We start from the raw sequence: 260,809 nt of genomic DNA on the forward strand, positions 1-260,809 counted from the left end.
GAACCCAGAGGACCGGTGAAGCTGAAGTTTGGTGCCTGCGTTAGCAGGGGGAAGTCTCTGTCAACCCACAGGAGAATTCTTCTTGGCTTCCAGTGCAGGGTGGAGCCAGACAGCCCCCAGAGCATGCCCCACCAGGAAACAGTCGAGAAAGCCGGCAGGATTAGGAGCTACAATGTCGCTGGTAGTCTTCTTGCTACTTTGTTGCAGTTTTGCAGGCGTCCTGGTGCAGTCAGCGGTCGATCCTTGGCAGAAGTCGAAGAGGGCGATGCAGAGGAACTCTGGTGAGCTCTTGCAAATCGTTATCTGAGGAAAAGGCCACAGGAGAGACCCTAAACTGCCCTCAGAGGAGGATTGGCCACCTAGTCAGGTAAGCACCTATCAGGAGGGGTCTCTGAGGTCACCTGCTGGCACTGGCCACTCAGAGGCCTCCATTGTGCCCTCACACCTCTGGATTCAAGATGGCAGATGTCTGGGACACACTGGAGGAGCTCTGGGCACCACCCCTGGGGTGGTGATGGACAGGGTAGTGGTCACTCCCCTTTCCTTTGTCTAGTTTCACGCCAGAGCAGGGGCTGGGGGTTCCCTGAACCGGTGTAAACTGGTTTATGCAAGGAGGGCACCATCTGTGCCCTTCAACGCATTTCCAGAGGCCTGGAGAGGCTACTCATCTCAGGCCCTTAACAACTATTTCCAAAGGTGTAGGAAGGTAGCCTCTTTCTAGCCTAGGACCCCAGTGCTCATAAGTTTGTATCCTATATGTGTTCCCTGTGTGGTGCCAAACTGTATCACTGGTCGACTCAGAATCACAAAGGAGGGTCCCACAGTGTCAGAGTCCAACTTAGCGAGTTGGCCAATGGAGGACGGAGTGCTGGGGACCCAGGCTAGGCTGTGCACAAAGGAATCCATGGAAAAGTGCACAGAAGCAGGAGCTGCTGCAGATCACGCAGTACAGAGGATTACTGTCTGGTGTGGGGAGGCAAGGACTTACCTCCACCAAATTTTGACAGAAGGACCACTGGACTGTCGGGGTCACTTGGATCCAGCTCCTGTGTTCCAGGGACCATGCTTGTCAAGATGAGAGGGGACCCAAAGGACCGGTGATGCAGAAGTTTGGTGCCTGCGTTAGCAGGGGGAAGATTCCGTTGACCCACAGAAGATTTCTTCTTAGCTTCCAGTGCAGGGTGAAGGCAGACAGCCCTCAGAGCATGCACCACCAGGAAACAGTTGAGAAAGCCGGCAGGATGAGGCGCTACAATGTCGCTGGTAGTCTTCTTGCTACTTTGTTGCCGTTTTGCAGGCGTCCTGGTGCAGTCAGCGGTCGATCCTTGGCAGAAGTCGAAGAGGGCGATGCATAGGAACTCTGGTGAGCTCTTGCAAATCGTTATCTGAGGAAAAGGCCACAGGAGAGACCCTAAACTGCCCTCAGAGGAGGATTGGCCACCTAGTCAGGTAAGCACCTATCAGGAGGGGTCTCTGAGGTCACCTGCTGGCACTGGCCACTCAGAGGCCTCCATTGTGCCCTCACACCTCTGGATTCAAGATGGCAGATGTCTGGGACACACTGGAGGAGCTCTGGGCACCACCCCTGGGGTGGTGATGGACAGGGTAGTGGTCACTCCCCTTTCCTTTGTCTAGTTTCACGCCAGAGCAGGGGTTGGGGTTCCCTGAACCGGTGTAAACTGGTTTATGCAAGGAGGGCACCATCTGTGCCCTTCAACGCATTTCCAGAGGCCTGGAGAGGCTACTCATCTCAGGCCCTTAACAACTATTTCCAAAGGTGTAGGAAGGTAGCCTCTTTCTAGCCTAGGACCCCAGTGCTCATAAGTTTGTATCCTATATGTGTTCCCTGTGTGGTGCCAAACTGTATCACTGGTCGACTCAGAATCACAAAGGAGGGTCCCACAGCGTCAGAGTCCAACTCAGCGAGTTGGCCAATGGAGGACGGAGTGCTGGGGACCCAGGCTAGGCTGTGCACAAAGGAATCCATGGAAAAGTGCACAGAAGCCGGAGCTGCTGCAGATCACGCAGTACAGAGGATTACTGTCTGGTGTGGGGAGGCAAGGACTTACCTCCACCAAATTTGGACAGAAGGACCATTGGACTGTCGGGGTCACTTGGATCCAGCTCCTGTGTTCCAGGGACCATGCTTGTCAGGATGAGAGGGGACCCAAAGGACCGGTGATGCAGAAGTTTGGTGCCTGCGTTAGCAGGGGGAAGATTCCGTTGACCCACGGAAGATTTCTTCTTAGCTTCCAGTGCAGGGTGAAGGCAGACAGCCCTCAGAGCATGCACCACCAGGAAACAGTTGAGAAAGCCGGCAGGATGAGGCGCTACAATGTTGCTGGTAGTCTTCTTGCTACTTTGTTGTGGTTTTGCAGGTGTTCTGGAGCAGTCAGCGGTCGATCCTTTGCAAAGTCGAAGAGGGAAGTGCAGAGGAACTTTGGTGAGCTCTTACATTCGTTATCTGATGAGATACCCACAGGAGAGACCCTAAATGCCCACAGAGGAGGATTGGCTACCTAACCATGTAAGAGCCTATCAGGAGGGGTCTCTGATATCTCCTGCTGGCACTGGCCACTCAGAGGTCTCTATTGTGCCCTCACATCTCTGCATTCAAGATAGCAGAGGTCTGGGACACACTAGAGGAGCTCTGGGCACCACCCCTGGGGTGGTGATGGACAGCGAAGTGGTCACTCCCTTTTCCTTTGTCCAGTTTTGCACCAGAGCAGAGGCTGGGGGATCCCTGAACCGGTGTAGACTGGCACCATCTGTGCCCTTCAAAGCATTTCCAGAGGCCAGGAGAGGCTACTCCTCTCAGGCCCTTCACACCTATTTCCAAAGGGAGATGGTGTAACACCCTCTCTCAGAGGAAATCCTTTGTTCTGCCTTCCTGGGGCTGGACTGCCCAGGCCCCAGGGGGGCAGAAACCTGTCTGAGGGTTGGCAGCAACGGTAGCCGCAGAGAAAACCCCAGAGAGCTTGTTTGGCAGTACCCAGGGTCCATGCTGGAGCCCTGGGGATTCATGGGATTGTCCCCGCAATACCAGAGCTATCCAGCCTCAAACGGCCTGAGTTTTCGGATCTATTTCCGGTTCCGGGAGGCAGCAGCAGCAGCAGTGTGAGGGAAGCCGCAGTGAGAGTGGGAGTGGGAGAGGAGAGGGAAACCACGACAGGGTGCCCGCAGAAGCGGTGCAGCAGCACATTGAGTATCGAGTACTCCAGCAGGAGGCCAGGGCACAAGATGCGTGACACAACACAAGATGAGGATAAAGAGACAGATGGCTGAAACGGGACCAGGACCTGGAGGACTCCGTAAGAGGCAGAAGTGCTGCTTGGGTGTGCTTCGGCTCCGTGGTAACCCCGCCTTCCCCTGCCTTTCCCTCCCCCTGCCTTCCTGCGCCAGTTCCTGTCCTCGTCCCATGGTCTTTGGGACTCCCCGATAGGCCCTTCCTGCAGGCGCCTGGCTGCAGTGCGCCACCCCCCATCTCTCCTTGATGCCCGACCCACTGCAGAGGCCAGAATAATCCACAGATTGTCTGCGCCAAAACTGTAAGACTGTGCCAAGTAAGCGCCAAGTCAGTGCAGCCCATCAGAAGGCTGCTCCTGAAGGGCATAAAGTCTCTGATTTATAGGCCAGGAGGCCTAGCAATCCAACCAGCTGGCAACTTAGCCGGCAATCCTAGTCGGTCAACTAGTAGCGGAAGTGGCCATGGATCCCTGCGGTGCGGTTTACTGCCTAAAACCACAGACTTTCTCCAGCCGACCTTCCTGTGACTTGACACATATCTTGACTGGGAAAGTACAAGAGGAGGTCTCCACGTACACGTGCTCGTGTCCCTCAATCCAGAAGTGTGGCGGCGTGTCTATCTGTCGGAAAAAAGAAAAAAGGGAAGAAGATCGCTTGAACCTCACAATCCCTGCTGTCACAGGTTCAACGTCAGGCCCTAACAATTGTTGGGAGTACAATGCGTTCTGCATCCCCATTTCTCGTAGTTGTTCATTTGCCTCTGAAATTGTATGCCAAGGTCCCAAACTCTCTTCCACATCTATAGCAGTTGGATACAATTGCTTCACTCCTTCCATCAACCAACCCATCAGAGAGAAAGCTTGTTGCCCCTGTGCACCTCGTAACCGGTGCCATAACATGGCATGTGTAGTTACTAATCCCATTTTCAAAAGTTCAGTTGGTGATAAAAATGTACCATCTGCTCCAGTGTCCCACAATCTCACCAACCATTTAAACAAAGGCTCTTCAGGCATTTGCCTAAACATACGGGTTATCTCCAACAATTCACTCTGTGTATAATCTCTTACTAAACGAGAATTCTGTATTTGCCCACCATTCACTCCCTTTGATTTTTTTTTGCACGAGTGGGCGAACCTCCACTACACTTCCCTTTCCACCTTCAACTTCACCTACACTTTCCTTTCCACTTTCAACTTCACCTAGTTCTGCTACATGTGCTTCCACCTCATCCTCACAATTCCAATCATTATCCGAGACTGTTCCATCCCAAGTATAAGGATCACAGTTTTCTTTGCGTACCAATGCCCTCACTTGCACAGCCGAAGATATTTTAGGGTTCTGCCTACTCTTCTGTTTTGCTACTAGTACTTCTAATGTGGTGCACCTTGTCTCCATTTGATCACCCCGAGTCACTGCACTTTCTATAGTCTCTTTCATGAGTAACTGCCTTTCCTGCAAGGCTGCAACCTCATCCAGCAGTTTCCTTATTTCTGCATCCTGGGTTAATGTTTTCCTCTACACCGTACGGAGCGCAGACAGGAAAAGCCATCCCACATGACCTGATGCTTTCAGCTCCAGCTTTGCCCCCTCTTCGTTTCACACTCTCTACCGCATCTTCCACTAAGAGAGGAGTCACTTTCTCATCTAGTGCTTCCCATAAAACCGGCGTTGCCCACCGGTTCAGGAGTCCTGCCACACCAGAGAACGGGTCAGTTGCTAACCACGCGGGAATGGACCTGGCTTCTGCCTCATGCTGCCTTCTGCTCTCTGCCCCACTCTTCTTATGTCCCCAAAGAGGCATTATTGACTTATACCCCACTCGTGGTACTAAACTGTCTTATCCAGGTGATTGATCGACACCTGATCTGTTCGATATAAGTCAATAAGGATTCTCAATGAAGGACCACACGCCAATAATGAACACAACTTAGCTTTAATTGAATTTCAGTAACATATGTGCATTTGGCACATCGAGTAGAATGAAAACTAGCAATGAAGAGCATCTTTCTATATATAAACACACGATGAAGAGCATCTATTTATATATGAGCAAAGAGTTCATCAACAGAAATATATGCATTGGTTAACTGTATACGAAACGCATATCTCAATTACTGCAGCATGTTCACATTAAGACGTTCAGGGAAAAAGCAAAATATAAATGAGCAGAATACTTCAGATTATAAACATAGTGCAAGTATGATAGTCAATCAGAATAAAGCAGAGAAACAAAGGCCTTTCATCCCTGGGTGGAACTTAACTTTATCCACAAATGCTGGGAAGCCCTCTACCGCCTACTCGGACCTCTCTCCCCCTCGAGCGTCATGGTCTAAGAACAGCACAGGGAGGCAGCGATGTGGGCGATGGCAGCATGCACAACTCCATCTGCGAGCTTCAATCTTCTCTCCCGCGCTTCAGTGCTGAAATAACATGAAGCTTGGATTCTATCCCTTTCTCGCATCTTCTAGCTATGTTATCAGCACATGTCCTTTGGCTGCTCTGCTGTTCACTAGCCATTGCTTTTTCCGTCCTTTTCCTGTACTCCCTTTCTCAGGGTTTGAACGACCTTCGCGTCTCTCTCCTACACTTCCTGCTCCTTACACATGCAGCTGCAGACAATTTTATCTATGGAATGTTGGAAAACAAGCTTCTAAACGACATCGTGGACTTTTTCACATTGTTTCAGGTTTCTGCAGGCATCGCCCTCATCTACACTGTTCAAACTAATTAACCCTTCGCATCACAATGTCTTCCGCACCTCTCCCCACACTGATCAGCCTCAACACCATTTATTAAAACTGACTGCCTGTACTTATCCTTTGTACTTATACATTGTAAGGGGACAAGCAGCCAGTGTGGCAAGGCCAATGCCACCAGGTGTGACAGAAACTGTCTTTGGACTGACTACCCCAGTTTCTATTATGGACCCAAAAGTGAACCCAACTACAGCCTTATTTTGACTGTTGCCAGCAGTCCCACCACTACTGCTAGGGGCACTAGAGATTGATGTAGTAGTGGTGGTAGGCTCAGGGGCTTCACCTGGGCAGGACTTATCCCCTGGCCAATGGCCTTTATTTTTACACACATAGCACCAATGCTTTTTAATGTGTGTAGATTGTGAAGAAGAAGATGATTTATCTCCACCCCCCTGAAGAGTATTTAGGATGTGAAGAAGGATCTTTTCTTTTTACTTTTATCCCCATGCTTATCCTGAGATTTTTCACCATCTTTCTTCTTGCCATCCTTGTCACCTCCTGTATGACCTTTTCTGCTCACTCTTATTCTGACCCATTTGTCTGCCTTCTTTCCCAGTTCTTGGGGAGAGGTCAAATCTGAGTCTACCAAGTACGGATGCAACAAGTCAGACACACAATTATTCAAAATATGCTCTCTCAAAATTAGATTATACAGGCTTTCATAGTCAGTCAGCTTACTGCCATGTAACCATCCCTCCAAGGCCTTCACTGAACAGTCTACAAAGTCTGTCCAGTATTGAGAGAACTCTTTTCTGGTATCTCTGAACTGTATCCTGTATTGTTCAGTGGTTAAGCCAAATCCATCTAAGAGTGCATCTTTTAAAACTTTAAAGTTGTTGGCATCACTCTCCCTGACAGTAAGGAGTCTGTCCCTTCCTTTGCCAGTGAAAGATAGCCACAATATAGCAGCCCACTGCCTTTGAGGGACCAACTGTACCATACAGGCGCCCTCTCAAGTGCAGAAAACCACTTGTTTATGTCACCCCCCTCCTTGTAAGGGGGGGAACAATCTTTTGCAGGTATTTTGAATCTGTTTCTCTAACAGGATGACTATCAAAGTTGCTGCTGCTGCTGCCACCATGGAGAACTAACCCCACCTTCTGTCTTTCCCACTCTACATCCAGGGATTCCCTGTCTAAGACCAACTGCTGCTGTCTTAGCTTCAGTCTGGCCTCCTCCAACCTCAGCTTTCTGAGTTCCCTATCTAGGGTGTTATCCTCAGAGTGGGAGGTTTGGGAATTCTCTGACACAGAGGTAATATGAGAATTAGCAGAAGTGGATCTTTCTTTAACTACCTTAACCCTAGTGGCCTGGCCTTTTGGAGTGAAAGGTGCCCTACTAGTGTGTGACCCCTCCCCCCCCCCCCCCCACACAACCAGCTTTACTAGGTGGCCTGATAACTGAAAGGTCTTTGGAAGTACCCTCCCCAGAGGCCTCAGGGCCCTCCCCTCATTCTACCTGGGTACCCCTCTCCTTTACCTCCTGATCCTGGGTTTGACTAGTCTGATTCTGGTCACTTTCAAGGAGAAGGCTAAGAAGGAGATCTTTGGTAGGACTCTTACCAATCACTAAACTCCTTTCTATTCAGAGACCCCTCAAACTTTTAAAGTTTAAATTATCATAAGGTGTCTGCACAACTTAGGGTGTGGCCCCTACTACAGACAAGAAAGAGTTTAGGAGAGAGAGAGAATCTTTTTCAAACTTTTCTGAAACTTTCTAAAACGTTTTTAGAAAGGAAGTAAGACTGTTAAGGTTACTTGTGTATATTTCTAAGTATTTAGAATATGGTTTTCCTATGAAAGGCACCAATGACAAAGTGGTAAAGCAGTTACAAGTACTTATCCCACCGCTGCACCACGAATGAAGGAGGCTGGCTGGCTTATACTGGGTACCAATGGTACTTACACCTTGTGCCAGGACCAGTTAAAGGTACTTTATTTTAGTGACAATGTGCCAAAAAATATCTCCGAGGATATACTCCCTTAGGAGGTAAGTAAAATACACAAAATATACACAACAGACCAAATCAGTTAAATAAAACAGTCAGAAAGTAGTGCAAACACTGTAGAATACAATTGGATTCAATAAGCCAGGCCAGCCTCCTACATAGGGGCAACACATGGACCCCTAGACTAGTGTAGTGTGTAGAGGGTCGCTGGGAGTGTAAGGGTGTCCAAAATACCTGTAGGAGGCTGGCCTGGCTTATAGTGGGTACCTGATGGTACGTACACCTTATGCCAGGTCCAGTTATCCCTTATTAGTAGATTAGTAGTGTTCTAGCAGCTTAGGCTGATAGAGGTAGCTATAGCAGAGCAGCTTAGGCTGAACTAGGAGACATGCAAAGCTCCTATGATACCACGTATATCATATAGCACTAGATCATAAGAATCACAATACTCAGAGTTACTAAAAATAAAGGTACTTTATTTCAGTGACAATCTGCCAAAAATATCTCAGAGGATATACTCCCTTAGGAGGTAAATAAAATACACAAAATATACACATAAACCAAAATCAGGTAAGTAAATAGTTAGAAAAGTAGTGCAAACACTGTAGAATACAATAGGATGCAATAGGCCTAGGGGCAACACAACCATATACTAATAAATTGGAATGCGAACCACTTAGGGACCCCTGGCCTAGTGTAGTGTGTAGAGGGTCGCTGGGAGTGTAAGAAAACAGTAAGGGTGTCCAAGATACCCCACCCCAAGACCCTGAAAAGTAGGAGTAAATTGACCCTACTTCCCCAGAAACACACTAAAGTCGGGATAGGAGAATCTGCAAAGACCACAACTGACTGCAAAGCATTGAAGACGCATTCCTGGACCTGTAAAGGAAGGGCACCAAGTCCAAGAGTCATGAAAGTGTCCAGGGGGGGCAGGAGCCCACTAAACCCCAGATGAAGCTGCAAAATGGCTGCCTCCGGGTGGAAGAAGCTGAAGATTCTGCAACAGAAGATGCCAGGAACTTCTCCTTTGCAGAGATGATGTTCCATGGCGTGCTGGAGGATGCAGAGTTGTTTCTTTCGAGAAAGACCGTAAACAAGCCTTGCTAGCTGCAAAGGTCACTGTTGATGAAAAAGGGTGCTGGCCAGGCCTAGGAAGGGACCAGGAGGTCGCCCCTTGGAAGAGGAGACAGAGGGGGCCCTCAGCAACACAGAGAGCCCACACAGAAGAAGGCAGCACCCGCAGAAGTACTTGAACACGGGTTGCACGGCGGTTGTCTCAACACTACAAAGGAGTTTCCCACAAAGCCGGTGGTCAACTCAGCGAGTTGAGCAATGCAGGACAGATTGCTGGTGACCTGGGCTAGGGTGTGCACGAAGGATTCCTTGCAAGAGTGCACAGAAGCCATAGCAGCTGCAGTTCACGCAGTACACAGGATTACTGTCTGGTGGGGGGAGGTAAGGACTTACCTCCACCAAATTTGGACAGATGGACCACTGGACTGTCAGGGTCACTTGGATCTACCACCTGTGTTCCAGGGACCACGCTCGTCACGATGAGAGGGAACCCAGAGGACCGGTGAAGCTGAAGTTTGGTGCCTGCGTTAGCAGGGGGAAGTCTCTGTCAACCCACAGGAGAATTCTTCTTGGCTTCCAGTGCAGGGTGGAGCCAGACAGCCCCCAGAGCATGCCCCACCAGGAAACAGTCGAGAAAGCCGGCAGGATTAGGAGCTACAATGTCGCTGGTAGTCTTCTTGCTACTTTGTTGCAGTTTTGCAGGCGTCCTGGTGCAGTCAGCGGTCGATCCTTGGCAGAAGTCGAAGAGGGCGATGCAGAGGAACTCTGGTGAGCTCTTGCAAATCGTTATCTGAGGAAAAGGCCACAGGAGAGACCCTAAACTGCCCTCAGAGGAGGATTGGCCACCTAGTCAGGTAAGCACCTATCAGGAGGGGTCTCTGAGGTCACCTGCTGGCACTGGCCACTCAGAGGCCTCCATTGTGCCCTCACACCTCTGGATTCAAGATGGCAGATGTCTGGGACACACTGGAGGAGCTCTGGGCACCACCCCTGGGGTGGTGATGGACAGGGTAGTGGTCACTCCCCTTTCCTTTGTCTAGTTTCACGCCAGAGCAGGGGCTGGGGGTTCCCTGAACCGGTGTAAACTGGTTTATGCAAGGAGGGCACCATCTGTGCCCTTCAACGCATTTCCAGAGGCCTGGAGAGGCTACTCATCTCAGGCCCTTAACAACTATTTCCAAAGGTGTAGGAAGGTAGCCTCTTTCTAGCCTAGGACCCCAGTGCTCATAAGTTTGTATCCTATATGTGTTCCCTGTGTGGTGCCAAACTGTATCACTGGTCGACTCAGAATCACAAAGGAGGGTCCCACGGCGTCAGAGTCCAACTCAGCGAGTTGGCCAATGGAGGACGGAGTGCTGGGGACCCAGGCTAGGCTGTGCACAAAGGAATCCATGGAAAAGTGCACAGAAGCCGGAGCTGCTGCAGATCACGCAGTACAGAGGATTACTGTCTGGTGTGGGGAGGCAAGGACTTACCTCCACCAAATTTTGACAGAAGGACCACTGGACTGTCGGGGTCACTTAGATCCAGCTCCTGTGTTCCAGGGACCATGCTTGTCAAGATGAGAGGGGACCCAAAGGACTGGTGATGCAGAAGTTTGGTGCCTGCGTTAGCAGGGGGAAGATTCCGTTGACCCACGGAAGATTTCTTCTTAGCTTCCAGTGCAGGGTGAAGGCAGACAGCCCTCAGAGCATGCACCACCAGGAAACAGTTGAGAAAGCCGGCAGGATGAGGCGCTACAATGTCGCTGGTAGTCTTCTTGCTACTTTGTTGCCGTTTTGCAGGCGTCCTGGTGCAGTCAGCGGTCGATCCTTGGCAGAAGTCGAAGAGGGCGATGCAGAGGAACTCTGGTGAGCTCTTGCAAATCGTTATCTGAGGAAAAGGCCACAGGAGAGACCCTAAACTGCCCTCAGAGGAGGATTGGCCACCTAGTCAGGTAAGCACCTATCAGGAGGGGTCTCTGAGGTCACCTGCTGGCACTGGCCACTCAGAGGCCTCCATTGTGCCCTCACACCTCTGGATTCAAGATGGCAGATGTCTGGGACACACTGGAGGAGCTCTGGGCACCACCCCTGGGGTGGTGATGGACAGGGTAGTGGTCACTCCCCTTTCCTTTGTCTAGTTTCACGCCAGAGCAGGGGTTGGGGTTCCCTGAACCGGTGTAAACTGGTTTATGCAAGGAGGGCACCATCTGTGCCCTTCAACGCATTTCCAGAGGCCTGGAGAGGCTACTCATCTCAGGCCCTTAACAACTATTTCCAAAGGTGTAGGAAGGTAGCCTCTTTCTAGCCTAGGACCCCAGTGCTCATAAGTTTGTATCCTATATGTGTTCCCTGTGTGGTGCCAAACTGTATCACTGGTCGGCTCAGAATCACAAAGGAGGGTCCCACAGCGTCAGAGTCCAACTCAGCGAGTTGGCCAATGGAGGACGGAGTGCTGGGGACCCAGGCTAGGCTGTGCACAAAGGAATCCATGGAAAAGTGCACAGAAGCTGTAGCTGCTGCAGATCACGCAGTACAGAGGATTACTGTCTGGTGTGGGGAGGCAAGGACTTACCTCCACCAAATTTGGACAGAAGGACCACTGGACTGTCGGGGTCACTTGGATCCAGCTCCTGTGTTCCAGGGACCATGCTTGTCAGGATGAGAGGGGACCCAAAGGAACGGTGATGCAGAAGTTTGGTGCCTGCGTTAGCAGGGGGAAGATTCCGTTGACCCACGGAAGATTTCTTCTTAGCTTCCAGTGCAGGGTGAAGGCAGACAGCCCTCAGAGCATGCACCACCAGGAAACAGTTGAGAAAGCCGTCAGGATGAGGCGCTACAATGTTGCTGGTAGTCTTCTTGCTACTTTGTTGTGGTTTTGCAGGTGTTCTGGAGCAGTCAGCGGTCGATCCTTTGCAAAGTCGAAGAGGGAAGTGCAGAGGAACTTTGGTGAGCTCTTACATTCGTTATCTGATGAGATACCCACAGGAGAGACCCTAAATGCCCACAGAGGAGGATTGGCTACCTAACCATGTAAGAGCCTATCAGGAGGGGTCTCTGATATCTCCTGCTGGCACTGGCCACTCAGAGGTCTCTATTGTGCCCTCACATCTCTGCATTCAAGATAGCAGAGGTCTGGGACACACTAGAGGAGCTCTGGGCACCACCCCTGGGGTGGTGATGGACAGCGAAGTGGTCACTCCCTTTTCCTTTGTCCAGTTTTGCGCCAGAGCAGAGGCTGGGGGATCCCTGAACCGGTGTAGACTGGCACCATCTGTGCCCTTCAAAGCATTTCCAGAGGCCAGGAGAGGCTACTCCTCTCAGGCCCTTCACACCTATTTCCAAAGGGAGATGGTGTAACACCCTCTCTCAGAGGAAATCCTTTGTTCTGCCTTCCTGGGGCTGGACTGCCCAGGCCCCAGGGGGGTAGAAACCTGTCTGAGGGTTGGCAGCAACGGTAGCCGCAGAGAAAACCCCAGAGAGCTTGTTTGGCAGTACCCAGGGTCCATGCTGGAGCCCTGGGGATTCATGGGATTGTCCCCGCAATACCAGAGCTATCCAGCCTCAAACGGCCTGAGTTTTCGGATCTATTTCCGGTTCCGGGAGGCAGCAGCAGCAGTGTGAGGGAAGCCGCAGTGAGAGTGGGAGTGGGAGAGGAGAGGGAAACCACGACAGGGTGCCCGCAGAAGCGGTGCAGCGGCACATTGAGTATCGAGTACTCCAGCAGGAGGCCAGGGCACAAGATGCGTGACACAACACAAGATGAGGATAAAGAGACAGATGGCTGAAACGGGACCAGGACCTGGAGGACTCCGTAAGAGGCAGAAGTGCTGCTTGGGTGTTCTTCGGCTCCGTGGTAACCCCGCCTTCCCCTGCCTTTCCCTCCCCCTGCCTTCCTGCGCCAGTTCCTGTCCTCGTCCCATGGTCTTTGGGACTCCCCGATAGGCCCTACCTGCAGGCGCCTGGCTGCAGTGCGCCACCCCCCATCTCTCCTTGATGCCCGACCCACTGCAGAGGCCAGAATAATCCACAGATTGTCTGCGCCAAAACTGTAAGACTGTGCCAAGTAAGCGCCAAGTCAGCGCAGCCCATCAGAAGGCTGCTCCTGAAGGGCATAAAGTCTCTGATTTATAGGCCGGGAGGCCTAGCAATCCAACCAGCTGGCAACTTAGCCGGCAATCCTAGTCGGTCAACTAGTAGCGGAAGTGGCCATGGATCCCTGCGGTGCGGTTTACTGCCTAAAACCACAGACTTTCTCCAGCCGACCTTCCTGTGACTTGACACATATCTTGACTGGGAAAGTACAAGAGGAGGTCTCCACGTACACGTGCTCGTGTCCCTCAATCCAGAAGTGTGGCGGCGTGTCTATCTGTCGGAAAAAAGAAAAAAGGGAAGAAGATCGCTTGAACCTCAATAGGAGGCAGCAAATCGCTTGGTCAGCATTTGAAGAGGACCACGTGTGCCCGTGCACACCACTTCTAAAGTGTGGCGGTGCGCTCTGTCAGTTAAAGGAAGGAAGAATACCTAAAGGAAACCTTACACATGGTGAAGATAAGGTCAGGAAAGGAAAGGGCACTTCAACCGCAATCTAAAAGAAACAAGAAGCAAAGTAATCCCACATTTTTACCATCAACACCAACACCAAAAAGTCAATCCCTGATCTCCCCCATAACCCCTTTCTTCAGTAGGTTCCATAAACCAGTAAGTGTCCCCAATAAATCTGATTTTTTAAAGGCCCCTTTGGATATTATTTTTTTCTCTACCTATAGGCTCCGTGACCCTACCTCATCCAATTTCCCCCATAAAAAGTGAATGCAGCCTGCTATATGAGCAAGATGACAAAAGCCGGTTCGAAGAGGAGGGGCAGACTGAAATACCCTTGGGAAAAATAATAATCAAATAGAAGACAACCCTAAAGAAAATGTTTGGGGCTCAATTAATGACCTAGAACTGCTGACCCTTCGGTCATCCTCGCCTTCCCCGGTTACCTCTAACTTTCCACCTATGGAAAATCAAATCAACTTTTCCCAATTAGGTAAACAACTTCCACTAGAGGTAAATGTGATTATCAAAGGAGCAATCAACCCCTCCTTAAGTGAACCAGCTGTGAGACCACAAGAGCATGATAAAGTAGGGAAAATGAATAATTCGTTAGAATCTATTTATAGTTCGGAAAATGTCAACAATCTGTACTCATTAAACCCAAATCCTCTCTGTCAAAATAGGGTCTTGAGTCCCACCATGTACATCTTTAACAAGCTGTTTTTCGAAGATATGGGGGTATCCCTGCAAGAAGATATAAATCAAATCTTAGAAACCCAAACGGTTAATTCTGCCCTTAAATGCAGATCCTTAAATACATATTTTATATTAAATGAAAAAACAAGGGAATCTGAAGAAAAGGAAGGAAAAAATGAGAATACACTGCAAACACAAAATACTCAGAAACATCTGGATCAAAATGCGGTATGGGATATCTTTTTTAAAACTTCACAGTTAACATTGGACGCTTTGTCCTATCAGTTGACTAAAATGGATGTCCAGGTGGATATACTGAATGCCATGGCCAAATCAGTAGTAGAGATTGACGTGAAACTGGCAAATTTAAACAACTTGATTAAACAAGCTCAGAATTTCGCCAAAATGACAAGAACGGAATGCAGTTGCGAGCCTATAATCAATAAGTTGGCCACCCTCCCAGAAGCTCTAAATTCTCTGATAGTAAATCTTAAAGAAAATTTAAATATGAGAAGAGAGGAGGAAATTATAGCCAAAGGATCCCCCCCGTATCAGAGGGCGATGGGGAATGATAAAAACTCGAGAAATAGAGCAAACGGATGTCCAAAAAAATCAATGGACAAAGAGACAGAATCCCTTGAAGAACCTAAAGGTGATCAGGAAGGAGCGTGCAGGGAAGTTATGGGCCCTTTTGATTCTCCCAAACCAGTGGGGCTCCCATCTCAGCTAGAAAAGCCACCCACCAAAAGACAAAAGAAAAAACAACGAAAAGCGAGTAATAAAAAAGGGGTGTCCTCATTGGGCTTCCCAGCCATTAAATTGAATCTGCCCTAAAGTCTGGAGCTAGGAGATAAGTCAAAGATCGAAGACCCTGCAGCAAATACAAAGAGCATTTTAATGGCAAATAAGCTGTAACCAGTATCCCTACACTAAAAGACATACAATATACTGATATTGTCTCCATAGAGTTCTTACAAAGGGAAAAAACAAATAAAAAAGGTCTAAACAAACTAACCTTGGTAACCTGGAGGTCACCACTTTTGGTAAAAACAGTTGTTAAAGAAAAGGGCTCCTTCTTAAAATGAGGAATTCATTTCAGCATTCCCAAACTGGTAGGCTACCCTGATCCGTTAGAGGAACAAATTAATTCACCTAATAAATACAAACCAAAAGAGTTGGATAAACCTTTCTCAGATCCGCAACTGGAAGAATTGAAGATTACCTGTTAGGGCGTATTGTATCTAATACACACTTACCAGAGCTAGATTTCAGCAGGATATTGAAAATAATCCATCCAGAAAAACACCAAATAGTAGGGCGCCAAATAAGTTGACAATTTCGTATGAAAACCCTCTCCAAATTTGCTCCTGGAATATAAATGGGGTTAGATCAAATACAAATCAAAAAGATCTATCAAGTTTACTAAAGAACTTTCAGGTTATCCTTCTCCAGGAGACCTGGGCTATCAACCCTTTCTTAATTGATGGATTTATGTGTTTCTTTTCCCCAGCAATAAAGGAGAAAAGGTATTGACATCCAAAGGGGGGATTAGCAATTTTCATTTCAGCAGGATTAAACATAGTATGTACTCATTTATACGAGGAAAATTAGGAGTTTTTGCTAGTGAAGCTAGATGGGTGGAATAAGGAACTTTCCAGCCCCCTCCTGTTAATCAATGTCTATATCCATCCAGACGCACAATCCAGAAAACATATCTCTTCTAAATTAATAGATACAATCTTAACTGCCCACCAGGATTTAGGACCCCTGGAACTCTTAATAGCTGGAGACTTTAATCTGAAATTATTAAACCCCTTTGAAAGGGATACGCAAACCGTCATGCAAGATCTACAATGGGAAGTCCCACAGCAGTCCCTGGGGGCAACAGAGAAAGGAAAAACCGTGACTTTAGCACTCTCCTTATATGAAGACCTTGAGGCCCTTGGGCTTAGACTTCTAAATGGAAGATATCCACAAGATACTCCTCCGGCTGCTACCTGCTATGTCACTGAAACCCAAGCGACAATTGACTATACTGCGGCCTCCCTAATTTTGCTTATGCTAATTACAAAATTTGATATTGTTAAATCAGATATGAGCGATCATGGCCAGCAATCCCTGGAAATAAGATGTGGCCGTCCTAATTTTAAGCCTGCTCTAAATACATCAAGGGATATTAATACAAAAAACTATAAAAAAAACTCAGATGGACTGAAAAGCTAAAAGAATCCATTGATGAACAGACAATGGTGATATTCGACCATGCCATATGGTCATAACCGGGGACTCAATAACGATGTGGTTGACTTTCCTAGACAGATTTGCGGCTGCTTTTCTCATAGATAGATCACAAAAGAGGCCTCAAAATCAAGGGCGAGGTGCGAAAACAAACAGAAAAATAAATTTCTCGGCACTCATGATTAAATTAAGAAAAGAACGTAATAGAGCTCTAAAATTATACAACAGGAATCCAACAAACTGTTATCTTAAGGTCGACCTAAAAAATCTAAACAATATATATCGGAAGCAAATATGGGAATATAATCACCAGGAAAACCATGATTTCTGGGAAAAGGCCCTATTCTTAAGTAAAAAATCAAATACAAAAGGTTTTGGAAACTGGTGAATGACCTGAATAAAGCCCATGTGACCTTGACTAGTTCTAATATCTCGGAAGCCGTCTGGGTTGAATACCTAAATCAACAGTTTGGTGAACAAAAGAAAGGCAGTAAAAATTTAGAAGAGGAAGTAAAAAAAACTAAGCCCCGAAAAAGTAAAATTAAAATCACTTTGTCCCCAGAAAGAAACCAAAAAAATAATATTTACAATGGCTGAAATTATGAGCTCAATAAGAAGCAGCAGAACTGGGGGTGCCCCTGGTCCAAATGGAATCGCAAATGCCTTGTTTAAGTTGAACTCTGCCTTTTGGGGAGAAAAACTGGCTTTGACTTTCAACCGCTGTTTAGCGCTAGGAAACATTCCAAAATCTTGGAGGAGGGCCATAATCCATCCAATATTCAAAGGAGGTAGTAAGTCACAACCTGAAAGTTATCGACTAATTACCCTATCCTAATTTGATTTCATGAATCTAATAGTGAAGAAAAGATCAGTGATCAGGGATAAGAGTTTATTGGCCGCCAGATCTCATTCCTTGATGATAATACACAAATATAAACTCCTGAAATATCAGCCTTACTTTGGAAGCTGGGTGGACAAAATCAGACAAGGATATTTTCATCAAATATCGATTTGGCATCATTCCTGGTGGTGCCCACTTAGCCCCATAGGAACGCTTCGCAACAGTCCCTCAGTGCAGGCTGTGTGGCCGGGGTCAGGAAGATATCATCCATTTGATCTGTATTTGCGATAGCCTATGAAATGAACGGAAATCGCTACTGAAGGCAGCCTTCAATCAGAGTAGGATACAGACTTGCAGGCAAGCATTGATTGCCTGTTATAAACCCTCTGATTTTGTTTTGAATGCTAAATTCACCAAGTTTTACGTTTAACATCAAAAATTCTTAATTAGCACAATATATTAAGTTTTTGTATAGAATTTACAGAAAGCTTTTGAATTTCTTATTTGTCCTGAATGCTAAGTTTACAAAGTTTTTAAGCATAATATCACAATTTTTTTTTAATATAAAATCTTAATTAGCACAAGCATAATAAGTTTATATACAGAATCTACGGAAATCTTTTTATTTTTTATTTTCTAAACTTGTTTTGAATGCTAAATTCATCAAATCAAGTTTTCACGCATAATACCAATAGTTTTATTAGAGTTAAACCCATGAGGGAATGGGTAACTCGCTCTGTCCTCGAAATAGGTGGCACTAATTAGGATCTTCTTAAATAATACGATTCTCATGCATATTAGATTTTAGACTTGATGTCATGGACTATATATATATATTGTTTTTTATTAACTATGCATTAAATAAACTTGAACTTGTATTGGGGTGACAATTCCATGATCCTAGACATGTTACATGGCCATGTTTGGAGTTACCATTGTGAAGCTACACATATGTATTAACCTATATGTAGTTAACGCGTGTAATGGTGTCCCCGCACTCACAAAGTCTGGGGAAATTGCCCTGAACAATGTGGGGGCACCTTGGCTAGTGCCAGGGTGCCCTCACACTTAGTAACTTTGCACCTAGCCTTCACTAAGTGAGGGTTAGACATATAGGTGACGTATAAGTTACTTAAGTGCAGTGTAAAATGGCTGTGAAATAACGTGGATGTTATTTCACTCGGGCTGCAGTGGCAGTCCTGTGTAAGAATTGTCTGAGCTCCCTATGGGTGGCAAAATAAATGCTGCAGCCCATAGAGATCTCCTGGAACCCCAATACCCTGGGTACCTAGGTACCATATACTAGGTAATTCTAAGGGTGTTCCAGTGTGCCAATCAGAATTGGTAAAATTAGTCACTAGCCTGCAGTGACAATTTTAAAAGCAGAGAGAGCATAAACACTGAGGTTCTGGTTAGCAGAGCCTCAGTGATACAGTTAGGCACCACACAGGGAACACATACAGGGCACATTTTATGAGCACTGGGGTCCTGGCTAGCAGGATCCCAATGACACAGGCAAAAACAAACATACCTACAGTAAAAATACGGGTAACATGCCAGGCAAGATGGTACTTTCCTACAACAGGGAACACATATAGGCCACAAACTTATGAGCACTGGGGTCCTGGCCAACAGGATCCCAGTGGCACATATCAAACACACTGACAACATAGGGTTTCCACTATGAGCACTGGGGTCCTGGCTAGCAGGTTCCCAGTGAGACAGTAAAAACACCCTGACAGATACTCACAAACAGGCCAAAAGTGGGGGTAACAAGGCTAGAAAGAGGCTACCTTCCTACAATCCCTGGCTGTGGAGAAAGAGAGGCAGGGTTTGGAGTTAGTTCCCCATGGTGGCAGCAGCAGTTTTAGGAATACAAATGCTAGGGAACCTTCATTTGATTTTAGGAATCCGCACAAAGTTGTCCCTCCTTATAAGGATGATGATGACATCAACAAGTGGTTTGCTGCACTTGAGACGGCCTGTAAAGTTCAAAGGGTCCCTCATGTACAGTGGGCTGCTATCCTTTGGTTATCCTTCTCTGACAAAGGTAGAGACAGACTTCTGATTGTCAGGGAGGATGATGCAGATAATAACCAGATTCTTAAAAATGCACTCTTAGATGGTCTAGGCTTAACCACTGAACAGTACAGACTTAAGTTCAGATAGACCAGAAAGGAGTCATCACAGGACTGGACAGACTTTGTGGACTGTTCTGTGAAGGCCCTAGAAGGTTGGTTACATGGCAGTGAGGTGACTGATTATGAACACATATATAACTTGATTCTGAGAGAGCATATCTTGAATAACTGTGTGTCTGACTTGTTGCATCAATATCTCGTGGACTCAGATCTGACCTCTCCCCAAGAATTGGAAAAGAAAGCAGACAAATGGGTCCGAACAAGGGTGAGCAGAAAAGCTCATACAGGGGGTGACAAGGATGGCAAGAAGAAAGATGGTGAAAAATCTCAGGACAAGCATGGGGATAAAAGTAAACATAAAGATCCTTCTTCAGGTTCAAAACACTCCTCTGGGGGTGGGGATAAAACTTCTTTCTCTTCTTCAAATTCTTCACACAATCAGAAAATGCCTTGGTGTTATGTGTGTAGAAATAAAGGCCATTGGCCAGGGGATAAGTCCTGCACGGGTAAAGCCCCTGAGCCTACAGCCACTAAGACATCAGAGTCTAATGCCCCTAGATGTAGTGCTAATAGTGGTGGGACTACTAGCAATAGTCAAACTAAAGGTGAAGTTGGGTTCGTTTTTGGGACCATAATAGAAACTGGGGTAGACATCCCAAGACAGTTTCTGTCACACCTGATGGCATTGGCCTTGCCACCTTGGCTGCTTATCCCCTTAACATGGATAAGTACAGGCAGTCAATCTTAATAAATGGCGTTGAGGCCCAGGCCTATGGGGACACAGGTACCAGTATCACTTTGGTGACTGAAAACCTAGTGTCACCTGCACAACACCTCCTTGGACAGAAGTACCACGTTACTGATGTCAGTAACTCCACTTAGTCTCTCCCCTTAGCTATAGTTCAACTTAGTTGGGGTGGTGTTACTGGCCCTGAGCAGGTGGTGGTATCACCTAGCTTACCTGTAGATTGTCTCTTGGGAATGACATAGAGGCTTTGGGTTGGGCTGAGGTAGAATTTAGTACCCATGCATCCATGCTGGGTATCCCTGAGGATTTGCTTCCTCTCATTTCTGATTAAATGAAAAAGCAAAGGAGAGAAAAAGGCCTTACATCTCAGGATCCCTCTCCACCAACAGATAAGAAGGGTATCAAAGTATCCCTTCCCCACCCTGCCACTAAGGATACCTTTCCTGTGGTGGGAGAAATCTCTCCTGGGGTGGAATCTACCAAAGGAGCCATCAGCTACCACAGCTGGACTCCCCGAGGCAAATGTACCTCTCTGTGGCACTACTAAGCCAGATGTGCAAAATTGCACCATTTTAGTAAATATGAAGCATCCCTCCAGCCCTCCCAGAGAAACTTTAGTGCAGCAGTCCTGCACTACCTCTAAACACTTAGGATAGCAGTCCTGTCCTGGTGTGGAGCTTATAGGACGGCAGCCCTGCCCTGCTCCAACTCAAGAGAAATAGCAACCCTGTTCTCTCTTACAGCCATATGAACAAAGTTTTTGCCCAGCTACGGCTTTATTGAGACAGCATCCCTGTGTAGCGTTTCCTGCATTGGACATAGGCCCAGTGGACCAATCCCACTACCCAACTTTAAAACATACCCATAGGAACTCTGAGAATTTACACTCACACTGTTGGTTAGGTTGAAATCTCCAAACAGGGTGGTTTGCATTCCTACAGGGAAGTAACCATATAGTGGATGATAAAGGGAGTAACCACTCTATTGCAGATCTACTCTCCACTTATCACTACTTAGACAATAAAGTCTCAGCTGGCCAAGGTTAGCCTTATTGTCCTTTGTCTGAGGGGGGTGTGTGTGAGAGAAAGTAGCCTCTTTCTAGTATGGTTACCCCAACTTGTGGCCTGTTTTGAGTGTGTCAGTCTGTTTTTACTGTGTCACTGGGATCCTGCTAGCCAGAACCCCAGTGCACATAGATCAAAACCTATATGTCAGTGTGTTTTGCCTGTCTCACTGGAATCCTGCTAGCCAGGACCCCAGAGCTCATAGTTTGTGGCCTAATGTGTATGCCTGTGTAGTGCCTAACTGTGTCACTGAGGCTCTGCTAATCAGAACCTCAGTGCTTATGCTCTCTCTGCTTTTACATTTGTCACTGTAGGCCAATGACTTCATTTACCAATTTCAATTGGCACACTGGACCCCACCCTTATAAGTCCCTAGTATATGGTACCTAGGTACCCAAGGCATTGGGGTTCCAGGAGATCCATATGGGCTGCAGCATTTCTTTTGCCACCCATAGGGAGCTCAGACAAACCCTTACACAGGACTGCCATTGCAGCCTGGGTGAAATAACGCACACGTTATTTCACAGCCATTTTCACTGCACTTAAGTAACTTATAAGTCACCTATATGCCTAACCTTCACTTGCTGAATGTTAGGTGCTAAGTTACTAAGTGTGAGGGCACCCTTGCACTAGCAAAGGTGTCCCCACTTAGTTCAGGGCCATTTCCCCGGACTTTGTGAGTGCGGGGCCACCATCACACGTGTGCACTTCATATAGGTCAATACCTATATGTAGCTTCACAATGGTAACTCCGATTATGGCCATGTAACATGTCTAAGATCATGGAATTGTCCCCCCATTCCAAATTTGGTATTGGGGAGCCAATTCCATGCATCCTGGGGGCTCCACCATGGACTGCCAAACCAGCTCTCTGAGGCTTGCACTGCAGCTACAGCTGCTGCCACCTCACAGACAGGGTTCTGCCCTCCTGGGGTCTGGGCAGCCTCATCCCAGGAAGACAGAACAATGCATTTCCTTTAGGAGAGGGGTGTTAGACCATTTTCTCTGAGAGCAGGCAGGGTGTTACACCGTCTCCCTTTAGAAATAGGTGTTACAGGCTTGGGAGGGGTAGCCTCGTCCAGCCTCTGGAAATGCTTTGAAGGGCACTGGTGCCCTCCTTGCATAAACCAGTCTACACCAGTTCAGGGATCCCTTCTCCCCTCCTCTTATGGGAAACTGGACAAAGGAAAGGGGAGTGACCACTCCTCTGTCCATCACCACCCCAGGACTGGTGCCCAGAGCTCCTCCAGTGTGTCCCAGACTTCAGCCATCTTGCTTTGCAAGGTGTGGGGGCACTCTGGAGGCCTCTGAGTGGCCAGTGCTAGCAGGTGACGTCAGAGACCCCTCCTGATAGGTCCATACCTGATAAGGTAGCCAATCCCCCTCTCAGGGCTATTTAGGGTCTCTCCTGTAGGTTCTCTTCAACTTCTGCTTGCAAGTTTCCTTCAGGAATCCTCTGCAACAACTTCAGCATCCTCTGACCTCGGATCAACCGCAGCCTGCTCCAAGAAACGCTATAAATGCAACAAAGTGTCTACAAGAGACAGTTTTCTTCACCATCCTCAGCTCCAAGTCAGCAACTGCAACAGTTTCCACGGTGTGCATGCTCTGTGGACTTCCTGTCTTTATCCTGCACCAGAAGGACCTAAGAAATGTCCCGTGGAGTGACAGAGTCACTCCCCTACTCCAAGCAGGCACCTTCCAAGGCAACGGCTGGTATCCTGGGACTTCTCTCACGGTAACGAGCGTACTCCTAAGGACACAGAGGGTGGACTTCATCGACATAGACTGTCCTGAGGTCCTGCTGACGCAATTTGGAGGAGGTAAGACCTTGCCTTCTCCAAGAATGATGGTACTCCTGTGTTTTATGTGTTCTTTGCCTCCTGAGGCCTCTGTGGACTCCTTGCAAAATTCCTTTGTGCACAGCCTGGCCCAGGTCCCCATCACTCCACCCCGAGATGCTCAACTCACTGAGTTGTTCTCCGGCGGCGTGGGACTTTCTTTTGTTGTGCTGCATCAACAGCGTTTTGCACCTCCTTTGAACCCGGATCCTGTGGCTTCTGGGGGTGCTGGCTGGCATCCTGAGGGCTCTCTAAAGTACTGAGAGCCCCCTCTTCCACAGAGTTGAGGCCCCCTGTGTAGGAAAGTACCACCTTGCCTGGCATGTTACCCCCATTTTTCACTGTATATATGTTGTTTTAGTTGTATGTGTCACTGGGACCCTGGTAACCCAGGGCCCCAGTGCTCATAAGTGTGCCTGAATGTGTTACCTGTGTAGTGACTAACTGTCTCACTGAGGCTCTGCTAATCAGAACCTCAGTGGTTATGCTCTCTCATTTCTTTCCAAATTGTCACTGACAGGCTAGTGACCATTTTTACCAATTTACATTGGCTTACTGGAACACCCTTATAATTCCCTAGTATATGGTACTGAGGTACCCAGGGTATTGGGGTTCCAGGAGATCCCTATGGGCTGCAGCATTTCTTTTGCCACCCATAGGGAGCTCTGACAATTCTTACACAGGCCTGCCACTGCAGCCTGAGTGAAATAACGTCCATGTTATTTCACAGCCATTTTACACTGCACTTAAGTAACTTATAAGTCACCTACATGTCTAACCTTTACCTGGTAAAGGTTAGGTGCAAAGTTACTTAGTGTGAGGGGACCCTGGCACTAGCCAAGGTGCCCCCACATTGTTCAGAGCCAATTCACTGAACTTTGTGAGTGCGGGGACACCATTACACGCGTGCACTACATATAGGTCACTACCTATATGTAGCTTCACCATGGTAACTCCGAATATGGCCATGTAACATGTCTATGATCATGGAATTGCCCCCTCTATGCCATCCTGGCATTGTTGGTACAATTCCATGATCCCAGTGGTCTGTAGCACAGACCCTGGTACTGCCAGACTGCCCTTCCTGGGGTTTCTCTGCAGCTGCTGCTGCTGCCAACCCCTCAGACAGGCAACTGCCCTCCTGGGGTCCAGCCAGGCCTGGCCCAGGATGGCAGAACAAAGAACTTCCTCTGAGAGAGGGTGTGACACCCTCTCCCTTTGGAAAATGGTGTGAAGGCAGGGGAGGAGTAGCCTCCCCCAGCCTCTGGAAATGCTTTGTTGGGCACAGATGTGCCCAATTCTGCATAAGCCAGTCTACACCGGTTCAGGGACCCCTTAGCCCCTGCTCTGGCACGAAACTGGACAAAGGAAAGGGGAGTGACCACTCTCCTGACCTGCACCTCCCCTGGGAGGTGTCCAGAGCTCCTCCAGTGTGCTCCAGACCTCTGCCATCTTGGAAACAGAGGTGCTGCTGGCACACTGGACTGCTCTGAGTGGCCAGTGCCACCAGGTGACGTCAGAGACTCTTTGTGATAGGCTCCTTCAGGTGTTAGTAGCCTTTCCTCTCTCCTAGGTAGCCAAACCCTCTTTTCTAGCTATTTAGGGTCTCTGTCTCTGGGGAAACTTTAGATAACGAATGCATGAGCTCAGCCGAGTTCCTCTGCATCTCCCTCTTCACCTTCTGATAAGGAATCGACCGCTGACCGCGCTGGAAGCCTGCAAACCTGCAACATAGTAGCAAAGACGACTACTGCAACTCTGTAACGCTGATCCTGCCGCCTTCTCGACTGTTTTCCTGCTTGTGCATGCTGTGGGGGTAGTCTGCCTCCTCTCTGCACCAGAAGCTCCGAAGAAATCTCCCGTGGGTCGACGGAATCTTCCCCCTGCAACCGCAGGCACCAAAAAGCTGCATTACCGGTCCCTTGGGTCTCCTCTCAGCACGACGAGCGAGGTCCCTCGAATCCAGCGACACCGTCCAAGTGACCCCCACAGTCCAGTGACTCTTCAGCCCAAGTTTGGTGGAGGTAAGTTCTTGCCTCACCTCGCTGGGCTGCATTGCTGGGAACCGCGACTTTGCAAGCTACTCCGGCCCCTGTGCACTTCCGGCGGAAATCCTTCGTGCACAGCCAAGCCTGGGTCCACGGCACTCTAACCTGCATTGCACGACTTTCTAAGTTGGTCTCCGGCGACGTGGGACTCCTTTGTGCAACTTCGGCGAGCACCGTTTCACGCATCCTCGTAGTGCCTGTTTCTGGCACTTCTCCGGGTGCTACCTGCTTCAGTGAGGGCTCTTTGTCTTGCTCGACGTCCCCTCTCTCTGCAGGTCCAATTTGCGACCTCCTGGTCCCTCCTGGGCCCCAGCAGCGTCCAAAAACGCTAAACGCACGATTTGCTTTTAGCAAGGCTTGTTGGCGTCCATCCGGCGGGAAAACACTCCTGCACGACTCTCCAAGGCGTGAGGGATCCATCCTCCAAAGGGGAAGTCTCTAGTCCTTGTCGTTCCTGCAGTATTCACAGCTCTTCAGCCTAGTAAGAGCTTCTTTGCACCAACCGCTGGCATTTCTTGGGCATCTGCCCATCTCCGAGCTGCTTGTGACTTTTGGACTTGGTCCCCTTGTTCCACAGGTACCCTCAGTCAGGAATCCATCGTTGTTGCATTGCTGATTTGTGTTTTCCTTGCATTCTCCCTCTAACACGACTATTTTGTCCTTAGGGGAACTTTGGTGCACTTTGCACTCACTTTTCAGGGTCTTGGGGAGGGTTATTTTTCTAACTCTCACTATTTTCTAATAGTCCCAGCGACCCTCTACAAGGTCACATAGGTTTGGGGTCCATTCGTGGTTCGCATTCCACTTCTGGAGTATATGGTTTGTGTTGCCCCTATCCCTATGTTTCCCCATTGCATCCTATTGTAACTATACATTGTTTGCACTATTTTCTAAGACTATACTGCATATTTTTGCTATTGTGTATATATATCTTGTGTATATTTCCTATCCTCCCACTGAGGGTACACTCTAAGATACTTTGGCATATTGTCATAAAAATAAAGTACCTTTATTTTTAGTATAACTGTGTATTGTGTTTTCTTATGATATTGTGCATATGACACTAAGTGGTACTGTAGTAGCTTCACACGTCTCCTAGTTCAGCCTAAGCTGCTCTGCTAAGCTACCATTATCTATCAGCCTAAGCTGCTAGACACCCTATACACTAATAAGGGATAACTGGGCCTGGTGCAAGGTGCAAGTACCCCTTGGTACTCACTACAAGCCAGTCCAGCCTCCTACATTGGTTGTGCAGCGGTGGGATAAGTGCTTTGAGACTACTTACCACTCTTGTCATTGTACTTTTCATAAGAGAAAAATATACAAAACAAGGTCAGTGTATATACACATAGCCAAAAAGTTTTGCATTTCCTCTTTTCACTCTTTTCTAAGTGCTGAAAAGTACTTCTAAACTTTCAAAAAGTTCTTAAAAGTTTTAAAAGTTTTTTCTGTCTTTCCAAAAAGTTCTGAAAACTTTTTTCTCTTTGTCTATCACTTTAACTCTCTCTAAAAATGTCTGGCACAGGCCAAAAAGTTGAACTGTCCAAACTTGCATATGATCACCTTAGCTGGAAAGGAGCAAGGAGTCTCTGCATAGAGAGAGGTTTGAGTGTAGGGAAGAATCCTTCCTTAGAACTGTTAATTAATATGCTTAGAGTACAGGATAAGGCCATAAGTGCCCAATCTGTAGAAAAAGTAGCTAATGGTTCTCAATCTGATCCAGGGACTCCCCCAGGAAAAGGTTCAGGAAAGAAACTTCTCAGCCTGCCCATTACTAGACAGTCTAGCATAGTTGGTACAGAGGTTGAATCACATCATACTGATGATGTGCTCTCACATTATGCTGGTAGCCAAGCTGTTAGGGTGCCCTTGGTAAGGGACAGGTCTCCTTCTGTTCATTCCCATCATACCTCTGTATCTAGAAATGTCCCTCCCACCCACCCTGATGACAGATTGTTAGAAAGGGAGCTCAATAGATTGAGAGTGGAGCAAACCAGACTGAAGCTCAAGAAGCAACAGCTGGATTTGGATAGACAGTCTTTAGAAATAGAGAGGGAAAGACAGAAGATGGGTTTAGATACCCATGGTGGCAGCAGCAGTATTCCCCATAGTCATCCTGCAAAAGAGCATGATTCCAGGAATCTGCATAAGATAGTTCCCACTTACAAGGAGGGGGATGACATTAACAAGTGGTTTGCTGCACTTGAGAGGGCCTGTGCTGTACAGGATGTCCCTCAAAAGCAGTGGGCTGCTATCCTATGGCTATCATTTACTGGAAAAGGTAGGGATAGGCTCCTTACTGTAAAAGAAAATGATGCTAACAATTTCCAAGTTCTTAAGAATGCACTCCTGGATGGTTATGGCTTAACCACTGAACAGTACAGGATAAAGTTCAGAGATACCAAAAAGGAGTCTTCACAAGACTGGGTTGATTTCATTGACCAGGCAGTGAAGGCCTTGGAGGGGTGGTTACATGGCAGTAAAGTTACTGATTATGACAGCCTGTATAACTTGATCCTGAGAGAGCATATTCTTAATAATTGTGTGTCTGATTTGTTGCACCAGTACTTGGTGGACTCTGATCTGACCTCTCCCCAAGAATTGGGAAAGAAGGCAGACAAATGGGTCAGAACAAGAGTGAACAGAAAAGTTCATACAGGGGGTGACAAAGATGGCAACAAAAAGAAGGATGGTAAGTCTTCTGACAAGGGTGGGGACAAATCTAAAAATGAGTCTTCATCAGGCCCACAAAAACACTCTGGTGGGGGTGGTGGGCCCAAATCCTCCTTTAATCAGAACAAGGAAAAGAAACCATGGTGCTATTTATGTAAAATAAAAGGCCATTGGACAACAGATCCCAGTTGTCCAAAGAAAGGCACCACAGCTCCTACCACTACAACCCCTACTGCTACACCTAGTGTCCCTACTAATAGCAGTGGTGGTGGGAGCAAACCTACTAATAGCCAATCCAAGGGAGTAGCTGGGCTCACTTTTGGTAATTTAGTTGGGGTTGGTCTGATTAGGGAGACCACAGAGGCTACTTTAGTCTCTGAAGGGGCTATTGACTTAGCCACTTTGGTTGCTTGCCCCCATAACTTGGAGAAGTACAAGCAACTAACCCTAATAAATGGTGTTGAGGTCCAGGCCTACAGGGACACAGGTGCCAGTGTCACAATGGTGATTGAGAAACTGGTGCACCCTGAACAACACATACTTGGACACCAGTACCAAGTAACCGATGCTCACAACATAACACAAAGCCACCCCATGGCTGTTGTAAATCTCAACTGGGGGGGGGGGTATCTGGTCCAAAGAAAGTTGTGGTAGCTTCAGATTTACCTGTAGACTGTCTATTAGGGAACGATTTGGAGACATCAGCTTGGTCAGATGTGGAGTTGGAGGCCCATGCAGCAATGCTGGGCATCCGAGGGCATATTTTTGCTTTGACAAGGGCTCAGGCCAAAAAGCAAAAAGGACAGGGAAGCTTGGATCCTGGAACAATGGACCAAGTGCTCCCTAAAGCTAGGGCTAGTAGAAGCAAACCACTTCCTACTATCCCTCCCTCTACAGTGGATTCTACTTCTGAGGAAGAAGAATTCCCTCCCTGTGCAGAACCTACACCAGAGGAGCTGGAAGCAGACACTGCTGAGCTTTTGGGTGAAGGGGGGCCTGCCAGAGAGGAGCTGAGTGTGGCACAGCAAACCTGTCCCACATTAGAGGGTCTCAGACAGCAAGCTGTCAAACAGGCTAATGGGGATGTCAGTGACTCACACAGAGTTTACTGGGAGGACAACCTCTTGTACACTGAGCATAGGGATCCTAAACCTGGAGCTGCCAGGAGATTAGTGATTCCTCAGGAGTACAGAAAGTTCCTCCTAACACTGGCACATGACATTCCCTTAGCTGGGCACCTGGGTCAAATGAAAACTTGGGACAGATTGGTACCATTGTTTCATTGGCCTAGGATGTCTGAGGACACAAAAGAATTTTGTAAGTCCTGTGAAACCTGTCAAGCCAGTGGCAAGACAGGTGGCACTCCAAAGGCACCCCTTATCCCACTGCCTGTGGTTGGGGTTCCCTTTGAAAGGGTAGGGGTTGACATAGTTGGCCCCCTTGACCATCCTACTGCTTCAGGCAATAGGTTTATCTTGGTGGTAGTGGACCATGCCACAAGATATCCTGAAGCTATTCCTTTAAGGACCACTACAGCTCCTGCAGTGGCAAAGGCCCTCCTGGGAATATTTTCCAGGGTGGGCTTCCCAAAGGAAGTAGTATCAGACAGAGGAAGCAATTTCATGTCTGCATACTTAAAGGCCATGTGGAAGGAGTGTGGTGTAACTTACAAGTTCACAACACCCTATCATCCACAAACAAATGGACTGGTGGAGAGATTTAATAAAACTCTCAAAGGCATGATTATGGGACTCCCTGAAAAACTCCGCAGGAGATGGGATATCCTTCTACCATGCCTCCTTTTTGCCTACAGGGAGGTACCCCAGAAAGGAGTGGGCTTCAGCCCCTTTGAACTTCTTTTTGGACACCCTGTTAGGGGTCCACTCACACTTGTAAAGGAGGGTTGGGAACAACCTTTAAAAGCTCCTAAGCAGGATATTGTGGATTATGTACTTGGCCTCAGATCAAGGATGGCTGAGTACATGAAAAAGGCCAGTAAAAACCTTCAGGCCAGCCAAGAGCTCCAGAAGCAGTGGCATGATCAGAAGGCTGTTTTGGTTCAGTACCAACCAGGGCAGAAAGTGTGGGTCTTGGAGCCTGTGGCCCCAAGAGCACTCCAAGATAAATGGAGTGGACCCCACACAATTGTTGAAAAGAAGGGTGAAGTCACCTACTTGGTTGACTTAGGCACTGCCAGGAGTCCCCTTAGGGTGCTCCATGTCAACCGCCTGAAACCCTACTATGACAGGGCTGATCTCACCCTGCTCATGGCAACAGATGAGGGACAGGAAGAAGACAGTGATCCTCTACCTGATCTCTTCTCTTCCACAGAACAAGATGCTCTTGTGGAAGGTGTAGTTTTGGCTGATTGTCTTACTGCTGAGCAGAAAGATAATTGCATAAATCTCCTAGGACAATTTTCAGAACTCTTCTCCATTGTGCCAGGCACCACTTCTTGGTGTGAGCACACTATAGATACTGGAGACAGTTTACCTGTCAAAAGTAAGATCTATAGGCAGCCTGACCATGTCAGGGACTGCATAAAGCAAGAAGTTCAGAAGATGTTGGAACTAGGAGTGGTTGAGCACTCTGACAGTCCATGGGCTTCTCCTGTGGTACTGGTACCAAAACCCAATTCTAAAGATGGAAAGAAGGAAATGAGGTTTTGTGTCGACTATAGAGGTCTCAACTTGGTAACCAAAACTGATGCTCACCCTATACCCAGGGCAGATGAGCTCATAGATACACTGGCATCTGCCAAGTATCTAAGCACTTTTGATTTGACTGCAGGGTATTGGCAGATCAAATTGTCAGAAGATGCTAAATCTAAGACTGCATTTTCTACCATTGGAGGACATTACCAGTTTACTGTAATGCCTTTTGGTCTGAAAAATGCACCTGCCACTTTTCAGAGGTTGGTGAACACAGTCCTGCAAGGGCTGGAAGCTTTCAGTGCAGCATATTTGGACGATATAGCTGTCTTTAGCTCCAGCTGGGATGATCACCTGGTCCACCTTTGGAAAGTTTTGGAGGCCCTGCAAAAGGCAGGCCTCACTATCAAGGCTTCAAAGTGCCAGATAGGGCAGGATAAGGTGGTTTATCTGGGACACCTTGTTGGTGGGGAACAGATTGCACCACTTCAGGGGAAAATCCAAACTATTATTGATTGGGTTCCCCCTACCACTCAGACTCAGGTGAGAGCCTTCCTAGGCCTCACTGGGTATTACAGGAGGTTCATTAAGAACTATGGCTCCATTGCAGCCCCTCTTAATGACCTCACATCCAAGAAAATGCCTAAAAAGGTATTATGGACAGCAAACTGTCAGAAAGCTTTTGAGGAGCTGAAGCAGGCCATGTGCTCTGCACCTGTCCTGAAAAGCCCTTGTTACTCTAAAAAATTCTATGTCCAAACTGATGCATCTGAATTAGGAGTAGGGGCAGTCCTATCACAACTTAATTCTGAGGGCCAGGATCAACCTGTTGCTTTTATTAGTAGAAGGTTGACCCCTAGAGAAAAGCGTTTGTCTGCCATTGAGAGGGAGGCCTTTGCTGTGGTCTGGGCTCTGAAGAAGTTGAGGCCATACCTGTTTGGCACTCACTTCATTGTTCAGACAGATAACAAACCTCTACTTTGGCTAAAACAAATGAAAGGTGAAAATCCTAAATTGTTGAGGTGGTCCATATCCCTACAGGGAATGGACTATACAGTGGAACATAGACCTGGGAGTAGCCACTCCAATGCAGATGGACTCTCCAGATATTTCCACTTAGACAATGAAGACTCATCAGGTAATGGCTAGTCTTATTGTCCTTCGTTTGGGGGGGGGTTGTGTAGGAAAGTACCATCTTGCCTGGCATGTTACCCCCATTTTTCACTGTATATATGTTGTTTTAGTTGTATGTGTCACTGGGACCCTGGTAACCCAGGGCCCCAGTGCTCATAAGTGTGCCTGAATGTGTTACCTGTGTAGTGACTAACTGTCTCACTGAGGCTCTGCTAATCAGAACCTCAGTGGTTATGCTCTCTCATTTCTTTCCAAATTGTCACTGACAGGCTAGTGACCATTTTTACCAATTTACATTGGCTTACTGGAACACCCTTATAATTCCCTAGTATATGGTACTGAGGTACCCAGGGTATTGGGGTTCCAGGAGATCCCTATGGGCTGCAGCATTTCTTTTGCCACCCATAGGGAGCTCTGACAATTCTTACACAGGCCTGCCACTGCAGCCTGAGTGAAATAACGTCCACGTTATTTCACAGCCATTTTACACTGCACTTAAGTAACTTATAAGTCACCTACATGTCTAACCTTTACCTGGTAAAGGTTAGGTGCAAAGTTACTTAGTGTGAGGGCACCCTGGCACTAGCCAAGGTGCCCCCACATTGTTCAGAGCCAATTCACTGAACTTTGTGAGTGCGGGGACACCATTACACGCGTGCACTACATATAGGTCACTACCTATATGTAGCTTCACCATGGTAACTCCGAATATGGCCATGTAACATGTCTATGATCATGGAATTGCCCCCTCTATGCCATCCTGGCATTGTTGGTACAATTCCATGATCCCAGTGGTCTGTAGCACAGACCCTGGTACTGCCAGACTGCCCTTCCTGGGGTTTCTCTGCAGCTGCTGCTGCTGCCAACCCCTCAGACAGGCAGCTGCCCTCCTGGGGTCCAGCCAGGCCTGGCCCAGGATGGCAGAACAAAGAACTTCCTCTGAGAGAGGGTGTGACACCCTCTCCCTTTGGAAAATGGTGTGAAGGCAGGGGAGGAGTAGCCTCCCCCAGCCTCTGGAAATGCTTTGTTGGGCACAGATGTGCCCAATTCTGCATAAGCCAGTCTACACCGGTTCAGGGACCCCTTAGCCCCTGCTCTGGCACGAAACTGGACAAAGGAAAGGGGAGTGACCACTCTCCTGACCTGCACCTCCCCTGGGAGGTGTCCAGAGCTCCTCCAGTGTGCTCCAGACCTCTGCCATCTTGGAAACAGAGGTGCTGCTGGCACACTGGACTGCTCTGAGTGGCCAGTGCCACCAGGTGACGTCAGAGACTCCTTGTGATAGGCTCCTTCGGGTGTTAGTAGCCTTTCCTCTCTCCTAGGTAGCCAAACCCTCTTTTCTAGCTATTTAGGGTCTCTGTCTCTGGGGAAACTTTAGATAACGAATGCATGAGCTCAGCCGAGTTCCTCTGCATCTCCCTCTTCACCTTCTGATAAGGAATCGACCGCTGACCGCGCTGGAAGCCTGCAAACCTGCAACATAGTAGCAAAGACGACTACTGCAACTCTGTAACGCTGATCCTGCCGCCTTCTCGACTGTTTTCCTGCTTGTGCATGCTGTGGGGGTAGTCTGCCTCCTCTCTGCACCAGAAGCTCCGAAGAAATCTCCCGTGGGTCGACGGAATCTTCCCCCTGCAACCGCAGGCACCAAAAAGCTGCATTACCGGTCCCTTGGGTCTCCTCTCAGCACGACGAGCGAGGTCCCTCGAATCCAGCGACACCGTCCAAGTGACCCCCACCGTCCAGTGACTCTTCAGCCCAAGTTTGGTGGAGGTAAGTCCTTGCCTCACCTCGCTGGGCTGCATTGCTGGGAACCGCGACTTTGCAAGCTACTCCGGCCCCTGTGCACTTCCGGCGGAAATCCTTCGTGCACAGCCAAGCCTGGGTCCACGGCACTCTAACCTGCATTGCACGACTTTCTAAGTTGGTCTCCGGCGACGTGGGACTCCTTTGTGCAACTTCGGCAAGCACCGTTTCACGCATCCTCGTAGTGCCTGTTTCTGGCACTTCTCCGGGTGCTACCTGCTTCAGTGAGGGCTCTTTGTCTTGCTCGACGTCCCCTCTCTCTGCAGGTCCAATTTGCGACCTCCTGGTCCCTCCTGGGCCCCAGCAGCGTCCAAAAACGCCAAACGCACGATTTGCGTGTAGCAAGGCTTGTTGGCGTCCATCCGGCGGGAAAACACTCCTGCACGACTCTCCAAGGCGTGAGGGATCCATCCTCCAAAGAGGAAGTCTCTAGTCCTTGTCGTTCCTGCAGTATTCACAGCTCTTCAGCCTAGTAAGAGCTTCTTTGCACCAACCGCTGGCATTTCTTGGGCATCTGCCCATCTCCGAGCTGCTTGTGACTTTTGGACTTGGTCCCCTTGTTCCACAGGTACCCTCAGTCAGGAATCCATCGTTGTTGCATTGCTGATTTGTGTTTTCCTTGCATTCTCCCTCTAACACGACTATTTTGTCCTTAGGGGAACTTTGGTGCACTTTGCACTCACTTTTCAGGGTCTTGGGGAGGGTTATTTTTCTAACTCTCACTATTTTCTAATAGTCCCAGCGACCCTCTACAAGGTCACATAGGTTTGGGGTCCATTCGTGGTTCGCATTCCACTTCTGGAGTATATGGTTTGTGTTGCCCCTATCCCTATGTTTCCCCATTGCATCCTATTGTAACTATACATTGTTTGCACTGTTTTCTAAGACTATACTGCATATTTTTGCTATTGTGTATATATATCTTGTGTATATTTCCTATCCTCCCACTGAGGGTACACTCTAAGATACTTTGGCATATTGTCATAAAAATAAAGTACCTTTATTTTTAGTATAACTGTGTATTGTGTTTTCTTATGATATTGTGCATATGACACTAAGTGGTACTGTAGTAGCTTCACACGTCTCCTAGTTCAGCCTAAGCTGCTCTGCTAAGCTACCATTATCTATCAGCCTAAGCTGCTAGACACCCTATACACTAATAAGGGATAACTGGGCCTGGTGCAAGGTGCAAGTACCCCTTGGTACTCACTACAAGCCAGTCCAGCCTCCTACACCCAGGTCCCTCCTGAGTCCATCCAGTGCCATTTCGATGAACAATGCACTTTTGCCATAGCCAAGGCTTGTTGATGCCTTCCAACATGAAATCTCGTCTGCAACGATCTTCGTGCCGTGGGACATCTTTTGCATCATGCAGGAACCCGCTGGCATCTTCCTAGGGTGCATTTCTGCAGTCTTCTACTAATCGGGGACTCTTCTTTTGCACCCTCTGCTGGGTTGGCAAGGGCTCCTGTCCTTCCTGGAATGTCTTTCGACTTCTGGACTTGGTCCCCTCCCTTTGCAGTTCTCCAGGTCCAATAATCCAGCAGTTGTTCTTTGCAGACTTGGTTGGCTGCTGCAAAATCCCAAAAACGAGGTGTAGTGTGGCCTAAGGAAACTTGCAGTATTTTACTCCTGCTTTTCTGGGCTCTGGGGTGGGGTAATTTACTGACCTTTACTGTATTCTTACTCTCCCAGTGATTCTGCACACACTACACATGTCTAGGAGGGAATTCGTGATTCACATTCCATATTTATAGTATATAGTTTGTGTTGCCCCTAGGCCTATTTTCTCCCATTGCATTCTATAGAATGTCCTACTGTTTGCATTGTTCTGTGACTATTTACTTGTCTAATTTCGGTGTATAGTGTATATATTGTGTGTAGGAAGTTGGCTCTGTATGCACTATTTCAAAGTAAGGAATAGTATGCACAGAGTCCAAGGGTTCCCCTTAGAGGTAAGATAGTGGCAAAAAGAGATAATACTAATGCTCTATTTTGTGGTAGTGTGGTCAAGCAGTAGGCTTATCAAAGGAGTAGTGTTAAGCATTTGTTGTACATACACACAGGCAATAAATGAGGTACACACACTCAGAGACAAATCCAGCCAATAGGTTTTGTTATAGAAAAATATATTTTCTTAGTTTATTTTAAGAACCACAGGTTCAAATTTTACATGTAATAGCTCTTTTGAAAGGTATTGCAGGTAAGTACTCTAGGAACTTTGAATCATTACTTTAGCATGTATACTTTTTACATAAAACACAATAAGCTGTTTTAAAAGTGGACACAGTGCAATTTTCACAGTTCCTGGGGGAGGTAAGTTATTGTTAGTTTTCACAGGTAAATAAGTCACTTACAGGTTTGAGTTTTTGGTCCAAGGTAGCCCACCGTTGGGGGTTCAGAGCAACCCCAAAGTTATCACACCAGCAGTTCAGGGCCGGTCAGTTGCAAAGGTCAAAGAGGTGCCCAAAACACATAGGCTATAATGGAGAGAAGGGGGTGCCCCGGTTCCAGTCTGCCAGCAGGTAAGTACCCGCGTCCTCGGAGGGCAGACCAGGGGGGTTTTGTAGGGCACCGGGGGGGACACGAGTTCACACAAAAAGTACACCCTCAGCGGCACTGGGGCGGCCGGGTGCAGTGTAGAAACAAGCGTCGGGTTTGCAATGTAAATCAATGAGAGATCAAGGGATCTCTTCAGCGTCGCAGGCAGGCAAGGGGGGGGGGGGCTCCTCGGGGTAGCCACCACCTGGGCAAGGGAGAGGGCCTCCTGGGGGTCACTCCTGCACAGGAGTTCCGTTCCTTTAGGTGCTGCGGGCTGCGGGTGCAGGGTCTTTTCCAGCCGTCGGGAAAGGGGAGTTCAGGCAGTCGCGGTCAGGGGGAGCCTCGGGATTCCCTCTGCAGGCGTCGCTGTGGGGGTCAGGGGGGACAACTTTGGTTACTCACGGACTCGGAGTCGCCGGAGGGTCCTCCCTGAAGTGTTGGTTCTCCACCAGTCGAGTCGGGGTCGCCGGGTGCAGTGTTGCAAGTCTCACGCTTCTTGCGGGGAGTTGCAGGGGTCTTTAAATCTGCTACTTGAAACAAAGTTGCAGTTCTTTTGGAGCAGTGCCGCTGTCCTCGGGAGTTTCTTGGTCTCTTGGAAGTAGGGCAGTCCTCTGAGGATTCAGAGGTCGCTGGTCCTGGAGAAAGCGTCGCTGGAGCAGGGTTCTTTAGAAGGCAGGAGACAGGCCGGTAGGACTGGGGCCAAAGCAGTTGGTGTCTTCTTTCTTCTTCTGCAGGGGTTTTCAGCTCAGCAGTCTTCTTCTTCGGTAAGTTGCAGGAATCTAAATTCTTAGGTTCAGGGGAGCCCTTAAATACTAAATTTAAGGGCGTGTTTAGGTCTGGGGGGTTAGTAGCCAATGGCTACTAGCCCTGAGGGTGAGTACACCCTCTTTGTGCCTCCTCCCAAGGGGAGGGGGTCACATCCCTAATCCTATTGGGGGAATCCTCCATCTGCAAGATGGAGGATTTCTAAAAGTCAGGGTCACCTCAGCTCAGGACACCTTAGGGGCTGTCCTGACTGGCCAGTGACTCCTCCTTGTTTTTCTCATTATCTCTCCTGGACTTGCCGCCAAAAGTGGGGGCTGTGTCCAGGGGGCGGGCATCTCCACTAGCTGGAGTGCCCTGGGGCATTGTAACACGAAGCTTGAGCCTTTGAAGCTCACTGCTAGGTGTTACAGTTCCTGCAGGGGGGAGGTGTGAAGCACCTCCACCCAGAGCAGGCTTTGTTTCTGTCCTCGGAGAGCACAAAGGCTCTCACCGCATGAGGTCAGACACTCGTCTCTCAGCAGCAGGCTGGCACAGACCAGTCAGTCCTGCACTGAACAATTGGGTAAAATACAGGGGGTATCTCTAAGATGCCCTCTGTGTGCATTTTTTAATAAATCCAACACTGGCATCAGTGTAGGTTTATTATTCTGAGAAGTTTGATACCAAACTTCCCAGTATTCAGTGTAGCCATTATGGAGCTGTGGAGTTCGTTTTTGACAGACTCCCAGACCATATACTCTTATGGCTACCCTGCACTTACAATGTCTAAGGTTTTGCTTAGACACTGTAGGGGCATAGTGCTCATGCACTGGTGCCCTCACCTATGGTATAGTGCACCCTGCCTTAGGGCTGTAAGGCCTACTAGAGGGGTGACTTATCTATACTGCATAGGTAGTGTGAGGTTGGCATGGCACCCTGAGGGGAGTGCCATGTCGACTTACTCGTTTTGTTCTCATCAGCACACACAAGCTGGCAAGCAGTGTGTCTGTGCTGAGTGAGGGGTCCCCAGGGTGGCATAAGATATGCTGCAGCCCTTAGAGACCTTCCCTGGCATCAGGGCCCTTGGTACCAGGGGTACCAGTTACAAGGGACTTACCTGGATGCCAGGGTGTGCCAATTGTGGAATCAAAAGCACATTTTAGGTGAAAGAACACTGGTGCTGGGGCCTGGTTAGCAGGGTCCCAGCACACTTCTCAGTCAAGTCAGCATCAGTATCAGGCAAAAAGTGGGGGGTAACTGCAACAGGGAGCCATTTCTTTACATTGTGTATAATACTTACCTCCAGAAGGAGTACTGTCTCTAAGATATTTTTGGTACTGTGTCACCCAAATAAATACCATTATTTTTGGTAACACTGAGTATTGTCTTTACTTGTGCATAAGTACTGTGTAACTATAAGTGGTAGTGTGTGAGCTTTGCATGTCTCCTAGTTCAGCCTAAGCTGCTCTGCTATAGGTACCTCTGTCAACCTAAGCTGCTAGAACACTACTACATTCACTAACAAGGGATAACTGGACCTGGTATAAGGTGTAAGTACCCAGGGTACCCACTACAAACCAGGCCAGCCTCCTACACCTGGTTAGCAAGGTCCCAGCACACTTTCAATCATAACTTGTATCAACAACAGGCAAAACATCAGGGGGTAACCATGCCAAGGAGGCATTTCCTTACAGAGCCCTCCTACCATATGCAGTCTTTTCTTGGTTCCCAGCGAAGTCCAGCAGCAGAATCTGGTTTCCAGATTGCAGAAGAAGTTTTAAAGACGAATCTGGGGTCCCACCCTCAGAGGAGCTCTTAAGTAACCCAGGAAGGGGGTTGGATGACTAATGTGGCTACCCATTTTTCAGGGGGGATAGGGGAGTCAGGGATGCTACTCAGCTGTCCTTGACCAGCCAGGTGCTCCCAGGGGCCTCTGCTCACCCTGTTTCCAAGATGGGAAAATCAAGCAGACACCTGGCAGAGCTCTGCCCTTTGTGTGTTTTCAAGCCAGGGCGGGAGCCTGGAGCTCCTGCACTGGGTGAAGCCGGTTTTAGCAGAAGGGCACCAAATGTGCTCTTCAAAGGAGTCTGGTGGTGCTCTGGAGCACATTCCCCCCTCCCCCCAAAGCCCAGAGACCCCTATTTCTAAAGGAGAGGGTGTAACAAATCTCTAAGGGAAATCCTTTGTTCTGCCTTCTCCTGCCTGAGTTAAGCTCATTAGTAGGAGGGTAGAACAGTGTCTGGGTTTGCCAGAAGCACTAGGTTGCATGCATGCCCTGCAAGGCTAAATAGGCGAACCTGGGGAATCCTCTAAGGAATCCTCAAAGCACATGGTATCATGCAACTAATACTGGAACTGCTGTAGTTGCATAATTCAAACATGTTTGATGCCAAACATGACAAGGTTAAGAGAAACCATTATGTAGTTGGAAATCTTGTAATGACCAGTGTCCACTACATACCTTAGAATGGTTTTCCCGCACTTACAAAGCCCAAAAAATAGAGTCTGGGGTTTGTAGGGGTACTTCAGCTCATGCATGGGTACCTTCACACTTAGAACCATGCACCCTGCCCTTGTGCTGAAGGGCCCACCTTATTAGGGAGTGGCTTATAGGGTCAAAGTGCAGTGACAGTGATATTAAGAAACCCTTGTATCTGGGTGAAAGGTGCATGTACCATTTCACACAGGCTGCAATGGCAGGCATGTAGACAGATTGCATGGGCCCCCATAGGTGGCACAATACATCCTGCAGCCCGTGGGGGACCGTACCTAAGTACCTTATACCAGGGACTTACAGGGGTACACCTGTAGCTAATTTTGGGGTGCAAGAAATGCTTACCAACCAAATTTAGGGGTGGGGGGGCACAGCGACTGTGGGGTCCTGGTTAGCAGGATCTCAGTGTACTACAGTCAAAACACACTGACACAATGCAAACAGCGGGGGCAACCATGTCGGAAAGATCCTACTTTCCTACACTTAAAAGTAAATTAAATATGCCAGTTGGGTATAAGCCAATTGTAGGAGGCTGGACTGGCTTGTAGTGAGTACCAAGGGGTACTTGCACCTTGCACCAGGCCCAGTTATCCCTTATTAGTGTATAGGGTGTCTAGCAGCTTAGGCTGATAGATAATGGTAGCTTAGCAGAGCAGCTTAGGCTGAACTAGGAGACGAGTGAAGCTCCTAGAGTACCACTTAGTGTCATATGCACAATATCATAAGAAAACACAATACACAGTTATACTAAAAATAAAGGTACTTTATTTTTATGACAATATGCCAAAGTATCTCAGAGTGTACCCTCAGTGAGAGGATAGGAAATATACACAAGATATATATACACAATACCAAAAATATGCAGTATAGTCTTAGAAAACAGTGCAAACAATGTATAGTTACAATAGGATGCAATGGGGACACATAGGGATAGGGGCAACACAAACCATATATTCCAAAAGTGGAATGCGAACCACGAATGGACCCCAAACCTATGTGACCTTGTAGAGGGTCGCTGGGACTATTAGAAAATAGTGAGAGTTAGAAAAATAACCCTCCCCAAGACCCTGAAAAGTGAGTGCAAAGTGCACTAAAGTTCCCCTAAGGATAAAGAAGTCGTGTTAGAGGAATAATGCAGGAAAGCCACAAACCAACAATGCAACAACGATGGATTTCCAATCTAGGGTACCTGTGGAACAAGGGGACCAAGTCCAAAAGTCACAAGCAAGTCGGAGATGGGCATATGCCCAGGAAATGCCAGCTGTGGGTGCAAAGAAGCTTCTACTGGACAGAAGAAGCTGAGGTTTCTGCAGGAACAAAAAGGGATAGAGACTTCCCCTTTGGTGGACTGATCCCTCTCGCCGTGGAGTGTCGTGCAAAAGTGTTTTCCCGCCGAAAGAACGCCAACAAGCCTTCCTAGCTGCAAATTGTGCGGTTAGCGTTTTTGGATGCTGCTGTGGCCCAGGAGGGACCAGGAGGTCGCAAATTGGACCAAGAGGTAGAGGGGACATCGAGCAAGACAAGGAGCCCTCTTAGCAGCAGGTAGCACCCGGAGAAGTGCCAGAAACAGGCACTACAAGGATGCATGAAACGGTGCTCAACCGAAGTTACACAAAGGAGTCCCACGTCGCCGGAGACCAACTTAGAAAGTCGTGCAATGCAGGTTAGAGTGCCGTGGACCCAGGCGTGGCTGTGCACAAAGGATTTCCGCCGGAAGTGCACAGGGGCCGGAGTAGCTGCAAAAGTCGCGGTTCCCAGCAATGCAGTCTAGCGAGGTGAGGCAAGGACTTACCTCCACCAAACTTGGACTGAAGAGTCACTGGACTGTGGGAGTCACTTGGACAGAGTTGCTGGATTCAAGGGACCTCGCTCGTCGTGCTGAGAGGAGACCCAGGGGACCGGTGATGCAGTTCTTTGGTGCCTGCGGTAGCAGGGGAAAGATTCCGTCGAACCACTGGTGATTTCTTCGGAGCTTCTAGTGCAGAGAGGAGGCAGACTACCCCCACAGCATGCACCACCAGGAAAACAGTCGAGAAGGCGGCAGGATCAGCGTTATAGAGTTGCAGTAGTCGTCTTAGCTACTTTGTTGCAGTTTTGCAGGCTTCCAGCACGGTCAGCAGTCGATTCCTTGGCAGAAGGTGAAGAGAGAGATGCAGAGGAACTCTGATGAGCTCTTGCATTCGTTATCTAAAGTTTCCCCAGAGACAGAGACCCTAAATAGCCAGAAAAGAGGGTTTGGCTACTTAGGAGAGAGGATAGGCTAGCAACACCTGAAGGAGCCTATCAGAAGGAGTCTCTGACGTCACCTGGTGGCACTGGCCACTCAGAGCAGTCCAGTGTGCCAGCAGCACCTCTGTTTCCAAGATGGCAGAGGTCTGGAGCACACTGGAGGAGCTCTGGACACCTCCCAGGGGAGGTGCAGGTCAGGGGAGTGGTCACTCCCCTTTCCTTTGTCCAGTTTCGCGCCAGAGCAGGGCTAAGGGGTCCCCTGAACCGGTGTAGACTGGCTTATGCAGAATTGGGCACATCTGTGCCCAAGAAAGCATTTCCAGAGGCTGGGGGAGGCTACTCCTCCCCTGCCTTCACACCATTTTCCAAAGGGAGAGGGTGTAACACCCTCTCTCAGAGGAAGTCCTTTGTTCTGCCATCCTGGGACAAGCCTGGCTTGACCCCAGGAGGGCAGAAACCTGTCTGAGGGGTTGGCAGCAGCAGCAGCTGCAGTGAAACCCCAGGAAAGGCAGTTTGGCAGTACCAGGGTCTGTGCTACAGACCACTGGGATCATGGGATTGTGCCAACTATGCCAGGATGTTATAGAGGGGGCAATTCCATGATCATAGACATGTTACATGGCCATATTCGGAGTTACCATGGTGAAGCTACATATAGGTAGTGACCTATATGTAGTGCACGCGTGTAATGGTGTCCCCGCACTCACAAAGTCCGGGGAATTGGCCCTGAACAATGTGGGGGCACCTTGGCTAGTGCCAGGGTGCCCTCACACTAAGTAACTTTGCACCTAACCTTTACCAGGTAAAGGTTGGACATATAGGTGACTTATAAGTTACTTAAGTGCAGTGTAAAATGGCTGTGCCATCCTGGCATTGTTGGCACAATCCCATGATCCCACGGGTCTCTAGCACAGACCCGGGTACTGCCAAACTGCCTTTTCAGGGGTTTCACTGCAGCTGCTGCTGCTGCCAACCCCTCAGACAGGTTTCTGCCCTCCTGGGGTCCAGCCAGGCTTGGCCCAGGAAGGCAGAACAAAGGACTTCCTCAGAGAGAGGGTGTTACACCCTCTCCCTTTGGAAAAAGGTGTTAAGGCAGGGGAGGAGTAGCCTCCCCCAGCCTCTGGAAATGCGTTCATGGGCACAGATGGTGCCCATTTCTGCATAAGCCAGTCTACACTGGTTCAGGGACCCCTCCGCCCTGCTCTGGCGCGAAACTGGACAAAGGAAAGGGGAGTGACCACTCCCCTGACCTGCACCTCCCCTGGGAGGTGCCCAGAGCTCCTCCAGTGTGCTCCAGACCTCTGCCATCTTGGAAACAGAGGTGCAGCTGGCACACTGGACTGCTCTGAGTGGCCAGGGCCAGCAGGTGACGTCAGAGACTCCTTCTGATAGGCTCCTTCAGGTGTTGCTAGCCTATCCTCTCTCCTAAGTAGCCAAACCCTCTTTTCTGGCTATTTAGGGTCTCTGCTTTGGGGAATTCCTTAGATAACGAATGCAAGAGCTCATCAGAGTTCCTCTGCATCTCTCTCTTCACCTTCTGCCAAGGAATCGACTGCTGACCGAGCTGGAAGCCTGCAAAACTGCAACAAAGTAGCAAAGACGACTACTGCGACATTGTAACGCTGATCCTGCCGCCTTCTCGACTGTTTTCCTGGTGGTGCATGCTGTGGGGGTAGTCTGCCTCCTCTCTGCACTAGAAGCTCCGAAGAAATCTCCTGTGGGTCGACGGAATCTTCCCCCTGCAACCGCAGGCACCAAAAAACTGCTTCACCGGTCCTCTGGGTCTCCTCTCAGCACGACGAGCGAGGTCCCTTGAACTCAGCAACTCTGTCCAAGTGACTCCCACAGTCCAGGGACTCTTCAGTCCAAGTTTGGTGGAGGTAAGTCCTTGCCTCCCCACGCTAGACTGCATTGTTGAGAACTGCGTGTTTTGCAGCTACTCCGGCTCCTGTGCACTTTTCGAGGGAATCCTTTGTGCACAGCCAAGCCTGGGTCCACGGCACTCTATCCTGCATTGCACAACCTCCTGAGTTGTCCTCCGGCGGCGTGGGACTCTCTTGTGTAACTTCGGGTGAGCACCGTTTCACTCCACTTTGTAGTGCCTTTTCCGGCACTTCTCCGGGTGCTGCTTGCTTCTGAGTGGGCTCCTTCTCTTGCTGGATGCCCCCTCTGTCCTCTTACGCAATTGGTGACATCCTGGTCCCTCCTGGGACACAGCAGCATCCAAGAACCTTAACTGCAAGCTTTGCAGCTAGCAAGGCTTGTTTGTGGTCTTTCTGCGGGAAAACACTTCTGCACGACTCTTCACGGCGTGGGCCATCCATCCTCCAAAGGGGAAGTTTCCAGCCCTTGTCGTTCCTGCAGAATCCTCAGCTTCTACCATCCGGTGGCAGCTTCTTTGCACCCACAGCTGGCATTTCCTGGGCATCTGCCCACTCTCGACTTGATCGTGACTTTTGGACTTGGTCCCCTTGTTCCACAGGTACTCTCGTCTGGAAATCCATCGTTGTTGCATTGCTGGTGTTGGTCTTTCCTGCAGAATTCCCCTATCACGACTTCTGTGCTCTTTGGGGAACTTCAGTGCACTTTGCACTCACTTTTCAGGGTCTTGGGGTGGGCTATTTTTCTAACCCTCACTGTTTTCTTACAGTCCCAGCGACCCTCTACAAGGTCACATAGGTTTGGGGTCCATTCGTGGTTCGCATTCCACTTCTAGAGTATATGGTTTGTGTTGCCCCTATCCCAATGTGCCCCCATTGCATTCGATTGTGACTATACATTGTTTGCACTGTTTTCTATTGCTATTACTGCATATTTTGGTATTGTGTACATATATCTTGTGTATATTTGCTATCCTCATACTGAGGGTACTCACTGAGATACTTTGGGATATTGTCATAAAAATAAAGTACCTTTATTTTTAGTATATCTGTGTATTGTGTTTTCTTATGATATTGTGCAAGTGACACTAGTGGTACTGTAGGAGCTTTGCATGTCTCCTAGTTCAGCCTAAGCTGCCCTGCTAAGCTACCATTTTCTATCAGCCTAAGCTGCTAGACACCCCTATACACTAATAAGGGATACCTGGGCCTGGTGCAAGGTGTAAGTACCCCTTGGTACTCACTTCAAGCCAGTCCAGCCTCCTACAGGTACCCACTACAAACCAGGCCAGCCTCCTACACATGCCAAGAATGTAAGGTCTAACACATTTCTAATGGTGTTTTATCTCCTGACACATTTATTTTGATAGTCTGTTAACTGGTACAAGATGAATGCTGTGCATTGCATTTCCTGGCACAATCTGTAGTAGTAAACACTTTATCCTAGCATACAAATAATGAATGGCATTGGTTTCTGGTTATGGAATTGCTCAAAATATTGGGCCCTGCCTCAGTGAAGATGCACTGCTGTGCATCCTGTCTTTCAATAAGATGCAGTTTTCAGATGCGCACAAGAGTTTCTGATGCCTCTTAAATAAGTGTGCTATAATTCCACTACTAGGCCTCTCATAAAAAAATGGGACGGTGAGGGCAAATACATAATACTGACACTGATAGTATTGAAGCAAAGGTTTATCTAACATTATGCTACCCTGAGCAAATAAGATTTTGTATGGTCTGGCATGATAGCGCAGCCATCACCCACATGTTGGGAGCCAGGAGTACATGTTTTGATTAGGGCAAGGTTGTGTGCTTCCACAAAAAAGTGCTTTCCCTACACAGCTGCAATCCTTTTGTTTACCTATCTAGCTACCTGAGCTTGAACTTTCAGGGGCACACATGTGAGTTGTAAATCTATTACACTGCCTCAGATTACTAGATAATTTATGGAGGTTTCTCAGGCAGCAGCACAGATGAAAGGAGAGCAGTCATTACCTACATGGATGTTTAGCTTTGGCTTGACAGTACAATTATCACCTGATCTTTTATACTACACCAATATTGCTCTACAGTTTTTTGCTTCCACACACATAGATATCCATTCCCACGCTATTTACTTAAATGCTTCATCTTACTGGAGGTGGGCGATCCACTAAGAGCTCGAGCCAGGCTTGAGACTGAAGCATGCCTGTGGCTCAGCTCGAGGTCCTGTGGAACCTCATGCCCATACAGAACCGAGCATTCATGTGGCTTTATGGCCAGAGTGATGGGTAGGTTTGAGTTTCAGCATGGCTCCACATCCTGTGTTTCTGGGCAAATCACTTAATCTCACCCTGCATACAAACTATGAATGTGACCTTGTGTAATGTAACTAACACTCTTGCAAAGAGCTCCAGTACTTTTATGTCTAGTTCCTGCTCCATAAAAACTGCAGAGAAAGGCTCAAAGAGGTAAAAATAAAGCCTTAACATAGAAAAGACAAATCAATACCTATTTCCTGGATCATTTGTCAAAGTGAAACTGGGAAATCTGGATAAATCATAACTTCCCCTCTTGAATTGTGTGATCTTAGGCAAATATTTTACTTCACTAAACCTCTGTTTCTTCATTACCGCATATTAAAGCCCTGTGAGTTCAGAATAAAAGTTGTACAAAAACGTATTATGCTTGATTTGATAGACTGGAGCATACAGTATTTACATGACAATTGTTTTGCCTTTAGTGCATTAATGGTTCGTGTTTAAAAACTATCACTTTTAATTACCGCTTCTCAGTGCAGCAATGTAACGTGATTTATTAATCTCAAAGCTTCCATATTAAGGAAATACATTTCTTGAATTTTGAAGCAGGTATATCATTTTTTATGTAATGTCTGTTGTGTGATTTACGTAGCAGACATTTTCAGGGTTTGGCTCGAGAACGGGCTCTAAGATCCGAGTCAGATTCTTTGCTCCGCTCCCCCTTTAAATCTATTAGTTTGCCCATATCTACACATTATCATATAGCATTCCTTTATAGACAGACCTATTGGCATTGCTTGTTTTGTTATGTACCAAGAGAGGCACAATTTTCAGGATCACCCTAGATGGCAGCACTTACTTTTCCAAGCCTAACAACGTTCCAGCGTTGTTCTTTATCAAGGCCACTCGAAACTGAACTACAAATCCCAGCGCGCCCTCGGCGCAGCACGTGAACGTCCAAAGACCAGGCAGCTGCTCTTTGTAGAAGCACACGTATTTCTGAAGGTGAGTGATTGTATTTTCCTGGAATTCCCAATTATGCTTTAAAGTATGCATTTGCACAGTGTATTCCTTATACGTTATTAGCCTCTGGACCTCGAATTCGGCTGATTCGAAACAGAAGTTGCACGGTTGTCAAGTAGCCTCGTATTTTGTTAAACACCTGCACTTAGTTCTAGATGCTTAGCCAGTGATTTTTGTAGTGGGATTTATGCAGGGCACAAGAGGGGCGTAGCGTAAGTGTGCGGAATACCCCTCACATTTTCTTTTCAAACAGTGTATGGTATACTTGTACTTGTAATTACACCCCAGGTTGTTTACATCCCATTGGCAGCTCTTTTCTTGTGCTAATGGCCCCGCAGTTAACCTTGGAGCTATTAAATGCACTCCAGTAGCCCTTTCCTCATTTACAACAGCAGGTGCTTAGCTCTTAAAAAAAAAAATAACACCCAGCACATTTTATTCTGTAAAACCCGTTTAAAATGTAATCCTAAAGTTCCACACCTTTGTTGTAACGTTTTTTTTTTAGGCATTTATAGATTTATATGTTGAAGTCACATATCTGACTTTCAGAAAGTAAAGCCACCTTTTCCAAAGTTTCTTTTCACATTTGGTTGCTGCTGTATTAATTTGTTTGTAAAGTGAATATGCGTTCAGGAGGCTGCTAATATCACAAAGCTCATGTGCCATGTCATAACTTTAAATATGCCCCAAATGGTTGACTTTAATACAGAGCTTAGTTTGATGGGTTAAATAAATGCAAGTTCCCAAAACTTGTACTAGGAGTTTGTCGCCCCCTGCCGGTAAGCGCTAGCCTCACTTCCCCCACTGGTATCACCGACTGCACCATTGGTACGGGCTCTCTGTAGGAAAGTACCATCTTGCCTGGCATGTTACCCTCATTTTTACTGTAGGTATGTTTGTTTTTGCCTGTGTCATTGGGATCCTGCTAGCCAGGACCCCAGTGCTCATAAAGTATGCCCTGTTTGTGTTCCCTGTGTGGTGCCTAACTGTATCACTGAGGCTCTGCTAACCAGAACCTCAGTGTTTATGCTCTCTCTGCTTTTAAAATTGTCACTGCAGGCTAGTGACTAATTTTACCAATTCTGATTAGCACACTGGAACACCCTTATAATTCCCTAGTATATGGTACCTAGGTACCCAGGGAATTGGGGTTCCAGGAGATCCCTATGGGCTGCAGCATTTCTTTTGCCACCCATAGGGAGCTCAGACAATTCTTACACAGGACTGCCACTGCAGCCTGAGTGAAATAACGTCCATGTTATTTCACAGCCATTTTACACTGCACTTAAGTAACTTAAAAGTCACTTATATGTCTACCCTCACTTAGTGAAGGTTAGGTGCAAAGTTACTTATTGTGAGGGCACCCTGGCACTAGCCAAATTGCCCCCACATTGTTCAGGGCAATTTCCCCGGACTTTGTGAGTGCGGGGACACCATTACACGCGTGCACTACATATAGGTCAATACCTATATGTAACGTCACAATGGTAACTCCGAACATGGCCATGTAACATGTCTAGGATCATGGAATTGTCATCCCAATACCATTCTGGTATTGGGGGGACAATTCCATGCATCCCTGGGTCTCCAGCATAGAGCCCTGGTACTGCCAAACTAACTTCCCAGGGTTTTCTCTGCAGCTACCGCTGCTGCCAACCCTCAGACAGGTTTCTGCCCCCCTGGGGCCTGTGCAGCCTGGTCACAGGAAGGCAGAACAAAGGATTTCCTCTGAGAGATGGTGTTACACCCTCTCCCTTTGGAAGTAGGTGTGAAGGGCCTGGGAGGAGTAGCCTCTCTTGGCCTCTGGAAATGCTTTGAAGGGCACAGATGGTGCCCTCCTTGCATAAACCAGTCTACACCAGTTCAGGGATCCCCCCAGCCCTGCTCTGGTGCGAAACTGGACAAAGGAAAGGGGAGTGACCACTCCCCTGACCAGCACCTCCCAGGGAGGTGCCCAGAGCTGCTCCAGTGTGTCCCAGACCTCTGCCATCTTGGATGTAGAGGTGTGAGGGCACAATGGACAGCTCTGAGTGGCCAGTGCCAGCAGGCGACGTCAGAGACCCCTCCCGATAGGTGCTTACCTTTCTCTGTAGCCTATCCTCCTCTGAGGGCTATTTAGGGTCTCTCCTGTTGGTATCTCACCAGATAACGAATGCAAGAGCTCACCAGAGTTACTCTGCACTTCCCGCTTCGACTTCTGCCAAGGATTGACCGCCGACTGCTCCAGGATGCCTGCAAAACCACAACAAAGTAGCAAGAAGACTACCGGCAACATTGTAGCGCCTCATCATGCCGGCTTTCTCTACTGTTTCCTGGTGGTGCATGCTCTGAGGGCTGTCTGCCTTCACCCTGCACTGGAAGCCAAGAAGAAATCTCCTGTGGGTCGATGGCATCTTCCCCCTGCCAACGCAGGCACCAAACTTCTGCATCACCGGCCCTCTGGGTCCCCTCTCATCTTGATGAACGTGGTCCTTGGAACACAGGAGCTGGATCCAAGTGTCCCAGAGAGTCCAGTGGCCCTTCTGTCCAAATTTGGTGGAGGTAAGACCTTGCCTCCCCGCACCAGACAGCAATCCTGTGTACTGCGTGAACTGCAGCTGCTCGGGTTTCTGTGCACTTTTGCAAGACTTGCTTTGTGCACAGTCTAGTCCAGGTCCCCAGCACTCCGTCCTGCATTGCCCAACTCGCTGAGTTGGACTCCGACGTCGTGGGACCCCCTTTTGTTGTTCTGAGTCGACCATCATCCTCGGATCTTCTGAACGCCTGTTCAGCTGCTTCTGCGGGTGCTGCCTGCTTCTGTGTGGGCTCTCTATGTTGCTGAGTGCCCCCTCTGTCTCCTCCTCCAAGGGGCGACCTCCTGGTCCTTCATGGGCCCTGGCAGCACCCGAAATCCTCAACCGCGATTCTTGCAGCTAGCAAGGCTTGTTTGCAGTCTTTCTGCGTGGAAACAACTCTGCATCCTCCAGCCTGCCGTGGGACATCTTCTGACCAAAGGAGAATTACCTGGCACCTTCGGTTTTTGCAGAATCTTCAGCTTCTTTCACCCGGAGGCAGCCCTTTTGCACCTTCATCCGGGGTTTAGTGGGCTCCTGCCCCCCTGGACACTTGCGTGACTGTTGGACTTGGTCCCCTTCCTCTGCAGGTCCTCAGGTCCAGGAATCCGTCTTCAGTGTTTTGCAGTCAGTTGTTGTCCTTGCAGAATCCCCTATCTCGCCTTTACTGTCTTTCTGGGGTAGTAGGGTAACTTTACTCCTACTTTTCAGGGTCTTGGGGTGGGGTATCTTGGACACCCTAAGTGTTTTCTTACACTCCCAGCGACCCTCTACACACTACACTAGGCCTGGGGTCCATTCGTGGTTCGCATTCCACTTTTGGAGTATATGGTTTGTGTTGCCCCTAGGCCTATTTCTCCCTATTGCATTCTATTGTGTTCTACAGTGTTTGCACTACTTTTCTAACTGGTTACTTACCTGATTCGGTTTGTGTGTGTATATTTTGTGTATATTACTTACCTCCTAAGGGAGTATATCCTCTGAGATACTTTTGGGATATTGTCACTAAAATAAAGTACCTTTTCTTTTCAGTAACTGAGTATTATGTTTTCTTATGATATAGTACTAAGTGATATAGTAGGAGCTTTACATGTCTCCTAGTTCAGCCTAAGCTGCTCTGCTATAACTACCTCTATCAGCCTAAGATGCTAGAACACCTCTAATCTACTAATAAGGGATAACTGGACCTGGCACAAGGTACCCCCTATAAGCCAGGCCAGCCTCCTACACTCTCTTCTTGTTTTCTCTACCCCTGTCTTTTCTGCAACATTTTTCTCTGTAGGAGGCTGGCCTGGTTTGTAGTGGGTACCAAAGGTACCTACACCTTATACCAGGTCCGGTTATCCCGCATTAGTGAAATGTAGTCATTGTCTAGAAACCAGGCTGTCTAGAGGTAGCTGTAGGCAGAGCAGCCAAGGCTGAACTAGGAGGCATGCAAAGCTCTTGCAATACTACTTTAGTCACACAGTACTCACACACATGAAAGACAATACTCAGTGTTACAAAAATAAAGGTACTTTATTTTAGTGACACTATGCCAAAAATACTTTTGAGACTATACTCCCTTAGGAGATAAGTAAGTTACACAATCTATACACTAGTAACCAAAAACAGGTAGGTACACAGTAGGAAAACAGTGCAAATAGTAAAAATCACAATAGGTTGCAATGGGCTTAGGGGGATGTAGGAAAGTACCATCTTGCCTGCCATGTTACCCCCATTTTTCACTGTATGTATGTTGTTTTAGCCCTTGTGTCACTGGGATCCTGCTAGGCAGGACCCCCATGCTCATAGTATGTGCCCTGTATGTGTTCCCTGTGTGGTGCCTAACTGTATCACTGAGGCTCTGCTAACCAGAACCTCAGTGTTTATGCTCTCTCTGCTTTCTAACTTTGTCACTGCAGGCTTGTGACTAAATTTACCAATTCTCATTGGCACACTGGTACACCCATATAATTCCCTTGTATATGGTACTGAGGTACTCAGGGTATTGGGGTTCCAGGAGACCCATATGGGCTGCAGCATTTATTTTGCCACCCATAGGGAGCTCTGACAATTATTACACAGGCCTGCCACTGCAGCCTGAGTGAAATAACGTCCATGTTATTTCACAGCCATTTTTCAGTGTACATAAGTAACTTATAAGTCACCTATATGTCTAACCTTCACTTAGTGAAGGTTGGGTGCAAAGTTACTTAGTGTGTGGGCACCCTGGCACTAACCAAGGTGCCCCCACATCGTTCAGGGCAAATTCCCCGGACTTTGTGAGTGGGGCACACCATTACACGCGTGCACTATACATAGGTCACTACCTATGTACAGCGTCACAATGGTATCTCCGAACATGGCCATGTAACATGTCTAAGATCAAGGAATTGTCACCCCAATGCCAGAGACAATTCCATGATCCCCCGGGTCTCTAGCACAGAACCTGGGTACTGCCAAACTGCCTTTCTGGGGTTTCCACTGCAGCTGCTGCTGCCAACCCCTCAGACAGGTTTCTGCCCTGTTGGGGTCCAGGCAGCCCTGGCCCAGGAAGGCAGAACAAAGGATTTCCTCTGAGAGAGGGTGTTACACCCTCTCCCTTTGGAAATAGGTGTGAAGGGCTGGGGAGGAGTAGCCTCTGGAAATGCTTTGATGGGCTCAGATGGTGCCCATGTCTGCATAAGCCAGTCTACACCGGTTCAGGGTTCGCCCAGCCCTGCTCTGGCGCGAAACTGTACAAAGGAAAGGGGAGTGACCACTCCCCTGACCAGTACCTCCCAGGGGAGGTGCCCAGAGCTCCTCCAGTGTGTCCCAGACCTCTGCCATCTTGGAAACAGAGGTGTTGGGGGCACACTGGACTGCTCTGAGTGGCCAGTGCCAGCAGGAGATGTCAGAGACCCCCTCTGATAGGCTCTTACCTTTGTTGGTAGCCAATCCTCCTTTTTCGGTAGCCAAACTTCCTTGTCTGGCTATTTAGGGTCTCTCCTCTGGGGAATTCTTCAGATAATGAATGCAAGAGCTCACCAGAGACCTCTGCATCTCCCTCTTCGACTTCTACCAAGGATCGACCGCTGACTGCTCTAGGACTCCTACAAAACCGCAACAAAGTAGCAAGACGACTATCGGCAACATTGTAGCGCCTCATCCTTCTGGCTTTCTCAACTGTTTCCTGGTGGTGCATACTGTGGGGGTCACCTGCCTTCACCCTGCACTGGAAGTCAAGAAGAAATCTCCCGTGGGTCGACGGAATCTTCCCCATGCTAACGCAGGCACCAAAAGACTGCATCACCGGTCCTCTGGGCCCCCTCTCATCCTGACGAGCGTGGTCCCTGGAACACAGGAACTCTATCCAAGTGACTCCCACAGTGCAGTGATCCTTCAGTCCAAGTTTGGTGGAGGTAAGTCCTTGCCTCCCCACGCTAGACTGCAAACCTGTGTACTGCGTGATTTGCAGCTGCTCCGGCTCCTGTGCACTCTTCCAGGATTTTCTTCGTGCACAGCCTAGCCTGGGTCCCCAGCACTCCGCCCTGCACTGCTCAACCCTCTGAGTTGGCCTCCGGCATCGTGGGGCGCTCCTTTGTGACTCTGAGCCAGCTCCGGTTCACAAATCTTCTAAGTGCCTGTTCGGGTACTTCTGCGGGTGTTGCCTGCTTCTGTGTGGGCTCTCTGAGTTGCTGAGCGCCCCCCTCTGTCTCCTCCTCCAAGGGGCGACATCCTGGTTGTTCCTGGTCCCCAGCAGCACCCAAAAACCTCTACCACGACCCTTGCAGCTAGCAAGGCCTGTTTGCGGTATTTCTGCGTGGGAATACGTCTGCAACCTTCATCGCGACGTGGGACATCTTCCATCCAAAGGAGAAGTTCCTAGTCCTCTTCGTTGTTGAGGAACTCCAAGCTTCTTCCATCCTGAGGCAGCTTCCTTGCACCTTCATCCGGGGTTTTCTGGGGTCCTGCCCCCCTGGACACTATTGCGACTCTTGGACTTGGTCCCCTTGCCTTGCAGGTCCTCAGGTCCAGGAATCCACCTTCAGTGCCTTGCTGGTGTTTGCTGTTCTTGCAGAATCCCCCTATCACGACTATTGTGTCCTTTTGGGGTAGTAGGTGTACTTTACTCCTATTTTTCAGGGTCTTGGGGTGGGGTATCTTGGACACCCTGACTATTTTCTTACAGTCCCAGCGACCCTCTACAAGCTCCCATAGGTCTGGGGTCCATTCGTGATTCGTATTCCACTTTTGGAGTATATGGTTTGTGTTGCCCCTAGACCTATGTTCACCTATTGCAACCTATTGTGATTCTACACTGTTTGCAATACTTTTCTTGCTATTGCTTACCTAATTTTGGTTTGTGTACATATAACTTGTGTATATTACCTCCTAAGTGAGGGTATTCTCTGAGATACTTTTGGCATATTGTCATAAAAATAAAGTACCTTTATTTTTAGTAACTGAGTATTGTGTTTTCTTATGATATTGGGCTATATGATATAAGTGGTTTAATAGGAGCTTTGCATGTCTCCTAGTTCAGCCTAAGCTGCTTTGCCATAGCTACCTTCTATCAGCCTAAGCTGCTAGAAACACCTCTATTCTACTAATAAGGGATAACTGGACCTGGCACAGGGTGTAAGTACCCCAGGGTACCCACTATAAGCCAGGCCAGCCTCCTACATGGGAACACAAACTATATACTAAAATAGTGAAATGAAAAAGTCGGTTTCCCACCTAGGCAAGTGTAGTGTGTAGCGGGGCGCTGGGAGTGTTAGAAAACATCAAAGGTAAGTAAAATACCCCCCCCCCCGAGCCCAGGAAAGCAGGAGTAAAACACAGCAAGTTTCCTAAAACACACTAGAAGTTGTGATAGAAGATAATGCAAGAACTAGAAGAGACTGCAAGACACCAACAATGGATTCTTGGACCTGATGACCTGTGGAAGAAGGGGACCAAGTCCAAGAAACACTGAAGAGTCCAGGAAGAACAGGAGCCCCTGCTAACCCGTATGAAGGTGCAAAAGAACAACCACCGGTGAGAAGACAAAGTCAGTATTGCACCAAAGAAGACAGATGCGGGTTCCTGGTTGGTGCAGAAGATGACCCACGCTGAATGGATGAATGCAGTTTGGTTTGCGTCGCTGGATTCCGCCAATGAGCCTTGGCACACGCAAAGTGCGCCGTTAGCGGGAAATGGCACTGTCTGAACCAGGGGGGACCTGGTGACTTCTCGCTAGGAGGGGAGGCAGAGGGTGCTCTCACCAACTCAGAGAGCCCTCAGAAGACCAGGCAGCGTGCACAGGAGTCCCACAGCACGGGAACAAAGCAGGTGCAAATGGAGGCCCACGCAGCATGACACAAAGGATTCCCACGCCGCCGGAGAACCACTCAGGAAGCTCTGCGTCGCAGGATGCAGTCCTGGGGGCCTAAGCTGTGCTGTGCATGAAGAACTTCTTGGAAGGTCGCACACAAGTCTTGTCAGCTGCAAGTCACTGGGTGCACAGGGGTACTGTCTTGCAAGGGGAGGCAAGCTCTTAACTCCACCAAAGTTGGACAGCTGGATGTTGGAACTGCCTGAATCACTTTAGTCCACCACCTGTGTGGCTGGATCCACGCCTATTGTCTGGAGAGGGGACCCAAGCCGCTGGTCGTTGCTGCAGAGAGGTGCCTGCTGAAGCAGGGAAGTGACTCTGTCACTCCACAGGAGATTCCTTTGGTTCTTCCGTTGCAGGCTGAAGACAGGTAGTCCTCGGAGGATGCACAACCTGGAAACAGTTGCAGTTGCTGGCAGGAGCTGAAGTTGCAATATTGCAGAAGTGGTCTTTGCCTCTTTGTTGCAGTTTTGTAGAGTTCCTGGAGCAGTCAGCGGTTGATCCGTCAGTAGAAGATGAAGTAAAACATGCAGAGGAGTCCTGCTGGAGTTTTGCAGTCTGAATCTGAAGAAACACCCAGAGGAGAGACCCTAAATAGCCCTTAGAGGGGGATTGGTCACCTAACCAGGTAAGCACCTATCAGGATGGGTCTCTGATGGCACCTGCTGGCACTGGCCACTCAGATGCTCCTAGCGTGCCCCACCAACTTGGAATCCAAGATGGCAAAACCCAGGGACGTTCTGGAGGAGCTTTTGGCACCACACCTAGGATGGTGACGGACAGGGGAGTGGTCACTCCCCTTTCATTTGTCCAGTTTTGCGCCAGAGCAGGGACTGGGTGCCCCTGGACCGCGTAGACTGGATTATGCAAGGAGGGCACCATTTGTACCCTTCAAAGCACTTCCAGAGGCTCTGGGAGGATACCCCTCCCATACATGTAACACCTATTTCCAAAGGGAGAGGGTGTAGCATCCCACTCCCAAAGGAAATGCTTTGTTCTGCCTTCCTGAGATTGAGCTGCTCAAGCCCCAGGAGGGCAGAAGCCTGTCTGTGAGGTGGCAACAGCTGGGACTGCCTGGAAAACCTCAGAAGGCTGGTATGGCAGTACTGGGGGTCCACTGTGGAGACCCCAGAGTGCATGGCATTGTGCAACCAATACTGGAATCAGTATTGGGGTACAATTCCCAGTTGTTAGACACCTTACATGGCCATGTTTGGAGTTGCCATTGTGAAACTGGACATAGGTATTGACCTATGTCCAGTGCACACTTAAAATGGCTTCCCTGCACTCACGAAGTCTGGGAAAATGGGCCTGTGCAGGGGTGCCCTCACACACAGGTACGTTGCACCCAGCCTTAAAGGTCTGAAGGCCTCACGTATAGGTGACTTGTAAGTGACCAGGTGCAGTGAAAATGGCTGTGAAAAAGTGCATGCACTATTTCACACAGGTTGCAATGGCAGTCCTGCAGAAGCGTTTATATGGGCTCCCTATGGGTGGCAAAAGAAATGCTGCAGCCCATAGGGATCCCCTGGAACCCAAATGGTACCTAGGTACCATATACTACGGACTTATAAGGGGATCCAATATGCTAATTTGGGATGAAATACTGGGTTACCAGTATGTAAGGGCAAATTTGGAACCAGAGAGAGCATAATCACTGGGGTCCTGGTTAGCAGGAGCCCAGTGACACAGTCAAGCTTACTGACGCAAAACAGTGACACAAATTAACAAGTAGGCCACAAACCATAAGCACTGGGATCCTGACTAGCAGGATCCCAGCGACACAGTCAAAACACACTGACAAACAGGCCACAGATTGGGGTAACCATGCTAGAAAGAGGCTACTTTCTCAAAATTCCCTCCTCTGTGTACAGGGACTTAGTAGCTTGGTCTGTAAGATTGGGGGGGGGGGGAAGGGAGGAGCTTCAGATTGCCAGATTTCCCAACAATCACATTGGCATATACTGTTATAATACATTATACTGCAAGTAGGGCGCATGAGAGGGGCTTAAGGGGCAGTGGAAAGGGAGAGGTATGCAGATTGATAGGAGTACTAAGTGAAAGAAAAACAACAATTTGTAAAATAATCAACATTTCAGAGAAGTTTTAAGACTGAGAGTGAGTGCTTTTATCACTGTGTGCATGCAAAAATCCCAGGTGAAAACTGACGAACACATCACGCACTACTGAAAGCACCTGTACCCAACTATTTATCAGAACATAAATTTATTGGGGTGGGGGGCGCTAACACCCCAAATACTGCCCCCAGAGCTACACCCTATGTATTTTTCTAACTCTTTTGTAGGCTGTTCTCATCATTCTCCCTGCCTTGTTGTCTGTCTTAATTGTCTTTTTCCCACTCTTTTTGCTCTTGTAGCAAAATCCTTCTTCTTCTTTCTTGCCAAATTATATCTACCACTGTCTCGTTTTCTCTCACTACATCTGTTTCATTGTCTCACCCTTCACCTTTCTTTCTACCTCGTTTTCTGTCCAATCCCTTGCATAGTCCCATTTTGCTTTTTCTCTGTCCCTCTTTTTGTTTTGCCCAGCCCTACTCCTGTATCCCTTTATTTTTCCTTTTTTTAATCTCTTCCCCTCTGTCTTTCTATTTTTCTTCAATTTCCCAGTGGTCTCCATCTCATTCTCTTGCCCGTCTCCTGTTTCTCCCTCTTTTCCAATCTGACCCTACATTATGTTGTATAATCAGGATTTCCCAAACTGCGGTTTGGGGTCTGATTTTTTTTGGTGGGTTGCAAAAGTCCTGATGAACAAGTTACTTACCCTCGGTAATGCCTTATCTAGTTGAGGCTGTATCTAGCTGCAGATTTATTACCTTAGAATATTCCCCAGGTATCAGACTGGATCTGGAACTGCACACCAGTAGGTGGTGTCTTTTGGCTCCATTGGCTGTGTCATCCATACAGGACATGCCTGATTACCATATAGTACTACCCCAGCGTGTTGATGTCAGTTACTTTAGTGACTTTCCACACTAGGAGCGTGGAGCCACAATGAGAACTGAGCACTCATGTGAAATACTAAAGCCCTGAGAAGGGTGTCCCATAAACTGCAATCTGCTCACAGGGCAGGGTGTTGCGGAGGACCGTTAAGGAATCTGTGACTAGGTAGAGTCTCTATCACATGAGGCGTTACAGAAGGTGAGTAACTTCTTCATCTGATTAAGACTTCTAGCCACAGATTCCTTACCTTAGAATAGATATACAAGCAATGCCTCCCTGGAGGTGGGTCTGAGAAGTTTGTTCAAACCAGAAGGTCCTGCAGTACCGAATGGGTGAAGAGTCTGTCGCAACTGACCTGACTGTCTAGACAGTAGTGTTTGGTAAACGTGTGCAAAAATACCCACGTTGCTGCCTGACAGATATCCAGTTTTAAGGGACTCCGTTGGCTAACTCAGTGGTTGCAGCCTTAGCTCTGCTGGAATGAGCACACAGATGCACAGGGGCTTGCTTCTTGGCCAATGCAACACAGATATTGATGTAGTGCACTGTCCACCTTAAGATAGTCCTTTTCTGCATCACTTTCCCTTTCTTAGGTCCTATGTACCGCACAAAGAGATGATAATCCACACATAACTCTTTTGTTCAGATAAGGTGTAGGAGGCTGGCTTGGTTTGTAGTGGGTACCTTGGGTACTTACACCTTATACCTGGTCTAGTTATCCCTAATTAGTGGAGTAGTAGTGTTCTAGCAGCTAAGGCTGATAGAGGTAGCTATAGCAGAGCAGCTTAGGCTGAACTAGGAGACATGCAAAGCTCATGCAGTACCACTTATAGTTACACAGTACTTACACACAAGTAAAGACAATACTCAGTGTTACCAAAAATAAAGCTAGTTTATTTGGGTGACACAGTACCAAAAATATATTAGAGGCAATACTCCTTCTGGAAGTAAGTAGTATACACAATATATACACTAGACACCACAATAAGGTAAGTAATTAGACATAGGATAGTGCAAACAATAAGAAATACTATAGAATGCAATAGGAGAATATAGGTGGTGATGGACAGGGGAGTGGTCACTCCCCTTTCCTTTGACCAGTTTTGCACCAGAGCAGGGGACAAGGGGTCCCTGAACTGGTGTAGACTGTCTTATGCAACGAGGGCACCATCTGTGCCCTTCAAAGCATTTCCAGGGGCTGGGGGAGGCTACCCCTCCCCAGCCTGTAACACCTATTTCCAAAGGGAGAGGGTGTAATACCCTGCTCTCCGAGGAAATGCTTTGCTCTGTCTTCCTGGGACTGAGCTGCTCAGACCCCAGCAGGGCAGAGAGCTGGTTTGGCAGTACTGGGGGTCCATAGTGGAGCCCCCAGGATGCATGGAATTGGCTCCCCTATACCAGATTTGGAATGAGGGACAATTCCATGGTCTTAGACACCTTACATGGCCATATTCAAAGTTACCATTGTGAAGCTACGTATAGGTATTGACCTATATGTAGTGCAGGCATGTAATGGTGTTCCCGCACTCACAAAGTCCAGAGAAATGGCCCTGAACTATCTGGGGGCACCTTTGCTAGTGCAAGGGTGCCCTCACACTTAGTAACTTTGCACCTAACCTTTAGCAAGTGAAGGTTAGACATATAGGTGACTTATAAGTTACTTAAGTGCAGTGAAAATGGCTGTGAAATAGTGCACACACTATTTCACATAGGCTGCAATGGCAGGCCTGTGTAAGGGTTTGTCTAAGCTCCTTATGGGTGGCAAAAGAAATGCTGCAGCCCATAAGGATCTCCTGGAACCCCAATGTCCTGGGTACCATATACTAGGGACTTAAAAGGGGGGTCCAGTATGACAATTGAAATTGGTAAATGAAGTCACTAGCCTACAGTGACAAATTTAAAAGCACAGAGAGCATAAGCACTGACGTTCTGATTAGCAGAGCCTCAGTGACACAGTCAAGCACTATACAGATACACACATTAGACCATAAACTATGAGCACTGGGGTCCTGACCAGGAGGATCCCAGTGAGACAGGCAAAAACATACTGACATACAGGTAAAAATGGGGACAGCATTTCTTTTGCCACCCATAAGGAGCTCAGACAAACCCCTTCACAGGACTGCCACTGCACCCTGCTTGAATTAGTGCACACACTATTTCACAGCCAATACCTATATGTAGGTTCACAATGCTATTCAAATATGGCATTGTAAGGTGAATAAGATCATGGAATCGCCCCCCCATTCCAAATCTGGTATAAAGGGGCCAATCCCATGCATCCTGGGGGCTCCACCATGGACCCCCAGTACGGCCAAACCAGCTCTCTGAGGCTTGCACTGCAGCTACAGCTGCTGCCACCTCACAGACAGGGTTCTGCCCTCCTGGGGTCCGAGCAGCTCAGTTCCAGGAAGGCAGAACAAAGCACTCCATCCTGCGACGCTCAACTTGCTGAGTTGTTCTCTGGCAACGTGGGATCTTCTTTTGTAGTGCTGCAGCAACCACAATTTGCACCTTCTTTGTACCCGTGTCCTAGGACTCCCGTGGGTGCTGGAGGAGGCGGCCGGTGCAGACGGGAGCTGTTCCAAATGATCTTAGCGAGACAAGCGAGTTTTCACGAGTTCATGTGTTTGATGGGACGGTTTACTTAATGACCATATTCAGGTATCCGAGATTATGATATGGAGACATACCCCCTCAAGAGCCTTGATAAAGTCCTAACTAGGTCGAAACACGTGTCGGCTGGAGTTGTTGGCTGTTTTTTCCAATCTGAGTGAACTTTATGATCATGAACAGAACAATTTCTGATTGAATCCAGTGACTGGATTGAACCTTATTATCACCATCAGGATTTTTTCTGGCTGGATTTACTTTGGACGTTATTTTAGTGTGTGTTTTTGATTTATGTATGTTTAACTTGTACTGTCAAATACTGTTGAAGATGTCATTAATATTATTTTCTGGGAATACTTGGTGTGTAGGGACTGTATCTCTTTATGTATCTGTTTCATATTTTTCAAAAGTTTGTACATATCTATTCTACTCACATATTCATATCTGTATTCATTTCTTTTCTCATAACTGTTTTTATAAAACCTAATTAAGTCTATAGGAGTGCTCCACATATTTTTCTATTTGTAAGTTTCTATACTGGTTAAGGTTTCCTTACCAGTACACATGTTTGGCAACAATATGTTTATGAGCACCCGCTTTATACTTTCACAGTATAGGAGTATGCGGCCAATCTAAGCTTTCTGTTGCCAGGTTTATATTAATTTCGCGTGGGTGCTGCCTGGTCATCTGTGAGCTCTCTCCAGTGTTGGGAGCCCCCTGTGCCTCTTCAGTCCGAGTTGAGGCGCCAGGACCCTCCTGGGTCCAGGTAGTGTCATTTTGACAAAAACCGTGACATTGCTTGAACCAAGGCGTGTTGGGCGAAAACAGCGCTGCAACTTGCCTGCATGCAACATCTCAACGTGGTACATCCTTTATATCACCCAGGAACCCGCAGCCAATTTCTTTGGTGCTCTTCTGCAGACTTCTTCCAACCGGAGGATCCTCTTTTGCACCATCTTTTAGGCTGGCAGGGGCTCTTGTCCTTCCTGGAATCTTCTGTGATTTCTGGACTTGTTCTTCTCTCTTCACAAGTCTTCAGGTCCAGGTTTCCACTATTTGTTGCTTGCAGTCTTGCTTGTTTCTTGCAATAACTCTAATCACAACTTGTAGTGTGTCCTTAGGAAACTTGCAGTACTTTACTCCTACTTTCCTGGGCTCTGGGGTGGGGTATTTTACTTACTTTTGGTGTTTTCTTACACTCCCAGCGATCCTCTACAAACTACACTTGCCTAGGGGGGAATTCTGATTCGCATTCTACTTTGTTAGTATATGGTTCCCCTAGGCCTGTTTCTTCCTATTGCATTCTGTGGTATTGCCTATTGTTAGCACTATTCTGTGACTCTTTACTTACCTGATTGTGGGTGTCTAGTGTATGTATTGTGTATAATACTTCCCTCCAGAAGGAGTATTGCCTCTAAAATATTTTTGGCCTTGTCACTAAAATAAAGTACCTTTATTTTTGGTAACATTGTGTATTGTATTTTATTGTGTATAAGTATTGTATAACTATAGTGGTATTGCAGCTACCTCTATCAGTCTGAGCTGCTAGAACACTGACTACATTTCACTAATAAGGGATAACTGGACCTGGTATAAGTTGTAAGTACCTAGGGTATCCACTACAAACCAGGCCAGCCTCCTTCAGTGCCTGGATGTCAGAATAACATCACAGACTTCTGGAGGAAAGTGGAAAGGTGTCAACTGTCACTGTTCAGTCTTCACGCATGAAGGTGAGGGGTGCACTGGTTTGGATGCAAAACCCTCCCCTGTTGTTACAACAGAAGATCCTCTCTAAGAAGCAGCCTGATCAGGGGACCGATAGTCATGCTTAGCAGCCCAGGGTGCCAGACTCTCCGTGACTAATCCAAAGCCACAAGAATAACATGAGCCCAGTCGTTCCTGATCTCCTTGAGAACTCTGGGCAGCAGTGGTATGGACGGAAAGGTGTACTGGAGGCCAGAACTCCACTCAAGAGGAAAAGCATCTTAGAACAAGAACTGCCTTGGACATTGTATGTTCTTGACAGTGCAGAAAGAAGCCTTACACCACCTCCAGGTGGAGGCACCATTTGTTATCCACTACGCATCTTAGGCCGAGTTTGTCTGCTCTGGCATTCAGAGAGCCCGCCAAGTGTTGAACCACCAGGGAAATTCCCTGTCATTCCAGCCATGTCCAGAGACACAGACCCTTGACAAAGGGTCCCTGACTCCACCCTGCCATGTTTTTTGCAGTACCACACGGCGGTGGTGTTCTCCATGGACACCTGCACCAGCCTTCCTTTGATAGAAGGAAGAAAGCCTTCTCTGATCTCAACCTCTCCCATATGTTCACCCTTTCCTAGAAGCAACACATCTGTCTCCACAGTCTGCTTTGGTTGGGAAAGGGAGAAGGGTCTGCCACTGATCCAACTGCAGTTCGTCAGCCGCAACTGCACTTCTTTTGCAGGTACCTCCGAGATCTGGACTGTGCCAGAGAGATTCCCCTGATGCTGTGCCCACTTCAGGTCCTGCTGCAGAGCCCGCATATGCCAACGGTTAGGAGTTGCAAGCTGGATGCCTTTCGGAAGGATAGGTCCGAAACTGCATTGTGTCCAGAACAGCTCTGATGAAAAGGAGCATTTGAGAGAGAGTCAGGTGTGACTTTGGCACGTTGATCATTAACCCCAGAGAGTGCTGAAGGTTCGCTGTAGTCTGGAGGTGGGAGATGACTGCCTGCCTTAAACACACAGTTGTCGAGTTAGGAAAAGACTGGAACCCCTGACCTCTGCAGATGATCTGAAACCACTGTCATCACTTTTATGAATGCTCAAGGAGAGCTGGTAAGACCGAAGGGGAGCACGGCAATCTGATAGTGCTCTTGGCCCATCGTGAATCGCAGGTAATGTCTGTGGTTGGGTAGGACGGAGATGTGGGAATATCCACCCTGCAAGTCCAATGCTGCAATCCAGTTTTCCAGATCCAAGGCAGACAGATTCTATGTGAGCATTTTGAATCTATCCTTTTTCAGGAAGAGATTGAAAAGGTGCAGGTCCAGGATAGGATAAAGGCCTCTGTTCTTCTTTGACTCCAGAAAGTAGCTGGACTAGCAGCCACACCCTATTTCTGATTCCAGCACTCCCTCTATGGCTCCCTTGGCTAAGAGAGCCAGCACTTCCTGACAGAGCAGGGAGAGGTAGTTCTCCGTCAGCTGGTCATATGTGGGTGGCATGAGGGAAGAGCTGGTCACAAAGGCGAAGGAGTAGTCGCTTAGGACAGTTTGCAAAACCCAAAGGTCCAATGTTACTGACCACCAGTGGTGCAAGTGATGGCATCTCTTGCGCCCCCCCCCCCAACCCCCAGTGAATGCTCATGATGGTCAGAGGGCCAACTGAAAGGGTTTGGAGGCTGCGGAGAGTGGTGGGCTGGCCTGACCTTTTGCTACCTGTGCTACATGGTCTGTGGGGCTCACATCCTCAGCTATGAAAAGACTGCCAAGTCTTTTGGCTGTAGTGGCTGGGAAGGTATGGAAGCAGTTGGAGCCCCCTTCCGTGACCATGAAAGGGCTGGAATGCAGAGAGGGATGACAAGCTCAAGGACCTGGCTGTAGCTCTGCTATCCTTAAGGCGATCTAGCGCTGAGTCCGCCTTCTCTCCAAAAAGATGAGTGCCATCAATGGGCTTGTGCATAAGCGAGGCTTAGACATCCCTTGAAAAGTCAGTGGTTCTCAGTCAGGCGTGGCTCCACAAGGCCAACAACGATGAAATACCTCTACCCAGTGAGTCAGTCATGTCCAGTCCACATCGTATGGTGAGCTTTGCTGCGGCTCTCCCATCAGCAATAGCTTGGGAATCCTCCAAGATCATAGGCAGCACTTGCACAACCAAATCCAATATAATTTGGGAAAATTGCCCCAAAAGGCACGTTGTGTTCACCGACCACACTGCAAGGCTGGCAGAAGAGAAAATTCTCTTATCAAAGGTATCCAGCCTTTTGGATTTCCTAACCTGCAGAGTGGTAGGGAACATGCAGGGGTTGACTTCTAGATGTGGAAGCTTGGTCCACCAAGCTCTCCATGGTTTGAGTGCTGTGTAAGAAAACTGGGAACTCCAGGAACAGGATGATGGCGGTGGGCAGTTATCCTATGCACAGGAGTCCCTGTGGAGGGCTCATACCAGGCATTGAGTAGAACATTTTTAAGGGCTTCATTAAAGGGGAGTAAAGGTTCGGAAGGGGCAGCTTCCGACTGAAGCACCTCCGTGAAGATATTAGTCTTGACTGCCACTGAGGATAGCTGAAGGCCCAAGACCATAGCCGCCCTATGCACCACCATAGCAAAATATGCTCCCTCCTCCATAGCCACAGTAGGAGGAGAGACCAAGCCATGGTCAGGTGAGGTGTCTAACCCACTGCCCTCTCCCAGTTCATCATACCAGATGTCCTCATTCTCATCTAGGGGTTGTTGGTATCCATAAGAGTATTCAGACTACTCCAGTCCATCTCCCTCACCAGACCTGTCAAAGCCAAAAGCCACTGGTTTTAATCTGAATAACATGGTCCCAGTCAGTGCCGGAACCAGCGTCGGGTGACCCATCCAGGTTCGTGTCAAAGATGGGAATGACAAATGGGGGTGGCACTGCTGTGGGGGATATCGGCGGTGCCAAGGGAGTCGGCACTGGAGCGGGTGCTGGCACTGGAGCTGGCGCCAAGGAAAGTCTCAATCTCGCTAGCTGCACCGGTCCAAATCCAACATGGGATCCATTGGGCGTGACTGCCATCAAGGGTGAACCCTTTGGTGAGGATCCAGCGGGGGCCCCTCTGGATCCCATGGGACCCAAAAGCACTCCAGAGGGGCTGAACCGCCCATATATCAGGTGTATGGCCTCATAAAATTCTTTAAACTGGGAGGGTGTTGCTTCACCTCTAGGAAAGTCAGTGAAACTCAGACCAAACCCTGACCCAGGCTCTGCCGAAAGGTGAGGCCTGGAGTGCCGACGGTCCTGTGCCTCATTGGAAGACTAGGATGGGTGCTGCAAAGTCAAAGACCTCTTCGACTTACCTGATTTCCCTGATGACTTCAAGCGGGACGACGATTGCTAAGACCTGGACAAGTGCGGTTCAGCGAATGGTCCAGGCACCCCCGTGTGACTGTGATCTTGAGCATCACAGGGTTGTCCGACTAAGGGCGTTGAGGAGCTTGATGGATTGCGCTCTTAGCGCCTTTGGGCACATGGTGAAGGAGTCCTCGCAGGCCTTGGAGATGTAGTCCCTCTCCGATCATCACAAACAAACCAAGAGTTATCTGCCTGTGGCAGAAACCAAATGGTTTGGTACCAGCTAATTTCTTTGGGGACATCCTGTCACACCAGGAGAGAAAATCTCTAATAAAAGGTTTTGACAGAAGTCAAGAAACAAACCAGTCAAAAAGATGACTGAGGGAAGCTTTTCATGGATCAACGCTATCTGGCGCAGAAAGGAAAGAACTGAAAAGGATGGATGCAGATGTGGATCCAAATAATGCCACCTACCTGCATGCAGGGATGCTACTCAAAACCTTTCAGATCCAGTCTGACATCGGAGGAATATTCTCAGATAAGGAATCTGAGGCTAGATAGAGTCTCTATTAGATAATGTTTAACAAAAGTACGTACCTTTGTTTTCTGATAGAGACTTCTAGTTGCAGATTCCTTACCTTAGAATTTCCCCCAGGCGTCAGACTGGATCCGGAGATTTTCTTTGAGCAATACCCTTGCTCGTCAGTAGGTGGCATCGGTCTACTCCGCGGGCATCATTGGCGCCTTGAAGACGTCCGGAGTAGTACATAGACACCGCCCTTGAGCAGTGACGTCAGTTCTTTTCTTTCCGCGCCACATGCTGTTCCGAAGAAGAGCTACCCTGGTCTATTTTTGACCGAATTCGAACGTTATGTCGAGTTTTTGGGTGAAATTTGGTGCGTTGAGGATGTCCCCGAAGACCGGTTTCAAGCCGTGCGAGGACTGTCACCTTACGATTTCAGATCCTCATCGGGTTTGTCTCGAATGCGACCACGACACAGTCGTGCTCCAAGTGCCGGGCCATGCATCCGAAGGCTTTGAGGGAGCGGTCCCTAAAGCTCCCGGTACTCAACTCCGCGTACATCCCGGTCTCGCTCGAGAGGAAGGTCTCGAGACCGGTCGCAGAGTCATCACCACTCATCTTCTTCCAAATCCACAGGTCAAGGTAAGAAGAAGTCCCATTGCTCTCCGACTTCGCCCCGTCGCTCGGCCGATGCGACGCAGGAGGAGCGTCCATGCACAAGGCCTCCATCCTCGAAGGCTGCGTCTGGGTCGGCTCTGCGCTTTCCTGAGTTTCCCGGAGCCGGAGCAACCCCCGTCCAGCTTAGAGTTTTATGAGGCCATGCGCCTCATCTTTGGGTGGGCGGACCCCGATATGGCGCCTTTGGGCCCAAGGGGTTCGGTTGAGGGGCCTTCGGGTTCTGTGTCGGCGGCTTTGGCTCTGGATCCACACCGTGCCAGTTGCACCCTTGAGATCTTCCCCTGCGCCGGGTCGATTGTCGACGCTCCTGACGTCGGTAGTGCCCACTATCGACATCAACCCAATTCTTATCCCCAAAGAGTCGGAGTCACAGCGCCGTCGGCCGATTTCAGCTTTGATGAGGCCTGTTTGCCCCAGGTCAGATTCAGACCTTTTTTCTTATGGGTACGAATATGGGGAGGGATTGGAGGGGTCCCTGGACCCTTATGAATACCAGGATGACCCTTCTATGGACTGGGCTCAGGAATTGGGCGAAGCAAGTGGTCTGGACACCGCATGCCTTTTGGACCGCTATACCCACTCTTTGTGGGATACGGTTGCGCATGTCCTGCTGCAGATACTGGAGGAGGCCCATGCTATCGTCTCCCAAGCTGTAAACAATGGGAGAGATGCGGCAAAGTTCACAATCCAGATCGGTTGCTACGACGGTGGCCTTACGACGCCACGCCTGGTTGCGTACTTCTGGCTTTTCTGGGGATGTCCAACAGTCACTCATGGACATGCCCTTTGGTGGCTCCTGACTCTTCGGAGACAAATCAGACTCGGCCATGGAGAGATTCAAGGATTCCCGGGCTACGGCTCGGTCCCTTGGTCTTTTCTCTGCCCCTCGCACCCCACAGTCTGCTTTTCAGCCCTTTCGTGGCCACGGAAGGGGGTCCCTTTTGTGTCCTGCACCCAGCCACCGTGCCACCCATGCTGTTCAGCCTCTGCGTGGCCGTGGACGTGGAATCCCACGTGGCCGTGGGATAGGGAACCAGAGGTCTGCCCAGTCCACTTCTGCCCCTGCTGCAGCCTCCAAACCCTCCTAGTCCATCCCCTCACTCCTGTCCAGTTGGTGGCAGGGTGCGCCATCACCTGCCCCACTGGGAAAACATCACCACGGACAGGTGGGTTTTGCAGTTCGAAAGGGCTGCTCTCTCCTTTTCGAATCTGCTCCACCAACCATGCCTCCATCCTTCAGTCACCTTCCAGAGGATCATATGGCGCTTCTCCGCCAGGAAGTCGCAGCTCTCTTGGCCAAGGGAGCTATAGAAAAGGTCCCTATGCCAGAAGTAGGTCGTGGTTGTTATTCCTGCTACTTTCTGATACCAAAAAATGAAAAGGGCTTACGTCCTGTCCTAGACCTTCTTTAGCTAAACTACTTCCTCAAGAAGGAGAAATTCAAAATGCTCACCCTGGCTCAGGTTCTGTCTGCCTTGGACCCAGGAGACTGGATGGTAGTATCCTGTCTGCCCATCGACGTTACCTACGATTCGTGGTAGGTCACGAGCACTTTCAGTTTACCGTGCTCCCCTTCGGCCTTACTAGTGCCCCTTGGGTGTTCACGAAAGTGATGGCGGTGGTTGCAGCTCATCTGGCAGATTAGGGGACTGAATCCTCCCCCTACCTCGACGACTGGCTGTTGAAGGCAGACTCGCCCCAGAAAGTCGCCTCCCACCTCAGACTACGGCGAACCTCCTACACAAGCTGGGGTTCCCTATAAACGTGCCGAAGTCACACCTGACTCCCTCTCAGACACTCCCTTTCATCTGAGCTGTTCTGGACGCAGTGCAGTTCCAGGGTTATCCTCCTGAAAAGCGAGTCCAAGACATTCGGGCTATGACTCCGATCTTTCAGCCTCGGTCTTGGATTTCGGTGACTGACTCTGTGGCTGCTGGGCCTCATGGCCTCCTGCATCCTGCTAGTAACACATGCCAGATGGCATATGCGAGCTCTGCTGTGGGACCTGAAGTTCCAGTGGGCGCAGCATCAGGAGAATCTCTCCGACATGGTCCAACTCTCGGAGGGGACTGCGAAAGACCTGCAGTGGTGGCTTTCGAATCTGCATTGGGTCCACGGCAGATCCATCTCCCTTCCCCCACCCAAGGATCTCTGTAGTGACAGATGCGTCACTTCGGGGTTGGGGAAGCCACATGGGAGAGGCGGAGATCAGAGGCCTCTGGTCTCCGGTGGAGTCTACACTTCATATCATTCTTCTGGAGCTCCGGGCGATCAGGCTTGCGTTGAAAGCATTCCTTACCTCTCTCAAACGGAAGGTGGTGCAGGTGTTCACGGACAATGCTACCGCCATGTGGTGCTGCAACAAACAGGACCCTGGACCCTTTGTCAGGAGGCACTATGCCTCTGGACATGGCTGGAACATCATGCCATTACCCTGATGGTTCAACATCTGGCGGGTTCCCTCAACGCCAGAGCGGACGAACTCAGCTGTCAATGCACAGCCGATCACGAATGGCATCTACATCCGGAGGTGGCGCAAGGTCTCTTTCAGCAGTGGGGAGAGCCTTGGTTAGATCTGTTCGCCTCCGCAGAGAACACGCAATGTCAGCTGTTTTGCACGTTGGAGTTTCCAAGGCGACACTCGCTTGGAGACACTTTTCGTCTTGAGTGGAACTCCGGCCTCCTTTACGCTTATACCTCTTTTGCGTTCTCAAGAAAATCAGGAACGACCGGGCCCAAGTCATCTTGGTGGCTCCGGACTAGGCACAGAGAATATGGTATCCAGAGCTATTGAGCATGTCCATCGATCCTCCACTCAGACTGTCTCTTCGGGTGGTTCTTCTGTCACAGCAATAGGGGACTTTTCTTCACCCGAACCTGTCCAACCTCCGCCTTCATGCATGGAGATTGAGCGGCGACAGTTGACGACTTTTGATCTTCCACCCAAAGTCTGCGATGTTATCTTGGCAGCCAGGCGTCCATCAACCAAAACTGTGTACACCTGTTGTTGGAATAAGTTTGTGGCATGGTGTACAAAAATTATTTTGATCCCCTTTCTGCCCCTCTATCCGAGGTTCTTCTGTTTATTCTTTCTTTGGCCCAGCATGCTGTACACATAGCTTTCTTCAGAGTGTCAAAGGGGTATTGACAGTCCACGGTCCAGTTCACTTTCTTGGAGGTCAGTTCTGTGAGGGGTGTCACTATTGATCCATATCCCTTCACGAACCTCCTATAGTACCCAGTCAAGCCAAGGAATGCCCTGACATGAGTCTGGGTTTTTGGAGCTACCCAGTCCAGAATAGTCTGGATCTTTGGTTGGAGTGGCTGAACTTGGCCTCCACATACAGGGTGTCCCAGGTAAACCACAGTACCCTGCCCTATTTGACATTTAGATGCCTTGATAGAGAGGCCTGCTGCTTGCAGGGTCTGCAAAACCTTCTTCGGATGGACCAGCTGATCCTACCAGTTGGAGCTAAAGACAGCAATATCCTCAAGATAAGCTGCATTAAAGGACTCCAAGCCAGCAAGGACTTGATTCACCAACCTTTTGAATGTGGCAGGGGCATTCTTTAAGCCAAAGGGCATCACAGTAAACTGGTAGGGCCCACCAGGTGTAGAGAATGCTGTTTTCTCTTTTGCTCCAGGTGCCATTTTTTATTTGCCAGTACCCTGCTGTCAAGTCAAAGGTACTTAAGTATTTGGCTACACCTAATTTGTCTATTAGTTCATCTGCCCTTGGGATGGGGTGAGCATCTGTCTTGGTGACACAGTTGAGCTCTCTGTAGTCCACACAAAACCTCATCTCTTTCCTGCCATCTTTGGTGTGAGGTTTGGGGACCAAGACCACTGGGCTAGCCCAAGGACTGTCAGAGTGCTCAATCACTCCCAACTCCAGCATCTTGTGGACTTCCACTTTGATGCTTTCCTTAACTTGGTCAGACTGTCTGAATATTTTATTCTTGACAGGCATGTCTCCTGTCAACATCATGGGTACACAGGTGTATCTGACCAGGGGTTAAATAAAAGAGCTCAGCAAATTGCTGGAAGACTTGCCTGCAGTCAGCCTGCTGTTGGCCAGATAAGGGTGTCTGAATAGATCACTCCATCTACTTAGCCATCTTTAGGGTCAGTGGAGAGGAGATCAAGGAGAGGTTCACTCTCAGCTTCCTGGTCCTCATCTGTAACCATTAACATGTTTGCATCTGCCCTATCGTGAAAGAGTTTGAAGCGGTTCATATGGATCACCCTCTTGGGGGTCCCTGCTAGTGCCTAGGTCCACCAGGTAGGTGACCTGACTCTTTATCTCAAGAAATGGATATGGGCCACTCCATCTGTCCTGAAGTGCCCTTGGAGCCACAGGCTCCAGAACCCAGACTTCCTGCCCTGGCTGAAACTCGACCATAGCAGCCTTTTGTTCATACTACATCTTCTGGAGCTGTTGGCTGGCCTCAAGGTTTTTGCTTGCCTTTTCCATGTACTCTGCCATCCTTGAACAAAGGCCTACTACAGAGTCCACCACTTCTTGTTTAGGCTCATGGAGAGGTCTCTCCCAGCCTTCTTTTACAAGTGCTAGTGGTCCCCTAACAAGGTGGCCAAACAGAAGCTCAAAGGGGAAAACCCTACTCCCTTCTGTGGCACCTCTCTGTAGGTGAAAAACAGACATGGCAAGAGGACATCCCATCTCCTTTTGAGTTTTTCATGGAGACCCATGATCATGCCCTTCAATGTCTTGTTAAACCTCTCAACAAGACAATTGGTTTGTGGATGGTATGGTGTGGTGAATTTGTATGTCACCCCGCACTCATTCCACATGTGTTTCAGGTAAGCTGACATGAAGTTGGTACCTCTGTCAGAAACCACCTCCTTAGGAAATCCCACTCTGATAAAAATACCTATGAGTGCTTTGGTTACAGCTGGGGTAGAAGTGGACCTAAGGGGAATTGCTTCAGGGTACCTAGTAGCATGATCCACTGCTACTAGGATCTACTGGTTCCTTGATGCTGTGGGAGGTTCAAGAGGACCCACTATGTCCACTCCCACTTTTTCAAAGGGGACCCCTGTAGAAGGCTAGCCTGGCTTATAGTGGGTACCTTGTGGTACTTCACCTTGTGCCAGGTCCAGTTATCCCTTGTTAGTAAAATAGAGGTGTTCTAGCAGCTTAGGCTGATAGAGGTAGCTATCGCAGAGCAGCTTAGGCTGAACTAGGAGACATGCAAAGCTCCTACCATACCACTTATATCATATAGCACTATATCATAAGAAAACGCAATACTCAGATTTACTAAAATTAAAGGTACTTTATTTTAGTGACAATATGCCAAAAGTATCTCGGAGGATATACTCCCTTAGGAGGTAAGTAATATACACAAAATATATGCACACAAACCAAAATCGGGTAAGTAACAGTTAGAAAAGTAGTGCAAACAATGTAGAATCACAATAGAATGCAATAGGGAGAAATAGGCCTAGGGGCAACACAAACCATATATTCCAAAAGTGGAATGCGAACCACGAATGGACCCCAGGGCTAGTGTAGTGTGTAGAGGGTCATTGTGAGTGTAAGAAAGCACCAAGGGTGTCCAAGATACCCCACTCCAAGATCCTGAAAAGTAGGAGTAAAGTTACCCTACTACCCCAGAAAGACAGTAAAGTTGAGATAGGGGATTCTGCAAGGACAATAACTGACTGCAAAACTCTAAAGATGGATTCCTGAACCTGAGGACCTGTAAAGGAAGCGGACCAAGTGCAAGAGTCACGCAAGTGTCCAGGGGTGGCAGGAGCCCACTAAACCCCGGATGAAGGTGCAAAAGGGCTGCCTCCGGGTGAAAGAAGCTGAAGATTCTGCAACAACGGAAGGTGCCAGGAACTTCTCCTTTAGTCAGAAGATGTCCCACGGCGTGCTGGAGGATGCAGAGTTGTTCCTACGCAGAAAGACCGCAAACAAACCTTGCTAGCTGCAAGAGTCGCGGTTGAGGATTTTGGGTGCTGCTAGGGCTCAGGAAGGACCAGGAGGTTGCCCCTTGGAGGAGGAGACAGAAGGGGCGCTCAGCTACACGGAGAGCCCACGCAGAAGCAGGCAGCACCCGCAGAAGCACCTGAACAGGCACTTAGAAGATCTGAGGACAGCGGTCGACTCAGAGTCACAAAAGAGGGTCCCACCACGTCAGAGTCCAACTCAACGAGTAGGGCAATGCAGGGGACCTGGGCTAGGCTGTGCACGAAGGAAGTCTTGCAAAAGTGAACAGAAGCCCGAGCAGCTGCAATTCAGGCAGTACACAGGATTACGGTGTGGCGTGGGGAGGCATGGACTTACCTCTACCAAATTTGGACGGAAGGGACACTGGACTGTCGAAGACACTTGGACCCAGCTCCTCTGTTCCAGGGACCACGCTCGTCAGGATGAGAGGGGACCCAGAGGACCGGTGATGTAGAAGTTTGGTGCCTGCGTTGGCAGGGGGAAGATTCCGTCGACCCACTGGAGATTTCTTCTTGGCTTCCAGTGCAGGGTGAATGCCCTCCGAGCACGCACCACCAGGAAACAGTTGAGAAAGCCGGCAGGATGAGGTGCTACAATGTTGCTGTAGTCTTCTTGCTACTTTGTTGCAGTTATGCAGGTGTCCTGGAGCAGTCAGCGGTCGATCCCTGGCAGAAGTCGGAGAGGGAAGTGCAGAGGAACTCTGGTGAGCTCTTGCATTTGTTATCTGGTGAGATGCCCACAGGAGAGACCCTAAATAGCCCACAGAGGAGGATTGGCTACTGAGAAAGGTAAGCACCTATCAGGAGGGGTCTCTCACGTCACCTGCTGGCACTGGCCACTCAGAGCTGTCCATTGTGCCCTCAAACCTCTGCATCCAAGATGACAGAGGTCTGGGACACACTGCAGGAGCTCTGGGCACCTCCACTGGGAGGTGCTGGTCAGGGGAGTGGTCACTCCCCTTTCCTTTGTCCCGTTTCGCGCCAGAGCAGGGCTGGGGGGATCCCTGAACCGGTGTAGACTGGCTTATGCAGAGAGGGCACCATCTGTGCCCTTAAAAGCATTTCCAGAGGCCAGGAGAGGCTACTCCTCCCAGGCCCTTCACACCTATTTCCAAAGGGAGAAGGTGTAACACCCTCTCTCAGAGGAAATCCTTTGTTCTGCCTTCCTGGGACCAGGCTGCCTAGGCCCCAGGGGGGCAGAAACCTGTCTGAGGGTTGGCAGCAGCAGTAGCTGCAGTGGAGACCCCAGAAAGTTAGTTTGGCAGTACCCGGGCTCTGTGCTGGAGACCCGGGGAGGGATGGAATTGTCCCCCCAATACCAGAATGGTATTGGGGTGACAGTTCCATGATCCTAGACATGTTACATGGCCATGTTCGGAGTTACCATTGTGACCCTACATATAGGTATTAACTTATATGTAGTGCACGCATGTAATGGTCTCCCCGCACTCACAAAGTCCAGGGAATTGCCCTGAACAATGTGGGGGCACCTTGGCTAGTGCCAGTGTGCCCACACATTAAGTAACTTTGCACCTAACCTTCACCAAGTGAGGGTTAGACATATAGGTGACTTATAAGTTACTTAAGTGCAGTGTAAAATGCCTGTGAAATAACGTGGATGTTATTTCACTCAGGCTGCAGTGGCAGTCCTGTGTAAGAATTGTCTGAGCTCCCTATGTGTGGCAAAAGAAATGCTGCAGCCCATAGGGATCTCCTGGAACCCCAATATCCTGGGTACCTAGGTACCATGTACAAGGGAATTATAAGGGTGTTCCAGTGTGCCAATGAGAATTGGTAAAATTAGTCACTAGCCTGCAGTGACAATTTTAAAAGCAGGGAAAGCATAATCACTGAGGTTCTGGTTAGCAGAGCCTCAGTGATACAGTTAGGCACCACACAGGGAACACCTACAGGGCATACTTTATGAGCACTGGGGTCCTGACTAGCAGGACCCCAGTGACACATAGGCAAACACATACATACAGTAAAAATGGGGGTAACATGCCAGGCAAGATGGTACTTTCCTACAACTCCCCACCACTGGAAGTGGAAAGAGGGGTGCCTTTGGATGGCCACCTGTCTTACCTCTGTCTTGACCGGTGACACAGGAGGTGCAAAACTCCTTTACCTTCTGGGACATATTGAAGCAGTAGAAATGGTTGACTAAACTCTCCCATGTCTTGGTTTGTCCCAAATCCCCAGCAAGGGCAATGTCATGGGCTAAGGTCATAATGAACTCTCTAAACTCCTGAGGCACTACCACTCTCCTAGTGGCACCAGGTTTGGGATCTCTTGCCTCCATGTAAAGGAGTCCATCTTCCCAATAGATCCTGTGGGTTCCACTGACATTACCTTTTTCTTGCTCACCTGCTTGCTGTCTTAGGCCTTCAAGAAAGGGACACGTTTCTTGCCCCTTACAGAGCTGTTCCCTTGAGGGTCCCCCTGGGCCCAAGAGCTCAACCTGGTAAAGTCCCAGCTCCATGGACTCAGTTCCCTCCAGGGATAGAACATCTTCCTGGAAAGAGAGGTTCTGTTTCTTTTGCTGTGTTGAAGCTATTTCCCCAGTCTTCTTTCTTTTTCTCTTGGAAGGTTGGGCCATTATTCCTGACTCCAACACTTCTTTTTCACCCTGAGCCCTGCACTGTGCCCTTGTCTTGACACACACCAGTTCAGGGATACCCAGCATGGGTCTTGAGCTCTACCTCAGCCCTTGCTGAGGACTCCAGATCCTTCCCTAGCAGACATTCTACTGGAATTGCAGAGGAGACTACCACCTGTTTCAGGCCAGTGACCCCTCCCCATTCTAAAGTTACCATTGCCATGGGATGGACTTTAGTTTGATTGTCAGCATTAGTGACTGGATATGTCTGTCCAGCCAGGTACTGTCCTGGGGAAACCAGTTTGTCTGTCACCATTGTGACACTGGCACCTGTATCCCTCAGGGCTTCTACTCTAGTCCCATTGATTAAGAGCTGCTGCCTGTATTTTTGCATGTTGGGTGGCCAGGCAGCAAAAATGTGTGGCTAGGTCCACCCCACCCTCAGAGACTAATGTAGCTTCAGTGTAAACCCTGATTTGCTCTGGTCACACTGTTGATCCCACCTGGAAATTGGCTATTCCAGTGCTAACTGGAGTAGTATTAGTTTTTGGACTTTTCTTGGGACAGGCCTTGTCTCCAGTTTGATGTCCATGCTGAGTACGGATGCGACACCAGGCCTTCTTGGGATCACAGTTTTTACCCTTATACCCATTTGAGGACTGTGAAGAGGCTCTGGGCCCACCCTCCTGAGCAGGTTTTTGGGGCCCTGTAGAAGACTCTTTACTTTTTCCATTGGATGTCTCACCACTCTTCTTTTGGGGATGCTTTGTGACCCATTTCTTTTGGTCACCCCCCTGTGGAAGCTTTGGTCACCCTAGTCTTGACCCAATGGTCAGCCTTCTTTTCCAATTCTTGGGGAGAAATTGGACCTAGGTCTACCAGATGTTGAACCAGCTTGTCATTGAAACAATTACTTAACAGATGTTCTTTCTTAAACAAGTTATACAGCTCATCGTAATCATTTACACCCCTGCCAGTTATCTAACCATCTAGTGTTTTGACTGAGACATCAACAAAATAAACCCAGGTCTAACTCGAGGATTTTTGATCCCCCTGAACCTAATCCTGTACTCCTTAGTTGAGAATCCAAAGCCCTCAATTAGGGCAGCCTTCATGAGGTCATAGGATTCTGCATCTTTACCAGAGAGTGTGAGGAGTCTATCCCTACACTTTCCAGTGAACATTTCCCAAAGAAGAGCACCCAGTGAGATTTGTTTACTTTTCTGGTTGCACAAGCCCTCTCAAAAGCTGTGAACCATTTGGTGATATCATCACCATCTTCATATTTTCTTACAAACCCTTTGGGGATTTTAAGGATGTCAGTATTCTCTCTGACCCTATTTAAGTTGCTGCCACCGTAGATGGGGGCTAAACCCATCTCTTGTCTTTCCCTTTCTATGGCTAGGAGCTGTCTCTCCAAAGCCAATCTTTTGGCCATCCTGGCTGGAGATCATTTTCATTGAGGCTGCCCTCAATGCTTTCCGAGTTATTGGTCTCCCTTGTTGAAGAACCAGTCTCTCTGACTATTACTTGTGGAGTCAGAGTTTGAAAAACCCTGTTCTCCCTGTTAAGGACAGGAGGGGGGAAATCATCCTCCTGTTCACTAACTTCACCATCTGTAGGATTATCCTCAGAGGCGTGGTCCCTTGCTAACTGTGCCAAAAGCTCCTGGAGCTTTACTTTGGTAGGGTTGGACCCAGTCTTTATATTTTTTAGCTGAGAGTCCTTCACTCTGACATCCCTACATGCAGGTAAGGGGTGAGGTTGAGTTCCACCACCATCTCATCTGTGCTAGACATTATCACTCTAAAAGTTGGGATAACTTTTTAAGAATTTAAAAACGACTTCTAGAACTTAAATCCAAACTTTTACAAACTTTTAAACTCTAAAAGAAATGCTAACCGGGACTTACACAAGGCCCTAGCTGGGCTTTTAAACATTTAGAAAAATAGCTTAAATTTCAAAAATCAGTTTCTAATGGCAATTTTGGGAATTAAGTCATGTGATCAGGTATTGGCTGAGTAGTCCAGAAAATGCAGTCTTAGACCCCACCACTGATCCACCAATGTAGGAAGTTGGCTCTGTATATACTATCTCAAAGTAAGAGAAAGTGTGCACAAAGTCCAGGGATTCTCCTTAGAGGTAAGATAGTGGCAAAATTAGATGATTCTAATGCTCTATTTTGTGGTTGTGTGGTTGAGCAGTAGGCTTATCAGAGGGTAGTGTTAAGCATTTGTTGTACACGCACAGGCAATAAATGAGAAACACACACTCAAAGACTTAACTCCAGGCAATTCGTTTTTATATAAAAAATAGAGCAGTAACATACACAGTTTTAGTTAAAATGGCAATAAGCCATTTAAAAGTGGACACTGCAAAAATCAACAGTTCCTGGGGGAGGTAAGTATTGGTTAGTTTTTCTGGTAAGTAAAACACTTACAAGTCTAAGTTCCTGGGCGTAGGCAGCCTACAGTTGGGGGTTCAAGACCACCCCAAAGTCACTGCACCAGCAACACAGGGCCGGTCAGGTGCAGAGGTCAAAGGAGGGCCCAAAACACATAGCCGCCTATGGAGAACAGGGGTGCTCCGGTTCCAGTCTGCCAACAGGTAAGTACCTGCATCTTTGGAGGGCAGACCAGGGGGGTTTTGTAGAGCACTGGGGGGGGGAGGACAAAAGTAAGCACACAAAGCACACCCTCAGTGGCACGGGCGCCTGGGTGCAGTGTGCTTAGTAGGCATCGGGTTTTCATTAGGAATCAATGGACGGACCCGGGGGTCATCCTAGCAGTGCAGGCAGGGCACAGGAAGGCCACCGAATGGGCTAGGCAGAGGGTCGCCTGATGGTCACTCCTACATTGGAGTTCTGTTCCTTCTGGTCCGGGGGCTGCGGGGGCAGTGCTTGGTCCAGGCGTCGGGTTCTTTGTTCCAGGCAGTCGCTATCGGGGGAGCCTCTGGATCTTCTCTGCATGCATCGCTATGCGGGTGCAGACGGGTCGTCTCAGGTTACTCACGGAGTTGCAGTCGCCTGGGTTTCCTCTCTGCGGTGTTGGTTCTCAAGAGCTCGAGCCGGGGGCGTCAGGTGCAGAGTGTGAAGTCTCACGCTTCCTGCGGGAAGAGTTAGTTGTAAGGAAATGCCTCCTTGGCATGGTTACCCCCTGACGTTTTGCCTTTGCTGATGCTAAGTTATGATTTGAAAGTGTGCTGGGACCCTGCTAACCAGGCCCAAGCACCAGTGTTCTTTCCCTAAATTGTACCTTTGTCTCCACAATTGGCACAGCCCTGGCACTCAGGTAAGTCCCTTGTAACTGGTACCCTTGGTACCAAGGGCCCTGATGCAAGGGAAGGTCTCTAAGGGCTGCAGCATGTCTTATGCCACCCTAGGGACCCCCCTCACTCAGCACATGCACATTTCTTCACAGCTTGTGTGTGCTGGTAGGGAGAAAATGACTAAGTCGACATGGCACTCCCTCAGAGTGCCATGCCAACCTCACATTGCCTGTGGCATAGGTAAGTCACCCCTCCAGCAGGCCTTACAGCCCTAAGGCAGGGTGCACTATACCACAGATGAGGGCATGTGTGCATGAGCACTATGCCCCCACAGTGTCTAAGCAAAACCTTAAGTGCAGGGTAGCCATAAGACTACCCTGGGAGTTTGTCAAACACGACCTCCACAGCTCCATAATGGCTACACTGAAAACTGGGAAGTTTGGTATCAGTTCTTAAAGAAAGTCACAAAAGTGCACCCATGGTATATGTCTTTGAATTAGTGGCTTTAATGAGTTCATAAGATCTTACAGAAGTAGACCAGGAAATTGTACTCCTAGAAAATATTTGAGAACTGTTTTTCAACACGAGCAAGTATGCATGTGTAGATTTGCTCATGTGAAAATCTAGTTAGCCTTTACAAGTTCACTTTCCCTCCACCACTTTTTTCCTCAACCCTGGAAGAACTACCACTTCTGCCATTGTCCAGAGTAAATTTCCATCCTTTCTCATTAGGGGAAAAGATTCGAGAAGAGCTGGTGAAAATCCCTAAAAGATGCAAGTTAATAGATTTGCAGACTTAAAGGCATTGCAGCCCTGGAACTATTGCTTACTGCTTCCTACAGCCCCAGTATGTAGATCTGTGGAAAGGTGGCAAAATAATGAAATTGCTATAGAAGGGATTGAAATTGCAAGTCTTCAAGCCGTACTATAGTAGTAGCCCTGGCATAATCAGAGAGGGTATTATCAGAGCTCTTACTTAATGGGATTGCTGCCATAATTTGACGCCGCACTGCATGGCACCAAAGGGAACAATAGATTTTTTTAAAGGACAAGTAGATTTAAGAAACAACCTGTCCCATGGACAAGTAGATATTTTATTAAATTCCACACCCCTGATTGTAGGAAGCTAGCTCTCTATATAGTGCACTAAAATGAGGTACAATGTGTAGAGAGTCCAGTGGATCCCCAATTGGTATTGCAGATGCAAAGGTAGTTAGGACTAATGTTGTATTTTGTGGTAGTGTGGGCGAGCAGTTATGCTTATCAGAGGGTAGTGGTAAGCATTTGTTGTACTCACAAAGGCAATAAATTGGACACACACTCAAAGAATGAATCTGAGACCAATTTAGAAAAATTAAATTTCTTTTTATATATGTTTCAACCCAAGAACTCCGTAATCAGGTAAATAGCTTTACAAGCATAAATACTTTGCAGTTTCAAAAATTAACACAGTGCAATGTTTCAGTTCAGCAATGTTAACTTGTGGGAGGAAAGCAAGGATGCAGTTTTGCAGGTAAGTACACAACCTAAAAATCCTGTCTTCGGGGTTTTAGGTCAACAGCAGGCAAAGTTCAAATCAGTACCAAGAGTGCACCCACAGCGGCACAGGGGCGGCCAGTTGAAGAGGTCAAATTCGGAGTCGGGTGCCTCAATGTTAACCAAAGGAGACGAAGATGTGCTTCTCATGGGTACGTAAAGTGGTGTCAGGAGTCGATTTCTTGGAGTTAAAGGGGGGGGCCACAAAAAAGCACCAAACTTACACCCTCAGTGGCACAGGGCTGGGTGCAAAGAGCCAAAACAGCATCGGGCGCCCAATGTTAACCAATGGAAACTGAGGGTAACCGAAGATGCGCTGCTCACAGAAGAGTAAAGCGGGGTCATGGGTCGATCTCCTGGATTTGTGGTAAGCACGGGGGAGGCCACATGGCAGCACCAAACTTACACCCACAGCAGCACAGTGGTGGCCGGGTGCTAAGTACCAACACAGCGTCTGGCACCCAGTGTTACCCAATATAGAGTGGGGTAACCGAAGATATGCTGCCCACAGGCGAGTAAACCATTGTCAAGGGTCAACCTCTTGGGGTTGAGGTTAGCAAGGGGGTGCCACAAGGCGGCACCAAACGTACACCCTCAGAATCACAGGGGCGGCCAGGTGCAAAGTGCCAACATAGTTATGGGTGCCCAAAGCAAATCAATTTGGGAGATCAGTTTTGGAGAAAGGCTGCAGGCTCTAGTCAGGAGGCTGAATGAAGAATACCCACAGCTGCTAAGGTAAGTTCTGATGCTAGGGGTGTAGGGACACCGACTGTCCTGCTCCCTAAGGCCCAATGGCTCTGGGTGCAGGGGTGTCCTTTAGCTTTGGAAACAGCTCGCCGGGCAGGTTGCAGTCAGGGACAGTCTTCAGTTTGAGGCTGCATGCAGGTTTTGAGGCAAAGTCCGACAGGGGTCAGCCCACAGTGGTTTCCGATTCAGGAACGCTGCGGAACCTTCACAGGACCGGTGGGCCACTTACTTACTTACTCAGCCAGCGGGCATCGGGTGCAGAGGTGGGTCCGGAGGAGGGTTTGGAGAGGCCAGGGTTGCATTACAAGGGCAGCAAGGCCTTTGAAGTTCCCCGCCGTGGAATGTCCATCCTAGCTGGATGAGGTGTTACCACCTCTGCCCAAAGCAGGCCTTTGTTCTGAGCCTTTAAGAGCGTTTGCTCTCACCTCAAGGGACCAGAACTCTAAGTTGGCTGCATTGTTTTGACCAGTCCGGGTCCAAGCTAGGAATTGGTAGGTTTTGAGGGGACACCTCTGAGGGTCCTCTTAGTGCATGATTTAATAAATCCATCACTGGATTCAGTGAGGGTTTATTATTATGAGATGTTTGATACCAAACATCCCTATCTTCAGTGAAGCCAACATGTAGCTGGGGAAGCCGTAATTACCAGTGTCCAGCATATGTACTTAAAATGGCTTCTTTGTTCACTTACTATGTCTGAGAATCAACAATGACATAGCAGGGGCATATCTGCTCATTCAGATATGCCCTCACATATAATATAGTGCTCCCTGCCTTTAGGGGTGGACAGCCTGTTAGAGGGGTTACTTACATATATTTCCTGCAGTGTAAAGGGAACTGGGCACACAGGGTGTGTGCCATGTTGTGTTTTTTTATTTTAGTTCTGCACAGACACTCAGCCTGCGAAAGCAGCACTGTGTGCACTTATTGAGAGGTTCTCTGAGGGTGGCACAATTTGTGCTGCAGCCCTCAGGGACCTTCCTCTAGTACCCCATTCCCTAGGTACCAGAGGTGCCATTTACTAGGGAGTTAAAGTTTTGCCAGTTGGTACAAAACTGTGCAGTTTTGAGGGAGAGAGATTTGGCAGTGGGGGGCCTGTTTAGCAGGGACCCAGTGCACTTTCAGTCGAAGTTGCACCAGAAATCAGGCAGAAAGTGGGGGTGGGGTGTGTGACCATGGCAAGAGAGGCACTTTCTACATGGGTATAAAGCATTTGTCATGGTTCTAAAAAGTTTGGGTAGCACTGATCTACATTTTAACCCCCCACTGTATTGTGCTGCTTCTCTGTTCACAGCTGTCTCTACCAATTTGTCATTCTCTTTTTCCATCTGACACCCTCTTTGCTCCTCTCTGTTCTACTCAATCCTTATCGTTTTCTTTTCTCCTCAAGCTCCTTCTCATTCTCCCTTTCTTTACCTATGTATCCATCTACTTCTCTCTCTTCTACCTGTCCCTGAGTCCTAGTCATTCTTCTCATTTCTCCAAGTATCCCTTCTTCTTTTTAAGCCTTCTGACTGACCAACCTTCACCTTTCATTTGCTGATGTTCTTACCCTTTTCCCCATTAGTCCCACCCTCCTATATTCCTGTCCCCAACTTCTCTGCAAAGTATTGTCGGCTGCTCTAGTATGGAAGTTTGCTCTGTTCATATTATTAATTAATAACAATAATTATTAGCATCGCCCATGGCATCCTCTTGTCCCCCACCCCATCTTTTGATTTTGCCTTATCCTTTTGAAACAGTGTTTTCCCTGTAACATGCTCTTTTACATGGTGGGGTAGAAACAGCTCATTTGTGCCTGGCGCTTTAATCCGTCTGATATGTTCGATGGCTGCTTGCCTTCGCAGGTTGCCTTCAAGTGCAACAACCCACACCAAAAGTGGGGGGGGTTGCTTGCTGGTGGAGGTTGGGAAACAACAGGTAAGAGACCTGTGGGTGAGGAGAGGATTTGAGAAGTAAAGATGAGCAATGGATGGGCGTCTCTTGCAGCGGTGATTGGTTAAGGGGCACCAGGATCTGTGAGGGAGTGCAAGAGCCCCAATGCAAATTGAGCCCCTGCATTGTATGAAATGCCAGTACAGTTTAAGCAGCTGTGTAGTATGAACTATTTTCCAGTATGCTTGCCCTGTAATAGTAATGCGTGCACTGTGTAAAGCATTTTTACAGTACATACCACACAGTGTGATAACCCTTTTTCTGTAAAAGCACCTGTTCAGTATAGTCTTTATGTACAGCATCAATGCCCCTGTGCAGTATAGCTCACAGTATAGTACACACTGTGCGTTATGAACCCATAAATAGAACCCTCCTGCTGTTTCCTTGTCCACAGTTCAACCCAAAGAGGGTTGACATGTGACTCACTGACCCACCTATCCTCTCACTCGATGTCTGTGTTACCATTCCAGGCATTCCATGTGAAAGTTGTCCATAAAGCCTGCCGAATTCCAGGGCCTAGACAGGCCTCCAGTAGAATAAAGATAGCAACACCATGTAGGAAGCTGGCCTGGTGTGTGGTGGACACTTATGGTGTTGGCACCTTATACCAGGTCCAGACAACCTCTATTAGTGAATTTAGGCAGTGTTTAGGAAGACCAGACACTCTAGAGGTAGCTGTGGATGAGCACCCAAGATATATCTAGGAGACATGTAAAGCTTATGCAGTGCCATAATAGTCACACAGCAACTTAACACACCTTAAAGAACAGTGTTACAAAAATAAAGGTTCTTTATTATGGTAACACAACACTAGATTACTTAAAGGCAGTCCCCTAACTGGAGGTAATCAGAAATTAGCATACAAAACAACAAACATTGGCAAGAATTGTAGAAAATAGTAGGGCCCCACAGGAGGGAAAAGCCATATATTAAGAAAATGGAATGCGAAGTGAAGTCCCCCACCGAAGGATATGGCATTGTTAGAGGGGAGCTGGAAGAATTAGGAACCCCAAGAGGTGAGTATCTGAGTGACACCAAGCGACCTGGGGAGCAGAGGTCTTCCCAAGGACTAACAGGAGGACTTAGAAAAGGGATTGTGCAAAAACAGCACCAGTCTAGAAAAAAACAACTAAGGATTCCACAAGAAGAGGACCTGCAAAAAAAGGGGATAGAGTCCAGTCTACGATGGAGTGTCCAGTGGGGCCAGGAGCTACTGCCCACCCTTCTGTGGATGAAGAACCAGATTGAACGGGGAAGAAGACCAGCTGTGGAGCCCAGGAGCTCAAGAGAGTCCTTGGAGTGGTGCAGATGATGTCCCACGTCGGTTGTCTGGTTGCAGCTGGCTCTGTGGTGTTGGAAAACCTACCAGCCGTGGCAAATGCAAGAGGGAGAAAAAGAAGAGTTGCAAGGCTGAAGAGGACCATCAAAGTCCAGGGGACTCAACCCTTGGAGGGGGGTCCGGGCTGACCCTCAGCAGTCGGGAGAGTCAACAGAAGCAGTCGCAACCCCCACAGGCAACTCACTGGCTGCAGGCACTGAGGGGTCCCTCGTCGCTGGAGCAGACAACAAGCCCTGGTAGCAACAAGAGTTGCGGTGAACAGGGGTACTGTCCTGCAAGGAGAGACAAGGGCTCACCATCTCCCAAGTTGGTCAGCTGGCAGAGAGGACCAGAGAGACCACTCCAGACCACCATCTGTGATGCAGGATCCACACAGTTCCAGATGACAGCAGATCCATTCAGCCGGATGTCGTTTGTGCCTGCAGATGCAGAGGAGTGACTCCTTCACTCCAGGGGAGATTCCTTCTTGCTTCTTGGTGCAGGCTGAGGTCTCGCCAACTCCAGAGGATGCGCAGCTGGAGAAATGTTGCAGTTGCTGGAAGGAGCTTGAGAAACAATGTTGCAAAGCGAAGTTGTCACCGGAGTTGAGTGTTGTCGGATCTTGAAGAGTCCAGTTGCGGTTCCAGGGGCCAGAAGTCAAAGTAAACGATGCAGAGGAGTCCTGGTGGAGTCTTGCATGTCGAATCTGGGGACCCACCGCAAGGGAGTCACTAAATAGCCCTAAAACGGGGATTTGTCACCAAGCAAGGTGACCACCTATCAGAGGGGTCTCTGACGCCACCTACCTACACTGGACACTCAGATGCTCCCAGTGGCCTCTACACATTTTGGTTTCAAGATGACAGAATTGAGTGGTCACCTGGAGGAGCTCTGTGCACCATCCCTGGGTTGGTGATGGACCGGGGAGTGGTCACTCCCCTTTTCTTTGTCCAGTTTTGCACCAGAGCTGGGACCAGGGGTGCCTGAGCTGGTACAAACCAGTTTATGCAAGAAGTGCACCAAATGTGCCCTGTAAAGCAAACCGGTGGCTTGGGAAGGCTACCCTTCCCCAGCCTTGTAACACCTATTTCCAAGGGAGAGGGTGTTGCCTCCCTATCTCACAGGAAATCCTTTGTTCTGCCTTTCCCTGCCTGAGCTGGTCAAGCAGCAGGAGGGCAGAAACCTGTCTGAGGGGTGGCAGCAGTGCAGGCTGCCTGGAAAACCTTAGACTGGTAGAGGCAATACTGGGGGGTCCTCTAAGGAGCCCCCAAAGTGCATGGAATCATACAACTAATACTGGCAACAGTCTTGAGGTTTGATTTTGACATGTTCGATACCAAACATGCCCAGGTTTGAAGTTACCATTATGTAGCTGGACACAGGTAGTGACTTGTGTCCAGTACACGGGTAAAATGGCTTCCCCTCACTTTCGAAGTCCATTGTAATGGAGCTGGAGTTTGTAGGGACACCTCTGCTCATGCAGGGGTGCCCTCACACACAGGGACCTGCAGCCTGCCCTCTGGGCTAAGAGGTCCTACCTGCCATGGCAGGCCTTCAGACACATTTTGCATAGGCTCCCATGGGTGGCACAATACATACTGTAGCCCATGGGGAGCCCCTGGTTCCCCAATGCCCTGAGTACCGAAGTACCGTATACTAGGGACTTATATGGGGGCACCAGTATGCCAATTGTTTGGGTGTGCTAAGTCCTAAGCAACCACATTTAGAGGGAGAGAGCACAGTCACTGGGGTCCTGGTTAGCAGGATCCCAGTGAAAACAGTCTAAGCACAATGATAGCAGGCAAAAAGTGAAGTTAACCATGCCATAAAGAGGGTACTTTCCTATATAAAGGGTCCCTCAAAGACAGTGGGCAGCAATCTTGTGGCTCTCCTTCTCTGACAAAGGCAGAGACAAACTCCTCACTGTCAGAAAGGAAGATGCAGATGATTACCAAGCACTCAAAAATGCACTCTTAGATGGATTTGGGTTAACCACTGAACAGTATAAAATCAAGTTCAGGGAGACTATAAAGGAGTCCTCCCAGGATTGGGTAGATTTTGTGGATTGCTCTGTTAAAGCTCTGGAAGGCGGTTGTATGGAAGCAAAGTAAGTGATTATCAGGGCTTGCACACTCTAATTTGCATTTCTGATCAGCTGCATCAATACCTGGTGGACTCTGATCTGAACTTTCCCCAAGAATTGGTAAAGAAGGCAGACAAATGGGTCAACACTAAGGTGGGTAGGAAAGCTCCCACTGGGGGTGATCACAAAAAGGAGGATTCGGGTAAGAATCAGGATAAGGATGGGGACAAACACAAAGAAAAAAAGAGTCTTCATCAGACCCACACAACTCTACTGGGGTGGGTCTAAGTCCTCTGCTTTGCCCATAAGAAACCCTGGTGCTACATATGTAGATAAAAAAGGCCATAGGGCAAGTGACAGCATATGTTTTAAAAAGAACACCAAGCCTGCCACCACTACTACTACAACTTCTACTCCTAGTGTCAACTAGCAGTAGTAATAATAATACTGGTAATAGTAGTCAGTCCACAAGTGTAGCTGGGCTCACCCTGGGGACTGTAGTGGGCTCTGGGTTAGTCAGGGAGACCACATAGGCAGTTTGGTCTCTGAGGGTGGCATTGGCTGTGCCTCACTAGCTGCTTGTCCCCTAATAAAGATAAGAACAGGCAGCATCCCTTGATAAATGGTGTTGAGGCTGAGGTGCCAGTGTCACAATGGTGACTGAAAAACTGGTGTCCCCTAAACAACACTTACTTGGTTACACGTACCAAGTGACTGATGCTCACAACAGTACTCAGTGCCGGTAGCAGTTGTTCACTGTAGCTTGTGGGGGTGTTACTTGCCCTAAAAAAGCTGTAGTGTCCTCTGATCTACCTGTGGAGTGTCTTGCCTGGGAAGGACTTGGAAACATCAGCTTGGGCTGAAGTGGAGTTAGAGGCCTGTGCAGCAATGCTGGGCATCCCTGGGCATATCTTTGCCCAGACCAGAGCACAGACCAAAAAGCAAAGGTAGCAGGGAGCCCTGGAGCCTGGAACAATGGCCCAGAAGACTCCTAAAAAGAAAGGCAAGCAGGGTAAAAAGCTACCCCCTGCTCAGCCTTCTAGTGAGGAATCCACTCCTGAGGAAGACAAATCTACTTCTGGTGTTGAACCCACACCAGTGGAGCTTAAAGCTAATACAGCTGAGCTCTCTAGTGCGGGGGGGGGGCACCAGGGAGGAACTCAGTTTGGGACACCAATCCTGTCCTACACTGGAAAGTTTAAGGCAGCAAGTTGCAGCACAGAAAGCAGGGGATGTCAGTGTCAAACAATTATCTTAGCACCTTTGATTTAACTGCTGCATACTGGCAGATCAAATTATCAGAGGATGCCAAACCCAAAATAGCATTCTCCACTCCTAGTGGGCAATATCACTTTACAGTGATGCCCTTTGGATTGAAGAATGCACCTGCCACATTTCAAAGGTTGGTGAACAAAGTTTTCCAAGGTCTTGACGACATAGCTGTGTTTAGCTCCATCTGAGAGGATCACCTGGTCCACCTTGGAAATGTTTTGAAGGCTCTGCAGTAAGCAAAATGCCAGATAGGGCAGGGAAAAAGTGGTTTATCTGGGCCGCCTGGTAGGTGGAGGCCAGATCCAGCTACTCCAGGGCAGAATCTAAACCATCCTGAATTGCACTGCCCCTGCAACTAAAAACCCAAGTCAGAGCCTTTTTTAGACCTGACAGGGTACTATAGGAAGTTCATTAAGAACTATGGCTGCATTATAGCCCCCTTAAATTACCTCACATTCAAGAGGATGCCCACAAAAGTTTTATGGACAGCTAGCTGCCAAAAAGCTATTGATGACCTAAAACAGGCCATGTGTTCTGCTCCCATATTAAGAAGCCCTGATTACTCCAAGCAATTTATTGTACAAACAGATGCTTCTGAGGTAGGGCTAGGGCAGTACTCTCTCAAATAAATGATGAGGGCCATGGCCAACCTATAGCTTTCATAAGCAGAAGGTTGACCCCCAGGGAAAAGCGTTGGCCAGCCATTTAGAGGGAGGCTTTTGCTGTGGTCTGGTCTTTGAAGAAGCTGAGGCTATACTTGTTTGGCACTCACTTCCTTGTTCAGACAGACCACAAGCCCCTCCTATTGCTTAAGCAAATGAAAGGCTAGAATCCCAAACTGTTGAGGAGGTCTGTTTCCCTATAGGGAATGGACTATACAGTGGAACATAGACCTGGGAGTAACCACTCCAACGCAAATGGACTCTCCAGATATTTCCACTTAGACAATGAAAACTCAACTGGGCAAGGTTAGTCTTATTGTTCTTCGTTTGGGGAGGGATGTTTTGTAGGGAAGTACCCCCTTTTTGGCACTGTTACCCCCACCTTTTGCCTGCTGTCAGTGTGCTTTGACTGTTTTCACTGGGATCCTGCTAGCCCAGTGATTGTGCTCTCTCCCTCTAAATATGGTTGCCTAGGACTTTTGTACTCTCCACAATTGGCATACTGGTGACCCCTATAAGTCCCTAGTATATGCTACTAAGGTACCCAGGGCATTGGGGCACCAGGAGTTTCCCATGGGTTGCAGCATGTATTGTGCCACCTGTGGGAGCCCATGCAAAAGGTGTCTGCAGGCCTGCCATTGCAGGGTGCATGAAAAGGTGCATGCACTGCTTCACCACATGTCAATGTAAGTCACCCCTATGGTAGGTCCCTGTGGGTAAGGGCATCCCTGCATGAGCAGAGGTGCACATACTAACTCCAGCTCCATTACAGTGGACTTCGTAAGTGCGGGGAAGCCATTTTACACTTGTACTGGACACAGGTCACTCCAGCTACATAATAGTAACTCCGAACTTGGGCATGTTTGGTACCGAACATATCAGAATCATACCCTCAGTACTCTTGCCAGTATTGGTTGTATGATCCCATGCACTCTAGGGACTCCTTAAAGGACCCGCCCCAGCATTGCTCCTACCAGTCTTCTATGGTTTTCCAGGCAGCCTGCGCTGCTGCCACCCCTCATACAGGTTTCTGCCCTCCTGCTGCTTGACCAGCTCAAGCAGGGTATGGCAGAACAAAGGATTTTCTGTGGGAGCAACACCCTCTCCCTTAGAAATAGGTGTTATATGGCTTGAAAGGGTAGCCTCCCCAAGCCACTGGTTAGCTTTGAAGGGTATATTTGGTGCCCTCATTGCATAAACTGGTTTGCACCAGTCCATGGACCCCCAATCCCATGCTCTAGTGCGAAACTAGACAGAGGAAAGGGGAGTGACCACTCCCCTGTTCATCACCACCCCAGGGGTGGTGCCCAGAGGTCCTCCAGGAAGCCAATTGATTCTGCCATCTTGAAACAAAGATGTGTAGAGGCCCCTGGGAGCATCTGAGTGCCAGGTCAGGCAGGTGACATCCGAGACCCCTCCTGATAGGTGGTCACCTTGCAAGGTGACCAAACCCCCTTCTGATGGTTCAAATTTCTTTATTAATTTTCAATATAGAAAGAAAAAAATGAAAAAACTCAAGGGGTGTCGTAACGACCAACAAACTTATAAGGACAAACAGGCAACCAGCCTTCCCCTCCTCCCCCCCACTCCCCCAGGGGGTGCCAACATATTGTCATGTCAGCAGGATTAGGAGTGAGATCTCCGACACGGTTACCTTCCAGTCCGCACTGTAGGGGCTCTGCCTGTCTTGTAAACGAAGAAGTTGCAGGTATTTAGGGCAGGTCAGTTCTCTGAATTCCCCAGAAAGTAAGGACAGGAAGGGGTGCCACAGCTCCCTATAGGATTGCCCCTGTGTCTTGAGGGTAAGAGTGAGCTTTTCCATCCGCAAGATCAGCCACACCCTATGTAACCATCCCAGCTGTGTAGGGATCTGAGAGGTTCCCCAGTGAGTCACTATGTTTTATAGGGCCACCCCAAGGGTTAAGCTGATCTGTCGGCCCCTTAGAGACTTTATTGGGAATGTCAGGGGGTTTGGTAGGCCTAATATGATGTAGGCCGGGAAGCACAGTGGTTGGGTGTTCATGTGGTGAAAGATGTCTTTTAAGATTCCCTCCTAATATGAAGACAGCTTTGGGCAATCCCATAGAATGAGTCAGGGTATCCAGGTCGCCGCAACCCCTCAAACAGAGTGGTGATCGTGAGCGGTCCACTTGATGGACCCGGGCCGGGGTGAGGTAGTAGTAGGTAGCGATCTTCAGTACAGTCTCTGTGCTGGTTGTGCAGAATGCTGTGTGGCACGCCTGGTAATAGATTGCCTCCCATTCCCCGGGTGTCATGGATCTTCCCAACTTTGTCTCCCAACGAGCCTGACTCTGGATTTTGGGTATCTGGACCACCTATTGGAGCAGATCATAGAGCTCTAAAATGGCATGTTTGTCTCTCGTCTTTGTCAACAGCGATCTTTCATATGGTGTGAGAGGTCTACATGTCTTCTTCCTAATCGAGTGATGCGTTACCCTGTGGCGGATGAAGATAGTGCATTCTCTCTGTCTCTGGGAGAGAGTGGGTTCTTCTTAAGTTTTCGAAGGGCAGTATTTCCTCTGCGTCAAACAGATGTCCAATGGAGCGGATGAGGGGGATGTCTAAGAGCGGTAGGCGCCGTGGTCCGAGCCCGGTGTGATATCTGGGTTCCAGACGATGGGTGTCGGGGGGAGGGAAAGGAGAATAAGTTACTTGTTCGAGCTGTTTGATCCCATACTCTCATAGTAGCTCTGGTGATGGGGGATGAGTACAGGCCCCATGGTCTATGGCGGGTGTAGGAAGTTGGCTCTGTCTATAATATCTTAAAGTAAGTGATAGTGTGCACAGAGTCCAAGGGTTCCCCTTAGAGGTAAGATAGTGGCAAAATTAGATAATTCTAATGCTCTATTTTGTGGTAGTGTGGTCGAGCAGTAGGCTTATCAGAGGGTAGTGTTAAGCATTTGTTGTACACACACAGACAATAAATGAGGCACACACACTCAAAGACTTAACTCCAGGCCAATAGTTTTTATAAAGAACAATATATTTTCTTAATTTTATTTTAGAACCACAAGATTAAGATTTGAAGCAAAGACATAAAATGCAAAGTACTCCACATACGTAAGTTAGGAACTTTGAATTAGAGCAGTAACATAAACAGTTTTTGTTAAAATGGTAATAAGCTATTTTAAAATTGCACACAGTGCAAAAATCAACAGTTCCTGGGGGAGGTAAGTAATGGTTAGTTTGTCAGGTAAGTAAGGCACTTACAAGTTCAAGTTCCTGGGCATAGGCAGCCCACCGTTGGGGGTTCAAGGCAACCCCAAAGTCACCGCACCAGCAACACAGGGCCGGTCAGGTGCAGAGGTCAAAGGAAGGGCCAAAACACATAGGCGCCTATGAAGAACAGGGGTGCTCTGGTTCCAGTCTGCCAACAGGTAAGTACCTGCGTCTTCGGAGGGCAGATCAGAGGGGTTTTGTAGAGCACTGGGGGACACACAAGTAGGCACACAAAACACACTCTCAGCGGCACAGGGGCGGCCTGGTGCAGTGTGCAAAGCAGGTGTCGGGTTTGTAATAGAAATCAATGGAGGGACCCGGGGGTCACTCTAGCGGTGCAGCCAGGGCACAGGGGGGCTTCCCGGGCCAGCCACCAACTGGGCTAGGCAGAGGGTCGCCTGATGGTCACTCCTGCACTGAAGTTCGGTTCCTTCTGGTCCTGGGAGCTACGGGTGCAGTGCTTGGTCCAGGCATCGGGCTCCTTGTTGCAGGCAGTCGCAGTCAGGGGGAGCCTCTGGATTCTCTCTCCATGCGTCGCTGCGGAGGTCCAGGGGGGTCGTCTCGGGTTACTCATGAGGTCGCAGTCGCCTGGGAGTCTTCCCTGTAGTGTTGGTTCTCTGGAACTTGAGCCGGGAGCGTCGGGTGCAGAGGGTGAAGTCTCACGTTTCCGTGCTCTATGCAAGACTGCTGGTTTAAGGATGACAGTACTTATGTTTGTAGGCAACTATGCCTATCCTACAACAAGTCGCAGCTGTCGTCCCAACCCTTCCGGCTCACTATCAGCACCTCACCAAAAACCCAAATAGTAAAAGGTGATTTGTGGCAGCCTTTACGCATAGACTGGAGTGCATGACATCTCAGGGAGTGTCGTGGTTAAACGGAGATTACCCCTTTCTCACAGATATATCATGTCTCATACAAACACAGGCAATTATGAAGATGCAGTAAAGTTTAAATGGTTTTTATTTAACACAACTGCAATCTGCGATAGGTTGCATGGGCTAAAATGATTAGGATAATGAACAGTGAAAGAAACAGAATTGTAAAGACGAGTCATTACTACAAAGACCCCCACCATCTTGCAATAACATGAAAAGACATAAAGTGTGTAATCTGTCCTAATACCCTATCATGATAGGCCTAACCTAACTAAAGGAGAGCTGGGTATGTTAAACCTAATCTGCCAGTGCCATGTCCATGAGAGGAGCCCCCAACCCTCGTTACCTTGGAATGAGGTCTCTATCTCAGAAGAACACGAAAACTGATTCAGCGTCAAGACGACGTGCAGCATCGATATCAGCAATGGTAGCGATGCCCTCTGGTCGGAATGCTCCTGATTATCTGGCTGAAGTGTGATGTATTCATACAGATCTACTTGGACCCCTGACGTAGGTGTGTTCCCAAACAATAAATAACGGCATGCTTGGGGTGGTAATTATTATAAACAATTCCCTCGAAAGCGTGAAGAGGGAAAGTCCCTAAATGTGAACACCTACAGTTTGTTTGTCTTTGTCACTTGATTTTGACGCCTTAACGCAGTGGCACTGATAATGTAAATCATAACAAGTGGCCTAACTATAAACAAGTCAGCCATCTTAGAAGAATTAAATAATTTAATGGGTTAAGTCAGAGCAAGCTAAGTAGGTCACTAGTGACAGGGGCACAAGTCTGCAAGCCAATGGCTAAGCTAACTCCTGTTATCCCATTAAAACAAACCAGGATTCACTACAGTGTTGCTCTGAGTGAACAGTGCCGCTGTTCTCGGGAGTTTCTTGATCCTTCGGGTTTCAGGGCAGTCCTTTGAGGCTTCAGACGTCACTGGTCCCTGTTGGATGCGTCGCTGTGCAGTTTTGTTTGAGTCAGGAGACAGGCCAGTAGGGCTGGGGCCAAAGCAGTTGTTGTCTCCATTGTCTCTGCAGGGCTTTCAGGTCAGCAGTCCTTCTTCTTGTTTCAGGTTGCAGGAATCTGATTTCCTGGGTTCTGGGGACCCCCTAAATACAAAATTTAGGGGTGTGTTTAGGTCTGGGGGGGGCAGTACCCAATGGCTACTGTCCTGGAGGGTGGCTACACCCTCTTTGTGCCTCCTCTCTGAGGGGAGGGAGGCACATCCCTAATCCTATTGGGGGAATCCTCCAACCTCAAGATGGAGGATTTCTAAAGGCAGAGGTCACCTCAGCTCAGGGCACCTAAGTGACTGTCCTGACTGGTGGGTGACTCCTCCTTGTTTTTCTCATTATCTCCTTCAGCCTTGCTGCCAAAAGTGGGGGCAGTGGCCGGAGGGGCGGGCATCTCCACTAGCTGGGATACTGTAACAAAAGGCATGAGCCTTTGAGGCTCACCGCCAGGTGTTACAGTTCCTGCAGGGGGAGGTGAGAAGCACCTCCACCCAGTACAGGCTTTGTTCCTGGCCACAGAGTGATAAAAGCACTCTCCCCATGTGGCCAGCAACTCGACTGGTTGTGGGAGGCTGACAGAAACTGGTCATCCTAGCACTAGGAGTCGGACTGGTATTCAGGGGGCATCTCTAAGATGCCCTCTGGGTGTATTTTACAATAAACTCCACACTGGCATAGGTGTGCATTTATTTTGTTGAGAAGTTTGATACCAAACTTCCCAGATTTCAGTGTAGCCATTATGGAACTGTAGAGTTTGTGTTTGACAAACTCCCAGACCATATACTCTTTATGGCTACCCTGCACTTACAATGTCTAAGGTTTTGCTTAGACGCTGTAGGGGAATAGTGCTCATGCACATATGCCCTCACCTGTGGTATAGTGCACCCTGCCTTAGGGCTGTAAGGCCTGCTAGAGGGGTGACTTATCTATGCCACAGGCAGTGAGATGCTGGCATGGCACTCTGAGGGGAGTGCCATGTCGACTTAGTCATTTTCTCCCCATCAGCACACACAAGCTGTGAGGCATTGTGCATGTGCTGAGTGAGGGGTCCGCAGGGTGGCATGAGACATGCTGCAGCCCTTCGAGACGTTCCCTGGCATCAGGGCCCTTGGAACTAGGGGTACCATTTACAAGGGACTTATCTGAGTGCCAGGGCTGTGCCAATTGTGGGAACAAAGGTACAGTTTAGAGAAAGAACACTGGTGCTGGGGCCTGCTCAGCAGGGTCCCAGCACACTTTCAGTCATAACTGGCATCAACAAAAGGCAAAAAGTCAGGGGGTAACCATGATAAGGAGGCATTTCCTTACTGCAACCAGTAGGAATGGGATCCTCCAGAAGGAGGTGCCCGCAATTGCACGGTCCATAAACAGCCAGCGCTTGTCCGAGTCTGGTCTGGACCAATCCACCAGATACCTAAGATGGGTTGCCTTATAGTATTGCCGAACATCTGGGATTTTCAGGCCCCCCCTGTGCGGGGGCTGGTAAGCCAGGAGGCGAGTCATTCTGGGGTTTTTACCCCCTGCAATCCCCCCACCATACGAAGCGGTTGATTTCACCCTGCAACTCCTGGAAGTAGCCGGGATGAGACTTGGCTGGCAGTGCCTGGAATAGAAACAATGTCCTAGGGAGGACCGACATTTTAATTGCGCCTCTTCTGCCAATCCATGAAATGGGGTGGTGTCATCATTTGGCCAGCTCTGCCTTGACGCTTCGAAGGAGAAGCTGGTAATTCATTGTAGCTGATTCTGATACTGTGCTACCTATCTGGATGCCTAGATATGGGATGGAATCAATCTGCAACTGGAATGGCTATTGCTGTGCCAGTATGTTCACCATCTCCCCCGGGAGCGTGAGACTGAGTGCCTGGTACTTTGAAAGATTTATCCGGAAACCCTACACCGTCCCGAAAGCCTCCACCGCCCGCAAAAAAGGCGGGACGGCCTTTAACGGGTCAGCAAGTGCAACCACCAATTCATCTGCATAGAGTGCAGTGGTATATTCTTCTCTGCCACAGATAGCTCCAGTAATCTCTGGGCTGTCCCTCACCCTCTGCGCAAAGGGCTCCATATAAAAAGCAAAAAGTAGAGTGGACAGCGGGCACCCCTGGCTGGTCCTGCGACCCACCAGATAGGGAGTGGATGTCACCCTATTAATTTTGACTGAGGCTCCTGGTTGGCTATATGCTTTCGCAAACCAAGTTCGAAATCAGGGCCCCAGGCCGAAGTGCTCAAACGTGTGTGGAGGTGCGGCCAGTGAACTCTGTCAAACGCCTCCTCAGCATCTATGCTGAGCAGCATTAGCTCCTTCCCCGCTCGCTGAGCCTTGTCCAGTGTGTGTAATATCCGTTTGATGTTGTCTCCACACTGTTGGTATGGGATGAAACCCGCCTGGTGGGGGTCTACCAAACCAGGCGTCAGCGGGTTCAAACACTCCTTTCCAGGCTTAGGGAGTACCACAATAGATGCATCCAGCATAGATGGTGGCATCTCCTCTGGGCCCGTAATGGTGTAAAAAGTTAAGCTAAAATTGGAGCTAGGTTGGTGCAGAATGTTTTGTAAAAGGGTTTGGGAAGCCGTCTGTCCCCGGGGATTTCGAGGCCTCCAATCGGGCTATTGCCGAAATTACATCCTCAATCCTCATTGGGGCTTTGACCGGGGCTGCCTCTAAGGGCGTCAATTTAGTCATGCGGACCTGGTTAAGATATTGCTGTGAGGCGCTCAAGTCAGTCTGTTGAGGAGGGTAAAGTGCCTGATAAAAGCTACGGAAGGCAGATCCCACATAATAGGAGTGGCGTAGTCGGAGGGCTGCGTATTACGCCCTGTCCATGTCCAGCCCCGCAAATTGGGTCCTAGCTGCGCTGAGCTGTCTCCAAACTCTCGGGCCCTGTCCTCTTGTGGATCCTCTCAATTTCCGTCACCTGCTGCTGTAGTTGTGCCCTTTTCTCATGTCGGATTTTGTTATCGGACGCCAATATCGTGATAAATTCCCTTATTACTTACTGCCTTCAGCATGTCCCACTATAGGGAGATTGGTGTGTCAGCTATGTGGTTAAATTCTAGAAAAGTAGCAATAGCTTTAGTTATCTGGGCCACCACCTCCCTCGGCCCGGGGGGGGGGATCATTGAGCATAAGGGATACTGCTGCATGGTCTGACAACGCACAGGGCTCAATATCTACGTCTCTCTCAGCATCTGTTGGATTTCTTTAGGACCCAGAAAAAGGTCAATGCCAGCATAGGTCTTATATGCGTGGGAGTAAAAAGTGTAGTCTCTAGTGGTAGGGTGCCTACCCCTCCAGAGGTCCCTGAGACCCAGTTCCTCCAGCCTCCTCAGACTCCTCGTGGATAGAGCCCCGTCCCACCATATCCAGAAGCTGGCCTGTCCCAGTCCTTGTTTAGAACTGTGTTATAGTCGCCCCCTATGAGCACAAGTCTGTCATGTATAGTCATGACCTCTGCTAGCACCTTGTGGATTAAGCCGTCCTGTCTCTTGTTGGAAGCATAAATAGACATTATAACCAATTGACTGCTCCGGATGTGTACTCTATAGGCCAGCAAGCGACTGTGTATTTCGGCAATCTTGTCTCCCGCCCTCCTTTGAAAGGAGCGCAATACTAAAAGTGCCACCCCCGCCACCTTGGTCTCACGTGAGGAAAAGTATTTTGGGAAAGATCTGGAGCGCATTCTGTGATGGCCCACGGGGATTAATCGAGTCTCCTGCAGGAGGTATAAGTCGGCTCGCGTGTGTTCTAGATAGGAGACGGCTGCACAGCGCTTCATTGGGTTGTTCACCCCCTTGACATTGAGTGATTATTTTAACAGTTGTGTGAGCGGAACGGGTGAAGGATCGCCAGCCAGTATGCACCTATGCATAACCCTTTATCCCCTCCCTCGAATAGATGAGTCTTAGTGGTGCTCCAGTCCCATCCGTGGAACGTATATATCTGTAAGTAAGTTTTGTGCACCCAACTCAACCCCACCAATAAACAAACCACATTCAAACAACATAGTCAGACAATTCCACTGCGGGGAGCTGGGACTGCCTTGCATAGTCCTGAGGATGAACCTAAGTTCCAGGAGTGTCTGGTGTTCATCGGGCGGCCCTCCGTTCCCACCCCCGCCTCTCCTGCGACAGCTGCAGCTGCATGTCTTTTGGGCCTGTGGCCCTCCCCCTTGTCTGCCTTCTTCATGTCCCTGGTGAGGGACTCCAGGACTGCTTTTTTTTCTGATGCCATAGTCTCTTGGTGCTTTCGTGCAAGACTTTTAATGAGCGTAGTTGGTGCAGTTTGCCCTCCCATTGGAAAATTAGACGGAAGGGGTGACCCCAGGAGTAGGGGAACTTCCTTGTCTCTGAGGTGGGAGGTGATTGGGTGAAAGTCTCTCTTTTTTTGTAGGGTGATGACTGCTAGGTCCTGATAAAGGAGCAGTGAGTGGCCCTGGAATTTCAGCAGGTGCTGTTCTCTAGCCATCCGGAGTATGTTTTCTTTCAAGGGGAAGTCATGGATGCAGGCCAGGATGTCCGCCCGTGGTGCGTGAGACCGTGTTGGTGGCTCCACCCTGTGAACTTGTCTATGCGTACCTCCCTGTCCAAGGTCTCCCCTAGTATCTGGCAGATGAGAGCCCCGACGTATGCTAATATGTCCTCCTCTTCGGCCCTGGCTGGTGCTCCCCGGATACCAATGCAGTTCCGTTCTTGATCGGTTCTCCAAGTCCTCGGAGTGGGCCTGAAGTTCGATTTGTTGGTCTTGTAGCCGGATTTTTCCTGCTGGAGTTGCTCAATCTCCTCATCTCTGGTGTTGTGCTCTTCTAGGGTGGCCACTCTGTTGCCAAGCTCCTCCAGCTCCTGTCACACCACCTTCGGGTCCTGTGACAGGTCTCTCTTCACCACCTGTAGATCATCTCTAAGCGATGTGAAGAGGCCTTCAAGGAAGGCCCGTGTGACAGGGGCCTCATTATCCTCTTCCATCTCCTCACCCCTATGCTTCCCTGTTATAGAAGCGTCTTCTTCGACTTTGCCCTCTGCAGGCCTAGTCAGCATGTCCTTAACTGAGCTGTTCTTTTTAGGCTGTGTCGCAGCCATCTCTCGTCGCCCACTCCGTTGGCCTTGTCGGGCTCCACTCTACTCTCCCCTTCTTGGATGGCGCACAGGTCCCACAAGGTCCTGAGCCTGGGGCCCGCATAGGGGGCCCACACGCTTGCTTTGTCTTGTGGAGCCCTCGGGTCTGGGGCCAGGCTAAGAACCCACCCCTGCTATGTCTCTGTGGCCCACTGCACCCAGAGACCCTATCAGCCTCTCCCTGCAGGCCTCACTGGTCTCTGCCCAGCTCCTCTCTTCTTGATGAGCGTGTAGGCCTCGGCACCCAGTCCAGGGCCCGACCCTTCCTCGCAGGTAGAGGCCCCAGTTGGGTCTTCTCAGGCCACTCCTCTGCTCCTCAAGGGTCGGCCATCCGCTGCCCTCTCCTGCTCATTCTGACCTGGGAGCCCCCCTCTTCTACTGCATCCGGGGCCACCGCTCACCACCCTCACTCACTGAGCGGGTGGGGGGGCCCAGCAGCAGTCCGACCCCGTCCGCAGGTCCTTTTGGAGGCCCCTGGTTGCCCTGCCAACCTCAGTGCCCCGCCTGGCGCATCGTCCCCCTGGGGGCCGGGCATACATGCTCCTCTGTCTGCGGGCAGTCGCCTCTCTCCGGTTCCTTATGGAGCTTCCCAGCAGGACCGGACCTGCTCGAAGGCGCAGTTGTCCGCCATCTTGGCCCCACACTGAAACCCCCTTTTAGGGCTATTTAGGGACTTGCATGTAAACCTGACAGCACCCGTTTACATTTAGTATACAAACAATGAATTATGAATTTATTTAAGGACTCCCTCGCTGGTGGGTCCCCAGCTTTGATGTGCAAGACTCCAATAGGACTCCTCTGCATCGTTTACTTTCAATTCTGGCCACTGGAATCGCAACTGGACTCTTCAGGAACTGAGAAGACTGCAACTCCCGAGACAAACTCGCAAGACCTATCGCCTTGCAATATTGTTTCTACAGCTCCTTCCAGCAACTGTAACGTGTCCCCAGCTGTGCATTCTCTGGGGTTGATGAGACTTTCAGCCTGCATCAAAAAGCAGGAAGGAATCTCCCTTGGAGTGAAGGAGTCACTCCCCTGCATCTGCAGGCACCTACAGCAACGAAGTCCGGCTGTGTGGATCTGCTGTCCTCTGGAACTGCATGGATCCTGCATCACAGTTGGTGGTCTGCAGTGGTCCCCTAGTTCCTCTGTGCCCACTGTCCAACTTGGGAGACGGTAAGCCCTTGCCTCTCCTTGCAGTACAGCAGCCCTGTGCACCGTAACTCTTGCAGCTACCAAGGCTTGTTGTCTCCTGCTCCAAGCGATTAATTCAGGCTCCAAGTAGCCCTGCCCTCAGCACTTCATCCTGCCAAGCACAGTCTCCTTTCTGCTGCTCCAGCGATGTGGGACTCCTCTTCCTGTGTGCTGATTGAGCCTCACTGCGACTTAGGGGCCTGCTGCCAGTGGGTTGCCTGTTGGGGCTGCGACTGCTTCTGCTGACTCTCCTGACTGCTGAGGTTCACCCCGGAGTCCCCTCCTAGGGTCGAGTCTCCTGGAACTTTAGCCTTGCAACTCTTCTTTTGCTTCTCTTGCATCTGCCAAGGCTTTTTGGTGGTTCTCCCACACCACTGACCATCTGCGACCCAATGATGGACATGGGACACCATCTGCACTGCTACAAGGACTCCTCTTCAGCTCCTGGGCTCCACAGCCGATCTTCTTCCCCCGTTTACCCGTATCTTCATCCACAGAAGGGTGGGTAGTAGCTCCTGCCCCACTTGATACTCTATCGTGGACTGGACTCTTTCCCCTTTTTTTTTTTTGCAGTTCCTTATCTACCGGAATCCACCTTTTGGTTTCTTCTAGTCTGGTCCTGTTCTTGCACAATCCTTTTTCTTAGTCCTTTGGAAGACCAAGTAATTACCTCTGCTCTCCTGGTCACTGGTGGTCACTCACTTACTCTCTTCTTGGGGTTCCTACTTCTTCCAGCTCCCCTCTAACAACTCCAAATCCTTGGGTGGGGGACTTCACTTTGCATTCCAGTTTTTAAGTATAAGGTTAGGGTCTTCACTATTTTCTACAATTCTTGTCAATGCTTGTTGTTTGTATGCTATTTTCTGATCACTATTATGTGTATGTGTAAATATATATATATATATATATATATATATATATATATATATATATAGTGTGTACTTACCTCCATTTCGGGAGACTGCCTATAAGTAATCTAGTTTTGTGTTACTATAATAAAGTACCTTCATTTTTGTAATACTGTGTGATTATTCATGTGTGATAAGTTGCTGTGTGACTATTGTGGTATTGCCTAAGCTTTGCATGTCTACTAGGTTTTGGTTGCTCATCCACAGCTACCTCTAGAGAGTCCTGGCTTTCTGGACACTGCCTACATTCACAATTAGGGGTCGCCTGGACCTGGTATAAGGTGCCATCACCATAGGTGTCCACCACACACCAGGCCAGCTTCCTACATTTTTGCTCCCAATTTATTATGTAATAAAAATGAGCACTCTGTAAATTATGCCTGTTCTGGTACCGAGTTGGCCTCAGGGCATGGGATGGAGACACCCAGTTCTGGGGAAGTTGGGAGTTGCTTACCAAAGGCGGCAGGGCCTTTGAAGTCCCTGACCTTGGTACGCAGATCTGCTAGCCGTTCTGCTGGAGTAGGTGACAGTACCTTACTCCAGGGGAGGCTTTGTTTCTGACCTCTGATAGCGATGGGTGTCACCTTCAGGGGTCAGAAACCTGTTGTAGTGGCAAGCTGGTTGAGACCAGTCAGCCAACACTCTCAGAGACTAGTGTAGTTCAGAGAGCACCTCCAGGTGCATGTCATAGTAAATCCGAGGCTGGCATCAGCCTGGGTTTATTAAAGCAAGGTATTTGATAACAAACACCAGAGGTTTCAGCGAAACCAATATGTAGCTGAGTAACTCGTGGTGATGAGTGTCCAGCACATACCTTAAGATGGCTTCCTTGCTCACTTGTAGTGCTCAGCAATGGGGCTCTGCATCACAGAATCTTATCAGCTCAAGCAGATAGGATAACACATCAAATATAATGCACCCTGCCTTAGGGCTCCAGGACCTGCTGTAGGGGTGAGATACATGTACTTAGAAGCATTGACCGGGGCATTGCACACAATGTTCCATGTTGTATTTTCACCTGGCTTGTACCAGGACACGCAGACTGCAAGGACACCTGTGTTCATCTTGTTTTGGGGGGTCCCTGAGAGCGGCACAATGGATGCTACAGCCCTTAGTGGCCCTCTCCACAACCCAGGCCCTTGGTACAAGGGCCATCCTCTACTAGGAACTTACAAGTGTAGAGGAGTGAGTGCCAATTGAACACATCGTTACCTGTTTTTAGGGAAAGAGCTCTGGCACTGGGGATCTGTTTAGCAGGGACTTTTTAGTGGAGGTGACACCCAAATGGGGAATGTTCCTACACTGTGGTCTTGTAGCAATATAAAAAGACCCCCCTGTTGTTTTATTTAGGATTCTTTGTTCTGTTGTATGTTTAGGATGGGAGGATGTATCCTAAATATTTTCCCTATCTTCCCCTATAGCATTAGAGCGACTCTGATCTGTTTTGCTTTTCGTGTTATATTGGTTTTATTTAATTAATACATAATTGTTAAGTTTTCAACTAAAACTCAATAGTTCAGTAACTAAGTAAATCAAAGGACTGCCTGGATGTGTTGCTGTCCTTGGTGGAATTGTGAACTCTCCAATGTTTAACTTGGTTTGTTTTTCTATTGTTATCATGAATTTGTTTGTTTAGTCATTCTGCAGTATGAAGGTGTTTCTGTTGACATAGTTGTGTGATGAAATATTGTTTTTCCTCCTTTTTTATGTTTACCAGCTGCGATTAAGATTGCAATGTTTTCAGATCTTACAGTCAGGTTTTGTCTCTTGAAGGTTACAGCATGGGTCGACTGGATGGGAAGATCATTGTGCTGTCTGCTGCAGCTCAGGGAATAGGTCGAGCAACTGCAATAGTAAGTCTAAAGAGGCAGTGGGAAGCAAGGATGCTTTGGATACATCTCTCCAGAAGGTAGATTACTCTTGTCCTGTTACATCACCTGTGCCATCTACAACTCATTTTCCTGGCAGCCACACCCTGTTGCCATAACCAGAGCCTGCAACAACTACATTCAAGCCTACCCAGTTGGTTTGGGGGAAACCTATTACTGTGGGAGAGGAAACAGTAACATCTAAACAAAGGAACACTGTCAACATAAATTTGAAAAAACATACACTGTCAATGGCCCAGAGAAAAGAAAGACCAATATCAAATACTCCTGCACTGGGACAGGTGAAAGCTTTAGCACCGATACTGCCATGCACAACGTCACTCTGAGTAAATGTGACTCATACATTGGCAATCCACCAATACATCTCTGCTCTCTAGTAAACATGTACATTGATGCAACGGATGCAGAGAGTCATTGAAATTAGAAAAGAGAAATAAGGATGTTGAGATAAGGAGAGCTGTTGATCATGACTTCGCAGGCAAAATCAGTGGGTCATTTCATCATGGTCGCTACGTTGGGAGTCCATATATTGTTAGTACCTTTAGATAGCAAACTTTGCAAATGCGTTTATAATTTTATTTTATATATATATATATATATATATATATATATATATATATATATATATATATATATATATATATATATAGTATATGACAAAAAATCAAAACATCATCTAAAAAAAAAAAAAGTATAAGTGGTTATTATTGGCTGTGGTCATACCTCCTCAAAGTATGTTTAAAAAATCTTCAGAAATTCACTAAAAAAAACACAGTTAAAGTGCAGTTATCATTTAACTGCTTTCACTGAAAAACCTCCTGAAATTTGCTAGCAATGGATAGGACCACAGTCCATGTCTTGCATATCAGCCATTCAAACCATACCTCACACACAAAAGACCCCACTTCCAGTGCATCATATGCAATAACAGATGTTTCAAATAATTTTACAGATATGATTACATATCACCTTACTTTTACCACTTTGAAAGAGATGTCAGTGTAGTATTTTTTATTGTTTATTGGTTGTGTGTTATTTAACTGCATTATAGTTTCTAGATTTATTAATTGGTCTAAATATTGCGAGGTTCTGGATTTGGTGTGTGAGTTAAGGTTTACATGGTTGGTGTGTGAATTACGGATTGAAATCCTTACTATAAACTGTGAATTTCTAATTTTTAAGCTCTGTGTACATAAATTTATTATTGTATTTTTTATTAAGTTGTGTTATTTTTTTTTTCACTTTAAAATCTATTTTAGTATACTTGCATACATTTTTTAATTTAACTTTGAAGAATGTTATTTAAATGTACTTATAATGGAGGTAAATCCCTCCTTCCCCCTCTTTTTTTAAAATTATCTCTATATCTCACTTGACAGGTCTGCTGAGTTTTACAAATAAAACTAGATCAGTATCCTTATCATGTACAACAGTGGGTACTTTATCCCTTATAATACATGGTCATACCGTACTCTTTCGCACAACCTGTTTAAATCCATGGTACGTGGCTCTTTCCTATCAAAGAACAAATATGTTTGCAAACATGAAGAATAAAATAGGATCTTTGGTACAGAATTAAGCACATCAAAAACACTGCACTATTTGCTGAAAGAAGATATTCGAATCAGTTTCATACATATCGGTTTATTAGAAGGAAAAAAATGCAGTAGGTCAGAATGTGTAGAACATACAGAAAGATTCTAACTTTTTTATAACTACCTAAGGAGTGCAAAAAATAAACATGTTGCTGCAAATAACTTATTTCTGGTTGTCACTGTAGCGCTAGAACAATAGAGCAGAAGAAAGAAAACCCATGTTTCATTTTCGTTCGATAAACAGCAACTTTAATTATGCTCCCTGACCTGAAGGATCTTTCCCCTCAGCTGCTGCCTCTGGCTGAAGGCATTGTGGTGTCAGAATTGAACTGTAAAAAGTAGTTTCAGTTTAGTTCTGACGTCATTTATGTAAAACAGGCACCTAGGTGCCTCACAATTCGCCTTTTAAGAAATGAGTGATGGTTTTTTTTATACAAGAATTGCAGAATCACATGAATTGTATATACACACACACACCCAGGCTGCACTGAAGCCTGTAGAGGACCTGGGGACCCCATCCCCAGGTGGGCCACAATTTACTGGATGGGGAGAGGGGCTGCATAGACCCCTTCCCAGAGCCATACATGTTCCTGGAGACCCCATCACCCAGGGCCAGCTCCGGTGGGATGTCCCGGTGTCCCTAACCCACGAGACACTGTCCTTTCCCTGCCCAAGAGTGCGTGCAAGGAAACACTATTGTTCTCCTGTCAGGCGGGAGCATAAAACTTTGCTCCTGGCCCTGCTCTCAGGCAGGCAAGAGCACTGAATCACTATAATGCCAGGTCCCACTGCACCCGCAATGGATGCAGGCTGGGCCGAGGGGGCCCTGGCCTCACCACCTGCTGTCCATATTGAGGAAGCAGCTGTGGCGAGTGTATCGGGCACCCCTTAAACAGAAAAAAAAGCTGACTCCTGCGTGGCCCCGAAAAATTGAGCCGCTTCCAGGGAGCCTGTGGGGCTAGAATATTTTGAAAGCATCTCGTAGACTGGATCTTTTGCGGTTCAGCTAGGAATGCAGCACCCTCCAAGGAAATTTTCTATGGCTGTTTTTTATGTGGCCACAAAAGCTATAAAAAAAGACATAGGGGGTCATTCTGACCCTGGCGGCCGGTGAACGCCAGGGTCACCTACCACGGGAGCACCGCCAACAGGCTGGCGGTGCTCCCGAGGGCATTCTGACCGCGGCGGTTCAGCCGCGGCCAGAAAGGGTAAACCGGCGGTCTCCCGCCAGTTTACCACTGCCCTTGTGAATCCTCCATGGCTGCGGAGCGCGCTCCGCAGCCATGGGGATTCTGACACCCCCTACCGCCATCCTGTTCCTGGCGGGTCTCCCGCCAGGAACAGGATGGCGGTAGGGGGTGCCGCGGGGCCCCTGCAGTGCCCATGCCCATGGCATGGGCACTGCAGGGGCCCCCGTAAGAGGGCCCCGCAAAGTATTTCAGTGTCTGCTAAGCAGACACTGAAATACGCGACGGGTGCAACTGCACCCGTCGCACCCCTGCAACTACGCCGGCTCAATTCTGAGCCGGCGTCCTCGTTGCAGGGGCATTTCCTCTGGGCCGGCGGGCGCTCTTTTGGAGAGCGCCCGCCGGCCCAGAGGAAATGTCTGAATGGCCGGTGCGGTCATTCAGCGGCGGTACCTTGGCGGACGGCCTCCGCCGTCCGCCAAGGTCAAAATGACCCCCATAATGTGGGTGTTTTTATGATTGCATTTTTTGGCTAAAGAATGTTGAAAGAAAGATTTAGAGATTTGTGTTTTTTCGTCTTTTTTTTTTTTATTAAAAAAAATGTCTCTGTTTTCATATTATTTTAACCCACAAAATGTAACAATAAAACCCATGTAGAAAGGAAGTCACAGATGTATTTTCATACAATTTTAGTAAAAACAAATTAAGTAGTCACTATTAATAAATATTGAATTGTGTGTATCATTGAACTATACATGTGTTTAAAATTATTGGTGCTTTTTGGAGAAAGATGACAGATCTGCTCTGTGTATAGGGCAGTTCGTTGGTGGAGTGGGTGGGTTTCGCTGTCTTTCAAACGTGGCGGCCTGCAGTGCAAGGTTAACTGTAACTTGCGCCCCCACCATGCACAGTGTTATCATCAATGATGTCATTTCAGATGTTGCAGTGATATTATCAATGATGTCATAGAAGAAGTCATGATTAATGTAATATGTGAAGGAATAATGCATGGCAAGGGTGTGAGTTATAGTTACCTTAGGGCATGAGTTAGAGGTTCTTGAGATAAGTATAACTGATGGTTGTGTTAGTTTAAAACAGTATTTTTTAGCTACCGTTTTCACCTAACTAGTAAGTCCCTTAAACCTTTTTTTGTTATGATTTTCTTAATTTTCTTTTCATTTCAAAATAAAATTCCCTTTAACCTTTTTTTTCTTGCTTTAAATTATTTTTGCTCTACCCTTGTTTATTTTTCTTGAAAATGTCCTAATATTACTATGATGATTCGGTTATTATTAATAATACACATTGTTAATGGAACTTTTTTTAATGTAATCTACATTTTAAATGTATGTGATCTTTCTTTATCTTTATGTACATAAACATACTTAAACACACTTTTGGAAAAGGTTATGAAAATGTAAAATATTTTTAATTTACTTACTAATACTTATTAGAACTTTACAGGCATAACCATGATCTGCAACAGTCCCTTTACATTCAGTAAAATTGTGCTTGTCTCTCCTCTGTTAAAGAAGGACACTCTTGACCCCAAGATTCCTGAAAGCTATCATCCAATCTCTCTTCTACGATTTTTTACCAAGATTTTGGAAAGCTGGGTAAATACCCTTGTATCTCATTCTACTGAAGAAAATAATGTGCTCAGTGGTTTCAGGTCCCCACTTAGTACAGAGACAGTGCTAACAGCTGCTGCTAACCATATTAATATGATCTTGGATTAAGGGAATTCTGCAGCTCTTGTTCTTTTAGACTTGGCAGCTGCGTTGAACACTGTCCCACATTGTATTTTGTTAACAAAACTTAGATCAATTAGTATTCACTGCAGTGTTGTTAAATGATTTCAGTGATTCTTGCAGAACAGAACTCTTGCTATTCAACAAGCCTCATTTCACTCCATCTTTAAAAATCTTTATTGTGGAGTCTCACACTCTTCAATGTTTGTTGCTTCCCTGGCTCATATTGCCACCTTTGGGTTTCCGTTTTATGGTTATGCGGACAAACCTCAAATAATATGATTGAAGAAAATCTTAACGATTTGCAAGATCAGTTTAAAGAATGTCTTGTGTAAGTGGCCAATTAGATGAATGCCACTTCCCTCCGTATGAACTCAAATAAAACAGTGTTTGGCAATCTTTCTTGCTGGTCCCCTTCTTGGTGACCCCAGGAACTTTTCCAGACTCGACTACCACTGTCTGCAATTTAGGAGGCATTGTCACACTAAATTATCATTTGAGCATCAGGTATAAAAGCATATGTCCACGTTTCCTGCTCATGGAGTAGTTAAAAAAGATTCTCTCATTTATCCCACATACTTCCAGACAGCTGTTGGTTCAAGAATATATAATTGTCAGGCTAGACTTCGGTACCACACTATATATCAGTCTTTCAGGTCATTTTATACAGAGATTGCAGTTAATCCAGAATGCTGCTGCCAGACTTATATTGGGTCTCTGTAAACCTGGAAGCATTTCTGTGCCCCTGAGGAAGCTCCATTTGCTACCTGTGCAGAAAAGATGCATTTTAAAGGACTTATGCCTTTGTCATAATGCCTTTGTCATAATGCCTTTGTCATAATACCTTCATCATAATGCCTTCTTCGCCTCTCAGCATATGAAATATGTCTACATTGTTTACAAAGTACATTCCTCCTAGACTGTTATGTTCAGCCTTGCTTAATGTGATGATTGTACTGAAGTTTTGCAAGGCAAGACTTGGGGGGCATGCCTTCCCAGTAGTCATAGCTCGAGTATTGGACAACGTACCCACAGAACTATGGTCCAAGCTAAATCTGTTAAAATTTCTCAAGGCATTAACAACATATTTCGCATGCGTAACAAACTAAAGTAACTCCCACTGTAAACGTTGCAATACTTATTTGCAATTTAATAACTCCCAGTGTAATTCTTGCGCAGGAATGATTTGCGGTGTACTGCATACGAAATAAAAGAATCGTGCTACAAGGAGACATTGGACAAAGTGATTACATTGTGAGAAGATTACAGAAACACTGGGCCGTGGATTACATTTAAGACACTTACATTGGTGTTAGTGAGCAGGTTGACCCATACACTGCGATAAAAAGTTCCCTTGCTGGGACAGAGGTGCACTGAGGCTGGGACAAACTTGTGGCTAAGTAATGGGGTGATATGGTTACTAGTACATGTAGCATAAGCAATCTACTGGCACAGAGTTGCCGCAGGGTAGCATCCTCCCTAGGCTGTGTATATGAGTATACACTAGTGTTATGCGGTGCTGTGTCCATTCTTACGTGTTCTCCCCTTAGTTACAACAGGGTTTGAAGGGAGATGTTTCATGGGTAATGTGTGAGGTCTTGGAGAGTGGGTTTCTTCTTTACATTCGTTATTACTAAGCATACCTATAGGGGATCAATGTAAATTGTAATCGCACTTTTGTAATTACTCAAGTCTATTTTAAAGTCTGCTAAGCATGGTTACTTGTGGCGCAGACATAGTGGATTAATATAATTGAAAAATATTACAGCTGCTTATCGTAGCCGTGTACAACCCAACACAGGGAGCATGTTAAGTCAATGCTGTACAGTTCGTGGCTACTTTATCCATTCCCTTTCTTGGCACTTAAAGGAATATTTCGGTTGCCAACCCTTCTGTTCCGTTGTATTGTTTCTGTTGCATAAAAGGTAAATTAGTTTTAGCTTTCAGCTTTATTTACAAAATGTGCTGTCAAGGAAGGGGTACATTAGGGTCTGCCTTATGGGTTATGTGGTAATGTTCCTGAATGTGTATTTTGAGCACCCTAATGGTGCTGTCTAAATAATCTCAATAACCTGGACATATAAGTCATACCACGCGGGTGATGCAGCTAAGGAATTTCTTATTAGTAAACAATTTGGAGTTTCTGTATGTGACATGGTCTTCTTACTTTCTCATAGTTTTCATATGCAACAAATGTGTGACGGATAGAAGCCTCTTAGGTTGGCAAGCTTAATTTCTCTTATGTCTTACTGTGAAATCGACTGTGTAGAAAAGTGCCTCTTTTTACATGGTCACCCCTCCCCCCCCCCAACGTTTTGCCTGGTTTCTGGTGCAATGTGGACTGAAAGTGCACTGGGTCCCTGCTAAACAGGTCCCCAGTCCCAGATCTCTTTTCCCCAAAGCTGCATAGTCGTTTTTCCCATTTACCAAAGCTTTTAGCTACCTCTAGAAGTCCCTTGTAAATGGTACACCTGGTACCTAGGGCATGTGGTACTAAAGAGAGGCCTCTGAGGGCTGCAGCACAAGTTGTGCCACCCCCAGGGACCCTCTCACTAAGTGCACACAGTGCTGCTTTTGCAGGCTGCGTGACTTGGTGCAGAACTAAAATGAAAATATGACATGGCACACAGCCTATGTGACTGTCCCCTTTACACTGAATGCAATATATGTAAGTCACTCCTCTAGCAGATCTTTCAGCCCTAAAGGCAGTGTGCATTACATTAAATGTGAGGACATACCTGCATGAGGAGATATGCCCCTGCTATGTCTTTGTCAATTTCCAGACATAGTAAGTGGACAGGGAAGCCATTTTAAGTACATATGCTGGACACTGGTAATTACGGCTTCCCCAGCTACATGATGGCTTCACTGAAAATAGGGATGTTTGGAATCAAACATCTTGTATTCATAAACCCTCACTGAATCTAGTGATGGATTTATTAATACATGAACTCATAGGACCCTCAGAGGTGCCCCCTCAAAACCTACCAACTCCTAGCTAAGACACTGACTGGTCAAAACAATGCAGCCACCTTGGACAGAGTTCAGGACCCCTGAGGTAAGAGCCAATGCTCTTGAGGGCTCAGAACAAAAGCCTCTGGACAGAGGTGTAACCACCTCTTCCATCCAGGATGGACATTCCAGGGCTAGGTGCTTCAAAGGCTTTGCCTCCTTTGTAAGGCGACCCAGGTCTCTCCAGTTGGTGGAGATGACCAACCCCCCCTAAATCTACCAGTGGCTCACATGACGACATGGAGATGCTGGGTGGGAACATCCAACTTCAGGAAGTACAGGCTGCAATTAAACATATGGCATGTGGGAGGGCCCCTGGCCCGAATGGGCTGCCAGTCAGATTTTATGCTGCATAGCCTGAGGCCCTTGCTCCATGTTTTGTTGCCCTCTATGCTGCGGCCTGAGACTCGAGTCGACTGCCTGCCACTACTGGCGAGGCCCTGATGGTCCTGCAATTAAAACAAGGTCGCCCATACCAAGATAAAGGCATATCGCCTCTTATCGATGCTTAACATGCATTATAAAATACTTAGCAGGATATTAACGACTCACCTACTTCCACTGATGCCCAGGCTGATCCATTCAGATCAATCTGGGTTTGTCCATGAGCGCAATACATTGCATAACATCTGTAGACTTCTGGCAATTGGTAATGCGAAACTGGCAGAGAAGCACAAAGCAGCGATGGTGATGATTGATAACAAAAAGGCATTTGATAACCTCCGCTCTGATTTTCTCTACCACGTCGTAACCAAAATGGGATTGGGCGTGGGTTTGTCCAGTGGACCAGGCTCCCGTACTCAGCACCCATGACCCATCCCTATGAGGTAGGGAGGGGGACGTGACTATTTGCCATTGCAGTTGAACTGCTGGCTAGTAGTGCGTGGTCTGGTGGGGCTTATAGGTGATTGGACGTACAGGGCATCTTGCACTATTCTGCCCTTTATGCAGACAGTATGTTTATATTTCTGTGGGATGTAACTAAGGACCTAGCACATGCGATCACTCTCCCTAGCACGCTTCAGACAGGCCTCTGGCATGCACATCAGTTAAGAAAAATCCAACTTGTTTCAATTGAGTAGGACTGCGCCCCACCCACATGACCTACACGGACTGACCTGGGAGGGAACTTGTCTATCATACCTTGGAGTTCGGACATACCGTGACCCTTCTGGCCTCTTAGAGAGTAGTATAGGTACGGCTGTTAGGAGCATTCAAGCTAACATCGACTTTTGGAAACCCCTGCCCCTATTGGTTGCGGACCGCATTGTGGTGGCAAAGATGGTCGCACTTCCCCTGTTGTATTTTTTTTCTACGTTGCCCCTCATTATTCCCTGGAGGGTCTTCAATGAAATAGACTCCTTGTTGACCCAACTCATTTGAAGGTCTGGTAGGCATAGGGTAGCATGGCCAAACTGCAGCACTTCATGGAGGAGGGAGAATTAGCTGCCCCAGACTTTGAGGCATACTACCTGGCTGTGCAGTTACAATGGTTTACTCAGTGGATCTATACCAGTGCACGACATGGGAAGCTGTAGTGGGATTGTTACATGTCACCCCCGTTCTATATCAGAGTCTCATGAACCCGAGGAGGCCTTTCCGGGAGGGCTCCACTGCACTGCAGGACATCCAACATTGCTGGTGCCACTCCCTCCAACGTGCATATACCAAAAAACCATATGCGGAGGATATCCCACTGCGGGGACTGGAGTGTTTCACCTGGGAGCCATGCTGCTGGGTTTAGCAGAATGGGCTGCCTATGTGGTGCACAGAATCGGAGACCTATTTCGAGGTGGGGGAACTCTTTACATTTGATGATTTATCATTGTTCTCTGATTTTCCTAGGGGTCAATTTCTATTACATAGGATGATTACTGCCTTGATGCGTGTCCACTGGGGGCGTATGCATATCAGACCCCCTCCACCGACCCCACCTCATAGGCGCTGTCAAATACTATGTACCATATTGGGCTGCGTTAAAGCAGTATCATGCATCTGTTGAGCTTTGTGCCACAATATCACTACACCCCTGGTAGGACTGGGAGAAAAATGAGAGGAAGACCTAACATTTGCAGTCACTGAAGCGGAATGGGCCAAGATCCTTGCTTGCAACTATACTGTGTCCAGAAACACCAGATTTAAATGGATTTGTTTTTGTTACTCAGGGTGTACCTCACCCAGGGCTGAATTGTTAGACAATTATTCCAGACTCCTGAGGCGGACTGTCCTCAATGTGGGTGGGGGGCGAGATGTTACATATGGTGTGGTCCTGCCCCTTGTTGGTGGACTATTGGAGAGACATAGTAGATTTTATAGTCACTCAGAGGTCCATACCTTTAATGCCCCTGACATGCCATTATTACGAGGATACCGCAGACCTGCCTGATGCAAGATCACAACGCGGTTTGTTGATTTAGTTTTGGTGCTGCCCAAACGGGAGATCACCATGCACTGGAAAGCCACGAGGGGTCATAGACTGAAGAAATGGAAGGAGGAACTCCTTCGATGGGTAGGATATGAGAGTGTAGTGTTGCTCAGAGAGACGAGAAAGGGCAGAGGTTCAATAGACCTTGCCCGAGCTTGGGATCAACTAGGGAACCTGAGATGGATACCACCGTTAGCTCATCAGGGTTGCCTGCTGCAACACTTGAGGATAGACCATAGGAACATTTTCCTTTTACATGGGAGGATAGGGAGCTTACTGATTGCGAGCTGGATTTGTTGGCTTCAGGGGTGGAGGGGCGCTACACATATTCTGAGACTAGAGCATGGAGGGCTGGTAGGGGGAATGGGTGTCGGGGAGTTAATGTTTGGGCCTAGTTGGGTTGCTCTACATTACTTTTCTCAAATACTGTTTCTCTTTTTTACATGTGGCAGATACTAACTCTACAGTGGCATTGACTACATGTGGTGTCACTGTTGTATCTGGAGGGACCCATCGGGGTTATGTTTGTACTCTTGGAAATGTCTATAATTTTTTTTTTTTTAAACAAATAACATATTTCTGTGACCTTTGTTAGATCTTATAAAGCCACCAATTAAAAAGGCAAATATTTGGCTGCACTGTTAGAAACATCTTCCTGCCCGCAAAAAGGATCAGTGAGTCAGACGCTCACTATTGCGTCTTGGGGGTCACGAGTCTGAAACCCAGCGAGGCCCTTTTAGCTTTCCACCCTTGACATGTTGGTAGATTGAGGGCTATGAAACTGGGTAATAGTAACAGCTGCTATTAAGAACGCGCATAGACGGCAAAACTATGTCATGAAGTGCAGTTGTTAATATTTTCATTAATGCTTCTTGTGTTTTTTTGTGATCAGCGGGGCCTGGGTAACTCTGACGGCCTGCCTAAACCTGCACTTTACCCAGGGTGCCGCCAACCTACCAGCTTGGAACTGCAAGTGCTGGAAAACTATTAGATGGACAACGAGACAAACTTCTGTCTGATATTCTAGAAACTATCATTTAATCACATTTGTTACAATGATATTGGAAACTGTATCCACGTTACCTATAAGGTAAATCTTGTTTACTTGACAGAAGAGACATACTCGTATGAAAAAGTTCAGGGTTTACACCTTACCAAAAAAAAAAATATATATATATAAAGAATTGCACTGGACTAACCAAATTTGGTGCCCTTCCTCATCATTTTCCCCTCTGCTCTCCTCTGTCTCCCCTCTAAGGACTATAAATAGAAGGAGGTACTTGGTAGGTGAATAATGCACTAACCAAACCATGTTCTACTATTTAATTGTCTTCACAATGGTCGCAAAAGACATGGTGGCTATGCATGTTTAACACTGCGCAGAATACTCTGGCGCAAAATGTTAAATATTGTACACCAGTGGTTCCCAACCTTTTGACTTCAGACCCCACTTTATCATTACTGGAACCTGGGGACCCCCATTGAATCATTATGGGAATCCGGGAACCCCCTCCACTGAGTCATTACTGAAACTGAGACCTAATCTGTTAATATTATTTCATTTTCTAAGCAGTCGCGGACCCCAGGTAGAGGCTTTGCGGACCCCCGAGGGGTCCCTGGACCACAGGTTGGGAACCACTGTTGTACACTGTATCTTTAATGTTTGTACTTAACAATGTTCCAAACAGAAAAGCAATAAACAGAGTTAAACAAAAAATGTGAGGAGGTACTTGGGAGGGAGCAACCAGTAATGCGGCGTATGGAGATAAAAGAGCAAGCACTGGCGCCCTAGAACAAAAAATAATTATTACAAGACGTTTTGTAGGTAAGCTCCGGGCCCCCACTGAAAAATAGGTGACCTGGACTTTTGCTCAGCTCGCCCATGCCTAAAGCCGACCCTGCCTAGAGCTAGTCTTCATATTGCTGTTTGTCTGATTTGAACAATTACTTCTGCCCGCCTTAGGGAGACAGTCGAAATCCACAGAGTCCAAACTTAACCCACTTTTCCTTTCCTGACTGAAAACATGTAAAATAATTACGCTTCCAAGTAGTTCATACATAAACTATGCCTCAGACAATAGCAGTCGAGGTTAGACTTTGAACATCGCGTAAATGTTCCTTCTTCCAAAATATGCCAAAACAGAAGCCTCCACTTTATTCCGCCTTTTAATGGCATCACTGGGTGCTAAATGTAAAGCGTTTCATCTGACCAAAGCATGCGTACGATAAAGCATTTTTCTTGCCTACCTTATTTGTTCTTACAACATCGCCATTGACCCTGATTGTAGCATGTAAAGAATATTTAATTCTGATTTCTTTGGAGGCCCTTAAAATGTGTGGTATCACCCTCCTTTCCTCTTAGTAAATACATATGTTCAAAATAGGACGATGTCAAGGGGGCACGTCAGGGCCAGACTTGAACCAGCCCTACTGCCACCGTCTGCTAGCTCTCTCTTTCCGTCCATCTATTCTCTCGGATTGCTTCCTCTCTATTTACCCACTCCATCCCTCTTTCTCTCGCTCTTGAAGCCTTCCCAGAACTGCTGCAAATAACCTCTAAGCTTGGGGAGCTGGGGAAAGTGACAGATGGCTTTAGCCCACCAGGACAATGCCCGGTGCAATAAAAGTCTAGTCTGGTGCACATGGTTGAGGTTGAGACGATAGTTCTAAGTGTAGGAGGCTGTCTCAGTTTATGGTGTACACTTATGGTGTGGCCCCCTATACTGAGTCCAGGTACCCTTAGTCCTAGTGTTTAGGTGTCCATATCGTAAAAGCTCTCTTGTGGTGAGCAGCTAAAGCTTATCTAGGAAGAGTGTAAAGCACTTGCAGTACCACAATAGTCAGCCAGTAACATACACAAGAAAGAACCACACCAGATGTTGCAAAAATAAAGTATTCTTTATTACAACACCAGGGCTATACTAACATTGGTATATCTCCACTTGGAGATATCAAAACACCAAATATACATTTAACAACAAGCAGGCAAAGCATAGAAATACATGGGACCATAGGTGGAAGGGGGGTGCAGGGGAGCAAAACGATGTACTAAGAAAGTGATATAAGAATGGAGCTGCCCAACCTAGGTAAGCACGTTAGAATCCCAGGGGCATGGGGAGTGAGAAATCACCCATGGTAAGTACCAGAAATCCCAGAGGCGCCCGGGTGCAAAGTAGTTATCGAGCCAGGTGTCCCATAGGCTAACGCAGGATCATCGCAGTTGGATTTTTATGGATGCAGGACCCTTCCCAGTGGACCCCGAGGAAACCAGTTGGCACAAAGCAGGATGGAGAGTGCCCCCACCTGTGGATACCCAGAAGACTGGAGTACCTACACCAGGGATCCCAGGTTTATAGGGATTAATTTGCGTCAGAAACCCTTGATGAAGTCAATGGAAGCCTCGATTGTCCAGCTGCTGTCGTGACACGTGGACCAGGTCGGTGGAACCCAAGGGTGGATTCCGGATGTGAAGAACCTCAAAAAGAAGGGGGCAGTGTCCAGACCACGAAGAGACGTCCATCGGTGCAGGTAGGCAATGCCCACCCTCTTGGAGGTGAAGTTCCTGCAGGACGGTGAAGGAAGAAGTCCAGGGGATGCAGGGGATCCTTGCAGTCACCGACGAGCTGTTCCACGTCAATCGCAGGATTGTAGGAGGGTCAGTGGCCTGCAGGACCACGAGCAGGCAAATGCAACTAGTTGTTGGAAGAAAGAGTGCAGGGTTTTGAGGACCAGCAAGGTCCTAGTGACTCAACCCTTGGAGGGAAGTCAAGGCAGGCCTTCAGCAGGAAGGAAAGCCTGCCGGAGTCGGAGAAGCCCTCACGAGTGCCCCACACATGGAGTCGCTGGGAGGCCTCGGCAGCACAACAAAACAGGAGTCCCACATCGCTGGAGCTGCAGAGTAGAAGCTGATCTTGGAGTTGGAGAGTGCTGGAGGCTGGGGCTTCTTGAAGATCTCTTGGAGGTAGAGCCAACAAGCCTTGGCAAGAGCAACAGTCACAGGGCACAGGGGTTGCATTCCAGTGGCAGCAACAAGGGTCCACTGTCTCCCAAGTTGGTCAGAAGATAAGTAGGATCTGGAAAGGACAACAGAACCACCACCTGTGAGCAGAGCCTTTTTTTTGTCCGTGGGACAGCAGGATCCACCAGCCGGTAGTTGTCGTCTTGAAGCGCCAGCAGATGCAGCGGAGTGACTCCTTCACTCCAAGGGAGATTCCTTTTTGTTTCTTGGATGCAGACAGAGTCCTGGTGACCCTGGAGAATGCACAGCCACAGATGCTGTAGAAATCATGCAGGAGCTGGAGAAACAATGTTGCACTGGGAGCCCTCCCAGTCTTGTTTCAGTTCCAAAGCAGACCAGCAGCTGATCCGGAAGCCGGGAGCAGAAAATGTCCTGCAGAGAGTTCCTTGAGAAGTCTTGCTCGACAAGAGGACCCACCCTCGGAGGATCCTTTAAGTAACTCTAGAAGGGGGTTGGTAACTCTCTGTAGTGACCCACCTGTCAGAGGGGGTCAGGGACGTCATCTACCTGGCCTAACCAGTCAGACGCTCCGAGGGGCCTCTGCCTAACTTGCTTTCAAGATGGCAGAATCAACCGTCCACCTGGCAGAGCTGGACATGGGGGTGGTCTCTGCCCTGTCCTTGGTGTGGTTTCGTGCCAGAGCGGGAACCGGTGGTTCCTGAACTGGTGCAAAACAGATTATGCAAGGAGAGTACCAAAAATGCCCTTCAAAGCAGCCTGGTGGTGCTCATAGACCACCCCACCCCAGCCCAGAGACACCTATTTCAAGGGGTGAGGTGGTCATACGTTTCCCTTGCAGGAAATTCTTTGTTGTGCCTTCCCCTGCTTGAGTTAGGCTCATCAGCAGGAGGGCAGAACAGTGTCTTGGGTTGGCAGCAGCATGGGTTGGCAGCCAGACCTCGTAAGGCTTCACAGGCAGAACTGGGGGATCCTCTAGGGAACCCCAGAGTACATGGGATCATGCAACTAGCTCTAGAATTGGTGATACCAAACATGTCTGGGTTTGGAGAAGCCATTATGTATTTGGACCACTCGTGTTGACAAGTATCCACTACATACCTTAGGATGGCTTCCCCGCCCTTACAAAGCCCAGGGAATGGAGTCTGGGGTTTGTAAGGGTACCCTGCTCATGCAAGAGTACCCTTACACTTAGGGACATGCAGCTTGCCCTTGGGCTGAAGGGCCTAGCAGAAGGGTGACTTGCAGTATCCAAGTGCAGTGACAGTGATATAAAGCAAGCCTTATATCTGTGAAAGCGTGCACCATTTCACGCAGGCTGCAATGGCAGGCCTGCAGACACAGTTTGCATGGGTTTCCATGGGTGGCATAATACAGGCTGCAGCCAATGGGAGACCCCTGGTGTACCAATGCCCTGGATACCTAAGTACAATATACTAGGTGTGAGAAAAGGCCTCTTTTTAACATGGTTACCCCCCACGTTTTGCCTACGTGAAGTAGCCTAGAAGTTGTTAGTGCCCAGGGCCCCTGCTAACCAAGTTCCCTGGGCCAGAGCCCTTTTCCAAAACTGTTGGGATGCATTGGCACAATTGGAGACACCTTTAGCTGTCACCATAAGTCCCTAGTAAATGGTACTTCGGTACCCAGGGCAGGAGGTACTAAGGTTAGGCCCCTGAGGGCAGCAACCCCGATTGTGACACCCTCTAGGGATCTGCATTCAGGGGCACCCAGCACTGCCATTGCAGGCTGTGTGTCCTGATGGAACCCTAAACTACAAACTCAGCATGGCACACTGCCTGTGTGCCCTGCCCACTACACACTGCATGCAATATAGGCCTTCCAGCCTTAAGGCAGGGCGCATCATACTGTATGTGAGGGCATAGCTGCATGAGCAATATGCCCCCACTGTGTCCCTGCCAAACCTGGGACATAGTAAGTGAACAGAGCAGTAATTTTAATACATGTGCTGGACACTTGTCAATACGAGTTTCGCAGCTACATGATGGTCACTCTGAACCCTGGGTTGTTTGGTATCAAACAACTCAGAATGATAAACACAAACTGTTAAAAGTGTTGGATTTATTATAAAATGTACCCAGAGGCCACCTTAGATGTGCCCATTTCAAAAGCTAACTACCCTAGTATGGTTGCCGTCTGGTCCTGACCAGCCTGCCACCACCGGACACAGATCTGCAGCCCTAAGGCCTCTGCTCTCTGGGATCTAGAACAAAGCCCTTCCTGGGTGGAGGTGCTAACACCCCCTCCCTCAGAAATGTGCACTTCCCTGTTGGCGAGCATCAAAGTTCTTACTGCCTTTGAAACTCGACCTCCAGGCATGCTGCTAGCAGTAGATGGCTGCCACTATTGCAAACCCCCACTTTTGGCGGGAACAACGGCGGGAAACTCAAAGGACAGGAGGAGTGCCCCTACCTAGCATGCACAACCCCTAAGGTGTTGCATGCGAGGTGCACTCTCCATTTCATTTGCCTCCATCTTGGATCGAAGGGAAATAGCCAATCGGGTGTAGGAAAGTGACCTCTGCTTACAGTAAGTGGCCACTTAGTGGGTGTAGCCACCCTAAGGTAAATGACCCATTGGTCACTACCAGGTTCCCCCTAAAATACCCACTAACTACATTATTTAGTGGGAATATCTAGACCAAGAAATCAGATTCGACGGACAGAAGAAGACCAGCATCAAGAAAATCTAAAGGTCTGCAAACTATTGCCTGGTGCACAAAGAAAAGGCACCAAACCCTGCCTGCTGCACCCAGGACCAGACCATTGCCACTGAGGCTGGGCAACTGGAAAAACTCGAAAGAACCCCAGAGGACCTCCAGGCTTTGAAAATTGCCAAGGAACTCCCTCCAGAGTGGAGGTACCCCTCAACAACAGGAAGAAACTAGCAAGCCAGTGAAGGTCACCTTACTGACCAGCTGCTAAATCCCAAACCGGATGCCACAGCTGGACCAAATGACACACTGAGGACTGTGAGGACAAACCCAAGTTTGGTGGCACTGCACCCTCCAGCAGTCAAACGGTGCCAGTATCCTGGGTATTGGGTAGCTAACGTCGGACACCACGAAAACCAGTCTGCCCGGGACTGAAAAAGAACAGGAGGAAGCCCTAGTCAAGGGACTTCAGGAACACCTTGGACCTCCCACCAGAGTGCCCCGGTTGTCCTGCAAACGACCCTTCAACTAACTTACCTCCTGCTTCTGAGGGCGTCCTTGCGCACAGCTCTTGGCTCACTGATTCGCTCTGGACCCGGCTGCCCTGTGGCCTGCATCGAAGAACCTCCTCTGCCCTACGGGTCCTCCACCCCTTGTGACCTCGACACTCCAAGGGGGCCCCCAGGATCCACCTTTAAACTTACCTATGCAGTGCTTTTCCGAGTGGTCCCCCTGCATTGGCCCTGCCCCAGCTCGAGTCCTTTTCCCGCTGCTCTTGCCGGAACCAGGAGCCGCCTGAATTTCTCCAGCTGGCTCAGTATGCAAAAGAAGAACTTGGTAAACCTACTGAGCAATTTTATATGTATTTTTAAAGGTAATCCTCCATTGATTCCTATGGTGAGTAATTTACGCACAAAAGACTATTTTCATTAAAATTCAAAAATTCATATCTTGAAAAGTACTTAAGCAAAATTGATGATCTTGGTTTTAAAAAGTATATAATAATCTGAAGTATTCTTATAAATTGGCCTCGAGTTATTCCTTTGAGTGTGTGAGTTGCAAGACTGATGCTGTGAGAATAACAAATGTTTAGCACTTCTCCTAGATTGGCCTAAATGCTTGACCAAGCTACCATAAAAATTAGAGCATTAGGTGGTATAGTTTTTACGCCTGTAACCCAATGTGTGGTTGCCTGGACCTCCTGCACAGTTAGCCTAGCTTTGCACACTACATGGAGGGCCACCCTCCTATACTAGGGACTTAAACGGGTGCACCAGTATGTAAAATGTGGGATGTAAAAGTTTACCAGCAACAATATTTAGAGGAGAGAGCACATACACTGGGGTCCTGATTAGCAGAATCCCGGTTTACTACAATCTCATCACACTGACACCAGGCTTAAAGTGGGGACTGTCAGAAAGATGCTCCTTTCCTACACTAAGTACTCATTTTTGTATATTTCCTTTTTTAAAGGCATTTGCAAGAGAAGGGGCCACAGTTATTGCTACAGATGTCAACGAGGCCAAACTTAAGGAGCTGGAGGGATACTCTGGTAGGTACTAAACCAGCATAGTACTGACATCCACAGGTTGCAGCATGTGCCAAATCTACTGTTTGCAGTGTAGTGTAACATCATTCTAGATATCGCCACAGTATTGTTGACAAAAATTATTTTATGTTACTGAAGGGTTTGGTAACGTGGGGTTTTAGCTCAGTTGTACTGTACTCAAGGTGTAGAAAGTACACCTTTAGTTTTAGTTTACTTATTTGTGCAGGGATTTATAAGAATTGATTGGGTTTGCTACCTGTTTTCTGAACAGGATGAGTTTCGATATCTGTCTCTCTCTCTTTTGTCTCCCTTTCACTGATGCAGTACTGCTGTATCCTGGTTTGCTTTCACCTTGGATGGTTTCCAGACAACAGTTGCTTGTACCCCGTAGGCCACTAAAGTTAACCCACAGGTAGTGAGCATCATTAGTTATGTTTATTAAGAGTGTTTGGGCAGGGCATAGTTCTTCTACATCTGGCCAACTGGACCGTTTTATATCACCCATCCACAAAATTAAGAAGTCAAGGTAAAAGATCTCTTCACACCGCTAGGGACACACTAAAATACAAAGGAGAATGCGCTTTTCCCCCATATGGGGCCTGCTCTCTCGGGCACTTTACCGCAATATTGCACTCTTTCTGGATTCTGTTTTTTTTCTTCTTTTTGGTCTTTTAAGGCAGCAGTGTACCCTTGCCATTCCCCCTTATTTCCTTGCGTTAGCCGTTTCCATGGCCAGCAGGCTCATTTCGCAGCTGTTCGTTTTGCATTAGCCTTTGCGTAGTCGTGCATACGGCCTGCCTTCTCTGTCTTTCTGCAGGGCTGCCAGTGTTCGTTTTCTCCCACACTGCAAACTCCGCCTCCTGCAAGTAGCACCGCATCTCACTCGAGGCTATTCTTCAAGTCCTTCCTGTTCTTTTCTCTGCACAACATCTATCTGCGTGCTGTGCATCCTCATCTATAAGTTTATTCGAGCTCCTGCGCTGTGTGGTATCTATGAGCTCTGGATCTCTCACGTTCCTAGGCCTAACGGAGGCCTCACCAGCCAGATACGCATGACAACAGACACACACTAACTACACTTTCGGTGGTAAGGAGCACTGCCCACTAGCGGCGCAGGTATGTTTATTTAATCCCTCGCCTCGAGCCGCGCCCGGCCCTCTTAATGGGTGTTAGAAACATTGTTTGGTAGGAGGCGGGTGGCTCACCACAGTATCCCGCCAGTAGGACTGAGGCCTCTAATTTATGACGAAGTGAGAAATTGTCTGGTACTTGAAATGAGACGATGGTGTTGTGTGGGGATGTGAATAAACTGCAACTAAACACCGTGTATACGTGCCATTTTCATCAGGAATAGAAGCAAAGCGACAGATCAAAAATAAATAATTGAGGAGAGTTTCTGCACTACTTAAAAGTGGAATTACTTTCTAGGTCGGGGGAACTCAAACCACAACCATTTTATTTTCCTCTAATGTTGAAAGTGCAATGTCTTAGCTTTGTGAATTTTTAAATGCTGCGATATCCTGCGTACCATCACCCATGTATCTTCTTACGTCTTCCTCACACAGCCCTCTTCTTTCTTTGTCTACTTTTTTTTAAGTTACATTTACATTTTCCACGAAAACATTAAATCTTTCATGTGAAAGTCAATAAATTGTTTTACTTTTCTCTAAAATTAGGTTTTATCAGCCTGTTGCTGTCATGCTAACTTTCTTTAGATTTTCACAAAAATTACGGATTACCACATATAGAAATCCACAGTCCGCAAAATAGATACAAAGAAAATATTTCCGTTGAAAGTAGTTCGCATTTTTTTCCTGTATTCCACTTCGGTCAATGTAATTTTTAGTTACGTAATTACTCAACACTTGTGCACACTTCCACGTTGCCCAACTAAGCATTGTTGTACGCGAGAAGTCCGGTGAAATGTTGGTAGATATGTACAAATGTATTGTTTCACAAAGGAGTACAGATGACTTCTTTTTACAACTTTTTTTTTATAAAACATTTTATTGGCAAAGTCCAACCAAAGTCAGTCAAGTGCAAACAAGCCAGCCAGTGTAACCATTTCGAGTTGAAGACTAATGAATCACAGGCCTAAAGTGAAAAGAGTCTCTGGTAACAGACTTCCCATGGCACTGGGCAGGCACCATGTGTCCCTTGATAGACTCCACTTGGAAAGGTTCATCATCATAGGGAGCATTAGATTTCCTTTTGTGCATCTTTTGGGCGATCACCAGCTCTCCTTTTCTAAATGAGATGTTCTTTTTTATGTCGCCTCTTGTCTGCATTAGCTTTAATTTTTTTGCTGGTTAACTAAGTCCCTTTTACTAATCATGTTCTCATTTTCGTCTCTCTTGTTGGTCAGTTGAGGTAACTTGGTTGTTATTGCTCTCTGGAACATTAAAGTTGCAGGACTTTCACCTGTGGTTGAGTGGGATGTTGAACAATAAGCTTGTAGAGTCGAATTTACTACTGTTCTCAAATTGAGTTGCTCAAGAGTTGCATGCAGCAGTGCTTTCTTTATCATACTCATAAAACACTCAATGTGCAAGTCCATCAGCTGTAGCCACAAAGGCGTACTTTTTTGATGCTTTATGTTAAGATGCTCCATTAATTCTTTCAATTCTTTACTGTTAAAGGGTGGGCCATTGTCAGACATCACAATGGCTGTGGAATACCCAGTGTCGCAAAGATACCATCAAGCTTTTCAATGACTGGTTTGAAAGGCAGGTGCATACATGACAGGCCTTGAGTTCCTTTTCAACTCTGTTATCCAAGTATGGAAACCAAAGTCAGCCTCGGAGATCTCCCTTTATGGTGATAATACCACAATGTCCTTTGTGATCCACTTCAATTACTTTTTGTCGTAGACTCTCTGTAAACAGTATTCTCGACCCTTGCAGTATAATTCCTTCCTGAGTTATGGCCAACTCATCCTAGACATTCTTGTATTTTTGATATTCACTATCATTGGTGAGAGGTCGATTGTGTCGGTTCCATTGTTATCAAAAAGAGAATGCTCAAAATCAATACATAAATTATTCACATAAACATTGAATATTTTAGTGTTCATCCATGTAAAGCCAAAGAATGTAGATCTTCACTTGTTCATAATCAAACTGGAGCCATGCAGTAGTGTCAAAAGTAAGTTTTATTAATTTTCTTTCAACAACACAATCCAACCCAGCCAACGTGTTTCATCCACAAATGACTTTATCAGGGATTTAATTAAAAACATATACTAATATTCTTCAGCAATAACATCTACTAAATCAAAATGTATACAATAAACATATAGTTCACCCCAATTGGGGTCTGAATGTAAACATACGAAAAAGTCCTTAACTCCATATCCCTCCGCATCCTATACCTGCATATAATATCCTCCCAGCATCTTATGTTTATATTCGGAGTCCACTTGGGAGCGACTCAGTCCTTCAGGATATTCTTGCTTAAGGGATTATTGTGAACATTTCGGAAATGATATATGCTTTGATACATCAAGTGAGTGGATTATCATTCATGTTACTCGCCAAACAAATTTCTGCAAATAGTGTATTTTGCATATACATGAAGATTGTTTCAGAATAATTATAATATTTAATTTGTGTGTAATGTAAGAGGATATCTAGAAGATTGTTTAGCGATAACAGATATTGTGGGGTATAGGTGAGCCATATGCGCAAATTATTCAGCACCAAGCTGTGTTTTTAAACTAGGGTTGTGGCTTCTTTTGGTAAGTCATGTGTTGTAATTATTGTTTTGCTAAATGGTCATTGTATAAATGTTGTTGCTTGAAGGAAGTGCTTCCTGAGCAGTAGAATCATAGAGGGTTGAGCGCTGTAGCTCCTACTTGGTAGGACTTACACAGGTGCAATGATCTAGGGCCTACACTGGTCCTGTTCTTTTGAATACTTTGTGTTTGTTCCATTGCTGATGCATAATTATCACTTTTAATGTTACCAAGTCACTATCATGGCTAGTGGCAGTTATAATCTGGTCTAACCAGATAGCTGCTGGTGTACTTGACTTGACAATGAAATTAATGTAGGCTTCAGCCATCTTGGAAGCAGTACCGTGATCTTGTATAGGCAGTCTCAAAAAGTAGTCCGCAGGATTTCGATCCTTTCCTGGATGATGCACCATTGTATAATTGTATTCTTTCAATCTGAGTCCCTATCATTCAATGCGAGGATGCATTTTGGCTTTTGGATTGCAAAGATGGTCAGCAAAGCTTGATGGTTAGTTACCAGAGTAAACGGTTTTCCGTTTAGGAATACATGGAAATGTTCAAAAGTCCATACCACAGCCTAGCTTTCTTTCTCAGGTTGTGAGTAAGCACGTTCTATTTGGGACAAGCTTCTTCTAGCATAGGCCACAATATGCCGTCTACCATTTGGGCATCCACTATGCTGTGCAAGGATAGCACTTAACTTGACCGAGCTAGCATTGACTACAATATATGTATGAAGCTTTATATTGAAGTTTGCCATTTCAGTAGCATTTTCAATGGTGTGTTTGATTCTCTTGAAACTTCTCTCAAGTTCCTGTGACTATGAAAAGAAGCATATTTCTTCGTCAACTCTTGCAAAGGAGCACTAACAGTGGCAACGTCTTGTATGTACCTTGAACAGTAACTGGCCATACCAAGAAAAGAATGTGTCATTGAAACATCTTGTGGGGGATCAGCATTTGACAGAGCTAAGGTGTCATAACCCCATTAGAAAAGATATGGTCAAAGAATTTTAGTTTTGCCTTGTTGATCTCACACTTGCCTGCATTGGAAGTTAATCCTGCCTCACTGAGTAAATTACACACTTGTCTGGGTGCACTATCATGCTTCTTGTGTGTAGCTCCAAAAACTAATATGTCATTGCTATAATTGAACGCATTCATACCAGGCTCTATGAAATGTCAAATGATGTCATGAAAAAGTTCTGCAGCAGATGACACACCAGAACTAAGGGCCTGATTTAGAAGTCGGTGGAGGGGAATACTCTGTCACAAACGTGACAGACATACCGTCCACAGTATTATGATCCCTTTCTATCCTATGGGGATCGTAATACGGCGACTGGATATCCATCATGTTTGTGACGGAGTATGCCCTCCGCCGACATCGAAATTAGGCCCTAAGTCTCTTATAGCTAAACAAACCAGCATGTGTAGAAAATGTTGTAATATACCTGCAACTTTCTTCAAATTCCAACTGATGATTAACCTTTATTTAGGACAAGGGGAGAAAATACTTTTGCAACATTCAATTTCATTGTCATGTCAGCAATGTGTGGACCTGGATGTCGTTCTCGTTCATTTGCCTTGTTTTCCTGACTCATATCAACGCAGATGCATACTGTTCCTTCACTGCCCTTTTTGGACACTATTACTATTACCAGTCGAACATTCAATAATAGCGTGCTTAAGTAACAATTCAAGCTCTTTTTCGATACCTTCTTGTAAATGCTATAGGATGGACATCTTCATTAATATGCAGATTTACTTTCATAATCTTAAGCTTTCCGAAACCATGAAACAACAAAGGGAATTGACTTACTATTTTGTGATGAACATTCATGTTGTAATTCACAGGAACCAGTCCCATATCAGCAGCCGTTTTGAAACTGAGTAAACCTTAAAGCACATAGATCTGTGCTTGTACCTTTGTTTTCTTATGTTTCACTGTTGCTAAAAAAATGAACCTCAACTCTTCATGGGTGTCAATGCAGCCCCAGAATACACATTGATCTTCGAAGGCATACACTGCAGTAATGGAGATAGTTAATTGTATTTGTCATCAGGTATTATGTTTATCGATGCATCACTGTTGATAATGGAAGGTATTGAACATCCATTTATTTTCAATGTAATCTTTGGACAGCATTTGTATGATTTAGCTGCTTTGGCATGTCGACTTTTCTTTTATTGACATTTTTCTTCACATGCGATCAGTCCAACATATGCATGTTTCTCTGAGGTAAACATCAACATGGCACAATCAGTTGCTTCACTTTCACTTGTTATGTACACGGATGAACTATTTGGTGATGATTTAGATGACTATCTACTTAGTATCAATTTGCCTCAAGTAATTTTGCTGTTTGGACTTGTGGGCATGTGTTGAATGTTGCTTCTGGAATGTTCTGGCAGCTATTTTGTCTTCGTGCCGTGACGTAGTTACTTTTTCCTTTGCTTTACACACATTCACAAAATGGTTCTCTTTCCCACAGCCATTCCATATCTATCCAATGGTGGGACATTTCCCTTCGTATGGAAATGAAAATCCACATCTAAAACTGCACTTTACGTGTAGACATCACTTTGTGTCCTTCAGTCTTTTGCTTCTGATTACTTTTCACACTCATGACTGTCTTGCTCTGGGCACCTCCGACCTCCATGTCAGCAGCTTGTCCTTCGGCACGTTCCTCAGCTCTGGCAGCCATCAAAACTCGCTCCTCATTGGGCTTCTCTTAGCATTCGCCATCTGAATGAATCTGACAAGCATCCATCAATAACTCTAAGATGCATAGATTCAATGCATAGCTTCTTCATCATTAGATTCATTGAACTTAGTGTTTGAGTGCGTAGAGTATTTCCACAAGTTCATCAGTAGTTTCACCAACTCTTTGATGTTCTTCACTGAAAATGTGTCGTTCGTAATCAACGTTTGGTACTGGATTGAATTTGAGATGCAAAGCATTTTTTATCTGATCATACGTGACTTTTTGTTAGTTCTCAGCTTTTTCTTTGTGACTTCTTTAACACCATCACCAGGAAGATTTTTGAGATACTTGATAATCTGTCTGTAATCCTTCTCTCCACATGCATCAATGAAATCTTCAAATGTCTCTATCCAGGCAGTCCATCTATTGCCAATATTTAGCTTTTTGGCGGTATCAAAAGGTGGCGGTGGTTTCAGGAAGGCAGCAGCATTGTGACCTAGCGTGGAACTTACTGACGTTGAGAGTAGCGTGCTTTCTGATGCTGTTTTATGATCATGTTCAAGCAAACTTTCTCTAGAGTCCTTTGACGTGTGGGCCTCACGATTGTCTTTGACTTTAATTTGAACTGTCTTCTTTCTTAGCTGCCATCGTCGAATTTCACAAATCCAAGAGTTGCCTTCAACTCTTTAAAGACCTTTGACGTTTTCTGAGCCTCACTCGGCAGCCTGCTGGGCAGCTGCTTCCAATATGGGCAGCTCCATAACCACAACCAAAGCCTACTATGCTTGCATATCAGCATGAGAGGAGGTATGAGTAGAGTGATCAATTTTTTCCAAATGCTAGTCCAGACACCACTCATCCTGGTAAGATGTGTTAGCAGACAGGTAACTTCCTTCCCGGACAGTACTGCATATCGCTGCTTTTCTAAGGAGAGGTGTCAGCACTGAAGCCAAAGCCTTTCTACACTGTACATCAAAATACATGTTGTCCTGGAGATAGGTGTTAGTGTTTCCCTACATACTATTGTATATCTCTGTCATGCTGGAGAGAGTTGTGAATGGACAGGGACATGCATCAGATATGCTAATATATATGATTATTGACCTGGGGAGATGCCTCACTGTAAAGGCTAGTGCTTGTTATACTTGCTATGGATTAGTGAAGTCTTGCATGTGAGGTGAGTACCATCCCCACCCTACTATGCATATTACTGAGCCTGAAGAAAGGTGTCATTGGGTAGGCAGTGTGTCATTATACCCTGCTGTACACACTGGTTACCTTCATGCAAGCTCTCAATGGAGAGGTGTAGGAAGCTCTCTATATAGTGCTCTAAAATGAACTACACTGCACAGATAGTCCAGTGAATCCCCAAAGGTTTGCAGAGGCAGAAATAAATAGGTCTAGTGTCCTTTTTGTGGTACTGTGGGTGAGCATCTAGGCTTTTCAAGGAGTCGAATTAAGCGTTTGTTGTACTCACAGAGGCAATGAATGAGACACACACTCAAAGAATAAATCCGAGCCCAAATTAGAAAAATAACAGTTGTTTTTATATCTGCTTTGAACCAAAGAACTTCATTATAACGTAAGCAGTTCTAAATTAAAAATACTTTGCTGTTTCAAAAATCAACACTACAGTTTTCTGACTCTTCAATGTTAGCCTATAGAAGGAAAACAAGATTGTGGTTTCTCAGGTAAGTACACAACTTACCACCCTAGTCTTCAGGGTTTCAGGCTAGCACTGGGCAAGGTTCAGATTGGTCCCAAGTGTACACCCACAGCTGCACGGGGGTGGCTGGGTGCCAAGGTCGAAGTTGTGCCCAGTATTAGTCAATGGAGACTGGGAGGGAATGAAGACGCACTGCTCCCAGGTAAGTACAGGTGGTGTCAGAGGTTGGTCTCCTGCAGTTGAGGCAAGCACCAGGTGGGGGCCATAAAGCAGCACCAAAATCGCACCCTCATCGCTACAGGGGCAGCATCTGGCACTCAATGGTATCCAAATGAGAGAGGGTGTATCTGCTGCAGTGCTGGTTACAGGTGAGTAGAGCTGGGTCAGGGGGTTGCACCAAACTTAAACCCTCAGTGGCACAGGGGTGGTCTGGGGCAGAGTGCCGACACATCCACGGGCTCCCAATTTTAGTCAGTGCAGGAGAACATTTTCAGAATCAGGCTGTAGGCTCTGGCCAGGGGCCGGGAGAGGTCAACCCACAGCTGCCCAGTCATGTTAGGATGCCAGAGGTTGTAGGCACACCAATGCTCCAGCTCCCCAAGGCCCAGGTGCTCCAATTGTAGGGGTGTCATAAACAGCTTACTGTGAAGGACATGGTCACGAGGAGCCCTCGGATTTAGACTGCAGACGTTGCTGTGGAGTCTGGCAGGGGTCAGCCCACAATGACTTTGGGTCAGAAGCGGTGAGGAACCCTTACTGTACTGGTGGGTCACTTGAAATCGGGCCACAGGCATCAGGTGCAGAGGTGGTTGCAGGCAGCGGTTTTGTGGTTCCTCGGGCAGACTTCTTATTAGGAAATGTTTGTTTTGGACAGGTCCACTGTCTACGGGAGTTCTTGTTCTTTATTGAAGGAAGGCGCTCCTCCCAAGGCTTTGGAGGTTGCTGGGCTGCAGAACAGTCATCTTCTGGGTGCAGGTTTTTTTGAAGGCTGCAGACAGGCTGGTAGGTCTGAGGCCAAGTCAGCTGGTGTCTTCAGTCGTCTCTGCTGAGCGACTTCTATTTTCTCCGGCTCTTCTTAGGTCGACAGGAATATGGTTCTAGGGTTCAGGGATGCCACCTAAATACTGAATTTAGGGGTGTACAGGGAGTGCCAGGTGGTAGCCAATGGGTTAGGATGACAGCACCCTTCCTATGACTACCCTTTGTGAAGTGGCATAGCCCTAACCCTATTGGCCCAATTCCTTTCATGCAAGATGGAGCAATTTAAAAAGTAGTGTCCGCTTCGACTCATTCACCCTAGGGGTGGAACTGACATGAAGTAGGCATTCCTCCTAATTTACCTAGTTTTCCCGCCTGTCCTGCTGCCAAAAGTGGGTTCAGAAACTGGGGGTCAGCCTCCTCCACTATTTGGAGAGACCTGGGTCGCATTTCAAAGGCGGCAAGACCTTTGAAGTACCCCACCATGGAATATCCATCCTGCCTGGGAGAGGAGGTCACACCTCTGCCCAGTGCAGGCCTTGTTCTGAGCCCTCGAGAGCATTGGCTGTCACTTCAGGGGGGCAGAACTCTGTCTAAAGTGGCTGCACTGGCTCTGACCTGTCACTGCCCACTCTAGGAATTGTTAGGTTGTCGGAGGGCACCTCTAATGTGCCCCCGATTGCATCTATTAATAGCATGTATTAAGAATTCCATAACTGGATTCAGTGAGGGTTTATTAATACAAGATGTTTCATACCAAACATCCCTGTTCTCAGTGAAGCCATCATGTAGCTGGGCAACTTTTAATATACAGTGTCCAGCACATGTGCTTAAAATGGCTGCACTGTTCAATTACTATGTCTGAGAATCGACAAAGACATAGCAAGGCATATCTGCTCATGCTGGTATGCCCTCATATATAATATAATGCACCCTGTCCTGTGAGCTGGAAGGCCTGCCAGAGGGGTGACTTAGATATTTTGCTTGCAGAGCTGTGTGCCATGTCGTGTTTTCATTTTAGGTCTGCAACAAGATACGCAGCCTGCGAAGGCAGCACTGTGTGCACTTAGGTTGGAGGGTCCCTGATGGTGGCTCAATCTTTGCTGCACCCCTCATGGGGCCTTCCTTTAGTACCCTGTGCGCTAGGTACCACGGGTACCATTTACTAGGGACTTACAGTGGCATCTAAAGGTTGGCCAATTGGGAAAAACAACTGTGCAGTTTTAGGTAAAAAGATCAGGCACTGGGGACCTGTTTAGCAGCGATCCAGTGCACTTCCAGTCGAAATTGCACCAGAAACGAGCCGAAAAGTAGAGGGATGACATGTCAAAAGATGCACTTTCTTACAAGAGGCCAGTTTCTCTGCATATTCTAGTAGTGTGGATCATAATAGATAAGTATTGTAATGAAGGAAAATATAAATTGTTCCTGTAAATTAATTTTACAATCTCATAAGTCTTGCAGGATCGTATATAAAAAAAAAAATAGAAAAAACTTGGGGTAGAGAAAATCTGGTGCATATAAATTACACATAATAAATAAGATATGTTTAATTAAAATGCATATTCCATTATAAAAGTATGCTCTCATTGGACCTCATGAGCATAAAGGAGCAAACATTGCTGCTTCGAAGTGGGCATGGAGGACTGAGTGCCTGGCTCTTGTGACCCTCTTGCAAGTGTCACCCATGGTGTGTATGAGAGCATCATGGCTCTCACAAGTGCCTTTTGAGAGTCACCAAGAAGAAAAACAAAAAGAGTAACAATACAAAAACATAGATAATGAAAGTATGGGGTAGCTCTGAAAAGAGGGTTTATAATTAACATTTTTGAGCAACTGTATTTTTTGTGGATTTTTTACCTTTAAAAAAAAAAAGATTTTTAAAGGGTACAACAAAAAGAAGACACTGAGAGTAAAACCATCTTCAAAACAAAGAGGAGAAAAATGTAGGAAAAAAATGTTCAAAACAAAACTACTGCCTAGGTGGGCATGTATGATTTTGGACAAGCTTGTGCAGCCCTGCTTGTGTCAGAAGAAAAAATCATCTTCTTTCATAAGCAGCAAAAAAAGCTTTATTCAGAGAAGCAGGATGGATACCTGCCAGAGCGTTGAGTACCTGTGCAGAGACAGTGTCACCAGGTTCAAAAGACGTGGACGCCTCTGAGGAGTTCTCAAGCTCTGCTGCATGGGTTAACTCAGCCCGAGCGAGGCGTCGAGAGTGCATAGCCCTCAAATGTCACCACATCCCTGCACTACTCATGCTGTGTTGCTGGTTCCTGCTGAATTCATTTTTGCATATTTTACACATGACATATTTAGCAGATCCTTTTTTCCCAAGTGGCCTCATTTAAAAAAAATTGCCACACCAATGACTCCTTGGCTGGATGAGATGGCTGAGTTGTAGGGACGGCACTAGGCTGTTTATCCGAATCTGAGGATTACATTCTGGTCTATACAAGGATAAGGTACACTGTTCTAGAAAAAAGAAGACACAGGACAACCCTATTGTTAGGAGCAAGTACCCTCACACATCCAATTGGATGTCATGCTTCATTATTGGGAATGCTCCTCATCAGACCTGCACCGCAATGTCCGACGGGCCCCCCCGTAAAGGGGGCTCTTTACCGGAGATCTTGTTCACTCCCTAAGTGCCTTGAGAAGCAGCGAGGCTGGCAGTGCCACCTCACGAGATCAACAAAGGAAGGAGAGAAGGAAAAAATAAAATTGGCTTAAAACCAAGATTTTCGTCATAAATTTATTGGATCAGCAGGAGGTTAAGGCCAAGGTTAAAAAGCAGGTGGAGTGTGTTGATAGTAATAATGCTCAACCACTCTCCCAATATAAGTCGCACGGGGGGAAGGACATTACCTAACACCCTCTCTAATCGGTCAGTGGCATGGGGGGAAGGACATTACCTACCATCCTCTGTAATGGGTCAGCATGTTTCGCGTCTCATGGGTCACAAGGATCCAGCGACGCTTCTTCAGGACCAACAAAAAAAATAAAAAATACTTCTCCATCTAGAAAAGGAAGACCTTCATGTGTCTAAGAATGTAAATCTACTAGGCTCTGGTCACTTACTCTTTGGACTGCGCATCTAGCTAGTCTAGGAAGTAGCGGTCGCCCTGTGAACAACAAGAAAAATAGTGACAAGCGTCACATTTATAACGTTTGCCACAACATTTCATGCACACACAGATGTGAGTGACAATCATTGAATAAAAAGTGTGAAAAGTGCTAGGTGGTAGTGTGGAAAAACATCAAAAAGAAACTAACTGGCTTACCGTCCCAAATTTTGATAACGGTTCCCTAGGAATCACTTCCCGGGAGACTGGTGCACTAACTAAAATGATTTAAAGCATAGTCATAAGCATATTCATGCAGCTTCTACGAAAAGAAATAGATCATGTATGTTGTGGTATACATACATAGAACTTCAAATGCCAGTAGTAACGGAAACTAATCCCAGCACATGTGGAGGGGTCTGGTCGTTCCAGACCTAGTACTAGGATAACCAGCCCTTAACCTAAAGGCAGTCTAGCCCAGTCCCACTATGTAAGGAAGGTAAAAAACAAAAAGTGAATAAACTCAATGACCATGGTATAAAGCGGGGGAAAGGGAAGGCTGGGAAGGAAAGAAAAACGACGAAAGAAAAACGAAAACATCATCTGGGGAGCTAAGGGCATCGTCTCTTGAAGGTGGGTGGCCGTTCAGAAAGTCTTAAGTGCTAAGTTCAAAAGCATTGTAGAGAAAGTCAGCCCAATCGATTGAATGCCTGTAAAAAACCAGGGCTCTCTTTTCTGGAACCAGCTACCCAAAATAACTGACCCTGTAGCGAAGCGCTATGCGGTGGCCACAGATCATTCTGAATAGCAACAAGGAGAAAAACAGGTTTAAATAATCGTATTTATCAAATTCAAACTATGAAGTCGTCTATTACAAAAACAGAATGCAGAAGAAGAACTCCTCATGTGACTCGAGTGAGCCTACCGAATAACTTTCAGGAACTCTGCCACAGGGTAGGTCCCCAGCGATGTACCGGCTGCGTAATAGTAAGTGCGTGACTGCAATTGTTATTTACTCTTGTTTGGGCTGTATAGACCTTCTTCTGCATTCTGTTTTTGTAATAGACGACTTCATAGTTTGAATTTGATAAATACGATGATTTAAACCCGTTTTTCTCCTTGTCGCTATTCAGAATGATCTGTGGCCACCTCATAGCGCTTTGCTACGGGTCAGTTATTTTGGGTAGCTGGTTCCAGAAAAGAGAGCCTTGGATTTTTACAGGCATTCAATCGATTGGGCTGACTTTCTCTACAGTGTTTTTGAACTTAGCACTTAAGACGTTCTGAACGGCCACCCACCTTCCAGAGACAATGCACTTAGCTCCCCAGATGATGTTTGCTTTTTTCTTTTGTCGTTTTTCTTTCCTTCCCAGCCTTCCATTTCCCCGGCTTTATACCATGGTCATTGAGTTTATTCTCTTTTTTTTTTACCTTCCTTACATAGTGGGACTGGGCTAGACTGCCTTTAGGTTAAGGGCTGGTTATCCTAGCACTAGGTCTGGAACGACCAGACCCCTCCACATGTGCTGGTATTAGTTTCCGTTACTACATGCATTTGAAGTTCTATATATGTATACCACAACATACATGATACATTTCTTTTTCTAGAAGCTGCATGAATATGCTTATGACTATGCTTTATATAATTTTAGTTAGTGCACCAGTCTCCCGGCAAGTGATTCCTAGGGAACCTTTTCATAATTTGGGACGGTAAGCCAGTTAGTTTCTTTTGACGTTTTTCCACACTATCAGCTAGCACTTTTCGGACTTATTCACTGATTGTCACTCATATATGTGTGTGCCTGAAATGTTGTGGCAAACGTTATAAATGTGACACTTGTCCCCATTTTTCTTGTTCACAGGGCGACAGCTACTTCTTAGACTAGCTAGATGCGCAGTCCAAAGAGTAAGTGACCGGAGCCTAGTAGATTTACATTCTTAAACACATGAATGTCTTCCATTTCTAGATGGAGAAGTATTTTTGATTTTTTTCGTTGGTCCTGAAGAAGCGTCGCTAGATCCTTGTGACCCATGAGATGCGAAACATGTTGACCATTAGAGAGGGTGTTAGGTAATGTCCTTCCCCCCATGCCATTGACCGATTAGAGAGGGTGTTAGATAATGTCCTTCCACCATGTGACTTATATTGAGAGAGTGGTTGAGCATTATTACTATCAACACACTCCACCTGCTTTTTAACCCTGGCCTTTGACCTCCTGCTGATCCAATAAATTTATGACGAAAAGCTTGGTTTTGAGCCTATTTTATTTTTTCCTTCTCTCCTTCCTTTGTTGATCTCGTGAGGTGGCACTGCCAGCCTCGCTGCTTCTCAAGGCACTTAAGGAGTGAACATGATCTCCGGTAAAGAGCCCCCTCTACGGGGGGCCCGTCAGACATTGCAGCGCCGGTCTGACGAGGAGCATGCCCAATGATGAAGCATGACATCCAATTGGATGTGTGAGGGTACTTGCTCCTAACAATAGGGTTGCCCTGTGTCTTCTTTTTTCTGGAACAGTATACCTTATACTTGTATAGACTAGGCTTGGGAAGTAGACTAGGCTTGGGAAGTAGTACACTGGACCATTAATCTCCCTGTCCCTCTTGTTTGTTATAGATTACATTCTGGTGACAGAAATTCAACAATGCCGCCAGAGAGCTAGGACTAACCACAGCAAAACCCTATAGCCAAATGAAGCAACAAGGAAGGAATCTTTCTTTTCCAAATTAAGACATTCATATGAGCCAATTACAGTCCTTCCTTGGGATGGTTTTCCTCTCCTGGGAGTCTTGCGGATGTCTTGTAAGAGGCTTGCGACACTGTTATTAAAGATGACTTTCTTTATATCTCAAATGAAACATTACATCAACAGTTTTAAATAACAGTTCTTACGTCTTATTTTCTTCAAAATTACAAAACTACACTTAATTCCAAATGCACGATCTTGCAAGTGGATTGCAAGAGCCGGACAGGAAGTACAGCCCCGTTGTAGTCCTCACAGGGGATTGTGTGTTTTGTGTCGTCTACTGCTCGTCTTATCAGAGATGTAAGATTGTAAGCAAAATAATTAATGTAATGCACATACTGTAATGACTCAATTATTAAAGATTAGCATTCAATAAGAATTAACCACATGAAAACGATCTCTCTACAATAGATTAGAATGAAACGTATGTGCTACATTCTCACCAGCCACCCTCAAGCTTCCTGCAAGAGCAATCACACACCTGAAAAATGGATGTACATAGTGAAAAGGAATTGTATGCAGTATAGAAAACACTGATGAGTCTCTTTAAAAAAATATATAAATATGAAGTTTTTGTAAAAATAGATAAAGACTATGAAAACTATGCTGGGAATATCTCTCAATATGTGAGTTGCAAAAACTTAGAAGATGCAGATTCTCAGCGCAAATATCATTGGGCTAGTCAGTTTCTATGTATTTTTTAATATATTTTTATTTAATAAAAACCTCACAAATTCACTGAAAAAAACCAAGGGTTAAAGTTATGTTATAGTTAGGTGTGCTAAAAATATGTTTATGTTTAAAAAAACAAAACAAAAAACTTTGAAATTCACTGAAAAAACAAAGGGTAAAGTAACGTTAACAGTATGGGCGAAAACTAAGCTTGGGTGATGTCATCAGTGAGGTCATAAATGATGTCATAGAACATGTCATGAGTGATTTCATATGTGAGGTCATAAGTAGTGCATGGTGGGGGCACAAGTTATAGATCGTGCCGCTAACTAGGACTGGTAAATTCCTGTGTTTTTTTGAGTTTGAAACATTAATGTTGACATGAAAAAATTCACCCAACTATAACGTAATTTTAACCTTTGTTTTTTTCAGTGAATTTCTGATGTTATCTAGACTGGTTGCTCTTCCACGATTCGAACTGTTTATCAAGAGGTGAAAGCAGTGGCATCGTGAACTGCCGCTTTAGCAGCTTAAGCATGGGTGATGTTGACAGTAGAAACACTGTTAATTTATGAGCCTGTTCTGTCTGTAGCTCTGCAGACAAAAGCTCTTAAAATACTAAGTCAGGGAAACCTGTAACTGACATGCAGGAAGCAAAATCAACCACAGCTAAAGAAGGCCAACTGGCGAAATGAAGAGAAAGGTAGAGGCCACGGAAATAGAGAGGGGGAAAGGGCAGGAAGAAAAAGAGAAACAAAAGCATACAAAAAGAAGGAAGAAACTGTTACAAGAATGAAGGGCCAAATGAATGAAAGGATGGGTGGAAGGATTAACTAATGGAATTGGAAAAAACATTTGCCTGGGTGGGCGAAAGAAAGGATGGAAGGACTGATGAAAGGTGGGATGAATGGCTGGATGGATGGAAAGTTGGATTGAAGGGTGAATGGATGGGTGGATCGATAAAGGAAGGAGGAAATGATAGATGGAGGAAAAAGAGTGTATCGATGAGTAAAAGGATGGATGAATTATATTAAGTGTGAGTGGAAGGGGTGGGTATAGACTGTAATGATGAAAGAGTGGATGATAGAATTGTAAAGGAAGGATTGATGAAAGTGTGAAAAAATGAATGGAAGGCTTGAAGGCTGGAGAGATAGATGTACAAAGTAGGAATGAAGGGACCTCTTGCAGGGTGGGTCAGTCTTATTTGCTTCGCTCTCCCGATGACATTTAAGTTATAGATCAAAGTGGGGGGTATTTTAATTTTCTGGCTCCTCCCTGGCGTGAAAGTCTAAAGAGGTGGCATATTTTATAAGATCTGAAAGTGCTGGCTACCCATATACATATTACTGGTATATTTTTATCTTTCTTGGTGCCTGTTGTTTCTTTGTGTGGGTTTATAAAGGAGTGATTGTTGACTGACAGTTGATGCAGTGATGTCATCTCATACTCAGCCACGCATTAATCCGAAACGTTCACCTTTGGAGCTGATGTTTGTATACTTTATAATTCCTACTATTTCTCTGTGTGTCCTTGGAGCCTGTAATGAAAACTCTTATTTTATAACCAGAAGACCAATCAGTCGTTGATCATGGGACAATGTTTGCCCTACATACACATGTAGTTAAATTTCATGTCACTGACCGTTAAACAACATGCCATTTCATTACTAGCCAGGCAAAGCTTATATGTATTCTCAGAAAACCCTCTTATAATGGATTTATTTTACCAATAGCAGTATTTCAGTCAAACCTTCTTAATAATCCGTACTGATTTGTCATCACAATGTGGGTAAGGAAAAGTAACACAGTGCCTTTGGTGGACAAGAGGGGAAGGCATTTGTAAGTTGGGCCAAATCAATTTTTTCCGAATTAGCACTGATTAAAACTACACCTTCATAATAGAAACTAAATTTAAAGGTCATGGTTTTTCCTCAAGTAGCAGTGGTTTTGTATGTAGGGGGGTCCTTGTTCTGGTTGCCATGAAGCTACCATAAAACTTCTGGGTCCTCACTGTTACACCTATGAGTAGTTCAGCTCTCAGACTCTCCAGGGTATGCTGGGATTAGTGAATGAATCTCGCAGCGATCCCTTTTAAATGTGTCCATGTCCCAGAAGACAGCATCATGATGCTAATGAGTTAGTAATCTGCTAAATAGTGTCCGTTCTTGAGAGAAGCTCACTTGCTATTGGATTTTGTTTGCAGATATTACTGTTCCTGTAACCACACTGTCTTTCTCTGCATTTTGTAGGCATCCAGACACGGGTACTTGATGTTACCAAGAAAGAACAAATCGAACAATTGGCTAAAGAAATAGAGAAAGTTGATGTCCTTGTGAATATTGCTGGGTAATGTGATATTAAATTGAATTGTCCTTCTCTTTTTTGTGAAAAACATTATGGTGTGGGTCAGTGTTTCTAGAAATACTGTTTGTGCCTCGTTGAATAGCCCACTAAGCTACTCTCATTAGCTTGGTTTAATACTATTCTATGTAATTTCTTACCTTTTATGATCTACCAGAAACCGGCTAAAGGTAGCTAGAGAACATCTGCTCACTGTGTAGAACAACCACCCCTGTGTTTCTTGTAATGAGAGCCCTGTTTACTGAGCTTGCAGACATTGTACCTATTAAACACATATCTAGTTCAGATTGTCAAAATTGTAACCTTTGCAGAGTTGGCGAGTTCTTGATCTACTCACAGGCACACACTTTATATTATATGACCTCGTGTTCACACTTAAAGACTTTTCATAAGTTCCTTGAAGCCTTCTTTGTACACATGTACCACTTCTTCCCCTCAGTGGCATTGAAGATTTCTAGTCTGTTTATCTTACCAGTTCTAAGTAGCCTTGAGCTGATGGTCTTCTATGATCCCCCATAAACTATTAGCTGAAAATTCGTTTTTTGGGATACATTACTGTGCTGTCCCTCTCTGTGATGGTTGGGAGACTTTGGGGTGGGTGAATCTTGGCTTTCCTTATCTCTGATTCATTGTTCAAACTATAATGCAGTCCTGCACTTAGGCCCTCATCCCTAGTGGGCCGGGGCTTGGTGTGATATTTATCACACTCAATGAAATCTCCTCCACAGGGGATGGCATTGATGCATAAATAGAACCCATTTCAAAATTTGTGGGAAATAACATGCACATGTTGGTGCTTCCTGCAAGAAAATCAGCAAGTTATTGTAATTACTGGTCATTTTCCTGTAAAAGTACACACTGTCAGACTTCTCTTTTTATCTTGTCAACTTCAACTCCTGCTGTCTGTTCTTCTGGGTAAGACACTGGCAGATTCCCAGCTTAAAGTACACAAAAGCTATTAGGGATCATATTCAATTCTTAGCCTGTGGCAGAAGTTGATAGTTTGTAGAATATCGCCGTCCTGTCTGTAGCTCGAACAAATGCACACTCTATTCTGACACACAAACAGATATTTGATCATCATTTACATAGTGTATTACTTTTGCACACTTGCCATGACTTGAAAGAACATTGTTCCTTAGTAGAGGTCAAACTATGGTATCTACCTACGGTTAAATGGTGTGGTGTAGTTAGACATGCAGTCCTCTCACTTGACCTTCCTTGTTTGGTATGCTTATCGTACACATTATTGGATAATGCTGGACTTGGTTGCATCTCCAAAATGCAAGAAAATCTGTAGAGTGGGGAACTAAAGTTTAAGAAGGTAGGAAATACTTGAGTCTGTTTATCTTTAGTGCTTCTTGTAGTGTCAATTGGAAGGCTGTAACAATTACCTTGTTTTTGTATGAGCTTTAAAAACCTAGGCTAGGGGAGGAGGAATATCCAGTGACTTGTGTGTTCTGCTTCTGCAGCCTGAGCCCCTGGAGAACCTTTTTCATAAACTGAATCTTTTTGTCTTCATTGCATAAAGGTTTTTTTGTGCTCAAGGAAGGGTGTTTGGGCTCCTTATCTTAAATTGCTTTTTTATTAAACTGCTGTACTACTTTTAACCTGCATCGGATGTCAGCTCACTCCAGGACACCCGCAACACAACTTTGAAAAACTATGTAGATGTCAGTGCTGTACTGAAAACCTTAATTTACAATCCAAAACCTTCTGCTCCATGGTACATCCAAACAGTTGTCAAAATCAAGCACCTCAGGCACAGAAAAGAAATGGAGATGGCTAGTCTTTCAGGGTGCCTCACCCAACTCAAAGCAAGCCTCTGTGTACTTGGATCCCTCATCACCCCAACTAAAAAGAAACCTTTTACAAGACCACTATTTGCAAAGTGACTAACAGACACAAAGTACTGTTTAAGGCCATCAAGCACTGCATCATTCTACTGTGAGATTCTTGTCCTTCACTTAACACATGCAACGCCATCAATCACTTCTCCGAGAATATTAACGAAACCAAATGCCACATCTAGATCAATACACAGACAACTATATTATCACCTATCCTCATTACAGTGGCCTGCGTCTAATATTATATTTGAAGCTGAATTCTTCAACATCCTGTTCTCTCTCAAGGCCACTTCCTCTGAAGATGACATTTACTAGGACTATTAACAAAACTCGTAGGAGGAAAGGCCCTCACCCTGGTCATTATCGTTAACAGCAAAGTATTATTTCCAAACGCCCTCGAATCACAACAGATCTTCCGTTTGCTGAAGAAAACTATCCTTGTCCAGATGATCACACCAACCTATCACCCATTTATTCATAGGAAACAATCTTGGTAAAAACAGTTTTCACCCAGTTTCAATAGCAAATCAGCAACAATATTTTTCTATATCACCCAACCAGCTTCAAGCCAAATGGCTGTGCAGAGGCATTAACTCTTAAAGTGGTTGATAATTCATGCATCATCAATGACATAAATGACCCCTTGTTCCTAATCTTGCTTGACCTCTCTATATAGAAGCACTGCTCCACAACCTCGAAACATACATGGGCATCTTAGATACAGGTCTACAGGTGTTCACCTCCTTATTTGTCCAGCTGCCAACTACTCATACAGATAGGATCTTCAGGAAACACCCCATCTCCTATGGAGTGCTGCCTGTCCACATCCTCTCCCCATTATCTTCAACATACACATGAAATCCCTGGAATCAATACACAATGAATACATCAAGATTAATCACTGCACAACCATTGACATTCAATAGCTCATATTCTTGCTCATGCTTATCCAGAATTAGATGTCGGGTACCTACTTAAAGCTCAACTGGAACAATACTGAATTCCTGTGGGTTGCCAGAAGTTCCAGAGAACCACTGATTTAAGTCTGGCTATCTTACTGGAACAGTGGTGGCTTATGATCCTAGAAGACTGACACTGTGAACTCCCTTAAATTCCCCCTCGACACAGACCTTGTAGTCAAAGAGCACAATGCCAGAAAGAGCAAGATTGCATGGCACCTCCAGAAAAAAATTTGAAACCCTATCTTCCAGAAGCCGACTTCAGAATGACAAGGCAAGCTTGGTCCACTCCCACCTGGATGAAGGCGACGTTCTGCTCTACGATCTCCAAGAAACCACTTTGATGTCCTTGAAATTCATCCTACACATAGCAGCATGTCTTGTTAAAGGTTTAATGATGTTTGTCTTCATCATCCCAACTATATTGAGTGTCCCTCCTGGACTTAAAAGCTTCAGGACTAACTGCATCAAATGCATGTTTTTCACCATCAGTGCCTCGACACGCACAGCTGTGAAACTAACATCCTGGAGCAGACAGTGCCACATCAGAAACAAGGATATTGCCATCTGGAAATGAGATGCTAGAAGAAAAAACAGAGAAAACAGGCCTTCTTCATCCTAACAATGAAAATCTAGAACAAGCTCCTCATTAACATTAGTTTGCTCCTACTCTTCTACAATTTTAGAAGAAACTGAATATACATCTCCTTAAAGAACACTACCCATTCACACACTAAATTGTACCTATTTTCCACCTCCATATTAATGATTGCATTGTAACCTAGGATTTGCCCTTGTTCAGCGCTCTGTCGTTTATTAGCTAGGTTTGTCTCATATGAATATCACTGTATGCTTAAATATATTTTATAAGGATGTATGCTTGAGGGTTAAAAGCTCACATGATGTTAGAGCCGTGTCTCCTTTGTTCTATACTGTGCAGTATTAGGATTTACTCTAACCTTCTATTTGTTTCTGCTGCAATTATCCAAGTCTTAATTCTGATTACTATTTGTAGCCGTTTGTGTTTAGCCTGCTTACTTGTGTTGTACTGTCGAGCATTACAATAGGTAGACTTTGTGCTGCGCAACGTAAGATGCATCTTAAATAGAAAAATGTGTATGTCTGGAATGTTTTTAATTTCATAATCCTGTTGTTGCCTTTTATTTCTACCAATGACAGCATAAATATTCCTGTAATGTCGTTTGAGAGCCATGCAAATGAGAGGCATGGCCTTTGTCTCCTAAAAACTTGAGTTAATTAAAAAGGATAGCTAATGGTCACAGTGGTATTGTTGAGAATAGTTGATGGTAGCAATCAAGTAAATTCAGTTTGTCATAAACTCATTCCATTCTATTGGTGATGTCCTAATCTAAAACTTGACTGGACCTCTTCTAAGGCTGTTCCTTTGTGAACAGAGGCTCTCCTTATCCCATTCCAAAAACAGGAGTGGTAGGGTTTTGGTCCAGTGTACAGTCCCCCAATATATACGTATCAAATGAAGGTACACAGTACAAAAAGGATTAAAATTGACAGGGGTCGGTGTGTCGTCAGAGGTAATTACCACTGGCGACACTCAGACTCCTGTTTTTAACCTTGACATAGCCTCTGCAGATTAATAAACATATAGGGTTGTGTGGTCTGTAATCAATATTAATCGTTTTTCCAGTTCCTCATTTTTCTTTCACCCACAGTGCTAATATACGCTTGCACTCGACTTCATGGCAGTGTTCAGAAGATCTCCGGCAAAGAGCCCCCTTGTGGGGCCTGTCAGATTTTGCAGCGCTGGTCCAAGGATGAAACATGACACCCAATTGGGTATGTGAGGGCCTTTGCCTCTATTGATAGAAGTGCCTAGCTTGACCTGAAGTGTACCTAGAGATCCTTATTGGGACTCTGCCTTCAGAACTGTGTACCTTTATTTGGTACGATCTCCTTATCCAAACCACTATTCTGGAAACACCAGCACCAACGACTGATTCCGTGCGCACAACAATATATAATTCTGATGTTGATTAGAAGTAGTTCAGACCTTTCAAAATGCCCTTATAGCCTGCAACTCCTCTGTGTACTCGTGGGTGATGTTCAGGTTGCAACAAATGGACCTAGTTTTTAATTCACTGCTGCAAGTATAATTATTAACAAAAGTTGGCCTTGCACATGCTTCACCGCAACCAGCACCGTTTCAGTTCTGTACAGGGGTCTTAAGGGTAGCTGTTATTGAGCACCATGTTAATGATCGTTTTCAGGGTTTACAATACATTACTACAGTGTTTATTAGATTCTGCGATCTGCACATAATTATTCAAATAATGCTGATTATTTCAAAGATGTGTGTCTGTAACAGCAGCAGTCCGCCTCTCAGAGAGAGAGTTGTGTGGATGGGGACCCTGCATTGGCTGACTCATTGTAACAGGAGTGAACTTAACAACAGACGTAAACAACCCGCAGTCAGCATCACGTGGATCCGGCGCCTGTTGTTTTCCTGGCACCGTTGCAGATCATTGGTTTTAGCAGTATCTGCAAGAAGTGCATTTCTCAGAAAATGCTTTCTTGTTAACCTGGTTTGCAGTTAGGATTGTATTAGCATATTTGCAATCAGCTGAAGGTGGTTTAGGAGTAAAGTAACCCATCTGACGCATTTGGTTATTTTAAAAACAGCTTTTCTTCTACTATGTTGCCTTTTTAAAGGATACCGATAACAGCATAAAACTCAAAAAACAAACTCAAATTTTGTGCAACGTTTTTCTTTGGCTTTAATGTTGCAAACATTTGACATTTGGGCCCCACTGGCATCATGTCTAGACTGAGGCATCATTTAGTCCTTTGTGGTTTTGTGAAGTGTTCAGTCTAAGATCAGTGTGTTAAACAGACCGCGATTTACCGCTACTGAGTGTCATCACTTCTGCATTCTCCCCCCCCCCCCCTCCACCCCTCCCCCCCTTCCAGATCTTCCACGTGGCCATTGAGAGCGCCGGTGTGCTGAGGTGCAACTGCAAGGCTCATGCTAGGCATGTGCAACATTGCAGGACAGATGCTGATCCACTGCTGACGTGGTAGCCAGTGAAGGAAATATGTGTGCCACTGGGAGCGAGAGTTAGAATGTCTGTGTGCAATCAAAGAGTAGCAGAACTGAATCCTGGTGTACGCAGCGAGAAATAGTTACTTGTATGTTTATAGTGCTACGAAGTCCCCGCCTATGGTAGAGAAAGCACAGTGAATATGAAAGTTATAGTTTTAAAATTGCATTACAATTAGTATGTGTCACTCGAACAGTCACACATTTGGCAGTACAGTGTCACTCATAAGTACACTGATACCATGCAAATGTCACACATAAGCAATCTGAAAACTTGACACCTATGTAATGGGTTTGTTGTGGCTTATCTAGTACAGTGGCTTAAGATGTCAATAGTACAGCATCCATGAAATTCCATTCTCCATGTTCTGTTTGTATCAGTATCACAGTCTTAACGATTTAGCTGTTAATAAGCCACCTGACATAATCTTCCTGATGGGTGCCCTTGTTTATTATGCATAAAGAACATCATCCAGGGTTAGAAAGTGGAGCTGGTCTGAATAGGCAATGTCCGACAACACTTCATTGACTACTACCTCAACCACATGTACTGCAAAAGTGTTGAGTGGGCTCAAACTGTTAAAAAAAAAAAAAGAAAGATAGATGGTTGTAAATGGGTAAGAGCTTTTGGGAGGAGAGCAAGTCGATTTCTATCTGTTTAGAAAAAAAAAACATTTAAGTTCCCACCCACCCTACGGATCCCCAGGCTTCCAAAGAGGACTCATTATAAGTCACCTCAAATGATAGTAAAACATTTTAACTCTATTTCGCAACAATTTAGGGTACCATATTTTCACTCGTAGGTAAAACTCAAGCATTGCCCAAGATTCGGTTTAAACCTGAGCCGCCCTACGATCTAGGTGGGCAACGCTTGGTTATTTACGGGTGGGGGACTTCTGCCGTAATAATCGTTTGGTCTCTTGGCCAGACCTTATTCAAGGAAATAATGCCGTACCTTCTATTCTGTATTTTAGTTTTATTCAGTTACAACACATGTGCGAAGGTTGGCCGGTGGAAGTTTCAGAAGCAGCTCAAAAAATATCTTGAACTTTATTTATCTCTTGTTTATCAGGTATAGGAAATTGGTACAGAATCCTAGCTATAGATCTAGGAGAGAACAATGTTTGGGATCATCTGAATAAAAGAACGAGTATTACTGGCAGGGTACTAACGAGAGCACAGTGGAGGTCCTATAACCAGAGCACAGGGAAAGCCATTTGCGCTGGGATCTTTAAACCCATGGCTTTTTACAGCAAAGGGATGTTATATTATACACCAGAAAAAAATAAGCAGATGTTCGAAGGTGCTAACTGTAGTTGTTTTGGGTGCAGGTCTGAATCAGGTGACTGGCTCCATATGGTCTTCTTATTCCCTGAACTGTACACGTTTTGGGTCAACGTCTTCAGTGTGATAGGGGCCTTGTCACGACGGGTAATTGTCCCCGATTTGTTGGGGGCTCTTTTTGGCATTCTATTCACAGCAGATAAGCTCCCAACTGCACTTATTCAGCACTGCTTTATAGCCACTTTGATAGCTAAGTCTTTAATTCTAGGTAATTGAAAATCAAGGATGATACCTACTATGGCTCAATGGCATTTAAAAATGGTTAGGGTTATGGGACATGAAAATCTGTATGCAAAGAGGGTTGGAGCCTGTAAACGATTGAATAAAATCTGGTCAAATTGGAAGGACGGGCAGAGTTAATGTTCAAGGATAGTTGTGTATGCCATTCGCTAATAATTTTAAAAGATATATGCTCTGTTGATGATCTCTTAGGTGATACCACATGGACTGAGATTTGATTTACTTATGTTATGAACTGTGATGTAAGGATACAATAATATGTCTGCTGCCTTATGATAAATAAAGCTTTTTTTAACCAAAAAAAAGTTCACCACACCCAACAAAAAATGTAAACTTAAAATTGGAGTAAAATGTCGCTTGCCCTGGATTCCCTCACATAGGCACCCTCTTCCTTTCTAAGGCAACTTACCTCTCTCTGTGGGTCTGTTTGGTACTTAACTCTAGAGTATCAGGCTCACCCGTTTTATAGCGCCCCTTTGTACTGCTGGACCTCACAGCATTTCTCACTTAAGAACGTCGATAGTGCCCGTATCCTGGTAATGGGGCCAGAAAATCCTAACTATATAACTTAACTCAGTAAGGAAACCACAGATAGACAGCTAGCTGTGTGCTATAAACTGAAAGGTTTACTTACGCAGTTCCCCGTCCAGCCGGCGAAATATAACCATGCACAGCCAGGACCCTTGGAAATGCTGGGTACATTCACTTTGGAAAAAATAATTCCTCATGTTGCACTTCTCACTCTCAAGCCCCGACTGCTCACGTGCATATGTTATGGTCTCATTCCTGCTCTCCCCTGGCAGTGTCATTGCCTCCCTCCCTGGCTGTATACACCCAAAAGGGTCTTACACTTACACCTACTCTTAAAATGTAGCCCCCACAACTTCAACATGTGTGGCGTTGTGAGTTAATGTCCACCGTGCCTCAAAATGTCTGCAATGCCTCAAATTCCTGCTCAAATTTCAACCCTTTCTACAATAGCTGAGGTAACAGTTTAATAGGCTGTGTTTCACATCTATTTTAGTGACCTCCCTCCTCCCCGTACCCTATGAGGTGGCTCACTATGTGCCACCTGCTTACTGCCCATTGAAAGATCCAGCTCTAGCAAATCCTGTATTTGTGTCTGCAGGGAAAGTGTTAGCTAGTACTTAGAGGAAGCCTAGAGACTGCCTGCCAAGCCCTTAAGTCGCCTTTTCTCCAGAGCTTTCTCCAAGCAGAGGCCGCGGCCCAGTCAATTTTTCAATGCAAGGGGTGAAAACTGTCCCCTCCACCCATGGCAAGGTTAGCTGGGCTGAGGTCACAAAGGGCCTCCATGCGGACACTGACCATGCGCACGTGCTTGTAAGAGGCTCGGCACCAGCTGACTACTGGAGAATTCACTCCCTCATACATTATTGCACTTATAACGGAAGCCAATCGGACAACAGTAGCTGCTAACAAACATTCCCAGATAAGTTACATTACTTCTGCTTCCATTGTCATCTTCCATCGCTGAAGGGGGTCTTTTATCAGCTCACTTATGCACTTTAGGGAATGCTATCCTACATTCAGAAAATTAACAAATAAAATAAAATGTTGCAAAGTGTTATTTCACTAAACATCAAACCAAAAATAGTTTGTATTGTTTTAAATATTTTTCTGGCCTGCATGTCAAGGTGACGTTCAAACTGCAAACAGTTATTTTGTTTGTAGAAAGTTATACATTGACTGTGGTAGAAGCAAAGGGAAGTGGGCCATTTCAGTAAATAAAAAACTATGCGAAGCCCAACCAATTGGATGAACTTAAACGCCTCTGAAAAATTAAAATTTCAAAACTTAAGCCAAATATAAAGGCTTTCCGAAAATGCACTAAGGCTTACTGAAACAATACGTTCGATGGCATCTGTCGCTGTAGATACACATGGTCTGCATAGCTCGCCATCTGGTGTTGGGTCGGAGTGTTACAAGTTGTTTTTCTTCGAAGAAGTGTTTTCGAGTCACTGGACCGAGTGACTCCTCCTTCTGTGCTCATTGCGCATGGGCGTCGACTCCATCTTCGATTGTTTTCTTTCCGCCATCGGGTTCGGACGTGTTCCTGTCGCTCCGAGTTTCGGAACGGAAAGATAGCTGAAAACAGAAGATTTTCGACGGTATCGTTGCGATCCGGTTCGAGATAAACACATACGACGACGCATTGAACATCGAAGCGCTTCGGTGCCCTTCGGGGTAGATTTCGGCACACCGTCGGGGCCTAGTCGGCCCGACCGCGTGGAGAACAACGCCGATGGAACGGACCCCGTTTCGATTCTGCCCTGAATGCCACAACAAATATCCCTATACGGACCAACACTCGGTCTGTAACCTGTGCCTGTCACCCGAGCACAGCGAAGAATCCTGTGAGGCCTGTCGGGCGTTCCGGTCCCGAAAAACTCTGCGCGACCGTCGAGCGAGAAGACTGCAGATGGCGTCCACGCCAAAGGAGCATCGACAGTTCGAGACAGAAGAGGAACAGGAGGAATCCTTTTCCATCCAGGATTCAGACTCCGACGAACTCGACAATACAAAAACTGTGAGTAAGACGTCGAGATCAGAAATTAAAAAAGGCAAAAAGGCCCAGGGGACGCCACTGCCAACCGGCCATGGCTCAACCCAAATTCACGGTGACCAACAATCGGCACCGAAAAAGGCCCATTCAGTGTCGAGATCGTCCGACTCCGGTCGAGACACCGGCACGCAGCCTCCTCGGGACCGAGAGAGTGCTAAAGAGAAGCATCGACACCGAGAGTTCGGTGTCGACACGGATCGACGCCGAGACAGTGGCGCCGAAGACCATAGAGGCCAAGATTTTTCGGCACAAAAGAAGAGGAAGGTTACCTCGGAGACGAAAAAACAAACAACAGGGTTTTCGGAGCCGAAAAAAGCACCAACAGACCCAGTTTCAGGCTCCTATACTGAAGAACATTCTATGTCTTCACAAATGAAAAGACACAGATTCGAACAAGAACTGCAATCCACTGAAGTGGATCACACGCAAAAGCGTATCTTTATTCAGCAGGGGACAGGGAAGATCAGTACCCTTCCACCTGTCAAAAGGAAGAGAACACTTCAGTTTGTTGCACGAGAGGCTCCTCAGCAACAAACAGCAAAGACGGTAACACCTCCTCCCTCGCCTCCACCTGTAACTCCGGCTTCGCCAACTTACACCCCGTCACATTCGCCAGCTCACACCGCCATGAGCCACGACGACCAAGATCAAGACGCGTGGGACTTGTACGATGCACCAGTGTCTGATAACAGCCCAGACACATACCCAACTAGGCCATCACCACCTGAGGACAGCACAGCCTATTCACAAGTGGTGGCTAGAGCAGCTCAGTTCCATAATGTGGAACTACACTCTGAACAAGTAGAGGATGACTTTTTATTTAACACCCTCTCCTCCACCCACAGCTCCTACCAAAGCCTGCCTATGCTCCCAGGCATGCTACGCCATGCAAAGGAGATCTTCAAGGAGCCAGTTAAAAGTAGGGCAGTAACGCCTAGAGTGGACAAAAAGTATAAGGCGCCTCCTACGGACCCTGTATTCATCACCTCTCAGCTGCCACCAGATTCTGTGGTGGTAGGGGCTGCCAGAAAACGGGCAAATTCACACACTTCTGGGGATGCACCTCCCCCAGATAAAGAAAGCAGAAAGTTCGATGCAGCCGGGAAGAGGGTCGCTGTCCAGGCAGCAAACCAGTGGCGCATCGCAAACTCACAAGCGCTGCTAGCGCGATACGACAGAGCCCACTGGGATGAGATGCAGCATCTCATTGAACATCTCCCAAAAGAACTACAAAAAAGAGCAAAACAGGTTGTTGAGGAGGGTCAAAACATTTCCAACAATCAAATACGCTCCTCTATGGATGCAGCAGACACAGCCGCAAGGACCATTAATACGTCGGTTACCATCCGTAGGCACGCATGGCTCAGAACGTCTGGATTCAAGCCAGAAATTCAGCAGGCAGTACTTAACATGCCAGTAAACGAAAAACTTCTGTTCGGTCCGGAGGTCGACACAGCCATAGAAAAGCTCAAAAAGGACACTGACACTGCCAAGGCCATGGGCGCACTCTACTCCCCGCAGAGCAGAGGATCTTATACCACCTTCCGCAAAACACCTTTTAGAGGAGGGTTTCGGGGTCAGGCCACACAAGCCAGTACCTCACAGTCCGCACCGTCCACCTACCAGGGACAGTACAGGGGAGGCTTTCGGGGCCAGTATAGAGGAGGGCAATTCCCTAGGAATAGAGGAAGATTTCAAAGCCCCAAAACCACTACCAACAAGCAGTGACTCACACGTCACTCACCCCCCCCACACAACACCAGTGGGGGGAAGGATAGGTCAATATTACGAAGCATGGGAGGAAATAACTACAGACACATGGGTCCTAGCAATTATCCAACATGGTTATTGCATAGAATTCCTGCAATTCCCTCCAGACATACCACCAAAATCACAAAATTTATCAAAACACCATTCACAGCTTCTAGAGATAGAAGTTCAAGCACTACTGCAAAAAAATGCAATAGAATTAGTACCAAGCACACAAATAAACACAGTAGTTTATTCACTGTACTTCTTGATACCAAAAAAGGACAAAACACTGAGACCAATTCTAGACCTCAGAGTAGTAAACACATTCATCAAATCAGACCACTTTCACATGGTCACACTACAAGAAGTGTTACCATTGCTCAAAAAACACAACTACATGACAACCCTAGACCTCAAAGACGCATATTTCCATATACCAATACATCAATCACACAGAAAATATCTAAGGTTTGTATTCAAAGGAATACATTACCAATTCAAAGTATTGCCTTTCGGTTTAACAACCGCTCCAAGGGTATTCACAAAATGCCTAGCAGTAGTCGCTGCACACATCAGAAGGCAGCAAATACATGTATTCCCGTATCTAGACGACTGGTTAATCAAAACCAGTTCGCTCACACAATGCTCAAACCACACAAATCAAGTCATACAAACCCTCTACAAACTAGGGTTCACCGTCAACTTTGCAAAATCCAACATTCAGCCAAGCAAAGTACAGCAATATCTAGGAGCCATAATAGACACGACAAAAGGAGTAGCAACGCCAACTCCACAAAGAATTCACAATTTCAACAGAGTCATTCAACACATGTCTCCAAATCAAACAATACAAGCAAGAACAATACTACAGCTCCTAGGCATGATGTCCTCATGCATAGCCATTGTCCCAAACGCAAGACTGCACATGAGGCCCTTACAACAGTGCCTAGCCTCACAGTGGTCTCAAGCACAGGGTCACCTTCTAGATCTGGTGTTAATAGACCGCCAAACTTACCTCTCGCTTCTATGGTGGAACAGTATAAATTTAAACAAAGGGCGGCCTTTCCAAGACCCAGTGCCACAGTACGTAATAACAACAGATGCTTCCATGACAGGGTGGGGAGCACATCTCAATCAACACAACATAAGAGGACAATGGAACATACATCAAACAAAACTGCATATAAATCATCTAGAATTATTAGCAGTTTTTCAAGCACTAAAAGCTTTCCAACCAATCATAACCCACAAATACATCCTTGTCAAAACAGACAACATGACAACGATGTATTATCTAAACAAACAAGGAGGAACACATTCAACACAGTTAAGCTTATTAGCTCAAAACATATGGAAGTGGGCAATCCACCATCAAATTCGCCTAATAGCACAGTTTATTCCAGGGATCCAGAATCAACTGGCAGACAATCTCTCTCGAGATCACCAGAAAGTCCACGAATGGGAAATCCACCCACAAATTCTGAACACCTACTTCACACTCTGGGGAACACCTCAAATAGACTTATTTGCAACAAAAGAGAACGCAAAATGCCAAAACTTCGCGTCCAGATACCCACACAAGCAATCCTAAGGCAATGCCCTATGGATGAACTGGTCAGGAATATTTGCTTACGCTTTTCCTCCTCTCCCTCTCCTCCCTTATCTAGTAAACAAATTGAGTCAAAACAAACTCAAACTCATTTTAATAGCACCAACGTGGGCAAGACAACCCTGGTACACAACACTGCTAGATCTATCTGTAGTACCCCACATCAAACTGCCCAACAAACCAGATCTGTTAACACAACACAACCAACAGATCAGACACCCAGATCCAGCATCGCTGAATCTAGCAATCTGGCTCCTGAAATCCTAGAATTCGGACACTTACAACTTAGCCAAGAGTGTATGGAAGTCATAAAGCAGGCCAGAAGGCCATCCACTAGACACTGCTACGAATGTAAGTGGAAAAGATTTGTTTGTTACTGCCATCATAATCAGATACAACCACTAGACGCAACTCCAAAACATATAGTAAATTACTTGCTCCATTTACAAAAAGCAAAGCTAGCCTTCTCTTCTATTAAAGTACACCTTGCAGCAATATCTGCATACCTGCAGACTACCTATTCAACTTCCTTGTATAGGATACCAGTCATCAAAGCATTCATAGAAGGTCTTAAAAGAATTATACCACCAAGAACACCACCTGTTCCTTCATGGAACCTAAACGTGGTCCTAACAAGACTCATGGGCCCACCTTTCGAACCCATGCACTCTTGCGGAATACAATTCCTAACCTGGAAAGTTGCCTTTCTCATCACCATTACATCTCTGAGAAGAGTAAGTGAAATTCAAGCGTTCACAACACAGGAACCTTTTATACAAATACATAAAAATAAGGTCGTCCTACGACCTAATCCAAAATTTTTACCAAAAGTTATTTCACCGTTCCATCTAAATCAAACGGTAGAACTACCAGTTTTTTTCCCACAGCCAGATTCTGTGGCTGAAAGAGCACTACATACATTAATGTCAAAAGAGCATTAATGTACTACATTGACAGAACAAAGAACATCAGAAAGACTAAACAGCTATTTATTGCATTCCAAAAACCTCATGCAGGTAACCCAATATCAAAACAAGGTATAGCCAGATGGATTGTTAAATGCATCCAAATCTGCTACCTTAAAGCAAAAAGACAACTGCCCATTAGTCCCAGGGCACATTCAACAAGGAAAAAAGGAGCTTCAATGGCCTTTTTAGGAAACATCCCAATGCATGAAATATGTAAGGCAGCCACATGGTCTACGCCTCACACATTCACCAAACACTACTGTATAGATGTGCTATCCGCACAACAAGCTGCAGTAGGTCAAGCTGTATTAAGAACTCTATTTCAGACAACTTCTACTCCTACAGGCTAAACCACCGCTTATGGGGAAATAACTGCTTACTAGTCTATGCAGACCATGTGTATCTACAGCGACAGATGCCATCGAACTGAAAATGTCACTTACCCAGTGTACATCTGTTCGTGGCATCAGTCGCTGAGATTCACATGGGCCCACCCACCTCCCCGGAAGCCTGTAGCAGTTCACAAGTTACCTTCAATTTTGTACATTTGTATATATATTATTTAAACCTTTAATAGGTACATACTTACACATTTCATTGCGCGGGCACTATTACTATAGTACAACTCCTACCTCACCCTCTGCGGGGAAAACAATCGAAGATGGAGTCGACGCCCATGCGCAATGAGCACAGAAGGAGGAGTCACTCGGTCCAGTGACTCGAAAACACTTCTTCGAAGAAAAACAACTTGTAACACTCCGACCCAACACCAGATGGCGAGCTATGCAGACAATGTGAATCTCAGCGACTGATGCCACGAACAGATGTACACTGGGTAAGTGACATTTTCATTTCAAAAAGCTTTAGTTGCCAATTGTCTGACAGAACTCCATAATAGTCATTTACTCTTCTCACACCTTTTTTTGCCAAAGTTGTTCAAAACCGGAGTTTACCTTTGCTGAATAAAATGATTTGTGCATTCTTCATAGGTGAGCCACTCAGTGTCATACTTATGACTGCACTTTTGAAGGATGGGTATGTGTATATGCCGGATGCAATGATGTATGGAATCCTCCAGCTTGCAGAGATTTGGTAAAGTTCTTTCGCATTGAGTCCCTTGCTGTGAAGACATGCATCTCAGACTTGAGTGGTTATACGAGAGAACACAATTTTTGCATTCAAGATCATGACTTTTATTTATGAAAAAAAATGTTTTTTTTTATGTAGGGCCTTTAGAAATTCTAGATACGTAGCTCCTAACTGGATGAGCTGTAAAATGTTGGCTTGTCTCATCTTTTGATAAAAAGTATAGATTTGACTGCTGTGGAAGATCAGCTAAACATGCCTACTGTGACTTTGTTACATGGGAGAGACACTAGACATGGGTAATGGATCACACATTTTTTGAAGAGCATTGAAAGATTGTGACAGACTACAGGTCGCTAGGACTCCTCCCCATCAACACATCACCAGTCTGCAATATTACTGCTGCTCATGGGTCCTACCATGTGCAGTACCAGTAACTAGTATTCTGCTCCACTGAGTACCTTGGTACCAGGAAAGATGTCTGCTCAACTAGAAGCACCTACACTTTGGTGTTCAGGTTGTGATAGGTGCATGTAACGTGACAGCCTGTATATATGTACTTGTTCATGGATTGTTATAAAAAGTTTTTTGTTCAACACAAGGGATGCTTCTCTACGGCAGCACTGTGTTCGTTTTGTCATTCAGCAGTAGTGGAGCAGAAGCTTAGACTTTCCCATGGTTATTCAGAAACGTTCTGCTGGCCCAATACTGCTTAGTAAAAACATAGGGCCTGATTACAGCTTTGGAGGAGTGCGTGTAAATCCGTCCCAAATGTGACGAATATACCACCCGCCGTATTACGAGTCCATTATATCCTATGGAACTCGTAATGCGTTGGGCAGGATATCCGTCACATTTGGGATGGATTAACACCCTCCTCCAAAGTTGTAATCGGGCCCATAGTCTTGCCCCATTAACCTCTCACCATTGTACCTTTTCCCCAGTCTGTGACTCCTACCACTAAAGGGATAGCCCAGAAATACACCATGTAGTCTCAGCTAGAGGTTTTCTCTATCTCATGGATTTATTGTTCTCATCTGTTTTCTTTATCAGTTCCTGAAGCTCTTGTTTAAAAAGTCAGGAACTGGAGAACTGCAGTTTCATGAGTTATTTCTGCCTTCCAAGGCCACGTCCACACATGGTTTCTGGAGCAACGGTGAATCCATATGCAGTAACCGAAGCTAGGAGACGTTTGCATGAGTTGTAAAAAAAAAAAACCTGGTATTGCTGCTTAAAAGGTTTGTGCAGTTTTTGTCTCGTTACCTACCTCTCTGGAGAGAATGAGCAGCGCACATGGCACCTATTTTCAAACTAATGTCAAGTTCATCGTGCAGAACGGATGTTTTATTTTTGAGGTCCAGTTTAGGATCTACTTGGTCGCTGAGGGACAGAGATCCCCTGAGGAGATAACTTGACCTTAATGAGCCATGTTGAAATTCTCTATTAAAACCCAGCAGACTATAATTCCTGGACCCAAACTGGGGTGCTGCAGGTGTGCAAACTTCTTCCATTGGTAGGTCTAGATGCGCCTTTGCTAGTGCTGATGGAAACAATATTATACTCTGGTGCAACAGGTGGGCCTGGCAAATGAAAGTTGCCCTATGTAGGAAGTTGGCTCTGTATGTGCTATTTCAAAGTAAGGAATAGCATGCACAGAGTCCAAGGGTTCCCCTTAGAGGTAAAATAGTGGTAAAAAGAGATAATACTAATGCTCTATTTTGTGGTAGTGTGGTCGAGCAGTAGGCTTATCCAAGGAGTAGTGTTAAGCATTTGTTGTACATACACACAGGCAATAAATGAGGAACACACTCAGAGACAAATCCAGCCAATAGGTTTTGTTATAGAAAAATATCTTTTCTTAGTTTATTTTAGGAACCACAGGTTCAAATTTAACATGTAATATCTTGTTTGAAAGGTATTGCAGGTAAGTACATTAGGAACTTTGAATCATTTCAATTGCATGTATACTTTTCAAGTTATTCACAAATAGCTATTTTAAAAGTGGACACTTAGTGCAATTTTTACAGTTCCTGGGGGAGGTAAGTTTTGGTTAGTTTTACCAGGTAAGTAAGACACTTACAGAGTTCAGTTCTTGGTCCAAGGTAGCCCACCGTTGGGGGTTCAGAGCAACCCCAAAGTTACCACACCAGCAGCTCAGGGCCGGTCAGGTGCAGAGTTCAAAGTGGTGCCCAAAACGCATAAGCTCCAATGGAGAGAAGGGGGTGCCCCGGTTCCAGTCTGCCAGCAGGTAAGTACCCGCGTCTTCGGAGGGCAGACCAGGGGGGTTTTGTAGGGCACCGGGGGGGACACAAGCCCACACAGAAATTTCACCCTCAGCGGCGCGGGGGCGGCCGGGTGCAGTGTTAGAACAAGCGTTGGGTTCGCAATGGAAGTCAATGAGAGATCAAGGGATCTCTTCAGCGCTGCAGGCAGGCAAGGGGGGGGCTTCCTCGGGGAAACCTCCACTTGGGCAAGGGAGAGGGACTCCTGGGGGTCACTTCTGCAGTGAAAGTCCGGTCCTTCAGGTCCTGGGGGCTGCGGGTGCAGGGTCTTTCCCAGGCGTCGGGACTTAGGTTTCAGAGAGTCGCGGTCAGGGGAAGCCTCGGGATTCCCTCTGCAGGCGGCACTGTGGGGGCTCAGGGGGGACAGGTTTTGGTACTCACAGTCGTAGAGTAGTCCGGGGGTCCTCCCTGAGGTGTTGGTTCTCCACCAGCCGAGTCGGGGTCGCCGGGTGCAGTGTTGCAAGTCTCACGCTTCTTGCGGGGAGATTGCAGGGTTCTTTAAAGCTGCTCCTTTGGATAAAGTTGCAGTCTTTTTGGAGCAGGGCAGTCCTCAGAGGTCGCTGGTCCCTTTGGAAGGCGTCGCTGGAGCAGAGTTCTTTGGAAGGCAGGAGACAGGCCGATGAGTTTCTGGAGCCAAGGCAGTTGTTGTCTTCTGGTCTTCCTCTGCAGGGGTTTTCAGCTAGGCAGTCCTTCTTGTTGTTGTTGCAGGAATCTAGTTTCTAGGTTCAGGGAGAGCCCTTAAATACTAAATTTAAGGGCGTGTTTAGGTCTGGGGGGTTAGTAGCCAATGGCTACTAGCCCTGAGGGTGGGTACACCCTCTTTGTGCCTCCTCCCAAGGGGAGGGGGTCACATCCCTAATCCTATTGGGGGAATCCTCCATCTGCAAGATGGAGGATTTCTAAAAGTTAGAGTCACCTCAGCTCAGGACACCTTAGGGGCTGTCCTGACTGGCCAGTGACTCCTCCTTGTTGCTTTCTTTGTTCCCTCCAGCCTTGCCGCCAAAAGTGGGGGCCGTGGCCGGAGGGGGCGGGCAACTCCACTAAGCTGGAGTGCCCTGCTGTGCTGTGACAAAGGGGTGAGCCTTTGAGGCTCACCGCCAGGTGTTACAGCTCCTGCCTGGGGGAGGTGTTAGCATCTCCACCCAGTGCAGGCTTTGTTACTGGCCTCAGAGTGACAAAGGCACTCTCCCCATGGGGCCAGCAACATGTCTCTAGTGTGGCAGGCTGCTGGAACCAGTCAGCCTACACAGATAGTCGGTTAAGTTTCAGGGGGCACCTCTAAGGTGCCCTCTGTGGTGTATTTTACAATAAAATGTACACTGACATCAGTGTGCATTTATTGTGCTGAGAAGTTTGATACCAAACTTCCCAGTTTTCAGTGTAGCCATTATGGTGCTGTGGAGTTCGTGTAAAACAGACTCCCAGACCATATACTCTTATGGCTACCCTGCACTTACAATGTCTAAGGTTTTGCTTAGACACTGTAGGGGCACAGTGCTCATGCACTGGTACCCTCACCTATGGTATAGTGCACCCTGCCTTAGGGCTGTAAGGCCTGCTAGAGGGGCGTCTTACCTATACTGCATAGGCAGTGAGAGGCTGGCATGGCACCCTGAGGGGAGTGCCATGTCGACTTACTCATTTTGTTCTCACTAGCACACACAAGCTGGTAAGCAGTGTGTCTGTGCTGAGTGAGGGGTCTCTAGGGTGGCATAATACATGCTGCAGCCCTTAGAGACCTTCCCTGGCATCAGGGCCCTTGGTACCAGAGGTACCAGTTACAAGGGACTTATCTGGATGCCAGGGTGTGCCAATTGTGGAATCAATGGTACATTTTAGGTGAAAGAACACTGGTGCTGGGGCCTGGTTAGCAGGGTCCCAGCACACTTCTCAGTCAAGTCAGCATCAGTATCAGGCAAAAAGTGGGGGGTAACTGCAACAGGGAGCCATTTCTTTACACCCTAGATATGCTGCATCGCTCATGATAGATCTGCACCATGAACACATTTTTTTTTTTACTGAGCTTCTGCTTGGATGGTGCTTGTTGTGCTGGAAAATCACATCACCTGCTGTGATTATCAAAAACTGCTGGTGTGGAAGTCTGAAATTTGGATGATGCAGCTGCTGAATTTATTGTCTGGGTTTACAGAAGAGAGCGGTTGCTGCTGAGGAGTAGGCTTAGAGACAGAAAAGTATCTGCAGGAGCTGTTGGGCTGTGCTATATGGGGTGCTGCTTTGGCAGTGCTCGTGATACAACCTCATTATCAGGCCAGATCACTGTGATTGAAGCATCTCGCACGGATATCATCTATTTTAAAATCTTGAAGCTTAGAGTCCAGTGTTGCTGCTTACGAGACTGTTACTTATTTAAAGTCAGGCAGCCTTGAATGAAGACTGTGCACCAGATGCACTACCAATGCAGCGCTGACAATCTCATTCATCTTCACCTCCTGCGCACATGGGCGTCGATTCACCAAAATGTTAGGGGTAGTGGAAGTGACATCACATGTCCTTTGGCACTAATTACATCACAGGAAGTGATGTAATATGTACTTTAACCTCCTATCGCCCTCCCCTCTTCCGTCTCTTCTCTCAACTGTCTATTTTTTTTTATTATCTCTCACCTGTTACTCTTTCTCACCTCGCCCCCTCCTCTGTCTCAACAGTCTTTGTCACTGGTCTTATCATATTTCACCTGCATTTCTCTCTCTCTCTTGACTTTCTTACCTGTCTCCTTTGCACGTATCCGTCACCTGACACCCACCTCTCTTACTCTGTCCCTTTCTCATCCTTGGCTGTCTTTTTACAATTTGTCTTTCTCCTTATCACCACTTTATCTCACTCTCTAACTGGTCTAACCTCTCGATCTCCCATTCTGCTTTGTCACTTCATTACCACTGTCTCAACTGTCAATTCTTTTATCTGTCACTTTTTTATGTCTACCTACTCATTCTCACCTCTCTTTCTAACATGTCCCTTTATTGTGTATCTCTCCTACTCCTGTCTCTTCTCTGTGCTGTTTCTCATCATTTTGTCTATCACCTCTCACAAGTCTACCTCCACCCTCTCCATCACATTGTCTCTGAATACTCTCACTAACCACTCACCGCTCTCTCTCTCTCTCATATCCTTCCTTGTCCAATCCCCCTCTTTCTTATTTGTCCCCTATCCATCGCTCTGAGCTTTATCATCCTAACTAGTCTCACTTATCTCCACCTGCCTCTCAGTTGCTTATCACCCCTGTGTCTCTATATAACTTTTCTCAAACCTGCCTATACCCCTCTGTCTCTCAGCTATCTCTTACTCATTTGTCTCTATGTATATCACATTTCTCATACATTCACCCCTCTCACAGGTCTTTCCCTCTAATGTTTAACTCTTTATCATATGCCTGTTTATCAACTATGCCTTTCAACTGTCACACTCTTTCATATCTGTTTATATCTCTCTCACACCATCACCTCTCGCTGATGTCTTTAATCCCTCTCTCTTTTTTTTTCTCTTCTATTTTTTTTCTTTTTTTTCCAGTGCAGGAGTGACCAGCAGGCAGCCCTCATTCTAGCCCAGTTGGTGGCTGGCCCAAGAATCCCCCCGTGCCCTGCCTGCATCGCCAAAATGACCCCCGGGTCCCTCCATTGCTTTCTACGGCCAAACCCGACTCCTACTTTGTCTACTGCACACGGCCGCTCCTGTGCCGCTGAGGGTGTGCTTTGTGGGCTTGTGTGTGTCCCCCCTACTCCCCAGTGCTCTACAAACCCCCCCTGGTCTGCTCCCCGAGAGCGCAGGTACTTGTTCTCCATAGGCACCTATGTGTTTTGGGCCCTCCTTTGACCTCTGCACCTGACGGGCCCTGTGTTGCTGGTGTGGTGACTTTGGGGTTGCTTTGAACCCCCAACAGTGGGCTGCCTATGCCCTGGAGACTGACTGTGTAAGTGCTTTACTTACCTGCAAAAACTAACCAAACTTACCTCCCCCAGGAACTGTTGATTTTTGCAGTGTCCACTTTTAAAATAGCTTATTAGCATTTTAACCAAAACTGTGTGTACTACTGTTTTAAATCAAAGTTCTATACTTACCTGTGTGAAGTACCTTGTATTTTATGTATTTACCTCAAATCTTGAATCTTGTGGTTCTAAAATAAATTAAGGAAATATATTTTTCTATGTAAAACCTATTGGCCTGGAGTCAAGCCTTTGAGTGTGTGTTCCCCATTTATTTCCTGTGTGTGTACAACAAATGCTTAACACTGCCTTCTGATAAGCCTACTGCTCGGCCACACTACCACAAAATAGAGCATTAGTAATATTTAATTTTGCCACTATCAACCTCTAAGGGGAACCCTTGGACTCTGTGCACTCTATCTCTCACTTTGAGATAGGACATACAGAGCCAACTTGTATTGTTGCAAAAAATCGGCATTTACATATTTGTTCAGCGCTTTTCAGTTGACCAACTGTAGGAGGCTGGCCTGGCTTGTAGTGGGTACCAAGGGGTACTAACACTCTGTACCAGGGCCAGTTATCCCTTATTAGTGTAGAAGAGGTGTTTCTAGCAGCTTAGGCTGATAGAAGGTAGCTATGGAGAGCAGCTTAGGCTGAACTAGGAGACATGCAAAGCTCCTACTATACCACTGGTGTCATATGCACAATATCATAAGAAAACACAATACACAGATATACTAAAAATAAAGGTACTTTATTTTTATGACAATATGCCAAAAGTATCTCAGTGAGTACCCTCAGTATGAGGATAGCAAATATACACAAGATATATGTACACAATACCACAAATATGCAGTAATAGCAAAAGGAAGTAATGCAAGCAATGTACAGTCACAATAGATTGCAATAGGAGCTCATAGGTATAGGGGCAACACAAACCATATACTCCAAAAGTGGAATGCAAATCACGAATGGACCCCAAACCTATGTGAGCTTGTAGAGGGTCGCTGGGACTGTAAGAAAACAGTGAGGGTTAGAAAAATAGCCCACCCCAAGACCCTGAAAAGTAGGTGTAAAGTGCACCTAAATTCCCCAGAGAGCACAGAAGTCGTGATAGGGGAATTCTGCAAGGAAGACCAACACCAGCAATGCAACAAAGGTGGATTTCCGGACGAGAGTACCTGTGAAACAAGGGGACCAAGTCCAAGTGTCACGACAATGTCGAGATTGGGCAGATGCCCAGGAAATGCCAGCTGAGGATGCAAAGAAGCTGCCACCGGATGGTAGAAGCTGTGGATTCTGCAAGAACGAAGAGGACTAGGAACTTCCTCTTTGGAGGATGGATGTCCCACGTCGTGAAGAAGCTTGCAGAGGTGTTCCCACGCAGAAAGACTGCAAACAAGCCTTGCTAGCTGTAAGGGTCGCGGTTAGGGTTTTTGGATGCTGCTGTGGCCCAGGAGGGACCAGGATGTCGCCAATTGCGTGAGGAGACAGAGGGGGCGCCCAGCAAGATAGGGAGCCCTCACAGAAGCAGGCAGCACCCGCAGAAGTGCCGAAACAGGCACTACGAAGAGGAGTGAACTGGAGCTCACCCGAAGTCACAAAAGGAGATCCCACGACGCCAGAGGACAACTCAGGAGGTTGTGTACTGCAGATTAGAGTGTCGGGGACCCAGGCTTGGCTGTGCACAAAGGAAATCCTGGAAGAGTGCACAGGAGCCGGAGCAGCTGCAAATCACGCGGTACCCAGCAATGCAGTCTAGCGTGGGGAGGCAAGGACTTACCTCCACCAAACTTGGACTGAAGAGTCACTGGACTGTAGGAGTCACTTGGACAGAGTTGCTGAGTTCCAGGGACCATGCTCGTCGTGCTGAGAGGGGACCCAGAGGACCGGTGATGCAGTTCTTTTGGTGCCTGCGGTTGCAGGGTGAGGATTCCGTCGTCCCACGGGAGATTTCTTCAGAGCTTCTAGTGCAGAGAGGAGGCAGACTACCCCCACAGCATGCACCACCAGGAAAACAGTCGAGAAGGCGGCAGGATCAGCGATACAAGGTTGCAGTAGTAGTCTTTGCTACTTTGTTGCAGTTTTGCAGGCTTCCTGAGCAGTCAGCGGTCGATTCCTTGGCAGAAGGTGAAGAGAGAGATGCAGAGGAACTCTGATGAGCTCTTGCATTCGTTATCTAAAGAATTCCCCATGGCAGAGACCCTAAATAGCCAGAAAAGGAGGTTTGGCTACCTTGGAAGGAGGATAGGCTAGTAACACAGGTAAGAGCCTATCAGAAGGAGTCTCTGACGTCACCTGCTGGCCCTGGCCACTCAGAGCAGTCCAGTGTGCCAGCAGCACCTCTGTTTCCAAGATGGCAGAGGTCTGGAGCACACTGGGGGAGCTCTGGGCACCTCCCCTGGGAGGTGCAGGTCAGGGGAGTGGTCACTCCCCTTTCCTTTGTCCAGTTTTGCGCCAGAGCAGGGCTGGGGGATCCCTGAACCGGTGTAGACTGGCTTATGCAGAGATGGGCACCATCTGTGCCCATCAAAGCATTTCCAGAGGCTGGGGGAGGCTACTCCTCCCCAGCCCTGGCACCTTTTTCCAAAGGGAGAGGGTGTAACACCCTCTCTCTGAGGAAGTCCTTTGTTCTGCCTTCCTGGGCCCGGCCTGGCTGGATCCCAGGAGGGCAGAAACCTGTCTGAGGGGTTGGCAGCAGCTGCAGTGAAACCCCGGTAAAGGCAGTTTGTCAGTACCCGGGTCTGTGCTAGAGACTCAGGGGATCATGGCATTGTCTCCCCAATGCCAGGATGGCATTGGGGTGGCAATTCCATGATCTTAGACATGTTACATGGCCATGTTCGGAGTTACCATTGTGACGCTATACCTATGTATAGTGCACGCCTGTAATGGTGTCCCCGCACTCACAAAGTCCGGGGAATTTGCCCTGAACGATGTGGGGGCACCTTGGCTAGTGCCAGGGTGCCCACACACTAAGTAACTTAGCACCCAACCTTTACCAGGTAAAGGTTAGACATATAGGTGACTTATAAGTTACTTAAGTGCAGTGGTAAATGGTTGTGAAATAACGTGGACGTTGTTTCACTCAGGCTGCAGTGGCAGGCCTGTGTAAGAATTATCAGAGCTCCCTATGGGTGGCAAAAGAAATGCTGCAGCCCATAGGGATCTCCTGGAACCCCAATACCCTGGTTACCTCAGTACCATATACTAGGGAATTATAAGGGTGTTTCAGTATGCCAATATGAATTGGTGAAATTGGTCACTAGCCTGTTAGTGACAATTTGTACAGACAGAGCATAACCACTGAGGTTTTGGTTAGCAGAGCCTCAGTGAGACAGTTAGGCATCACACAGGGAACACATACATATAGGTCACAAACTTATGAGCAATGGGGTCCTGGCTAGCAGGGTCCCAGTGACACATAACAAACATACTGAAAACATAGGGTTTTCACTATGAGCACTGGGCCCTGGCTAGCAGGATCCCAGTGAGACAGTGAAAACACCCTGACATATACTCACAAACAGGCCAAAAGTGGGGGTAACAAGGCTAGAAAGAGGCTACTTTCTCACACCAACTCAACTCTTCTTCGACATTAAATCTCTGGTGATACCTGCTGATATATTCAACTCCCTGTAGTATGTTTTTGCATATTGACCTCATGATCTTTTCCGTGGCCATTCTGAACCACAGTTTTCACCACTGGTGGATTGCATATAGGCACTCTTAATTTTCTTTCTGATGTTTAATGGCTCATTTGTCCTCTCTATCAATAACTTCCCTAAAGTCTTGTTTCATTGTAGGGCAATTTATTTTTTAAATCTAGTCAATTTGGTTATACGTTTTTTTTAAATTTAATTTTGGTCTCTCGAACAGTTTCTTTTGACTTGTAGGAATCCTTCTAGTATGATGTTTTTCTTGCAATTTAAATGGATGTATTGTGTGGACAATTGTAAATGTGGTTGCATCGCGAAAAATATATTGTATTTTTCAGTTTACCAACTGTTTCCCATAAATTTAAATTTACAGTATTAATGTCTCTATTACTGTTGCACCTACATTTTAAGTTCTGTTTCTTGTGATGTTGCGACAGCAATTGATCCTGTCAAGGGCCCATGAAGCATCTTGCTATTTTATATGACCCCATTCTCAATAGTCATGTACATCTAATTGTAGGAGCCACTGGTTATCTCACCTTTTCCACTTTTATTGAGTCTTGGAAAACATTTGACTCTCTTTAAATTGTATGGCACAAATTGAAAGTATTTCCAATTTTCTTTTTAGTTTCGTCCATCATGGAACTATTTTAGACTGCAGTGAGGCCGATTGGGACTTTACTATGAACCTCAATGTGCGAAGCATGTACCTGATGATCAAAGAGTTTCTTCCGAAGGTAAGAGACTGAAGAACTTCCACTCTAAGTTAACATACCTGGTTGAGAGTACTGTAATATCGAATGAGGATAATATGCCATAGACATCTCTTAATCCTGGTGCCATTCCTGCATTCTGCTGTTATAGGGACTGAAGATGGCATGCAAGCCTAGGTCTGGCCATTAACCTGCTTCCCCATGGCAGAGAGGCTCTGGCCTATGTGCTGGGGCACAGGACTTTGAGGCACCACTATTGCTGTCTGCTCACCCCTGTTGAATATCACAGTTATACAGGGAGTGCAGAATTATTAGGCAAGTTGTATTTTTGAGGATTAATTTTATTATTGAACAACAACCATGTTCTCAATGAACCCAAAAAACTCATTAATATCAAAGCTGAATATTTTTGGAAGTCGTTTTTAGTTTGTTTTTAGTTTTAGCTATGTTAGGGGGATATCTGTGTGTGCAGGTGACTATTACTGTGCATAATTATTAGGCAACTTAACAAAAAAAATATATATACCCATTTCAATTATTTATTATTACCAGTGAAACCAATATAACATCTCAACATTCACAAATATACATTTCTGACATTCAAAAACAAAACAAAAACAAATCCGTGACCAATATAGCCACCTTTCTTTGCAAGGACACTCAAAAGCCTGCCATCCATGGTTTCTGTCAGTGTTTTGATCTGTTCACCATCAACATTGTGTGCAGCAGCAACCACAGCCTCCCAGACACTGTTCAGAGAGGTGTACTGTTTTCCCTCCTTGTAAATCTCACATTTGATGATGGACCACAGGTTCTCAATGGGGTTCAGATCAGGTGAACAAGGAGGCCATGTCATTAGATTTCCTTCTTTTATACCCTTTCTTGCCAGCCACGCTGTGGAGTACTTGGACGCGTGTGATGGAGCATTGTCCTGCATGAAAATCATGTTTTTCTTGAAGGATGCAGACTTCTTCCTGTACCACTGCTTGAAGAAGGTGTCTTCCAGGAACTGGCAGTAGGACTGGGAGTTGAGCTTGACTCCATCCTCAACCTGAAAAGGCCCCACAAGCTCATTGTTGATGATACCAGCCCAAACCAGTACTCCACCTCCACCTTGCTGGCGTCTGAGTCGGACTGGAGCTCTCTGCCCTTTACCAATCCAGCCTCGGGCCCATCCATCTGGCCCATCAAGACTCACTCTCATTTCATCAGTCCATAAAACCTTAGAAAAATCAGTCTTGAGATATTTCTTTGCCCAGTCTTGACGTTTCAGCTTGTGTGTCTTGTTCAGTGGTGGTCGTCTTTCAGCCTTTCTTACCTTGGCCATGTCTCTGAGTATTGCACACCTTGTGCTTTTGGGCACTCCAGTGATGTTGCAGCTCTGAAATATGGCCAAACTGGTGGCAAGTGGCATCGTGGCAGCTGCACGCTTGACTTTTCTCAGTTCATGGGCAGTTATTTTGCGCCTTGGTTTTTCCACACGCTTCTTGCGACCCTGTTGACTATTTTGAATGAAACGCTTGATTGTTCGATGATCACGCTTCAGAAGCTTTGCAATTTTAAGAGTGCTGCATCCCTCTGCAAGATATCTCACTATTTTTGACTTTTCTGAGCCTGTCAAGTCCTTCTTTTGACCCATTTTGCCAAAGGAAAGGAAGTTGCCTAATAATTATGCACACCTGATATAGGGTGTTGATGTCATTAGACCACACCCCTTCTCATTACAGAGAAGCACATCACCTAATATGCTTAATTGGTAGTAGGCTTTCGAGCCTATACAGCTTGGAGTCAGACAACATGCATAAAGATGATGATGTGGTCAAAATACTCATTTGCCTAATAATTCTGCACTCCCTGTAGTTGCAACAGCTGCTGCTGTATGAAAAGAGCTTTTGCTATTCTTTACTATACTGACTATTATTCATGTTGCAGTTGTAAAAGGAAAGAAGTGAATTTGGTTCTCTAATATGCACTTGAGAGTTTGTATGTATTGAAATGGCGATGAGACTCACGGTTACTTCAGTTTAATTGTATTATTTTTATTACCTATTGCTTAACAAAGTTGAAAGACTGGTAGGTTAATGTACTAATGGTGCTACAGTAAGATGAAGGTAGTGTAAGAGCGCTAAACTGAAGGAGGAAAGTGTCTAGGAAACCCCTGAGTGACAAGATGGTCCCTCAGTTCGGGTCAGAAGATGGTAAGGGGAGAAGGAGGGGTTGACACTTTCCAGAGGCCGAAGTGTTTGTATGTATTGTGTTGAATGAGGAGCAGCTCACAGTGACGAATGTCATAAATCGGGCCGACACTTCTTAGCGTTTATGCAAGCATCTGGCTGTGTACCCAAGCTCAGACCTGCAGAGCCTCCGTACTTGCAAACACAGGTACAACTGGCAAAAACCTCCATTTGGCAGCACTTAAAACTGGACTGGCGCTCAACACTACTTGACTCAGTAGCACTCCCTGTGCATTCTAGTCAATGTGGTTCATTTTTGCAAAATTGCAGCCTTCCAATAAATCAAAGCTTGATAACCATTAATGTCTTCCAATATTCCATTTTCTTAGCTCGATAACAAATAATTTCTTCCAGTCTCTGTTTTTCTTAGCCCCAGACTCGTGTGTCGCTCTACATGAGCTTCAGTTGATATTAAAGGAAATATTGGAGTTGCAGTGAGTCAGTGGGCACAATAGCATGTAATTTCATTTGTGATCCTGGACAGAAATTACCTGCCGTTCAAAACATCGACTAAGAAGTGCCACCTCCCAACCCATCCATCCTGGAACATTTTCGCACTGTGAGAAGTGTCATAATGCCTAGAAACCACAGGCACAAAAGGGTGACGTGGGATGGAAGCTGTCCCAGAGTGGAAGTCTAGCTGTCAGTTGTTGGAACAGATAATCAAACACTAGGAGTAGGCTGTGTGATTCATTTAATTATATTGATCAAAATGTTAGAGAGAGCATGCTAACTTCATTAGTTATGTCTGTAATTGCACTCCCTTTTTTACTAGTGTTTATTTAGGGGTTTAAGGTAGAAGAACAGTGTACACCAAACAATGGTAACATAAGCACTGAGAATGGTTACTGATAATACATGCATGTTACAGCACATGTTGGCAATGCATACATCATTATTTGTACGATAAAATATAAGGAATGGAAGGAAAGAAAAGAAGAAAGAAAACCCCCGTAGCTCAAACATTATCATAAGGGGCCCTGGAAAGACTGTAATTTGTGCTAGGTAGGTGCAGTATTAATGGCCTTTAAAGGATGCAGTTCCAAGGAGGCCTCCTCCATCTGTAGCCAAGTAATGCTTTGGCTCCTAAGACCCCAAGGTGTGCCAATGTAGCCTTTACGACAGCATTTAGGGCCAGATGTAGCAAAAGAAAATTTTGCGACTTGCAAATTGCGAGTCATACTAACTCGCAAATTGCAACTCACAAAATTGTATGCAGAAAGGTGTCTCAGACACCTTCTGCGACTCGCTATGGGGTCGCAAAGACCCACCTCATGAATATTAATGAAGTGGGTCGCAAATTGCGACCCCATAGCGAGTCCCTGCACTCACAGGGATGGTGGCCTGCTGGAGACAACAGACCTCCATGTCTGTGACTGCTTTTTTTAATAAAGCATTATTTTTTTTTTTTTAATTGCAGCCCGTTTTCCTTAAAGGAAAACGAGTTGCAATTCAAAAAACTAATGAAACCATTTGGTTTCATTTTTTCAGAGTAGGCAGTGGTCCATTGGACCACTGCCTGCTCTGAAAAAATATTTTCAGCGACATTCACAAAGGGGAAGGTGTCCCGTGGGGACCCCTTCCCGTTTGCGAATGCGTTACCACCCACTTCAAGTGGGTGGTAACTGCGAGTTGGTTTGCGACCGCATGCGCGGTCACAAAGCAACTCAGCATGGTGATGCGGTCGCAAATAGGAAGGGAACACCCTTTCCTATTTGCGTGTCGCATCCTCAAATTGCGAGTCGGTACCGACTCGCAATTTGAGGATGAGCATCGCGTTCGGCCTTTTGCATGCCGCAAACTGCGTTTTTCGCAGTTTGCGACATGCAAAAGGCTTCCTACATCTGGCCCATGGTGTCCAAAACATCAATAAATATTATTTTTCTCAGTGTGCATAGACTTTGAGTAGGTTGCCCCCCCCTGAGATTCAAACAACTAAAGTTCCAATGGTTGACAGTGCTGCCTTTTATTACCATCTAGCCAAGAGTAACCATCTCAAAAGTTGTGCATTAGGTAAAATTCCACTAGGACGATGGTAAATTGGCCACAAAAGAACAAAGTTGAGGTAGCTGCATCTCCTAAGTCAGTTGTCTTATGTTCATGTATTTCGTATTTTTTCAGATGCTTGCACGGAAGTGTGGTAACATTATTAACATGTCTTCAGTGGCGTCCAGTATCAAAGGTTGGTATCAGGCTGCACGCACCTCCAATCTGTTTTGTTGCAGTCTATTAAAATATCCTTTTATATCAGTGTTTATTCAAATAAAATGCAAAAGGAGCAGAAAAGTCAAACTTTGAGGAAAAAAGAAACCAGATTGGATTGTAAATGATAACTCGTAATTGTCCATATTACACATTTCTTTTCCGGACTGTTTTAAAATCTCTGCCATACCAATTTTTGTGTTTGATTAAACCAGCATCAGTGATATGCGTATACCACACAATTTGAGGATTACCACTAGAACTAAGACTGGTATTTCCATTTAAAGTCTGCAAGATTTTCCAGCTTTGTTGGGGACACTATACCGAGTAGTGGATTGAGATTGTAGAAAATCTAGCCCAGAACTCGATACAGGCTTACAGTGCCTGAATGGAGATACAGTAATAGGTTTTCTGTACCGATATTCAGAACACGGCCTGAAAATATGCTTTTTAGATTCCTCCTCCTCCCAGAGCCCTCTGGCCTTAGGCATTCTGCCTGCCTGAGACAGCAAGCCAGTTGGACTGGAACCAGCCTGCAATCCTCTGAGTAAGATGCATTTCAGGTAACAACCAATCTGTTGAGATATCACAGGAATAATTAGTGGAACTGAAACCCTTTTTCTTTATTTTTTTTGTAAGCAAATTTTTGTTGCAGGTTCAGACATCTTATCGGTATTCGGAGCACAGTTCCTTGCCAACTCACGTCTTCAGCACAGTACATCAATACTTATTCAATTGCAACAGTAGCATATAGATTATGTTCAGAGAAAGTATTTATTGTCATGATTAACACAATCCTTTACCCCTCAAACTGTGACACTCCTTCTCATGCCGCTTTCTCAACTGTACTTAATTCCATCATAGTAACTTACCTCCTTTCTATACCTCCCCACAGTCTGCCCTGAACAGCTCCAGTTGATATACATGGTGTACGTGTCGGCAACTCTGTGGAAGTGGCCCTATATGGTTCTCTGTGCTGACCCAGTCTCAAATGGAGTCCTGTCTCCTCGTGCCTTCTGTATGCTATCTCTATGGGCAAATCTATCCCTCAATGTAGTGATGGTTTCTAGGAGGAATGTGGCATCTCTACAGGTGTTGAGGGGGTCAGGGTTCTGTAATGCGTCTACTAGTGCCTCCTAGGCCCTTGCACCTTCAAGTGAACCCTAACCTCCCGTGGCCTCTTGAAGCCTTCCCACACACTCATCTTATCAATTCTTATTAACAAAGTGCCACCTGGGCAACCGTCCCTCCCCCCTAGGTGGGCTTTTCTAAAGCCCCTGGGTATTCAACCTAAAATGACCTCCTAGTCCCTCTCTGAAATAGGAATCCCCAAGTCTTCCCCCCTCGTAGCCTTCCTTATAGGCAAGTAACAGCCTTAAAGGTACCCTGATGATGGGACCACATATTGGCAACCCTTGATGTGAGGTAGTTCTGCCATACCCACCACCCAGGGCGTACGCACAACTGTTGTGACTGTGCAGGGAAGGAGAAAATGGCCTGAGGGAGATCATGCCTCAACTGGAACTCCTCAAACTGAAGAATCACCTCTGACCTCTAAGAGGGCCCCGATCGCCATTGATCCCACAGCCACCCAGTCCGCCAACTCACGCCAATCACCCCCATGTGGGAGCACCACCACCGACATTCTCAGCAGAATGTCGGGGGAATATGTTATCTGTACGCTTGATTTATGAAGGCTTCTAGCCCAGCAGCAATAGAGCATGTGAATTTCCGTAGTGTCACCAGTTCTGGGGCAGTGAAGTCTAAGAAGTGCTCTAGCCAATCTGTGAAGGTCAGGGACAAAGGGGCACATTTCCCTCCCAGGAGTGATTCTGCCCGCCATCCACTGCGTCAGCCATTGGCGCTTCGTCGCTAGGTAGTAGGTCTCAAAACCGGGAACAGCCAATGCACCCTCCGCCATTGGCCTCTTAAGTGTCAGAGCCCCAGATGAATTCTGTGATAAGTGTGTCAATATTTAAAAAAAAAAGAAAGAAAACCTCAAACCCCTTTTCATTATGGAAAGACCTACTCAAGAACACTAGGAAACCATGGATAGATTTTAAAGATATGTTTGTAAAGAATCAAACTCCCTTCCTATTGCACCCAGTATGAAAAGTAACTATTATGAGTATAAACAATATAGTAGCCACACAATTCAGTAGAACTGTAAAAAAGTAATTTGTATTGTAACATGTTGGGGAAATCATAAACCTTTCCTTACTGTCAATATTTGTCAACCCATTCCTAATCTCTTTGTCTCACTAAGCTCATCTTCGCACAATGAAAGGGCCTAATTTGAGCTTCAAAGATGATTTACACCCACATACCTTCTTTGAACAAAAGGACGGTGTTCATTATAATAGCAGTGTCTGCTAATCTTTTCTGTCATCAGGCACATGAATGCCTGTTGAATGAAGTCTGAATGTGCCTCGTCTTAGCCTTCAGCAAAAGAAGTTAATACACCCCGGTATGACCTCTGTCCTTGGTCTCTGGTATGAAGTTCCACTCTGTTTCAGACTCTGTTTTTAGCTATGGTAACATATCTGAACATTGTTGTATCCTTTCAACAATTATGAGACACATGCTTGGCAACCTCTCCATTGTATTTTGTGACAACGTGTTCATTGTTTAATAATAAACTTGAAATTAAATTATTTGCTTCCATGAAACCTTTTTCATAATTTCAAAACGATTATTTAGAATAGAGAAAGATATTCATACAGAATAACATTAATATATTCCAACAGACTTGAATATCACATTGCAATGACTAGTGATATGAATACATATGAATTTTATATTCAAATAACATATGTAATTCCAAAAGGGGAATACCTGAAAGAAAAAAAACTTGCTAGGTGGCATTGTGCAGCTGTGTGGTGACTCCATAATCCTGCCTGAAAGGAACAGAGCTTTCAGTGACTTCTAAATTCCACAAGATTCCAGTCCGAGTCAGGGTCCTGTTAACATGGTTGGCTCCGCGAAAAGTCCACTTTACAAATTACAAATCCATGTCACAACACAGAAGTGTAAGACTTTCAAGAGGGATGCATCTGATTCCCACCACACACAATCAAATGAGAATGTGCAAGGTCTTCAAAATGAAGTTTTCACTTCTCCGGTGTTGCCAGAATCGGACCTGATCCTGCAGTTTCTCCTGGCGCACACTGAATTTCTCAGGCCTTATTTGCCCCCACAGAAGATGTTTCATTCGTTTAGGCACATCCCCTGAAATAGAGTAGACTCTGCACCTGGGCCCCAAAGGGAAGAAAGTACCTCATTTACAGTGGTGATTCAGAGGGCAGCTGAAGCATTAAATTTACAATTTTCCGCTATAGAAACAAAGACAAAGTATTAACAGAGACACTTGAAATAGGACCACCTTCATCTGGGCCATTGCTGACATTCTTTGAGACCCCTACTGATGCCTTTATGGCGTCAGGATCCAAACCTTTTTTATGCCTTCCGATCCCTTGACCCATGGTTAGAGGACTCAGACCTCCCCCCGGTGAGCAGGATGTCTTAACCAAGCAGCCTACACCGAAAGCTTGCTTGCTCAGGCATTGACAGATAGGTTTACCCAAATTAATTTCTGTAAATCCTCCAGCAACAGACGCAAAAATAATGGATGCCTTTAGAAAGAGACTGTTTTCTTCAGCTAGTGTAGCCCTCAGATCCATCAACGTAGTTTGTCTATTGAGCAGATCAGACCATGCATTATGGGACATAGTGTTAAGCATTTGTTGTACCCACACAGGCAATAAATGAGAACACACACTCAAAGACTTAACTCCAGGCTAATAGGTTTTTATATAGAAAAATATAATTTTCTTAATATATCTTAGAACCACAAGAGTCAAATTGCAGTTAAGTACATTAATTGTAAGGTACTTTGTATAGGTATAGATAGAACTGAATCAAAACAATAATGTACAGTTTGTCATAAAATGGCAATAAGCTATTTTAAAAGTGAACACTGCAAAATTCAACAGTTCCTGGGGAGGTAAGTACAGGTTAGTTTTTGAGGTAAGTAAAGCACTTACAAGTTCAGTCTCTGGGGCATAGGCAGCCCACCTTTGGGGGTTCAAGTCAACCCCAAACACCCAGCACCAGCAACACAGGGCCAGTCAGGTGCAGAGGTCAAAGAGGGGCCCAAATAACATAGGCGCCTCTGGAGACAGGGGGTGCTCTGGTTGCAGTCTGCTAGCAGGCAATTACCTGCGTCCTCGGGGAGCAGACCAGGGGGTTTTTGTAGAGCACTTAGGGGGTCCCAAGTAGGCAGACAAAGTACACCCTCAGTGGCACAGGGGCAGCCGGGTGCAGTAGGCAAACAAGGCGTCGGGTTTGTGATAGAAATCAATGGAGGGACCTGGGGGTCTCTCAGATGTTGCAGGCAGGGTACAGGAAGGCTTCTCGTGCCAGCCACCGACTGGGCAAGGGTGAGGGCCGTCTGCTGGTCACTGCTGCACCAGTGGTTGGTTCTTCACGGGCTTGGGGGCTGCGGGTGCAGTGCTTCTAACAGGCGTCTGGTTTCTTTTCACCGGGCAGTCGTGGTCAGGGGGTCCTCGGGATTCCCTCTGCAGACATCATCGTGGAGGTGCAGCGAGGTCAGCCCAGGGTGGACACGTCATCAGAGTCGCCTGGGGGGGTCCTCTCTGGGTCGTTGGTTTCTTTGGACACGGGCCAGAGGCATCGGGTGCAGCATGGTAGGGACTCACGCTTCTGGAGTGAGCTGAGAGTCCCTTTCAAGATGGTTTCTTCTTGTTGCTTTAGACAGGGCCGCTGTCCACGGGAGTTTCTTTGTCCTTTGTAGTTGCAGGGCAGTCCTCTGAGTCGGCAGAGATTGCTGGGCCTGCAGGATGCTTCGCTGTTGCAGGTTCTTTGAATCAGGAGCCAGGCCATTAGGGCTGGGGCCAAAGCAGTTGTCGTCTTCCTTCTTCTGTGCGGGGTTTTCAGGTCAGCAGTCCTTCTTCTTAGTAGGTCATCAGGAATCTGATTTCCTGAGTTCAGGGTCACCCCTAAATACTAAATTTAGGGGTGTGTTAGGGTGATAGGGCAGTAGCCAATGGCTACTGTCCTTGAGGGTGGCTACACCCTCCTTGTGCTCCCTCCCTTTGGGGAGGGGAGCACATTCCCATTGGGCTAAATCCTCCAAAACAAGATTGAGGATTTTCCAAGGAGGAAGTCACCTCAGCGCTGGTCACCTTAGGGATGGACCTGGCTGAGGGGGTGACTCCTCCTTGTTTTTATCATTATCTTCCCGGACTTGCTGCCAAAAGTGGGGGTTGTGTCCGGGGGGACGGGCATCTCCACTAGCTGGAGTACCCTGGGGCATTGTAACACGAAGCCTGAGTCTTAGCGGCTCACTGCTAGGTGTTACAGTTCCTGCAGGGGGAGGTGTGAATCACCTCCACCTAGAGCCGTCTTTGTTTCTGGCCTCAGAGAGCACAAAGGCTATCACCCCAGGGGGCCAGAAACCCGTCTCTCAGTGGCAGGCTGGCAAAGACCAGTCAGTCCTGCACTGAAGGATTGGGTAAAATACAGGGGGCATCTCTAAGATGCCCTCTGTGTGCATTTCGTAATAAATCCAGAACTGGCATCAGTGTGGGTTTATTATTCTGAGACGTTTGATATCAAACTCCCCAGTGTTCAGTGTAGTCATTAAGGAACTGTGGAGTTTGTTTTGACAAACTCCCAGACCATATACTTAATATGGTCACACTGTACTTACAATGTCTAAGAATAGACTTAGACACTGTAGGGGCATATTGTTCATGCAGCTAGGCCCTCACCTGTGGTATAGTGCACCCTGCCTTAGGGCTGTAAGGACTGCTAGAGGGGTTACTTACCTATGCCACAGGCAGGATTTTGTGGGCATGGCATCCTGAGGGGGATGCCATGTCGACTTTGCCTTTTTCTCCCCACCAACACACACAATCTGCAATGGCAGTGTGCATGTGTTAGGTGAGGGGTCCTTAGGGTGGCACAATACATACTGCAGCCCTTAAGGACCTTCCCTGGTCACAGGGCCCTTGGTACCACTGGTACCTTTTACAAGGAACTTATCTGTGTGCCAGGGGTGTGCCATTTGTGGAAACAATGGTACATTTTTTAGTGAAAGAACGCTAGTGCTGGAGCCTGGTTAGCAGGGTCCCAGCAAACTCTGTCAAGTCAGCATCAATATCAGGGAAAAAGTTGGGGGGGAGGTAACTGCAACAAGGAGCTAGTTTCCTACAGCTACCTAAATACCTCGGGGCCTCACAAGCTCACACAATGTGTGATGGCCAAGATGCTGCAGAGCATATACTTCATGCACCCCGAACACTACTGATTGCACAGACAAAGCTATAGGCACCAGCATGGTGCTTAGAAGGCATGTCTGAATGAGGTCCACCAGGTTTTCAGGAGACATGCAAACACCCTTAATGGACATACCCTCTGATGACTCAAGGTTATGTGGAGAAATGGCTGATTTGGGGCTGCACTGATTTAAAGACTGTTGTGCCACATCACGGTCCTTGGTACCATTAACACCAGCCAAGCAATTTCTTCAACATTACACGGAGTTCAGGGGCTATTCCCTGGGAATAGCCTATAGACAATGCCAACTTTAGTAGCCTGTGATGCAGCCACCGATACAGCCCTATTCAGGCCAGAAGTGTGGTAGCAGCCAAACCAATCACACCAGCAGTAACAGCACTCCACCAATTTATCTTCCCCTGCTGCAGTGTTTCCCAAGCAACTTTAGTTTGCCCTTCGAGAGCCATGCCTGACTACTAGGAGGTAGAATACAGTATTCCCCACAAAGCTGGATACCTAATACATCAGACAGATAGATCCTGCAGATTATTCAAAGAGGCTACACCATACCTATCTTTTCCCCCATGTCATCTTCCTCCCTCTTTCGGAGGCGCACTCAGTAATCCTAAAGCACAAAGTAATTTTTCTACTGTCTAAGGTACCATTGAGAAGTTGCTGGACTCAGAGTGGGGAGGGTGCTACTCGAGCTACACTATCATTCCAAAGAAAGACTGGCCTCAGACCTATTCTGGGTCTCAAGCTTTTGAATGCCTTTTTAAGGAAAAATAAATTCAAGATGCTAACTCTGACTTAGATCCATTCAGCTCTAGACCCAGGAGACTCAATGGTTTCTCTGGACTTGTAGGATGCATATTTCCATATACTTTCCTCTATTCCCACATGCATTATCTGTGGTTCAAGGTGTGATTTTGCCCCTTTGGTCCTTCCTCCGCCCCTCAGGTGTTCATGAAAATGATGGAGAAGGGTCGCTGCCCATCTTCAGAAGTCAAGGTACATATATTCCTGCACCTCGACAACTGGCTGCTGAAGATGGGTTCACCACAGTCCTAGACCAACTTCTGATTATGGACAAACTCCTGACATTGTTAGGTTTCACCATCAATGCAAAAAATATATAATTTCCTTTGTTACAGCATCCTGGACATGGTAGTGTTTAATACCTTTTCAGCACCCCAGTTTGTCCTGGACATTTCGGATATAATCCCTGTGTTTTGAGATCAATCCTTGATATGGGGTGAGGATGGCTCTAAGGGTATTAGTCTTTCAGTCTTGAGCAGCTGCCTTGTCCTCAGTGCCAGGTGGCTTATGCAGGCCCTGCAGTGGAACCTGTGATCCCAGTTGGCCCAGCCTTTCCATTCAGATCTAACAGGAGATTGACCAGGATCCACAGTGGTGGCTTAAAAGCACCAACCTTACCTGCAACACATTGCCTCCTTCACCCTCCCAACCCAGAGTTCATGGTTGTCACAGATGTATTACTGCTGGGTTGGGAGGGCCCTCCTCGGAAAGGTGGAGATTAGGGGTCTCTGACCTCTGGCACTGAGCCAGCTTCATATGAATATTTTGGAGCTTTAGGTGATTTGTCTGGCTCTAAAAAGCGTGCCCTCCATCGAGGAGGCTGGTGCAGATCCTCATGGACAACACAAATGTAATTTGGCATTGCACCAAGCAGTTTGTCTTGGCGTCCTGGATCCTTTGTTTTAAAGATGAGAAATCTGAGGGTAGAAGTAGCCATAAAGCAAACAGGTTAATTACTTTCGGTGATGCTCTTTCTGCTGAGTACTGTATCCACAGATTCCCCTCTGCTCTCCCTCCCCCTTGTTCTCTGGAATGGACTCTTAACATCCAAAAAAGTTTCCAAGTTAGTAATCAGCACACTGTCACAGACAATCTGATAGAGACTTTAGTTGCAGATTCCTTACTTTAGAATTTCCCTCAGGCATCAGACTGGATCTCAGAGATTTTTGTTCGAGCAGTACCCTTGCGTGCCATCATGTGGCATTGGTTGATTCTGCATCCGTTGTTGATGTTGTGGTCATCGTGATGACGTCACAGTCATATATAGGCGCCACCCCGGTGTGCTGACGTCAGTTCTTTTCTTTCTGCACCAGCCTATGAGTAGATCTGGAGAAGAGCTACCCTCAATCAATGTTTGGCTGAATTTTGAACTCTTTTGTCAAAGATTTTTTTAATTACTTGATATGTTGAGATGTCCCGTAAGACCAGATTAAAGCTGTATGATTCCTGTCACCTCATGATGTCGGTGACGGATCCACACCTTGTGTGCTTGTGCCTGGAGTGCAACCATGACCCGAAGTTGTGCTCAGAGTGTCGGGCCATGAACCTGAGGCTTCGAGGGAACAGTCCCTAAAGCTCATGGTGGCTCCGTGTTGCTTCTGGTCTCGCTCAAGAGGAAGCTCACGAGACCGCTCGCAGAGCCATCACCACTCCTCCTTGTTCCACTCTGAGTCCCCGGAACATTCGGGTCACAAGAAGAAGTCGTTGAAGAAGAACAAATGTGCTTTGACTTCACCCCGTCGCTCGGCCAATGTGACGCAGGAATAGCATTGTTCTTCTAGGCCTCTATTCTTGGGTCGGCTCTGCATTTCCATGAGTTTCTAGTAGCCAGCGCTACTCCTGCCCAACTCAGGGAGTTCTATGAGGCCTTGTGGCTCATTTTTGGACAGTCTGACCCTACTGTGATGCCCTCGGGCTCAGCAGAGTCGGTGGTGACCCCCTCAGGTTCCGTGCAGATGGCTTCGACCTCAGCTCCGGAGGGCACTCCAGGATCCATTACCAGGTCCGATCCTACACCCGTCGTGCTACGTGACCTTCCCTGACCCTGGTTCAGAAGTCGACACTCCTTATGTCAGTCAGGCCCATGATCAACTTCAACCCCATACTCATTCCTGACTCCGACCAGAGCTAGAACAGTATTACTGGATGGCGATTCAGCCTTCAACTGGGATTTCAGTCCCCAGGTGGCACCCTGACCTTTATGACTATGGGTATGGGTACGGTGAGTGTGTGGAGGGGTCCCTGGACACCATGGAATACCATCTTGAAGATACTTATGCAGATTGGCTCAGGAATTGGGTGATGCCAGTGGTCTAGACACATCCCCTGACTCTGGCATGCTTTCTCCCCAAACCTTGGCTACAGAGGAGGGGGGGCTCCTATTCAATAGTGGTGTGAAGAGCAGCTGAGGTCCTGGACCTCGAGCAGCCTTCCGTGGCTGTCAGGACTAACCTCCTCACTGAGGTGCTTCAGCCCGAGGCGTCCACATCTGAATGCCTTTTTGCCCTTTAATGAAGCCCTCACTGATGTCCTGCTGGGGATGTGGTCTAAACCCAGCACAAGAGCTCCTGTTAACAGGACAATCGCCCTTCGACATAGGCCTGCACCAAACAACCCTAAATTCCTGACCCAACAACCCACGCCTGGGAGTTATTAAGGCTTCATTCTCTTCTGCATCCCCGGTCAGAGAATTGAAAAGGCTGGACCAACTTGGGAAGAAAATGCTCTCTTCCTCCAGTCTAGCATTGTGGTCCGTGAACACCGCATGCCTTTTGGGCTGCTGCTCCCATAAGTTATGGGATACGGTCACACAGGTGGTGCCACAGGTCCCGGAGGAGGCCCGGGCCATTCTTTCCCAAGCTGATGCTGATGCTGATGGGACGCAGCTAAGTTCACGATTCATTGTGGGCTAGGCACGACTGACTCACTAGGCAGATTGGTTGCATCAATGGTGGCCCTACAATGCCACGCTTGATTGAGGACGTCTGGCTTCTCGGGTATGTCCAGCAGTCACTTATGGACATGCCCTTCGATGCACCTGTATCTTTGGAGACAAAGCTCAAGTGCTTTAAGGAGTCCCAGGCTATGGCTCGGTCCCTTATCCTCGCAGTCGCTCCTTGCTCCCCTCAGTCTGCTTTTCGCCCCTTTTTTAGCTACTGAAGAGGCACCCAACCACGTCCATTTCCCTCATGCGACCGTGCCGTGCATGCTGCCCAGCCTCTGCGTGGATGAGGGCACGAGATCCAAGGTCCTTACGAATCAGGGAGACAGTGGTTGATTCAGTCTACCACCCCCCTTGCTGCAGCCTTCAAACCTTCCTAGTCTGTTCCCCCATCACCAACCAGTTGGCTTCAGGATTTGCCATCACTTGCCCTCACTGGGAATCTATCACGATGGACAGGTGGGTTTTGCAAATCATCCGAAGTGGCTACTCCCTCCCGTTTGTGACTACCACTCCGGCCATGCCACCATTCTACGACTGGATGATGGTGGATCATTTGGCACTTCTCTGCAAGGAAGTTAAGGCTCTCTTGGCCATTGGGGACATAGAGCAGATGCCTGTACCAGACGTAGGTCGTGGTTGTTATTCTCACTACATTTCTGGTGCCTTAAAAGGACAAGGACCTTCATCCTACCCTAGACCTTTGGTCCCTCAGTCTCTTCCTCAGGAAGGAGAAGTTCAAAATGTTCACTGTGGCTCAGGTCCTAGCTGCCCTGGAGAGGGGATGGTAACCTTTGACTTGCAGAATGCCTACTTTCAAATTCCCATCCTGCCAGCCCACAGACATTACTTGTGGTTTGTGGTAGGTCATGAGCACTTTCAATTCACCATGCTCCCCCTTAGTCTTACCAGCGCTCTTCGGTTGTTCATGAAAGTGATGGTCTGGTCACAGCTCATCTGCGCGGGCTAGGGGTTTCAGCCTTCCCCTACCTCGACGACTGGCTGTTGAAGACCGGCTTGCCCAAGGCTGTTGTCTCAACTCAAGACTACAGCAAAACACCTGCATTCACTGGGGTCACACCTGACTCCCTGTCAGGTGCTCCCTTTCATCGGAGCTGTTCTGGACACAGTGCAGTTTCTGACCTAGCCTCCCAAGTGACGAGTACAGGACATTCAGGCTATGATACTGATATTTCAGCCTCTATCCTGGGTTTTGGTGAGAATGACTCTGAGGTTGCTGAACTTCATGGCCTTCTGCTTCCTGCTGGTCACTCATGCCAGATGGCATATGCAGGCTCTGTAGTCGGACCTGAAGTTCAAGTGGGCCAGCATCAGGGGAATCTCTCCGACATGGTCCAGATCTCTGAGGGAACTCCACAAGATCTGCAGTGGTGGCTATCAAACCGCTATTGGGACAGAGGCAGATCCCTCACCCTTCCCCAACCAGATCTGACAGTAGTGACAGATGCGTCACATCTGGGATGGGGTGGCCACATAGGGGAGGTGGAGATTAGAGGTGTCTGGTCACTGACCGAATCCTGGCTCCACATCAGTCTTCTGGAGCTCAGGTGCTGCAACAAGCAGGGTGGGGTGGGGTTGTAGACCCTTTGTCAGGAGGCTCTATGCCTCTAGACATGGCTTGAACATCAGTGCATATACCTGGTGGTTCAACATCTGTCGCGTGTAGGAAATTATCCCCTTTTCGGCATGGTTACCGCAACTTTTTGCCTGCTATCAGTGTGCTTAGACTGTTTACCCTGGGATCCTGCTAACCAGGATGCCAGTGATTGTGCGCTTTCCCTCCAAATTTGGTTACTTAGGACCTTTGTGCACTCCCGTAGGAAGTTGGCTCTGTAAATACTATCTCAAAGTAAGAGATAGTGTGCACGGAGTCCAAGGGTTCCCCTTAGAGGTTGATAGTGGCAAAATTAGATAATACTAATGCTCTATTTTGTGGTACTGTGGTCGAGTAATAGGCTTATCAGAGGGTATTGTTAAGCATTTGTTGTACACACACAGGAAATATATGAAGAACACACACTCAAAGACTTAACTCCAGGCCAATAGTTTTTATGTAGAAAAATGTATTTTCTTTATTTTAGAACCACAAGATTCAAGATTTGAGGTAAGTACATAAAATGCAAGGTACGTCACACAGGTAAGTATAGAACTTTGATTTAAAACAGTAGTACACACAGTTTTGGTTAAAATGGCAATAAGCTATTTTAAAAGTGGACACTGCAAAAATCAACAGTTCCTGGGGGAGGTAAGTTTGGTTAGTTTTCTCAGGTAAGTAAAGCACTTACACAGTCAGTCTCCTGAGCATAAACAGCCCACTGTTGGGGGTTCAAGGCAACCCCAAAGTCACTGCAACAGAGGGCCGGTCAGGTGCAGAGGTCAAGGGAGGGCCCAAAACACATAGGTGCATATGAAGAACAGGTGTGCTCCGGTCCTAGTCTGCTTACAGATAAGTACCTGCATCCTCGGGGAGCAGACTATGGGGGTTTTGTAGAGCACTGGGGGGGACACACACAAGCCAACAAAACACACCCTCAATGGCACAGGGGCGGCCGGGTGCAGTAGGCAAAGTAGGTGTCGGATTTGCTATAGAAAGCAATGAAGGGACCGGGGGTCAATTAGGCGATGCAGGCAGGGCACAGGGGGGCTTCTCGGGCCAGCCACCGACTGGGCTAGGATGAGGACTGCCTGCTGGTCACTCCTGCACTAGTAGGTGGTTCCTCTCGGTCCTGGGGACTACGGGTGCAGTGCTTGGTCCAGGCGTCGGGTTCCCTGTTACCAGGAAGTCGCGGTCAGGGGGAGCCTCTGGATCCTCTCTGCTGGGGTCGCTGTAGGGGTGCAGGGAGGTCGACTCAGGGTGTCCACGTCTTTGGAGTCACCCGGGAGTCCTCTCTGCGGTGTTGGTTTCTCCAAACTCGAGCCGGGGGCGTCGGGTGAAGAGTGTGAAGTCTTACGCTTCCGGAGGGAAGTGAGAGTTCTTTAAAAGTTGCTTCAAAGTTGAAAAGTTGTTGCAGTTTCTGAACAGTGCTGCTGTTCTCAGGAGTTTCTTGGTCCTTTAGGTGCAGGGCAGTCCTCTGAGTCCTCAGAGGTCACGGGTCCCGTCGGATGTGTAGCTGTGCTTGTTCTCCTGTGATTCTAGTAACCAAGTAAGATAATCCCACCTGCAAGGTGGGAGATGACATCCATTAGTGGTTCACAGCGTTGGAGAGGGCGTGTAAAGTACAGAGAGTCCCTCAGAGACCGTGGACAGCAATCTTGTGGCTCTCTTTTTCTGACAAAGGCAGAGACAAACTCCTCACTGTCAGAGTAGAAGATGCAGATGATTGCCAAGCACTAAAGAATGCATTCTTAGATGGGTTTGGGCCTACCACAGAACAATACAGGATCAAGTTCAGGGATACTAAAAAGGAGTCCTCCCAGGATTGGGTACATTTTGTGGATTGCTCTGTTAAAGCTCTGGGACGCTGGTCACATTTATGCAAAGTAAGGGATGATCGGGGCTTGTACAATCTAATTTTAAGACCGCACATTCTTGCATTTCTGATCAGCTGCATCAGTACATGGTGGACTCTGATCTGACCTCTTCCCAAGAATTGGGAAAGAAGGCAGACAGATGGGTCTGCACCAGGGTGGGTAGGAAAGCTCCCACAGGGAGTGACCACAAGAAGGATTCTGCAAAGAGAGTCACGATAAGGGTGGAGACAAACAAAAAGTAAAAGACTCTTCATCAGGCCCACAAAACTCTTCTGGGGGTGGGTGGGAGTCCTCTTCCTCTGACCATAAAAAAACTTGGTGCTACATATTTAGACAAAAAGGTCATAGAGCAGGTGACAGTACCTGTCCTAAAAAGAGCACCAAGCATCCTACCACTACTGCTACCGCTTTTGCCGCTAGTGCCCCTAGCAGTAGCAACAATAGTGGTAACAATAGTTGGTCAAAAAGTGTAGCTGGGCTCACCTTGGGGACTGTAGTGGGCTCTGGGCTAGTCAAGGAGGCCACGGAGGCTGTTTTGGTCTCTGAGGGTGGCATTGACCTTGCCACCCTGGCTGCTTGTCCCCTTAATATGGATAAGTACAGGCCTCATCCCTTGATAAACTGTGTTGAAGATGAGGCCTACAGAGACACAGGTGCCAGTGTCTAAATGGTGACCAAAAAACTGGTGTCACCTGAACAACACCTACTTGGTCACATGTACCAAGTGACTGATGCTCATAACAAGACTCAGTGCCACCCTATGGCAGTTGTTGACTTGAGCTGGGGGGGTTACTGGCTCAAAGAAAGTTGTAGTGCTGTGCATCCTCTGGAGTCGGCGATAATTCAGTCTGCACCAAGAAGCAAGAAAGAATCTCCCTCGGAGTGAAGGTGTCACTTCCCTTAATCTGCAGGCACCTACTGCAATGAATTCCGGCTGCGTTGATCCGCTCTCCTCTGGAACTGCATGGATCCTGCATCACAGGTGGTGGTCTGGAGTGGTCCCCTTGGTCCTCTCTGTCAGCTGTCCAACGTGGGAGGCGGTAAGCCCTTGCCTCTCCTTGCAGGACAGTACCCCTGTGCACCTCGACTCTTGCAGCTACAAAGGCTTGTTGTCTCCTGCTCCAAGGGATCCTCAGGCTCCGAGTAGCCCTTGCCTCCAGCACTACATCCTCCTGCCAAGAACAGTCTCCTCCCCGCTGCTCTAGCCACGTGGGACTCCTCTCCAGGTCTGCTGACTGGGCCTTATTGCAACCTACCGTGCCTGCTGCCAGTGGGTTGCCTGTGGGGGCTGCAACTTCTTCTGCTGGCTCTCCAGACTGCTGAGGGTCAGCCTGGACTCCTCTCCAAGGGTCGAGTCCCCTGGACCTTGGTGGTCCTCCTCAGCCTTCCAATTCTTCTTTTGCTTCCACTTGAATTTTCTTTTTTGTTTGATAAAACTTTTTTTTTATTTTTATTAGTTTTATATAGAACAGCACAAACAAAACCCAACAGGTCACTGGTACAGTTGGCGCAATTACAATAACACATCAGGTAGGTCCAAGGCAGAACAGGCTGAAGCACACGTTGGAACCACCGCCCCACTCGCTGGGATACACATCCCCCCCACCCCATATGATAAGACTAGATTCCTTGCCCCGTCCCAGCTTCCCCACACCTTTGTATACTTGGCTGGGCGCCCCGTGCTTCATAGACCAGTTTCTCCTGCTGAGCACACCAGTCCACCCCCTGACGCCACTTGGCAATCGCAGGGGTGGCCTTGGCCTTCCAGTTCGCTGCATTGTCTCTGTTGGCCACCAAGCAGGCCACCTCCACAAATGTCCGGAGTGCCCTGCTGGGACCCACCCCATCAAGTACCCCTAAAAGAACTGGCAATGGAGTGACTTCGACCTCCATTTGTATAACTCCTGAGATCTCTCTGAGCACTGCTCCTCAGTAACTGGCTATCTGAGGACAGGACCACACCATGTGAAAGAAGTCTGCACTAGGGCCTGCACAACGGGGACAATCCGCCTGTGGGCATAGGTCCGCTTTATGCAACTTGTTGGGTGTGAGGTATGCCGCATGTAGAAAGTATGTCTGCACCACTCGGAGCCGGGAGATCACGGTCGGGGACCACGGGGCCATCAACGCCTCTCTCCACTCACCATCATCAATGGGGCCCTCCCACTGCTCCCATTGCTCCCGGAGCTTGTCAAGCGCTTGGGTTGTGTTAGCGACCAACGAGCAGTAGATGCGCCACACCCCTCCCTTACCCAGTGCGCCCATCATAACCTTGGCCTCTATGGGGCTGAATTCTGGGAGATCTGTCCCCACTTGAATATACATCTGTAAGACATGCCTGAGCTGCAGGTATTTGTGAAATTGGGATTTCTTAAGCTCAAATTGCTCCTGAAGCTCCTGAAACGACCACATGTGGGAGCCAGTCCAAACATCACCCAACTGGGAGATACCTATGAGGTCCCATTTGTGGAACCCCTGAAGTGCTGAGACCACCCCCAGCCACAGTCCCTGCCACAGCGGTGTCTGCTGGAAGAGACAGCGCCACCACCCTGTCGTCCGCAGCACAGCCTTCTTCCCCGCCAACACCACCGAGTCACTTCCAGAACATTACGCGGCTGGGGGTCACCATACAACATCCCCAACAAGCCAGGGAGGCCCATCTTTGAGAGTTCCAACTGGGTACGCAGGGTCCGACCAGCCCCCTCCCAACCAGTCATGAATGACCAATAGGTGCATAGCTAAGTGATAAAGGTGGAGTTTGGACATCCCCAATCCCCCTTCGTAGACATCTCCCTGACAGGTAAGGAGTGCCAGTTGGGGGCGCGAACCGTGCCAGAGGAACCACTGCGCCACCGCCTCCATCTCATTAAACCACCTCTTAGGAATATGGTGTGGAAAGTTTTGAAGCATATAGAGAAGCCGAGGAAGCACCATCATTTTATACAATGCAATTCGACCCAGAATATTGAGGGGTAGCGACCGCCAGCGCTGGAGGTCCCCTTTGTAGGAGGCTGGCCTGGCTTGTAGTGGGTACCAGAGGTACTTACACCTTGTGCTAGGTCCAGTTATCCCTTATTAGTGTAGAAGAGGTGTTTCTAGTAGCTAAGGCTGATAGAAGGTAGCTATGGCAAAGCAGCTTAGGCTGAACTAGGAGACATGTAAAGCTCCTACTATACCACTGGTGTCATATGCACAATATCATAAGAAAACACAATACACAGAAGTACTAAAAATAAAGGTACTTTATTTTTATGACAATATGCTAAAAGTATCTCAGTGAGTACCCTCAGTATGAGGATAAGTTATATACACAAGATATATGTACACAAACCAAAATTATGCAGGTAATAACAAGAAAAGTAATGCAAGCAGTGTAAAATTACAGTAGATTGCAATAGGAGCACATAGGTATAGGGGCAACACAAACCATATACTCCAAAAGTGGAATGCGAACCACGAATGGACCCCAGACCTATGTGAGCTTGTAGAGGGTCGCTAGGACTGTAAGAAAACAGTGAGGGTTAGAAAAATAGCCCACCCCAAGACCCTGAAAGGTAGGTGTAAAGTGCACCTACTACCCCCAGAGAGCACAGAAGTCGTGATAGGGGGATTCTGCAGGAAGAACAAACACCGGCAATGTAACAACAGTGGATTTCCGGACCTGAGTACCTGTAAGACAAGGGGACCAAGTCCAATAGTCGCGACAGTCTTGAGAGTGGGCAGGAGCCCAGGAGATGCTAGCTGAGGGTGCAAGGAAGCTGCCACCTGTTGGAAGAAGCTTGGGGTTCTGCAAGAAAGAAGAGAGCTAGGAACTTCTCCTTTGGAGGATGGATGTCCCACGTCGCGATGAAGCTTGCAGAGGTGTTCCCACGCAGAAAGACCGCAAACAGGCCTTGCTAGCTGCAAGGGTCACGGTAGAGGTTTTTGGGTGCTGCTGTGGCCCAGGAGGGACCAGGATGTCGCCACTTGGAGGAGGAGACAGAGGGGGCGCCCAGCAAGTCAGGGAGCCCTCACAGAAGCAGGCAGCACCCGCAGAAGTACCAGAGCAGGCACTTGGAAGATCTGAGGACAGCGGTCGACTCCGAGTCACAAAGGAGGGTCCCACGATGTCGGAGTCCAACTCAGCGGGTTCTGCACTGCAGGACGGGGTGCTGGGGACCCAGGCTAGGCTGTGCACAAAGGACTTCTTGGAAAAGTGCACAGAAGCCAGAGCAGCTGCAAATCACTCAGTACACAGGTTTGCTGTCTGGCGTGGGGAGACAAGGACTTACCTCCACCAACTTTGGACAGAAGGGCCACTGGACTGTGGGAGACACTTGGACCTAGCTCCTGTGTTCCAGGGACCCCGCTCGTCAGGATGAGATGGGACCCAGGGGACCGGTGATGCAGAATTTTGGTGCCTGCGTTAGCGGGGGGAAGATTCCGTTGACCCACAGGAGATTTCTTCTTGGCTTCCAGTGCAGGGGGGAAGGCAGACAGCCCTCAAAGCATGCACCACCAGGAAACAGTCGAGAAAGCCGGCAGGATGAGACACTACAATGTTGCTGGTATTCGTCTTGCTATTTTGTTGCGGTTTTGCAGGCGTCCTGGAGCGGTCAGCGGTCGATCCTTGGCAGAAGTCGAAGAGGGAAGTGCAGAGGAACTCTGGTGAGCTCTTGCATTCGTTAGCTGAGGAATAGCCCAGAGGAGAGACCCTAAATAGCCCGAAAAGGAGGTTTGGCTACCAAGAAAGGAGGTTTGGCTACCAAGAAAGGAGGTTTGGCTACTAAGAGAGGTAAGAACCTATCAGGAGGGGTCTCCGACGTCCCCTGCTGGCACTGGCCACTCAGAGCAGTCCATTGTGCCCCAACACCTCTGAATCCAATATGGCAGAGGTCTGGGACACACTGAAGGAGCTCTGAGCACCTCCCCTGGGAGGTGCAGGTCAGAGGAGTGCTCACTCCCCTTTCCTTTGTCCAGTTTCACGATAGAGCAGGGCTGGGGGATCCCTGAACCAGTGTAGACTGGCTTATGCAGAGATGGGCACCATCTGTGCCCATCAAAGCATTTCCAGAGGCTGGGGGAGGCTACTCCTCCCCAGCCCTTCACACCTATTTCCAAAGGGAGAGGGTGTAACATCCTCTCTCAGAGGAAATCCTTTGTTCTGCCTTCCTGGGACTGGGCGGCCAGACCCCAGGAGGGCAGAATCCTGTCTGAGGGGTTGGCAGAAGCTGCAGTGGAAACCCCAGAAAGGCAGTTTGGCAGTACCCAGGTTCTGTGCTTGAGACCTGGGGGATTATGGAATTGTCCCCCCAATACCAGAATGGTATTGGGGGGACAATTCCATGATCTTAGACATGTTACATGGCCATGTTCTGAGTTACCATTGTGACGCTACACATAGGTAGTGACCTATGTGTAGTGCACATGTGTAATGGTGTCCCGCACTCACAAAGTTCGGGGAATTTGCCCTGAACGATGTGGGGGCACCTTGGCTAGTGCCAGGGTGGCCACACACTAAGTAACTTGGCACCTATCCTTCACCGAGTGAGGGTTAGACATATAGGTGACTTACAAGTTACTTATGTGCAGTGAAAAATGGTTGTGAAATAACATGGACGTTATTTCACTCAGGCTGCAGCGGCAGGCCTGGGTAAGAATTGTCTTAGCTACCTATGGGTCGCAAAAGAAATGCTGCAGCCCATAGGGATCTCCTTGAACCCCAATACCCTTGGTACCTATGTACCATATACATGGGAATTATATGGGTGTACCAGTGTGCCAATGAGAATTGGTAAAATTAGTCACTAGCCTGCAGTGACAATTTTAGAAAGCAGAGAGAGCATAAACACTGAGGTTCTGGTTAGCAGAGCCTCAGTGATACAGTTAGGCACCACACAGGGAACACGTACAGGGCATACATTATGAGCACTGGGGTCCTGCCTAGCAGGATTCCAGTGACACAAGGGCAAAAACAAACATACATACAGTGAAAATGGGGGTGACATGCCAGGCAAGATGGTACTTTCCTACAAGGGCTGCTAGGTTAGCCCTGCGTTATCCGCTTACCATTCTACCTTCACTTTAAGGCTGTCTGTGTGGTGTACGCAACTGTATTTGATAAGGTTCCTTTTTGTCAGTAGTCAATTCAAAATGTATCTTCCTGATAGGACTCCATGTTCTGCTTCAGCCAATCGTCTTCTTGTACCTAGGTTTAATAAATAGTGAAAGGGTGGCTGTAAATTTACAATTTGTTCAAAAGAGTTCTAGAATTATCTATCTGACACAATTCACCATGAAAAATATCTCCTGGCATTTAGATGTTCTCTTAAGAGTTGTCTTTTCAGACAGGCATCAACTTCTTTCTAAGGTACCCAACTACTTTTTTACAGGGCTCTGCTTCTGGTTTCTTTTTTTGTTTGTCCAGCTTACATTTTAGAGCCAGGAGATCTGTGGTGTTCCTGAAGTTTAGAACTATGTTTACCATAACATAGCAAGACTTATATTCTCAACATTGTTTTCCAAGATGATTCAGGGAACAAAGGGCTTTGCTTCCATAGTAAATAAAACCCTCTTTTGTCCTCCACGCCATCTCCATCTGTTGCTCCTGAATTGCTTTGCAGAAGACTTTAATGTTCACATGTACTTTACAAGTGAAAATATTGATGTTCTAAAGTTGCATTCCCAATGAATTTTCAAGTAAAATACAAATCATTTTTGTGTCTGATTACAAACTAATTTTGTATTTATTGGTTTATTTGGATAGGTGTTGTCAACAGGTTTGTGTACAGTGCATCAAAAGCTGCTGTGATTGGACTTACAAAATCAGTGGCAGTTGATTTTATTGATCAAGGCATCAGGTGCAACTGCATATGCCCAGGTATGCAAGTAGTCTCTGGAACGCTCTTCTAAATAAAGTATTTACACATTGTATATGTGACAGAAGATATTGTATTTTCTTAGATCTACTACTCTATTGTAATGCAGCATTTTGAACACAGCATTAGTTAATGTAACTGAGATTTATAGTAAAATCACAGCTACTGAATGAGATATAACGGCCATGGCAGTACTTTAGTGGCCAATTCTCAAACTTGTATGTGCATCTCTTCTAAATCAGCTAGTGTAGAGCTACACAGTTTTAGCATTCTTATTCTGATAGATTACAGAACCCACCATAAAGTAAGAAAGGAACTGCTGTAAAAAGCCACAGTGTAAGAACCCTCAGGCCATCTCCAACCATCAAAAACTTGACTATACAAAGTTAAATCATTTATGTACAGAACCTACTTCTGTGAGAGCCTAGATCAGAAGATTCTGGCTGCCCTGTAGAGACATAGACTTGTCCCTTGAGTAAGCACGAGGACATTTCAAACACTGGCTAGTCCGTGCCCCGGGGACCACAAAGGTACAGGATCCCATCTCAGGGTCAGACAAACAAAGTGACCCTTTGCTACCCAGCAGACCCAAATGGCTGACCTATGATAGTGCAGGGTATGCCAGGGACTCTCCAGAGTGTTATGGTTCAGTATTGTTGACGTGCACTGCGTTGAATGGCTACAATATTATGTGGGGTGTCCCTCTACACAAAACTACTCCCGATTCTGGCAGATTCCGACAAGCTGCTACGCAGCAATCAGTGGAAGCTGAGGTCATCTTCCACTAAGTTCTGACTTGATAGACATATGAACACAAGACCATGCTCATAATACGGTATATGCTACTCTGTCTTTCATATCATGTCACACATGGATTACTAGCTGATGTATGTTGGGTGTGCTTTAAAGGGTTACTAGTGCAGATGAATTCCCCAGCAGATTTATAGATCACTCCCCAGTCATAATTACACTGAGTGTTATTGTAAGAATTCACACTAGACAGCGGTGGCATTTTCCTGTAGAAGGTTTGTAGGGCGTAGTCTGTAAATCTGAGATTAGAGATCCATAGCTGAATTATTGAGAATAATTTTCATGCCAAGGACCAGTATCATCTGGGATGCTGTAAAAATGTACATCTGTGGTATATGTATCTGGAAACAGTTTGGCATCGTACGTGCATGGGGACGCCAAGTAGATAAACATGAAGCCACACACTGAAGAGCCTGCAGCCTTACTAAACCAAGAGCAAAAGCATGGAAATTATTTTTGGCAATGAGAAACACCGCATAAGATGGCAAATTTTAAATAATGTGATTTAGAGTTCCCAAGAATGTTCATAAATCATGTGTGATGGTCCTTCCAATGATAAAACTGTCCTGGTCTGGAATGTTGACTACCAATCTGTACATTATTCCCTATTCTGAAGTGTTTCGCTCATAGTCCCAGTTAACTCATGGGGCAGTATGGCCAGAATCCTTAACTTCAGCTATGGTATCTTCCCACAGAGTTAACAGAGAGCTCACAGTGAGGCCTTTAGGTAGTAGAGAGATGGAACTGATCACTCCTGGTTCTCTTTGCACGCCATTTATAAATGTGTAGATACCTACTGTTGCATGTATGAATGTGGTGTGGTTTTTAAGTCTCTCGTCATGTCCTTTCTGGCGATCTCGTTGGCATACAATCCTGCTTTCTTTCACATTCGACCTGAGATGACTATAAATGTTGAGTCCATTGGGAACGAGGTGCTTAGCAGGTCTAAATGAAGCAGTTGCTTCTAGTGGGGCCATCAGCGTGATAGGGCACATTTCTTATAGAAGTGCTAGACATTGCGATATTATCACAGATCGGAGAATTCAGGAGTTGCAGCGATTGTCTCTCTGTTATATCCTGCTGGACTGGAGAGTAAAAATGCTCACCATTGATGGTTAGGGCGCAGTGGGATGCTCGAACGCCATAAAGGGTTATTTGTTTGGGGGATTGCTGCTTCCGTATTAGAGTGACTTCAACTAACATTAGAGACAGATTAAAACCTTACTGACTTTATTGCTGCGTTTAAAACACAATCAATTTTTACACTGCATTTAATTTCCCTTTTCCCCAGAAGTGGGTACTTGATGCCCCAGCTGTAGTTAACCATGGGTTAGTAATCTGCAGCTGGCTTGAAACTGCTCAGGAATTGGTGCGCTTTTTTAAACGAATTGCTTGTTAGTCTGTCTGCTATGGTAGATAAGATTGGTTGCCACTCATGTCCGACAGTGTCCACAAACTTCTTAAAACATTCAGGAGATCTGTGCCTTTGGCAATATTGTTATCAAAGAGGAGGGTGGCAATATCCTAGATGCACAGTCCATTTGTCTACAGTAAACAGTTGGCTTCAGGATTTGATAGTTTGTAATTTTATGTTAGAGGTGTACGCCACATTACTGGGGTGCATAAGACATTTGAACATGAGCCAAAACTCACAGCTGAGTTATGAGTGACATCACAGTCTTGGGTATGTGGGTATTACCGAGGATGGCAGACATTGGGACTTTATAATGCACCTGTGAATACTGAGATAGGATTACAGGGAATATATTGTTGACCTTCACAATTGCAAGACATGGGTCCACAATGTTCAATGCTTTCTCAACATATAGAAACTCCGCGGAAGCTGATAGATTTGAACTAATGTGATGCAGCATTCAAACGATTGATTGTAAATCATGTGTCATGGCCTTACCAGTGATATAACTGGCCTGGCCTGAACAGGCACAAATGGGTGTAGCATATTAGCTGCCACTCATGCCTGGATTTGTGAGTTCTTGAGTTGAGACTTAAGATATGCTTTTTCTAATGTACCATTTGTGCTGGCTTATGCTTTGTAATGCTTTAAGAAATATATAAAGAAAATTAAAAACAGGCGTTCTCCAAGCTAAACAGTCTTGTCTTTTTGTTAAGGGAAATGTCAGTTAGTGAATACCCCGGTGCATTAATGAGGGGTGAAAGCATCTAAAAGGCAAGTCATTCCGGACAAAAATGTAATAAATCAGCAAGGAAATATACAAAAAAAACATAGGCTGGATCTCAAACCACTACTGACATCTACAATGAAACAAGCATTTGCAATGCAAAAGGTCTCACGTATTTCCAACAAGTTAATTGTCATCTTTTGACAACAGCGCCCACGAGCGAAAACAAAAGAAAACATGAGAAGAAACTTACAAAAGACGACTTAACAAAATAACAAAGTTAGCTTTAAAAAATAACACTTTGCAATTTTGTGCTTGCTGGACATGTTTTTGCCAGTCACAAGCCTTCTGTTTACAGGGCACCCGAAATTAAAAACAAGAAATAGTACCTCGATCACGTCGGGAGCAGCGGACTCGCACTAATTAAGTTGACTTAATTAGTGCTTGACCCCTGCTCCACACAGAGAAACGAAGTGATGCCAGAAGTGCTTTGACGAATTACGAGGCTGTAAAGGAGAGTGCTATGCAAACCAACAAATGGTGAGCGACAGGCGGGCTCCAAACCCTGTACTGAACACAACAGTCTCGCAAGCGAAACGCATGAGCTAGCGCATGCACTCACAGGCTCAACCCTGAAAATGACTAATTGATGGCCCCATCACCAAAACCTAATGGCTACAAAAAATGGGACAGTGTAAAAATCCATAGCATTCAATGGCCTTGATGTGCAGTCCATCCAAGCAAGAGCAAGCCACGAAAACAACATTAAAGCAAATTAATGAAGAAGACTGACCCTAAACCTACTCTTTCTGTGCTTTTAATTTTGAATAATTGATAAGATGAAGTATTCAAGACTGTAGTCCCTTGCCAGCCCCAAGTAAACAATCTCATTGTGTATATCCATGTAGAGCTTTTTGGTAGCATGCTAGGCAAATGTTTCTCTGTTTTTTGGTCTTGTATCTCATTTTGAATAAATGTGCCAACAAAGAATTTTTGTAATACATTTATTGTGTCCAGAAATGATACCCCAACTGAATTGAATATTTATTTAACCTATACACTAAAGAAGTGAATATGCAGGTTTATGTGTTTTCAAACTTGTGTTTCAAGACCAATAGAAATAATCAGCACACAAATCCAGGGGTTCAAAACATGAATCTCAATGTACATAGACAATGTATATTCAGAATACAATTGAGATGTTCTGCAGCATAGGTCGAAATGCAAAATGCCCACTTCCTTACAGACAATTATAGACTGTCCATAAAAAAATACAAGGCTCTTCAACAATAACCGTATTTTGTAAAAGAAAGTTTGGTTATGCGTCGACGTTTCAGTCTCAGTTGTAATAGATCAGTGAGACAATCATAAGTACTAATTATTTTGAATGAGGGTGACGAACCCCTTTAAGGCCAACTCAAGGCCCGATTTGAGATAGCGCAGTGTTTAGAGAGTTTCTTCACAAGCCAATCGGTACAGTAGAAATGTTTCCGTATTTAAAAGCTGAACTTCGTATAATCAAGACAAATGTTCTCAAGAAATCTTTACACGGCGACAGCAGTTTCTCAAAGGGCAAATATGTCGCATGAGCGGAGCGGCAAATTCATCTTCCTTACTTCAGCAATGCCAAAGGAACGCGTTTAGTTTTGGGAACACTGAAATAAGGAAGTTGAGTTTGCCCATGGGACATATTTATATTGTGTTAAAGTAAAGCCCTTATTGGCACGTTTACTTTTCTAATTACAGTTACCCAAGCCCACAAGGGCATATTAGATTGTCCTTTTGTGTAAATCGTTTAGACTAGGGCCATTGCAGCTGCGTCTAGCGCCATTTTTGCATCTGGCTGCAGATCGCTTTAGTTTTCTATTGTGAGTACCGATAAGATCATTAGAGCGCCATGGCATTTCGCATGTTGTTACACTGGGCCATTTACTTTACATTATGTTGTTGGTGATGTGTTGGATAATTTAGTGCAGTGATACTCGAAGTACGGCCCCGGGGGGCCGCATGCGGCCCTCCTGACCTTTACATGCGGCCCCCTGCTTAACAGCAGGACTGGGCTGCTGTTTACTTAAACTCCACAATGATTAAAAATATGTTAAATAAAAGGAAACCCTTTATTTAAATGATAATTGGAGGCAAAAAGGAAGTAACTATAGGTTGTCCTGCACCTTTAAGAAAGCCTTCATTTTTAAAGACATACTGCAGCAAAATTGTATAAATATAATAAGGTCTCTTCAAAAATCAAAACTGTAGTTCATTAACATACAGAGTCGTTTCAACTTAGTACATCAGATTATATCAATGCATTGAGAAGTATTTTCTTTTTAAAGTGATGGTTTTCAAACATAAATCCAGAAACGTTCACCCCCCCCACCCTGAAAACAATGCCAATAGTGAACTAAGAGGCAAGTCAGTTGTTATGGGCACTCTATGGGTGGCCTGCGTTCTTATTACACATGAACAGTATAGTTTATTAAATTAAACACAGGAGGAGGTTTTGCACAGCACACATCCTGAAGTCAAGTATTTTGAGGTTCTCTTCTATGCACTAATGAACAAAAAGGAGGGAAAGTGAAATAAAAGATTTGTCTAGGATCACACATTTTGCTAAAGTAGGGAAGCTAGGATTCATACCAGGTTTTCTGGTTTCACACTATGCAGTTCACCCACCATGCTGCACCCTCTGCCCCCGCCTAGCATCTTTGCGGCCCCCGGTCACATCACAAACCAAATTTTGTTTTCCCTGTGAAAATGGTTGCAAGTACCCATGATCTAGTCCCAGCTGTCATTTCCTACTTGTGTGGTAGTATTGGCGCCCAAGTGCATATTGTGAGCATAACGGCACAAATTCCTTTTGAGCTGATGTGACCTCATGTAAGCTAAATGATTTGACTTTTGGAATGATAGTTTTGTTCAACAGATATTAAAGATCTGTGGCAATCCCTTGGAAGCGTGCACGGAAATGTATGCTTCTGCTGTCGACAGTATGACTATTATATTTAATGAAGCTTTGCCAACAGGGGACAGGGATGGCAGTTGACTGCCCACCTAATGGTCCTTAAGCGACTTCTGCTTCCGCCAGCCACTGCATAAAATTGGGTCTCGAGTGCAGAACAACTCCATTGATGCAGACAATCTGTGAAAACGTCATACATCATGCTTTGCTGCCAAACAACGTACATTGTGGCAGATCTGTTAATAATATCCCTTATGTCATGGTGATGTATTCCACTTGGCTTTATTCAGGTTAATTGTGTGATAGCTATTGTGTTCTGGAGTGGGAGCACATAGCCCATTGGGGGCAAAGCATTTTGAGAATGTGGGCCTGGAAGAGACATAGGCATGACAAATGCCAAATAGTATCGCTAAGACCCATTCCTAATGGTCTGTGGTACATGGCTGGTCCCCGAAGATTGTTACTCTATCCCTCGCACTGCAGTACCCAAAGTTGTGTGAACCTAAGTCGGTTCCCAAAGAACTGTGCCAAGGCTAATTTCCAATAGTCTGTCACCTTTGACCATACTCAAAGGCCACTCATACCACCAGACATGAAACATTGTAGGTTGACGAGGTAAAGTGTTTTAAAAATGCAGTACCCCCCCCTCACTTCGTCCATGAGGTGGGTTAAATGTCACAAATGAACATTTTGTCCTTATGCTACTGCGAACAGGGCATCTGCCGAGCTGACAGCTACCCTGGTCCTCCTTCCCATAAGTGGAAGGAGGGCCAAGATAGAGGGCAGCTATCCATCACTGTATTTGCAATACCTAACAAGACGTTTTCTGAATTACGTTTGCTTCAAATATAAGATAAACCATAAAACTATAAAACACAATTAAGCACCCTGAAAAGATTGCAAATAAAAAGAAAGTACGGCTGACAAGGGTGTAATTCTGGCAGCTGCTCAAAATGTCAAAACACATGACATTCAAAAGTTAACGTACGCCTCATCTACCACCTCTGCGTGCACTGTCCCAAACATCCAGTACCGAAATATATAATGTACAATGTATTGAATTACCTCAACAATGAAGAACATGCACATCCGCATTTCCATAAAATGTTTATCTACAGTCTAGCATAAAATCTACTGTCTTCCATTGCCAGATAGTGAGCATGTCCTAATGTACTGTTATACCTCATAACAAAAACAAGAAACCAGACACTATTAATCTTAGCCACATGCTTTAACAAAATATCTATTCCTACTCGCACAATAAAAAAGGTGAAAAATCAATTACAGTTCTGCTCCCTCCAGCTATCATGCAGACTGACACTCTCCCACATGCTTAATCAGACAGTCATTCACATCTCATTTGCTTCTTTTAAAAATGATAGTGGGGGGTGGAAGTTAAGGTAAATGAGTATTTTGAGGGTAGAGCAAGACTGGGAGCCAAAAGCGACCCTTGCAGAATGTTCAAACCCCCCCCAATTATTTTCCTGTTCCGCGTTCTTGTCTTATCCTTTCCAATCTTCCTCTCTCTCTCTGTATCTCTGTGTTTGTATGCTGAGTTTGCTGCCATAAACACCAAAGATCTGGAGAGAAAGGCAATGGGCCTAATACTTTGTGAAGTTACTCAGAATAAAAGGAGCCAGTGGGTAAGGAGGGTTGACCCACTGCCCAATGCTGTATACAGTGGTGGGCAGAAGCAAAATGGTAAAGACAGTTTAACAGACCAATGAATGAAGCTTATTTACCAAAACCCCTATATGTTTAGCTTTTTTAAATATTATTTTGTAAAATAAAAAACAAAAAACTTTCTAGTGAGATAGATAAAGCTGTCTCAAAGACCAGACAGAATTAAAAACGTGTGGTGCAATTGAAAGTCCTGTTTCAAAAATATCCCATGTGATTCACTTGTAAAATAGCTACATTAGTGAATGCTGTTTAAATTCATATTACAAGCATAAGTTGGCTACGTGCAGGTGACAGCATGTTTTATTTTTTTATTTTTATGTTTGCAATAAAATACTTAAATTAACCATTGCACCATCTTGTCAAGGCCACGCCTATTAGATTTGGACTCTCTGAAATTCCTTTTGTACAGTAGGTCCTAGAATAAAATACTTGGTCACAAAATTGGCAGAAATTACTTCTTTGTCAATGTAATACTCCCTCGGCTATGGAATAAAGTGCATTTTTCAAACCTTGTATAGGAACTGTTGATACTCCATCTCTACGGGAAAGGATCCAAGCAAGGCCTGATCCAGAACAGGTAAGACCAATATACAGATATCATTCTTATTGAGCTTTTGGTTTCCACAAAAATAGACCACAAGGCCAAAATATGTTTGTAGATGCATGCTAACTGCTTATCATTCTGTGTTTTCATTATAATTCGTTGAAGAGAAAGAAATATAATAAATATTATACTACATTTTTCTATAACTAAGGATTTATGTCCTTTGAACGCAACTCTTAACAAATTCCCAGTATGTTCTGTATTTTGATGACCCAGCATCTTGAATTGGCATCTCAAAATGCAACACTTGCTCTCAAGCCCTCAAAATATTGCTTACTGTTCTGGCAATTAGTTTCCCTGCAATATTCTGTGGATGATGAAACCCGATGTCATGTCGAAGAGAAATTTTTATGTTTCTGTGACTAGGTAATTAATGAATTGCTAGCTTTTTCCACTTTATGAAAATGTTAAAATATTGTGTGAAAGTAAACTTGTCCTCTGTGTACTTTATCTCAAATAAAAGTTATAATTTGCACCTGCATAATAAAACTGTCCATTCATAAAGCCATAGACCCCTTTGTTACGCATATGGAGGTCTCATAAATGTGTGTGGTAATTTTGCAAATTGTGCATAACCAATGCACATAGACCTTTTTTTGGATCTGTAGAAGTCTATTCCCATTGGAATATCAGAAGAATGGGTATTCCCATTGACATTTGTTATTCTTTCGCTACCCACTTTTGTTTTCACATCTGCTATGGGTAAAGTGCACCAATTTTCCATATTTATACATGCAGGTGGCAAAATAAACCATCTTGCAATGAAATTGTTAAAATGAATGTTAAAGGACGTTTCCCTAATGTTATGCATGAGGAATTACATAAGCTGTTTACCCGAACCAAGGAGACGTGACAAGGAAAAAGTGCACACCGAAGACCCTTCAGTATACTACCATCTACATTGACATCTTTGTGACAAATTATTTGATCCAACAAAAAACCTGGCTGTTTCAACAACGTTGTCTCTGCTTTGGTTACTGTATCGAATATAATAATAAAGCAGTGTAGTGATTTCTGTTAACGTTTTCTGGAACCTGAAGACCGGTAATGTTTCTAAACTTTGTTAAATTCTTCCTCACCCTCTTGACCTTTGCCTACTGCTTGTCGTGGTCTGCTGCATCTTCTGTTACCATTTTTGCCCATTCGAGCTGTCTAACCAACTGAAAAGCAAACGTGTTTAGCGTGTCAGGATTACGTGCTACTTCAGAAAAGTTTAGTTTACCAAAATGTGTCAGAAAGATGAATAAGCAGCATCTTTGGTAATCTCTGCTCGAATCAAGGAAGTCAGTTAAGCAAACTTGTCAATGTAACATACTACTCAAACACTTGACTGGTCTAGTCCTGAAAACTAAGTTCAAAAGTGAACAATAGAGCTTGTTAGTGGACTTTACCAGAATACCCCATCCTTCCTAAAAAAATATTTTAAATTATTCCTAAAAGGAATACATCTCCCACGTATATCAAAACAACATCACAGTTCTTAACTTCCTACAGTATTTTCCCCCATAGAGTCCATCCCTAACGGTTCTGGTACATCACTAAGCATTTCTCCCCAGATGGCCACCTTCTCGTCCTTCCGTGTATGTTTTATATATTTTTCATCTGCAATTGCCCACTCAAGGAGATCTGCTCTCCAGGCATGTATTTCAGGGGATTTAGTCAACAATCAATGTATTGCTATCACAAAGATCTTTTATAGCATGCACAATAGAAGTCGTATGTCCTTCGTGGAGTATGGCAACAAGCTGGGCGTTACCACGTAGAACAGGTTCTTTATTAATTTGATTTACAAAGTGGGTTTCCCACTGTTGTCCATAAAGCACATCCTACCTTGGTTGATAAGGATTCAAACTTAAGGGATACTACAACACACTCCTTCAACCTTTCAGAACTGCTACTTGCTCCCCTCAATATAAAGAATTATAACAATATACCATGTACAACAGTACAATATTATATACATAATATGAATTGAGTGAAAAACTGCTTAATAAATCTTTTGCTTAAGCATCACAAATTGTAGACTTTAATTTGGGTCAGAGAAAATGTGCATTTTCTCATGCCACTTGCTCATAATATGGCTTACCTCTTATTAACAGAATTTTATTGTCGACGCCCAACAACTAGTCCATTTTGGCTTGTCCATAAAGCGAAAATATTATTACATCAACAGCCTCCTGTAACATGTTCAAAACTGAATTTGTTTGTAATTTTAAACTTTAATGCAGTAGATTTTGAAGAAGTCCTCGGAGGCAGAGGCTTTTGACACGCTTGATGAAGCTGCTCTGTTGCTTAACTGGGATCAGTATCTAATGATTCGTTGAACAGTTTCTATGGGATGTATTTTGAATGATGCCCTACTTCTCCTGCAGACTTCCCTTTACTCTGACATTGATCCAACCAGAGTTCACCTCCAGGTACTTTGATAATGTCTTAGCCATTGACTGTTCTTTATCAAGGACAAGTCAATTCTTCTAAATCTTTTACTGAGAGGGCATGATCATCAAGAGTAAATTAATGAAGAGTTTCTTTCTCTTTGCACTTGTGCAGTTTATATTTTAGTTTATTTAAATGTCTCCAAACCTGTTAGAGGAGCTTTTTTTTTTTTTTTTTATTATATTAGTCAACAAAGTAAAGGATGTTTTCAAAAGGTTTAAAATATTTAGACAATTGCTGAAGGTTATTTGATCATTTTGATCAGATAGATGGAAAATCTTATATTTTCTATGAATTTTCGAAAGGTTGGAATTCTTCCAATAAAAAGTTTCTAGGGGTGTTTTTTTAAAACAATAGTTAAAGTTGCAAACAGGAACTATAATCAAATTGAAATGGTAAATGCAAGATAGTTTTAAACTTTCAGTAATCTAGTAGAACTGGTGAAACGTCAATAAACAGATTTAAAAAAGAACCAACTTTCTAAACTTAAAACAAACCTTAGAAAGCTTTGCTTTTGAAAAAGTTGATGATTCCATATTTTGTTTTATTTTTAGATCAAACAAAATATCTTGAGTCAAAATGAGTTTAAGTTATCAAAGTTTCTAGTGGTGCATGTCTTGCCAACGTCTGGTCAAAGCATGTCTTCATTCAGATCTGATTGTACTTGAAAGCATTACCTTAAGACAATTTATTGATTAATTATAATAAAGGATTTGTCTAGCTGTCTGTTTTGCTTCACTAATGACCGAGCTGAAACACATACACACACACTAAAAAGAACCTCTGGAATGCACCTCTAAGTCTAGGAAATACATTTAATAAATCACCCAGCATGGCTCTTAACGGAAGGTCAGTACAATCGAAAGTGCACATTTAAAATGAGCACAACAATAAAATGAAAACATGTAGAAAGAATCTTCAATCTATAAACAGAAAATATATACATGCAAAGATACAGGTACCTATATAGATATATTTATTCGTACACAATGCAAAGCAAATAATTAGTAAAAATTAATCACCATGGGGCACAGTTGCTCCTTCATCTTTCTGTGAGTAGCTTCAAACCATAGACTCCAAGATCGGCTGTCTGGAGAAAAAGAGAGTTCTACCCTCACGGGATGTCAGGCATTGACGTCTCAGTCCTGACTGAAGTCTCTGAATCCTCCCACTGCCAGTCCCGGGTCCATTATATACCTTAAACAAGCCATAGGGGAGATTTCTAGAACCCCCCTCTCGCTTCGCAATTGGTTATTCAAAAATGCTGGCTACTTCAGGTCAGCTTTGAAAGGAACACGTCAGAATTGGCCAAAATCCCAAGGTGCCCTCTCTCAAAACAAAACGGTTCCCTGCCACATCATAAACATCATCCTAGCACACTCTTATCATCCTAAGCCCTTGAAGAGAAAGAACACACAGAATAAAAACATGAGCAAAAAGCACATTGCATAACGTGGGCATGGAAAAATACTTGCAGCTTTTAACGTGGTGGTGGCTAATGCTAAAATAAAGTCAATAGGCAAAATGAAGATGGTCGTCACTAATTTGACGGTGTGTTACTAGGCTAAGTGCAACGTGGAGTCAGTGGTCAAAACACAAATATCATTACTGTTCAAAGCTTAAATGCAAGGGCCATTGTCACCAGAAACTAAAGGGTTTGTTGAGTTACGCTCAGTCTTTCTCGGTCAGACCCACCCACCTACCTCACTGATCCTTGTTCATAGGTGGACGTAGGATCCCTAAAGGGGGGTGACAGCAGTGCTTAATTTGAGTCGTTGGTTTCCAGTGCTCCGTACCAGCACTTAACTGTCAACACAGCCCTTATGATAGTCTGCCACATGGTGGTGCTGTTGTCTACATTAGGGACAGACACAATAACAGTTGTTTATTGAGTTAAAATACATTAAAAATGACTGATACCTTCTGCCCATGCCATCCTTATAGCTTTGGGAGCCTGAATTAGTCTGAATTGTTATACTTGTAGGATGTGATGGTTAGCAGCTGTGTTTGTTTTGTCATTGACAGGCCAATGGGTGGTGCAAACTGCAGTGGCCTCCTGACAAGGGCCCTGGCACTTGTTTGTACAAATTAAGCATTGGGTGACAGGCCAATGAAGTAGGAGCTTTCTGATGACATCCTCGTGTAATTGCTGACTTCTGCACTTCTTTTGCTCTTTGCAGAACCTACATTCATATTGAACGTGGGTACCAGAGAACTTGCCAATTATCAATGTAGGCTCCATTTGGACTAGCTACTGAAGATCCTGTATATTACTGTGTATACCTGGGATCTAGTGTAAAATAGTGTGTTCTGTTTTTCAGAATGCCTTATAATGGTTAAAAGAAATATATAACGTAAATTGAACGGGAAGATTGAAACACTTCAATAAAGCCATAGGAAATGCTGCTTGAAATCTTATTTATGAGTGAAAAACTCAAACAAGGATCCCATATAGTGTGCGTTAATGACTAATAAATGGCAGTGCTGTTAAAGAGGAAGGCAAAGGTGCTCTCCAAAGGAGGCAAATATACATACAATCAACCAGGAGTGTGTTTGAATGTGTGTGGGTTCACAACTCCAGTATGTTATACTTCTGCCTCTTTCTAGTTCTTTGGCCATCATACCTGTGTCAGTCTTGTTATGAGACAAGACATTGGATGTCGTTTTGCTTCTACTGTGCTTACCTATTTCTCAAAGATTGAAGAAAGCTGCCATCTGCTAAAGACCTAGTTATAAACGCAGTTAGCTGCTGCTTCCAAGAACCGTTTTTTTGCCTGCTGCAGTAAAGTGAGCGTTTGTATCTATTTACAATCTCTTTTCATATTTTAGGCACTAAAAGATTTCCTCGCCAGACAAAGAACGGGAAGAATGGCAACAGCAGAAGAAGTGGCTCACCTTTGTGTGTATCTGGCTTCCGATGAGGTGAGCAAAGTTATGTCTGGTTTCCCGTGCATGTATGTGCACACTTTTGATTTGTGCATATGGATTTTGGGTAATACTTTGTGTATTATTGCCCGATTTGTCCTTTTTTAGGTCGAGCATAAGACCTCATGTATACTTTTAGTATACTTTTAGTATACTTCTTGTGGCTAAAGCGATTTCATTTGTTGGTTGCAGTGTCCTAAAAAAAGTCTTGCTCTATAGTGGCCAGTTCTGCCTTTTTCTTCCTCCTTTTTTTGTTTCAGAGCAGTGACCAACTACCGTAGTTTCTTTATCTGTTGCCCTGACTGACTATTTTTGTTATTTCTTTGATGGTCCCCTTTCACTGTAGGTGTTTTAGGCTGGTAGCTGCCTACGTTTTATTGCAGCGTTCCGTTCCTCCTGTCTCCTCCCATGTCGCTGACATCTGTTTTGACTTTATTCCAGTGCTGTCCTCGTTTACCTCTGGTTCCTAAAATAAGCTTATTTTACAAAAGAAACATCAGGTCGTTTAGCTCACTGCTCACGAAAGTCATAAAATGCCCTTTCTGGTAGAATGTAGCTAAACCTAGAAGCAATGATGTGAAACTTGCTTAGCCTCGCATCGCATCTCATGTTTCTCTCTCCAGGGCCCCTTCCTGCCAGCACTCAGGACATCGCCACACAGGGCATTGCTTATCTCCTTTATTGGGGCCATAAATCTTCTCAGGCCGCTCTGTTCATTAAAATGTGAGCTAAGAATGCTTGCAAGACTTTTCATTCTGTTAAAATTAAATAATTTCCAGCCTTATTTTCCAATTTCTGTTCAGACTTTTACACAACTCGAGGTAGTGCAATCATCCTCTCATCTCTCCTCAAGGGCTTGTGATTTCTGATGTCAGTAACCACTAGTGACCACCAAAACAAGGCAGCAAAAGACTAAATTATAAGACAGGGTTGACCAATTAAAGTCCAGTTCTGGATTTACAATGCCAATAGCTCTAACTCTAGAAAATGGGAGACCTATTCTATTGCATTGCAAATGCTTGCCGCTTTTAGAATTTAATGTTCAGCTACTTGATGCTGTCCAAAATATGCCTCTGTCTCATGAGTCAAATATTATCAAGTCTAGGAACTGTGTTTGCAGACAGTCTGAGGTTCTTCTTTGTGTATCTCTCTTGCTCTTGAAGTAAATGCATGGGTAGGCTGTAGAGCGCAACTCGGCAAACTTATCTTATTGGCTCTGCCTCTCTTAATCACTGTATTCTTATGTCTGTCAATGTTTTTCCTTGTTATGTGTTCCACTACATCTGGCTTTCTATGTCACACCCATTCTCTCTCTCGCTTCCCATCTCTTCTTCCTCTCTTTCCGCCTCTTTCTATATTACTTCTTTACTTAGTTGTTATTTTAGAATAGCAAATGCTGCTGGGGAAGAGAAGATTCTTTCTCCATGAAAAGACAACCTGCTTCACCAAAGGCAGGCAGCAGTCAATCTTTGATCCTCGGTACAGATTTCTGTACGATTGTGCTGCAGTGTTAATGTTGCCACATTCTAGTTAGAAGCAGTCCATAGTTACAGTGAAATTAAAGGAAGCAAATGGTGGAGCTAGATTAAGTAATCATATCGAGCCTGAATATCATCTTTTAAGACCACTGAGTGAAGACCAAACAACGCCCCACAAAACTCCCTCCCACTTTCCTTCTCCAGTGATGTTGCTGGTTCCAAAGACAATGGAAAGAGGAGTGCTGTCTTGAGTGTAACCAGAAAGCACTTAGGGCTAGTCGAGACTAGAGTGACCTGTGACCCTTGCCTTCAGAGCCAGAGAAAACAACTGGAATAAAACAGTGTCCTTTGTTTGGCTCTCACTTCATGCCTTTGCTACTGAGGGAGGATATGAACATGACCCTTTGAAAAGTACATGGTATATGTTCTAGACACTGAGGACGCCTGCATGCAGCCACCAGTGAACGAAAAACACATCTCACCAGGAGTAGAACATGTGTTGGACTGCTTCTCACCCTTCATTCGTGCTTCTTGGGTAGAGAAGGACCAACAGGCAGTCTGCCTTCCTACTAACTACATGTGGAGCTCTTCTGTTGGTTGGAAAAAGTCATTCTGGTTACACACCTGTTCTGACCATCTATCACTCTTGTATAGGTCAGTGGTATTAACTTTTAAAGTCATGCCCCATCCCTACGGGCTAGTTTCAGTATGAACTGATAAAACAACCAAATGCAGTGAGCACACAAGGTCCAGAAAATCATCACTATGGCTTTTAGATACAAATACTTAAAATGTAGTCCCATTGAAAGAAATTAGAACCAGTTGGGTCCTTAACTGGTTGCATAACTTCAGTGACATTAGATTGTGTGCTAATCAGGTACCACTGACCCATACCTCTGACCCCATTGCCCATTATAGGAGAATGTTGGGTTTATGGCCAAATCTTTTTTATTTTTATTGGCTATTGAAACTGTAGGAAAGTACCATCTTTCTTGGCATGTTACCCCCAAATTCTGTCTTATTGTCAGTGTGTTTTGACTGTGTCACTAGGATCCTGCTACTCAGAACCCCAGTGCTTATGGTTTGTGTCCTGCTTGCCAGTGCACTTGCACTGTTTTCTAAATTGTCACTGGAGTCCTGCTATTCAGAACTCCAGTGCTCACGCTCTCTCTGTTTCTAAATTTGTCACTATAGTCTAGTGACCCCATATTTCACTCCAAATTGGCACACTGGACCCCCCTCTTTTTAAGTCACTAGTATATGGTACCTAGGTATTCAGGGCATTGGGGTTCCAGGAGATCCTTATGGGCTGCAGCATTTCTTTTGCCACCCATAAGGAGTTCATACAAACACTTCTTCATGACTGCCATTGCAGCCTGAGTAAAATTGTGTAAGCGCTATTTCACAGCCATTTTCACTGCACCAGGTCACTTATAAGTCACCAATATATCTAACCTTCAGACCCTGTAGGCTAGATGCATAGTACCCGTGTGTGAGGGCAACCCTACACTAGCAGAGGTGCCCCCACGTCATCCAGGCCCATTTTCCCTGACTTCGTGAGAGCGGGGACACCATTATAAGTGTGCACGACATATAGGCCAATACATATATGTAGCTTCACAATGGAAACTCCGAATATGGTCATGTGAGGTGTCTTACAACTGGAAATTGTACCCCAATACTCATTCCAGTATTGGTTGCACAATCCCATGCACTCTGGGGACTCCACGATGGCCCCCCAGTACTGCCATACCAGCCTTCTGAGGTTTCCACTGCAGCCCCAGCTGCTGTCACCTCACAGACAGGCTTCTGCCTTCCTGGGGCTGGAGCAGCGCAATCCCAGGAAGGCAGAACAATGCATTCCTTTAGGAGAGGGGTGTTACACCCTCTTCCTGTGGAAATAGGTGTTACAGGCATGGGAGATAGTGCCCTCCTTGCATAATCCAGTCTACACCGGTTCAGGGACACCCAGTCCCTGCTCTGGCGTGAAACTAGACAAAGGGGAGTGAACACTCCCCTGTTCATCACCACCCCAGGGGTGGTGCCCAGAGCTCCTCCAGATTGTCCATGGGTTCGGCCATCTTGTTTTCAGGATGGTCAGGGAACTCTGAGAGCATCTGAATGGCCAGTGCCAGCATGTGACGTCAGAGACCCCTCCTGATAGGTGCTTACCTGGTTAGGTGACCAATCCCCCTCTCAGGGCTATTTAGGGTCTCTCCTCTGGGTGTGTCCTCAGATTCTGATTGCAAGACTCCAGCAAGACTCCTCTGTATCCTTTGCTTCACCTTCTAACAATGGATCAACCGCAGAACTGCTCCAGGAACTCCACAACTAGCAACAAAGTATCCAAAACGGCTACTGCAACGTTGTAACTCCAGCTCCTGCCAGCAACTGCAACAATTTCCAGGTCATGCACTGCCTGCCTTCCTCCTGCACCAGAAGAATTGAAGGAATCTCCCATGGGGTGACGGAGTCACTTCACTGCTTCAGCAGGCATCTCTCTGCAGCAACAGGTACTCTGGGTCTCCTCTCCTGACGATGAGCATGGATCCCGATTCACAGGTGGTGGACCGAAGTGATCCTAACTGTCCAAAGCTCCAAATGTCCAAATTTGGCAGAAGTAAGAGCCTGCCTCCCGTGCCAGACAGTACCCCTGTGCACTGTGTGTTTTGCAGCTCCTAGGGCTTCTGTGCGCTTCTCCAAGGAATCCTTCATACACAGTCTAGCCTAGGTCCCCAGCACTCTATCCTGCAACGCTCAGCTCCCTGAGTTGTTCTCTGGTGGCGTGAGATCCCTTTGTGTAGTGCTGCGACGACTGGGATTTGCAACTTCTTTGTCCCCATGTCCTGGGACTCCTGTGAGTGCAGCCTGGTCTTCTGAGGGCCCTCTGAAGTGCTGAGGGCTCTCTCTGTCTCCTCAGGCCCCGGCAGCGCCTTTTCCCACCAGACACATCTCTTGCGTGAGCCAAGGCTTGTTGGCGGAATCCAGTGACGAAAACAAGCCTGCATCCATCTACTCCACGTGGGACATCTTCTGCACCAAGTAGGAACTCGCAGCTGTCTTCTTTTTTGCATCTCTGACTTTTCTTCCATCCAAAGGTTTCACTTTTGCACCTTCATCTGGGTTAGCAGGGGCTCCTGTTCTCCGTGGACTCTTCAGCAGTCTTGGACTTGGTCTCCTCTCTCCGCAGGTCTTCAGGTCCAGGAATCCATCGTAGGTGTTTTGCAGTCTTGCTAGGTTTTTGCATGCTTCTTTATCACAACTTCTAGTGTGTTCTGAGGAAACTTGCTGTACTTTACTCCTGCTCTACTGGGCTCTGGTATTTTACTTAGCTTTGGTGTTTTCTTACTCTCCCAGCGCCCCTCTACACACTACACTTGCCTAGGTGGGAAACCGACTTTCGCATTCCACTATTTTAGTATATGGTTTGTGTTCCACCTAGGTCCATTGCAACCATTGGTGTTTTTCACTATTTGCACTATTTTCCTACTGTGTACTTACCTGTTTCTGGTTACTGGTGTATATATTGTGTGATTTACTTACCGCCTACGGGAGTATAGCCTACAAAGTAGTTTTGGCATTGTGTGACTAAAATAAAGTACCTTTATTTTAGTAACACTGAGTATTGTCTTTCATGTGTGTAAGTACTGTGTGACTACAGTGACATGCAAGAGCTTTGCATGTCTTTTAGTTCAGCCTTGGCTGCTCTGCCTATAGCTACCCCTAGGCAGCCTGGCTTCTAGACACTGACTAGATCTCACTAATATGGGATAACTGGACCTGGTATAAGGTGTAAGTACCTTAGGTATCCACTACAAACCAGGCCAGCCTCCTACAGAAACCTAGCCCATTGAGTTACCAAATGTGGTGCCAAAACTTGATCTGGAACCAGGTTGGGCTCCAAAGTCCATCCCTCTCTATCCTGTGCACAAACCAAAATCTTTTGCGAGAGAAGTCTTTGGAAAAGACTAGGGGCTCGAGTATTTATAAAGATATCTATGTTGAACAGAATGCAGCACAATAGGATAACATTAGCCGTGAGGCCAGTGTTCCAGAAGCTTTAGTAGGTGCACAGATTAATAGATGCAATGGTAATGTTTGAGAGTCTGCTGCCTGAGAAAGTTCTAGCACCTTCTGGTATTCTGTGTACAAATAAAATGGACTGGTCTGTAAAGCTAGCTACCATTAAATAGTCATTTGTTCTTTTAAAAGATAAAGCATACGCTGTACATTGATGTTTTAGATATCGAGTGTTAAATCTGTGTCAAAATGTCTAGCCATTCTCAACAAGGGGAGTACATTTTAGATTTTATAGCTTGCCCTCACTACTTTAAGAAAGCCAAGTCCCAACAGGAAAAATGTAGTTACCCATTTGGTGTGCAGTAGAATTGTGGCACAGGGATACCAGCTGTTGCCAACACTACCCATGTAGGATAGTTCATTCATAGTGGAGGAGTGGAGACCTGAAGTAAATATTTAATTATCTCCGCCTGTTACTGGACCCCGAGGCAATGAACCTTAGAGACAAGTAAGAAAGGAAGAAGCTGCAAATCAAAACATTTAAGATACTCAATAATTCAATGTCATTTCATTTATGTAGTCAATAAAGAGAGTTCAGATTATATTTTAAGAGTTTTTAAAATAAGTTAGCTCATCAATATCTATATTAATAAATCAATCAACATCAATAGCAATTTACAGAGCAAAGTATATAGCATGTCCCATAAAGATCTAAATCCTATTCTATAATATAGTTTCAGAATATATAATTCAACAGAAACCCCATAAAGAGTTTTCGTCTCAAATGTGAAAGCAACAGTTCAGAAGAGTTGTTCAGTAACAGATTCAAGCAGCTTAGGCAGAACAAAATGAATCAAAAAGTGTCAGAATCAGTGAGCCCTCAAGGACCATTTGTCTGCAAAGAATAGAAGCATCAGGATCTCAGCCTAGCATGGTGGCACGAATGGAAGATCTGAGAATCTCTCTCCTCTTATTATACAGTTTTAACATTGAAACAATGTATAACCGTCTCATAGATAATCTTTCATCTCGGCCAATATGATTGTGAAGTCTTCGTGTGAACAGGACAGCTTCTGTTGAGATTGCAAGTTTTAACAAAGAACATTCTAAATATGCGATACATTTAACTAAATTGTAAACAGCAGCACTACATCGGGTACCGTTCCCATCTGTATGTTTCTATGAAAGAAAGAACAGTTATGTGAATACATCATAGTGTCAGGATAATGTCATTTCCACACCTCGCACATCTTTCTTGCAAATCCTTATTCATAAAGAAACATTTTGAGATTAGATTAATCTAACATTGCAGAAAGTCATTTCTTAGGCTAAATAGACAGATCAAAGGCATTAATATTTTCTCTTGTTACTATAAGGCATTTGCGTCTTGAAATGTTATACTTGTGGCCATGACAGATGTCAAAATAAGCAAAAAGAATGAACAAAAGACTTGGAAATTTACTAAAGTTAATATTTTTTGTCAAGTGCATGTATTTGTGCAAGCTTTGAGTGGAAAAATCTTGTTTATATGCAGCGTTAGTTAGGCCTGCAATCCTTTCCTACAGAGTAATATATATTGCTTTTACTCTTATTGAAAAATCTCTCTCAATAGTGATTCTCACCCTGACGCAAAATCTATCTGCTCAAGCTACTCTGGTAACACTGCTCTTCCTGTAGCCTGTAAGCTCCCCATTTCTCATGAGAACTAACCACAGTGCACTCCTTGTGTGTTAGTTTTAGGATCAAATCTGTTTATTGTATTTAAAGACAAATAAAACAACATACAAACACAGCTCATCAAGGGACGTAATGCTAATATCAGCACAATAGCAGTCTCAAATCTTCAAGCAACAGTCTCTTTCGAAGTCGGAAGATCACACCCGGCGGAACCCCCAACCAGTCCACTCATAATGCAGCTTGGGGCAGTGCCAAAGCAAATGCGTAAGCGTACCTGTCGCTCCACACCCCCTCCAGCAAAGATCCGACTTATCACGGTTCCATGCATGCACCCGCGCTGGAGTGTAATACCAATATGAATCGACTTTATATGATGTCTCTGTCCCAGCTGTATTATATGCTGTGTGGTGTATTCTATAGAATATGCTGTCCCATTCTTCATCTGAGAGTTCTCTCTCCAACTCCCTCTCCCATCGCAACTGCCCTTTTGACTTAGGCGGGCGGCCTTCCCCTTGCAAAAGCCGATACAGCTCCGAGATGATTCTCTTATCATCCTTCTTTAGGAAAAGCCATTTCTCAAATGGCTTAAGAGGCCTGTCTATCAGAGCTCTGTTCGCCGGTAAGAGAGCCCAGTGTCGAACCTGGTAATACATCAGTCTGTCCGCCTCCACTAGTCCATAGGCCTCTCGCATCTGATCGAAGGACAACACCCCTCGTTCGTCAATTAGACTCCCTACTCTCCTGCAACCCCCTTCATACCAGCGTCTCAAGCCCTGCACCCGAAGTCCCGGCTCTAAGTCAGTGTTCGCGCCTATAGGGGTCATAGGGGACGGAAAGGAAGTCAGCACTAAACGGCAAGCAACCGCGTCCCATACTCGTAACGTTGTACCAGTAATCGGGGAAGAATAAAGGCCACCCGCCCTATGTCGGCGCCGGAGCCAAGGCTCCTTCCTTAAATGGGAGCCCGCCACCGCTTGGTCCATAAAACACCAATGTTTCTCCGTATTAGCGCGACTCCACTCCACCAGAAAGCGCAGCTGGTAGCCTTGAAATATCTCAGAAGACATGGTATCGCCAAACCCCCGCTGCCCTTGGGACGATATAGAACCTGCCGTGGAAGGCGTGCCGGACGACCCTCCCATACAAATCTCAAGATCGCCGACTGCAGGGTGGCAATTGTCCGAGGAGGTGGGGCTAATGGAAGAGCCTAAAACATATACAGTATTCGCAGCAAGATTGTCATCTTGAAGGCAGCCACCCTGCCCAGCCAAGACAGTTTATGGTTCCCCCAGAACTCTAGGTCACTTCGTACATCGCGAACCAGCTTCACATAGTTCACACTCGCCGTTTTAACAGCAGACGTCGCCAGCTCAATCCCGAGATAGGAAAGGCGTAAGGACGACCAAGTAAAGGGATATCGAGCCTTCAGATCCTTCTCATGATCAGCGCTCAGAAACAGACCAAGAACCTGAGATTTCTGCATATTCACTTTAAATCCTGAAACCTGGCTGAAGTCACCTAGTATCTCCATAAGCGCAGGCAAAGAGGTTGTCGCCTCCGCGAGTGTAAGAATAACATCGTCAGCGTATAAAGTAATAAGATGGTGGTCTCTGCCAAATTTCACCCCAGAAACCGAGGGACTGTCCCGCAAGTGCTGTGCCAGGGGCTCCATATATAACGCAAACAAAAGGGGGGAAAGCGGGCACCCCTGCCTGGTCCCCCGCCCCACCGAGAACGGCCTAGAAAGCACGCCATTAACTCTAACCGCAGCTCTAGGGGACCGATAGGCACACTGGATCCAGGATCTAAAGCCTGGGCCCAAACCAAAACGCTCCAGAACCCGGAATAAGTATGGCCAGTGAACCCTATCGAATGCCTTTTCAGCGTCAATAGAGAGAAAAGGCGCCTCTCTACGGGATCTATCAATTTTATCTAACAAATGCAGAAGGCGCTTCGTATTGTTGCCGCACAGTCGATTCGGGATAAAACTAGACTGATCTGGATCAATAAGACCTGGCGTATAAGGATTAAGGCGGTAAGCAAGGATCCCCGTAAATAACTTAGCGTCAATATTCAGAAGCGAAATTGGCCTATACGAAGCGCACTCCTCCGGGTCTTTGCCCGGTTTGTGTATAACAGTAATGGTAGCGTCTAGCTTACTCGGCGTCAGGGATCCTGTCGTCCGAAAGGAATTAAAAAGCCTCAAAAGAAGCGGGGCGAGCGCAGCACAAAAGGTTTTATAAAACAGTGCTGTGAACCCATCGGGTCCGGGAGACTTTCCACTCTTTAAGCGGGAGATAGCCGAAATAACCTCCTCCGGCCTTATCTGTTGGTCCAGCAGGGACGCCTCCGTCTCACCGAGAGGAGTAATTGCTATGCCCTCTAAGTAAGAATCCAGGGCCGCATCATCCAGCTCATCCGCCGCGTACAGCTTCCGGTAGAATCCCGCAAATGCCTCTGCAATCTGATCGCTCGTGCAAACCTCTTCGCCTGAGGAAGAACGAATCAGCTTGACCGCCGCCGCCCGTTGCGCTCGTAGCCAATGCGCCAATAGCTTTCCACATCTATTGCTCCCGATAAAGTATTTATGCTTAAGTCGTGCTACCGCGTACTCCGCCCTATCCCAGTCCAGTCGTTTCAACTGCTGCCGTACCTTCTCTAGTTCACGCCAGATTCTAGGCGCACCAGTAGATTTATGGGAACGCTCCAGGACAGCTACCCTCTGCTCAAGCCTCTCCCTCACCTCCCTCCTCGCTCTATTATCCCTCGCCGACAATGCTATCACCTCGCCCGCACTACTGCCTTCAGCGCCTCCCACACAGTCTCCACAGAAGTACTGCCCTCATCATTGAAGCTGATGTAATCCCTAATCGCACGACGAAGCGAATCTACCGCTATCTCGCTCTGAAGCAGGGAGTCTCTAAAGCGCCAGCTCGGGATGCCAACGCGACCTAACTCCATGGCCAGCTCGACCGTGATAGGAGCATGATCTGTCAGAGCCCTAGGCTCAGTCGTAGCCTCCCGAACCCGGGACATAAACTCATGTGAGGCCAGAAAGAGATCGAGCCGAGTATATGTCTTGGTTGCGGCGGAATAAAAGGAGTAATCCCGGAGCGTGGGATGCGATATCCTCCATACGTCCTCCATCCCGCACTCCGCCAGCTACTGACGCCCCATCTCCGACAACGCCCCAGTCTGCCCAAAGCGCTGGCCCGAGCGGTCAAGCTCGTTGTCCATCACCAGATTAAAATCTCCCCCTACCAAGATGGCACTATCAGGCGAACTAAGTATAGGGGAAACTGACTGTCTGAGGAAGTTCTCCTGCTGGGAATTCGGAGCGTAGAGAGAAGCAGTGGTAAAAGAAAAGGCCCCAAGCCTAATTCTAATAGCCAGGAACCTGCCAGGGACTTTATGTACCTTCCCTACTATCTCCCCAGCAAATGACCTCGAAATCAATATTGCCACCCCCACATGTTTCGTAGTTGTTGAGGACCAAAGCTGCGCGGGGAACCATCTGGATTGCATATGGAACGTATCTCTATATAATAAATGGGTCTCCTGTAATAGACAAATATGGTTCCCTGATTTCTCCAGAGCAGACAGTATCGCTAACCGCTTGGTTGGGTTGTTAAGCCCCCGGACATTCAAACTTAAGCACTTAATTGTCATACCATCAAGGGAAGAGAATCGCTCAATAGGGGAGAAGAACCACCAAGGGGCCGGAACTCAAAACAGCCTCTCCACCACTCCAAGTAACATCACCAACCCCATAAGGCCCATGATGACCCATCTCGCAGGGGGGCATATAAACCTATACCTAAAACGCACAACAGGTGCTCATAACAAAAAAAGTCCTCTCGCACTCATGCCCGAGAGGAAAGTCTCCATAGGGCCGTAGAACCACACCAGATCGTCTGTTGAGTCCACCGCCTCCGCCGCCAAGGCCCACCCACAAGTGCACAAGCTCGCCATAAGCGACCCCTTGTTGAGCAATGGCACCTGGTCATCCCCCGCTAGGCACTTGTCCCAGCCGATACACTGCTCAATGCCAACTGACGTTCCAATATCTGTTCCGACTCCGTGGGGCGCTGCTGCCTCCTCCTTCTCTCCTTCCTCCTCCAGCGCGGTCGATCTCCTACTGTCAGACCTAGACTCGTGTCCGAGCCCCAAGCGTCATCCTAGGCCCAGGATCCGGCAAGCCTCCGGAACCGTCTTTACCTGACGAAGCTGGTCCTCCCAGCGGAAAACAAGGCGGAACGGATGTCCCCATGTATAGGATACAGCATGAGCCCGTAAGTGCTCTGTGATGGACTTAAATTCCCGCCTCCGCTGTAAGGTCCGAACCGACAGGTCCTGGTATAACTGCAATTGATGTCCTCTAAAATGGACCAGCGGGGTATTGCGTGACCGCTGCAAAATGTTTTCTTTCAGTCCATAATTCTGGACACACGCCAGGATGTCCGGTGGGCGATCCCCAACACCCCCAACGCGGCCCACACGATGTACTCTGTCCAGGACAATCTCCTGAGACGCCTCCAGGTCCAGCACTGAACAGAACAACGCCACTACAAAGTCTCTAACGTCATCCTTCTCCGCTCCAATCGGCACTCCGCTAATGCGAATGTTGTGTCTTTGCGAACAGTTCTCCAGGTCCTCAACTGTCATCTGATGGAGGTCCTGCTGCTCCCGCTGACGCAGAACCTCCTGCTGCAGAATCGCAACCTCCTCGCCATGGGCCACCTCCCCATCCTCAACCTGGGTTACCTGCTCACCCATGGACGAGATCTCCACCCGAGCTCTTTCACCTCCTGAAATATATCTTTACGGAGCTCCTGCAAGTCCCCACGGAGCGATTCAAACAGGGAGGTGAAGAAACCCTTCGTAACCGGGGCCGCATCCTCCTCCGATGTCTTCTTCCTTGCGTCAGGGGAACTTGCGGCCGGCGGATCTTCAGGGGCCCCCCCGGCACCAGGCGTCCCCCGGTCAGCATGTTGCACACCGTCCGGTCTCGTTTAGGTTTAGAGGTCGCCATATCTATGACTTCTAACAGCCACTGCTCAGGAATTCAGCCAGCCCTCTGCGCACCAACACTGGACGCCGTACCCCCAAGATGGGCTCCTCACCAGTAGCCGCCAGTCTCTGCTCCGTAGTGCGCTGCACGGAGTCACTGCCAAATGCAGCTCGCCACTGCGCCAGGCTATGTCACCACTGACCGTCCACACCTCCAGTCGGCGCCCGGGCTCTCAGCGTCACCACCGCCACGAGGCGCAGTCACCCAGAGGGGTCCTCGCCCCACGCCATCTTCTCTTGAGGGCCAGCTCTCCGGGCCCAGCCGGCGGGCCCCGCCGCCTCCCCTCACCGGCGCCGAGCTCACCAGCGAGGCCTCGCCCCCGGCCCGCCCTTCAGGGGGTATGAGTCCCTGCCGGGTGCCCTGCTCCGAGCCCACCGCTCGAGTGAGACCACGGCCCGCCGTCACCACCATCCACCAGTGCCGGCCGAGGAGACGCGGCCCCACACACACCAGCATGTGAACTCGGGGCACCATCAAAGTGCAGGCCCCCGGCGCTCGACAACACCGCACATTCTGCCGGGACCCCACGGGCCTCTCCAGACGGGGTCGAACTGCTAATTCAGGGCCTAGGCGGCGGAGCACGGACCAACGCGTCCGCTCACGCCGCCATCTTGGCCACGCCCCCGTGTTTTAGTTTTAAATCTGTTTATTAGTTTTAATATAGGAGAGGAACAGTACAAAAATGTCTCACCTACATCCACCGGCCAGTGAGGAACAATAGGTAAGAAGATAGGGCTTAGAAGGGGTAGTCAACAAGTAAAGAATAGGAGGTAAGGGGGGGGGAAATTACCTATCAAGCTGAGTAGGTGGCAGTTGAGAGTGGAGCGATGTGTGCTGCACATTAGCGACTAAATACAGGTGCATTAATGGCACATTAATGATTCAAGTAGGGGTCGGGGTGTACGGGCATAAGACGGAGGATGCATAGATAAACCGGGCATGTTAATTCTAGGAATTCCTGCAATAGAAACTTCAAACAAGGTCACTCAGTCCTGTTGAATTAGGGAAATTTGTGCGCAGCTAACGCCGTTAGCTTCTCCATAGTAACGAGAGCCCAGATTTTGTAAAACCAATCTAGATGAGTGGGTATGCTGGCTGTACCCCAGCGTGTCAGCAAGACCTGTTTGGCAGCGCATAATGGCCTGCCTTTGTGTGAATTTCAAAGGATAACTCAAGGTATTCGGATAGCCGAGCAGTATATGTTTCGGAAATCGGGGAAGTTCAGTGTTGTATGTGTGGTCCATGGAAACAAGGACTTCAGCCCAATAATGCTGAAGCTTCGGGCACTGCCAGAGAATGTGTGTCAGGGTTCTTTCTTGGCCACAGCCCCTCCTGCAATGGGTATCTCCATCCGTCTTCCATCGAGCTGTTAGTGCAGGTGTGTAGTACTAGTTGTGGACCATTTTAAGGAGTGTTTTCTTGTCGAAAGTGCTACTCGCTGAGTAGTGAGCTTGTTTGTGAATGTCTGACCATTCTTTAGTGGTGAAGGGGCGTTCGCATTCTTTCTCCTAACGCAGCTGTGCTTAGGATTTGACGTGGGCCTATGGTGCAATAAGAAAGGCATAAATGTCAGAGAGAAGGTGCTTATCAGTATTTCTGGTGAGGAGCCATTTCTCAAATGGTAATAGAGGATGGCTAGCCTGAGGGTAGATGGAGGGTTTGAGTGACCCAGTGACATATAGCTAGGTATTTTCAGTGAACGGTGGATGGAAAGTCATAGTCACGTTGGATTTGAGGAAAGTCTAATAGCTCCATGTCATCAAAGAAATAACATATTCTTACTAGCTAAGATGTAGTCTTCAATAAGATGCTGTAATTTGTTCAACGCATGTGGCGGCTAGCAGAGGTAATGTTTGCATAACATACTCTGTTTTAGGCAGCAGGATCATCTTGATCGCTGCAATGCTTTCAAGCCAAGAAAGCGCATAAGCTCTCCAAGACTGGAGGACATATCGCGCATTTGAAAGGAGGGTGGTGTAGTTGCTCTCCGCAGTTTCAACCATTGTGGATTCGGATTCCTAAGTATACTACTCCCTGTGTGGCCCAGGAAAAGGGGACGCAGCACTTAATTATAATTTGGTCTGCTGCCAGGACTGTTAAATTTAGTATCTGTGATTTCTGGAGGTTAACTTGAAACCCAGATGCATTTCCGAAAGCCTCCAGTTCCTCCATGAGTGGAGGCAAGGACTTGAGGGGATGCGTCATTGCTGTCATGGTGTCATCTGCATAGAGAGTTAGCTTATGTTCCCTCCTTCCCATGGGGATGCCTGTAAGAGCAGCAGGGATAAGGGGCACTCCTGCCAAGTGCCGCGAGCAATGCCAAAGGGAGAGGACGTCAAACCATTAACCTTGACTGTTGCCTTGAGGTTTCTATAGCTACACCAAACCCAACGTCTGAACCGCTCACCAAAGGCCCACCTTCTGGAGCATTGTGAATAGGTAGGGCCAATGTACCTGGTAAAATGCTTTCTCTGTGTCTAATGACAGTAACAGCACAGGAACTCACGAGCGTTGAGTCTTGTCTAGAAGTTGACATAAAAGTTTCATGTTGTCTCTACAGCTCCTCTCAGGGATAAACCCAGCTTTGTATGGATCAACAAGGCTTTGCCTATAAGGAGCCACCTGGTTTACCAAGATGGTGGTAAAATTCTTGGCGTTCACATTTAGTAAAGAAATCGGCCGATACGAAGAACAGTGCACAGGGTCCTCACTAGGTTTGGGCAGTACTGTTATGGTAACAAGCTTTATGGTGTCTGTGAGGAAGCCCTTGATGCTCAATGAATGATATAATCAGGTGAGTATAGGGGCCAGGGAGTTGGTGAAAAATTTATAAAACTCAGCGGTATAGCCGCCGGGTGCCGGAGCCTTGCCGGACTGTTAATGGAAAATTGCTGCCAATACTTCATCTATGCAAATGTCCTGATCCAAATGTGAGGCATCTTGTGGTGTGAGGTGTTCTAGTGTGCCCTGTGTTAGATATGAGGGGGCTTCTTTCTCCACCAAGTCCTCAGCGGAGTAAAGAGAGGGGTGGAATTGCTCGAAAGACTGAGCAATTTGCTCATCTTGAAAGAAGCATTCTCTTTGCAGCACCTTAAGTTCAGTTACTCGTTTTCGAACATCTTGGGCCTGCAAATAATGTGCTAGAAGCCATCTGGCTTTATTACCCCCACCGCCATAATACTTCTGTTTGGTGCATAAGAGGGCTTATTCTTCTCTATCCATGTCTAGGGCCCTAAGCTGTTTACGTCCTGCAGTGAGCAGGTGGCTTACTTTGTGTGAGCCCATTTGTTTGTGTTTCACTTCTAGTTCTTTCACCTGCCTCTCATGTGTGGCCCTCTTTATCAGTTTATCTCTGGTTAGGCCCACTGCCAGGGCAATCAACCGGCCGCAAAGTACAGCTTTCAGTGTGTCCCACAGGAGTGCAATAGGTGTGCGATAGTTCTGTGTGGGTTATCATTGGTGTTCAAAAAGTCGCTAATTGCTTCCATTCTCTGAGATATGGGCTTCGCATATTAAGAGCCTGTGTTTAAGACACCAGGTATGATGATTGAGGGGTCCGGCCTGGGAGGTGTGTGTTGATGTTAAAGGCCAGGGAGTCGCAAGGTCGAGGTCTAACCTTTTATAAGTCTGGTGGGCGTCCGAGAAGAAGGTATAGTCCCTCTCAGTGGAGTGACAGTTACGCCAAACGTCTGTAAGCCCATATGTGGTCATTTGCTCCAGACCCTGTGAAGACAACGTTGCCGTTTGTCCCACCTGCTGTATGGACCTGTTCAGCCCTGCGTTGGTGACTAAATTAAAAGTTCGATGGCATCTGTCGCTGTAGATACGCATGTTTTGCAATAGCTCGCCATCTGGTGTTGGGCCGGAGTGTTACAAGTTGTTTTTCTTCGAAGAAGTCTTTCGAGTCACGGGACCGAGTGACTCCTCCTTTTGTCTCCATTGCGCATGGGCGTCGACTCCATCTTCGATTGTTTTTTTTCCGCCATCGGGTTTGGACGTGTTCCTCTCGCTCCGAGTTTCGGAACGGAAAGATAGCTAATTTCGGAAGATTTTCGTCGGTATTGTTGCGTTCGGGATCGGCGTAGTTAGATTCAACACCGCGTCGAAGGATCGAAGAGCTCCGGTGCCCTTCGGGGGTAGTTTTTTCGATCCCCCGTCGGGGCCTGGTCGGCCCGACCGCGTGCTGAAGAACGCCGATGGAACGGACCCCGTTCCGTTTCTGCCCCAAATGCCACCATAAATACCCCTATACAGACCAACACTTGGTCTGTAACCTGTGCCTGTCACCTGAGCACAGTGAAGACACCTGCGAGGCCTGTCGTGCGTTCCGGTCCCGAAAAACACTCCGAGACCGTCGAGCCAGAAGACTTCAGATGGCGTCCGCGCCGACAGCCCACCGAGAGTTCGAGGAACAAGAAGAGGAAGGTACCTTCTCGATCCAAGACTCAGACTCCGAAGGATTCGACGATACACAAACCGTGAGTAAGACGTCGAAAACCACTCAGAGGAAGATTTACAAGGCCCAGGGGACGCCACTGCCACCAGGCCATGGCTCCACCCATAAATTCGGTGACCGACCGTCGGCACCGAAAAAGGCCCAAAACAGTGCCGAGATCGTCCGACTCCGGTCGAGACACCGGCACGCAGCCTTCTTGGGACCGAGAAAGTGCTGGAGACAAGCATCGACACCGAGATGCCGGTGTAGACACGGCTCGACGCCGAGACAGCGGCCCCGAAGAAGATCGGCGCCGACAGGTTTCGGCCCCGAAAACGAAAAAAGTCACCTCGGAGCCGAAAAAGGACGCAGACAGGGTTTCGGGCCCGAAACAAACTGCAACCGACCCAGCTTCAGGCTCTTATACAGAAGAGCACTCGCTAACCTCCCAAATGCAAAAGCATAGGTTTGAGGAAGAGCTACAATCAACTGATGTGGACCATACGCAAAAGCGTATTTTCATACAGCAGGGGACAGGAAAAATAAGCACCCTTCCCCCTATTAGAAGAAAGAGAAGGTTGGAGTTCCAAACTGAACAGACACCACAACCAAAAGTGGTGAAAAGAGTTACCCCACCACCCTCTCCTCCGCCCGTGATTAACGTCTCACCAGCACAAACTCCATCACACTCCCCAGCTCACACCACCATAAGCCAGGGTGACCAAGATCAAGACGCATGGGACCTATACGACGCCCCAGTGTCAGATAACAGTCCGGAGGCATACCCTACGAAGCCATCTCCACCAGAGGACAGCACCGCGTATTCTCAAGTGGTGGCTAGAGCAGCACAATTTCACAACGTAAGCCTCCACTCAGAACAGGTCGAGGATGATTTTTTATTCAACACACTCTCCTCCACCCACAGCTCATACCAAAGCCTGCCTATGCTCCCTGGTATGCTCCGGCACGCAAAAGAAATCTTTAAGGAGCCGGTCAAAAGTAGGGCAATCACACCAAGGGTGGAAAAAAAGTATAAGGCGCCTCCTACAGACCCGGTTTTCATCACTACACAGCTGCCACCAGACTCTGTCGTTGTAGGAGCAGCTAGGAAAAGGGCCAACTCCCACACATCTGGAGATGCACCACCCCCAGATAAAGAAAGCCGCAAGTTCGATGCAGCTGGTAAGAGAGTCGCAGCACAAGCTGCAAACCAGTGGCGCATCGCGAACTCCCAGGCACTACTTGCGCGCTATGACAGAGCCCATTGGGACGAGATGCAACATCTCATTGAACATCTGCCCAAGGACTTACAAAATAGGGCAAAACAAGTGGTTGAGGAGGGACAGACCATTTCCAACAACCAGATCCGCTCCTCCATGGACGCTGCAGATACAGCTGCACGGACAATTAATACATCTGTAACTATCAGAAGGCATGCATGGCTCCGAACGTCTGGATTTAAACCAGAGATTCAACAAGCAGTTCTCAATATGCCTTTTAACGAAAAAGAACTGTTTGGTCCAGAAGTGGACACAGCGATTGAGAAACTCAAAAAAGATACGGACACTGCCAAAGCCATGGGCGCACTCTACTCCCCGCAGAGCAGAGGGAATTACAGCACATTCCGTAAAACACCCTTTAGAGGGGGGTTTCTGGGTCAGAGCACACAAGCCAGCACCTCACAAGCAACACCGTCCAGTTACCAGGGACAGTATAGAGGAGGTTTTCGGGGACAATATAGAGGAGGGCAATTCCCTAGGAATAGAGGAAGATTTCAGAGCCCCAAAACCCCTACTACTAAACAGTGACTCACATGTCACTCACCCCCTCCACACAACACCAGTGGGGGGAAGAATAAGTCATTATTACAAAGCATGGGAGGAAATCACTACAGACACTTGGGTTCTAGCAATTATCCAACATGGTTATTGCATAGAATTTCTACAATTCCCTCCAAACATACCACCAAAAGCACAAAATTTGACAAAACATCATTCCAATCTCCTGGAGATAGAAGTGCAGGCACTATTGCAAAAGAATGCAATCGAATTAGTGCCAAACACACAAATAAACACAGGAGTTTACTCACTGTACTTTCTGATACCAAAGAAGGACAAAACGCTGAGACCAATCCTATACCTCAGAGTAGTGAACACTTTCATCAAATCAGACCACTTTCACATGGTCACACTACAAGAAGTATTGCCATTGCTAAAACTACATGACTACATGGCAACTTTAGACCTCAAGGATGCTTATTTCCATATACCAATACACCCATCGCACAGGAAATACCTAAGGTTTGTATTCAAGGGAATACATTACCAATTCAAGGTACTGCCTTTCGGATTAACAACCGCACCAAGAGTCTTTACCAAATGTCTAGCGGTAGTCGCTGCACACATAAGAAGGCAGCAAATACATGTGTTCCCATATCTAGACGACTGGCTAATCAAGGCCCATTCGTTAATAGAGTGCTCAAATCACACAAATCATATCATACAAACCCTCTTCAAACTAGGGTTCACCGTCAACTTCACAAAATCCAAAATTCTGCCGCGCAAGGTACAACAATACCTAGGAGCCATAATAGACACATCAAAAGGAGTAGCCACTCCAAGTCCACAAAGAATTCAAAATTTCAACACCATCATACAACGCATGTATCCAACACAAAGGATACAAGCAAAGATGGTACTACAACTCCTAGGCATGATGTCTTCATGCATAGCCATTGTCCCAAACGCAAGACTGCACATGAGGCCCTTACAACAGTGCCTAGCATCACAATGGTCACAAGCACAGGGTCACCTTCTAGATCTGGTGTTAATAGACCGCCAAACTTACCTCTCGCTTCTGTGGTGGAACAACATAAATTTAAACAAAGGGCGGCCTTTCCAAGACCCAGTGCCACAATACGTAATAACAACAGATGCTTCCATGACAGGGTGGGGAGCACACCTCGATCAACACAGCATACAAGGACAATGGAACGTACATCAAACAAAACTGCATATAAATCACCTAGAACTTCTAGCAGTTTTTCAAGCACTAAAAGCTTTCCAACCAATAATAGTTCACAAATACATTCTCGTCAAAACAGACAACATGACAACAATGTATTATCTAAACAAGCAAGGGGGGACGCACTCCACGCAGTTAAGCCTGCTAGCACAAAAGATTTGGCGTTGGGCAATTCACAACCAAATTCGCCTAATAGCACAATTTATACCAGGGATCCAAAATCAACTCGCAGACAATCTCTCTCGAGATCACCAACAGGTCCACGAATGGGAAATTCACCCCCAAATTCTGAACACTTATTTCAAACTCTGGGGAACACCTCAGATAGACTTGTTTGCGACAAAGGAGAACGCAAAATGCCAAAACTTCGCATCCAGATACCCACACAAACAGTCCCAAGGCAATGCCCTATGGATGAACTGGTCAGGGATATTTGCTTACGCTTTTCCTCCTCTCCCTCTCCTTCCTTACCTGGTAAACAAACTCAGTCAAAACAAACTCAAACTCATATTAATAGCACCAACTTGGGCAAGGCAACCCTGGTACACAACGCTGCTAGACCTATCATTAGTACCCTGCATCAAATTGCCCAACAGGCCAGATCTGTTGACACAACACAACCAAAAGATCAGACACCCAGATCCAGCATCGCTGAATCTAGCAATCTGGCTCCTGAAACCCTAGAATTCGGGCACTTACAACTTACCCAAGAATGTATGGAAGTCATAAAACAAGCCAGAAGGCCATCCACCGGGCACTGCTATGCAAGTAAATGGAAGAGGTTTGTTTGCTACTGCCATATTAATCAAATACAACCATTACACACAACTCCAGAACATGTAGTGGGTTACTTGCTTCACTTACAAAAATCTAACCTGGCTTTCTCTTCCATTAAAATACACCTTGCAGCAATATCTGCATACCTGCAGACTACCTATTCAACTTCCCTATATAAGATACCAGTCATTAAAGCATTCATGGAGGGCCTTAGGAGAATTATACCACCAAGAACACCACCTGTTCCTTCATGGAACCTAAATGTTGTCCTAACTAGACTTATGGGTCCACCTTTTGAACCCATGCACTCCTGCGAAATACAGTTCCTAACCTGGAAGGTGGCATTTCTCATCGCCATTACTTCCCTAAGAAGAGTAAGCGAGATTCAGGCGTTTACAATACAGGAACCTTTTATACAACTACACAAGAATAAGGTCGTCCTAAGGACCAATCCTAAATTTTTGCCAAAGGTTATTTCACCGTTCCATCTAAATCAAACAGTGGAACTTCCAGTGTTCTTTCCACAGCCAGATACCGTAGCTGAAAGGGCACTACATACATTAGATGTCAAAAGAGCATTGATGTATTACATTGACAGAACAAAGAACATCAGAAAGACTAAACAACTATTTATTGCATTTCAAAAACCTCATGCAGGAAACCCAATATCAAAACAAGGTATAGCCAGATGGATAGTTAAATGCATCCAAATCTGCTACCTTAAAGCTAAACGACAGCTGCCCATTACACCAAGGGCACACTCAACCAGAAAGAAAGGTGCTACCATGGCCTTTCTAGGAAACATCCCAATGCAAGAAATATGTAAGGCAGCCACATGGTCTACGCCTCACACATTCACCAAGCACTACTGTGTAGACGTGTTATCCGCACAACAAGCCACAGTAGGTCAAGCCGTATTAAGAACATTATTTCAGACTACTTCCACTCCTACAGGCTGATCCACCGCTTTTGGGGAGATAACTGCTTACTAGTCTATGCAAAACATGCGTATCTACAGCGACAGATGCCATCGAACTGAAAATGTCACTTACCCAGTGTACATCTGTTCGTGGCATCAGTCGCAGTAGATTCGCATTTGCCCACCCGCCTCCCCGGGAGCCTGTAGCAGTTTGGAAGTTACCTTCAACTATTTGTATATGTATCATCTCAACCTTAAATAGGTGCATACTTAGTCACTCCATTGCATGGGCACTATTACTACAATTCAACTCCTACCTCACCCTCTGCGGGGAAAAACAATCGAAGATGGAGTCGACGCCCATGCGCAATGGAGACAAAAGGAGGAGTCACTCGGTCCCGTGACTCGAAAGACTTCTTCGAAGAAAAACAACTTGTAACACTCCGGCCCAACACCAGATGGCGAGCTATTGCAAAACAGGCGAATCTACTGCGACTGATGCCACGAACAGATGTACACTGGGTAAGTGACATTTTCATTCTCCCAAATGAGGACATCTGCATTGCCTATCACCTGACCCAGTGCGTCCAGGATGAAAGACTCCCGGTGATCGTTTGGAGCATATAAGGTGGCAAGTGTGAATGTGTATTCCTGTATGATAATTTGGAGAGATAAACGTCTACCAGGGACATCAACCTGCATCTGAACCACCCTTCCAGGGAAATGAGAGGCCCAAAAAATGGCTACACCTGCCCTTTTCCTCGTGCTGGAAGAGAAAAAATTGCGCTTGCAAGAGTTTCCAGTCTGCCTTAAGGAGGTGTGTCTCCTGAATGAGACAGATGTCAGACCTGGACTCCCGTATGTGGACCATTGGACTCCTGGAGTAAGAGTGTGGGTGAGGGTTATAGGCAAGATACTGCCAGGGGAAGTTGGCCTATCACGCTGCACCCAGATAGCATACATAGTCCCTGTCGCTTCTTGGGGCGTAGGTAGGTAGGTAGAGGGAGAAAAAAGAGAAGAAAAAGATATATGGAACAATAGTAAACAACAGAACCAAAACTGTCTCTCCAGAAACCGCATTAAACAAAACGATTGGGGTCTGTGTTGTAGCAGCCAAGGGGGGTCGTTCATCAGTCCGCGAATCAGGGTGCTCCACCACTAGCGCCTATCAATCCTACCCAGTGGAAATGGGTCCCGTACAGGCCGCACACCGCAACAAGTGAGCGGTCAATTTCGCCAGTGTCAGTAGAGGGGCCTATTGTGCTCGTGCTACAGCAATGATGTTATTCAATTATTTTCAGGGTTAAAGGCGTTATCTTGATGCTGAAGTTGGCAGATGGGGGTTGCTCTTTCATTCTTGCTGTCTTCTTACGTGTGGTACGTCTGGAGTTCGTTGATAAATATGAGAGACTCTGAGGGGTGAATGAGAAGACCCTTCTGGAAAACAATAGACAGAATTGCTTTTGCTTACTCCCTGGTGTGTACACTGTGTGTTTCATTGTCCCATAGAAAGGTGAGACAGAATGGGTGCCCCCAATGGTAGCCGATTTCTTTCTCTTGTACGAATTCTATGATGGGTCGCAGTAGACAACTTTGCAAGGTGATGGGAGAAAGGTCATGGTACAACTAAACTTTGGTACCTTCAGAGTCTATGGCATTGCGATCTTGTACAACTCCCATAATGGTTTCTTTCTACTTGTAGTAGTGCAAGCATGTAGGAGGCTGGCGTGGCTTACAGTGGGTACCTTGTGGTACTTACACCTTGTGCCAGGTCCAGTTATCCCTTATTAGTAGAATAGATGTGTTTCTAGCAGCTTAGGCTGTTAGAGGTAGCTATAGCTGAGCAGCTTAGGCTGAACTAGGAGACATGAAAAGCTTCTACTATACCACGTATATCATATAGCACAATATCATCAGAAAACACAATACTCAGAGTTACTAAAAATAAAGGTACTTTATTTTAGTGACAATATGCCAAAAGTATCTCAGAGGATACCCTCACTTAGGAGGTAAGTATGATACACAAATTATATGTACACAAACCAAAATCAGGTAAGTAACAGTAAGAAAAGTAGTGCAAACAATGTAGAATCACAATAGGATGCAATAGGTAGAAATAGGCCTAGGGGCAACACAAACCATATACTCCAAAAGTGGAATGCGAATCACGAATGGACCCCAGGCCTATGGTATGTTGTAGAGGGTCGCTGGGACTGTGAGAAAACAGTAAGGGTGTCCAAAATACCCCACTCCAAGACCCTGAAAAGTAGGAGTAAAGTTACCCTACTACCCCAGAAAGACACTATAGTCGAGATAGGAGATTCTGCAAGAACCACAACTGCTACCAAAGCACTGAAGATGGATTCCTGGACCTGAGGCCACACAAGTGTCCAGGGTGGGCAGGAGCCCACTAAACCCCGGATGAAGGTGCAAAAGGGCTGCCTCTGGGTGGAAGAAGCCAAAGATTCTGCATCAACGGAAGGTGCCAGGAACTTCTCCTTTGGTCAGAAGATGTCCCACTGCGTGCTGGAGGTTGCAGAAGTGTTTCCACGCAGAAATACCACAAACAAGCCTCGCTAGCTGCAAGAGCCGCAGTTGAGGATTTTGGGTGCTGCTGGGGCCCAGGAAGGACCAGGATGTCGCCCCCTTGGAGGAGGAGACAGAGGGGGCGCTCAGCAACTCAGAGAGCCCCCACAGAAGCAGGCAGCACCCGCAGAACTACCGGAAAAGGCACTTGGAAGACCTGAGGACAGAGGTCGACTGGGTCCCACGAAGTCGGAGTCCAACTCAGCGAGTTGGGCAATGCAGGATGGAGTGCTGGGGACCCAGGCTAGGCTGTGCACAAAGGAAGTCTTGGAAAAGTGCACAGAAGCCGGAGCAACTGCAGATCACGCAGTACACAGGTTTGCTGTCTGGCGTGGGGAGGCAAGGACTTACCTCCACCAAATTTGGACAGAAGGACCACTGGACTATGGGAGACACTTGGACCCAGCTCCTGTGTTCCAGGGACCACGCTCGTCAGGATGAGAGGGGACCCAGAGGACCGGTGATGCAGATGTTTGGTGCCTGCGTTAGCAGGGGGAAGATTCCGTCGATCAACAGGAGATTTCTTCGTGGCTTCCAGTGCATGATGAAGGCAGACAGCCCTCAGAGCATTCACCACCAGGAAACAGTTGAGAAAGCTGTCAGGATGAGGTGCTACAATGTTGCTGGTAGTCGTCTTGCTCCTTTGTTGCGGTTTTGCGGGCGTCCTGGGGTAGTCAGCAGTCGATCCTTGGCAGAAGTCGAAGAGGGAAGTGCAGAGGAACTCTGGTGAGCTCTTGCATTCGTTATCTGAGGAATAGCCCAGAGGAGAGACCCTAATAGCCCAGAAAGGAGGATTGGCTGCTGAGAAAGGTAAGCACCTATTAGAAGGGGTCTCTGACGTCACTTGCTGGCACTGGCGACTCAGAGCTGTCCATTGTACCCCAACACCTCTGAATCCAAGATGGCAGAGGTCTGGGACACACTGGAGGAGCTCTGGGCACCTACCCTGGGAGGTGCTGGTCAGGGGAGTGGTCACTCTCCTTTCCTTTGTCCAGTTTCGTGCCAGAGCAGGGCTGGGGGATCCCTGAACCGGTGTAGACTGGCTCATGCAAGGAGGGCACCATCTGTGCCCTTCAATGCATTTCCAGAGGCTTCGGGAGGCTACTCCTCCTCAGCCCTTCACATCTATTTCCAAAGGGAGAGGGTGTAACACCCTCTCTCAGAGGAAATTATTTGTTCTGCCTTCCTGGGACCAGGCTGCCCAGGCCCCAGGGGGGCAGAAACCTGACTGAGGGGTGAGTAGCAGCAGCTGCATTGGAGACCCCGGAAAGCAAGTTTGGCAGTACCCGGGTTCTGTGCTAGAGACCCGGGGATGCATGGAATTGTCCCCCCAATACCAGAATGGTCCTAGACATGTTACATGGCCATGTTCGGAGTTACCATGGTGACGCTACATATAGGTATTGACCTATATGTAGTGCACGCGTGTAATGGTGTCCCCCCACTCACAAAGTCCGGGGAATTTGCCCTGAACAATGTGGGAGCACCTTGGCTAGTGCCAGGGTGCCCACACATTAAGTAACTTGGCACCTAACCTTAACCAAGTGAGTGTTAGACATATAGGTGACTTATAAGCTACTTAGGTGCTGTGAAAATGGCTTTGAAATAACGTGGACGTTATTTCACTCAGGCTGCAGTGGCAATCCTGTGTAAGAATTGTCTGAGCTCCCTATGGGTGGCAAAACAAATGCTGCAGCCCATAGGGATCTCCTGGAACCCCAATACCCTGGGTACCTAGGTACCATATACAGGGGAATTATAAGGGTGTTCTAGTGTGCCAATGAGAATTGGTAAAATTAGTCACTAGCCTGCAGTGACAATTTTAAAGCAGCGAGAGAGCATAAACACTGATGTTCTGGTTAGCAGACCCTCAGTGATCCAGTTAGGCACCACACAGGGAACACAAACAGGGCATACATTATGAGCACTGGGGTCCTGCCTAGCAGGATCCCAGTGACACATAGGCAAAAACAAACATACATACAGTGAAAATGGGGGTAACATGCCAGACAAGATGGTACTTTCCTACAAAGCATGTTAGGATGTCTTGGGGCTGACCATGAGATTTAGCGGGCCGACATGCTCTGTGGGGTTCAGTCTAGCATAATGTCTTGCGGAGAGAGGTCTGGGGCAACATGGTGGAAGAGCCTTCAGACGTAATCTTCCAGGCCCCCGGCAGCAGCCTGGAACGGGAACCCTTTAATTCTTATATTAGCCCACTATGACTTGTTTTCAAGGTCTTTTACCTGGTAGCGCAGTATCGAATTTTTATCTTCAACTCCAGCAGTTCACCACAATGTGCATTCAGTTCTTCTCCATGTGTCTCACTGGTTTGTTCAAGATTTGCCCATCTCCTTCACTTCTCTTGTGAGGCCCTTAATGTCTGCAGCTCTGTCCTGTTTAAGGGTTGCATTATCGTCCCGCAGAACACCAAAGAGGGTCTCCAGGATGGTACACGTGACCAGTTCAGTTCCACTGGCTGTATTGGGGCTGTCGTCATCAGCCACAGGCGATGACGAGCGGGAGGTCCCCCTTTGGTGACCTGTTTTTTCACTTGTGGGCTTGATGGAGTCATCTTTTTTATTATTCCGTGGGCCTGCCATGTTCACCCTAGCACCAAACAAGGAGTGTCTCCAATACCCACTGCTTTACCCGGCTCGACCTGGAGGGCGCTGACGGTTGTCATTCATTAATTTGCTGAACCTCTACCACGTCCACCCCCAGAGGAGAACCTATTCGTAGTCACAGTGCACCAAGCTGCCAGTTCTCTGGCCAACCAAACTGAAGAAGCCCGTGCTACCATTTCCAGTTGGCAAAATGTCCAAGCTGATGCGATTATGTTGTGTTATCCCTGCGGAGTCAAAACCAACAGAAAGTAAGTTCCCTGCAGCCAAACTGCACTTCAGTGATCTCTCAGCTTTGGAGAAGGCTCCCTGGTACATCCACCCTGAGAGAGCATGGGCAATCGGCGTTCAAGATATATGCCCTCATTATGACTTTGGCGGTCTTTTTTAAAGACCGCCAAAGACAAGGGCGCCAGAAGACCACCATTGCTGGCGGTCTTCAGCCCCTGATATTATGGATACTACTGGATTTCTGATCCACATTTTGGGTGGAAATCCAGCAGTAGTCATGCTGGCGGGTGGAGGCGCTGGGGCGGTTCCACCAATGGCCCCGCCGGAAGGATTTTGCCTGCCGTATTATGTGCAATAATACAGCCTGGCGGATCCTGATGGCGGGGCGCTGCCGGAGGTGGAAACGCCCGTTCCCTGCTGGACGACCTCCTCCCCGGACTAGGTAAGTCGATCGTCTGACAGTGGAGGGGATGTTAGGGTGGGGGTGGTGTGTGTGCATGTGTGAGTGGGTTTTGTCTGCATGTGTGCCTAAATGTGTGTATGCGTGGTTGTATGCATGTATGAATGTAGAAGTGAGTGCATGTATGAATGTAAGTGTTTATGCGTGTGTGTGTATGTGAGTATGAGTGTTGTGGTGAATGTGAGTATGAGTGTTGTGGTGAATTCCTGTATGGATGCATGTGAGTGAATGCGTGTATGTCAGTGTTGGTGAATTAGTGTATGCTGGTTGCATGTGCGTGTCCATGTGCATGTATGCGGGGAAGGGGGTGGGAGAAGTAGGGCGATCTACCTGGAGGAGGGGCAGGGGTGGGGGCCATCTACCTATAGAGGGGGATTGTGCTTGCGTGGGGGGTGGAGGAGTCGTTTGACGGTGATAGGGATGAGATTCCTTGTCACTGGTAGCCTTTCTGCCAGGGTTTTCATGGGGGTGCTACTGACGCAGAAACCCTGGTGGAAAAATGGCTCCTAATACTGTCTTCCGTGGACCGCCGGGTCGGAGATGCTCATTTCCGACCCAGCGAGTCCAACCAATCTGGCGGTAGGAGACGAAATGTTGCAGGTTGCCAGAGGCCCCCCCACACTCATAACCACCACAGTGGCCCTGGCAGGCAGTAGACCGCCAAAGTCATAATGAGGACCATAGTCTGGGGTGGTGCTATAACATGGGGACACCCATCGTGCAGCACCCTGTTGCTGGGGTGGGAAATCAGGGGCGTCCCAGGCTCACCTGCAGGTCTTGGGTGCTTGTGGTTGATCACTTCTCAGTAGCTCCTTGACAGGACGCCACCGCGGTGGTGGCAGGCAATGAACCAACAAGAGGTAAGCAGGCCCCTTTCCTACTCTCCTCGCTCGTTCTCCACCTGAACTCCCACCAACTCCCCAAGCCCAGAGGCACAGGTCCCTCCAGTCGCTCCACTGTGATCTTGGGCAGGCCACAGCACACCAATAGATTCACACCTCGCATTAGAGGCCCAGTCATGTTCTGAAGTCCCGCCGTGGGCTTTCCAGGTCAGGGGCTTTATCTATTCGGATGTCAGGCAGCCGCTCCCGTGGCCTCTCGGGGGCAGCCTGTACCACAGGTACATTGCACGGCAGACAGTGGCACAGCCCAGACCTCTTCTCTGTTCAGCTCCCAGCTGCCTCCATTTTGAGAGCAGACATGCCACGGAGCACGGTGACTGTTGTACGATATCAGGTCACTGGGATTGCCCGCCACTGGGAATACATGCCGCCTCGATCCTGCACCTCTCAGAAGGCTGTACTGGTGCTATTCGGCATGCTGGGCACCCAATCTTGGCAAGTAACAGTAGGGTAAACAGAGGAGCCCTGCAAGTTAGTTGCCACCCGGGCACCTTCTTGGACATGCCCCAACTCCTTGTGTTTTAGACACATCACTCCAGTTGTGATCCTGGCCACAATCAAAACTTTCAGAACATCTTTTAGCATAAGGCCCTCCGCATAATATGAACACAGCCTAATACATCAGCTGAAGTAAAATACTACTCCATTACCATCAATGTAGCCACCAACGGAAACAAGACACTGTTGAAGACAATGAAGCACTGCATCAACCCCTGCCAGACTCACATATTCCTCACTCCACAGAAATATGCAATGTTATTAACCTCTTTTTCACAGAATAAAAAAAACTGAAAATCTGACAGCACATCAACGAAACCAAGCCTATTTCATCTCAAACACCCACCCTTCCCATAGAATCCTGCAGTGCTGCAGTGATCAGCCTTCAAAGCTGTATCCCTCCCATATGTGGCTGACATAATCTAGTCCCTTAAAGCCACTTCTTGTGAAAAATAGGTCTTATCAGAGCTCTATCGGAGGATGCTCTCTTACCCCTACTGACCATCGTCAAAGCCTTCCTCAGACATGGCATCTTCTCAGATGCTGATTTTTTTTCAATATTTATTTTTTATATGTGGTTTTAACTATAGTACACATAGATGGTGCAAAACAGCTGAACTACACATACAATGGTACATTGTCAATACCATTGTTAGTTCCTCCCTCAGTCAAGGCATCTTCTCAGATGCTGTCAAGACTGGCCATTTCCTGCCACTCCTAAAGAAACCCACACTAGAAACTGATTTGTTTGCAATATTCATTGTGGTTTCAACTATAGTACACACAGATGGTGCATAACAGATGAACTGTACACACAATCGTACATTGTCAATACACTTTGTATAAATCATCTCAAAATGTCAAACTACATCCACTGTGAGATAAATTTGCCCCCTGTCAGTCTCCAGCAATCGGATACTACTAAGCTTGTACAATCTATAACTTTGAACTTGACACCATTTGCTTCCGCCTGCTCCCTTATGTCCCCCATAAATTTTGCAATCTGATGCTCACTACCTAGCGAGGACTAGGCGTTTCAGAGTACAGCAAGCCATTCAGCTTGCTTGTTCTGGGACAGTCCGTCAGGGGTGGTGGTCCAACTGCACCACCTCACATACTTGTCCTGTTGTTCGGAACACTGCTATGATTCTTATCCCGCCCTATCCTCTTCAGTAGTGAAGGCCATCAGCACTTCAAGCCAGAGTTCTGCAATGGGCTTCCTACAAAGTCTCCTCTGTTCGTTCCACAGTCTTTTTTCACCTACAATGTGGCGGACCACCTCTAGAGTCTGATGGCCTTGCCAACTACTGCTCTATCTCTTGCATACCATTCATCACCAATGTCATTCTTTAAGCAATCTTTGTTTAATGCCAAAAATCACATCAATGCTAACCATTTCCTGCACAACTACCAACCTGGTTTAAGATAATGCTGCAACGAGAAGACTGCCACCTTACACATCATAGATAATGACCTCTTGAGCACAGATGAAGATGACCCCTGCCTTTTCATATTGCTGGACCTCTCAGCTGCCTTCAACACATTTAACTATCCCACCCTGCCAGGGACCCTCAAGTCATGAATGGGATTCTCTGGCAATGTCCTTCATTGATTCTACTCATCTGTTTCCAACCAACACCAAATTATTCACATGGGCACCTCCAGGTCACAAAAGATCCCTATCACATGTGAAGTCCCCCAGGTATCCACACAGTCTTGTGTTGTGTTCAACTTTTAAATGGAGCAGTTTGGTGCTCTACTTACAGATAACAGCATCAAAATTCACCAATATGTTAGTGACACACAACTTTACTTGAAAGTCTCTACTTCAGATATGCAACACCTCAAACACTGCTTGTATATCATCCAGGCCTGGATGTCCAACACCTACCTAAAGCTCAACCCAACCAAGATAAAATTCCTGCTATTTGCCATAAACAACAAATAAAAACAGTGAAAATCACAATGACATGAACCTTGACAGCTTCAAACCTCAAGTCTTACCGAATGCAAGGTCACTTAGATTCACCCTGGACATCAACCTCTCTCTCCCTCATGCAACTCAGTGCCAAAAAACCTAACACGGCTTGGTACTAGCTCTCTAGTCGCAAAGTCAAATCGTTTCTTCAAGAAACCGACTTCAGAACTACTGTTCAAGCCCTTTTACTCTCTCATCTGGATGGTGGTAAAACCCTACTCCATGGCCTCCCAGACTCTAGACTTGCACTCTTTAGGGACATCCTGCATGCCGCAGCACATCCCATTCAGGGCTTAAAAAATTGGATCACATCACTCCCATCCTTAGGGAACTCCTTTAGCTCCCCACACTATCTTTAAAACCAGTTGCATCGTTTACAAAGCCATCTCAACCAGCACTCCCACTTAACATGCACACAAGCTAACCATCTCTGGTTGGTTCTCGTCACACCTGCAGCCAGGACACCATCAGACTGCAGACTAAGAAGTGTAGAAAAACATAAACAAGACAACAAGCCTTTTCCATCTACGCATCCAGGAGCTGGAACAACATTGCTGTACCCATCAGGACCGTACCAATACTGCTCCAATTTAGAAAAAAGATGAAGACTCGCCTCTTTGAAGTGCACCACATCACAATGCAGTAACTGTCTACAACTCAGCTTCCTTTCATTTTACTCGCCATCTTTAAGTTTGCCCTTGACCACGAACAGTGCTCGGCTGCCTTTTGGCTGCTTTCGCACTATATAAATACTGTGCACATATACACTTCCTCCCCACCCTGATAGGCCCCTCACGTCTTTCTCGAGCTGCTGTTTTCTTTAACCTTAGCACGACTGCCCAAGCAAGGCACCTTATTATCTTGGGCAAAACTTGACATCTCCCCAAAGATGTGCTGGGTCACGACTTTTTCTTCAGCACAAATAGCTTTACAAAAATGTTGCTCTTGAAACTCCAAGCGCAGCTGCGGCCATTTTCCTTTAGCTGACACTGGATCCCAGGCATATCAAAGTAGCAGTTCTCTGTTAAACAGGTTGCCTCTTGTGTGGGCAATACATCGCTTTATATGTTTCTTTTCTCTTTGTTTTTTCTTTTCTACTCTCCTATCTGCTGGACGTCTTTGCTTTGGTTAGATTTTCGTTTAACCGCATGGGCATTTTCGTGATGTGGATTGGAGGCAAGAACCCCCTGACACTTTATTTGGTCAAGGTAGAGTTATTAAGAGTTAAGTATATATATGCCATTCCAAGTAGAGCAGCAAAGCAGAGATATTTACAATTCATTTTATACTTCCTGCAGCCCCTGTCCACTATAAGGGTGCATTTGGAAAACGAGTACTTTCCAAAAACCTGGTCTGTCTGTATAGTGAATTCTTTCAAGGCACAGCAACCTGGCCACAATGGCCCCACAAAAGACTACTATGGATCAGAACTACTTTTTATATGTAGACAAGAAGGAATGTCTGACTGAGTCATCGATTGCCAGTCCTGCCAAGCTTCCTAGGTCCACGTGTGATGTGCTGTTCCAGTCCATTTTTTTCTCTTTGAATTCTGGGACTTGAAGTCTTGTTATTCCATTAAAAAACAGGAATACATATCCCAGAATCCACAGGAAAAAACCTTGCCGGGTGCAGCACATCAAGCATGGATCTAGTTAACTTGGAAGCTATGCATTGCCTGTCCAGTTCCGTGCTAAAAGATCACAGGATCTTTTATCCCACTTTACACTTAACATCCGTGCAGGATGCCACAAACAACTAACCACAGCTCCCTCCACCATGCAAACGATATCAAAGGCACAGATAACATTAGAGAGAATCTTGTAATATAATAGTAACAAAGACGCTTGTCTGTGCCCTTCGTGGTGCATATGTTGGAATATTTGCACAACATATTCTTGTGTTTCTGTTTTCAATCTAATGCTGCTGGTATTGTTTTTTCATATTTATAGTCCGCCTACGTAACTGGCAACGAACACATCATCGATGGAGGTTGGAGCCTGTGACCACACAGACCTGCTGAAGGTGTACCAGCATACCGAACCATGTGGCGAATTTGTGACTGGGTGCAAAGGAAGCCAAGAAAATTAGATAATCAATCGTCTAACTGTGCCATTGATGAACTACTCGTACACAAAGCTAATCATTGCATAAATCGGCATGTGACAGTAAAAAAACCCAAATTAAAAAAAATAACCGTTTCTCTGAGAACGTAAGAATATATTTTGTTTCTGAAGTTTCATCTTCCGGACATTTTTTTTCTTCATCACTTTTTTATGGATAGGCCTATTGTATGTAAATTCCCATTCAAATCACAGAAAAATTAAAGTTTATGAATTTCACTTTAAATTTGTGTCCTCTTACTCTATCACACCTTGTTCACTCGGCAAATGTACATGTTTTCCAGCTCCCATTACTTTTTATCTCTGTGCTTAAGTTGGTGTTGTTTCTATATGCCTAGAAAACATTAAAGCTGTATACTGAAAGGTGTTAAAATATAAAGATTTTGAACACATAATTTTCCAAAACAGAAGATCTTGAATTGAAGCGGTGGAGGAGGTCAGATACCTGAGACCTGCACCATATAGAACTTAATGTGGGCATACCTGGTTCGGGTCTCAGGTCCCCTTTCTCAGTACCTACATACTTTCTGAAAGAATATTTTTTGTGAAGTGTTTGGTGTTGCCTTGCTTTTGAGTAGGGTTAGACATGGGCAAGGCTATCCAGCATGCAAAATGTACCTAGTCTGTGCTACACCTATTCCACTTGTGCCCGTGTGACCTCCTAAATTAGAGATAGGTGACACGTAATAGGGCAAGGACATCTACTACCCTCAGAGGTCGACTCAAATCTTTTGATTCAGACAGGAGTAATAAGATCTTCAAATCAAACAATAAGAACCAATAGCAATAAGCAACAAAGTGCAATAAGGAATCACTTACACACACCATGACCTATGTGGCCATAAAGTTTAAACATTTATTGCCCTTATATTAACAATCCTAAAGTCACATAAATAATATGCAAAACCAAATGATAGTAATATAGAAACAACACAGGTTGTCCCAAACGTCTGAAGAATCTTAGTCTGACGAGCAATCACCATTAAATTCTCCAAAAGAATTACAAAGAATTAATTGAGAAATAGCAACATATTTAATTAATTGTGCAGTTGAATCAATCATAATCAATTAATTAATATTCAATTCAATTATTGGGTAGGACATCCCTGCTTCTACTTCTAATTCGAAACACATGTGTAGTGCTGGACTTTGGCACATGCAAAGATTAAAATAGGGCAAAAATCAATTTGGATAACATTTAAACAATGGCGTTATTAAAAATGCAGTTGGATTTATAAGGACAACCGGCAAAGAAAACAAATGCATATTGATTATACCTCTCCTAAAAGAGAGAGCATTTAGCAGAGTCTTCTTCAGCAGAGCAAAGGAACAGCAGTTCTTCAGCGATCGGCATCAGGAACATGAAAAAGGCAACAGTTCAGTAGAGTTTGGTATAAGGTATCTGAACTGTTAGAATCATAAACATTAAGTCATGTGTAGAGCTGAATATAATGAACTACATCATCTGTACTAGACTGACTCCTATTGGACAAGACTTTGAGGTGTGACAATGAGCAACCAAATGAATTTCATTTTTTCCCTCCAATATCATCTTTTTCCGAATTTCCTCGAGATAGGTCCACTTTGATACTCTTCTCCCGCCGACAGTTTCGGCAGAATACTGACATTGTAGAAAATAGCACAGAAGATGACATTTTTACTAACATTATTTCCTGCCAGAAACTAAGACCCATTGTTAAAACTTTAAGTAGTTATCACAAGGAAGTAGAGAATGAACAGAGTGAAGAAGGTAGCAAGTTTCCACTGTGAGCTTTCAATGAGCTAGCTAATAGAAGTAGTTTGTTAAAGAATGTCAATGAAGTCAGCATAACATTACTGTACTGTGGAAAAATATTAAAGCATAGGCCTTTTGACTACTGCTAATACATTAAGAATAAAACAGTTTCAAAAATTAAACCATATAGGTGTTATATATTAGTTTTCATGACTTAGTATCATGCATTTCAAAACATATTTATTACAATATTCAATCAGTCAATAATTTCAAATCATTGTTTTTATTCTTCAGTATTAATAATCTTTTGTCAGTTCAAATTTTTATGATTTCATCAAAATATGTCTTCAACGTTATTTATTATTTCACATGGAACTCCGTCAGTCGCAATTCAAACATGCACATTTTACATTTCTAGCACACATTTCTCTAATTAGGCCAGTTAGTACGTTGTTTATATAATTTGTTTACAAACTTTTCATTAATAATATTTGCTCTCTAACGTGCTCTTGCATTGCTCCTTTACATTGTCAACCACCTGCTTAATGTGACAACCACCACATATTCTCCAAAGTGACTCAGACTGCAAAGGAGCGGTGGTTCCAGTGGCTTTGCACACTTCTTCTTGTGCATCTCTTAAGGCCGCAGAGGCACTTAAAAGTCACACAGGCTATGGGAGTAGTCGAACAGCCTGTTTACATTAGGTCAGTGCAGATCACATTTTGTGCAACGTTGTACATGCTATCCTACCATTTTGTATTGTGTTTGGAAATGCAACTTATTTTCATCTGAAGTTTTATTTAGTTTCAAACAGGCCTGGAACAGGCCTGGAATCACTAGTGACCATATCTCCTAAATCCCACAGTGTATCAGGACACAGACAACATAGCCATAAAAAGGGAAAAGGAAAACCCACCTCCAGTAAACGCTCAACATAGAGTTATACGTTATATAGAATAACACAAAACTTATGGTTGTAACAAATATGTCAGTTTCACTGTTTTTTTCAAAAATATATACAAATATTTTATAATGATTGAAGCAAAAACTGTTATATATAGAAGTTGCCAGACAGCACCCCAAAAAAACAAAAGAAAATCAACTTCACTTTCAAACTGCATACATAACATTCATTTCTTGCATACCATCTTTAAAAGGAAAACATTAAAAAAAACATATACCAGACTTTGTACAGCACCATATTGAGTCATGTGAACATCTTCTGTGCAGTGTACTTGCACAACTTCAGCTTGCACAACATCAAAAGGAAACCTATGTATATTCAATCCCCAGCTACTGGATTTGTGTAATTAAAAGACATAAGTTCCAATATACATTGTTTATTGATCGTTATGTTAGAGAGACAAAAGAAAGAACACATCATTTGAATACAAATGTACCCTCTTTTTGTGTCAGAACAAATGTAGCACAGGTGCCGACTTGCATTTTGGTGAAGTGGTCAGCTGACCACGCACCTTCTTCAGAGCACAGAATGGGGCAGAGGGCAGCCCAACCAAGATCTAAAATTCCAAAAACAAATGTATAAGTGTAAATTTCCTACAACAGGTACATACATCTACTACAACATACAAATGCAACACAAACACCGAGAGACTCCACATGCAAACACTTAAGGCCCATTATGTTGCTTCGGATATAGTCCCACTTAGCACAGGTGTATACTCCAGAATGAGTCAAGTGTATCCCAACACTAATCACCCACCATAATATACAATTATACCCAGTGTGAGCAGCCCTAATTACCTTATCCTTATTGTGATCAACACCATCAGAGAAAAAAACATGATCAGTATACAAAGTACACCTTATACCTGTAGACTACTTAAAAGCAATGTAGTCTAAGTACCCCCAAAATGGTCTTAATAAGGGAAGGGCCCAGATGGATGTATAGAATAGTGTAGGAGGCTGGCCTGGCTTATAGTGGGTACCTTGTGGTACTTACACCCTGTGCCACGTCCAGTTATCCCTTATTAGTAGATTAGTAGTGTTCTAGCAGCTTAGGCTGAGAGAGGTAGCTATAGCAGAGTAGCTTACGCTGAACTAGGAGACATGCAAAGTTCCTACTATACCACTTATATCATATACCACTATATCATTAGAAACACAGTACTCAGAGTTACTAAAAAATAAAGGTACTTTATTTTAGTGACAATATGCCAAAAGTATCTCAGAGGATATACTCCCTTAGGAGGTAAGTAAAATACACAAAATATACACACAAACCAAAATCAGGTAAGTTAACAGTTAGAAAAGTAGTGCAAACACTACTAGGTGTTGATCAGGGTGAACCCGTTTCTCTAACACCATAGTTACACTGGTTCCGGTGTCCCTGTAGGCCTCAACCTCAACATTATTTATTAGGGGAAGTTGCTTGTACTTACCCATATTAACGGGACAAGCAACCAAGGTGGCCAAGTCAATGCTACCATCAGAGACTAAAACAGCCTTTGTGGTCTCCCTAACAAGACCAACCCCAACTACACTACCAATGGTGAGCCCAGCTACACCATTAGATTGGCTATTTGTTTTTTTGTAGTAGACTTCCCACCACCACTGCTATTACTAGGGGCACTAGAGGTTGCAGTTGGGGTTGTGGTAGTGGGAGCATTGGTGTTTTTCTTTGGACAAGTGGAATCACTTGCCCAATGGCCTTTTACTTTACATAAATAACACCATGATGTTTTCTGATTGTGGGAAGAGGATTTGGACCCACTACCCCCAGAGGATTTTTGTGGGCCTGGTGAAGAATGTTTTGTATCCTTGTCCCCACCCTTGTCAGAAGACTTACCATCCTTCTTCTTGCCATCCTTGTAACCCCCTGTATGAACTTTTCTGTTCACTCTTGTTCTGACCCATTTGTCTGCCTTCTTTCCCAATTCTTGGGGAGAGGTCAGATCTGAGTCTACCAAGTACTGGTGCAACAAATCAGACACACAATTGTTCAAAATATGCTCTCTCAGGATTAGATTATACAGGCTTTCATAGTCAGTCACCTTACTGCCATGTAACCAACCCTCCAGGGCCGTCACTGAACAGTCTACAAAGTCTGTCCAGTCTTGAGAGGACTCTTTTCTGGTGTCTCTGAACTTAATCCTGTATTGTTCATTGGTTAAGCCAAATCCATCCAAGAGTGCATCTTTCAAAACTTTGTAATTATTAGCATCACTTTCTCTGACAGTAAGGAGCCTGTCCCTACCCTTACCAGTGAAAGATAGCCACAAGATAGCAGCCCACTGCCTTTGAGGGACCAACTGTACCATACTTTTAAAGTTTAAACTACCATAGGTTGCCTGGACAACTGTGGGAGTAAGTTCTACAACAGACATGATTGTTAGAAAGGGTTTAGGATAGAGAGAAAAAAGTTTAGAAACTTTTAGAGAAAAGAGAAAAGCTTTTGAAAACTTTTCAAAACTTTAGGAAACTTTTCTAAAACTTTTTAGAAAGTTTAAAGAAAGAAAGTTAAACTGTTTAGGTTAACTGTGTATATTCTGACGTATTTGGTATTTGTTTTTCTTATGAAAAGCACCAATGACAAAGTGGTAAACAGTTACAGTACTTATCCACCGCTGCACCACCAATGTAGGAGGCTGGCCTGGCTTATAGTGGGTACCTGATGGTACTTACACCTTGTGCCAGGTCCAGTTATCCCTTATTAGTAGATTAGTAGTGTTCTAGCAGCTTAGGCTGATAGAGCTAGCTATAGCAGAGCAGCTTAGGCTGAACTAGGAGACATGCAAAGCTCCTACTATACCACTTATATCATATAGCACTATATCATAAGAAACACAATACTCAGAGTTACTAAAAATAAAGGTACTTTATTTTAGTGACAATATGCCAAAAGTATCTCAGAGGATATACTCCCTTAGGAGGTAAGTAAAATACACAAAATATACACACAAACCAAAATCAGGTAAGTAAACAGTTAGAAAAGTAGTGCAAACACTGTAGAATACAGTAGGATGTAATAGGATACAATAGGCCTATGGGCAACACAAACCATATCCAAAAGTGGAATGCAAACCACGAATGGACCCCAGGCATAGTGTAGTGTGTAGAGGGTCGCTGGGAGTGTAAGAAAACACTAAGGGTGTCCAAGATACCCCACCCCAAGACCCTGAAAAGTAGGAGTAAAGTTACCCTACTACCCCAGAAACACACTAAAGTCGTGATAGGGGATACTGCAAAGCACTGAAGACGGATTCCTGGACCTGAGGACCTGTAAAGGAAGGGGACCAAGTCCAAGAGTCACGCAAGCATCCGGGGGGGCAGGAGCCCACTAAACCCCAGATGAAGGTGCAAAAGGGCTGCCTCTAGGTGGAAGAAGCTGAAGATTCTGCAACAACGGAAGATGCCAGGAACTTCTCCTTTGCACAGGAGATGTCCCACTGCGTGCTGGAGGATGCAGGGTTGTTTCCACGCAGAAAGACCGCAAACAAGCCTTGCTAGCTGCAAGAGTCACGGTTGAAGAAAATGGGTGCTGCCCGGGCCCAGGAAGGATCAGGTGGTCGCCCCTTGGAGGAGGAGACCGAAGGGGCGCTCAGCAGCACAGAGAGCCCACGTAGAAGCAGGCAGCACCCGCAGAAGCACTTGAACAGGCGTTCAAGAAATCTGAGTGCGTCGGTCATCTCAACACTACAAAAGAGGGTCCCACGAAGTCGGTGGCCAACTCAGCGAGTTGAGCAATGCAGGACGGAGTGCTGGGGACCTGGGCTATGCTGTGCACAAAGGAATCCTTGCAAAAGTGCACAGAAGCCCTAGCAGCTGCTGTTCACGCAGTACACAGGATTACTGTCTGGCGTGGGGAGGCAAGGACTTACCTCCACCAAATTCGGAGAAAAGGACCACTGGACTGTCAGGGTCACTTGGATCCAGCTCCTGTGTTCCAGGGACCAAGCTCGTCAAGATGAGAGGGGACCCAGAGGACTGGTGATGCAGTAGTTTGGTGCCTGCATTAGCAGGGGGAAGATTCCGTTGACCCACGGGAGATTTCTTCTTGGCTTCCAGTGCAGGGTGAAGGCAGAGTGCCCTCAGAGCATGCACCACCAGGAAACATTAGAGAAAGCCGGCAGGATTAGGCGCTACAATGTTGCTGGTAATTGTCTTGCTACTTTGTTGCGGTTTTGCAGGCGTCCTTCAGAAGTCAGCGGTCGATCCTTGGCAGAAGTCGAAGAGGGAGATGCAGAGGAACTCTGGTGAGCTCTTGCATTCGTTATCTGAAAGAGAAACCCACAGGAGAGACCCTAAATAGCCCTCAGAGGAGGATTGGTCACCTAACCAGGTAAGCACATATCAGGAGGGGTCTCTGACGTTGCCTGCTGGCACTGGCCACTCAGAGGCCTCCACTGTGCCCTCACACCTCTGCATTCAAGATGGCAGTGGTCTGGGACACACTGGAGGAGCTCTGGGACCACCCCTGGGATGGTGATGGACTGGGGAGTGGTCACTCCCCTTTCCTTTGTCCAGTTTCACGCCAGAGCAGGGGCTGGGGGATCCCTGAACCGATGTAGACTGGCTTATGCAAGGAGGGCACCATCTGTGCCCTTCAAAGCATTTCCAGAGGCTGGGGGAGGCTACTCCTCCCCAGCCCTTACCACCTATTTCCAAAGGGAGAGGGTGTAACACCCCCTTTCAGAGGAAATCCGTTGTTCTGCCTCCCTGGGACTGGACTGCCCAGCCCCAGGAGGGCAGAAGCCTGTCTGTGGGTTGGCAGCAGCGGTAGCTGCAGTGAAAACCCCAGAGAGCTAGTTTGGCAGTACCCGGGGTCCATGCTGGAGCCCCGGGGGTGCATGGGATTGGCACCCCAATACCAGATTTGGCATGGGGGGGACAATTCCATGATCTTAGACATGTTACATGGCCATATTCGGAGTTACCATTGTGAAGCTACATATAGGTATTTACCTATATGTAGTGCATGCGTGTAATGGTGTCCCCGAACTCACAAAGTCCGGGGAAATTGCCCTGAACAATGTGGGGGCACCTTGGCTAGTGCCAGGGTGCCCTCACACATAGTAACTTTGCACCTAACCTTCACTAAGAGAGGGTTAGACACATAGGTGACTTATAAGTTACTTAAGTGCAGTGTAAAATGGCTGTGAAATAACGTGGACATTATTTCACTCAGGCTGCAATAGCAGTCCTGTGTAAGAATTGTCTGAGCTCCCTACGGGTGGCAAAAGAAATGCTGCAGCCCATAGGGATCTCCTGGAACCCCAATGCCCTGGGTACCTAGGTACCATATACTAGGGAATTATAAGGGTGTTCAAGTGTGCCAATCAGAATTGGTAAAAATTGTCACGAGCCTGCAGTGACAATTTTAAAAGCAGAGAGAGCATAAGCACTGAGATTCTGGTTAGCAGAGTCTCAGTGACACAGTTAGGCATCACACAGGGAACACATATAGGCCACAAACTATGAGCACTGGGGTCCTGGCTAGCAGGATCCCAGTGACACTGGCAAAAACAAACTGACATACAAGTAAAAATGGGGGTAACATGCCAGGCAAGATGGTACTTTTATACAGGGCGTCTATTGAGATAGCGGTACTCCAGTTCCGGTCTGCTTGCAGGTAAGTACCCGTGTTGTCGGAGGGCAGACCAGGGGGTTTAGAGGAGCACTGGGGGGCCCCAAGTAGGCACCAAACAGGCACCCTCGGTGGCACGGGGACAGCTGGGTGCAGGGTGCAAACAGGGCATCAGGTTCCAATGGAACTCAATGGGCGGACCTGGGGGTCACTTAGGCGCTGCAGGCAGGACACAGACTGGGCAGGGAGGAGGGTTGTCTGCTGGTCACTGCTGCACCGGTGGTCGGTTTCTCTTGAGTCTGGGGGCCGCGGGTGCAGTGCTTCTCCAGGCGTCAGATATCTTCGTCCCGGGCAGTCGCGGTCAGGGAGATCCTCGGGATTCCCTCCTCAGGCGTCATCGTGGAGCGGTGGAGAGGTTAGCCCACGGTGGACACTTGGTTGGAATCGCCTGCAGGCCCTCTCTAACTGTTTGGTTCCTCTGGACACAGGCTAGGGGCATCGGGTGCTGAGTAGTTTTGTACTTACACTTCTGGAGTGAGGTGGGAGTCCCTTTAAAGATGGTTGCTTTTTCTTCTTGTTGGACAGGTCTGCTGTCCACGGGAGTTTCTTGGTCCTCAGTGATGCAGGCAGCCCCCTGGTGGCTTTTGAGGGGTCGCTGGTCCTGTAGAACACGTTACTTCTTCTTTTGCAACTTTTTGAAGCAGGAGAGGGGCCAGTAGGCTGGGGCTGAGTCAGTTGTTGTCTTTTTCTCTTCTCTGCAAGGTTTTCAGTTCAGCAGTCCTTCTTCTTTTCTTGAGGTCATCAGGAATCTAAATCTCTTGGTTCAGGGAGCCTTTACATACAAGCTTTAGGGGTGTTTTTAGAGATAGAGGGTAGTAGCCAATGGCTACTGTCCCAGAGGGTGGCTACACCCTTCCTTGTGCTCACGCCCTTTGGGTATAGGGGCACAGTCCTGTCCCTATTGGTTCCTGTCCTCCAAACCAAGATGGAGGATTCTGCATGGAGGACACCATAGAAGTGGTCCTGGCTGAGGTGGTGATTCCTCCTTGTTTTTCCTAATTATCCCTCTGGACTTGCCGCCAAAAGTGGGGCTTTGTCCGGGAACTGGGCATCTCCACTAGCTGGAGTGCCCTGGGGCATCGTAACACGAAGCCTGAGCCTTTGAGGCTCACTGCTAGGTGTTACAGTTCCTGCAGAGGGGAGGTGTGAAGCACCCCTACCCAGTGTAGGCTTTGTTTCTGGCCTCAGAGAGCACAAAGGCTCTCACCCCATGGGGTCAGAAACTTGTCTTTCAGTGGCAGGCTGGCATAGACCAGTCAGTCCTGCACTGAAGGACTGGGTAAAATAAAGGGGGCATCTCTAAGATACCCTCTGTGTGCATTTTTTAATAAATCCATCACTGGCATCAGTGTGCGTTTATTATGCTGAGAGGTTTGATACCAAACTTCCTAGTATTCAGTGTAGCCATTATGGAACAGTGGAGTTGGTTTTGACAAACTCCCAGACCATATACTTAATATGGACACACTGCACTTTAGACACTGTAGGGGCATATTGCTCATGCAGCTATGCCCTCACCTGTGGTATAGTGCACCCCGCTTTGGGGCTGTAAGGCCTGCTAGAGAAGTGACTTAACTATGCCACAGGCAGTGTTTTGTGGGCATGGTACCCTGAGGGGGATGCCATGTCGACTTTGCCTTTTTCTCCCCACCAACACACACATGCTGCAGCCCTTAGGGACCCTCACTCGTCACAGGGCCCTTGGTACCACTGGTACCTATTACAAGGGACTTATCTGTGTGCCAGAGGTGTTCTAAATTGTGGAAACAATGGTACATTTTTAGGGAAAGAACACTGATGCTGGGGCCTGGTTAGCAGGATCCCAGCACATTCTCAGACAAGTCAGCATCAATATCAGGCAAAAGGTGGGGGGGAGGGGTACTGCAACAAGGAGCCATTTTCCTACAGCGATTTTTACTGAATCACTATTTAGAAATCGCTAAATGCAATGTAACATAGGATATGTAAAAAAAATTGTGATTACCTAATATTCGCAATCGCAAATAACGATATGGTAAGATAGCGAATTGCGGTTTGGTAATTGCAATTTGTTATTTTTGCATTCTGAAGCAGTTTGATGACCTCACAACCAGGAAGTGGGTCAGTCCATTCTGTTTCCGAAAGCCTGACCCATTGGAAGAGGCAGACTGTGAGCTGAGCATTAGGGAGCCAGTTTGGCATGTCACCCAAGACCAAAACACGCCATGGCCACTGAGGGGAATGCAAAGGATGCTGGAGGCAGAAAAAGGAAACTGAAGATCAGTGAGCAGGAACTGGAGGTACTCACTGAAGAGATAGTAAAGAGCAATGACAAGCTCTTTGGAAAAAACTCACTCCATGTTCCAGAGAGTAAGAAGCGTTAAATATGGACTAACATCCAGGCAAATATCAGCACGGTGGGTGTGATGCGGCGCTCCATTGAGGAGATATATAAGTGCTGGTATGATTTATGTACACATGCAAAGGAGAGGATAGTGACCAGGCTTGTGGAGGAAAAGAGTTCTGGTGGAGGGCCATACACCCAGACACCATCCACCTCCTTGGAGGCATCTCTGCAGCCCGAAACCATTGTTAGGGGCCACTGACATAGACACCGCAGCCACACCAGACATCAGCAAAGGTAAGGACAACAATTATTTCAATGACAATTTTTGCAGGGAAAGTGTCCACTATAGGATTATCAGTGTTAACACTTACTGATAAAAAAAATAGCCCATGCCACACATTCCATGCAACAATGCCTTATGGGAGTGGTAGTCCATACTCCAACACTGAACCAAGACCAAACATTGCAGCATTGTGCATCGCCATACAGATTGACAAGACAAATGACAAGCAGAAAGACTTTGTCAGGGAAACTGTTTACACCAAATTTAAACTTTGAACTGGGACATGCAAAAGTAATTTGTAACTGAAATATTGCTCATTGATTTTGCAGATGTACCTGCATCACAAGAAGCAGAAAGAAACTAGGGGGAATGAGGAAAGCCAGTCACTGTCCGAGGTCAAAAATGTGGTGTCCCCACCACCCATATCAGCTGCACATCCCAGATGCAGGGCAGCAGTGGCACTACTCCCTGAGTTCAACCTGGAGTCCAGTGACACACAGACATCAGTCTTTTTTCCAGTGGCAATACACTCCCCTCAGAAGACGTAGAGCAGATATCAGGCAGAACTCAGAGGAAGGTGAAGGCCCATCTATGTTTGGAGGTCTAGAGGCATCAATGTTGAAGGTGCAGCACCTACAATGTAAGCGCATGAAATCTGTGCACAGACAGTTGGGACCATATTTATACTTTTCGACGCACAACTGCGCCAACGCAGTTGTGCGTCAAAAAATCTAACGCCGGCTAACGCCATTCTGAAGCGCCATGCGGGCGCCGTATTTATTCAATGACGTTAGCCGGCGGAGCTGCCTGGTGTGCGTAAAAAAAAATGACGTACACCAGGCAGCGCCGGCGTAGGGGAATATGGAGCTTGGGCGCCAAAAAATGGGGCAAGTCAGGCTGAGGCAAAATTTTCGCCTCAACCCGATTTGCGCCATTTCTTTTGACTCCCAACCCCCATTGAAATGACTCCTGTCTTAGCAAAGACAGGAGTCATGCCCCCTTGCCCAATGGCCATGCCCAGGGGACTTCTGTCCCCTGGGCATGGTCATTGGGCATAGTGGCATGTAGGGGGGCACAAATCAGGCCCCCCTATGCCACAAAAAAAAAAAAAATGTACTTACCTGAACTTACCTTATGTTCCCTGGGATGGGTCCCTCCATCCTTAGGCGTCCTCCTGGGGTGGGCAAGGGTGACGGGGGGGTCCCTGGGGGCATGGGAGGGCACCTCTGGGCTCCTTCCGAGCCCACAGGTCCCTTAACGCCTGCCCTGACCAGGCGCTAAAAAACCACGCAAAAGCGGCTGGACGTCATTTTTTTTGACCCACCCATTCCCGGGCATGATTTTTGCCCGGGAGTGTTAATACGGTGCACATTCCTCTGAGTCAATTTTTTAGACGGGAACGCCTACCTTGCATATCATTAACGCACAGTAGGTGTCCACGCTAAAAAATGACGCAAACTCCATGGACTTTGACACTAGACGCGTCTAACGCCAGAGTATAAATATGGAGTTCGTTTTGCGTCGAATTTGCGTTAAAAAAAAACGCTAATCCGGCACAAACGGAGTATAAATATGGCCCTTGGTGTCTCTGAATCACAACATGTGCCATCTGAATGCAACAGTGTTGGAAGGACAGAAAGCAACAGCGGCAGTTTAAGAGAGATGACAATTGCTATTAAGGAACTCTTTGCAGTAATGCAGCAGGACCATGTCCCCATCGTAGACGTTATCACCAACTGATGGATAGATTGGATGGGTTTAGCATATCTGTCCATCACCTAACAAATGCAACTGCTTTACTGCCACAACATGCCGTGGACATGCAGGTGGAGATGGCACATTGCAGTGGAGATGTTGCATGGGGATTGGTGCAGGTTACCAATGTACTGGAGAATATGCAGACAGCCCTGATCGCTGGTAGAGGGGATATTGTTTAACTTTCTAGCCTCAGTAGTGTGACTGACCCTCTGATGGACAATAGTCGTCACAGTTCCTGACACAGTGCTGTCTCAGAAGCCTCAACAAGAGATGTTGCTGAGCCCACTGACTATTCCAGTGGGGTGCGTGGACACATAAAGTAATGGGACATGTTCCGGTGTTTGTTGTTTTGGGACATTGTGTAGGAAAGTACCCTCTTTTTGGCATGTTACCCCCAATTTCTACCTAATGTCAGTGTGTTTTGACTGTGTCACTGGGGTCCTGCCAGTCAGGACCCCAGTGCTTATGGTTTATGGCCTGCTTGTCAGTGTGTCTCACTGTTTTGTAAATTGTCACTGGAGTTCTGCTAATCAGAACTCCAGTGCTCATGCTCTCTCTCTTTCTAAATTTGTCACTACAGTTTAGTGACTCCATATTTCACTTCAAATTGGCACACTGGACCCCCCTTATAAGTCCCTAGTATATGGAACATAGGTTCCCAGGGCATTGGGGCTCCAGGGAATCATTATAGGCTGCAGCATTTCTCTTGCCACCCATAAGGAGACCATACAAAGACTTCCTCAGGACTGCCATTTTCACTGCACCAGGTCACTTATAAGTCACCTGTATGTCAGGTCTTCCAACCCTGAAGGCTGGGTGGAGAGTACCTGTGTGTGAGGGCAACCCTGAACTAGCAGAGGTGCCCCGACATTGTCCAGGCCCATTTTCCCAGACTTCGTGAGTGTGGGCACGCCATTATAAGTGTGCACTATATATAGATCAATACCTACATATAGCTTCACAGTGGTAATGCCGAATATCGCCATGTAAGGTGTCTAACAACTGGGAATTGTACCCCAATACTGATTCCAGTATTGGTTGCACAATCCCATGCACTCTTGGAGCTCCACCATGGCCCCCCAGTACTGCCATACCAGTCTTTCTGAGGTTTTCACTGCAGCCCCAGCTGCTGCCACCTCACAGACCGGCTTCTGCCCTCCTGGAGTTTGAGCACCTCAATCCCAGGAAGGCAGAACAATGGATTTCCTGTAGGAGAGGGGTGTTACACCCTCTCCCTTTGGAAACAGGTGTTACAGGCATAGGAGGGGTATCCTCTCAGAGCCTCTGGAAATGCTTTGAAGGGCACAGATGGTGCCCTCCTTGCATAATCCAGTCTACACCGGTTCAGGGACCCCCAGTCCCTGCTCTGGCGCAAAACTGGACAAAGGAAAGGGGAGTGACCACTTCCCTGTCCATCACCACCTCAAGGGTGGTGCCCAGAGCTCCTCCAGAGTGTCCCTGAGTTTTTCCATCTGAGTGGCCAGTGCCAGCAGGTGACGTCAGAGACCCCTCCTGATAGGTGCTTACCTGGTTAGGTGACCAATCCCGCTCTCAGGGCTATTTAGTGTTTCTTCAGATTCGGATTGCTAGACTCCAGCAGGAATCCTCTGCATCCTTTACTTCATCTTCTACCGACGGACCAACTGCTGTCTGCTCCAGGAACTCTACAAAACTGCAAAAAAGAAGCAAAGACAACTTCTGCAATATTGGATCTTCAGCTCCTGCCAGCAACTGCAACAGTTTCTAGGTCATGCATTCTCCGAGGATGCATTCTCCGAGGACTACCTGTCTTTAGGTTGCACCAGAAGAACCGAAGGAATCTCCCGTGGAGTGATAGAGTCACTTCCCTGCTTGAGCAGGCACCTCTCTACAGTGACAACTGGTGGCTTGGATCCCCTCTCCAGACGACAGGTGTGGATCCAGCAACACAGGTGGTGGACTGAAGTGACTCCGGCAGTTCCAACATCCAGCTGTTCAACTTTGGTGGAGGTAAGGGCTTGCCTCCCCATGCAAGACAGTAGCCCCAAGAGCAGCATGACTTGCAGTTGCCAAGGCTTGTGTGCAACATTCCAGGAATTTCTTCGTGCACAACAGAGCTTAGACCACAGCACTCTATTCTGCCATAGACAGCTTCCTGAATGGTACTGCGGCGGCGTGGGAATCCTTTGTGTTGTGCTGCATGGGCCTCCATTTGCACCGTCTTTGTCCCCTTGCTGTGGGAGTCCTGTGCATGCTGCCTGGTCTTTTGAGGGCTCTCTGAGTTGCTGAGAGCTCCCTCCTGGTCCTGGCCACCGCCATTTCCGCTAACAGTGAGCTTTGTGTGTGCCAAGGCTTGTTGGTGGAATCCAGCGACGCAAACCAGACTGCATTCATCCCTCCGGCGTGGAACATCTTCTGCACCAACCAGGAACCTGCATCTGTCTTCAGTGCTCCTTGGACTTGGTCCCCTTCTTCCACAGGCCTTCAGGTCCAGGAATCCATTGTTGGTGTTTTGCAGACTCTTCTGGTTCTTGTGTTATCTTCTGTCAAGACTTCTAGTGTGTTGTAGGAATCTTGCTCTGTTTTCCTTCTGCTTTCCTGGGCTCTGGGGTCAGGTACATTACTTACCTTTGATGTTTTCTTACAGTCCAAGCACCCCTCTACACACTACACTTGCCTAGGTGGGAAACCGACTTTGGCATTCCACTATTTTAGTATATGGTTTATGTTCCCCCTAGGCCCATTGCAGCCTATTGTGTTTTTCACTATTTGCACTGTTTTCCTACTGTGTACTTACCTGTTTCTGATTACTACTGTATATATTGTTTGTAGGAAAATGCCACTGCTGGCATAGTTAACCCCTAACTTTGTGCCTTTTGTTGATGCTAGTTATGACTGAAAGTGTGCTGGGGCCCTGCTAACCAGGCCCCAGCACCACTGTTCTTTCCCTAAAACTGTACCTTTGTCTCCACAATTGGCACAGCCCGAGCACACAATTAGGTCCCTTGTAAATGGTACCCCTGGTACCAGGGGCCCTGTGGCCAGGGAAGGTCTCTAAGGGCTGCAGCATGTATTAGGCCACCCTAGGGACCCCTCACTCAGCACCTGCACACTGCCTCCCAGCTTGTGTGTAGTGGTGGGGAGAAAAAGACTGAGTCGAGATGGCAGTCCTCTAAGGGTGCCATGCCCACAACCCACTGCCTATGGCATAGGTAATTCACCCCTCCAGCAGGCCTTACAGCCCTAAGGCAGGGTGCACTATACCACAGGTGAGGGCATATGTGCCTGAGCACTATGCCCCTACAGTGTCTAAGCAAAACCTTAGACATTGTAAGTGCAGGGTAGCCATAAAGAGTATATGGTCTGGGAGTTTGTCAAACACGAACTCCACAGTTCCATAATGGCTACACTGAATACTGGGAAGTCTAGTATCAAACTTCTCAGCACAATAAATCCACACTAATGCCAGTGTGAGATTTATTGAGAAATGCACTCAGAGGGCATCTTAGAGATGCCCCCTGCATGCTAGCCCAACTGCTAGTGCTAGGCTGACCGGTCTCTGCCAGCCTGCCACTTCCAGACTAGTTTCTGGCCACATGGGGTGAGTGCTTTTGTGCAGTCTGTAACCAGGAACAAAGCCTGTCTTGGGTGGAGGCGCCTCACACCTCCCCCTGCAGGAACTGTAACACCTGGCGGTGAGCCTCAAAGGCTCAAGCCTGGTGTTGCAACGCCGAAAGGGCCCTCCAGCTAGTGGAGATGGCTGCCCCCAGACGCAGCCCCCACTTTTGGCAGCAAGTTCGGAGGAGATAATGAGAAAAACGAGGAGTCACCCTCCAGCCAGGACAGCCCCTAAGGTGTCCAGAGGTGAGGTGACCCCTTCCTTAGAAAATCCTCCATCTTGCTTTGGAGGATTTAGCCCAGTAGGACTAGGGACGTGACCCCCCCCTCCCCAAAGGGAGGAGGCACAAGGAGGGTGTAGCCACCCTCAGGGACAGTAGCCATTGGCTACTGCCCTCCTGCCCTAAACACACCCCTGAATTTAGTATTTAGGGGTGACCCCAAACTCAGGAAATCAGATTCCTGATGATCTAAGAAGAAAAAGGACTGCTGGCCTGAAAACCCGCAGAGAAGAAGGAGACGACAACTGCTTTGGCCCCAGCCCTACTGGCCTGTCTCCAGATTCAAAGAACCTGCAACAGCGACGCATCCAGCGGGCCCAGCGACCTCTGCAGACTCAGAGGACTGCCCTGCAACCCAAAGGACCAAGAAACTCCCATGGACAGCGGCTCTGTCCAAAGCAACAAAGAAGAAACCATCTTTAAAGGGACTCCCACCTCATCTTGAAGCGTGAGTCCCCAACACTCTGCACCTGACACCCCCGGCCCGTGTCCAGAGAAACCAACACTGCGGCGACTCCCATGGTGTGTCCACCCTGAGACGACCTCCCTGCACCCCCATGGCGACACCTGCAGAGAGAATCCAGAGGATCCCACTGACCTTGACTGCCTGGTAGCAAAGAACCTGATGCCTGCAAGAAGCATTGCACCCGCAGCCCCCAGGCCCGAGAGGAACCAACTACCAGTGCAGGAGTGACCAGGAGGAAGCCCCCCTGTGCCCTGCCTGCATCACCAGAGTGACCCCGGGTCCCTCCATTGATTTCAACGTAAAACCCGACACCTTCTTCGCACATTGCACCCGGCCGCCCCTGTACCGCTGAGGGTGTATTTTACGGGCCTGTTTGGGACCCCCCCAGTGTCCTACAAAACCCTCCTAGTCTGCTCCCCGATGACGCAGGTACTTACCTGCTAGTAGACTGGACCCGGAGCAAACTAGTCTCCCTAGGCGCCTATGTTATTTGGGCCCCTCTTTGACCTCTGCACCTGACCGGCCCTGTGTTGCTGGTGCTGGGTGTTTGGGGTTGACTTGAACCCCCAACAGTGGGCTGCCTACGCCCCGGAGACTGAACTTGTAAGTGCTTTACTTACCTGACAAACTAACCTTTACTTACAATCCTAGGAACGGTTGAATTTTGCAGTATCCACTTTTAAAATAGCTTATTGCCATTCATGCCAAACTGTGTACATTACTGTTTTACTTCCACGTTCTATATTTACCTATGCCAAGTACCTTACAATTGATGTACTTATTTGAATTCTGAATCAGGTGGTTCTAAAATAAATTTTAAAAATAATATTTTTCTATATAAAAATCTATTGGCTTGGAGTAAAGTCTTTGAGTGTGTGTTCCAGTTATTGCCTATGTGTGTACAACAAATGCTTAACACTACCCTCTGATAAGCCTAACTGTCGACCACACTACCACAAATGCAGCATTAGTAGGGAACCCTTGGACTCTGTGCACACTCTCACTTTGAGATAGTATATAAAGAGCCAACTTCCTACATTGTGTTATTTACTTACCTCCTAAGGGAGTATAGCCTACAAAGTACTTTTAGCATTGTGTGACGAAAATAAAGTACCTTTATTTTTGTAACACTGAATATTGTCTTTCCGTGTAAGGACTGTGTGACTACAGTGGTATTGCAAGAGCTTTGCATGTCTCCTAGTTCAGCCTTGGCTGCTCTGCCTATAGCTACCTCTTGTTAGGGTTTGTGCACAGCAAAGAGCATGTCCCCTCTCACTGCACTAGTGGGTTCTGTAATAGCTCCCTTTTAAACTTACTATTGAAAGCCTTTCTTGTTATCTCACCTTCCCCCCCTAGGCTTCTGTGTATGTTGTTTAATGTGCTGTTTTGTTTACACATTGGGCCTTGCTCTTACCAAGGCTTCTTTAAAACACTCCTCCCTAGGCCATGTGTTAATTCAACTCACTTGCATAATAACTGAAACTCTGCACACCTTTCAAGAACATGTGCAGCATGTGAGGACCACACCCAGCTCTTCAAACCACACCCAGCTCTGCACACCTTTCAAGAACATGTGCAGCATGTGAGGACCACACCCAGCCCTTCAAACCACACCCAGCTCTTCGAACCACACCCAGCCCTGTCTATAAAAGGCAGCCCCTGAGCCTCACCCAGTGCTTGTGCTCGTCTACCTCCCGCTTACCTGAGACCAGATCCCTCGGCGCTGGCACTCCTGCTCTCTACAGACTTTCATTGGCTTCAATGGGTGCAGCTGCTGGCTCTTCCTTCCTCCGGTTCCTCCTTGCCTCAGCCTCTCTCCTACAAGCAACCTGCAAAAGAGAAAGAAGACAAGGTTAGACTGATCAGTATCTCTTGCCAGCAACAAGTAAGTGCAAAACTTTTTGTTACCTGAAAGAACTTTGACAACAATTTCTGGATTCGTGTATAGACAATTTGAAACAAGATACCTTCCACGAACATTGTGATTCAAACTCTTTGTTACAAGAATACTTTGCGGAACTTTGTGAAGCAAACATTTTTTTTTATGGAACTTTTAAGAATTGAACAGTGGAAACCATTAACAGCAAGACAAACAGTAAATCAAGGACTTGCACAAATTACATGCTGTATTTTGATGTAAAAGTACAGTATTTGTTTTATAATAGATTCTGGAAATATGGGAAAAGTGAGTCTGCTATTGGGAGTTTAGCCTTTAGTTATATTAAGATGAATGTTAGATATTGGTAATTCTGATAACAGTATTTGTTTAATGTTTTAGAAGCTTTACAGCAATAGAAAGCACATCCCAGAGTAGTAACACATTCCAAACCTGGAAACTAGAGACCAGGATCCAAGAGGTACTTTTAGAAGAGAATTTCTAATAAATAAAGGGATAGTCAGGAACCCATTTAGGAATAGGTTGTACTTATCTGTTCTTTGTTTATGTTTCATTAGGCACCAGTTTCTACAGAAGTCAGAAAGGGCCGCAGATTTGTGCAGCACTTCAACAGTGGAAACGCAAGAACGGTGTTGTCTCTCTATTTTATTTTATCCACTTCCCCCCTTCCCTTGAGCTTCTGTTCTTAGTGCACTGTTTTAAAAACTAGTGTGCTGGAACAAGCAGTTTCAGGGTGGGGTCGGATTGTCTTCAACCTCCATCAGAACTGAACAAGGACTCAGGTGAGCTGGGCTTTGACAGAAGCACAAGCCTTAAAAAAATATATATATATATTTCAGTTCTGGTGGACGATGAATACCGGGGAATTAATAGAGGGCATTGACGTCACGGATATGGCGCAGGCCCCAAATGAGGACTTGGCTCATAATGAATCAGTGTCTGGCATCTTGCAACATATGCAAGAGGAAATAGAGAGATTAAAGATGGAGAATACCTCTTTAAAACAGGATTTAAGCAGGTATAAATTTAGGGGATCTCAGTGGAACACAGCTTTTACGCCTTTGTTTAAAACCTCCTCAGAGACAGGGGCGCCATCAAAACATACAACTTTGCCTCCCCCAGTTGAGGTTACTGTTAATGTTCCTATTGCTGTGCCCTTAGCAGCACCTGAACGTTTTCATGGAGATAGTAACAAATTCCATGTTTTTATCAATCAATGTCAATTACACTTCGTTTGTAAGCCACAACAATTCCCTACTGATGCTACGAAAGTGGCATTCGTCTTGTCTTATTTGGGTGGCACAGCAGCCAATTGGTCAATTCCTTTCGTGGAGAGAGATGATCCCATCCTCCATAATTGGAATCAATTTAAACGTACCATGACCAGCCTTTATGCAAAACACACTTTCATGCAGGCAAGTGATAATGAGCTTTTAAATCTTAAACAAGGTAACAAGGATTTATTGACCTATCTTACTAGTTTTAATCGTTTACTCACCGAGACACAGTGGCCAGAAGAAAAGCGTGTCTCCCTTTTTTATAAAGGTTTGAGAGACGAGTTAAAAGACGCGCTGACTCATATCGTTGATTTGCCAGAAGACTATTCGGACTTTGTAGATTTAGTTGTGAAATTAGAACATAGACTAGGAGAAAGAAAGGGAGATAAATACAAACTGGAATCATGGTTAACTTTTATTAGACACGAGAAGAAAGACCCAGATAATAAACTCCCTGAACCTGAGCCTATGCAAATAGGGACACTCGGAGGTCCACTCACATCAGAGGAAAAAGAAAGAAGGAGAAAACTTCAATTATGTTTATATTGTGGCAGGGCGGGTCACTTTGCCAGAGAATGTCCAGTAAAGCCTAAAACTCCACGAAAGGGTGCTGTTTCCTCCACCTCCTCAACTGAATCGGGAAACGATTAAGCTCGACAAGGGGAGAGGTTACTTGTTCGACAAAACATCTTAATAAAACCTCTAATGCTGCAGCCTTCATGGTACCGCACATACCTAGACATTTCATAATTCAGGTAGTTTTAATTGTTACTACCCAAGTGAGGCATTCTCTCCCTGTCCTACTGGACTCAGGCGCGACAGGAAATTTTGTGGATAATAAGTTAGCTGAAAACTTAGGACTTCCTATGTGCCTAAAGCCTTGTCCAGAAGCAGTATGTGCAGTGGATGGGTCAGAATTGACCTCTGGATTAATCACAAAACAAAAAAGTCCACTTGTTATGGGTCTGTCAGAACGGGCACACAGAGGTGATTAGCTTTGATCTGATAGATACTCCTAATTTTGGTTTGATTCTCGGGGTACCCTGGTTAACAACTCATAACCCAAAAATTGATTGGGTGAATAGAACTGTTACTTTGGATTCCTCTTTCTGTAGAACCAATTGCTATCAAGAAACAGGTACAGAACAGAGCACAGTATTACACTGTGCTAGTCTTACACAAGATGAACCAAGTCCTCCCTCCTGAATATTCTGACTTTAAAGACGTCTTTGATCCAGTAAAGGCTAGTGTGCTGCCCCCACATCGGTCTTATGACTGTCGTATAGATCTTATCCCAGGGGCCCCTTTACCTAATAACAGAGTATATGCTTTGACTGACGAAGAAACCAAATACTTAAGAACCTACCTAGATGACCTACTACAGTCTGGGTTCATCCGTCATTCCACATCTCCGGTGTCATCTCCACTCTTTTTTATCCCGAAGCCGGATAAATCCCTGCGCGCGTGTATCGATTATAGAGGACTAAATAAGGCTACAATAAAGAATAAATATCTTCTTCCTCTAATACCTGTGTTGTTGGATCAATTAAGACATTCTACTGTATACACTAAACTAGATCTGCGGGGAGCTTACCACCTGGTCCGAGTAAAAGAGGGGGATGAGTGGAAGACAGCTTTCAAGACAAAGTTTGGTTTATTTGAGTACACAGTAATGCCCTTTGGGTTATGTAATGCCCCTGCGGCCTTTCAGTTCTTTATAAATGAGGTCCTACACGAATTCCTGGACGTTTGTGTCATAGTATACATAGACGACATCCTCATTTACTCTAAGAACTCAGAAGAACATACCCAACATGTTTGTGCAGTATTATCAAAGTTAAAAGAAAATCATCTTTTTGCTAAGTTAGAAAAGTGTACTTTTAATGTCAGCAAGGTGGACTTTTTAGGATACTGCCTGTCACCTCAAGGAATAACTATGGATGTAAAGAAAATCAGTGCTATTGCTGATTGGCCAGAACCATCCTCTGTAAAAGATATTCAGAAATTTCTGGGTTTCGCCAATTTTTATAGGAGGTTTATTGCACATTTTGCAGACATTGCGGCCCCAATAACTACCTTGTTGCGGAAAGGGCAACGATTTCTTTGGACTGATGAGGCGGCACACGCCTTTCAACTCCTAAAACAAAAATTCACTTCAGCCCCAATTCTGAAACATCCTGATCCTGACTTGCCCTTTTTTGTTGAAGCGGATGCTTCACAAGTAGCTTTAGGAGGAGTTCTCTCTCAACGAGATGCAGTAGATGGCCAGTTACATCCTATAGCCTTCTATTCCAAAAAGTTATTACCAGCTGAACAAAATTACACTGTGGCTGAAAGGGAACTACTAGCTATCAAAGTAGCCTTTTCAGAATGGAGGCACCATTTAATGGGAGCCAAGTACCCAGTTACAATCTTTTCTGACCATAGGAACCTACAGTTTTTTGGATCACTTAAAGCACTAACACCACGTCAGATGCGCTGGTTAAATTTTTTTAGCACATTTGACTTTGTAATAACCTATAGACCAGGTGCACAACAAATTCAATCTGATGTGTTATCTAGATACGGACATACCTCAGACATGAAACAAGATAAAATAGGAGAACCCATTATTCCTCCCAAAAGTTTTTGGCACCAGTACAACAGAAGGATTTCATCACAGATCTATATAATGCACACATGAAAATAGCATCTCAGGATTGGTTAAAGGATTCCCATAACACAATACAACGAGGTTTATTGTATCACGACAACATGCTGTTAGTGCCCACCTCTGAATTACAAACACAGGTGATAATGTGGCATCACGCCTCACCGTTGTCAGGTCATCCTGGTTGGTAAAAACCCTGGAAAATGTGCAAAAACACTTTTGGTGGGACACTATAAGAAAGGACATTAAGCAATTTGTCACTACCTGTCCAATTTGTGCAAGACATCAATCTTCTCATAAGGCCCCTGACGGCTTGTTAATACCAATGCCAACACCCAAACAACCTTGGCACACTGTGAGCGTAGACTTTATTGTAGGTTTACCACCTGTAAAATCTTTCACAACAGTGTTGGTTATAGTGGATTTTTTATCTAAAATGGCACATTTTGTACCATTATGGAAATTACCCACGGCGGCAGAATTTGCCGATATTTTTATAAGGGAAATTGTGCGTTTACATGGTTTGCCAAGCAAAGTGGTGTCAGACCGAGGGAGCCAGTTCAACTCTAGATTTTTGAAAAAATTATGTGAAAAACTGAAAATAGATGTGGCATTATCCACTGCTTTCCACCCAGAGACAGATGGACAGACTGAACGACTGAACCAAACCTTACTTCAAACGCTACGTTGTTTATTGGCTGATTATTCTAGTGAATGGTTGGAAGCTCTCCCTGTAGCGGAGTTTGTTTATAATAATACTGAGCATTCAGCTCTACTTTGCTCACCATTCTATTTCTTGCAGGGGTATCATCCAAGAGCTATACCCATTCTGTTAGAAGATTCCCTGTTACCTACAGTAACGGATAGACTAACGAGGTTAGGTGACATACAAGACAAAGCCAGGAAACATTTATTAAAGTACAAGGAAAGCATGAAAAGACAAGCAGACAAACACAGATCTGAGGCCCCAATGTATAAAATTGGTGACAAGGTATGGCTCTCCACAAAGAACCTAAACATAGAGGGATCCCGAAAGCTGCAACCACGTTTCATTGGACCCTTTAGTATAACTGCCATAGTAAACCCGGTAACAGTAAAATTAGATTTACCAAAAGAATATCCAGTACATACTACATTCCATGTGTCCTTGCTTAAGCCGTACAACCCAAAAACCCGACCTGAACCACCACCTCCACCCATACCAATTAAGGGAAATCTAGAATATGAAGTGAAAAGCATAAAAGACTCAAAAAGAATTAGTGGACGTCTGTTTTATTTAGTAGAATGGAAAGGATATGATGAATCTGAGAATTCATGGGAACCAGCATCATATGTACATGCCCCACAGCTGATTAGACGGTTTTATTTAAAAAATCCAGGAAAACCCCGTCCTGTAGGAGGGCCTTTGAGGGGGGCAACTGTTAGGGTTTGTGCACAGCAAAGAGCATGTCCCCTCTCACTGCACTAGTGGGTTCTGTAATAGCTCCCTTTTAAACTTACTATTGAAAGCCTTTCTTGTTATCTCACCTTCCCCCCCCTAGGCTTCTGTGTATGTTGTTTAATGTGCTGTTTTGTTTACACATTGGGCCTTGCTCTTACCAAGGCTTCTTTAAAACATTCCTCCCTAGGCCATGTGTTAATTCAACTCACTTGCATAATAACTGAAACTCTGCACACCTTTCAAAAACATGTGCAGCATGTGAGGACCACACCCAGCTCTTCAAACCACACCCAGCTCTGCACACCTTTCAAGAACATGTGCAGCATGTGAGGACCACACCCAGCCCTTCAAACCACACCCAGCTCTTCGAACCACACCCAGCCCTGTCTATAAAAGGCAGCCCCCGAGCCTCACCCAGTGCTTGTGCTCGTCTACCTCCCGCTTACCTGAGACCAGATCCCTCGGCGCTGGCACTCCTGCTCTCTACAGACTTTCATTGGCTTCAATGGGTGCAGCTGCTGGCTCTTCCTTCCTCCGGTTTCCGGTTCCTCCTTGCCTCAGCCTCTCTCCTACAAGCAACCTGCAAAAGAGAAAGAAGACAAGGTTAGACTGATCAGTATCTCTTGCCAGCAACAAGTAAGTGCAAAACTTTTTATTACCTGAAAGAACTTTGACAACAATTTCTGGATTCGTGTATAGACAATTTGAAACAAGATACCTTCCACGAACATTGTGATTCAAACTCTTTGTTACAAGAATACTTTGCGGAACTTTGTGAAGCAAACATTTTTTTTTATGGAACTTTTAAGAATTGAACAGTGGAAACCATTAACAGCAAGACAAACAGTAAATCAAGGACTTGCACAAATTACATGCTGTATTTTGATGTAAAAGTACAGTATTTGTTTTATAATAGATTCTGGAAATATGGGAAAAGTGAGTCTGCTATTGGGAGTTTAGCCTTTAGTTATATTAAGATGAATGTTAGATATTGGTAATTCTGATAACAGTATTTGTTTAATGTTTTAGAAGCTTTACAGCAATAGAAAGCACATCCCAGAGTAGTAACACATTCCAAACCTGGAAACTAGAGACCAGGATCCAAGAGGTACTTTTAGAAGAGAATTTCTAATAAATAAAGGGATAGTCAGGAACCCATTTAGGAATAGGTTGTACTTATCTGTTCTTTGTTTATGTTTCATTAGGCACCAGTTTCTACAGAAGTC

At 46.5% G+C, this 260,809-nt stretch overlaps 1 protein-coding gene across 1 annotated transcript; it reads left to right on the forward strand.

Annotated features, from left to right (window-relative positions):
* Positions 1–46,477: 46,477 nt before the first annotated feature.
* Positions 46,478–235,491, forward strand: BDH2 (3-hydroxybutyrate dehydrogenase 2). Its single transcript, XM_069241530.1, has 10 exons — positions 46,478–46,561; positions 101,793–101,872; positions 119,999–120,077; positions 137,888–137,984; positions 163,978–164,086; positions 168,418–168,478; positions 188,796–188,909; positions 197,019–197,077; positions 202,370–202,462; positions 235,095–235,491. The coding sequence occupies exons 2-10, from the start codon at positions 101,801–101,803 to the stop codon at positions 235,146–235,148; spliced, it is 738 nt and encodes a 245-aa protein (XP_069097631.1). The 5' UTR covers positions 46,478–46,561; positions 101,793–101,800; the 3' UTR covers positions 235,149–235,491.
* Positions 235,492–260,809: the final 25,318 nt, after the last annotated feature.

Source organism: Pleurodeles waltl, chromosome 1_2 (assembly GCF_031143425.1).
Source record: "Pleurodeles waltl isolate 20211129_DDA chromosome 1_2, aPleWal1.hap1.20221129, whole genome shotgun sequence".
Classification (NCBI taxonomy): Eukaryota; Metazoa; Chordata; class Amphibia; order Caudata; family Salamandridae; genus Pleurodeles; species Pleurodeles waltl.

What these genes read in the sequence shown, in the direction of transcription:
- BDH2 (XM_069241530.1), top strand. Translation starts at nt 101,801, where the DNA reads ATGGGTCGACTGGATGGGAAGATCATTGTGCTGTCTGCTGCAGCTCAG. An exon ending in TCAAAGAGTTTCTTCCGAAG is followed by an intron (nt 164,087 to 168,417) that starts GTAAGAGACTGA and finishes GTATTTTTTCAG; the next exon opens with ATGCTTGCACGGAAGTGTGG. An exon ending in AGTGGCGTCCAGTATCAAAG is followed by an intron (nt 168,479 to 188,795) that starts GTTGGTATCAGG and finishes TTATTTGGATAG; the next exon opens with GTGTTGTCAACAGGTTTGTG.